The sequence below is a fragment of the Bombus fervidus genome, chromosome 8, assembly GCF_041682495.2.
Source record: "Bombus fervidus isolate BK054 chromosome 8, iyBomFerv1, whole genome shotgun sequence".
Classification (NCBI taxonomy): domain Eukaryota; kingdom Metazoa; phylum Arthropoda; class Insecta; order Hymenoptera; family Apidae; genus Bombus; species Bombus fervidus.
Genome location: NC_091524.1, coordinates 10,762,575 through 11,008,363, shown reverse-complemented (window position 1 = coordinate 11,008,363; position 245,789 = coordinate 10,762,575). Strand labels below are relative to the sequence as shown.

General features: G+C 38.5%; 6 protein-coding genes, 3 long non-coding RNA genes and 1 other non-coding gene across 13 annotated transcripts; 7 read left to right on the top strand and 3 right to left on the bottom strand.

The window, feature by feature from the left end:
• The first annotated feature begins 46,731 nt into the window (after positions 1 to 46,731).
• Positions 46,732 to 69,841, top strand: LOC139989665 (uncharacterized). Its single transcript, XR_011800377.1, has 3 exons — positions 46,732 to 47,330; positions 69,484 to 69,592; positions 69,735 to 69,841. It is a non-coding gene; the product is annotated as an uncharacterized lncRNA (long non-coding RNA).
• Cep290 (Centrosomal protein 290kDa) lies at positions 57,595 to 227,215 on the bottom strand. Its single transcript, XM_072008121.1, has 25 exons — positions 226,972 to 227,215; positions 226,688 to 226,772; positions 226,533 to 226,579; positions 226,371 to 226,457; positions 226,172 to 226,307; positions 225,954 to 226,090; positions 225,339 to 225,577; positions 225,123 to 225,255; positions 224,855 to 225,045; positions 224,646 to 224,787; positions 224,324 to 224,564; positions 223,911 to 224,076; positions 222,093 to 223,439; positions 221,377 to 221,674; positions 219,811 to 221,021; positions 218,978 to 219,176; positions 218,673 to 218,887; positions 217,857 to 218,004; positions 217,376 to 217,768; positions 217,138 to 217,304; positions 216,494 to 216,692; positions 216,150 to 216,407; positions 215,950 to 216,034; positions 104,156 to 104,211; positions 57,595 to 58,856 (listed from the first exon to the last, which is right to left on the bottom strand). The coding sequence occupies exons 1-23, from the start codon at positions 227,149 to 227,151 to the stop codon at positions 215,960 to 215,962; spliced, it is 6,294 nt and encodes a 2,097-aa protein (XP_071864222.1). The 5' UTR covers positions 227,152 to 227,215; the 3' UTR covers positions 57,595 to 58,856; positions 104,156 to 104,211; positions 215,950 to 215,959.
• LOC139989988 (uncharacterized) lies at positions 95,793 to 98,462 on the top strand. Its single transcript, XR_011800456.1, has 3 exons — positions 95,793 to 96,069; positions 96,155 to 96,334; positions 97,451 to 98,462. It is a non-coding gene; the product is annotated as an uncharacterized lncRNA (long non-coding RNA).
• LOC139990006 (uncharacterized) lies at positions 148,013 to 150,189 on the top strand. Its single transcript, XM_072008794.1, has 2 exons — positions 148,013 to 149,002; positions 149,407 to 150,189. The coding sequence occupies exons 1-2, from the start codon at positions 148,940 to 148,942 to the stop codon at positions 149,692 to 149,694; spliced, it is 351 nt and encodes a 116-aa protein (XP_071864895.1). The 5' UTR covers positions 148,013 to 148,939; the 3' UTR covers positions 149,695 to 150,189.
• Positions 151,072 to 151,177, bottom strand: LOC139990397 (U6atac minor spliceosomal RNA). Its single transcript, XR_011800558.1, has one exon. It is a non-coding gene; the product is annotated as a U6atac minor spliceosomal RNA (small nuclear RNA).
• On the top strand, positions 174,660 to 208,381 carry Cysu (peroxidase homolog). 3 transcript variants are annotated; one of them, XM_072008123.1, is made up of 17 exons: positions 174,660 to 175,162; positions 182,621 to 182,821; positions 191,729 to 191,808; positions 192,066 to 192,159; positions 192,493 to 192,684; positions 192,751 to 192,947; positions 196,198 to 196,450; positions 197,597 to 197,742; positions 200,775 to 201,016; positions 201,455 to 201,587; positions 201,675 to 201,802; positions 201,885 to 201,994; positions 202,298 to 202,390; positions 202,682 to 202,851; positions 203,518 to 203,626; positions 204,457 to 204,547; positions 207,157 to 208,381. In XM_072008123.1, exons 1-17 carry the CDS (start codon positions 175,155 to 175,157, stop codon positions 207,301 to 207,303), a joined length of 2,394 nt encoding a protein of 797 aa, XP_071864224.1. In that variant the 5' UTR covers positions 174,660 to 175,154; the 3' UTR covers positions 207,304 to 208,381. The 3 variants fall into 3 exon arrangements, with proteins under 3 accessions (XP_071864224.1, XP_071864226.1, XP_071864225.1); XM_072008125.1 differs by lacking the exon at positions 207,157 to 208,381 and adding an exon at positions 204,609 to 206,758 and having other exon boundaries at positions 174,661 to 175,162; XM_072008124.1 differs by lacking the exon at positions 207,157 to 208,381 and adding an exon at positions 204,606 to 206,758 and having other exon boundaries at positions 174,661 to 175,162.
• LOC139989646 (uncharacterized) lies at positions 209,059 to 212,017 on the top strand. Its single transcript, XM_072008122.2, has one exon. It carries the CDS (start codon positions 209,561 to 209,563, stop codon positions 212,015 to 212,017), a length of 2,457 nt encoding a protein of 818 aa, XP_071864223.1. The 5' UTR covers positions 209,059 to 209,560.
• Positions 212,076 to 216,053, top strand: Eh (Eclosion hormone). Of its 2 annotated transcripts, XM_074111857.1 has the most exons (4): positions 212,076 to 212,474; positions 212,589 to 212,621; positions 214,380 to 214,478; positions 214,640 to 216,053. In XM_074111857.1, exons 3-4 carry the CDS (start codon positions 214,382 to 214,384, stop codon positions 214,804 to 214,806), a joined length of 264 nt encoding a protein of 87 aa, XP_073967958.1. In that variant the 5' UTR covers positions 212,076 to 212,474; positions 212,589 to 212,621; positions 214,380 to 214,381; the 3' UTR covers positions 214,807 to 216,053. The 2 variants fall into 2 exon arrangements, with proteins under 2 accessions (XP_073967958.1, XP_071864258.1); XM_072008157.1 differs by lacking the exons at positions 212,076 to 212,474; positions 212,589 to 212,621 and adding an exon at positions 213,950 to 213,986.
• A 749-nt stretch (positions 227,216 to 227,964) lies between the features above and the next one.
• Bckdhb (Branched chain keto acid dehydrogenase E1 subunit beta) lies at positions 227,965 to 242,698 on the top strand. Its single transcript, XM_072008144.1, has 8 exons — positions 227,965 to 228,249; positions 229,038 to 229,115; positions 229,464 to 229,666; positions 229,795 to 229,950; positions 233,802 to 233,973; positions 234,967 to 235,112; positions 239,926 to 240,012; positions 242,148 to 242,698. Exons 1-8 carry the CDS (start codon positions 228,114 to 228,116, stop codon positions 242,286 to 242,288), a joined length of 1,119 nt encoding a protein of 372 aa, XP_071864245.1. The 5' UTR covers positions 227,965 to 228,113; the 3' UTR covers positions 242,289 to 242,698.
• Positions 232,473 to 233,802, bottom strand: LOC139989666 (uncharacterized). The gene is made up of 3 exons (XR_011800378.1): positions 233,560 to 233,802; positions 232,760 to 232,859; positions 232,473 to 232,579 (listed from the first exon to the last, which is right to left on the bottom strand). It is a non-coding gene; the product is annotated as an uncharacterized lncRNA (long non-coding RNA).
• Positions 242,699 to 245,789: the final 3,091 nt, after the last annotated feature.

The window sequence follows — 245,789 nt, the reverse complement described above, 5'->3', positions numbered from 1 at the left end:
AAAGAGACGGAACCTTTGCAAAGACTTATTTTATCTGCTAAATACCACGACTATAATATGAATATTTTATATATTTTTGCATTCTATGCGTCTTAGCATCTTTAAGTTTCCCATGAAGGCGTAAACATCGGCATTCTACTTATGAGTTTTGCCTAGGAACTAAAAATGCTAGGGATCCTTAGGAACGTTACGAGACGATCACCAACATTGCAGCGATAATAACCAAATATCCTAACCTTCCTTTATCAAGAATTAGCAACGAATTCCAAGCGATCAGCTAAATATTTGCTTCGATTAATCTGAAAAATACAAAGTTAAATTGAAAAACTTTGCCTAAGAAGCGAGTGGTTACTGGGTTGCAGCACTTAACCTTTGGCACGAGCGACGAAGCTGCATCGAACTGCAGCGGCCGCGTACGCCCTCTTCCTAGCCGAATCGATATTCCCCAGTAATGCAGGTAATTTATTGCTTAACACTCTGATTACCATGCGAATAACGGGTGGTACGCGGATAACGCCCGTGTGTTGGCGTGCTTGCGCGTCGCTGACCGCCGCGCATAAATTCATTGTGCGTGCACGCGCGCACACACATCGCGAAATAACGAGGGGTGAGGGGCGTGATTTTTGAAATGACGAAATTCCACGTTGCTTTTGCGTCATGCTCTTCCTTTTCCTCGGTATCGTTAGTCACACGTCTATCGACGGTCACGATCGCGACGCCAGATTTCTATCAGGTAACGGTATTTTGAAACCGTCAGATAAACCGTATCATCTAAAATTTTATCGCGTCCTGAATCATCCGCTTCGGGAAACGCCCGATTCTTTGTTTGAAACCGGCATCTGCACATTGCATGTGTCTGAACGAGAATTCGGTACAAAAGTCAAAATTTTCTGGCAACGTTCGCAGACCACGTTTGCACGTTCGCAGATCGCGTTCGCAGATCGCGTTCGCAGATCGCGTTCGCAGGTCTGTAGGTAACATTCGTATGTTCGCAGAACAGGTTCGCACGTTCGTGAGCCACGTGCGTGAGTCACGTTCGCAGGCAACGTTCGCACGGTTGCAGGCTACGTTTGTACATTTACAGATACGTTTGCACGTTCTCATGTTGCAGAGTGCGGCATTTAAATGAAAATACGGGACAAGTGCATATTTCAAAAAGTGCATATGACGTGCAGTTTTCCCGAAACTTGATATCGGGGAATCCGTCTGTTTATCGAATCTTTGTATATTACCTACTCCCTGGCACAGTTTAGATATCCTGAATGTTTATTTATTTATTTATTTGTCTAACCATATGCGGCGGTGTTGAAGTAAATACTGTCGATGCTCGAAACGATCTTTCCATTTTTGTAAGTGTCGTGCAGAAAGCATTTATTATTTCGTTTTCGTCAGATATTGTGCCAAGGATCTGGTGTAACTTTTAAAACTTTCATGGAATAACCACGATCCGACATCTACTCTTCGATCAAGTCGCGATTACACTAAAAATGGATTTCACTAAAAAGTAAAGAACTTGCAGTGTAACAGTTTATAGGAAAAAGAAATTATATAGCGTTGTTTTTTTTTTTTCTTAAATTGCCCTTTGAAGAAAGAAATCAATTTTTTAATTGAAAGTTCAAATTATACATATGTTTCCTTAAATTTTCCGTATTTAATATGTGACAAACACACTAGATAATAAGAGTTAACAAACAAGAATTTATAATGAATGAGTAAGCCAATTTCCAAGCGATTAGGTTTACATGTACAAACGAAAACGATTTTTGTTAATCTTCTACAGATTTAGGAGGTTTATTTACAGACAGATGATATCGAATAGTACGCTCAAAATCGAACAATGATTATCTCAATTCTTATCCATTGCATGAAATTGCGCGAAATTGCCACACCTTTTCGAATCTTTGCTTCGACCAGTTATTGGGTTTTGGAGAACGCATGAAAATGGTCTGCTATTGGATCTTTCGTATTTCTCCGTTGTAATAATTAATATAACTGGAAATCTTTAATTGTTTAATTCAGTTTTTCCATTAAATTTTTAAGAATCTAGTTGTTGTATTCTAATAATTATTAATTTCTATCGTTATCGTGTTTCCTTGGAGAGCATGAAATAGTAATTTTTCGTTTTTATATCTTTATATTAATTGACAATATAATTCTTATATTTTAACGATTTGGTAATTTCTTTTAATGATACACAATATTTTTATGTAATGGTAGCTAACAATTAAATATCTTTCCCTAGTTGCGCATTTTCGTAACAAGAATAGGTCGTAAAAGAGGAGAGTCTATTTCAACAGCAGTTGCTGGAAAAAAGCTCTCCTATTTTTATTACTCATGTCCCTCTTACTTATTTATTTACTAAACAGAATGTACTCTTTACGGCACAAAAATAGCACGGAAAGGCTAATCGCTCGGAACTTAGGGAAATACCAGGTACACCTCTATAAATTTCAAGGTATGAACAAAAGATACTACTAGAACGCACAAAATGAATCTAATCTCGTCTAACAAGCGATCATAGGTCATAGATATCGGAAAATAAATTAACGCTAGAATTACCAAGCGTTCGAATGATCTTAGATTTTTCGTTTTCGTAATTACTCGAAACACGTGGGAATTTTTGACAAAATCATCGTTGAATTCTATTAAAACGGAAACACGCTTATATCTGCTTATTTGTAATCTTCTTAGTTCAGTATATCTAAGTACAGCTAAGACTTTGCTCATTCTAGCGCACATCTGTAACCGATTATGTACTCGTCGCAGTTCCCTTTAACAATCTTCAAAATCGATAATCGTATTTCGTTAGAAGCAAGATTCGAGAAACCAACGAAGCATCGACTGCAGTTCTGGAAAAACGAAATTCACAGGGGGAAATTTCATCGGCTGTTTGCCCGGTCAACATTTTCCATGCGTACACTGCAGTTCGATTCAAAATGTACGAGAGCCCATTCGACGTCGTTAATTTCAATATTTTACTTTATCGGTGAACTTTATTCGCCTCGGTGTCGGTATCAGGACGAGGGACGATCGTTGGAGTACTTTCGCACGCGAAAAGAAGATCGTTTTACAGCCACAAATAATAAGCCCGACTCCGCTCATTTGCAAATTGTCGTCGCCGCTGCATCAGGCGTTCCGTCAGTCGGCGGCAGCCTGCAAGGTTGTCGTGGGCAAGTCGTCGAGGGTGACAGACTTATACGGTAGGAAGTTATTCTTGACCTGTAATTTTAATAATGCCGACGCCAAGCTTCGTGAACCGGGCCGTTCATCCTTCCCGCACGGCCAACGACTGTCTACACTGTGGTCACTGTCTATTGAAAAATTGTATACGCGTTGAGTTTCACTCTTAACCTGCCGTATCATAAATTTCCCTCAATATGCCTACTTTGGTTTCCTGATCGAAGAATCATGAGAATTAAAAGTAAAGGAGTAGGAAAGTGTTGTATGTAACATTTTAATCCCTGCATATTTTAAATGTCAGTAGTAGTAGCGTTGTTTAGAAAATGCGAAATTTTTGTTTGCCGAAGAGGCGAAGATCGTTAACTATTTCTGGGAATTTTGTTATTGACAGAAGTTTAACTATTTGGTTATTATCTTTTTCCACGTTTGTTTTATTTCCTATGTACTATTTTTATAAGTTATTGTATATGTACGTATAGACGTGTAACGAGTTTATAATAAGAATGAATTTGTTGGAAATAAGCGAAGTTACGAGACGAAATTAACACGTATCGATCGTTCGTGTTATAGGAAAAATATGTTACATTATTCTTTAAGTATCTGGTGGAATATTTACTTCAATAGACGCTTCTACCGTAAGTAACAATTGGCTATTTATGGACGTGGTGTATAGAATGAGTCACAAAATCCGTACCCTCTTACGACAAGCTTTATTCCCCTTTGTCATCATCAAGGGATGATAGTTCGGTGAAATGCATACTTTCGATTACATCGAATCGATATTTTCTACTAAATTTGCACCTTATTACATGCATTGGCAATACTAATTATATGAACAGTCTGGAGACTGTTAATATTTACGTAACCTTAATTTTAGTTATATCATTTCCATCATCGTCAATTATTAACGCTAACGCTACTAATTTTTTATATATACTCAAATATAAATACTTATCAATCATATTAAGTATAACTAAAACAGCATGATAGGAAAACAATTTTAATTTTCCAAAATTACTCGTGCGTTCATAATAATTCGTAACGACAAAGATAATAAACAATAAAAAAGAAAAATAAAGTAAATGACGAGGAGCACATAGAGAAATTAGAAGAACAAATACGTTTAAATACCGTTTTATTCTGATACCATTTAACCAAATCCTTAAGAAGATGCTACTAAAGCTAAAACCTACAAAGTATGCAAACCTTCAAAAACTAATCTGTTCCACGAGTCTAGAAAATTTCTATAAAAAATTGGAAACTTCGATGTTCCCGATGTTAAGGAAGAATCTAATCAAACTTTCCTAAACGTCGATCCACAATACCGTACATTTCTCACCTACCCTGTTAACCTTCTCGATAAGAGCGAAACGCGAGTGTATAATAGAATCAAGGGTGGAAAATTAATCGCAGGAATCGCGGAGAAAAATAGCGGAGATGGGTACAGGGCGCAAATGAAAAAGTTTTCCACCACCGTAACGAGATAATACAGGCAAATGATTTTGTGGATATTGCGCGGCTCTACCTAAGTACACCCTGCAGATAAACATGAGTTCACCCCGTGTAAAAGCCCCCGTTCTCGCTGCTGAAATAGGGGGATGTTTAGCAGCAGCGGCAAGGGATGATTCAAGCACCCGGCCACCGACTGGCTCCCACTCCCTAAGCTGTGAGCTGTCCATTCAACCGGTGCCGTTAGGGCCGTCTTTCAAAGTGGGCTTTGTTCCAGTTATTGGTATATATATTGCGCAGTAATCGACCAGAAGAGAAAGGAGTTTCGTCTTTATAAAATTTTCCAGAGACGAAGGAGGCTACACCACCTCTCGTCACCCCCTTCCTTTTTAAGGGTGTTGCAGGTGGCAAATTCCGTTTCTTCCTTCACCCTATGCCTACGCGAGGGTTTAATTAATCGGAGAGAGCTTCTGGTGTGTCTTCGGCGTTCGAGTTACGCGTAAATAACGCAGCGTTTAGAAAGAACTGGATGTTTTTTAAAGCGATGTTACTACGTTTAACGTTGAACTTTTCTTTCTCGTAGTTTCCTTAGTTACTTTCTCGTCGTGCGTAACAATTTTCTACGCGGTTTCGATCAATTGTTTCTTGCTTTTGTCTCGAGCGCAATAAACGCGCGTTTAGAAGTCGCCGGCGTATGTGCTTGGAGCTGGCGTTCGAGATGTCGGTGTTCAAAGAGAAAGCGAAACGAAGATAGATAATAGGAGAACAATCGAAGAAAATACGCAATTCTCTGTTCACGAGATTGTATCGAAGCTCGAAGTAGTTTGGCGATACATCTCTATAAAGAAGGATTTGCGTAAAAGTACAATGCGTGACTGGACACCGTTTCTACTTGTGTTGCTCTTCCTGCTTTACGAACGCCAGTAGACCTATTGTGCCATACAAAATCTATAAAACGAATAAACCTATTGATTCCCTGGTATACTTTGAATTCTAAAAGCGTTTCGATCTTTGAAACTTTGTTTTAACTGTCAACTATTACCGTTACCTTTGCTTACTCTTCGCACGTAACATCTATTTTTTGGCTACACGAACGTAATATAATGAAAATGAAACGATGTACCTAACTCTGTTGCAGCCTTGCAATTTCTATGTCCCGGTATGGATCTTGTTTCAACAAAGCAAGAAAGAAGACCTTTTAATATTTCAAGGAACATTTTAGCGCAACACCGAAACGACATATCGTACATCTGAACAGGTATTACACACTCCATTTACGTTCCTCTCGAACGTGAGAAATATTTTAACAGCGAAAAATAAAACACACACACACAATTACCCAAACGGTCACCAAATAACGTCGGTAAATATTTCAACGAGAAACCACAGGTAGTCGATCCATCCAAACCATTCAGCCTTCGTAATCAAATCCGCTCGGAACAACAACAAAAATCTGACAATCGTCGAAATAACCCAACATCCTCTTACGAAGACCCAGTCTACATCCATTCTGTCATTAATCTAGCGAAACCACCCTCCTTTCTTACGATTCCTTCGCGCAAAACCTCCGAGCAGAGTGTACGTATAGCTCTTCCAACTCTTCGAAGGCGATTAGAAACGTTTTCTTGGATGCAGCCACCTAACCAGGACCATTCATCGTCCTCGTAAGCGAGCTTTTCTCCTGTTCGTTGCATCCTAATAACCGAACCCCCTCCTAAACGTGCAACAACGTCCTCGTGGTCTATTCATCTTCATTCCAAATCCACCCCTTTCCTCGTTCTTTTCTTCGTCGAGTTCACGCCTAATTTACTGACTGGCCCAAGCATTATGACGCAGACCAACCGACGCAAATAATCACATGGCGCATTGTCGTCGTCGTTGCACACCTTCCTTTCTCTCTCTCTCTCTCTCTTTCTCTCTCTTGATTTCGAGCGAATCGTAGGCGTCGGAGTAATTGGATCGCGACACCACACCGACAGAAACGTCGAGGAATATGCATGCCACCGGACTAATTGGGGGAGGCTCCTGTTTTTGCTATTTTTTTTTAATAAGCGGCCGTCTCCGATTCTCACCGCGGCGATTTTTAGATCAGTGACAGAGAGCACAGCATACGTGACTGTTACGTGAAAACCCGTTTCTGACGACTAATTGCGAACGTTGGCCAGCAGACTCGAAATTTTTCGTTCGCGACCGACGAATCGCTTGACTTGACCAGTCTGATTGGTTTCATCGTCCCCCCTCGATCGATACGCAAGTTCTTCCGGCTCCGAGGGCAACTTTGCTGCAGGATGACGCTGGTACACTGTGTGTACCGGCGACGCTACTATTTTTCCGAAGGCTATGGTTCGGATAAAGGTCTTTTGGAGTTTTCGATGTTGGAAACGATAAGTTTAGAAAAACCAAAGTCGAGCAATTTGAGAAGCACGCGTGTTAGAATACGTCGACTATCAGAAGCCTTACGAACCTTCTATAGTACTTGCTATCTTGTTTTAACATCGGTGGACGAAAACGTCACAATTTTATAAGACAGAATCGTGTCTGACATGATCAGCGACCGGATGTGACGCCTATATACTGTAGCATAAGCGACTGTCGACAGAAACGACGAAACATATCTATTGGTTTGGCAACTAAACCAATCAAATTAATGATTTTGTCATTAGGTGGTAATGACAAAACCCGCAATCACTTAGTTGCCAATCCAATAGCACGAAAGTTACTAACGCGTGCACGTATACAAATAAGTTACCTAGCGATCGTGAACCGTCTTCCAGCTGCTGTTGTAATTTCACGATATTGAGATTCGATTACAAACGCGAGAAGCAATCGCGAAAATTCGAAAATCCTGTCTGTCTACAGCGTGGAATGGAGAACGAGTACGGACAGAGGAGATTTGAAAGCAGCGAAAAATATCGAACGGTCCCCGAAACAGGAAAATGATAGCAATTGTGCGAGAACGGAAATTGTGTTCTGGAGCGAGATCGAAGGGGCCCTTCCCCCGTCCAGCCAGCGAAATAATCCGATGAAATTCCATGAAACGGCTCCTTGTTTGTCGCTACAAAGGCTTCTTTGCCGAACCATGGTTTTTCGAGTGACGTTCACCAAACCGTGTTGTCGATGACGTAAAAGCCGAGAGACTCGAACGACGCAGGTTGCTGGGAAAAGTTGGACTTCTCGGAAGGAAAACGAGTCTAACGTGGGAAACATCGTTGAGAATGCTCTTTGGAAGAGGGAAACACATGCGGGCTTTGTTTGGTAATTTAGTAGAGAATCGTTATTGGTAAATGGAAAGGTATCGATTGAATCCACTGGGACGGTCAGTCTGATTAAAGATAATTGTGAAATAAGAAAGAGGGGAAAATATTTTGGAGGGAAGAGAGGAACGATGGGGAACGTAGAAGCTTTCAAAAAAATTAGAAGATACGAGTTAGAGAGAAACTTGGCTACGTTAATATTAGCAGCTGTAAAAATCTTCGTTATTGGCTGCTACAGATCTTTAATTATTTAAAATTTCTACTTGTTCTTATTCTAAAATTTCTTCACAGATTTAAACATCAGGTTTGGATTAAATTGTAGTTTAGTTTTAAAGTTAGGGGCGTGTAACGAATCTTTCTTTGGACATTTAGACATTGTTGCTATGCAAGAGCGAAGATATTTACTAATACAGTTATGATTGTAACAGAATTTGACCGTGGTAATTGGATACTCGGGATGTAAGTGACAATGATCTTACACAGTCAACGAGATGACTAATGCGATTTTTTCCAAAGTCTAAGCCTAAGCCGAACTCAACTTACGGAATCACTATTCAGGTATCACTCAACGTACTTGTTATTTAGGTACTTCATACCTGTGTTAGGTACACGTCTCTTCCGTGACCGTGACTACGTTCAGCGACTTGTTATGTCAATTCGACATTGCCCAAGCTCATTGTCATATATTTTGGGTACCCATACTCGGATTAGTTCATAAACAGTTGTTTCTTTATTATTTAAGTACAGCTAGAATAAAATGTCTGGACTAAAGTATCGGGGATATATATACTTAGAAAGAGAAGCGAAGGAAATTTCACCGCTTATTTGGTATTCTAATTCCAAAGTGATTTCCTGGCCTAGCGAAAAGCAACGCTCTCGACATTTATTCAACGCTTTTACGAAATTTATTATCAGAATCGATTCGCCGCTATTCCAACCACCGCGAAGTCACGGAAATAATACTTTTCCATCAGAAAATGCGTTTCCGTGTAGCAAGAGAAAAATATTACGGTGAAGATTCATGGAATTATGAAATAAGATGAACCTTTAGGGAAACTTTAGGGTAGTTAATAGTCGAATTTAGTTTATATCAACATATGGCAATTCAGACATTTTGTGCTCTTTTCGTGTATCTATCCTTTACAATAGAAATTTCCCAAGTTCGGTCGAATATCTTTTCCGATTTCAACATCGTCTGGAAAATTGTATATTTCGTTTATAAATCCTTCTCATTTCTTACGAAGATATCGTAATCGTGATTATAATTATTTCTTTGTAACTATTTTATATTTTTCCTCCATCCTTTCGTCATTATTCGTGTTAAACGACTTGCGATATTTTGATCCACGTAACAAGCTTAAAAGCTTTTAACCATCGTCCCTTGTTACAAGTTAATAATAATTCTACGCTAATAAATAGAAAGCGTTGAGAATATCCAGCAACGAAACACGAAAGTCACGACGTCTTCTTATCTACGCCGTACTGACAGACAACCTAGAACAAAGAGAAGGAAAGGGATCGAAAAGCGGCCAAGAACGTTCTCCAACAGACCCAGCCTTCTCCCGTTTTCTTACCGAGAATTCCAGTTTTTCCCCGTAACCTGTATCTTCTATGAGTCCTTCGCCTCTCTTCGGAGGAACTCAGTTTCGTTTGCGTCATCGACAAATCGGTTCTCGAGTGGAAAACACGGATCCATTCCCTGGAACAGAGGGACTCATGGCTTCCTTCGAACCATCGTCTGTCTACATAATATCAAGAATAGCTTCGTTCACCAATCCGAACAACGATAATCACCAACGTGGACAACAACGTGTATACGAAACTCCATCGAGAGAATAAGGATCGAACGTCGCTAATAACTCGGTGTTCGCGATGTTGAAGATTGAACGTGAAGGGGGTGGCTGAGGACAGATAGAGAAAGAGGAGGAAGGATAAAAGAACAAAGCAAACACGCGTCCAAGATGCTCGAGGAGGGAAGAAAAAGATTGGCCTGCTGTCTTCTTTTTTTCTTTTTCTTTCTTTGTATACGTACTTACCTAGGTATATATACACGAATCTCGCGTATACAGAGAGAGAGAGAGGGAGGGAGGGAGGGAGGGAATAAAGGAAAAGAAAAGTGGAAGAGGGTGGGAGGGTGGAGGAGGGGGCGAGTGGATTCCGTCGCAGCGTGGAAAAGTATGGCGAAGAAGGAACGGCAGGCAGAAAGCACGGAACTTTTCCAAGAAATGGGAGAACAGGGCGCGTCGAGGCGTCTTAAGAAGAAAAGGGATGAAGCAGGGAAACTCGTTAAGCGAAACGAAGACGGAACGAGGCGCTGGCGAGAGGGAGAGACGCTTATGCGGGTCAACCCCGCGATGGAAAAGGAAAGCATAGAAAATGGCTTACAGAGACGAGAGGAATGCGATTTGGGTGAAGTAGAAGGGAAAAGAGAGACTCTCTCTCTGTTTCTCTCTCTGTTGGAAAAGGAGCAGAAGCTTCTCCGATTGCATAGGTGGAAGGAAGAGGGACGACGACGTCGACGACGTCGACGACGACCACGACGACGCGACGGCTACGACGACGAGGAGAGAAAATGCTGGAGGTCGCGGCGAAGGGAGGGGAAAGAGGGAAACCTTTCACGAGTCGAGTGTAACGGGGGTGCAGGTTTTGGTTAGGGGTTAGGATCGTTCGGCGAGAAGGGCCTGCTATGGTTGAGTCAGAGAGAGAGAGAGAGAGACAGAGAGAGAGAAAGAAAGAGAGAGAGAGAGAGATGAGCGAGACTAAGCTAAGGTTAGAGAGAAAGGAAACGGGGTCTATGGAAGCACATCAGCCGAGAAAGTGAGACAAAGGGATGAAGGAGAGGTACACAGGGTGTTTGAAAAGTAACTTCCTGGTTTTACCTCCATGTAAGCAAAGAAAGGTAGCAGGAAAAGAATTCGAATCGAGTCGTGGCTGGTTTTGAATTTTTGCACTATTCTTGCATTTTTCTCTTTTTCTTCTCTTGCATCGCAAGATATTTTATTCGTAAGATGAGACGTTTGTTCGTCTTGTTTCTTCGGAGACTTCACTTATGTAACTTTTGCTCATCGTTTCAGTTGGGAATTATTCTTTTTTTTTTTGTAAAAAGACAGAGGAATAGTGTAACACGTGACGTGGCTATAAAAAGTGTTTGCGTATCGCAGTAATTAAGCAAGTCGTTAATTAAACGAAGTTGAAGTATATCGAGGTCCGTATCGTTTAATATAGTATTTTCGTATGATTGTGAAACTTTGAAAATGAAATGCCTGATGATAAAAACACTTTGTGTTTAACACGCAGGGGAACTTGGAGTAAGTTAACACACTCTGTACAGTTATACAGTTGCTTTTCGATACTTGATCACAAATAGGCTAAAGTACACTTGTTGGTTCCGCTTTTGTATACAATCTCAGTTGAACGGTAAGAAGCGATAAGACGTTAATCTGATCGTGTCGAGATACATCTACAAGCTTGCCAATCTTCCTTAATTAAATTGTACCTGTATAATTCTTTGATATTGTGATTTTCTGAATCTTCGCCCATAAGGAATTTGATAAAAAAGTGAAAGACGACGAAGGCAAACGACGATTCAAATACGCGTGCTAAGTAGGCGAACGTTAAAGAAAATAGAAAGCTTAAACAATCGAGTTATCCACATGCAAGTGGTGGACAGATCGCGTTTCGGCGACCATGTTGAAGGTATTGAACTATTAATTTCATTGTTCGACGTTATGTAAACTATATCCGTTACGCAAACGCATAATACATTTCTATCCCTCGAGGGAAAATGAAAAGACTGGATGGCCATAAAAAGAGGGTAGGCCGCGCAACTCGGTGAAAGGGATGTTATGGAAGAAAGAAAGCAACTTGATTTCGTCGTATTTCGAATCGATTACGATACCCACGTGTCGTTAAATATTTCAACGATTAGTCTCCTTAGAGCAGTGCAAATATAAAGCGACGCAAGCGCTAGAACGTCGATACCAGAGAAGTTCTAACCATCCCCTTTTGACCATCCGTCGCTTTTTCGCAGTTCTCAAGTTTTTACTTTAAAATTATGTTTCAGCAAACGAATCGAAGTAATCGAATTTTAATAATATTCGCACGACGTTTAAAGAATCGAACAAGCAAAAAGATTCGACGCCTTTAATATCCCAAGGAAATATTTGATAACGAGAGATCGTGCGTCTAAACGTAACCCAAGATGGCGGGAAAGAACACGACGAGCACGTTGTTAATTTTTGTTAGTTTAATGTCGCTTTACGGGTGAAGAAGAATGTTCTAATATTCTACGGAGTTTCAGGCATCTAAAGGTACAAGTATTGTGACAAATAATATACTTTGTTATCTTTTATTTTATTTTAACATGGCGATATATTTGAGGTTATGAAACATTCGTAAGGTGGAAAAATATGTGTTTAACCTCAAAATCGAATAAACGTTTTATCAATATCGAATTAATTAACATTTATTGAATTTTAAAAATATTCTTCCGTAATAAACGTGAATTAGTTTATCGTCCTCTTCTCCTACATACTTCGATTCTTTCGTAGTTTGCTAAAACATGAAATATTTTCCGCACTTAGACAAATGCGATCGATTTAAAAGCGACCGAAAAATCGTAGCAGCGAGTTTAAAACGAAAACGAGACGTTCACGCTAGGACGCGAAACCGATAACGAAAAATCCGTATCTTGTTAGAATAACCCAAGAAGACACGAAATTCGTTTATCGACTTCGTTTCGTCATTTTTGCGCGCGTGTGCGTAAACCGAAGCGATACGTTTCGTTAACGCGGATAACAATTTTATCGCGAAATAATGCAATCGAACGAGATAAATCTGGCCAAAAATATTTCGCATTTATTGGTAAATATTTTACAAGCACGGCGTTGCTTCAAAAGGGATTCGTATGATCGAACGTTTTTTTTTAGAAAACAAAGATTTTATCGCTGGATATGACTCTGATTGTTACATCGTCCGAAAAATTTAATTCTCATATTGTACAGAGTGTTTCAGAGAATTTGTTGTTAACAATGAAAAAAATATATTCTACCAACAAAATTTCTTCTTCAAAGGTTTCTGTTGCATTTTTATGCTGATAGGTTCGCGAAGAGCATGAGATAGCTTTACGAGCGTGCAATAGTTTAAAGTAAATGGTTCAATATCTACGAACATCGGTTCAATGTATTTTCGATTCAAAGAAATACGGAATTCATTCTGGAAATTTTATTTCAGTACTTTTCAAATAGAGGGAAATATAAATAGTAGTTTAAAATGTAACTTGGCTACACTGATTGTTATCCGTTTGTTGCAGATTATATAAATTTAATAGACATAAATTTTGTAATTTTCTCTCAAGTGTTACGTCTATATTAAATTACCATGAATGTTTTTTCTATACGTGGAAAAGAATAATTAAATACGTACACATTGTTATTAAATAAATGGTAATGTATTGGTAAATAAGTAAATAATAGTTTATTAATTTAATAAGAATTTTATTATTATGAAACTTGTTGCAAATTTTAACGTGAAAAGCATAGATAGATAAAGTATATTCTCCTGTAAAAATATTGGAAAAAGTCGTAAATTATAATTTTTATCGTCTCTTTCTAAATTTCACAAACGAAAATAAAATTAAAAATTCATATTTTTCTCTTTCTAATCCATAGATATTTCATTAATACATAAACTATAGCTCACAAATATTTAATTAATACTGTTTGACTACTTTCTGTTACTATTTTCTGAATACAGTTTGCTTATCAGTTTCTTGCATTTTCACTCGTTTATCGATTTAATTGAATTTTGTTGGGTTGACAACTATAAAAAGATTTCGTACATACAATCGGAGTGAAACATCCTGTACATCGATTTCGCTAACGCACACAGTTGTTCGTTATCCGTGTCCACCGATAGCCATTAATTTCGTAAAAGAGTGCGTGATACAAATTCAATAAATTTACCCCTGCCGATATTTCATTACAGAACGTGATAATCTGCCGTAACACCTGCAGCTGAATCAAAGAATCCCTTGCGCGTGTTATTATTATTGTAGGCTACATTCAATTCCAAAATGAAATTAATCTCGAAAAAAAAAAAAAAAAACATTCACCGTTCTCCTACAAACATTTTCGATAATTAAAAATCACTCAACCCGGACAGTTCAAAACAAACTCGAAAATTCAGATTCTACATCTTTAAACTTTACTATATATTCCATCGCGAATCTCTTTTTCTTTCTCCAAATACAACGACGATTATTGCAACGTTATTCATCGCTATGAGGCTATTTTTCGGATATTTTCAAACTGCGTGAGAGTTAGATTTGAAACGGACGAGAGACGCGATATTCGTGAAATTTCGATCACACGATCATAGCAGATTTATAATATACGATCGGTCGTAAAAATATGTCCAGTGATGTTATCTAAAATATAATTTTAAAATTACACGCGATACGCGATTGAATTCTAATTAAAATTATACTTGTCGATGTATAATCTTTGTTTTCCTTTTTGCCACACCATCATCCTACAATGAAATAACACATATCCACGGAAAATAGATTTTTTACATGAAATATTCATTAACTGAATATTTAATGAATATTTAATGAATATTCAATATCTAACGAATGAATGTTTAAAGTATCGAATACTTTCGTCTTGTGATCAGCTGTATATTTAATAGTACAATGTACTGGACTCGCTATTCGATCGATCTAATCATCGAAACGAATCAAATGGCGGCGTGAAGACGCTAGAAGCAACGAACGAGCGATGTTGGAAAGATCGAGCGGATGACGCACGTGAAGATATTAGACGTAACGACGCATGTAAAGATATTGGACATAAAGGTGCAGGAGCGGCGTGTTTTCGCTTCTTAACGCGATGCTGTGCCGTTCAGCGAATTTATATTTCTAATGAAACAGCGCGCAATGACGCGAGATCTCGTCATTGGAACGCAAATATCTTTTTTCCGCGTTACTGTAACTTGATTTTCAGATTAAATTCGTGTTTGTGACATTCTCTTGAACGCTCGAAAGATATCAATAACGCGTCGTAAACTGACATAACGATCAAACTTTCTTCTTACAAATTCTTACATTTCATAGAAAATATTGGCAACTGAGTGATTGCGGATTTTGTCAATATCACCTAATGGCAAAATCCGCAACCACTTAGTTGCCAACCCAATACTATCGTCCAATTTCAAAAGAGTTACATCTTCGAATCTATTTCAATTATTATTCCCTTGTGCAATTGCTTTAAATATAAAATAATTAGAAATCTGTTCAGCCGTAAGACGATAAAAAAATTGTCAGGAAATCGACAAAAGCGAACCGACGTGTCACGTTTCTCTCGCGTAGCTTTCGATCCTTTTAAGCGGTATATATAATTAGCTAATTGAACAGCGTCACCATTGTGGTATCGCAACAATGTTGCATCGCTCATTTGCATCGAGCATAAAAGGAACGCTTGTCGAGTAGTAGGTCATCCGTTTGCACGCGATACAGTTGGTACAAAAACACGATGTGTTTTTAGAAACGGAGCCACGAGACACGCATCTTCCAATTGATTCGCGTGGAATCTTCTCACTTGCAGCATACTAATCACCGCGACGATGATCTCGCGCCCCGGGGGTTACGTGCTAATTTGTTCCACGCTCGACGATCTTCTCCGCGCTCGTTAACGCCAATGTTCCGTCTTATTGTCCCTTAGAGGGTATATACCCCTGTCCATAAATAGTAGGATTCTTCATAGGAAGAACGAAGCAAATCATTAGAAAATTATGACAAATCGTTCGTACCATTGAGAATTACTGTTTGAAATTTTTGAGTATAAATACGCTATATCGTATTTCATATAATCCCATTGATATTATTTATATTGTATTATATATATTTATATTATAAATCCCATTGATTATATATACTAAATCATATTTTTTATTTTCTTCTCTACAGAGAAGCAATTTCAAAATTCCATACTTTGCCCAAATTGTTTCTTTTTTTTTTTAATTTAGTTTTGAAATAAAAAATGTGTTCTTGTCACTGTGTTGGATATTCGAAAAATATTGGTTTATTGTCAAAGTATTGCTCATGGCGTGGAACTAACACGGTGTTTCCTTTCTCGACCAATTACACTGAAGCGTTTGCTTTTTTAATCACCAAGTAAACCAACATCAAAATTGGAAAATCAACAACAATGGACTAGCATGTCTTCTCGTGTACTTCTTCCTATTAATAATAAGATTAAGCTTTATTCTTGCCTAATTTATTATAAATCTTCTCGTTGGCGTCTCTATGAATCGCTTGACTACGGAGTTAACGCGTCATTGTTAATTCGTTATTTTCGAATACACGACAATTCAGGTTAATTAACACAATCGGTATCAATCGGTATTATCGATCGAACTATCTATGCAAATTCAAATTTCCATGCGTACAATTGTGAAGGAAAGGAACGATACTTAACATCCTGCTTTGTCTCATCCTCTAAAAAACGTTCTAATTAAATTTCTCGCTCGAAATATTTCGTATTTTCTCGAACATTATTCGCGTTCGTGCAACTTTTCGCATCTTGAAATTTCCCATAAACGCGCGAATAACAATAACCAGTGAAAAAAAAAAATCTTTCCGTAATCCTTATCCTTGGCATTACAAATCCCACTAGTCGTGCGAAATTATGTACGTTAAAATTTGTGCGTAACGTCGAGGGTCTGCTAGTAAGCGTTTGTTCACGCTTCTTCAACCAACTTTCCATCTGGAAGGCTTCCGTTCCACGGTGAACCGGATAACCGCGAAACGCATCGCCGACGAGGAGGTTCCGATTGCGTGCTGCCATACGGAATCGGTTCGATGGGATCAGCGCTAAGGTTTCGTGCGTGCAGAACCTCGAGTAGGATCGTTCGTTCGTCGGATTAACTTCTAATTTGTGTTACATTTGACAGCTGATTGGTGTAATTGGCGTTAAAGCTGAATATTAAATCACGTCCATTTTTATTATCGCGTTATTATTCGTTCTTCTGGTTTTTCTCTTTGATCGTTAGATATTTATGTCCGTGTGAAAGTTTACAGAAATGGAGAACGTTACGAGGTTACAAGGTTCAAGGGACGATTTAGAAATGGATGGAAAAATTAACGCGACGAACGAGGATCGTGGTCGAAAGATTATGGAAAAACGAGGAGTGTAATACGTTGATATTTGATAGTTGCGAATAAATCGATTTATTTTATCCTTTCTTGGTACTATTGTTTAAAATTTGCATTAATTTAAATCAACACGTATTGTATTTAAATTTTGACGGAAACCTCTATCTTCGTCCGTAATTTTGAAGAAGAATCGTCAAAGCAGAATCGGTACGCTAATTTCGTAACTTACGTGAGTATCTTAAGTGAGAAAACATCTGACATATTTATTTATCTTCTTTTAATTTTAAAACTACAAACGAGTATGGCTTAACATTTGTATCAAAGAAATGGAAATGAAAAAATATATAATGCAAGCTTTCATCGAGTTCATCCAGTTCAATCTACAAAATTCCCGTGACGAATTGCCATCTGATTAATTGTTTCCTCTGCCACTAAAAAGATTCTTCCGCAAACTCAATCACCCAAATCGATACAAAATTAGTTCAGTGAAATTCCTATGGCAAACGCGTCTGTATCTCCGTGTGTATACAGCCTATAAGAAAAATGATAGAGATCCTCAAAAATCCACTCTACTGAATCAACGAAATTTCTACAGCTTGCGAATTAACCATTACGATCTTTGCTGCATCTACTGTTAAACCGTTGCTCGGCTTTCTCGTGTCATTCAGTTTCACTGCTTCTATCAACGTTTTTTCAACGTTGGAAGAAAAACTTGGGCACGCGCTTAAGCTCGTGAATCACGCGTATCGACAACGATTCTTTCATACTTCTCTCGAACCGAAGACGCTTGTGAACGATAGAGTGACACGGATTCGATGTAAACCGATTCGAGCAGTGCCGTAGATTTAAAAAGAATCCCCTCGCGATTATTTATCTTTTTAACGACAAATACTCGATTACCCGAAACCGTGCGATTACCCGTCACGAGATTGACTCTATCCATCCCGAGTACACGGGATCTAACGAAGGAATATCGATATCGGTGCGAGTGGCTCGCGTAACGGATAAAATGCTGAAGTTTTAGCGTGGAACGATCGTTCGGCTCAGAATTCGCGGTTCGGCCAGCTTACACGATCGCAAGTGACCGTGAAGAGGCACGACACTGTAAAATAAGGACGCGCATCCACCTTTCTACTCGTGGTACCGCAAAGAAAACGGTGACCCGCGGCGCGGTGCATTCCAGCTTGTTAGTTTGGCTGCCGGTTGCCGCCGTTGGCTCGCGCTTGTGCTCGTGCTCGCTCCGCTTTTCTTTTCCCTTGGCGAAGTTACGCGCGCGCGGCGATTCACTTCGCTTGAAAATAATACACCGGGGATAGAGAAAGAGAGAGAGAGAGAGAGACCAAGCTTCTGGAGAGCAGACTTGGTGTTGCTTGCGCGCCGCTCGAAACGTTCGCGGGCATTCTTCCATGACCGCTCGATTAACGTACGCAGTCAATTATGCTAACTCCTACGGTATGCGTTCGTTCGTCAGGTTCCAACAGCAGAGAAGAGAAAGAGCGAGAGAGAGAGAGAGAAACGGTTAAACGAGACGCAAGAGGGAAAAGAGAGAAGAAGAGAGAAAGAAAGAGAGAGAGAGAGAGAGAGAGAAGGCATTCTCTGCTTTATAAATTGTTAGATGTCTGAACGCCACTTCTTCAACTTCTCGGCTCGACTCGGCTGCTTCCACGTCGCTCTCACCCTTTCACGGGAATCCCTTTGATCCCCGTTCTCTTCGCCGTCGTTCTACGCGCCGGATTGTTCTTGCCTTTCCGGTTGTCGATTGTTCGGTTTCGCGGTTTGGATATTTAGACGCGAGCGTACCTACGTACGTCGGCCGGTTGGCAATGATGGATTTGGAAAAATATTTCGAGCACGCGGGTTTGTTTGGGACTCTGTCTGGGTGTCTGGGTCTATTTGGAGATACGAAAGATGCGATAAGACGCGTTTCTCGTGTTTCATCAAGGGTGGAATTTTATCGGCCATTTAGTTACGTCGTCTACTATACCAATTCAACGTAGTTTTACGTTTGTCATTTTCCGTTGTTCCGAACATTTTTGGTAAAAAAGGTTTTACGAATTTGTTTAATCAACGTCGAGAATTTAGAGGAACGAGTCTCAAATTTAGAGAAACGATTTGTCATCTTTCGAAATGCTTGATTCTCAGGGAGAATGTTGTCAGAGGAAAGAAAAGAGAAGAATCTACTTAAAAAAAGTCATATATTCGCATAAAAAGAAAGTTAAAATCGCCATGCTAAATATTAATAGAAGACACAAAGCCTTTTCTCCGCGTCGAATCCCTAAACCCAAGTATCACCCTTCCAATGTGTCGCAACCCCCCTATATTCCGAACCGCACCTTAGCCTCGTCCGATCCACCCTCTTGAAACGTAATTTCAAAAGAAAGGGGAACCTCCTAACCCGAACCAGTATCTATATTCCTGTCTAACCTAACGTTCGCTTACAACAGCTTCATCCGAGCAATAAATTCACAAACATAATCTCCGTCCATCGAACAACATCCAACAAGATTTTAATCATCGATAATGCGCAAGATGGTCCAACTACGATTCCAATTGCTAAACCATAAGTTTAAACTCACAAGCCGTTCATCGGCTATATTTTCCATCGATACGATTCGTTGGTTCGCGAAATACCAACAAGGAATTTAGCGTACACGATGGCGCTAATGTAACTTCGAATTAGCTTCCTGCCGGCCATAAATATCAACATCGAATACCTACTTACGTTATTATCGAAATAACCCAGCCGTAACAGATTTCAGTTTATTCGGTATTTTACGTTATAGCGCGCAGAGTATTATGCGAACGAAACAACAGATCTATAACGAAACAACTAGAAGATTGAAACAGCGAAACGCATTCGAGTTGTAGCAAACGTGCTGACACTTTTGGTCGACGGTGTATAAGCTCTATCGATGCAATTCGTTGGTTCGACCAAGATACCAAGGAGAAACCTTCAACACGCACGGCGATTCAACCTCTAAACTATAAGTTTAACACCACGACTGCTCGTTAACTACGCTCTATCGATGCAATCGTTGGGTCCTCGAGATGGCAACGAGGAATCTATCGTGCGTGGAGGCAGATTCGGGATGTAAGTAGATTATTCTGGTCCTAAGACACATATAGGCGGAGTTCAGAGCGTCGTATAGAAATACTCATTCTAATCATAGGAAATTCCTTTAACAGAGTGACTGGGAGCGGCGTGAGGGGGCGGGAGGGAGGGAGAAAAGATAGGAGAGAGAGTGCACCCCACCTCTGAAAATTTCACCAAGGAGTCAAGACTGTCGACGACGACGACAACGGCGACGACGCTGACGACGACGACGACGCCGACGACGACGACGACAACGACAACGACAACGACGACGACGACAACGACGACGACGTCGACGGGGCTGGCTATAAATACCAACCCCTCTGGCCTCTCTCCCTCTGCAGCCTCTCTTCGCTGTGTTCTCTCTGCTTTTCCCTCCCGAGAGAGTCGTGTCCTCATCCCTTCCCCTCTACGCTCTTTCCTCCGTACGCCTCTCTTTCTCTTTCGTATTATCGTATCGCGTCTAACCAAGGCAAAGTCGTTTTCCTCTTTCTCGATTCTACGTCCGCTTCTCTTCTTCTCAGCTTCTCTTCCTCTTTCTCCCCGTTATATTGGCCGTCTTACTCCTTCCTTGTCGATCCTCCTTCGCCCGTTCTGTTTCGCTCTCCTCCCTATTCCTTTCTCGTTTTATCTCGGTTCAGTCTGTTTCTCCTTACTCGATCCCCGAGCTACGTCTCTCTTCCGCTGTCCTAACCACCGTATGGTTCATGCTCGTACGCCTCTACTCCACAATATGTATTTAAAATAGCTGCATGCTGCAAAATAACTGAAATAGCCGTGAAGGGTCGATGATCCCCGTGGCTCCTACTTCCTGGAACAGCCGCGTCTTCATGGATTTTCGACGGCGACCGACAACGGGCTGTCGTCGCCATCGGCGCTAGCCACCGTGTCCTTTTGCCTGCCTCCTTTTCCTTCACCACCGTCGTCGCATCGTTCGACTATCTGCTCCCTGTTCCTATGATCTGTGTGCACAATCTCGTCGTCGAGTGGTTGCTGGGTGAAAACAATGGGCAGCCGATGATCGTCGCTTCTTCGCTCGTCGAGAGTCCACTGCGACGATAATTCTCAAGACCACTTGCCTTTTTCTCATTTACTCTGTAGTCGAAGAAGACTCGAAATTTCCTTCTTTATTTCCATCTATCTGCTCTTTTCATGCGAATATCGACGACCTTTCCGGTGTACTCGTGCGTTAAGGATCGAGCAGAAAAATAACGGCTGAATGGAAAACGATTGAAAAATGTAACGTAATTTATATGTCGTTTTTTCATGCTACAAAAAAGTATGTTGGAACAACAGATACCTCGTAGAAGATCGTTACACGAGTCAGAAAGTCGAAAGAAGTTTCCGAGTATTTTTACAAAATTTATCCGAAAGCTATAAACGAACCAATTTCTCCGAACACTATAAAGCCTCGTCTCCGGCAACTTTTCGTTGTCGTTTCTGTTTATCGAAAAAGTCGTCGCTCGTTGCCGAATGTCACGTCAACGTGGACAAAATTTGTTCGTAAGTTGTTGTTTGTCGGAAATGTTTCGAAATGTGCAGCGACAAGAAGCGACAGAAGATTGCAGATTAAAATTTGTACGATCATCGAAATATGTGAATATCTTTTTGATAATTGTAAAATAGAATTGAACGATACAACTGAGAAAATATCGTAAACGAAACGTTGTATCGGTGGCTCCTAATGGGTCTTACGGGCCCATTTTCAGAAAGTTCTTCCATCGTAGAGCAAAGAAAGTTTGTTTCCAGGTGATTTTTACGTTGGTAGCCACTGCCGCATGAAAAGTATAGCGAAGTATCGAACGTGACGCTTTGCTAAAGAACGCGACGATCTTTCCACGCTTTCTGCCCTGTTTGACACCGAAATTGAGCTTCTCAATGCTCGTGTGTTTCCATAAATCGTGGCTGTTCTTCTTGCGTCGTGCTTGGACGGCGTCGCGTTTTCGTTGCGGTGCTTTGTAGTTGCGATATCATAGAAAATAGATTAACAAGAATCTTCTAAAACGTTTCTATCGATCAACGATCCGCGCGAACCAAATGGGGCTGGTTACTAAAATTGAAACTAGCCTTTTGTAATATTTTACAAGTTTTTTTTTTTCATACCTCATATTCGTTGTTATTCCATTGATACGTAAATTTGAATCGTCATGAATTTTACGATTACAAATATCGACTTCCGCCGTTTCAGTAGAATAAAGGATTAGCATAAGTAGCGAATAACATTGTATGAAACAGGAATTCTCAAGTAACGCGCAAAAAGCTATGCACATAGGTCAATCTGATGAATATTTAATATTGTTCTGACTTTCTTGACACGTCACAAGAAAAGATCTAATCGGCGATGTGTACAAGTCGATCCGTATCGAGATTCGAATAAAAATATTCTGCCAGTTTTATCAACCGATGACAATGACAATGATTTTTCTCGCGCATTCGCGTCGTTTGATCGAGATCACCAGCAATTTGTTTTTATTTACGTTTATTCACCGAACATTTTAGAAAACTCGATGAACATTCTCGTTAATAATTAATTTTTGTTATGCCTTTCTTTCACTTCGTCCATTTCCGCCCATTTGACATTTCCATTGTAAAACGGTGTTTTATTTAGCACAGTGCCGTTTTAGTAGATGTTTAGCGAATCTTCTCGTTTATAATTCATTTCTTTTATTTATTTCTTTACTTCAGTCTCCTGTAGATTTATTTGTTAATTTCGGAACCATGTTTTACGTATCGATAATAATTATAACAGCGTTAATAATATTAATAAGTGCGACGTGTGTGATATTTTAGGACCTTGGAAAAAAGCGTAGAACGCTTGTAAATAATGTAGTATTTCGCGGAGTAGCGGAAGCGCTTGCTCAAGGACACGGGGAACTGCACTTGCCGTAGCATGACTTCGAATCGGAGCGACAAACTTCCAAGAATCGGATTTTTCTTTAACATACGAAAGCAAACCGAAACCCTACGAGCTAATAGTGTATTTCATTCGACGAGAATAATCTCGTTATATTGTTACTTTGAATTTAATGCGGAGTTAAGAAGTATTATTATAAGAAGATGTTTATTTGTTTCGTAATCTTGTCCATTTCCGTGAACTACGAAATTTAAATTACCACGTCAGTAAAGTATCATTTGTGAAATTTTATAACGAGAGCGAAGCGTCGTAAATTTTTCTAAAGAGCCATTAGATATTTTAAATAATCGATCGACAATTGCTAATTGTACAGTTAATAATTCAGAACGGATCGATCGTCGATCCATTTCATTGAAAACAAATATAATAAGAGGCAACTAAAAGATATAGAAATTTAATAAAGAACTCGGATAAAGAAATTTTCGATATTGTAGAATAAAAAAGTTTCTTTCTCTTTGCTTTGTATTAATTAAAGGATCGACTTAGTTACTAATAAATAATAGAAAGAAATAGAACTTTAAAACATTTGAAAATTTCATCTTTGTCCGATTCTTCGTTGTATTTCTCTAGTCGTCAATAGCTTCTTCGTGTTTATTTTGAAAATTTCGTACGTGTAATACGCGCGATATAATCTTTGAGCTGTAATATCTCGGAACGAATTACCTGCGATTGGAGAATATTATCTCGCGAAATTCCAAATTGAAACGTCATCCCAAGGCCCAATAAGAATCGCAAACATTCGAAGCTGACGAAAATTACGAGTCTACCAAACTGGCGGATCCGCAATTGCACGATGCCAAAGTTCGATCGCCCTAATCGCGAAGCGCCGAACGTACGATACCTGTAATCTCGAGTCAATAAATTTAGCGAGCTCGTCACTCGTTCGCAAACCCTCGACGAGAAATAATCAGAGAGAAGATCGAACCGAAGACGCGAATCTCATCGATAAAATGCGCAATTCAATGTCGCTATACTTATTGTAAAACTCCAGCCTGTGGTTCGTCATATTTCTTTCTTTTTTTTTTTTTTTTACGATTCGGAAGGATGATTAGTTTTATTTATTCTATCCAAAGTATTTAAATAAATATATTAAACGTAATTTAGTAATTTACTTTCTTTAACAGTTGAAAGACGCGAATGTGTCGATCTGTCGTTCATATTTCAATTTGATAGGAAAAGATCGAGTACTTGGGAAGGGAAATTTGAAATGTTTCACCTTGTTACAGTTTCGTGTATCGAGAAGACGCTTATGGCGTCTACGATATTAGGTCATCTAGTTCACGTTGTAAAATATGCCACGTAAGATTCGTCTGACACACTAACTCCTCCCTACTTACCTCATCTTTAACACGCTACTGAAGAATTGAGAAACTTACAGGATAATAGTCTGAGAAATAAGAATAGAAATGTCTATCTATAAAGACTGTAATATTTTCAAGAATGCAAAGTAAAATGAAAATGAAGAAGTTAAAGAATAAAACAAATTTACAAAGTATTAATTATGCGATTAAAAAATTACCACGTTAAAGAATACAATAATTAAATAATCGTAAGCTTAGCCGTAATCAAAACTGACTCAAGTTTTGGCTAAAGAATTCAAAGAATTCAACGCGAAGAAAGTAAATCGCGATACCTTTTGCTATTTAAACGTCATTTAATTGTTTCTTCTCGCTTACTTTAAACGCCGTTTCTTTAAATATCGTCTTCGCTCGCATAAATTTCAAACTTCTCACGACAGCTGGTAGAACGATTTTGGTTGTCAACTGGCACAACTGGCTACGTGGGATCGCGGCGCAAACGACGGAAATTCGTACGATACCAACGAATCTTTGTTCGATGTTCGCTCAACGTTGGCATGGAATTATGCTCGCGCGAGGATTTGCTGCAGCGTTCGAGAACGTGGCTACCGCTGCTGGCGCAGCCTTGACATTGGTCACGTTGCATTTGCATCGCGGAAGGTTGAAGAGATTCATGCATGTGAGACCTGTTCGCGCTAATGTTTATCGAGAGCGATCTCCGCTAACGTTGCAACGCGATACATCGGCGATTTCGTTGCTAGACTGTCTGAATAACCGAGTAGAGGAGAGTAACGTGGCTCTTCTTGCAGGAATGTTGACCTTTAATTGGATTCGTTGGATGGTAAGTACATAAATCATAGGAAGATTAGATTACGTTACTTAATTTTAGAATTATGCATTTTAATTTATATTCCGTGTTTTACATGATCGAAACTATGAATGGCATTTATCGCGATCACGCGTGAAAAGAAAACTTCGTTTGAATTGTAATTTTCTATTTTATCGTTAATAATCGTGGATCGATGAAGCTATTCATGACTTTTGTACGATTTTCGAGATCTTAAAGTTAGGGTGCAAATTGAATCACTTTAAAACACTTTGATTTTACTTCTTCATATTTTCTTACGTTGCTTGCGTATTTTTCAAGATATTCAGATATTCTAAAGTTTATTCGGTGAATAATTTGCTCGTCTATCAAGTACACTACACAATATCATTCCCTAATTTTTCGCTGTACAATTAACGTAGGCAACGAAATTTTTGAACAGCTCGTGCCATTTCACGCTATCTTGTTTTATTAATTCCAGGAGAGAAACACGATTCTTTAATCGTCATATTTTTCTTGTTAGCATATAACATCCACGGAATGTATTTGCATATCATTGAATCTATCGTAGCGTTTACATACTAATTAATTAGCCGCAAGTCTATTAAATTTTGTACGAGCACATAGATTTAACATGTAGGAAAATGGAATATAAAAGCCGATGAAAAAGCGTTTCATTGGAAAATAGGGGTATGCGTGAACACGTTATGCGTATAATCGTAAATCCTCGCATCGAAAGAAAATCAAAATCAATCTTAACGACATCTGATTTATAGGCAAATGCTAGAGCGAACGAAAACGCACAATAACATTCGATTACAGTGAAATGTTTAAAGGTGAAAACGTTACAAACCAAATTATACTCCATTGAACCGAAGTATCAGCGTTAAAGATTTATACACGAGCTACGCAACTGCGTACCATTTATACAAAATTTCCAGCGATGCGAGAACGATACGTTCAAAGGTCGCGCGTTCTAGCCCATTGTCGAATTTTATCTTTGTCGTTCGTAAGAATGACATTTGTGGATGACTAACGGACGACTTGATTGAATTATCTGGAAATACATCCCGCCAGGTCGAGGCAAATACAAGTAAATACGCGTCCTTTCACGCCGCTGACGTCAACCACGCCAGGGTAAAAGTACATTTTCGTGATCGTGTGGGTGGCTCGGTTGCATTCTACGAATCTACGTCATAGTTCATTCACAGCCACCCGCTATTAAAGCACGAGGTATGACCACCTCTAATTTTACCCGTGGGCTGTATCGAGATTCTCTGGATACATCCAGCCATCTTGTTCGCACACGTCGAATTCGCTTCGTCCGCGACTTTCGATTCGATGAAACGAACTATAGTTCGTATAGTAGAACTCTATTTATTTAAACCTTGTCGGTCAATAAATTTCTTCTCCTAGAGCTCGCTAATTTCCATCATTGCCCGTTACTTTTCGTTCTCATAATCGGAGGTGGCGTTCGAATAAACGAATTCAATCAGCGAAAGCTCAGTTAATCGGCCATTGACTAGGATTTCGTAGCGTTGAACGAAGTTCTTACGGTGTGAAAAAGCTGGTAAAAGTTTCGATCTAATTATGAGAGAACAAAGCATCGATGCGAGACACGAAGAATGAAATTTTTGGAATGTACCGTAGGAGAAGAGCTTTCTCCATTTTCAGAGATCGAGAACGTCCTTGTAATAGCTGTATAGAAAGAGCGAAGTAGATGTTGAAGTTCGATGGGGGTAATAGGTTCGTCAAACACGCCAGTTGTATCTCCTTCGTTGTATCTCGTTCATTTCTATAGAACTTCTTTTGAGACATTTGTAAGCAGTCGTATTGTAGGTGTGTAAATTGGAAAGATAAAATCTGAGAATGGAAATTTCTAGTTTGCTCTTTGGTTTAGGTTTAACAAAGGACGTGGCTCTTGGAAAAATACCTTTAACAGAATTTCAGTTACCATCATTACGTGTATGTTACTACGATGTTAATATAACTTTCCTTCGCGTATAATATCCATTCATATATATGATCATCTTTAACAAATTTATTAGTATGTGCCATAAATAGGTCAGATTAATTATTATTACTGTTATATATATTTATTTATTTATCTATTCTAGTGGTAAAATTAAGAAATTAAACAAAAACAAAAAAAAAAAAAAGGAAATAAAGTCAATTAGGTTTCCAAGTTATTCATGTATCGACCAGTCAGTATGCAAATTGATTTTTCCACTGCCTTTTACTACGATATAATAATTCTTATCTAAGAAGCCGGTTCTAACGTTCTATCCATACTTGAAACGAAGATACTAGGCTGCTATATCAAAGAATTTCCATCTATTTTAAACGCAAAGTTAGCTCCCATTGCAATTAGCATCCGACTTCCTCCCGCGAAAGTGCGAACAGGTTACCGTGACGCATCGATCAACGACGCCTCAAACAATCCAGTATGGTATTCAGCATAGTCAACCTGAAATTATCGATCGTCTCGCGGAACCGGTTTCGTTTTAATTTCCACGTTGATTTTCCAGCCACTATCGAAGAACGCGACACCAATGGCGCGATCGACGCTGCCAGTTTCGCCATATAATTATCCATCAGCTTCTCTTCTCATCTATGTTCGACGCGACAGAGAATCTGACCTCTAATTCCACCTCGCCTAAACTACGATTATCGTAAAATTTATGGACAAAAATAATTGTTTGGACATTATCGAATATCAAGCATCGTATGGTAAATACAAAACACAGATTTTAACGTAGCGTTCGAACTACTAAAAGTATCTGTACAGTATCTGTATCTTTTTCTTTACGAGATTCGATACATGTACTTGGACCTATTTAATTGGTATACGAATACTATAGTAAATACAGTGGTGTACGAGTACTTTGTGCAGCCACTGTGATCGAAACAAAGACCCACATTCATTACGAACTACTGTAAGTAAGCTACGCTAAAGTTTTCTAATACGAGCTACGATGTTCGCCTTTAAATACCAAGCGCTGCTACACAAAATATCGCGCGATACATTTTCCATGCTTATCTGTCGCGAATTATCTGATTTTTAAATATTCGCGTATTTTTCCAAATTGGAATATCTTTACCATGAAAACTCTGATATCGATCGAAGCTCGTTCGAACGACTCGAAGATCGCTAAAATAATAATATCTATTCTCCGATCGATAACCGTGAAACGTTAGTCTGGCTAACAATTTAGCGATACGAACGTCCATCTACGAAGCATAGATTTATCGCGCTGTTACTGAGAAATCGAACGCTACCAGTTTCGTGATGTATCCGCGTAACCACCCAGCGGGTTCTCGGCCGGCGTCGCGACGCGGAACTCGACCTCTAATCCCGCTCACCTCCACCGTGGAAATAAACTGGAGGCTTCGGGGGATCGCGCAGCTTCTTTCAATCTCACCGGAACGAGGCTTAAAGGCCGGAGCCAAACGAACGAGCGAAGAAGAGATGGAAAGAGTGCATCCACTCCCTAACGATCATTCATCCTTTCTCACCCTCGATCCCGGAATGAAAGAATACAGACAGCGAGAGAAAGGGGGCATCCTCGCCGAACGAAAAGAAGGGAACACGCTTGGCGGAGAGGAGCAAGGGATGGTTAGAAAAAGAGAAAAAGGGGAAGAACGGGGAAGAAGAGGAAGAAGCTGAAGGAAGAGGATAAAAAGAAGAAGCGGAGAGGAGGAGGCGAAGAAGCAACACGGGGGTGAGGCAGAGAGGAGGCGAGTAGGAACTCTCGTAAAATCGATTCGACCCGTGAGAGAGAGACCACCAAAGAGATAGCCGCTTCTCGGGCGCCCGAGCTGGCATCGTGGACGACCGCTGCTGTGGACCGACCGCGAACAAAGTCTCGTATTGTGTTGGCTGCGAGCGCAGCCGGGGCTGCTGGGAATGGTTAAGTGATAATAATAACAGTACGAATTTTTGGAATAGTTTATACCGGCCTGGCTGCGGGTTGGGGACTCTTGCTGGAGCGGTGGTGGACTGCGTCGTGGTGCATCGGACGAAGAGGAAGAACGAGAGAGATGTTGCGGAGGACGAAGAGGCAGAAGAAGCGGACGAAGAGGAAACGGCGTGCGAAAGAAGAGGACGATGGGGAAGAAGAAGAAGAAGGAAGCAGAGGAGAGAAGAGTAGCGAACACATTGGCAGAGGTACCAGCCAGCACGGAGAGTGCAACGAGACGCTGTGTGTATGGAGACTTGGTATGGAGGAGCGTCAAGGGGGAAAACGAAAGAATGAAAGAAAGAAAGAAGGGAAAGAACGAGCAGCCGGGCGAAAGAAAGAAGAAAAGTAACGCGCGGTAGGGAGGGGGCGGCAGTCGGTGGAGACGATACCGAAGAGCCACTCTCTGTGCTCTTATACACGAACGGTCGATGAGAATGTTCGGTGGGGGTGGTCGCGGAGGAACCAACGGGGAGGAGAGGGTGCGCGAGGGTGGCGCGCGGGGTGAAGAGAAGTAGGAAAGCAGCGAGCGAGACGGTGTATGGTGGATGATGGAGGAAAGAAAAGGAGGAGTAGCGCGAGGAGAACGAGGATGGCGGTGATTGAGGAGAAGAAAAGAGGATGAGGGGGGAAGAGAAGGAGAAGGTGGCGGTACCCGATGAAGAAGAAGAAGACGCTCCGAGGATCGAGCGTGTGGATGGAAGGAAGAGGAAGGAACGCACGGTATATACGGAGGTTCCCGGCAGAGAGAGGCGCAGCAGGCGAGAAAGGGGAAGGAAGGCCTCAGGAGGAACGTCGAAGAGAGCGACGGAGAAGGAATAACGTTGGCTGAGGGAAACGAACGCGAGAAAGCGAACGAGGGCCTGTGAGAGAGAAAGAAGGACGAAGAGGGAGCCAAGTGAAGCCAAGTGAAGTGAAGTGGGGCCGCGGGACGGACGCGGTGGCATTGACCCCGTATAGTAAGTAAGGTAATGTGAACAGCTAGCACGCCTCTTCTCTCCTCTGCTCTGTCCCTCTTCTTCGTCTTCTTCCTCTTCTTCTACCTCTTCTTCTTCTTCTTCTTCTTCTCCTCCTTTTCCTTCTCCTTCTACTACTGTCGCTGCTGGTTCCTTCTCTCTGTTCACCTTTACGTCTTCGTTCGTCTTCCTTCCCGGTTTATCTTTCCGTTCGTCTCCTTTTCAATTCGTTTCTCTGTCTTCCGAACGCGAGAGCGTTCTCCGTTTTCTCCTGGCCTCTTCTCGCTCGCGGCCAAAGGGTTCCCATCGGATATTGTTCGGTCGGTACAGCAGGGTGACCTCAGGGTGGACAGCGACCTCGAAAGCACCTTCTATCGGCTCGCTTCCAGAGTCATCATCAACGCCCGGAACGCTAATCACGATGCGAACGCGCGCACGATCCACTAGCTCTGGCTAACCGATTTTCGATCGCGATGAGCGAAATCCTATGTATCCATTTTCTCGATGGATGGGTCGTTTCGTTTCGTGGTAGTTTCGTGGACTTTGATATACGCACGATGCATCTCTAAATTTTAAATCTTTGCCATTGGCTATGGACGTACAGTTTGATCAAGTTTAATTCATTAAGGGTATACTGCGTTAATTCGACGTTTCATTGGCAACCCCGTTTTACAACGAGTTAACGCTAATAAGTTTTGTCTTTCGATGTCGCGGTTATGAAAGAATCTGTATCATTTTTTTTTTTAATAATCTTCGTCTTAATCTCTTTTTTATTCATCGTTTCTATTACCATTTTTTTTTCTTTTTCCAGGATTCCGTAATTTTATAAATTTTCGCGATATCACAGTAAACTACTTTTTTTTCCAAATGAGAGAAATTTTCGAATTCGTGTTACGAGTTTCTAGAACAACAGCGAATAAACTACTTTATTTACATAAATTCTCGATAATATTCCGTTTATATAACTTTTACAAATTATTCCACTACTTTGGTTTTTACTAGGTTAATTCGTTTTAACGACGATTAAATTAATCCATTAATTAATTTCTTCTTCCGTTTCCTTCCGAGTCACTCCAATTTGATTACCTAATATAAATAACGATTAATTATTTCGTTCCAAACTTCCCTGCTCGCTTATTGTTCATTAGAGATAAGGATTCGTTTCACGTGATCACCGTCATCGTGACACGTGATCCATTTTCATTTTTTCATGTACAATGTCCTTCGCGCGTAACACCGATAATTTCTGAATATCAAAGTTGAAGGAGTAAACAAGAATAAATAGCTTTTTGAGATCTTTTCGAACGAACAAAATATTCTTCGATGTATGGTGTCTATGTGAAAACTTTCGAAACACTTCGTGCGTTCAAGGAAGAAATTTAGGGCTTTTTATTAAGCATCGTAAACTGAAATCCCAGCATTAAACGTTATTATCAATTCGCGATAAAGCTATGCGATTGTTCTTTTTAATTTTTTATCCAAAGAAAATTGAAGAAAATTTTGAAATTTTGAGATTCTTGTCGAAACTTCGTCCATTCAGGACAAAACTCTTGACGAAAACTTTACGCATTCGAGAAACAATGCTAAAGCCGAAGGTTATTTTCAGTCGAGGACGAAGCTACAAAATCTGTTCGAGAAATTTTTATCCAAGCGAGATAATTCCAATTTCTTAGATCTTTCGATTTTTGTCGAAACATACGACGTACTTTACGCGTTCGACTTGCCACGAACTTACCTTTAACAGTTCCGGTATTAACGTTATTTTCAATTCGCGATAAAGCTACACGATCTTCAAATTACTTGTATCAAGTTTGAGCTGCGCCATCCTCTACCTACTCGATACACCCACTCTTCTGGCAAGGAAAGAGAATATAGCCTTGTCGGTTGAAAAGAAAAGGGCTAAGAAAGAACCTGGAGGGAAAGTAAATAGCAAACGATATCCAACGAACGCGATTCGACCAACAGCTCGCTTCGCTGCGAACCAAGCCAACGAAGAGGAAAGATACGATAAACCCTGGTGAAGTCCGGAGGCGCGAAGATCGCGTGAAGTCATCGATAAAGCAGACTTCAACGCTTCGATTCGACCTTCCACGTTTCCCCATCAAGACCTATCCAATCGATACAGAAGGAAAGAGAAACCACGTCCTTTCGAGGTATTCAATTATCCTTCGTGAACAACTTGGAACATTCAAATATTATTGGGTCGTTGGGAAGGTTCGTTTTTCGCTATGGACTTTCCGAATGATCCGATATATATTATTATTGTGTAATATCGTTAAAACGATACTAATTTCATGCAGTAACTATTACGAATAATAAACAATGTAACAATTCGTTTCTACAGATATCTTAAAAATGACAATTTTTCCTCGTTAACAGGTCGACTGTCACGGTGGCCATGAACGACTCACGTTACTAAATATTTTAGAATGACTCGAACAAGATAAATTTCCTGGATCAAAGAATTTTCCACGATGCGAGTGACTTGTGCCTTTTCTTTTTTCTTATTTATCGTTTACCGTGTTATTTCCTGGTATCATCGATTACAACACTACATGTATCTCATAAATGCACGGATAGTTAAATGCTGTTTACATGCTTAATTCGCTGCACTTGCCACAATTAACGCTGTTAATCGGTAAAGGATCGGTAGTTGGCTATCAGTTAGCAAATTATCACGGTTTGTATGCTTCTATAGACGATACGAAAGATCAGTTTGTTTAGACGTTATCGGCAGGGAAAAAGTTTGTAAATGGAATAGAATACTTTGGAAAAATGAAATATCGTGATATCGTGTATTCGAAACCATCGTAGCTGGCAGGATGAAACGTATAAAACTCGCGTGGCTGTGAACGCGTTAAAAAATAATCGATACAGAAACCGTATCATTTCGTAGTATTCAATTATCCTTTGTTGGATGGAACAAGCTGGAATATTCTCGCGAACAGAATGAGCAGGACGAATGATCGTTTCGATGTTCCGGGAAAACAGGCTTCCGAGGCTCTCGATCCGATGGAAAAGTGTGTGCCATGCGCACAACAGAGAAACAGGGTATGGAGCGGCCTCAATCAGGAAAAGGATTCCCACGGGATATTGTTCACTCCGGTGGATATAGGCGGTCGACCTTTAAGCTATTCAGTGACCTCGCCGGCTTCTGACGTTCGATCCTGAACGTCGTCTCCCTCCTGTTCTCTCTTGCTGCGCCAACGATAGACGAAACGAGAAACCTGAATTTCTCAATTATTCGTTAGGCTCAACGTTATACGATGATATTCGATTCCATATTCATCCGATCGACTCTCGCTTTCGTTGTTTAGAACAAGGTTAATAAATGTATAGTTTGGTTATTTTTTGATTTTTAATTCTTTTCTAACTTTTTACCTCTTTTTCTTCCTACTTGATTCCGCTATTTAACTTTTCTTTCGTTTGTCTAGTTACAGTATGGTATTACGATATCTTCGAGATTTTACGTCCAGACGATACGTTGAGTTGCATTTCGCTTCGATTAATCTTTTTCTTGTCCGTTTAGAACGAGGGTTAATGATAGGGGGAATGCAGCGACTTTCTCCTTGAAATTTGGCTTTTGATTCGTTTTTATATCTTTTGGCCGTTGTTTGGATCTTTTTATTTCCTTTCTCTTCCTATTTCCCCTCGGTTTGCACAGTAACGTACACGTTAGCACGATTAGTTCGATATTCTTACCTTAGGTTGCTCCAGTTTCTACTCTAAAACAGCTCTGTCAAAGTGTTCCACGCTCTGTATTATGAAGATTCCTGCATTATATCGCAGTTTTCGAGGATCAGGTATTTCGCGACGTTACCGGCGTATCTGGGTTGCAGCTCGGCTAATGTCATTACGTTATGATACTGGATCTCGTCGAGGTTCTCAATTACGTTCGTTGATACTATCGCGTTGTAGGCGTTAGAACAGAACGTTACAAAGTACGCTACATTTTCTAAAAGTTCTCTGCCATTTAGAATACCTGGATAACGATCGATGACTTCGAATTCATGGAATCGCGCAAAACTTCCGAATCGAACACCATTGTGTTTAATATAGCACGCACGTGCTAATTAATTCAATCCAAGCGCATTAATTAGTAGAATCTTCGCGCGATTACGAAACTTTCATACAAAGTAAATGAAACGCAGAACCTTGTAAAAAAAGAAAAAGGAAACACTTCACTGAAAGATAAGAACATACGCACGTGCCTTACGTAGCCACTCTATTTATGGCTTATAGAATATCCACGAAAAGTGCAGGGACATTACTAACATAACCGCGCAATTTTCAACGACAATCTACTTACGTATTACGATTTCGATACGCTCTGATTTTGCACGGTTTAAAATGTTTTTCAATTTCAATTAAAAATCCAATTACCATTTAAGTGCTAAATACGACGAACGCGCCGAAGTGAACAAAAATGTGCAGGTCTGTAAACGTGCGAAAAAAAAAAAGCGAATAAAAATTTCTACTTCGATCGAACGTCGTCGCTTCCGACACTCAACGTCATTCGCCCTTTCCACTTCTCAATCCCAACTGTTACGATAATCTGTCAAATATCTGCTCGTAAAAACTGCAGCAAAGTACATACAAAAAATGTAAAAGGAAAAGAACAATCGCCAATATCCGATCGCACGAAAATTTCTGCAAATTCCTCGTCAACCTAACCGAACCTTATTACTGCTATGCCCCTCGATGTGGCCAGTATGCAACTCGTTCAAGTTCTGGCGAAATCGCTCTATTACACGCTTGTACACGTTCGTGACGTGGCATTTTAATTCGAACGGGTCGCTCGTCGATTCCGGAGGAAACCTCCTTCGTTGCGGCTTATCTGGTTCGGTGCTCGTTATCGGTGCTGATAGCGCGCGTCGAGGAAGCCGAGTCGCTCGGAGGAGTAGGAAGAACGGTCGTCGAGGACGAAGAGTACACGTACGCGACGCGGTTTGCGCGCGTGCATGCACGTACACGATGCGCGCAAGCGAGCAACGCACACAGCCGCGCGAACGCGCGCAGATGTCTTTACGAGCGAATGATGCATGCGTTCACGTGAGCACCGACGCGAGCGCATACCAGGAAGAATCTCGATGCGTAGTGCCGTGGAGAGCGGGGTTCGAGCTACTTGAGCGCACACCGCGAGCCAGCCAGAGCGAAGCTTGCGTGGGTGGAGACCGTGAGACGCGTGCTATGGCCACCAGAAAGCGTTCTCGGCGCCCTATTTTAATATGTCACTGCAATTGGAACGAATGTGCCGTCTTATGGACCATATGGAGAAATTGTTTCTTCGTTTCTACGTTTTTTTTTTTTTTTTTATTAATAATCGCCGCAACTTTGGCTAGCAAAGTTTGAAGATATTTTTAGTCGATTTATCACGATCGTTGGTATGTACGAAGCCTGTTCGAGGATTATTTGATCAATTTGACGTAATAGGAATGTAATGTCAGGTATTTAATATAGCGACAATCGGAAGAATTACAGCGTTTCGTGGGACAGCACGAGGAACGTTTGACATCTTTTTTTTTTTTTTTAAGTCTTCTTTGTTGCTTGTCGCGAATAGAAAATCATCGAAGATATTTTAGTCGATGACTACGATGAACCGAGAGCTATTTAATTTAACGTAACAAGCATCCGAACGATCGCTTACGTTGTATAGGGCGATGCTAAGGATTTCTTTTTCGTTCTTGTATTTTTCTTTTCTTGCTTGTTGCGAATGTCGCAAGGAATTTCATGAATTAAACGGATACGTTTTTCAAGGTTTTCCGAATGGATCCCTGCAACGAATGTTTTATTTCGTAGAAATTGAAGGACTTTTTCTAAATTACTTTTTCTCTTTATCATCTATGTAACTGTAACTGTAACTGTCGAAGGACATAGCGATTAATGTAACTTTAGTGTATTTCATCACCGAATATGCGATCATCTTTTAGTTTCTCGTTGAAAACCAAGGTTGGAAAAATCTTGCGTGTACGGTTACATTATCGCAAACTTACTGATTATCAAGACGATAGTCTACTTTGGCGGCTGATTACGTATCTTCGAAAAAAGGTAACTGTCTGAAATGCAATTAGCTAATGATTGGAACGATTTCTTGTACGAAGAAAATCAATGAAGTCGTTTTTCTCTATAACAAGGCTTTGCGCGCAAATGCTTCATCCTCCATTTCCAATTTAGTTTTTCATAAGGAATCATTCCTTCCTGGTTGTACAAGAAATGCCAACACACTATACTCTATACGATTAAATTACAATTAAGTAATCGAAACGATAAATAACGCGAATGTCAAAAGAACGAAGAACAATTTTTTCTTTTTAGTAGAATCTTACCGATCTAAATCGTATCAATTAATTTTCGAAATTAACAAGATATATTTGACAATTCGAAGGATATCGAAGAACATTCAGCAACCTCTCACTTCTGTTTCACGTACTGTTCTTATCTTCTTGCTCTCGCTTCATCAAACAAAAAGATCGTTAATATTCCTAAGAAAATAGTTTGAGACAAGGATCCACGATACTTCCTTGGAACTTTAGAAACTTCGTTAATACCAAAAAACACAATTGGGTGGCAAAATGATCCATAGAGCGCAACGTTCGACTGACATTTTCTATCAAACGATCACAAGACGAGGAGTGAAAAATTTGTATATCGATTCGAACCAATTATCAGAAACAAAAAAAGAAAAGAAGAAAAGGATGAACATCCAGCACCAATTTAAGCAATCGTCAACTTTTCGCTTCCGTTGCACCGTGCGTTTTTCCCGTGTTTCCCGATTGATATCGCGTTTCCCAGGGCGACATCGATTCTCACAGGGAACAGACGCGTTAAGCACGGCCCTGACGCGCCGCTCCGCTCGAAGCCTTCGATGGTATTCCGGCGCGCGTACGCGAGCAGATCGCGATGCGTTCGGGCCTTTTTCACGCGTCACCGTGCCGGCGACTTTCACTTTGTTTCCTGCTGCTGTAGGCGCGCCTAATATTCGATTGTTTCGCGCATTTCTCGACGACCTCGATGTTACCTGCTCGCCATTGACATCCTCGTCGTCGTCGTCGTTGTCGTCATTGTCGTCGTCGTCGTCGTCGTCGTTATCGTTGAAGCTTTTTCGATGTCGAAGAGGCTGAAACGCGCGGGTTAATCGAGCGTCTAACGTTCGAACGTAACGCGCATTATGTAAGGGTTGCTTGTGCGTTGCGCAATGCGCGCGCGTGTGCACGCGTCACGCGTGCCGAGATAACGATTTGGAGATCGTCGCGTTGCTTTCACGCTGAATCCAAGCGGTATCGTGTTTTTTTGGCTTGGCTTTTCTTTTATTACAAGTACACCGCGGATATATTCCTCGTAGATTCTTAGTTTCAATGTTTATCTTGTACTTTGTATAACAAAGAGCGCCGATTACTTTTATCGTGTAAGATGCAATAGAACTTTGAAAAATTGTTTGATAACGATCCAATGATATTATCCGAAGATTAAAGATAGAAAAATGAATAGAAGGTATCGAAACTACAAAAGATACTTAAAGTATAGTAGGATATTTGGCAAGCAAAACAGATTTCCTTCGATCAGATTTCGTTTCTTCGATCGTCTTCGTAAAAATATTTAAATTGTCCGATATTTGAAAATATACTTCGATCGGATATATTTTGATGCCAGTAAAATACGAAACGATATAAACCAAGCAACCAAGGCTCTATATTTAAACGACCATTAAATGACACATATGTATGTAGATACTAATGAACATTTCGCTTTGAAGTTTCTGATTATCCGAAATAATAACGTTCTTCGTATGAACAATTTCCTATAGCAATTTCACAGTCGTTTATCAATTACACGATATCAAAACGGTAATCTCTTATTAACAAAGCTGAACCAAAAGATTTTCCTTCGACGAAATGTTATATTAACCTCGAATATTTCTTTTATATAATCATTCTACGTATGTACATTTTTAAATACGGTGGTAAATATTATCATACTCTGTAAAAATTAGTCACATTCATTTCGTGCCATTGAAACTTTAAATTCATGGCAGACCTGTTTGCAAATGTTTGTTTACTGAAACCTCGTGGAAAAACAACGAGCACGATAAGTGGACGATTCGCGGGTAAGAGACGAACGACAGTGAGAATGTTCACAGTATTTGCAATAATCCTGAACACCTTTTAAACCTGAATAATATACGACCATCTCGAACCAACAAATCGTGCAACAACGACAAAAAAAAAAAAAACACAATATTCTTTGTAACAAAGCGAGAGAACACCTGCCTTTCTCAATCGAATTGTTTATTTTCTGAAACGACCCTGTAGATTTCTTGATTGTAAAAATTACTTTAATCTATACACGGTTGAATGTATCCATCGATATTCGCGGAAAAATGATTTTTGCATAGTATATCGAGTTACTTTACGATATTGTATAACCGGCATTGTAATTTTCACGTAAATATCGTTTTTTAAACAAATATTTTTCCCGTATTCGAGTGAAGCCTGCGCGGGGCACGGTTTGCATCGGCACAAATGGAGTAACAAAGAGTCGTTCCTTTCTTGTTTTTCTTTTAATGCTTTGACAATGTCTTTTATCAAGCAACACCTGTCTTTTGCATTTAAATTGATATTTGAAAAATCTCCTACCACCTGTTGAATCACTCTCATTCAATCTCTTAGAGTAACATTCATCGATTTGATATAGAATCGTTCCTATAGATTCGATTATTCTATGGTGTTACATTCGCGTCGATTTTGTGGCAAGTGTTACAAGAACAAAAAATACTTTTCTGCCTATTTAGATTTGGTTTTCCAATCTCGTGTATCGATTCTGTGAAAATAAAAAAAAAAAAAAAGAAGGAACAGAAATAATATTATTGGAGGGATAAATTGAAGGGTTGAAGGCTAAGATTGGTATATTGGATTCTTAATTAATCCTCTGTTGGCAAGTCAAGGGGAATTTTACGCTTGAGCTTCTTTGCAAAGAATTTGTATTTTTATCGAAAACCCTTTTAATGAAAATTGAAGTTTTATTTATGGAAAGTGTAATATAAATTTAATTGAATCGAAAGGGTCCTCGTTATCTAATTAAGCGTGAAATTACGTAAATGCAGGCGACATTTTTAAAAACTTGCGCGAGTCAGGAAAATGTTGGAATATAAAATAGAAACAAATAATTTTAAACATACCATCTTAATTTGTGCATCCAATAAATGTCCTAGACTTTTTATCAAAGATTTTTTCATACAAATATAGATAAATATAGAACAGCTACAGGATCAAGATATAATTAGTCCAAAGTTTTATCTGTGAAATTCCCCAATGTTGTGAAACAAACGCGAAATAAATTTTCTGACGGAATAAATGGAAAAGTAGAATTCTAAGACTGGTTTATTCGATTCTTAATTAATTTCAAGGTGACACGATACACGGTAAGGGGTACAATATAGTGACGTTAAGTTGATTAATACATAGCCAACAATCAATATCCATTCAATTCGTAGAACAAACAAATTACATGGTCGTACGTCATACTCTTATACAATGTGGTCTATTAGAAACACTTCAGCCAATTACATTTAATACCACGAAAAACAGTAAACCGCAAAGGTAAAAACAACTACGGAAAATTGTGTATCGTTAGTATACAAATTACCTACTAATAATATATTGAATTTTCAACAGAACACATAGAAATACGCTAAACTGTAATCGTAAAGAAAAATCATTAACAACGCTGGACGTACTGTTCAAATGAGACGTACACGCATTCGTATTACAAAATTACTTTTCGTTCACTTAACGTTACGATTTAACGTCGATGAAACTTCGACAAGAGGAAGACAGCAGTGAAAATTGAACTACTACGACATTCTCGTTTATTTCGAAATGAACATAGATAATACTAGAAATTTAGAAGCATCTACAAATTTACGAGAATTAACATTTTGTTTTGTGGACCCTGTTGCCAGAAATTTGCTCAATTTCTGCAAATATCTAAATACGAAAATTCTTCGAGGCTCGTTACGATTATCGATTCGAACGTATCTAATGTCAGGAAACTAGAACTAAAACATTCGTTTAACATATTCTCAAAAATTCCAATTCGTTTTGTCCTTTCACGAATCTCCACAATTTTATCTAAATGTTTAAATAAAAAAATTCCTTAAAAAAAGAGCCGTTATAACAATCAACACGAACGTAGCCGTGTAACGGTAAATAAAAAAAAAAAACTAGAAGCGAAATCCCAAGGCAATGCAGACATCAATTTCGTCATCACGTTTCAGGCTCCATTTTCCCCGAGATTCTGTCGAATCAAATCGCAGCTACGTCTGACAAACGATAGCGCGAACAACGAGAACGTGAAAAGAGGATCGGGCATCGCGTTTCCAGGCGAACGGCCAACGAAAGGCAGGCGTTCGAACGGCGCGCGTCTCTCGGACATTGTTTTTTTTTTTTCTCGGTGCCAGCATCGACTGTCGCAACGCAGCGCGATTGCCATTTCTGGCTTGTTGCGATACGCGGACGTATTAGTCATAGGCGCTGCATACCGCACGGAAAATTGAGACATCCGACAAGGACGGCCACAGGCTTCTACCCGAGTTAGAAATTTTAAAGAACGCAAAGTGCCGCAAAGTCTATGCAAATGCGTAACACGCTGTCGAACGTTCGAGCGAACGTAAGCGCAGTGCGAGCTGATACGCGCGCGCGTACTGTAAAAGCTAGAGGCGACCGCTTGTGCAACCTTGACGATCGAGAATGTGTTTGACCTCCTCGTCGCGGATAATCCTGCTCCTCGCCACCTCGTTAATGCCTCGCGTGTCCTTAAAACCATCGCCTCTTTACCCATTGCTCTCGCGCTTTTTTTCTCTCTGGTCTGTTTTTTTATTTATTTATTTATTTATTTATTAAGTTTCGCTTCTTTTTTCATCTGGACTTGTTACTTTTGTGTCAACGAAAAAAGGAATCGGTTGAAATTATGTAGATCGTCTGTTTGGGCTTATCTTAGGAACTGTTATCGATCTCTCGTTGCTTTTTGGAGGTTATGGCTGTTTTTCTTTGATCTCTTGCGTTTTTTTGTTTTTCTCTCGCTTTCGTTTCAACCGTAAAAAAGAATAAATTGGTTGATAGTATGTAAATTGCTTGTTTGGGTTTATTTCAGGAGTCATTACGATTCTTTGGTTGCTTTTTGCAGGTTATGGCTGTTTTCTGTTGAACACTCGCGTTCTCTTGTTTTCTTCTGGATTTTGCTTTAAATCGTAAACAAGACATTGGTTGATAGTACGTAGCTTGTTTGTTTGGGTTTACTTTAGGAGTTGGGTTGCTTTTTGGAGGTTATGGCTGCTTTCTTTTGATCTCTCCCGTTCTCTTGCCGTGTTTTGCATTTTGTATCAATCGTGGAAAAGCAATTGTTTCATAGTTGTTTGTTTTTGATCGGGTTAGGAACCATAGTTGTATAATAGTTGCTTAAAAGTTGATAAAACTACTATGGTTACATGGAAAGAGTTGTAAGCAGAGTTCATGTTGTTTTCTTTAATAGCGAAGTAATCGATGCTCGATTACTTGTTCGTTGTAAATTTAATTATTATTTTATTCCATCGCAATTTTTATTTAATACGATTTTCCGTTCTTTTCCTGCTTTATAGTTTGTTACTCAGTTATGATCATACTGAAAATCATCTTGAGTATTTGGTTGGCTTTAAAGTTACACTCATGCGTTTTAATTCGATTCTTCTCTATATTGATATTACTAAAATAAAATTTGCTACGCTACAGATAAACTTTCAAAACGAAGTTCCATTTATTAAGGATGATCTTACATCGACCAGAAGAATAGAGAAAAATATAAAAAACGATCTTAATTGGATTCGTTTAAGAAACGATTGCATCAATGCAAAAGGAGAAGAAGAAAAATAAATTACGTTGAAAATATAATAGGTAAGAAAGAGAGAGAGAGAGAGAGAGAAGAGAGAATACGACCTGCCAAGAATCACACTTCTGTTCGCAACTAATTTGTTCTCCGCCTATTACTTTTACTACCATAGAATCATCATAAAACGGCTCTCCCTCGGAGTCAATTAAAATTCACTTCACCGATCTAACGACACCAAACACCAAACACGCTGTTCAACATTCCGATTCTTATCCAGTTCCAACGCCCGGAAGCATAATTTCGATATTCTTATCGAACATTGGCTTAGCTAAAGACGAAGCGGACGATTTGCAAAGGAATATTTTTATATAAATAACGTATATTCTTCGATAATACATGCGTTTAAATTATAACGAAAAATACATGTTCTTCGATTGCCATTTAAATGTAGAAAACACCGTGTTTTAGATTTCATATTTCACATAGGAATAAGAGGTGCAAAGTGAAATTTTACATTATATTAAGCTATTTCGTAAATAGCGTAACATTTCGACACGTATATTAAATGAAACTGAACATTCATCCATTCGAAATAAAATGTATCTTAGCTGTAAGATGCGTAAGACGAAATTTTTTGTATCTACATACATACTTATTCGATCATCTCATACTTAACGTGGTTCTTCCATATATTGGGTTATCCGAAAAGTATCTTTCTTTCGCAAACGTGTCTTTTACAACAGTGCAGCTTCATACAAACGTGAAACCAAGTCAGCGAAATGTCTGCGGTGTTTATTTCAACAGAACAAAATGGACCGTACGTAATTCGACAAAATAATGTAAAACAAAGAACATCGTGCGTCTATTATTTCCACATAAAACGAAAGAAACTTTTCGGACAACCTAATACTAAATAAGAACGAATATTTATCTATCCACAATCGAATCGATCAAAATCCAATTGACAACTATAGAAAGAAAATGTTGATTTTCAGCTTCGAGTGTACATACATACAAATTGTATATTTAAAGAAAAATTTGATTTTTGATCTCAGAGGATGTTGGACCGTTGTTCATGGTTCGGACAGAAAAGAATCGAAGCTCGATGGTATCACGTGGCATCGGGGTCCTCCCCTTTTATCCCGTAGCGGAGGCCGCGTGTGTCCCGGCTTCTTGAGGTCGAGGAATTTAATAACGGACGAGGTCGAAGTCGCTCACTCGCGCACACTCTCGAAAATGAGAGCCCGGACTCCGGACACACGCCGCTGGTCACCAGAGAGACGAAGAGAAGGTTGCGCTCATTCATAGGAATTTTACAGGTTGTCAGGCAGGTTTGACCGGCCTTTGTCATGGAAGTAACTCCGTGGAGACTGAGCGCGGGGCCACGTATGTATGTTTGTTCGTTTAGGACGGCGACGAATCACGGATGAATTTAGACGAGAGCACACGCCGCGGTTATACCTGCGCGGCCACGCCAAGACGCGACCCTGTCACCTCGGTTAGGTTATTCTCAGATCGATATAGTCGTTACGACGAGGGAAAGATTGGTAAAAAAGAAAAAGAAAAAAAAAAAAAAAGAAAGAAATGGGATTGGAGATACGAGGAAGATCGAAATTACAATGGAATTTCATTTAGTCGAAGCTATCGAGAGATAAATAGTTCGTACGGTAATTACAGGAATTATGGACACGTCGGTTTATTTGTTGTAGCGTTTTCGAGTTAATTAATTGGGTATTAAATTTCGTATCATTTAGTGGTGCTTTTACCTTATTAGAAAAATTTGATATTGCAGAAATGACACGTAGAACCTGGTAGAAAGATACTTTGTTGAAAATACGTGCTACTGTGTAATGGCAGTTGCTGAATTTACGTTTGACGAAATTAACGAATGTCGTTTGCATTGTACAAGCCTTAATACCGGTTTTAACACTCGAGCGAAGGGTGAATCCTCTTCACGAAATAAGATCTTCGATAAAACGAGATTAATCTATCGAAGATAAATCTATCTTATATCTAAAGACATTTTTCATGTACGAATCGACGTAGTTTCTACTAATATCGAATATTTATGCGCTGTACAAATTTCATTTAATCAAGAAGTTGCCGGAACGAAGAATTCGGAATTCTCAAGATTCCTGCATTTCTGACATAACTATATTTCACAAAATTTGTCCAAATCTCCTTTCCTCTACCTTTTCGTCGATTGCGTGTACGATTCTATGGAAGAGTTACAAAGTATGGAGCTACGAGTCAGTCGACTCGTGGAAACGTGTCACAATGTCAGAAGATAAAAGGTATAACTTAACTATACAACTAAAAGGAACTTTCGAGAGCTTAAACACGCGATCAGATCGAAATTCGTAAAATCTTGACCTATACCGCTATGATATTCGTCCTGCTGTTTAATAACAAATTCAATACAAAAGGAACACGTATAAGGAACAGGTATAGAAACAATTTTAAAGAAATATTAGAAACGTTTCTCGAACAGTGAATTATCCGCATCTCATCAGCTAAAACATGAACATTTCCCATTTAGTTGAAAAGTTCTGCCGAACCTAATGATCGTGACGGAACACGGTGACAACGTTGATAGAGTCATCGGTCAGAAAAGCCTGGTATTGTCGCGTGCACGTTCCCCGTTGGCTTGGAAATCGAGTCTCAAACATGTTCGACAGATTTTTGCTGTGAAAGTGGCACGCGGCGGCGGAATCACTAAACAGGTATTTAGCGCGCAGCAGCGAGCAATCAGGATGAATTCGGTCGTGAATGTGTTTCAACTTTCAAAATGCACCCGCCGTTGTAGCGCCACTTGGCTGAGAAAATAGCAGCCGAATACGCGTGATCGTGAACGATCGCGTGCTGAACGAGCTAGACATCGCGCACTTTCTTACGCACTGCGTTCTCCAACTACGATCACCGCGACGATGTCTCGTCGAATCAGCGAGAACCGAAACGAATTAGCTTGCATTACGACGACGCCTTTCGTCTTCCCGCGAGTTGTAACGCGAAAGGACGAAGAAGATTGGAAAAACGCGCGGAAGCTTTGAAAAGAGGATGAGATCGCTGGTGAATTTTTGTACGGCGTGTTGAAGTAACGGGCTATCGATAGAACGAGGAGAAAGGGTTAGGAAGCTGTATAGTTTAATATATTATAATTAGACTGGAAAATTTTTATGCATTTACAGGTTTAAAATTGCGAAAATGCAGGGAATTGACGTCAAATGTCGAGTGTAGGTCGTATGCAAACTATCGCAAGCGTAGTACGTACTTATTATAATATTTAGTAAACGAAATAAATTTCTACTTCGATTCCACGTGTTCAATTAGATGTATAAATATAAATATAGGAATTTCCATAAAGAATCGTAGTCGAATTATGATTAATTATTTCTTCGAATCGTACGATTCGAAATAATGCGAATATTATATTCTCTTTTAAACACGTTTAACTAATGAACACTGACTTAACTGTTGAATCATACAAATAAAACTGCGCTTTGAAATATGGTACGATTTAAGCTTTTAGCCATGGCACTATTGGATAATTAAAATATCCCCATCTCGAAATGCCTTCATTTTCTCGTTTTATATAAAAGATCTATCTCGCAGACGAACGCACAGCAGCAAAAATTATTTGCTTTACAAAGGAAACGTTGTTTAAGTTGCCTGGTTGGATCGATCTTTTTAGCCAAGTATTAAGAAATATCGGCTAGTTTGGGTTTGCTCGAAGCAGAGAGATGGTTAAAATGTTCTTGAAATTTGAAATATGGACTTTTAAGTCCCCTAAAGTTAAACCTAAATGGAAGCACGTTCGGGCCAGGTAGTCGAGCAGTCATAATAGATTCTATTAAGTCCGGGCTATAAAAGTCGTAGGGAAACGTTGGAAGAAAGAAAGTGTCTTTAGAGTGTGTCTGCAACGCTCGGCATGTTTCAGCATGTGAAATGAAATGTGACAAAAAATGCGACGTAATATCAGTTATCCTTTTTGTTGTTATACTAATGTTAGACTAATTTGTTAGAGAGAATGATAGTTTCTCAAAGAGTTATTAGAAATTATTAGGATCGAGGGAAAAATTTAAAGGAAGAGAAAGTGTGTGTTCGACCAGTTGGAATATTAGTATACATCTAGTGTCTAATATAAAACACAAAAGAACGCTACTAAATACACATTACTACCGCTATTTCTTAAACAGAGAATAACGTTTTACCTTTTCTCGTTCGTCAATTTCACAAACAATTCCAATTCTAATTAAACTTTCTTACGCATTAATTATCTGTTTAATTAAAGAACAATTTTTCCATTTTCTATAAAATATCGTATCGATAACAAAGAAACTCTGAGATTCTCCGATCGAATGATTAAATCTAAGTTGATGAGTCAAATCGAGTGTCTCTGAAAAATCATATATACCGATCCTTTAATATTTAGACAGATCTAGGACGAATTCAAGTTAGATTCGAATCTTTCGTAAAACCTACGTAAAACCTAACGCCAGGAGACAAATCATTTTTACAATTTCTTTTCCAAACGCTTAATCGCGTGATACATAAAATACACAGAAATTGATGTCGCGGTATTCATCAAATATCGGGCTGGCAACTAAGTGATCGCGGATTTTGCCAATATCGCCTAATAGTTGCCAAGCCAATGATTCATAAAATAATTACCTAGACGCAACAATAGCGATCGTTAACCGTAAGAAGCAACGTTGATTTCATTTGAAAAAGATCGCCAGCGTAATGACGAAACGTTCGCAAACAGCTCGCGACCATTGTTCGCGTACGCTGCTCGCGAACGTGTTCGCCGGTGAATGCCGTGCACCTTTGGCGAGCCAAAGCGATTCTAAGCGGAGGCTCGTTCGTTGGCCGATCTCGAGATCGAAGCTGGGTGGTCGAATCCTAATCGACTGACCAACGATTGCTCGCACGAGTTTCGTTGGTGAACACACGAAGACGTAGGTGTGTAAATGGATAGATTATACATGGTCGATGTATCCCGTGCATGGCTCTCAGACGACTCGTGAACCGCCTCTTTTATCCGGGGCGCAATTGAGTCAACGGCCTTTCGAAAGAAGTAACGGTATACGATTATTACTCCTACCGAGTCTATACTCACGAAACTGAAACATTCGCGCGCGAGCGCCAGCCAACTCAGCCAAGCTCGAACGTTCGCGCACGCGTTTCGCAGCCTGGTTTATGGCTATAGACTGTGGCTAACGTTTTACGGCCACGGTGACGGATATCGCCGCCTTTTAAACGACTCGCTAAGGCAAACCAGGACGAACGCGTTCCGGATCATCCGGCTTCGTATCATCGGTGGAACTCCATTTTTTCTGAACTCGTCGGGCCATCAACGGCTTATACAATTGGCGTTCACGTAATAGGTTCGTATAATGCTATTCGTTAATTTTTATGTAACAGGAGCTCTCGGCTGGATAGTGAATTCCAGCAGCAGACGTTCGGTTAATGGGACATAGACTAGAATTTCGTTCCAATAAATGATATTCTATTGACTAAAGCGTGTAAAGTAAAGTTCGTCGTCTTGGTGCTAACCACCCTGTCTAGGTGATTTTTTTTATAAAACGATGGTGAGATTTTAAATAAGATAATTGACGATAGACGATGGAGAGAGACAGGGTTTCTCTCGTTTCTCTTTTTCTCGGTGAATTTTGATTTGGATGTTTCGATTCGATCGAGGCTTCTGGTTGCATTCTATTTGGTTAAAGCGAAGAAATAGGTTTAGTCTAATTTTGAGGAGTACAGTATTGTTTATTATTTATTCAGTCTTTTAATTACGTCTTTCTGATATGCAAATATTTCAGTTTAGCGTTTGATATATTTGCTAATTTACATAATTGTATCATAATGTTCGTAATTGGTAAATATCATTTCAATCAGTTCCCATTCTTGTATATAAATTATGAACACAAGTAAGATTATTTCTGTCGCGTTAATTAATAACTTGAATATATATAGCAATAAATTATCCTGTCTAGATTAATGATTTTCGAACGAGCATCGAGCAAAAGACACGTTTATTCTTCGAGGAAAAGATATTTAAATTCGTTTTCGTCAAAAACGAAATTAATCGGGTGTATCTTTGGAGACGAAAAAAAAAAAAAAAAAAAAAGTGGAAAATTGGAAGAAAAGCGGCGACTGGTTAGTTCAACGTTAAACGAATGTAAAATTAATGAAAGGCTAATGTCCGTACTTTTCTTCGTGGTATTTAATCACGACGCTTGTTTTGATTAGAGAAATCGGTAATTGGCCAGGATCGCGTGAAAATAACCTACAGCGCGATTCAGAAATTGAGAAATCACAGACTACTGGAAACAACGTTCACTTTAAATATCTTCTTTCCAACTGTAATTTTCCGTTTAATCTGCGTAATAAAAGACCGGCATGCTACATCATTATCTCACATCCAATACCTTCTTTTCTATAATTACCATAATTAAATTAAAGGTAGAATAATTCGTAAAATAAAGTAATCCTACTATGCTATAACTTTATTCCAATCGTAGTAACATCGGTAGATTGATAAATGGTAACTTGCGGATTATAAATCTCACAATCAAAGTTAGTAAACTGTGTTGCGTCGAATCGAATAAATCTCAGACGGTTTATCGTTTAAAAAGTTCACACACAAAGCGTTACTCGCCCTATCCTTCATCCTCTCATCGTTATACCATATACGAAATTTATTAACGCCAGTAACATCCGACTAATAAAATTTCACCAACGACGTCGCTTCGATCGTGCGTAAGTCTATTTTCCGCGACAGTCGCGGGTCACGAAAGACCCTTTTTCCTTATGTAGTCGCGCTCAAAGGGCAGTGCACGCACGGTGCCAGGCAGATACCGCGAAATTACGGTCTGCCGCGCAACGCGGAAACTGGTATTCACTTATTTCAGTCCTTATACGCCGGCGGTCAACGCGTTTAACCGATTCGCGAAGTGAAACGCAACGCCAGCCAGGCCGCTAATATTCCATCTTGACGAGGAGTAAATGACTTGGCCGTTGGAATGCGCACTATGTAGGACATAACGCTGCGCCGATATTCGCCGCGGTTCAGCGCGGACTATCGCGAAAAACCATTCGGTATTTCGCGATCCTCGCAACGGGCCTCTCCCTTCGCGTTCCTACGCCATAACAGATACAAGAGTGACGTATGGCCTCTGTCGAGGAGTTTCGCGTCGTCACGAAATTGATAAACGAATCCACCACGGACGAGGTGCGCACGATACGTTCGAGGAAAAATCACGCTCAGCCTGGATATTTTCCACGCACAGAGTTAACATATTGCGGATGGATGGCGGGATAATTCGCGCTCCTACGTATTTTACTTGCAGAAATCGTCGACGGTGTATTTTCAACTTCTTACCGTTTGAAAGAAATTGAGAATTTAAGGGAAACTGGCGTAGGCCGGCGTTTCTTAATCTTTCGTTTAACGCAGACTATTTTTAAATCATCTTTTGTCGTCGCGGTCCCTCGAGACTCGACTTAAATTGAAATTTGTAACGTGCCATGTATGTTCGAAGCGCTCGTCAACTGGTCGTCAACGATCTTTAAATTTTTGAGAAGGAATATTCGCTATAGATAGATAAATACACGTACTAAATATTTTTCATTCGAATAATGCATTAATAACTCGCGTGTGGGAGGACTTGGAGGACCCCCTGGGGGCCGGCAAACTGCAGGTTAAGAACCGCTGGTGCAGGTGATGAGGCTTTGATTCGAAGAAAGTGTGGCTAGAAGTATGTACGTTTTAACAGAGAGATTTCCATGCTTCTAAATATTAGAACATAAGAAATTAGAAGAAATTTTATTGGAAATAGAGATAGAAAATAATATAATGATACATATTACTTATTACTTGCTTATTGGTCATCTCGTCGAAAGACCGACTATCTGACGTTTATCAAAAATACGCACGAAATAACGGGAGGTTCTGGAACGAAGTTTCTAAAAGTCCGGTGTTAACGAAGAGATTAATTTGAAGTGATCGTGGGAGTGGTTTGAAATTCACGCCACGTACGAGAGTCTTCGAGTTTCTTTTCTGGATTCTTTGACCGCGAAAGGCCCCGGTAAACTCGTTTCTCTTGTGTCTCTTGGCAGCCGTGCGAATGCATGCTCTCTAATTTTACAATTATCGGGAGAACCGTATACACGCCGCTGTGTATGATATTAACGCGTTGCGAAAGGGTCGCGGCGAGGTTTCTCGTCTCTTTCACGGATCACGCGAGATCTTATGAGACGTTCTCGTTTTCACGCGTCTCCGTTATGATTCGATCGTTTGTTATATACTGGCTCACGAAAGTATTTGAACACTCGGCGTAGAAAATATTCGTGCGTTATATAAAACGTTTTGAAATTGAAATTTCATTAACGCTGTGATTCGTTAACGTTGAAACCGAACCGAAAGTCTGTATAGAAATGGCAGGGTATTTGTCGCGAACATGCAGAGCCTCTGTTTTACTCTTAACTCGAGCACTGTGTTTGAAATGTTGAATTTTACGTTCGTTCGATAAGTACAATTTTGATCGTACGATATGCTTTATAAATGAAAGAAATTATGAGCCTGGAAGCTTAGACTTCTCGCGTTTGTCGATTTCGTATATTGAGTCGTACCTTGAAATGGAAAGTTAATTTTATGATAATGAACGTCGGGAGCCGATCGAGTTGGTGCAAGAGATCGTAAATTATCCAGCATTCATCAAGAAGTAGTTTTAAAACACTGTGAATGGCATTAAATTAATGTCACTTGTCGAGACTGTTATTAGCTGCTTGAACTTTGAAGACGAACAGGTTGTTATAGCTACCAAAAGTTAATAATATTTGTATTTCATTCGATACAATAGATGGAACATGGAAGGCAAGTTTTCGAAATTCCATATCTACGAATTTCCATGTTTTTAAATTTCCAAATTTCCATATTTCCTCGTAGATTTTACGTTTTTTCTTTTTTTTTTTTTCTATTTAAAGATTCCGCAGCAAGAAAATCGTGTAGATTTCAACGCCTATAGTAGTCGGAAGGCTGTTCGTCGGGCACTGAACGTTTTAGCTACGACACCGTGGTATTGTTATCCTCGTCGAGCGTTCATAGACATCGCCGCGATACTCGATGACCGCGGACAAGCATAGAGCGAAAGGGGAAATGCTCTCTAACTGTGCGGAAAAAAAGAGAAATCGACGCCCAGATGGGAGATCGATGTCCTATAAAGAGAAATATCCGCACCTCGATGAGCCTCGTGAACTGACACTTTCCATCGTCAGTCAGTGATACGATTAATTTTTCAGAACGTCTGAGAAACTCCGTTCTACCTTGCGAGCCTCTCGTACCAACGGAAATCAAACGTTTCTCTTCGTTCTTTTGTTCATTAATTTCTTTCTGTTCCTGTTCTTACGCGTCTAATTTACTATTACATTAAGATTTCGAGTAATTAATGTTCGAAGGTTTCGAAGTAAATCTCTTGCTATCGATCTAACTATTATTCCTTTGTATTTTATGTTATACAGGATGTCTCAGAGATAACAGTTTAACAGTTCTTGGAAACATTCTATAGAGATAATGACGCAACACGCGTTATATAAATACAGGTCATTTAAAGCATTGTAAAAAGTTCTGAGAGATGGATATATCGAGCGAGTATTTATTGGATCGATTCGTCGAGATGAAACACGCTCAAGATGATCTCCGTAGGAGAATAAATTCCATTTTTTTATTACTTTTTTTTTATGATCACGTTCGAGTTGAGAGGAACGGTGAACATTTTGGAACGGAGTATAGCAGCTAATGATCGTGTTAATTTGAAACCTACTCTTATAGCATAGTAACCGTAAATATAGTACTATTCCTTTCATATTTCGTATTTTTGTTGTACGTATGACTTTTTAGTCGACGTTTAAGCGATTTACGTTTATATAACGTCTTTTGCTTGATTATAGCCATAAAACAGAACTACAAAATTCGGCTATTAAACTCCTAGTCATTCTGTATATGTTCGTTTTCACGTGTTTTGTTGCAAGTTATTTATAACTTAATTTTGAAGATTCTCTCGATCTTTCATCGTTGAAAAACAGAAGCGAAGTCGGATTTGTGAAAGGACTCGAGAATGTAAAAAAATGCAGGTGGAAGAATGTTGCACCTTTACCCGTGTTCCTTTCGAGAGCAATCAGCTTCAATTTTACAAGTAAAAGTACCATTCCACCTTCAACGATAAAAATCTTATTCGAAATTACGATTTGACGGTCGTTAAAGCTCGAAAAATTGCTCCTTAACTTAAATTCACCCTTCGATCGTCGAAATCTCGCTTCCTCTTATCCAATCGTGTGTCCCAATTTGCAGCATTTTAACGATCCGCCAGCCGAAACTAAACTCTCCTTCGTTTTCACGCTTTCCAATTGTCCGATTCTTGAAATGTGGATCAGAAAAGTTAGGTATATGTGTGTTATATATAACGTTCTGAAATTTCATTATCGCTGCAAATAGACACGACTGTCGTAATAAACCAAAATTTGAGATCAATTTGAAAATGGATAATGGAATTAAAAGATATTTATCGCGAATGTAGGTAGATCTAGTATAAAATTATACAACATGAATGGTCGCTTTAAACATGTAACGAGTGTTAAAGATGGTTTCGTTGAATATCCAGGCTTGTTAATATAATGGATAATCGACTATTTAAATACTTCTACGATCACTGCGAGATATGTACGTACTTGCGCTAAATATCTTGCAGCTTCTTTAAACACTTTCAGATGTGTTTCCAGCTTTATCAATGTAATTATGACAGTGGTGATAAAAGTTTCAAATGTTTCGTATAATGCACGCAATATATTCGTAAAAAGTTTCTACAAGCGTTCAAGTGCTTTCTTGAATCGATACGAACGTATTGTTAATGAGATACGTTAATGAAATTTAAAGATATTCGTATAATACGCATAATATATTCATAAAAGGTCGCTACAAGTATTTGAATACTTTCGCGAGCCAATAGCCGTGTCTCGGTAACTGCTAATTAAATTTCAACAAGTTTCACGATAATTCGTAAAAATTTTCTACCGTACATGTTCGAATATTTTCACGAATCGAGTGTCTATCGCGTGAGTACATTCAGATGTTTCAGCTAGTACAAGATCATCGATACCGATTCTCGCCGATAAACGAGATTTTCCGGGGTCGTTTGCCCTAAACATCATCGTTTTGAATGGTGAATGAACGAAGGAACGAACGCTTCGATGATCCTGCGAGTCCCTTTAGCCGAGAGCCGAGCTCGCCACGACGAGACGAGCAACGCATTCCACGAGGTCGTCCGCCGACGATCTGCATTCGCAGAAAAGGACGAAGAAGCCGAGGAAGCGAGCAAAACGAATTAGCATCCCGATCGTCCGGAGGAGTTTTCTCTCTTTCTCTCCATCCTCCTTCGTTCTCCTCCTCCATTCCTCTCGATCTCTCTGTTTCTCCTGTACGATGCACTGGTCCCCAACGTTCCCTTTCCACGTCACTTCGTAGTCGGAAGACTACGCGAGATCGTACGCACTTTCTTACGCGCGTGCACAAACAACAAGCAAAAGCCAAGGCGTAGTCCGCACACGGGTTAACCACATAAATCACCGACCTTTCGATGGCTCGCGAACGACTCCTATAGATGGTAATAATACGGCTGGGCCTCGATCTATCGGCGCGGATTTAAATGGCGCGCGCCAGGCCGTGACTCTTTCGTTGCTTTCGAGCCATGGGATTTCGCGACCGTGGGACGACTTATAATTTATAGTATGTTTTACACTTTGATATTTATCTTTGGATAGCAGGTTTCTGGCGTGGATGCGGTCATCGACGCGTTGTTGAAATAGATACAACCAACGAACTTTTTAAATGACTTCGACGATAGATATCTCTGTTTTTGAGATACGGCACCAATGGTATTTGACTCGAAGATTGATAATTTTGATCCTTGACTAGATTACGTTATCGTATAATAACGAATTAATGGTAAAGGGGAATTTAATTTGTTTTAGAAAATTATATTTATAAATTTATAAATCTGAAATACGATAAATGTAACAGTAATTTGTAGTATATTTTCTGAGCATACATTTACGTGTAATATATATATATAGTTTAATACTTGTCTTAGATAAGATACGAAACTTTTATAATAACGTCCAATCTTCGTTCATTTCGAAGGATCGTATTGAAGTTTCTCTGGACATAATACGGAACTGTATATACACAACAGTTTTCGAAGTATCCCGACTTCCAACATTTATTGCTTTACGTTCGTTTCAATAATATATTAGATTTGTCTTATAGTCACTTTAATCTTTCCTAGACTACACACATCGTTAAATGTAGTTTAAACTACTCTGACATGTGTCGTCGATTTAACGTCCATGTTTTGACATCCTATGGACTTGTATTTGAACATACGATTAAGAGTCATAAATACGTGACTAGAACTATACTTAAACGCTAATTGCAGAACAATTCTCTAGTCTTCTGACTGACGAGTGGAACTATTTTTTGTCGTTTGGAGACCGTAGGTCAAAAACGATGCAAGCGGCGACGCCTTTAATTTAAAAGACCCGTAACCAAAGTTCAAAAGGAACAGAAAAACCTGCATACTTCGCGCTCCAAACATTATAACACGTTACTACAAATACTTTTTATAATCGAACGACAGTACAAATCTTCCGTATCATTTGTCGTAACTGTTTATCATTATTTATCAATTTGTAAAAAAGGAAAGTTCGTTGAGTTTCTGAATTATTCTTCGATGATCGAAAACGAAAATATTCCAAGAAGAGTAACTTCGCGAGACGAGGACAAGTCGGACAAGCCTCCGCCAGCCGGCGTATCTTTAGCGAGACATTCTTTATGCGCGCGTAACGTCTCTTCCTTCTAGATAGAATTCTATTTTTAAATTGAACGCAATAAAGTTTAACGGGCGCTAGCAACGTTATCGGTACGCGCTCGCGCGCTCCTCCGCGTATGTAAATGCACGATTACCTCCCCTCCTTGGTTTTCTCCTGCCTCCATGGCTGTCATCGATTCCGTCCTTTGCGCTCCTACGCGGAAACCTTCGCGCCTGTGGGAAAACGACAAATCGACGGGACGCACGCCGCCTCTGCCCACACACGCAACCAACCTTTTTCTATCGCGAGCAATTCGCGAGAACCAGATATCGAACGAACGAAGAATTTAGTTTTCTAGCATAGAACAAAAATTAACTTTGATTTTTGTCGAGATAAAAAAGTGAAGACGAGAAGGGCAAGAACACGATAAACTGGATCTTAAATCTAGTAATTTCTGTCTATGGAATTATGGTTGGACAATGTATCAAAGTTTTTTCCCATATTCTCTAAAAATTCACAAAAATCAGCTTACAATCTGAACCGAAGATGAGTCTCTAAAAAATAATCTACCGCAATGTTCGATGCGTTTGTAAGCAATCAGTTCGCAAATAGGAGAGGATATCTAAATTGCAAAATCGATACTGTGAAACAGTTTCGTGAAATTACATTTATTTATTTCAACAAACTGATAAACGTATTTCGAGCGTACCTGGACGCACGCGCCAAAAAGTACTTACAGAGAGCAAGGATACACGATACACTAGGAACAAGCACGCCTCTATGGTTCTAGCTACAGCAATTTTCCCATACAATACACACAGCCATTCTATGCACACTGCACGGTGCACAAGCGTGCTTAAATCTCTCGTATACGGTAAACGTAGCGGCTAGAAGCCGCAAGCATAAAACACACTAAGCGAGAGTGAGAAGGACAGAGAAATCTTCGGAATAATACGTGCGGGCACCAACACGTACATACACGTTTCTAATGCGTAGTAGACGAATGCCTCCTCGGGACAGGTCACATACATATAAATGTCAAGATTCACCTATACCTTTTTTCTCTCTTCTGTAACCCTCCTTATTTCTCCTAGCCACTCACACATTCAATTTACGGAGGATAGGATAGACGTCTCGAGTAAAGAACACGTACTCACGGATACGTGTAGCTTCCACGTATTGTATATCGTTCCTCTCCCGAGCGTATTCCGCTCTTCGTGTTTATGTAGCTGTCTCTTTTTCTCGCCTATTTTCCTTCTCCTCGGTACTCGCGTATCCTCCAGCGCTGTACATCGCGCTGAAACGATTCGCGAGCAAAAGTGGGAGAACCTGGTTACCCCCACTCCGCCCCCACCTTGACGCCTGGTCACGTGCTGCGCGACACGAATGCGCAGGTAGAATGCGGATCGCCGATTGGAATTTCGTTTAGCGGCAAACGCGAATTGTCCTGTCGTGTGTTTAGATATTTTCGCGAAGCTTGTAAACAGGTGTCGCTGTTTTTAAATTATTTGAAAGTGAACGCATTCGATCGTGTTTTACGTTTATGAATTCCTATAGAATTTACGAATATTACAATCGTAGCGTAATTTATCTGAACTTGTCGACAGATAAACATCACTAGCCACGTTTATTCGTTCGAATAGTATATGTTGTTTATGTTATAGAATACGGGTAGCAGCTGCAGGTTGCAGATAACTTTTCTTTTCCTCGTAGTTGGACAAATTAGTACATAGTCTTGAATTTCGCGAATGCCTGTTGCATCATATTCGTTACAAAAGATACGAAAGAATCTTTACTATCTTTATTGAAAGCAATTTTATTTAATTAAGGTATAATCGAAAGGTAATACAGAACAAAAATTCAGGAACCACGACAGGGTTAATACAAGCGCCAACTATAAATCATTCTGTGGCAGAAAAATGGCGCATTAAAATTTCGACCTTCGAGTTCTACGCGTTGCACATTGAGTAAATGGGGAGGGGGACGACTCTCTTGGCCCTCTCTATGCGCTCGAATCGTTTGAGTTTAATGCGAGTATATAAGTACATGTGCACAGTGTTTCCTTGGCGTAGTGGTACGTGGACAAAAACGGACTGCTCGGTCCGTTAGGTAGTGGTTTCTCTGCGGTTCTTCCAGGGAATACAGTCCACGTGTATACGTATATGAACGTAAAGTCGGTTCTGGGTGTGAGAACCGTGTAGGTGGCTCTCATAGGAGGAGAACGAGGAGGAAGCGGGCGAGCTGACGTTCCAGCCTGACGCCGCGCCGGGACGACCTGCGACCAAACGCAGCAAACCGAGAGGGTGAGGGCGGAGCATCTCGGCGTCGACCACGTATTTCTGCGTCACCGTTTGCATTCGTAAGACGCGACCGATTGGAATCGGCCTCCGAGCTACAAGGATTTCGAAAAGGTTCTACGTCGTAATTGAGTTATGAAACTACGAAGCTGTGAATCTGGCTTTCTAAACGAGTTCGTTCAACCCCCTTCGCATTATGATTTCTTTGGAGGATAATTATCGTCTTAAGGTTTATGTTTGCAATGTTGCGTAGTAATTTAATATTCCAACTGTGTAACATTAGGTGCATGGGTTTTATATCATTAACTTACTGTAAATACGAAGGTAAAAGCTTTTTAGAAAGCCTTATACTAAGAGGAAGGACTGATTTAATGAACGGAAAACTCGTTTTATATGGAAGTTTTGGTAATTTTATAAATACCAGTACATTTCGGTAGGCTGAGGGGTTGATTAAGGTTCGAAAATTTGTTGGAACGAAAACGGAATCTGGGATTTTCGTGGGATTTTGTTCACGAAGTTTTTAAAACAATTCTTAGGCTACGGCGTACTTTTCATTTCACAAATTCTTTATTCAAATGCGAGACATGGTATTTCTAAATTTTTCTAAAGAAACTTCAATCAGATATGTGCATGTATAAAAGCTAGGCAATAAATTTATTCTCCCGCATACGTGAACATACTTATCGAACAAGATATATTCTACTACAAATTAAAACTGGTACTCGTAAAACATGCATACTTGCACTCAGAGTATGTTTTAAGACATATTGAACGAATAAGGAATGCTTCCGCCGTAATTATATACTATTATTATATAAAACCGTGTGAGTAAAATGATAGTGAAAGCCCTAACTGCTTCATTGTTCGCCGATCCAACGTGTCGATAAACGGACAATAAAAGAAAGTTATTACGTAAAAAAATATATTACGCGCTACCCTAGAATATATTGAAGAGTACCTCGAAGAATACAATATCCAGATAAGTACCATTCGTACTTTCCAAAAGCCGCAAATCATAAAAAGATACACACGTTACATTAAAAAAAAAAAAAAAAAAAAAAAATTGGGGAAGATATAATATTCATACTTCTTAACACATTCGTTGCTCAATTTTATTAAAAACAAAAACTAACGAAGAAGGAAATGTTCTTACATGTTTATCCGATCAAATATCTAAACGGATGCATTTTATATATACTTTCCAAAACCGACGAAGTCTCCAATATTTAAAAATACGCTCACGGATTACATTAAAAAAAAAAAGAACATCCCTAAAGAAAAACGCACAAACGAAAAAAGAACAAAGGAGATATCGTTCTATATTTCCAGCCTTTCTCGTTGCATCGTGTTTCGCGCGAAAGGGTTAACCAACTCATCGCCCTTTGCTATTTCCCTCAACGCTCGAACCAACATGTTCCACGAGTATTTCACAGACTTACCTCGGTGTGACCGAAGGGAAAACGCGTTTTAATAATTCCTCGCCTTTGAATGAAAAAATCGCTCCACGAGCTATTCGGTGAATCGTAAAAGGATGCCTCGTTCGAGCAAAGTTGTTCGTTGTCTCCAGTAACGCGATATCCCTTCCGTCGGTGACCTCTTCGCCGCTTGGCTTTCCGTTTTGTCCTGCAAGGCTTGTCAGGAATCCTTCGTCTCACGCCGAGGAATATTATATTGTAATATTTATCGCCGCGAACGGCGAGCGTATATTACCGGCGTCGAATGGGTGACGTGCCAAGCTGACGGCGGGACGACCTGCGAACACAACCACCATAGGGTTCTTAACATTCCATAGGTCGGCAAAGGCGCGACTTCGGCGCTTATTAGGCTGGAGGAAGCGGAGGACGCTGTTAAAGTCGCCTTTACGGAGGATGCTACGAAGATATTGTCCGACGTTCATGGGGGAACGTTGCTAGCGCGTGTTTGAGGGCGCAGGATTGTCCTAAGCGAGGCGGAAACGATGGTCTCAAGGCTATGGTGGTGTCGAGCTCGATATTAAAGCGTTGAGTTTGCTTCGTTTGGAATTTGAAGGAAATTCGATGGATAAAGATGGGTTTCCACGTGGTAGTTGATAGGAGAGTTTTTTTTTGAAGAAGTTTTCGAGAATTTTTAGGGTTTCTAGTTCTGAATAACGCGAGGACGGTGGTTTCGAGGCTACGGTGGAGTCGAGCTCGGAATCAAAGCGTTGAATCCGATTCGTTTGCAGTTTGAGGAATATTCTATGAATGAAAATGGATTTCCATAAGGTTGTTGATAGGAATTTTTTACAATTTATAGGATTTCTAGTGCTGAATGAGACGAGGATGGTGTTTTTCGAGACTATGGTGAAGTCGAGCTCGAAATCAAAGCGTTGGGTTTGCTTTGTCCAAGGTTTGAACTGCGAATTGATAGAAATTGATTTCCAAAAGTGTTCGATGTGAATTTTCTAGACTTCGAAATTGAAAAATTGGATAGTTTTCGATGAAATATGCTCGATAATGAATATTGCTTCGATATAACAGCAAGTTGAATTTCATACGTTTTAGTCTTTTGATGTTTATTGAAAACTTTTATTCGAAATTCCCAACGATATTCATAAGATGACGAATGTTCTTCTTTTTCAATTATTTCGACAATCGTTAGCATACTTGCGAAACTTCGAAAAATGATAATTCTTCAAAGAATTACAAATTCTTTCAGACCACAATTCGAAATTCTAAACCCATTTTTAGCTCGGCTCAATAAACATCTATCAAGGTCTATATCGACGAACGAATTTCTGGTGGGCAGTAACGAGTTCTTATTTTTAGTGCGAAACGCATGTGCGATACCGATGGGTAGATGTGGTCGTGTGTATATATATACGCACATATAACAGGCAGTTCATCCAAGAGCGGATTTATCTGCTGTGCTCTCTCCGCGCACCCACGTCGCATGGTAATGCAATAATTGACCTTTTCGCCGGGTCGATGGAGAGGAACGCAAAAACGGGTTGACGCCGGAGACAACTATTTCGAGCGCGCGTGTCAGAAGCATGAAAATTCGCGCGCGGGCGTGTGAGAAAGCTTCTGTGGAAATTGGAAAAGGCATCTGGCTGAGAGGATCTCTTCTATCCGCGAAAAAGCTCGTTGAAAAACTATGGACGACATTCGACCGAAATACTGGAGACGTTCTCGTTCGAATTTTCATATTTCTGTTTAGTTTGTTAGCGTTTGTTTGTTATTTATTTAACTATAATGAAATAATCTTGTTTTTGGTATACTTATGTAACGTTTTAACTCTTTTCTATCAACTTTTTATATTTAGGTCAAAGTTGATTTGATTGATAAATAATACAACGTGTTTAAGTATGACTAATTTGTATATACAGTGGTTTTTCTGTTCAACATCTTTCGACACATTAATAAAAGTTATATACTGAGATATCGTTTTCATCGGTTATGATTATACGATTTTTCACGTCGATTACTCCTTGAACCTTTTCTCCTCGCTATTATAAATTGTGGAGGAATAATAAAGGGAAGGTACGAACGCATTTTTACATTTTATACTGTATTTCTTTATAAGTCAGTTTTTTCTAGGTACTTTATGAAAAATTTGTAGAAACATTAATAGCTAAATCATAAGACACTGGGATTAAAAATACTTTTTTTCTCTACAATAAAATATCCTTCGACACTGTCTCTCTAAACTTCCTGTTTCCGTAAAGGAAGACAATTCAAAGTATCTGCTTCCTTCTCTTCTCCATATTTTATCTCTTTCTTTCAATCTCTCAGAGCCAAATAAAACAGAAGGGAAAGAACGAAAAGGCTGTCAACCATCGCGACAAAATTCACATCCAAGCATCGTTCCTCCGGACTTTCAACTTTCACTCGGCGACATCCGCCGGTGCAATTAAAGACGAGGGCCCTCTCTCCCGGGTCACCATTGACCTCTGTCGCAAGGACGTCGCGGTTCCGTTCGCCTTATCAAGAAAAATCGCCACGGCGCAAGGGCACAGCAATATCTGGACCGTTCGACCGTGAGACGAACCCTGAATAATAGTCTTGCGAATCGTCTGGCTAGCGCGTATAGTGATTCAACGACGAATCACCTCGCGTGGCCTCGCCTCGAAACTTCGAACTGAAAATTCGTTTGCAGTTGCCCCCCGTTTAAGGGCAAGAACAGAGGAGACAAGACGATTTTCCACGACTACGTTCGCTGATCGAAGCTTCGTGTAGCAGTTAATTTTATAGATTTACGTAGACAAAATAAAAAATAAAAAATATGTATCGATTATCGATATTCTATAAATGACTCGACAGACTTGTGCTATTAATGAAACTTATGACATAATATCGTAATCATGAAATATCATAATTTTGCCAAGATAATTAAAAATGTGGAAGCTAGCTAGAAAATTGATTTTTCTCTTAAACATTACAACGAGTATACCGCGGCTTTCGTATGTTACGTACATTCGCTTATTACGTGCATTCTGTGCGTATCTCTACGTAAACGCATAAAAATCCGCTGTCTAGTGATCAGCTTGCAGTTTGCACGCGCTGGATCTGCGCGAAGGCAGATCGTATCTGCTCCCTTGGAACGTATCAATTGTACAACATGTGCGCTCGCGCGAGCACGCTCGATAAATCAACATCAAGCCAGGCGATGTACAAACAAGTGTTCCATGGTGTATCCCGGAGAATCGAGACTTCGTTTCCTTTTTTCCATCCTGCTCTGTGTTTTTTCACCAGGTACTGTCTCTGTCGTTTTGTAGGGCGTACGAGCCTAGATGCATTCCGTGGATGTGAATCACTGCAGCGGAGGCTAAAATAATTGGACGGTAAGTAGACTTCAAGGCGAGACGTTTCTTTTTCCTCTCTTCTTCGTTCTTATCGTTTTTCTTTTACCCGGCTCGTCGATTCGATAATATCGAGCTAATATTATCAGCGAGACTTCACAATTAAGAATTCATCATCACGCGCTAATAGATTACGGCGATTACGAGAGAAGGGAATTTGACATTCCTTCAACAAACTTTCCTTTTGACGAGTAAAAGTTATACCCTCGTCGTAAACCATAGCCATCAAGCTGTCAATGTAGGTACGCGATACGTTTCATTGTTCGTCGTGCCATTAATGGCGAGTTAAACAGTCTCTTTTCAAATGCAGATCGCTTAAAAATCGTTTGTATGCCGCTTTAGTGAATTGGTAACGGGCAAATTATTGACATTGGCGCTGGACTGCGAATATTTATGAGAATTTGTATTTTTCTAAACGCGAATAAAGAAGTAGAATCTAAGCAGAAATTGCACGACTCGCGAGTTACAGGCTGTCGGGTTACGAGTTATAAAATTCTGTGGATGTCGTACTATTCTTGCGTATCGATTTCAAGATACGTGCGACATAGGAAATCGAAAGGGACCAAGCGTTAAAATGCATATGGTTATTTGGCCGACAACCAACAGCTGGCTGTTTACGTTTATTTATGCATTCGGCAACACGTTAATTTAAAATTATTCCACCGACAAGATATAATCGTTCGTGACACAAAGTTGCAATAATAATGTGTTACCGTGGATCGTTCTTTTGATGTACAACCTATGAACTGTTATTTATCGACGCACTCGATGATGAGAAAGTACCTAATGTTTGTAGGAAGCGGCATGGAAATGTACGATAACGCACACGACTTTATATTAGAGAAAGGCGTGCCTTTTAACAATTGAACATTCGTTAATTTACATTAATTGAACGTCTATTTGCACTTTATCAGTTTCACTGTCACGACATCGATAATAACGCGAATCGCAATGCGGTCTTGTTTCCATCAGAAAAAATGGAAAAAAGAAACAAATGCATTAAATATACCAGTAAATATTTATATCAGAATACAGTAAATCGACGAGAGAGGTTAAAACAAATAAACGTACAAACGTTTATTAATTCTATCGTTTGTCGAAAGTAAATCTTTTATCTCGAGATGTTTCACTCCAAAAGTCTTCGTCTTCGCTGTGAAATCTTTGGAAACACGAAGGCTCGAAGCTTCTTCGATAATTTTCCTTGAGATTCATCCTATGTATTTGTAAATATTTTAGAAGATCCGTACATTCCAATATTCTCAACATTTATGCATTCGCGTAATCAAGTAACGCAACTGCTCTAAAATTAGGCCAAGTAAGTCTGCTAGTCTGCTCCTCCCGCATCATCGATATTAATTTATCCCCTTCCAACTGGCGAAAAATCTTCGTTGCTCGCGATCTACTCGTAGTAGATTGGCCCGTAAGTAGCCAGACCAAACCCACTCTGCCAGCCCACATCATCGGCATCGCTCTAATTTCCAGCAAAGCGAAACCTTGCTTTTCCATGAAACCATTACCGCGATAATCGTTCTTCGGCTGTTTCTAAATTATACGTGAGCGACAAATCGTGAAGTGGGTGGCCAACCTACGAAATAATACATTTGCGACTCGTGCATTCGTTCAGGGGATTATTAAAGACACTTAGAGAATTTTAGCATACTTTTCAAATTGCAAATTAATAATGTTAAATGGTAAGCTTTAATGGTAACTTACTGTTTGTACGACCTACGACAACGACTAGCTTCGGTAAGCAGTAATGGAGTTTGGTTGGATTCTTTGAATCGATTTAAGCGCTACCAATGTAATGACAGGTTGTTTCTGCGCCTTTTCTTTTATCGATACATACCGCTATGTTTGTGTAAATCACTAACGTGTTCGAATTGAATCGTTAGCACGACGATACTCTGTTTTCCATCGTTGTTTTTTTTTTTTTTATTCTATCCAATGCTTTCTTCTCGTATCAAACGAAATCTAGAAGTTACGTAAGACGGTGGATTGGTTGGTTGGCATGTTGTTCATTGACGCTGCAAGTGACAAGATTCGAAATTACAATCTTATCTTTGTTCTTTGGAAACGATCTTTTAAAAAATTATTTACTATCATTTACATCTTTAGCGTTAGAATTTCAAATCCACGGAATGCATAGATTACGTCAAAATATACGAAATAGACAAAGTAAAGTAGTCGTTATAACATTCAAAGGTTTGCTTCGGTGTCGAAGATACATTAAAAGATTGAAATTCGATGATTCATCGAGAATTTCTTCCTCCCTTAACCAGAACCAGAACCAGAACGAGAAGCACGCCTCCGGAGGAGCGGTGTATCAGGAGGTCGCGACAGGTTTTCGGACAGATTTCTTCGTGCTTAGCATTGTCGCGCACCGCTGGACTTACGCGGTCGTTTGCAGGTATGCCAAGTATGTAAGGTCTAACGTTGAGTCGCTGGACAGAACGAGTGGGAGGAAGGGCACTCTTGGGTCACACCGAGAGAGAAAGGTAACAGGCTGAAGGAAAGGGATAGAAGAAAGTGGAGAAACGGTGAGAAAGTCCGTGGAAAGAGAGAGAAAAAACGTACCTTATTTTTTGGACATCTACCGCTCTGTATGTACGATATTACGTACGTACATTGCTGTTCAAAAGTTATATCATACCTTTTGTCTTTAACAAAGTTGTAACATTTACTGTTGATTGATAGTATTTTTTGATAAACTTGCTGATATATCTGTTCTTTACAATCGCTACGAAATCCATATTTAATAACAACCGGTCCGATATTCCAGCTTCTACAAAATCCACTTCTAACGAACTAAAAATCATTATCACAGAAACATCTCTACCACCGCTCCGATATTTCAACCGAATTCCTGCAAAATCAATATCCAACGATCTGCGGATCTAATCTGATCCAATGGTGATAACCGCTTCAGTATCTCAGGCCAAGTGAAAATTCCAAAATTCAACACCGTCCAATCCCGATTCCAGTTCCACCTATTCCTCGCCACGCACGCAATTTCTTTAATCTGCAGAACATCGACCTTCGATCATCCGTCACCGTCGTATACCATGTCCTAACGCGTAACCCTGTCGCACCCTCCTCCTCGACTCGGTCTCTTGGAGCCACGACCGGGCGAACCGAGCCGGTCAACGTAGTAGGAGGACTTCGTCCTGCGAACGGTAAAGGAAAAGGAAGAAAGAAAGCGCGGTGGACAGGCGAGCAAAGAGAGAAACGGATCGACAGGGAGCTCGCTCGCGCGCGCCAGAGGCCGTGGTCGGTGCCTGTGGGAAGAGAAGGAGAAGTCGCGGGAGTAAGATGGTGGTGACCAAGAGAGGAGAGTGAAGGGGGCGAGGAAAAGGAAGAAAGAATGCATTTGGATTGCTCGATAGGAGTAGGTGGGCACGTAAGAAGGCTAGGTTGGCCTGGTGGGAGTCCTGGCCACGGACTGGCCGGACAACCCGGTGTAGGACGAACGGCAACTCTGCCTATATTATAGAACACCAGCATCGGGAACTTGTATAAGCCTCAGCGCCGCGCCACGGTGGGAATTCGCCTCGCCAGCGTGCGCGCGAGCGCGCTCACCTTCCTCCTTCTCTTTTACCCCCTTCGCTCTTTTCTCCTCACCGCCGCGTATTTAGACGCGCTCTGACCGTGTACACGCTGTCCCCGCGACAGCGGACCGCGCGTCGACGCGGGATTCCCGCGTTTCGGAACCCGCGCATGGGAAAGGGACGACGAACCGAGGGGGGTTACCCGTGGGGTCGCGTCATCCACGAGGGTGAAGCTCGAGTTCAGAACAGGCGCCACAGGCCCTCGCAGATTGTGTGTGTAGCGCACTCGGCGACGCTTTGCCTGGACAGGGTTCCGGTCGCTTGCATGGGGAATATGAGACGTACAACTTTGTGGTGTTTCCTGCGGATCGTTTCAGGGAATTATTGTCTAGTATCGACGGGGTATCGATGAGAGGAATCGCGTTGGAATTGACAGCTTTATGAATGTATTTCGGTGATTGGGTTGTTTATATGTTTTGGTCTTGGCCTGGATTAAGGTCGTTGAATTATATCTTCTGGTCCCTGGTGGGAAGATTTTATTCTTCGAGGACGACAGTAGGCTTTAAATAATTCAGTTAATGGTAAAGTTAAATTTCATATGAGGTAATCTTGGTGGATGGTATTTCTGTTATTTTGGGGTGGAAGTCATCGAGTAGTTAAGTTGCATATTTGATTGTAGATTTTGATTTTATATTGGTAGATGCTTTATAGGTTAGGTGATGATGATGAGGTTATGTTTTATGTGAGATTGTAAATCACTGAATAGTATATCGATTTTAGCTTGTTTTGAAGTTGTCGAGTAATTACATTGTATATTTGATAGAAGATTTAGTGTAGTATATACGTAGGTAAATACGAGGAAGAATATTAACGTATTAACGTTAATACGTAACTACCTAATGGTAGTAGCACAAGGAAACTACTTCGATAACGCGTACCCTTACGTTGCTGTAAGAATAATTATACTGCAATCGAACGTTTGCTCAATTTCCTGGCATTTTCTTGACTTGCGAGCGTGAAGCTACTAACACCAAGTAAACGCTACTGGACCCGACATTTGTCGGGAAGTAACATAACTACGCAACCAAGTTCGTAATTAAAAATTAATACGGGAGAATACCAACCCTTCTCGTTGCTTCGTTTTTGTGTAGCTACATTTTGTATTTTCCAATGCCAAAATCACTATTCAACGAGTATTAAAATATTATCACTTGGAATATTACTTCAAAATGTTATTTCGAATATCGTTCATGCTCGACTAGATAACTTCACCAGGTGAATGGGATAAAGTAAGAAGGATGAAAGTTTACAACAACCAATATACGATATATTGGTACGCGACAATTGAAATTCGAACTAGTGAGAGTCACTACCACAATAACAATAGTAACGTTGGTAACGAAGTACGATACTAACAGAATTACTGTAGAAAGGCACTTCAAAAAACAGACAGACCTTCCATTCTCGTGGCTACATTTTCATTCCGATTTCACTTGTTCTATAACCCAAACTATTTCAATCTAGAACATCACAATCTACGAGTTCCACATAATATTTATCTTATCTTCTAGACAAACATTCCGAAAGAGCTCAGAAAGGAATTTTGATGAAATTTCACTTTATTCGTTCATAACTTAAATCGCAGTTTTAAATAAATAAAAAAAAAATCTAAACAAATAAATCTCCTACTCTACGAGAACGGTACAGAGAAGTTGGATATCGTATTTCCTAAAACAATTTTAAACTAGAAACGTCTCGACATTTATCTACAAATTTACAAAAATAGTTAGTCAGAAAACTTATCTAATCTTCCAGGAAACTATTCTAAAAGACCTTGAAAGGAAATCTCGTTCGTAATCTGACTCGCAAACCAAAACTATCTCGACATTCCAGTTAACGATGAGAAAACTGTCTCGAAATCGATGAAAAAATTCCACAAAGCAGCAAAGAGCCACATCGTTGCATGACTATCGCTCCATTTCCATTCAGATTTCATTCTTCCACGGGGTCATCAAGAGGCCGTGTTAACGCTTAATTAACGCAGATGGTTAACCAGCACTGCGTGCGCGAACGTAAGGTGCACACGACATGGTACCACAAGGAAGAGCAACGGAAAGAATAGTCGATGACAGTGATAGTTTACAACCCACGAGTTCTACACAATATTTATTTTATCTTCTATACAAACATTCCGGAAGAACTCGGAAAGGAATTTTGGAGAAATTTCACTTCCTTCGTTTATAACTTAAATGATGATTTTAAATAAAAGAAAAGTCTAAACATGTAAATTAACCAGAAAATTCTCCTACTCTACGAAAGTTACACTGCAGAAAAGTAACATTCACTCGGATATCATTTTTAATAGAGTTCAAACAATTTTAAACTAGAAACTTCTGGGCATTTATTTGCAAGTCTACGAAACCAGTTCTCTACAAAATTTATCTAATCTTTCAGGAAATTATTCTAGAAAATCTCGAAAGGAAATCTCGTTCGTAATTTAGATCGCAAACCAAAAATATCTCGACATTCCAGTTCTTCGTGAGAAAAATGTCTGGAAATCGATGAAAAAATTCCACAAAGTAGCAAAGAGCTACATCGTTGCATGACTATCGCTCCATTTCCATTCAGATTTCATTCTTGCACGGGGTCATCTAAAGGCCGCGTTAATGCTTAATTAACGCAGATGCTTAACCAGCACTGCGTGCGCGAACGTAAGGTGCACACGACAAGGTATCGCAAAGAAGAGCAACAGAAAGAGTACTTGGTACTTGCTTACGTAGCTAAACAGCCAACGCACATACGGTAGCACATAAAAGTACTTAAAAACTTATTGGATACTTTTATGAATATTGTGTGTATTATAGAAAACAGTTAAAAATTTCATTATTATCGAGACATGGAATAAAATAGCATTGACTATAGTAAGATATCTAATGAGAGTACGTTTCTAATGACAGTGTATATTTCGCAGAGATTCTAAAAATATTCGCACAATTAATTATCTATTACACTAATAACCTTCGATATTCATTGAGACGATCAATAACGCTCACTGTATGCTGAAAATTGCTGTTCATTCCGTATACCAACTTCTTATCGCGTATTATTGTACGTTCGCAGCAAGTATCTATGTATATACATTCCATGTACGTTCTCAGGCTAGTTTCAAATTTGACCAATATAATTACGACAATGGCGTTTCACTATAATACTAGTAAAATTTCAAAATGTTTCAGTAACACACAAACGGTATACAGGTAAAAATTTCCCATGATAAGTGTTCGAATACTTTGGCGAGCTACCGTGTACATAAGTACGTGTAGCGCGGGAGAACACGATGGTGTGCGATGGAACAACGATCCGGCTCGTGCGGAGGGCAGAAAGTAGATCCTGCAAAATCATCCGTGGCTCGTGTGCACCTCTAATGAAGATGTGGTGGATGTATGAATAAGCGGATATACTCGACGTCCACGACGTTGCACACCGATGGTGTACTGTTGCTGCTGCTGCTTTGCTCTGTTGCTGTTCTTGCTTGAGCGTGTTGTTCGTTGCCTCTGAAAATCGCGTGCAATGTCGGAGGACGGCAGGTGGACGGTGAAGGGAAAATAATGTTCACCGCGGCGGGTGATATCGCGGCTGCGAAATTCCTTTTGCTTTCTCTTCTGCTCGACAGGCAGAAAGAGAGAGAGAGAGAGAGAGAGAGAGAGAAAGAAAGAAAAGAAAGAGAGAGAGAGAGAGAGAGGAGAAGAGAAGGACTTTTAACTTCGCGGTGGGTGTAGCCGGCTCGTTTGTATAGTCGCGCATTATTCCGCGACGTGACGGTTTAATGGTGGAGGCCCGATTTCTCGCAAACGCGAACGCGCGCGCAAGCACCAGCGCGGACAGAAGCTACGATTGCGAGAGCCACCGTGCAACCAGGATTGCGAGAGACCAAACGTTGCATTCTATATGTGTTTGTGTGTATGTAGTCGTTGATTCTGTACAGTTTCGTTATTTGTGCTTGCCTTTCTTTCAGCTTTTGCTCTTTTTCTTCTGCCATTTCATTGTGGAGAAAGGAAAGAGAATGGAGATCTTATCCATCGGGTTGATAACGCGATTTGTTGGCACATTGTCCTTATGTTCAGGTTCGTATGTTATGTCTTGAAGTTTAAAGTAAGTCCATTTTCACAGTCATATAAGGATAAATCAGAGATGAAAGTAGTTTTGTATTCGAGAATTTATAGTTTGGAATTTGTTCTTAACTCTAATCTTTGTTTTATTCTGCAGCCTATATCGCTAGGCACGACATGGCTGAGAATGGAACGAATCCGTTAGGTTCGAAGACGAAATTTTTTAAAAATATCTGACGAGCTCGTTGGAAAGTAAGGTATTACATGCATTTAACGCGACATTAAAATACAGTAAACAAAATTTATTAAATAAAAACATTCAAGTCAATTCCCCGTCATCGATTCTATCTACCCATCAACCTGATTAATCTCTACTATAGAGCTTCGTTCGATGCTTGCATCATTGGTCGTAACAAAATTTCGTCGTCTCAGCTCACCTCGTACCTTAACATCGCATAATGGAAAAAACATGATTCAACAATCCAGTGAGTTTTTATAATTTCGAGCGAGGCAACTCTCACGGCGCAGCGGTCAGAAGTGAAACGAACAAAACGGTCGAGGTCCACTCGAGATCGCACAATCTGGCCGTGTCTTTAGTTGCGCGGGAATGCAAGGGAGAGGGCAGCTGGGTGGCGTAAGGTTCTCAGGTAGGTACATTTAGACGGACGTGCGCACGTCGAGATTCGTGGCCGTTCGCCGATCGTTGACACGAGACCGGAGCGCTCGACTGCATTATCGTTGGCGTGCGAACAGGTAACCTCGCGATCTCTCTCGCTGCCAGCGTGCATATGCGCGCGGCTATTTTGTTATGCCGGACCCGTCCACGCGCTGCGCAAACAAATACCCCGCGAAACGATCGTAACAGCGGCGTGTACACGCGCGACGATATCTGCTTTGGGAATTCTTCCTCATAGGCAGAGCCACGGGCGGAGGGAGGGAAAGAGAAAATTGTAAATCAATGATATTAATATCAGCAATAATTTCGATGGTAATTCCCACGATGGCCGATACCATTGTCCCAGAAAGTATATTATTTGCGGTTGGAAACGGTTATCGATCTTTCAATGGGTTTCGTTAAATAGAATATGAACCTGTGGTCTACTAGTCGTGATCGATGATGCGTTTCGTTTGGTTAACTGTCTGTTTCGATCGGACGTAGGTTCTTATGTTTAGACTTTATTTTCAATCGTGGTATAGATTCCTCTAGACGAGAGTTCCTAGGATGTGTTATCATACGATTATAAGATACCTTTTCGCTGTTTGTATGTTTGTAATCTATTTTTAATTTAAGCGTGATTTATGTAACATTAGATGATCCTTCCAGATGAAAATTCCTAGGGAACGATATTAAAATTCCGAGGCTGATTACCGAGACAAACCTATAAAATATCTTTGTTCAGTTGTAGGATTTTTTACGTTTACATTTTGTGTTTAATTTAAGCGGAGATAGAGTAATTTCTCTAGACGAAAATCCCTAGGAAGTGGGATGATATTAAAGATTCAAGACAGGCTATGAGATTACAAAACACCTCTGATCGATTGTAGGAATATGAGATACGATTATAAGATTGCGAGATTACCACTGTTGTGGTAAGAAATTTATATCTATCGATCCAACCTCCGAAAGCTCATCCTTGTCTCAACTGCTCTTAGTAGTCACGTCGCCGGAATACGCAAGGACCTCCTGACTGATATTCAACTCGATCAATACCCCTCACCTTCCTCGACACTATTACCAATATTACCACAACAAATATATCTATTCGTAATTCCATCGATCTATTGACCCATCTACAGGATTCTCGTGTCTAAAAACCACGAATCCTCATCCTAAATCAACAACTCGCCGGTATACGACTATGAAAGTACAAATACTTCACCGAATCCACGCAAGGCATTATTTTAACATTATATCGAAACAAACCGTTAAAGTTTATAGTTACAGTAGATGTGTGTTCTAGTGAACTGTCGTTCTATCTATCTATCTAAAGAACATCTGAAAACCGAAATTCATGCACTCATAACGATCTATAGCAGACGTTTTTGTTCAGATGAAAACAATAGACCAGCAGAAAAATCATTGTCGCATTCCATCATCATTCTTTTTCGTCCGACTAAATATACTTTTTATCATATATACATGAATATGTGTAAATTTATATATAATATATATCCTTTATATATACATAAGTAAGACAGATAAATATATGCATTTTTTCGTTAACGACCAATAAATAATAATTGGTATATATTAATCGGCCATTTATTTTTCCGACATAGAAGTCTGGTCCCATAAGTTAGCATTTAGATGAGTCAGGGAGTCACTTTATACGTGTACTTATACATTCGATTGCTCTGACGTGTTCGTCAGAGTACGCGTCGTCTGTAAACATAACTTAACGCGGCTAAGCAGCCGAGTAAAGGAGCGGGGTGACGGGGAACGGTTCATCGGTCGGCGAGTTTCTCTCCCCGTTCAATTTTCCCGGATATCCTTTCACGCGGTCCGCGGACGAACGATCGTCCTTCCACGACCCAGGTCCAGAGTGCGTTCGAAGCTGTCGAGACTGTCTGTCGAAGGGAAGTCGGCACGGTGAGAGGCGGACACGAAGGCCTCGTGCGCCACGGGCCACGACGAGGGGCGTCGAAACCGGAAGTGGTCTATCGAGGACGGGAGTTGCCGTGGCAACCGCGATCTGCTTTAACCCCCGGTCGATCATCGGTCTTCCGCGTCATTCGAAAGCGGTCTATTATTCGGGGTCGCTGCATCCTCTGTTGCACACAGCCTCCTCGAGCGCGAGCGAGTCGAACCAAGGCTCTCTGGCAGCAGCAGGCTTGAACCTGTGCGTTGTGTTTGTGCCACCGATGAGCAGCCAGCCAACAAGAGAGAACGCGATAGGATACGCGACTGCACACAGCTGAGCCGAACGGTGCCGAACTCGACCGAAGCGACCCGGTGACGAACGACCGAGTCCGAAATCTCGCGACGCGTTGCACCGTGTTACGACGTCGCGTTGCGTTTGCAGCAGGGCCGTCTCGAGCCGCGCTGCCAACGACGATCTTATCGGGCCAATTGTTTGACTTTGTGTTGCCTGCTGCTGCTGCTGCTTGCGACACATAACACGCCAGTCGACAAGCATGACTACTGCACGAGATTTTTCATGTGCCTGATCTGTCGAGGATTCTGTCGATTCTGTTTTACCCCGTTGCCAGTAAACCGTTCTTAAACGGAGAAAGGTATTCGAATCAAAAGATTATCGAGGTAAAAATGCAGACCGAGATTTATCAAAGGGTAAATATTGTGCACGATCAATACGTATCGTATTTTTACATCGATTGATTCGAACGCAATCGTTCAACGACCAGTTACGATGTAATCTATGCTGCGCATGCGCCAGGAGCGGATCAATCGTGCCACAAACCCGTTAACGTCGATTGCTTCTCCGAGAAATTAATCTACTCGCTGCTCCTGATTCTTGGTGTTTTCTTACGTGTGAAACGGTCCGTGTAGAATCTCCGGTACTTTCACCCGATTTTTTAACCAGAACATAGACCGGACAATCGGAATCCCGCGTCCTTCAAAGTTTATTAAATAATTTTATCTGCATCCAAAATCTATTATGTCAATTAGTATGTACAGACATCGAATGGTTCGGTGTTCACAATAGGCTGACTGGAGTACAGGGATAGGGGAATCAGTTAACAAAATTCGATTCACGAGGATGACTCATTTGTACCGATCGCCGGAGGTCGTGAAGGGCGACGGAGTTCCTTGATCCAACACTGTGCGTGTGTTTGTGCCGTGTAGTGATGGATTCAAGATACTTCCAGTTGCTTCGACATAAGCAACCTTTGACTCGCTCCAAACGTTATTTGTAATCCCTAAATTTAAATTGTAAATCTCAGAGAATCTAAATATCTCGCAATAAATTTCGAGCACTTTTCAACTACTCTTTCTTTCAAAATAAGTGAGTTTCTATTCATGCCAATAGAATATAATTTCAACACAGAGCGGATATTCCACCACCACTGTATATCATTTTCCTCAGCCCTAGTTAGTCACCCTGCCCTATGTTATTGACCAGAGTCTCGCACCCCGTAACAAAAGGCATTCCTCACCGAAAACATCGATCTATTCAAAGACATAACCCTCGGCATAACTCTCGCCTAACATACCACTTATCTCTAATCTAAAATTCTACATTGTATTTATATTTTATAAAACGTTTCTGTATATCTTCGAAATTTAAAGGATGAGAATGATTTTATCCATGAAACGGCTCGAAAACTCACGAGATACAGAATGAAACTGGCATCGGTGGTGTGGCGTGTGTATTGTGCACGATGTGTGGGTTCGCGGGGCCGCGTTGTGTTGTTGTAGGAATGCTGTCGGCAGCCGGCAGCAGGGTCGCCCACTGTTACTCGTCGGGACTCGCTTTTGCTGCCTCTCTGCCCTTCCTGCGCTGGCCGGCTCGCTCGTTCGTTCGATTCCGTTTTAAAACTATATTGCCGTGGCCCCTTTGTACTTGCGGCCACTCGGCCCTCGCCGCTGTGTGCGTGCCTCTCCGTGAACGTATGTGGCATCGTGTGCGCACGTACGTGGATCGTATTACATATTTGTCCAGAGGAAGAGCGGAGGTCTCGTTCGTCGTCGTGTCGTCGCGGTCTTGCCTTCGTCGCGCTTCTCACCGCGCGATACGCCAACTTTCTCGCGTGATTTCGAACGGCCACGAGCGTGCGCCGTGCACTTTTTCTAGCGATGGCGCTGACGACTCGATCGGGAACACCTCGAAACCTCTCAACGTGTTTCTTGGAGCTTGTTCCACGTTGGAATTTAATTTATGATCGGGGCATAGAAAATCATGTTGAGTACAGTACGTACGATTTTCTATCTGTATAAATAGAAAAAGAAAGACTTTTCCGTCCTTATGGGGCAAAGGTTGTACATAGGACTATGTTCTAAAATTTTGCGGGAAAGTTATTTCACGAGTGACAGTGATGGCGCTAGCAGTCATGATGCATCATAATGCTGACAAGTATTATACTATGAGTACAATGGATATGTCTTTTGACAAACTGTTACCGTAACGAATGAAACACTTGAAAAACGAAACGAACAAAACGTGGAAAGGTTTATGAAAGTACTGAAGCGTTTGTAGACGCTTTTACAAATATATGTATTATGCCTGTTATATGAAACATTTTGCAGTTTGATCGCATTGCTAAAGTTTAAAACAAATCAGAAAATGTATATAAAAGCTATAAGATGCCACAGCCTTTTTATTTTTTTTATTTAATTTACGATTAAATAAAAAAAAAAAATTGCAGACATAGCAATTTCAATTAATCATATGAGAAGAGCAGGTAACGTTAAAGTCTGTTCAAAATATCACAGGTTATTCGAGCAATTATTCTCACGATTATTCCAACGGATAATTTCATGTGACGCGTGAAGCGAGCGCTCTTATTTGTCTCGTCCAGCGGTTGGCGATAGACGGCGTCATTATCTCGAGCGACGCCAGCGATAACACCGTCGAGTGCGTGGAAACTACCACACGTTCGTACGCAAGCCGGTATTAAACGGTTGGCCAAGCCAGAGGAAGAAGCGGAGGGACGAGAGTCCTCTCACGGCAATACTTTCTCGGCGAATTTTTTTCGTTTAACGAAAATACCGCGCCTCATGTCAACGTACTCTTCCCTGTTCGAGTCATTGCTTTCCAACTTCCTCTATCCCCACTTCAGCGCTTCTAATTAACCAACATCGCCGCTTGTGCCGACGACAGTCCGTTCGATTACAAAACACCTAAGCATAAAAACGACCATGTTTTACCTGAAGGTGTTGTGACAGTCTCGAACAGGCTGATCGAAGGCCCAACTTAAACAGTAACACAGTTCAGGTTCATCACCTGAACACGGGTCGGTCGGTCGATTTAGAAACAAAGTCAAGCTTCGTGGCTTCTTCTCTGTCGAATTCTAGGGGATTCCCAAGAAATGCTCTCTGGGAAGGTTGTAGGTCCAAAAGGAGGCAAAGAGAGTGCGAGACTCTACTCTTCGGTAAGGTCTTCGGCTTCGGGATTAAGCTCCGTCCCTTCTTCTTGCCCCTCTCTGGCAACCTCTCTTTCCCTCTTTGAACACTGTCGGCTCTTTCCACGAAACTCATCACCGTTCAACGGGCTTTATCCCGGCTTGTTTGCCTTTTCTTTCAACCGTCCAGGCTCCTTTTCTTTTTCTCTCTCCGCGCCTCTGTTCCTTGTCCTCCGCGAGGCTCCCTCTCCCCCCGTAACTCCTCTTCCATCCTTATCCCTCTTTCTCCGTTTCTCGTCCGTATCATCGACTCCTTTTTTCTCCGTCGTGCCTACAGTTTCTCCCGCACGCGCAACCTTTTGCCGAATGGCGTGCCTTACGGCGGGCCACGGCAGGTCTCTCTCAAGACTACTCAAGAGTCCGCCAAGGGAACCACCGTGGCTCCTCCGTTTTGGTCTTGGTCGTTTTCAGTGGCGTAGCCCGGCCGCGTTCTCGATAATCGGTCGAGAGTCCTACCGACTCGCTCTTCTTCTTCCGACCCTTTTCGACAGACCACTACCTGCCACCTGCCTCTGCCGAAAACGCCTATGTCGAGCAATGGCGGGTCGATCGATCGGAAAATATCGACCATTCACGATTTTCATTGTAATTAGCATTATAATACATATCGATCGACTAGTCTCTGTATGAACGAGATAAAAACACCTGTTCAAATTTTGTGAAATTCCAGGAATTCACAATTCTGTGATATTTAAACGTAGAAAATTATTTTTCTAAGATATTAATTATAAAGTTTCTCTAAGAATAATTTACTCATTAACCTTTCGAGGATTACCTTTTTTTAGATTTCGGGAAAGATTTCTTTTTAGTAGGTTTTACTATTTACAAATGTCTACCAGAATTTCACCAGTTTTCTCGTGGCCGTAGCCAACTGTTCGCGTGCACCTGATACGAGATGCTACGGACGAGATTTGCGAAAGATCCGCGGCTATCGACGCGGTTGCGCGGCCCTCTCGGTCGGAGCCCTCTGGCGTAACGAGTAACGTGGCCTGCGAGATCCCCGAAGGGGATCCACGGATCTTCTTCTTCTTCTTCTTCTTCCTCTCCGTTCTTTCCTGCCGCTGCCGTTGCTTCCTTCTTTGTCGTTTTGCATCAGACGATGCGAATTAAATTGGAAACATGTATGACGTTGGGTAGGTGTAGCGTTCCCGAGGCCGTGGCAGGTGGCCGCCACGATCAAACGTTTCCTACCCTGCTGGAGCGATTCCGGGAATGGTCTGTGTGGTACCGAGGATTCGGATGAAAATTTGAAGAGTGGTCGGCTGAAGTATGAAGTTTGATTAGTTAGTTGTTAGCTTGAAATCGTTTCAAAAGTCGACGAGTTTTTTCATTCCTCGATGTATCCACCATAGCTTTAGTAGTTTGTTGTGTATTCTATGGTTTCGGAATTACTATGAACTTCAATGTTTGATCTTTGAGCTGTGATTTTCCTCTTTTTTCTTTTTGATTAATTTAATGTGCATGATTGATTTAACTGTTCCTATGATTGGTGCAATATATTTTTTACAAACTGGATTGATTTTATCGATAACTTGTTTATAATTCATTTCTTTACGATTTTGAGGCGAAGCATATTTTTTCACTTTCCCCACAATATTAATTGTTGTATTTTTACTTTTTTACCAATCTTTGTCAATCTGTGAGCTATTTTTAAGCTTTATCTTTAAGCCTAACAGATATTTTTCCATTTCGTATTAAAATACAACTTTCTAGACATAAAATAACACTGGAAATAAAAAATTAGTAATGACGTATTTATCAAGTTTTTCTTCCAGGATTGAGAATTCTTAGAACGGTAATATTAATGAGAGGTCTTGACAAATCGAAATATGTTAGTCAAGATGCTATTATATGCTTAAATTGATTCAGGGATGCAGAACAAAGTGTTACAGGGCAACGTGTCAAGTAGATATCAATATCTAATTATTCGTGAAAGATGCGTGTTGGTTGGGTCGTGGCGGCGCTGTCTCGTCACGCGGTGTATAAACGGCACGGATTCTGGGCCCCTCGGTCGCCAAGGCTCATACATTTTAAATCGTCCTCTCTCGCGACACAATTTGTGCGCGACAAATTATGAACAACGACGGAGACAAGGCTTCGGCCCGATTCTACTAATTTCTGCGCGCCGGAATAATCAATTCTTGCATCAACATCGTAATTTCTGGATTACGGAATTTTTAATCGGCGTGCCGATGCTGCATTGCATGGTTTGCTATACCGCGCAAGATTGCGCATTTAATCGATTATTTGAATAATTTTATTACCAGGAAATTTTTAGCTAATGTAGATATCGCACTCGACTTTTTGTATTTTTGGTAGCGATCATTGCAAATTAAATTTCGTATGTTCTGTACAAATTCCTTTTTTTAAAATTAATTAAATTGCAAATTTTATTTGTATATTTACTTAATAAATCGACACTCATTACACTTTCCGTTCTGTAAAATTTGTTACTTTTAACTTCCATAATCCTTTACTCGATATCTGATCGTTAAAGGAAAAAGGGCAAGTGGCTTTTGTTAAAGCAAAGTCCTTGAAAATGGTCGATGGGAACTATAGTCGCAAATTTGATCGATTTTGAGTAATATTCCAAGCGCCGCGCCGTTGCGATTCCAACAGAGCGTTTGCCGTAGAAATTTATTCGGCAGCGGCAAAGAAGAATTCAAACCCTTGCGGCAATAAATCCAACCGGGGAATTCCGTAAGTGTCGCGTGTCGTGCAACGAGAGTGATCGATGAACGCAACGACAACAGGTTTGTCATAAATGAACTTCCTTTTATTCGCCCATCAGTTCTCGAGTATACGAACTCTGAACAAAGTTCGCGACACACGAGCATATATCACGTACGATATAGCTCTTTTGTTTTTTAATCGATTTTAAAAAGCACGAAGTATTTTCATTGCTCGGGTAAAGAAATATTTGTGGAAAATCGGTTACTGACTTTTATCATGAAAGATCCTGAGAGATATTTAACGAAAAGAAATTAAATGAAGTCATACGAAAGTTCGATATCAAATTTATAGCAAATCGGTGAATTGTTAAGATTATAGAACGTTTTATTAACAACTGGTTTGGATTACTCAATATTATTCTTTCATTTGCAAGATTCTACGATATCGAATTATTTATGAATGCATCTTAGTTTTCTGCGGACGATTTATAATTTATGAATAAGGATACTATTCGGGGGATACGTCACTGCAAAGAAATTCGATTGAGCATAGCACTTCGCACGTACGATGAACGCTTCCACATTGAAAAGCTTTAACTCTCCATAAATAGTGTTCCTTCCTTCAAGAATTCTAGGCATTATTTTACAGAGTAATGAATTATCAAGAAAAAAGAAAAATTAAAAAAACGACTAAAACTTCATTTCGATAAACAATTTCACAACGCACCGAAATATTGCACGGGGCGGCACGACTTCTATCCACGTCCCTGCAGCGTGAGCCGGCGGTGCGTGGCATTTGGCGCGCACGCGGCTCCATTTCGAATGCTCAGGAAGACTCTCGAGTGTCGTCGAAGTCAACAAACCAAGCTACTCGATAATCCAACTTCCCAATAACCCAACACTTCCAAATCTTTCTCAAACCAATCTGCTTGAAAACAACATCCAACTTCCCTTTAACCCATCCGACGTTTCAAACCTTTATCGATTCCTCTTTTCCTCTATCCAACGCATGGGCAACTGGAGCAAAATAACGAAGCAAAAAAGGCATCGGGAAGAGCTTGGAGACTCGGACGCCAGTGGAAGAAGCAATGTTCGCAGAGCTTTACTTACGAAGGCTTGGTTCCTTGGACGGAGAGCAAGAGATAGCCGCAAAGGGGGAGCGACAAAGAGGGAACGGATCAATACCGTGCGATACACGCCGAAGTAATTTCATTGTCCACTGTTAGCGGCGGCTCACGTGTCGCGTGGCGCGGCATGGCGTGGCGTGCGCTCCTCTCTTTCTCTTTCTCTCGTGCTTTCTCCCTTCCCCGTTTCACGGCTTTGCCATCGTCTCCACTCTGCTCTTTTCTTCCCGCTATGTTGCCCGCCGTTCCGTCTCTTTCTTCCTCTCTTTCTACTTAACCCCCCTACAGACTCGAGTTCCTTCTTCGTTCCACCATGTTCGTGTGTCCTTGTCGTTCCACGTCGGACCCACGTCTCTCCTCTCTCACGCAGAGGGGGAGAGGAGAAATAGAGCCCTTATGCCACGAGTGATAGCCGTACGCTGCTACTGGGTATTGATCACCCTCCGCAATCAATGTTAACAACGCTGCTTACAGATGGCGAGATCAATTATCTAGATAACGCACGGAGACAATCGTAGACCTACGCGTTGTGGCTCGATGTCCAGCCTTGGTTCATTGGCTGAGTGTTTAGACCTGTCTGACGCTCCTCGATGTTTCCAGATCGAGGAAACGAAGGAGACAGGAGATCCGCATGTGCTCGAGAACGGCTCGTGAAAGTTTTTAGAGAATGCGTGTACGCCGTTTTGCTCGAGCTGGAATCAGAGTATGGGATCATTGAAAATAGACGAGAGAGTATCGGTTGGATCGAACAAAGATCGCTTCTGGTATATATGTACATACGTAGTTTGCTTTCAATGTTGTTGCTAGCGTTGGAAGAGTTGGACGTAGAGCATTGAACGATTTAATTGCACGAGGCCAATAAACCCCCCTCCTCGTTTGAGAGCGGGCGGGGGGGGGGGGCAAAGGAAAAAAAAGAGTAGTGGACCGTAAAGTACTTCCATTTTGTTTGGAACGTTTACTTACGAACCCGGAGCCGTTTCTTTCTTTCTCCCTCTATGTCTGTCTTTGTCCTTCGATCTGAGAGCCGAGCAAAACGCGATCGCGACTCTCACGGTCGATCTTTCACTCTCGGACATTTAGAGCGTTGACTTTCTCTCGTATCGCGAGTGTCGTTCGTGCGAACCGCGCACGATATCCGCGACGTTCGTGACGACCAATCATGACCTTGTCGAGATGGATTGATTGCGAGCCGGAACGGGGCGCAGCGTGTCGCTGACTATTTAGGTGAACTTTGAACGCCGCAACGAAAAAAAGAGTCCGGCGATCGTGTAGATTATACCGGAATCGTGATGCCGATGCTTGGAAACTATACCGTGACTGAATGTAAAATTAGGAGTAAACTTGATATATCGAATGGTATTCGTGTAGATTTTGTCGTCGATTTAAAGCATCCTAGATAGCGTTCTGAAGGAATGTACAGCGTGGCTTATGAACGTATTCGAACACGTATAAAAACTTTTTATGGACGTATTATATGTGTTTCTATTCATGTTTTTCTATGACAAGTGTTCACTTTGGTTATCAAGATCATGTGAAACATGTACTGGTTTCATTTACTTTCATCAATCTTCCAATAATGACTAAAAGTTTTAAATCTCTTTCAAAATGGAGATACACTATACAGTAGCGATAGTGTGTACGCATAAGTACAAATATGTATATAAATATTTACATGCTCATTCTAATGCTTTACAATTTACATATGTATATAAATATTTATCTCCCTATTCATATTATTATTTATCTATTTCTTCCGCTTCCTTCAAAATCTCCCATTTTATCTTTTTTTCCCGTCCAATATTATGAACATACAATTTTTTTATTACTTATAAATTCAAATTCTATGGGAACTTTCCATTTTCCATTTCTGTTTCTGAAAACCATGCATGTTATTCTTGATCGACTATCATTACAAAATAATAATAACAACAACAACAACAATAATAATAATAATAATAATATATTGTTACAGCATCATTTTTATGTCCTTCTTAATCTATGAAATCGATCTATGTGACTTCTGAACAGCTGATATGTTTGTAAGTGAAACAAATCTCTGCCCAAGTTCTACTTCTTCAATTACAGTAATAATATTTTCCCCATTATCAACCCTAAGAGAGACTCGAAACCATTATCCGCATGACCAACGTACCTAACCTAACCGGTGTACAAACAAGCCACGGCACGGGCCAAAGATTGTCCGGCCTCGTGTAGAAAGTTACGCGGCAATTACACAAGCGCGCGTTATTTCCACGGTAGCTGTTCGCCAGCGAGGTCTCCGCGGCCTATCGTGATCCTAACCTATCCTTGCATCAGTCGGACGGTAGTTCCTACATGGAAGTATGCATTTTCTACCAATACACTCTTACATCAGGCTTGCATCGTGAGCGCGCGCGCGCGCCATTACTGAACGTGGATGAAAACGTTCACTCCGTGGTACACGAAGTGGCTGGCTGCTTGTCAGAACAAAGTCTTTTGCGCCGGAGTGCGAGCTAGCCGCTGGCCAACAAACTGCTGGTAGCAACAGGCCAGCAACGGTCATTTATGTTAGAGAAGCGGCGCGTATGCATTTGTGAACGCACACTAGTGTTCGCGCGCGAGAGCGAATGAGCGAGTGAACGCGTGCACACGCACAGGGACGCGTGCGCGTTCACAAATCGGGTATTCCGCATGCACGCTCCAACAGTGATTTCTAAGTGAACGACACGACGCGACGCGACGGGTAGACGGGTAGGACGGAGGGGAGGAGGAAGGAGAACGGAATCACGGAGAAAGAATCCTTTCGTTGGGCATCGGCTGTGAGACTGACTCATGGCCCGACGTTGATGAGCTAATGACGAACATATGCAACGGGAACTACGAGTATACGAATAAAGCCGTCAATAAGAGCGTTTTATGGTTTACGAGAACGAAGCTTCGTTTCCCGGGTCTTGCGACCGGAATCACTGATAGAAAAGAGATACCTTTCGACTTTCTTTACGATGTTTTTATATTTTATTGATATCGATTATCGGCGATGGTTTTCTCACGGCGATCGAGGTCGTGATATTATTTTAACGACGTAGAAGGATGAGGTGCGAAAATTCCGAGAGAAATTGGCTCGATAAAAAAGAAATCTCTGGCTTGGCGCACGGATCCGGGGATCAGTTAACATAATTTGCTCAATAACAAGACCGTCGATGGTTCATTGTTATTTCGATCAAGTAACGTCCTTTTCTACGTGCTTCTGCTCGTTTCATCTCTCACTTTCCCCCGGTTGCTTTGTGGCCCGCGCGAGGAAGGGCAATGGAATTCGAGTCTGTGGATCTCGCAGACGCATCCTCTCACCCTGCCCCCAACCACCTTCCTGCGGCGTCCCACGCTTTTCTGTCTTTTTCTTTCTCCCTTTCTTCGGCTCAGCCGCGCGCAAGATATACATAGCCGGCCAGATAGAAATAATACATTATTTAAATAGTGTGGCGACTACGGTGCGTGACCTTCTCGTCGACGTCGCGCCTGATTCCCCTCTTTAACCTCTTCTCCTCTTGAGCTGTGTGTGCGAGTCGTCACCTACCACTTCTTACGTCCACTCCCTTCCACCTTCCGTCGTAGCTCACCCTTACGCTCGATGTATCCCTACCACGCCAGCCGATGAGCGCGCGAACGCATCCCCTCCACTCTGCCCGTCTTCTGTTTCTCTTTCTTTCTTTCCCTTTTCTTGCTCGTCTTTACCTCTGCCCGGTGTCTACTTTTCGCCCCCTTGTTCTTCCCTCTTTGTTCGCCGTTCGCTCGATTTCTCGATGACTCTTTCTTTCCTTTGCTAGTCTTCTCTTTTCCACCATCGGGACGCTCTCTTTTTCCTGTCATCTGCTTCGGCTCGGTTTGCCGTCCTTCTTCATTCTTGGCCCCACTTTGCTCTCCACTCTCGAGCGACAGTTCTTGGCGGCTCTCCTCTCTCGACTGCGGATCCGTAGCTCGCTTGTGTGCAATACAGGGTGGCTTGCAAGGACGAGGAATTAAACAAACTCCTTAAGGCGGTTACCTGCCGTCGCTGCTGGCGTATACGCGCTTAAGAATGTCTGTGTGTATACACACGAGCCATAGTATATAGTAAAGCACAGTATACATGGTAACACACCTATAAACAGCTAAGTTGATGGGTGTCTTTGAAGTAGTTGACCAGAAGGGCGGGGAGCTTTTGGGAATTCTTTTATCCTAGAAACCGTTTTTTTTTTTTTTCTTTTTGTGATCAAAGAAATGAACGTTCACATTTCGTTGAGAAGTCTGGCCTTTACTTTCTGCTTCTTTCGTAATTAAACGACGAGATGGTTTGGAAATGTAGGAGCTGTAGGTGGGGACGAGCTATTGCGCGATTTATCGTTATGCAATTGGAGACGATGTATCGGAAGTATGCATTGTTTGTGAAATACACACGATCGTGCATACTTACTTGGATGCACGCTGGTGTACTTTGAATCGAGGTATAGCCTCGATGAGAACAGCGAAGTCGTAGGAAAATTATTTGTTCGAGCCGAGGGAAAGGCAGCGTGCTTTAACGACTGGTTCTTACGATAAGTTAGCGTGAAGATTATAGTAGGGTTGAACGTGCGCGTCCTTCCGGCCTTTCGAAACGTGTTTTCTCGCGCCAGACATTGCACGCAGTTCAGAACTTCGGCTATCCGCCGTTAGGTCGCAGCACTCTTTGTCTCGTTCTTTGAAATAAGGGATGTGGGATGCGACATTTTCACGTTTCTTTTTTATTGCTTTCTAATCTTTTGATCTTAAACTATGAAAACAACGATCAGATACATTCAATTTTTTAAAAGAACACATATAATTTTAATATTTTAATAGCATTATATTTATCTTTCACCAAAAACTTATCAAGGATAGGTAGCAATTGTACCAACGAAAAGTTCAATAAAAATTTCCATAAATCATACCGTTTCAACTATGTCCTTAAATATAAATGTACCATTTCCCTAATTCGACTTGTCCATACCGTAAACTTCCCCAAGAACTTCATCAACCTTAACTTTCTTTTATTTCCGAATCGCATTGGACGCCACGGTGGCGCTTGCAACGCTTCTCCCCTTCCATTCGTCTCGTCTCTAGCTCTGCGCTCAGCCTCCATATGTCGCTCGAACGTAGGGGAAAGGAAGAGAAGAAAAAAAGACGCAACAATACGTGGCACGGGTCTAAAAAACGTCATCGATTTCCCTCTTCTCTCGAATGGAGCTGCGACGGCTCCGTCCGCAACGCGTACACCCGCTAGAAGAAACGAGCATGTATACGAGCCAAGGCGCACGTAGTACTTACTCTCGACACTCGTGTCGGCCCCTTCGTTTATCCGCTTCCAGTTCCTGCACCCCTCCGCGCGGGTGCCCACCCTCACCCTTCTCCCGACAATCCTTTACCCTCTCTTTCTTAAAAACCACTCCTCATCTGGCGTGCGCTTGGAGAGCGTGTGGCGGCGCTGTCGGCGCAGCTTCCTTCTTCCCCTTCGCGCCACGCAGCGCCACTGTGAACGAGGCTTGAACTGGCTCCGGCTCCGTCTATTGGCGGCGTTGCCAAGTGTCCTCGACCATCTGTAACCGCTCCTCCTCTCCTGTTTATTGGTTTAATATTCAATACGGCTCGTGAGTCCGATGTGTAACAGGCCGATGTAGGTGCACATTCGAAGCGCGTGCGTGCGCATGTATCGAGAGAACTATGTAACTGTGTATACACATCTCCCCCCTCCCCCCTCCAATGGCCTCTGTCCGTTCTCTTTCTCGCTATAGCCTGTATCCGTTTCCGTCTTCTTTTCGTCCTTTCTTCGGCGTACTGCTCGTTCACCGGTTCACTCGCTCGAGTAGCATCAACCTTTCCCCCTCCCCCTCGCCGCTACGCTTCTCCTCTTCCATATCGTTCTACCGCGATCTTCCTTCATCCTTCCTACGTTTCGTACCTCACAATCAGCCGTGGAATCCGTGTCTACAGGAATCACGAGCGTGTATACGTGCGCACACGCGGGCACGCCGATGCGCATAGTCAGGGGTTAACTATGTATAGTCGGATAATAGAGTTTGCCGAGTCGACATGCGCCCTTCTTGGACCAAGGTGCCGGCCTTGCCCCATATTTCTTCGAAATGGCCGGGGAGTCGAGTGACGTTCGATATCTTGAGCGTAGACGCGACGACGGAGGAGCGTCGCCGGTATCGTCGACGCTGTCGCTCTGACGACGAAGTCGGATCCATGCGAGACGAGTTCAGCTGACGCCATCGATGCTTTCGTTTGACGGAGTCTATTTCGTTTTTTCTTTTTTTTTCTCCTTTTTTTTTTGGTTATCGATCGTCGATTAGGAATGCGTGGTAACGCGACGAGTACGAGAGATTTTTATTCAATGTTTGAGAAACCATGGATTAGATTGTTGCGAGGATGTTTATGCAATATCACGCTTTTATGAACGTAGATAGATCTAAACGAAGTTTCATTTTACTCGGCAAATATTTCATTTTGCGTATTTTGTATGTTGCGTCCGTTCTCTACGCTTTTGCGTCTTTAAATTTTCCATAAATGTATTAACATGCGCGATATAACCGATCAGTTGCGATTAGAGGATTAATTAATGAGCTTTCTGAAAGAAAGCATTTGCGTATAATATATGTTTATGATGACAAATACATTTTTCAGCCAAATAGTCGAGGAATTTCAAGGAATTTCAATTTATTTTATTATCATTATCAATTCGAACGTAGCCAATATTAAAGATTTTACTCGGTTAATCATTTTGTATTATCGGTCCTCTTTCCAGAAAACCTTCGAACCACTTACTTTCGGAAGTTTTATAATATGCTTTGTAGACTTTAATCCGCTGCCCTCTGACCTTTCCTTTGTTAGGTTTGTTGATTCGCTCGAATGCCAAGGTTGACCATTCTTTTACAGCTGATGTTTGTAGCTTTGGTACGTGTTTTAATATAGGTAACAAAGGATATCTTAATTGACTGCGATTATTTCTATTTTCTTTGGATCGTAGGGTTCGTACTCTCAATATTGTTTTATAGTAGTCGATTATGGCTGAATTATAAATTATAAAGGAAATTTTGATAAAAATATCGATTGCCTTTATACATCCGTATATTATCCTAGAACCTAAATTGCAATTAAACAATCATATCTTCATTGACAATTGAGCCACTTAGAAACCATATTAACCCCATAATAGGAGGACTAAAAAACATTAACGATATTAATATTTTATTTAAATTGGAACTTATAATTAGTCGTATATATCGTACAAAGTTTTGTTACATTGGATTTTTTTGTCGTTTACGTCATCTGCTTTAATAAACGAACTTATGGAAATTACACGGTTCTCTGGTACGAGAGGACAGACGCTAATCACGCATCGGCGTAATAAAGTCGAGAAACGTACAAAAAATATAATAAATTAGTTTGGCTTCCGAGAACTTTGAATTTATTGTAATTAAGCACTTGCCCTTCTTTTCGTTCATTAGATATTACAGGTTTTTCGAATAAATAAATAAATAAATGTTATGTAAGAAATTAAAATTTGGAAATTGAACTTTACTTTTAATTAAGGAACGAATGATTAAATCTATTTGATGGTTAATGGATTGCATTTTGTGCGCTTAATGTCACGTGATTGTTAATTCTATCGATCGAATAACGAGAAACAATGCCCGTTCCACGGAACAACGTATGTAACATTGATTTGTGTATTACGTCAGCCCGATGATGCTCGGTGCGTGAAGTGCTATTGATTCGCCCCGCAGGCAGCATAGACAACCATATTCGATTTTCGACCGTGCACCGTGGTATGATTAAGTAACTAAACTAAGCAATCGGATACTCAAATATTGTTCTTCGACCTCCGTTATGAGCCCATTTAACTTATTCAATGATCGATATTAGCGTGTAGTACGTATGTTTGTTTATATGCATTATCGTCTATTGATCGGCGAAACGCACCGACAGGAAGATTATGATGGCCTGTTACCGTAATATGTGAGGCTATTTAACTTCTATAAAATTTCTATCATTTTTAAACAGTTCTGGTTTGAGTAAACGAAGCCAGTTTCAATGATACGAATTTATCGCGAGTACACGCACCAATCGTAAAATATAATTAATATTATAGGGAAATTACGTCATTTAATTTTTATTTCACGTTCTGATAATCCATGGTTTATCAGGCCAGAGTTATTAACCTCTGTTGGAAGTTAAAACACCTGTTAAACTCTAAAAGGTCGCTTTTCTCCAGCTTTCACCGAAAACAATGACACGAGAGCAACTGGTACGCTAATTTTAATAACGTCAGAAATTTATTTTCTCTTTTACGGAATATCAAAAAAGTCATGGAGTACAGAAAACGTAGAAAAATCATATTCTAGACTAAACTCATATATTTCAAAAATTGTCTATATTTCAATAATATTTACTTAATTATTAATCTATCTAAAATTATATAGATGCAAGAACGCTAAAGTTAACATCTGTAAAGTGTCTATTTAGCGTATCCGAAAATTCCTATTTACCAATCAACTATTAACTTCTACAAACAATGAAAAACAGATGCGACTCGATGCCATCGCTAGGTCTCTACTATTGGCTGGTTAGCAGTAGCGAGTAGCGACTACGTTGGACTACGAATAGCTGAGGCGGGAGCGATGACCAGATGTGCGGATCGTACACGGGAACGGGACACGGGATGAAGCGGTACATAGGCAGATAATATTTGGCTGTAAAATTTCGGGCTGGCGTGTTCCAACGAAACGGTGTCTCGTTGGTCTCGACCCAGCTGTCAGGGCCTGTTTCGACCGTTCCAGTGAACGGAAAAGAGAGTTACCCTACGATGCCTGAACAAGTCGTCGAGGGTCTGCCTTTATCTCGTGCCAAGCCTTACGACACCCTATAGTGACTACACAGTCGCCTTCGTTGCCTCTCGTAAAACAGTAGACGGATTCCCAGGTCGGCGAAGACACGAGTTTTAGATTAACTGGACAACGTCACTTGCTGCACCTGTGAAGATCATTCGCGGGATACACGTGTAGTCGATGTCATAGGGAATTATCGCACGATAGTAACAGTAGTAGTAGTAGTAGATGTTCTTCGATCTCTTTTATCAGTATCGTTTACTTTTTTCTTCCTTGGAAGGTTCTTGGGTTCTTGTTTTTTGAATGATATATGGTTGAGATGTTCGTTGCTTCATTGAAATGCTTGCAGTTTGTTTGTGAAAGGATTGGCTTGTAGAAGGATGTAGTTATACGATTCGATTTTAGTTTCCTTCTTACATCTGATTCTTTATCAAAATATCATTGTTTGTATTGTTTTTCCTGTCCTGTCTTAAACTTTTCAACTATCTGAAAAATCATCTATAATAATTTAGTGTTCTTTCGTCGCCTTCGAGCAACAGTAGCGTCTATTGTGACAAGATGATTGACTTGTTTGCGAGAAGAAATTTTTCACGTTTCTAAATCTTTCGTTTCACGGCCTTGTTGCTTCGAAATATCGTATAGTTACCTTTGGCAAGACACGAAAGGTCTGCAAACCATTCTCTAACAATGGTCAAACGTTACCATTGAAAATTTGTCAATATTGTTCCCTTCGTGAGAAAGGGAAAACCTTTTTCCTTTCTATTTATTGTGCAAAAAAGGTCGTCACTAATTTGGGAATTTGGTCACCGAGACAGGATAATTTACGGTACGCCAGGTAACGAAAAATACGAGTTTAAAAATATAATTTTGCCGACACCCACTAAAAGGGAATACTTGGCTATTTACAAGAAACTATGTTGGAGCAGAGAAATTTTCCTTTCGAACGTACGTGTGAATGTCTGTTGAATAGCCACAGGCTGTTTTTACGATGATGTTTAGAGGAACCCTCTGGATAGATCGCGTGCTCGCGATTATGAATCGGTGATCATTCTATGCACGCCGATTCGATTCATTTGATCATTGCTGACTAAACGCCCTCCAGCCACGACATTGCGATTTGAAAGTGGCTCGCTCGACGTTCGACCGATTGATACGGAAACTCGGTGCACACCGTGGAATGCAATTTGTTTTAGGTATCCGTTGGTGAAATTCGTGATACGGCGTAGTACGCGGAGAAAATCAACCGAAAATTGCAAGTAGATGTTTCGAACTCTAGCTTATATATTCTAGCTTCTTATAAGGGATTTAAAATGATTTTTTAGGATGTGTAGGATAAAAGCAGCGAATATTTGATTATGTTATTCTATGTTTAGATGGACACACACAAATGTCTTTTCATGATATCTAAATTGTAAAAAGTATTTGAAAAATGTTCATTTAGAGAAGCGTTTTACAATGCATTCGCGAAATAATAAACGACAGAAAATCTTCATTTGGGAATTACGATAAACGCTCCGTAAAGTCCGTTTACTCTCTTCTTACGATTCTCAAAATGAATCGCAATAGGTTCGAAGTGATAAAAGACAAAACATTTACGAATTACGACAGAAATATTCTTTTACGATGGGCAAATTGATTCACGATAAATCTAGAAAAAGAATTCTCACAATTGATACTACGAAATCTATAAAATACCATCGGCTTTCTTTTTTTTTTTAATAGTTTGATAATTCTACCAGCAATTCACCGTCGACTAACCACTGCGAATTTCTAAGCGTCAATAAAGAGAAAGGAGGAAACATTCTCTTCTGAAGAGAAGAACATAGGATAGGGGTGTCGTTTGAAAGAAGCTCGATCATTTCGATAACCGGCGAAGAAACGGGTCGGCACCCGCTTGTTCCTGCGACTGTCTGGTTCGCGGTCTGAAAATAATCCCGACGATAAAAGGCATCACGACACGCTGGAAGAATGTTTGAAAAATCCGAGAGCTCGGTGTAGGTACTGTTCATACACAACGGCCGTCTCAGAATAGCAGAAGTCGAGGTAAACACCGTAAAACCGCGCGAACCCGCGCGCGTCCGCTCGGCTCGTTTCGAAAGGAGACCGTGTACGCCGTGCACACGGGTTCCGGGGAAACGCTTGACAAGGAGGGAATGTAGGAAGAGGAGGACGCGCTGGAAAGAAGCTCGAAGAGGAAGAAGTCGCGCGACCATTCGCGAAAGCGACCGGAGAACCCGTTTATGCGACCCGTTAATAATCTCCGCGGACCATTTTTTTCCCTTTTTTACTTTAAATTACACCATGCATTGAGTCCGCTTGCAACGATTCTTAAAGGCAACATCGTTTGTTTGCTCGTGTATTTTCTGGTCTTATCTTCTCATCGTTTTGCTAATTACACTGGCTCGCGAAAGTATTTGAACACTTATCACGTTCTGAAATTTCATTGGCACTGTAACGAGACACGACCGTGGTGATTATATTGTTTAAATTTAAAAGCAATCTGAAAATCTACATGGAAATTATGAAACATTTATCGCAATCGTATCTAACGTATTACAATTATATGTAACGTATATGCATACAGCAGAATGTAGTATAATCAATTATAATAAGTAGCGCTAAACATAAGAAATATTCGTTAAACTTTGAACAATCGCGATAACTTTAATCCCTCGGTACCTGAAAATTTTAATTTATTCGTACAATTATTTTTGTAATCGATGCATTCATTTTTTATTAATGCATGGCCATAAGAGAAGATCGAAAGAAGTATATTTTGACATAGCTTTAATGTAAATTATGTTTCTAACGAAGTATCCAACTTAGATCTTTTTCTGTGCCACAGGATTATTTAACAAAATTACGAGATACTCTACGCAAGAAATATTCTCTTCAAACGTAGTTAATCGTTTCCTAAAGCAAGAACTTTGAATTATTCAATGGTGAATTTCGATTCTGTTTCTGGCAAACTGACATCTGGTTATTTAGGGGGCTTATTTTTAGTTGGTTCGTCAGTTAAAAATAGAATATGATGGATGAATTATTTAAAGAAATTAGGGTATTGGCCAGATGGATGTCTGGTATTAGGTACATGGACGTTCGCAAATTCGGATTTACAGCGATGGATTGTTTTGCTATCTTCGGCAGATAGGTATTCGTCTGTGAGAATGGAATGTCTAATTGGAATGTATCTTGGAACGTGCAATATCGGGACTGAATTCCTTCAATGTTGCCACTTCTTGCTAATACAGTGATTACTAGCGATTAATATCGAGGTGTCGATGAAGCTTCTAAACGTAACTTAAGCAAGAGACATCGTAAATGGGATGTATCCATTGTTATGGTAGATACTTGGAATTATGACAGAAGACGCTAAACATTCGGGTCTTAGAAGACTTTACGAGGGACCGACTTTTGGGAAGTAATTTAAATATAGCTTTAAGTATACAAACTCTGTTGTAACGAGTGAACCTAAGTCGAAGAATGGACGCAGAACGGTAATAAAATCCATATGTCCTATTTAGATTTATTTTTGAATTACTAACATCTTTCTTGGTAGCAAACTGCGTTAAATATTCCCCTGTATACTTTTATTATGAATTCTTTCTCACGTTGTTTCGCAGATCAAAATTTACAGAACACATAGACGTAGACCGATCATCGTTCAAGTATTTTGACGACACGTTGGAAAAATTCTGTCGATTCAGAATAATCCAGTTTTCTCGATCGAAATTTATTCAGATTTAAGTTGAATTATTTTAATTGCGTTAGGTCAATTTTATTGTTCAATTTTATATCGCTTAAAGGAAAAGCAATCGTTCAAATGACTTCGCATAAAAGAATAACGTTAGAGTAGCAATTGCTACTGTTAGAAAGTTAGTTCAAGACAGAGTTGTAATTATGCTCGAAGAAAAATGAGAAGGATATTTCGTTAATATCTTCGTGAACACATTCTCTGACCATAAAGTTCACCCACGCAAAGTAGTTGCATCGACAGCGCACGCCACTATAAGCATGTGCGTGTATCATAGCATTCAGTATGAACGAATTCAAGTAACGAATGTGTTAACTACGCGAAACGAATCCGAGGAAAATTATTTATTAACGTCTCTATGCATGCACCGCGAACATAGATACGAACGAGAATCGAGCGTGCAACCAGCTACATATTTTACACGCTATCGTTCAAAAGTATGCGGACGTATTTGACAGAACGTAATTTAATTATAGATTCAAAAATTCATCTTAATTTTATCTTCTACCTTATACGATATACAATTTTATCTACAAATTTCTCTGTTTGTATTCATAAGAATATGAATTTCCATAAATAAACGCAGTCTTTAATTGTCGATATAAATTGACCAAAATGTCCATACATATGAACACCAGCATCTATTGTTCCGCGAATTTTATATATTTCATTCGAGAAACTCCACTAGAACGAACTACATCGTAACGTTTAATTTTAACAAAATATCGTATCTGCTTTTTTTAATCTTTTTTCTGATAATCTGAAAAACTAGAACGACCTATCTATGTCACTCACGGTCTTCCGAACATTTTTTAATCCACGACGATTTATCTTATTTCGATGGATCTCCAAAATTTCGTAACGTGGATTGCCTATGATCATCAAGTGGTAGTCGACGACTTAACCGAATAAGGCTCAGGTACCGGAGCGGTAATCTTGGCCTGATGTCGGTGTTCGACGTTGTCCTGGCGGCCTGCAAAGAGGCCCGGCACACCAACCAGCGGCGCAGTCATTGCCACAACAAGTAGAAAATATACTTTCAAGCCTAACGGGATAATGTCGCCATAGTGACCTGCTCGGCCTATTATTTTTCCGCGCGAACCATAATACGCCGGGCCTCTCTGCGTGCTCGATTAGCATTACCCGGATAGAACAGCGTTGCCTCTCGATCGACGTCGGTTTCTACAACGAACGTTTCTGTCATCCGTAGATACTATTTCGCTTTTTCACCCGGATTCGATCAACTATGCTGGACGTGTCTGACATCGATGGACCGATAGCTTTCCAGGGTTCCGTGGGAATCACAGAAGATTTCAGAGATGTTTTCCGACCTAATAGTTTTTTTTTACTATTAGATCAGGTATCGAATACTGTGAGATACGAGTCACGTTTGATATTTCGTTCTATCTGGTTTAAGTTAATCGTTCATCGACTTTGTTGATTTTTTCAATCGTAAATTATCGCTCAACGAATATGCAAATAATTGTTTAATTTCGTTATCCGTTACACGATATATTGGGGATTTGCATAAATATTTGTATATTTAGGATGGACAGGTTTCTGAAGAGTGAAGATCGTTTATAGAATCTACTGAATAATGTTTGTCGTCGAGTCTATGGTTAGATTAACTCTCGGTTTATTCTATAATTATTCCTTTATCTGTATTTTATAATTACTTTATAATGAATTCAGACGTACGTAATCTCGTATAATTACCGTGATTCAGTTTAGCATAGAATGAGAAAAAATCAAGATCGTATGTTTACTTAAAGTCACGTCAGTTACGCAATCACGTTGGTCATACGATTACGTACATCTAGCTTCGTCGTAAATTAATTACAAAGTATCTATTTTTCTTTTCTTTTTTAGATTATTATATATCGTATATAAAAATGGTTCTTAGACGTAGTACAGATTTCTTGATGGAACATGAAAGTCTACTTTAATTTTAGGTCGATGTTTTGGAGTTTCATAGATGCCACGAAAGCAACGTTTCAGAGCCGAAACGTCAGCGAATTTTTCAACATCACCTCTGAACTGCCCTTTCGAAAGTAACTTTTACTTTATCGTACTCTTACATAAATCTCTTTCTTAACATCGAGAGAAATTCGATTGGAAAAGAAACGATCGATGCTTTCTTACGTAAAGATAAATATTATTCACACGTTTAATTGCAGCTGAGAGGCAAAAGTGTGTTCTTCTTGTTCGTTTTAAGAGCGAATCGTTATAGCTGGAGAAGCAAAATTTTATGAAAATTACGGGAAATAGTCTCGAACGAGGGAAAGCGACGAGAATCGCGTTCTTACAGGATCGAGATGCTACGGCAAAACTAGTGGAATTAAGCATACGAGTAAGATAGGCGAGTTTTAGAACCCCTTTCAGAAAAATTACTTAAAAGGATGAGGGTTATTTGAAGCCGTTTTAGAAGGGTACTCGGTGTCGTACGATTATTTCAGTGAAAGGAGTCACTTAGACGGCGAGACTAATAAAAGAGAGCTGACTTTTACGCCAGAACAGAACGTACAACATGCATCCACCATTTTTTTTATCCCTAACCTTCCGCAATAACGTTGTAATACGTTGGACGAAGCTGTAAGACAAAAAAGCAGACGACGCTCGAGCGATTTTTCACTCAAATTCTGGCGGCACACAAAAGTCGAAATTTCTGCCATAGAAAACAACAGAAGAACGTTGGAAATTAAATTCCAATGGTAAAATGTACAAAATGCAAATAGTAAAATACGAGGATATCAAAAATCTGAGGATAGTATTTCTTCAGACGGGACGAAGTTTCTTGCTATAGTCTTTACGATTCACTTTCGATTACTTTGTCGTTGAAAAAGTTTAACTTCCGTTTAAGAAAAATATGAGAGAATCGCTCCAAAAATGTGCATTTCTCGTTGGAATTTTACCCTATCTTGATGCACGAGAGATTAAAAGTTCGTTGAAATTCGTTGATCGTAACAGAGCTAAGAAGAAAAATTGCTAGCGTAAAAATGTGCGAAACGAACACGCCGTCCTAGTAACGTAAGGCTAACGAAAGATACCGCTACGTCTTTGTGCGGATCCTTTCTTGGATCAACGAAATCGTATCGATCACATTGCGCACCTAGGTGAAGGAACGTGCAAGACGGACATGCGCGACAAGTATCGCACGTATTCGAGCCTGTTGGTTCTCTACGTGTGCTGCAACGATGGACATATTTGCGGTATTACATGTTAGACGTGTGCTGCGAATAAATCACGATGCTGCTTTGAAAATTAAAACCGAGCGAAAAAATCGTGATCGAATAATTTGACGATTTGCACGATCTTCTAATACCTCCTAACAGCGATAAAACTGAAAATTAGTATTCATAAAAAAAAAATCTACGATCATATTTCAAACGCAAAGTATCAATTTTTCGCTCACGTACGAAGAGAGCCTCGTGTGCAACCTCCGTAATACATTCTTCGATGTATTGTACTGTATGGATGACTGTGATTAATGAAAATGATGTATCATAGACGTAAATAAAAATCTGCAATTATTTTATATCGCTGTCTCGGTATAAAAGTCGTCGTTAATTTGCACAGTACTTGCATATTTCAGCGAACTTCGAAAACAAGGAAAAAAAGAAAAAAAGAAAAAAAAGAAAAACACTCCGAACGTGGCGATTTCAGTTTTCAAGAATTACTTTATATCGCTGTTTCAATATAAAAGTCCTCGTTAATTTGCGACAGCGCTTGCGTATTCCAGTAACTTGAAAAGCAAAAATACACGTTAAACGTCGTGATTCCAGTTTCTAAGAATTATTTTATATCGCTGTTTCGGTATAAAAGCCGTCGTTAATTTTGCTAGCAGCATTTGCGTATCTCGGTAATTACAAAAATAGAAAATACGTGAAACATGGCGATTCCAGTTTCTAAAAATATTTGACTAACACGGAGATAGCAAGAGCTGCGAAATCTCGGGATGAACTGGCTGTGTGTGCAACGTGCCATTAGATGCTTTAGGTCGATGGTAAAACAGCCCCGAAAGAATTTGGATGTGTGACGTATTTTTACTTATCGTATTGCTCTTGTCCCGTATTTCTACAATTTTACAGATAGAAATTGCAACAGAAACGTTTCAAACGTAAGAATCTCGAAACACCAAGAGCGTAATTTCTCGATTAATTTGTCGAAAAGAAAGGGCAAGACGCATCCTTTTGGGGTTGTTTTACCTAAAGCGTCGAACGCGCGTACAGTTGCCTCTCTAGAGATTTCACAGTTCTTGCCATCTGTTTGTAAGCAGCTCCCATTGTCGAAGCTTCCTTCAGGCTATTTAAATTCCTAAATTCCAAATCCTATTTCACAAAACCCAAGAAATCGTTCGTGAACTCCACTCTATCTCACCCTACGATTCCCTTTACCGACACTTCCTTCCCTTCATTCAATTTCTTTTTCTTTAAAAGTCGTTTATAGCACAAGGCCACGCGGCGTTTGTGAACGACGGAGACCCTTGCTCCTCCACTTCCGGCGCACTTCCTCCTCCGTACACACGTCGTTTCTTAAATAGCGTGCTCGGTCGGTAACGCTGGTCTCCTCGTGGTTCCGGTTTGCCGGAAACGTCCGCTTTTGTCAGAGAACACCGATCGACGCGGCCCTTTCTCCGAGCGATCGACAACTCGCGCACTTTGTTTCACGTAGAACGACAACTCTTTCGCTGGTACGCGACTGCTCTTTCTTCCGGTTACGCCTTGCGCGTTCCCGTCGATGAACTTACGCTAAATTTAGGTACAAGACACGTGTTTCTCATTACGTATGATTATTTGGAAAAGGGAGGACAGCCGGGAAATAGTCTTTCTAGGCATTTTTCTGGGTGTAAAGTAAAAATGGACCAAGCACGGCTGAGAAATGGATACTGTTATATAGGTTGTATTTTCGTCGGAAGTATGTGCGAGTCCCTTTTTTAAATTCGTTTTTCGTATCTGTACGTCCCTTTGGAATGATCGTTTGAAACCTTTGGAACAATCGGCGTCGCTATCTTTTCTCCTGATTTAATTATTCCATTTCGAAACACCGTTAGGGCTTTTGTTGGAAGTTTAGGTAAACGAGACATACAAGGTGTATTGCTAGGTAGAAGATAATTTAAATATATTCGACTTTTTAATAATTATTCTAATTAGAGAAATTTGTACAGTTTTATTGGAAATCTAAACAGTAAATATCATTTGATGTGCATTGATCGGTAAAAAATTATTAGTCTTTTTATGGTAATTACTTCAACTCGAGAAAGTTTTACAGTTCTATTGGAAACCTGGCCGGTAAATGATATTTCATGCGCATTGATCGATACAATATCCATGTTAATCTTTTCGGTGACGATAGTTTTAATTCGAACAATTTAATTCAACTTTTAGCAAACGTTCGAAGAACGTACGATATCCAATGTGCATCGATCAATTAACGTACACGAGAAGCACCATAAATACGCACAAAGGTAAGAGAAACGCGAAAAGTACCACGTACTAAACGACGTATGCCTACCATTCGAACATTCTATAACAAGAGGTACCTTTGGAAAGTATGTAAAAATGGTTCGATCGGCATGGGTAACCGCGAAGAAGGAGAAAAAGAAGGAAAAAGAGAGAATGAAAAAAAAAAAGGATTGCCGCTGTACCCGGATTCTCTATCCGTGTCAGTGAAGACGAAACGTCGTAGCGCGACTCTCTCTCTTGTGAAAATCTATGGCAGCTTTCATACCGATTACAATGGCTTCCGTTCAAACGCGTCTATATCGATCGTGAAATCCAGGCGGCCGTAATGAGCGAAACATGTTTACAATTATTATTTGGTCGCGTTCGCTGCCTTGCGTTCCGCGGCGTGAAATCACGGCACAGCCACCAACTCCATCGACTTTAAAATCTGTAAAACGTTAGGCGAAATTTTGCGACACGCCTGGAAATTTTCGTTCGTCCCGTATCGACGTAGAACGTGTGATTCGTTTTATCCTTCCGCTTTAGTTGAAAACTACTAGCGAAAGTCGCGCGGAAAACAATGCACGGAGTTTTTTAATTTAAATTGCCCCGTTTTCCACCAGGGAGATTAAATTTAAGTTCGTTTACCGGGCGTAGCTTACCGGCTAAATTAAATACGTTGCCTGATTGTGAATTAGATATTCCGAGGTTATTTTAATTTCATCGAATTTTGAGCTTCCAACTTGCCGCTTTTCGCATTAATAACGTATTATGTTTATGCGTGTGTGCTTTCTAACAATAGCAACGATAAATAAAATCAAGTTGATCGATTAATACTTGTTACACTTTGCTTTATATACAACGTACTAGACTTTACTTATGTAAATCCTGTAATGGATACAACGTGTCAAGACTTTTTCTAGTCATTGTTACGTATTTGAAGTATGAGTTTGTTCGGAGAGAAGAAAATAAAATTATTTTCAAAATTTCATTTCTTTTCATTGTTATAAGATACAGTCAAAGCTCGTCGGAACAAGAATTGTATTTGTAGAAAAGTCTGTACGTGCTACCTCTCGATTGTTGAGAAAACCGAACGTGTCATTCGTTTAAATTTGCAAGAATTATATATAAATATAAAAAGAAAACATACATTTGTTCAAAATGTTTTTTTCTATTTTTATTAGAAAATTATATTTTGTAATGCTGCGACTAAGAATTGTTATAAAATTCGTATCGATATTCAACATGCACGAGCTTAATGGAACTTTCGCTGTTTTATACAAAGATGTTGAACGTACCGATGGTGTTACCTTTTAACGCTACCAGTAATTACTTTTACAAATAGAAATTGCTCTTAAATACTATACTGTGGTATTTCTATAAGCACGCAGGACGTTACACGATGAAAGAAACAACATTTTTCAACGTTTGCACTTACAGCGTTGTCTACGAGACATCTTCGTTCGATTGGTCCGACATATTGTAATGTCTGTTGCAACGACAGCCAGAAATATTCGCAGTCACCGTGACCTACGATAAAATGGTAAATGTTAAATACAGAGACCGAGTATCTCCATGTACATTATCATAACTGGAAAAATAAAGCTGAAACGACATTGTCTTTCTATGTTTAGAATCACACCTTCTAAATATCTCCTACTTTTTTTGTAACACCCTGTATACTCGTTGAACGATAGGGGACGAACCCCTCGAACGAATTCGATTCGAAAGAAGCGAACGAGCAATCGTGGGACAAAAATCGAGCCACCCGTTCTCCCATATGCATGCACATGTATATTTTTACCTCCCTTATGTCGCACAATACGCGCCATCGTGTTGGTTATACAGTGGCGCCTGCGTGCCACCGTGGCCACTTTATTTTCGGTGATCTACCGATCCGAGTAAAACCGGAACACTCGTTCTAGCGGCAAACTTAACGCGTTTATACGCGCCACGCACTCCAGCAATGTTGGAGAAGCCGACGGTTTTATCTAAATTGCATCGAGATCACGATCGCGCGTACAAACTTGGGAAATTGAAACTTTGGTATGTTTTCAGTTGGTCGATGATTAACGAGGAATTAAACTGTTCCGTCAGGTTTCTGATTCTATCGGTGAAAGATTTTCGTGAATAAGATATCCGTTGGGCAAAGTTTTGGTTTTCTCGATTTTGTGAAGAAATAAGACGAAAAGGATTCGTAAATATGCTTCATCTAGTATATAAAAGTATAAGTAATTTGTCAAGCAATTTTTGGTTTCTTTGGCCGTGGAAGATCGTAAATATCGTTTTTTGAATATGAGAAATATCTGGAGGGTTTTTATATACTTAATTTCTAACTGGTTAATTAGTAGATGGATTTGTATGCGAATTCGTAATTTTATGAATATAGCTAAAGATATATAAAAATAAATAAACGACTAAATAAACGACTGTTTTATTTACTAAATATTCCAATGGGTACTATATTTTGGATTTATTTATACAATTTTGCATATTATACATATGCATTGTTTGCATTATTGTATCTTTCGGTTTTGTAAAAATCCACGAAAGAGAATAAAACTCCGCAGTCTGGTAATTACGAAGACAGAAAAATCCGACATCTGTCGTGAATGACGGATTTGTTACTTCTACATAGAGTTAAACCGAACCGGACTATTCGAAGTTGCGTGAAAAATTCTGAGTCTCTACATCGATTCGTCACGTGCATCGAACATCGGACTCGTCACGCTTCGTATGAAAAAAGAATTTCATTCGATGGGCAAATACGATGACGTGGTTCGAGCTATCGTCGCCTAACAAGCTGGCAACTCAAAGTTGAGATCCGTTATCGATTCTAATCGAAATACCGCGAAAGATGCGTTTATCGAACCTCTCTCGCCGTTAAACGGTTCGGCTATCATCGGATCGAGATCGATCGCTGCGTTAATTCGCCGATGAACAGCTCTCGATCGACGTGACGCGTTCGAATTAATACGCCTCGATGAATTATTCATGCCGATCGACCGTTTATCGATCGTCGTGGATATAATGGAAAACACGTCGCGGTTCTGTTCTTACCAATGCTATCTTATCGATATAATTATTGAAATTCGCAGACTTTTATTTGACTTACGACTGATTTATGCCACGTTCGTGACGTGGATTTTGTAACTTTTTGTGAAATTGGTAGATCTGTATATACCGTGTAACGTACATACAGTGGCAGTAAAAAGTATTCGTATATGCCTTTATTTTAATAATATAAGAAATATTCTTCCGTCAGGTATCACGTTATACAAACGTATGTACGACGATGTACGTATCGCTAAACGATACGAGATTTAATACCCTCGGGTTTAATTAATTGGTATGTAAATGCCAGGATAAGTACGATAGTGTTAAAAAATTTGTTGTAGCCACTGTACACTGTACAGTTATGTCTATGGTTTTCAAACTTTCAAGGTTTTCTTGTCTTAAATGATAAAGTACCGTGATATGAATTTATTAACTTCCATAAATTCAACATTTACTAACTCCATTTCCACAAATCCCGTCTTTTTAAAGTTAAATTTCGACGATCACCCTGATAAGTATTTTATATAATCAGTGGATATTAGTACTTTTTCCAAAATTTTCAACGTATCAAAAGACAATTTCATTGCGTTTTCGGTATTTTTCGGTGAAGTAGGAAGTGATCTAGATAATGAATATAAAAATAGGATGAATTTACGTTCGCCTAATACCCAATTCGTGAGTTTTGTAATATTCGATTTATCGAATACGATTATACAATGCTATTGTTCGACGCACAAAAGTCAATAAAACTCGTCATCCCCTCTGAAAGTACATTTTCTTCGTGAAAATCGTAAGATTGTCTGAATTCAGCATACGATCGCGATCGTGATTCGTACGCTCGCGGTCCGTGTTCTTCCTCTAGCCTTTCTTTGTGTCCGATTTGAATAGAACAACAGCGTGCTCGTATTCGAATGAAACGAACGTAACGGGCAGCGGCGAAAACGTAACCGCGAGTCGAGTATCTGGGAAAACGGCGTGTCCCGTTACCTTCGATGAATACGTTTCTTCCTCGATCGTGGACAATGGCGTTTAGCTTGTCCTGGGATGGATTGCTCGGACGAGGATTGTGTGCTTTGAGAAATTAATATAGCTGTGGGAAGAAATCGACCAGATGTAGATAAAGAACGCAGACTGTTTAGATGAAGTATCGAAGTTGAAGCATCGGGCATGAAGCATCTTGCAGTTTGGAATTTTTGTGAAAATGATGCAAAGGACGCGATAGAGTTAAGCATAGCTTATTGAATAATAAAAGAATCAGATTAAAATATAAAAGGAAGAATAAATAACATTTGAAGCTTTATTCTGGTTATTTTATTATCCAATACGATATGTTTAATTCCATCGTGCTCTCTTGCGATGTTATTGATCCGGTTATCTTTTAGTTTCCGGGAATAAATCTTTCGAGTTTGACGAGAATATAGTCGATGAAGCATCAACGTAACTAGAGATACATAGGTAAAAGATATAATATAATATATAATGCAAGTGAAAATGTTAAAAATACGAAAAGAATACGCGCAATTTTACGTTCGACTCGTACAGCTCGATATTAGAAATCGCAACGTTATACGGAATTTTACTATCGACTTCTTAATACCTACTGGAACAAAAACATTATTAGTAAGTCGGTATACGAAGGTAATAGAAAGTTTGCTCCTGGAATAGCGCATACTTAGGGGAAAAAAAGACTCGATTTTCTCCAATCTACTGCAACCTCTACCGTCAAGTGCCACGAATATCGAACCGTACTTTAGAGTACAATTACTCATACACGCTCCATGTGTGATTTTATCTTCAGAAATGAACCCCGTATCTTTCGCCGGCAACCTAGTAATTTAACATTCATCGTTTACCCCATTATTGTAATTTATCTCCATTCAACATCGGATGGAAACTTCTGCTCTAAAGCAGCATGTATTGATTGTGCGAAGAGTTGTACGTATTTCATGTAACTCGGGTTTCAACAAATTATTTTCAATATTGGTTTTGGTACAGATATGATTACACGAAAGATGAGAGAATAATTTCCACGATTAAATTAATCATCAAAGCCGAATCAATCTTCGAAGCTTAAGAAAGTATTGAAGGAAGAGAACGAAAGCAGATACGACACAACAACTCTAAACATCTTCGAATCAACCAGATCAGTCTCCAAACCTAACCTATAGCCATACCCCAATTTAATAGAATTAAAAGGAGTTGAACATAAAACGATAGCCCTAAACTTTCTCAAACCAATCAAATCAGACGCAAAATCCAATTCACACGCAAAACTCGAATTTAGAAAGAAAGGAACCGAACATAAAACAGTAGCCTTAAACCTTTTCAAACCAACCAAATCAATCATCAAGCCTGTCTCAATTCTTTCAAAACCATAAAAGTAAAAAGACCAAAATAAGAAACTCAGTATGTAAAGCTTTAAAAACAAGATAGAAGGAGAATGAAGAGAGAGAGAGAGAGAGAGAGAGAGAGAGAGAGAAAATTGGAAATCCACGGACGCGTGTACTCTCGGATGCACCGGCTTGCAGTTCCGCCACTGATTGGCACCGCGTTGGAGAATGGCGTTACGTGTACGCGCGCGCGCTCTCTTTCTCTCTCATACGGACACACAGAAGGCCTTATTCACGCACATACACGCAGACCAACAGACGGTCGCACCCACACACGTAACGCCGGTTTGGCAACACGGCCGGTGCAAGGCCCGTAACAGCCTGTTGGCCAACATCGGGTGGTGCACGAGCGCATGCGCGTGCACGCCTTCGCCTTCGTGACACTTTAAATAAACCATGGTGGGGTGTAAAAGGGGGGCAGGCACAAAAATGATAAACCGCTACAAAAATCCCGATATAGACGCGAGCACGCGCGCGCGAGCCACCGCGACCGACCGACCGAGCGTGCCGATTGCGCACCACGCCGCACGGTGGCATAGAATCAACCTTCTGTGTGCTGACCGGAATTGAATGACGATGCATGGTCGGCTGACACGCACGGGGTTCACAAATCTCCCGGAACGGACTTCTTGACGCGGCCCTAACCCCCTTGCTGTACGAGTTTCTTACTAGATTCTTATAGGTTTATTATGGTTCCGTACGCTATTTTTTAGGTATTTTTGCAGATTTTTTTCTAAACAAACTATAAGGAATTTTTTGGATCGAATCTTTGCACGTATATCGATTAACGTTCGTAGAATACTAACCACTTTTTTTTCCTAGTAAAAATAATCAAGATACGTAATCGGAATTATGCGCAGTTTTTACTATACTGACACTCGTTAATTTATAATTTATACGTATTTAGCGATCGCCAATGAAGAGACGAAGTTAACAATAATTTTTCATTACAAATACAATCTATTTTATCGGTTGATTCGTAACCATAATTCGTGCCACGAATGTGACCGGATAATCGATATTATAAGGCTAAGGGTTAAAGATAGGGTAGTTGACGCAGATGTAAAGGGGTGCAGCGAGATGGATGTTAAAGCTTCGTCGTTATGTGTCATAGGGGTCTGTCGGGTTTTACCGGGTTTCTTCTGTCGCGTTCGGGCCAGACACGAGTTGAACGTGAGAGATGCTTGTGCATTGTACTTACATGTGTACTGGGCGCGGTGAGAGTCTTGCAGCTCGATCCGAACGCTCCGAACAATTCTACTGGAACGAATGAGAACTTGTAGAATTTGGCTAAATATTTACGGAAATTTGGCAACGAAAGGACCAACCAATCGGATGTGAACGATTTATAAAAGTTGTATAAAATCAAATCAAAAAAGAATAAACTAATAAATCTCTTTATAGTGTTTAAAGCTTTTTGATCTTAGAGGACAAAATTGTTGTACTATTTTTGTTAAATTAGTAACTTTAGTTATGGGGTAAATTGTTTTTTCTAAATATCTGTTATTATATTATTTCGTCATTGATGAATGTCGATATATTCTTCTTGGTTAATTCCAATTCTTTTGATTGATATTATACATATATTTAAGTATAATGTTATATTTACATTAAAGAAAAAGCATTCCAAATAATAGGTTAATCGAAAGATAGTTGGATGCAGTTCGTCACGGGAAGACATTGAAAATTTACAACGGTTTTTACAACAGGAAGCTTCCTGTTATCGCCAATCGAAGGGAAATTGAAGTTCGAAGAGAGGTTCTTGACGAGACGAAGAAATCTATGCCTCCTTTATCGATTTCTCTTCAACCTGTATCCATAAAATTTGCATGTTTGCTTGCAACAATATTCCAATTACTGATAATCCAATCCAAATTTCCCTACATAACTTGTTTTTCAAACCTTAAATATGCCATTGTATAATCAATCTACAGATAAGTACGTATTTTATTCCCTTAATTTGCATTCCAAAAAAATTCTTTTCCTATGAAAATCAGTAACGATGCAATAAAATTAAAAGATAAAATTCTTCTCTTTTAATCTTTTCTCTACTACACCTTGTAATATGTAAATTTATTCCTTACATAAAAATTGCTCTGTTTTTGTACAAACGGATTATTGCGTTCAAAATAATAATAATAATAGTAAAAATAAAAGTAATCTGACTTGATTCGATTACAATTAACAGGATTAAAAAAGAAAAAAATCCTTACTGGTCTTACAACAAAAATTTTTCTTGTTTAACACAGAAATGATCACTTTCTTATAACCAAATCCATTACCAATAAAGGTAAATATGTTATATATCTTTCGTAAAATACAGTAGCAAGCATGGTAAATAGCAAAACTTACTTTTAAATTCAACGTTTTTTTCCATTTTTTTGAAGTAATATTTTTCATAATATAAAGTTTGAGAATAGATTTTTCATTTGGAGTGCCATCAATTATAAGTACAACAGAGCTTTCACATTTTCATTTCGAGTAATAATTACAAACAGAATCAAGTGGAATTTGGTAGAAGGACTTCTCCAATTTACATGCTCGCCACTGTACACGGAACTGCTTCAGTCCGGTAACCCGAGTTCAGTTTATCGCGAATCTAACTGCATAATGTCGATTAACGAGAAAACAAAAGGATAAAAGAAGACAAATCTCGCGTGATAATTCGCACGGGATTACGTACGCGCCGTCTCCTTTATTGATTTACATACTCTGTCCTACATATCGCGCGCCTTATCTCCTTATCTCTCACGTGAAATAGAAAGCGAGTTTGCTGATCGATATCCGACCGGATTCCCGGATATCTATCCATTCTTCCCAGAAACTACTTATCGGTCGCCTAGTAATACACCTTCGTCAACGCTAAAAGAAATAGCGGAACACGGAACATGGCGACAAATTTTTCTTGGCCAAAGACACAGAATGATCCTATATTACACCGTAAGAAAATAAAATAGAGTATTTACCGTTTTGATTGTAATAAATTAATTAAATGAAATATTCGTTCCATATTACATTTACCCAGGAGTCAATATCTAAGTATTATAAAATGTAAATACGCGAACTAAATGAATCATGCCATAAGCCTATTGTAAATTCGTTATCAAAGTGGAAGCGAACAATGATGGCGTTCAAACCTCGTATAACGAAGACCTAAATTTTCCGAAGGAATCCAAATTTAGCATCAATATTCCATCATCCACCGCTTTCAAAATCTATCATTTTCCACGATTCCCCTTTTCCAGATTTACTGAAATATAAATCGTTAAAACAGTCGTATATTTTAACCTAACATAACCTCCAAAGATCCATTGCTGAATTGCGAATATTTATGCAAATTATATTTTTATAAGTACGATAAAAAGGAACGTGGAACCTGGATAAAGCGTTGTTTCGTACTATATATTCGTATTTTCTATTACATTTTTGCATATTTCAGTGTCCACGAAAAGCTATTGGCATATCCCCTTACCTTTCGATGAAACATTTTTCTTTTTTTTTTATCAGACCCTATGTTCCATTTTCGCAATATAAAATTCTTGTACTCGGGCGAAAGTGTTGCTAAATTATACAAAATTTAATATTCTTAATTAACTAACCAAATTAATTAATGTGGAAATAACACGTATACGATGATGTACAAATACTTTTTCTGGACACTGTACATACGTATTGTACATATATAGAATATATTGTTCAATTTATATATGTCGCATGTTATTGCTATTAATTATCAGTCTGAACAACATGCTTTTTGAATGTTGACGTGTTGTACAAATATCTGCATTTGATGCATTCATTTCCAAGTTACGATCGCTCGAAGTCGGAAAGTTCGAATTTGCCTTTCAGAGCATCTTGCAGCTTCATTTGCATTCGTCCACAACTTTCCCGTCACATTTGCCACAAAGAACTGTATTTTTATGATACCTTATCAAAATTTTAGGTGTCTGAAGGGGTACGTACGGCACTTGGAAGGAGTACGACCATCCTCTATTTCTATAAATGCAGAAAAGTCCGCAGTGTACCCATCACTCTCCATTGCTCCTCTCTTAACCATCGATTCCACCCGAGTCTGGGTCCACCTGACCGGTAAGTCGATCGAGGCTCTCCCCGTTAGCCGTGAACACCGTCCAAATCGTTCACTCTCGTCGAATCCGTGCCAGCTTTCAGTCGGCTCGCTTTATTCCGACGCTTCGTTTCAGCTGGCCTACATACACGATACCGTGTTCCTTGCTGCGCGCCCGTTTCTCTATCCTTTTACCAAACGAAACAAAACGGCGAAAAGAGCATACCGGTAGCCGAACAAAAGCTACGCCCGGCGCTCACGGTATTTTCTTTCGACGCGTTTAGCCAGCAGTTCGCGCTAGAAAGAATGGACGAGGCGCGTAAAATCGTGCACGTACGTTGCTTACAATTGTATAACTGTTCCTGCGAATGTGGAGCAATTAAACGCGTAAACGGGACCTGATCGTTTCGAATTAATTGCTCGTGTCTGCCGTAGCTCGTCGGAAGTGGTCAGTATTGGTGTTTCTGGTAGCACAGGCGATCGTGGACGATCGCGAGAGTGCGAGCACGCGGTGGTTCGCGCACCTGACCTCCTAACGTCGACCATTAACCTAACCGTTGATCATCCACGATGATGGATTAGTCGAAGAAAACTGCGAATTTTTATGTATTTACGGGGAAAAAATTAGTCCTTCTCGGTCGGCATATTTTTCTTTCACTACCAACTGATCCAAGCAATAAATATTTATCACTAGAATCACCTCGTCTGACTTCGGAGACAAAAATGCTGTTGCTGCAGTGGCGACATCTGATGGTAAAGACTTAAAGATTGAAAAATTCGCATAATGCCAGTAATACGAAAAAAATATATAAAATATCTAAAGTATAGTATTGTATCTGTTATATCTACTAATAACAATAATTCGATTATACCGTGAACAAAGGAAATTATTCATAAGTACGTTGGGAAAATACAGTCGAGATAGCGTGTACAGGCTTTAACATGTAATACCATAAGAATGTAATACAAATCATGTACAATATATTAGTTTTTAAGTAATTTTTATCTTATTACCAAGTGTCTTCAGTTTTTGAGATGGGTTTTAAGAGGTTAGGTACCACTGCAGTCATCCATTTTGATCGCGAACGTTAAGGGAGAAGAGTTAACCTACAATTATTTAGGATTAGAGTTCGAAGCCACTTGATTGCGCGCATCCTTTTTCGTTTGGACAGAATCATTTATAAGAATGTCTCTGCGGTTATTCTTACGTATGCGATGTATTGCAGCAATTTGTATTACGTAATTCATGCATAATATGCACGAACGTAAGTTTGATGTCAGTAGAATGTTAATCTGTCATTAGAGCGAGAGAAATCTGTCGAAATTACGTACGAAGCGGAATAATACATTCAAAAATGTTTCTAGTTATAAATACCTGTTCTCGTTGCGTAATACCCTTTCGAAGAATTTTAATTTCTATTCGAAACTTTTTTCACCATATTCGATTAGACGTACTAACGAAAAACATTATCGTAGATAGGAAACCGAAATTGTGGAATGAGCGAAACAAATACAAATGACAAATAAAGTTGAACGAGTACAAACATTCGTAAAATTGTCCTTTCGCCGGAACGATACGCTCGTCTTTTATGATTTTTTCGTCTTACTTCACGTTTGTTCTTTGTTCATCTTTCTTTCTTGTACAGAGTTTGGTTAAGAATCGGAGCATTCCTACGTCAATACAGAGTATCGTTTAATTAACCCTCGAACGATATCGTTAGATCATAGGAGACTACAACAATTCGAGTTAATTAATGTATTTCCATATACGTGTATAACATTTATATAACCTATTCCATTTAAGTGTTTTATTATTTGCCACTTTTTTCTGAATTCTTACACTTTCCAAATAATGGAACTCCAATTAAGGATCACAGATTTTGAAAGGGTTTGTTGAAAAACTAATTTTGCTCAAGGGAGAACAACATTTGGCGTGGAAAAATTACTATTTCAAAATCTGAAATAAGTAATACCGGATTGCCAGGCAATAAATTAATCTATCATGCAACGGGTTAAACTTGCTCGAACTTCGTCATCTCAGAAACTTTGGGAAAACGTTTTGCTTGGTTGTAGAACGATTACGCGAGGCGTGGATCGATTCGAGGGTCGGATTATCGTTCGATTAGCGTTTGGTAGGCCCGGTGAGAACCCTCCCAATGCGTTTCTGGCCCGTTTGAATCGCGTCCCGGTAATATATTAAAGGCAGATGAACCGAAGCGGTGGCTATTTTCGCCGCGAAACGTTTAATTTAGCGTCTAAGCACGCGGACGATATATCGTCCGACGCGCTAACAAGTCTAACCCTTTCAGTGTCGCAATTACGCGGCGAGATTAATAGCGACGTTTCTATTTAGCTTACGGGGAGAGACGAACGAGCGAACGATGAATTATTTTCGCCCTCGGACGCGAACTGGAACGCGAACGTCGAAACCGATCGGAGAAAATTTCACGCCGTGTTACCACAACCGCAACCGGGGATATTGATTATCGCGATGGATCGTTCTGGACGATCCAACCGGCTTCCATCGTAAATATAAACGTTCTGGATGGATGGTGCACGATCGAGACTATGTAGACTCTGGGATTCGAGGTGATCGGGTTTAGGTGCAAGCGGCACCTTGTTTCTTCTGCGACCAAAGGATGTTAGATAATGATGGTTATTATTATCAGGTCTAATAATGGTAATTCCATTTATTTATTAAGTATAATAATTTGATAATAACGATGTACGTACGAATGGGTCATTTGATATTATCATCTTGTTTTTTTTTTGTTTGATTGTTTTTTTGGGGATGTTAGATGATGATATTATTACGAGGTGTAATGTTGGTAATAATGATATATGCAGAGTAGGTCATTTGATATTATCATAGTTTTTTGGTTGATATTATGATATAATGTCTGTTTTGAATCTTTTGAAAGACTTCGTTACGCCGTTTTAATAAAATCTTTCATATCTTTTAAAAAATTTGTCAGAAAATGTTATATAGGATATAGTGTTAATATGAAATTATTGGATATTATTACTTTATGATAGTACAGAGTCGATCTTACGAGAAATTATAGTTATGGATTCTCTTTTTATAAAATTTTCATTTTTGTTTCTGATCGCTGAAGGGTTTACATAGGCATGTGTACATTTTGCGATTATAAGCTTGAGACCACTCCCTCTCGAGCAGAGCGTAAATTGTTTCGTGGAAATTCACTGATTGGCAGGTGAGGTCTGTTGTATAGATAAAATGTTCTAGTTTGTGTGGAAAGAAGTCGTTTATGGGATATTATTTCATCCGTTGTAACAACTATTCCTATTTCTCGTTTTAATTTACCTTTCGTATTTTAATCTTATTTTCTTCCTTCATTTTTCTTCCTTAACTTAAAAATATGTATAAAGAAATTGACGCAAAATTCGAGCTCAATTCTTGTCGCTGTTAAACGATTTTCAGAGATGTTACAATTACGAGGAAAATATACGAAATTAGGAGAACATTACATAAAATACAAAGATCTTATGACCAATTCTATGATCACATTTAATCACACGATAATTACTATTAACAGCAATGAAACAAATAAAAACGTAATGTGAACGATAAAATCGACGTGCTTGGTGAACTTTCACTCGTTACAGCTTCTAAGAGTTAACACCTATTTGTTCTTACAGCTACAATTTAGAACTCGAATTCGAAATAAATTGCGAAACTGCGAAACTTGGATGCTTTAACCTTTGTGTTCCACAATTAGCATTGCTGTTTGTTGACCGAGGGAGATCGAACGTTTTCCAGAAAGAGGAGCTCACTGACGTGCGGCGATCCGTCAGAGAGGACGAATTGTTGAATCGCCGCCAAGAAGGAAGCGTTTTGCAAAATCTTACGAATTAACTTGCATACACAGTCTCGAAGCAAATACATAGTCGAGGACCAGGAAGAAGAAAGTCGGAGATTGCAGAAGAAAAATACATGTAAGTACATTTTTATTGAATTTCTAATTTTATCTCGACAGGAGAAGAAAGTTGAAGATTACGGAGGACGAACATACGTAAGTACATTTTTGTTGAATTTCTAATTTTAATTCGATAGAAGAAGTTTAACATGACACAATCGAAAATGAAAATAACCTGTTACGTATAAACATGTCAATCCCTAAAAAATAGCTAACAGATTGGCAAAGTTTTATGTAAGCCAAAAGTATAATTATTAGGAGGAGCAATATTTTAATAATTCCAATGCTGTAACATCGTGATTAGACTGCCTATTCTTATGCAAATTTATATTTCTATGGACATAGCTGAAGAAATAACGCAATTCCTAATTTGCTCCGCAAAAATTCTTAATTTAACATCCAACGTGCGATGTTCGACAAATTTTAAAATCGATGCAAAAACACATACTTCTCTGCAAAATCAAATACAATGAGAATTTCGTTAACGTGAAATTGATCGACGATCGACGAATCTTGAAATTGCTTTCCCGTAGAAGAAAAAGAAAAAGAAGAAAAATATGGGAAATGCGACTAATCATGTTCTTCTCGTGTGGTCTTCGGCTGAAAAGGAACGTTCTCACCTGTGTTTTTTATAGGAACGTAACGAAGCGGGCTGTTTCTGAGTTGAAACTATCGCGGATAGAAGGCCCGGCGCGCGCCATGATCGACCGAGATGATAGATCGTTTCTAGAAAGTACTCTAGCATACACGCATCACGCAATCGTATCAAATCTATGAAAGTCCACCTACATGTAGGCTGTACACGTACGATTCGCCGTTTCACCTCAAGCAGTGAAACCCGAGACGCTGTCCTTTCGAGCTGCATTTATGCGCCGTGATTAAACGTGAACTAGATACACACCTTGCGGCAAAACAATCCATGTTCTTTCTCTTTTGTAATGTTAGAGACGCCTATTGGTATAGAACCTATCGTACGTATCGATTGTATTCTTATTGGAAGTTGGATGGAATGTTATATGTTTGGTACAAATACAGAGCAGAAAGTTAAGAATTAGGAGTATCACGTGGTTTTTGCGAGTTTACGAGCAGTTTTATTTTGCAGATCGTAAATGGAAGACGATGGAGACGATAGAAATGGTAAACGGAGTATGTAGAAATTAGAAAGAAAATGTTACGTTAATTATCTTCGCGTTAATTAATTTCCAATGTCACTTTGGAGCGCTTTTCAGTTTTCGAATAGATATTCGCGGTATAGTGTTGAAGCGCGTGTGAATAAACTAATAAAAGTATAATATAGCGATTAAAACGCGAATTTATGTTAATTATAAACGTCCAAGATAATTTTGAAGGGAAATTCTTTTTAGTACGTTTTATTAAAAAGCACGCGCAGATAAGTTAATTCAGTTTATCATAGCGTTGATTTGTTTTTTATTAATTATAAAGCGATTTTTAGAAATTGGCAGCGATTGAATATCTTACTCTTAGAAGAAATGTACGTAAATTATTTCTTCAAACAGAACAAATATAACGAATCCTTAATTCCTTATATAACTCCAATATGGTATTCCATATTTAATTCCAATATTTCATAAAACATTTCAAAATACCAGAATACCATATACCGAACACCATAAATATACCATACAGTATAATACCAAAAATAAGATATCCATAATATTCAATTACATTTCGTGAAATTGACATGCTGGACTTCAAGATCGACGAAGGTACAGATTAACACAGCATCTGTTTCGAAAAGAAGCTTCAATGTATGAACATGGTCTGTCACCATGCGAGTTTCTTACAATTAGTATTTTTCTGCGTGACACTTAAGATATTCATGATATATAAGCTGCACGTTTCTCGGTGAGAGGAAATGTCAATACAGAAACATGGTGGCAACGATTTACGTCAGCGGAGAAACGAGCATATGATTTCGGCGATCCGTCATCCGAGAAACAAGTGCATTCTTGATATACTTGTATCCACGGAATTTGTGTCGTGTAATTGGAACGGAAACGAGTGGGCGTATATTAATCGATGGACATCAGTTGGTTCGTATTATCTTACCACGCATCCTCGGTAATCTAATACTAGACGACGAAAATCTACATTTCGAATGATACCAAGTTTAAGACTATTAAATAGATTCGCTACGTTTGCAAATTTTTCAAATATTTGACACGTTTCGAATGCTACTACTTCGTGTAATGTATCGAACACATCGATCAAACTCCAAAGGCTCACCAAAGATCTACGTCACGTAAATACCTCTACCATCAATTCCTTTTTTCACATCTCAAAAAAAAAAACCATCCTCTGAGGCTGATCGAAACTCCAGTATCCCATTCCTACGAAATACAAAACATCCCAGTAGAACTTCGGTAGATCTCCATCTATCTGAACTTAAACAGTTTACATAATTGTGCTTCGTACGATAGGAATTCACCAATGGTTTTCCCTTCGTGTAATAAGAATTCATATTCCGATAAACGAATTCGATCGACAAACGTTCGATCGACTTAAAATTCAAACGATTAAACCGATAGTTCTACCGAGTATCGAGTACATCACTGAAAGTTCAAAAAAAAAAAAAAAAAAAAAAAAAGGAGAAGAAAAGAAGGATAAGGGGATCGTTACAGTGGCATAAAAATGCAGCGTTTGCCAGGAATTGGCCAGCGCTAGAGCTGCACGCGGTGGCTGCAATATGCACGCAGCGATGATACGCGGCGCGCGACAATTTACGTTACCGAGCAAACTAGTGGATGATTTAAGCGGACCCTGTGTGTCGGCTTGGCTTAAACAACAACAGCTGCGTATCCGCGGCGCACGCGACCAGTGACTCGCAGCGCCGGATCGCACAGCCGATGAAAAACCTTCTATTAGCGGTCTGGCCATCGTTCGGGCCGCGTTATCCTCTGATACATTAATGACGCGTCAAGTCAGCGCATGACAACGCGGCTACCCTCTGGCGCAGAGGTCCATCCTCGATCCTCTCTTCGCCTTCCCTCTTTGTCCGTCTCTCGACCGTCCTACACCTTCCATCGTCGTCTATCCAATAGTTCATCTTCTGTCCTCTTTTATTCACCGGTTCAGCCAGTTCAAGCGTCTCTGTCGCGCTCTAGCGTGGTTCTTCTCTGTCTCACCCCGTCTATCTCGCCCCACCCCCGCCACCCTCTCTCTAACCCCTCTGTGCGAACTCTCTGCTACCGGGCTCTGTGAGGAGATCAATAGGGATCCTACACCCCGTTCCTCCGCCGACGTGCCAGAGGAGGACAAAGGTACCACTACTCCTGGCTCTCTGATGTTCCAACGCTTCCACGCACGTGCCTATCCACGATACTCGCGACTCGTCTACGCGTCGTTCCGCGAGTTTTACGCCAGCAGGAATAAAAAAGACGCGGGCGCACTCACGTGGAAGAGGGAACGTCGAGTGGGGATCGCGGGTTAAAGGATCAAGGATGCGAGATCTAGGATCGGGAGTCTGGGTGACTGGTAATGAAGTTGGGTCTCGGTTGCGTTTGATGGGCTTTTATGACGCTGGTCAGAGATTTGGATAAGTATGGAATTGTGGATATGATTATTCTGTAATGGATACAACTGGTATTGGTACGTGAGTTTGCCAACGTTACGTAACACACTTCTCGCGGATTGTAGGGTTTTATTAACAAGTTTCGAGAAGTAAATAATTTATTTTGTAAAGAGGGTAATTTATCGGAAGCGAATGCTAGAAGTAGTTAGGAATTTTAAGACAAGTTGGAAGAAAATGTTTGTAACATTTCCACTGTTTCCTTTGTTTCAGTTTAGAGAGTCGATCAGTAAACTGTGGATTTTTATGCATTTACGAGTGTTTTGAAAGTGTGATAACGCACAGGATATAAAGCGTAACGTACAAATCAGCGAATCGTTAAACGAATCATTAAAAATATTTTACGATCTGGTAGAAAGTATTCGAAAATACTGTTAAAGGAATTTCTACTCCAGTTCCACTTCTTTAGTTGTGTTCATAAAAATATGAATTTGCATGAACATCCACAGTCTGGTAATCCAATAGCTTAGCGTAGATTGGTTTAATTCGGGGCTATCGTTGATGCGATATATGATTTTCGTTTTGTAATTTGTATTTTATACGATAGAGCCAGTTAATGCCTTTATCGTGTAACCTAGTCCAAATGTAACTCAAACTGTTGTGGTTACCTGTTCCGACGATACTACGTTAGTGTTGAGAGTTCATTTGTTTCGTATAATGTAACGTAATTATTATAACATTTATTATGAATATGCAGCGGAGTGTGTACTTTGGATCTTAATTTGTATTGTATAACACAGTCGCTACGTATAGCATAGCTGTTAACATACATTATGTATGTGTAGTTAAAATTGTGAGATCAACTATAAACAATGTTGTTACTTCTATGTACGTACTATTTTCATATTGTACTGCCACTTGTATAATGTATGTGGCTATCTGAATGTGTAATTTATTGTTTCTAAGAGTATTGTTACTCGTATATTTAACCTAATCTCGATCATTTTGATATTAACCTTGTACCAATGTCTTTTGGAAAATTTTTATACTTTGCTTTACAAGAAAATTTTGTAGACGAACGGGGAGATATTTGTCTAATACACAAGCTTTCATCGAGATTTATAATTATAAACTTACGCAACTACATGTGATTAAATTCGATATATAGAATAGAATATACCAATAGTAAATAATACGAGTAATTTCTTGTAATGTTTATTCATTACGTTTTATTATAATTGTATGGATATATTAATTATAGAAGTGTAAGTATTTTGATCGAAGCATTGGTCGAATTCTTAACTGAAACTTGCCAACAGCTAAGAATTACGTAGTTTATCGAGGTCGAACTCGATACAGTATAATACCGTAACAATGTACACTTCCTGAGTTTTCAAACAGAGGAGAAAATAGAGATCTGCTACTTTCTAAATATCGTATCTACCTATGTTTCTAATACTGTAACATAAAATTCCTTAAACGTACAGCCATTAGTCTCTTGTCTGAAAGTTGCTTCGTTAACGGTCGTATAATTCACGATCTAAACTGTATTAATGCGTTTGTGCATCTCTGAAACTCTCACAAATGTGCACACATCCACAATCTATATATTATACATATTCTCAAAGAGATACTCTATCAGTATCAACGTACATCGATCTTATCAATCTCACGAACGCGACCAGAGAAACAGAGAACTTAACTGGACATTTGTTGTTTCACCAAATATTACAATTTCGTTTTGTTCATCCGTTTCAGCCATTCAATACCATACTTTCGAACGTCTCATATCCTGTATACACATGTTTAGGCTGCATAGTTTCATGCATTTACGGCAACTTTGAAGACGTAGAAACGCAGAAAAATGCGCATAATATGCAAGAATATGTACAATACCCAAACTATACGCTCTCGCTCAATATATAGTACTCACTCGAAACTATCCAACAATACACTGTCTACAATCTTTACTAAGTAAAACATAAAAGTATGATTTTGCATAAATATCCACTTATACGTCTCTCGTTATTCCTTTATTATCCTTTATTAATAATTTTTCTACCTTGAAATTTCCCAAAAGACACTACGTCATACAATCGTCTATCACAGGTCGAGACACCAATATCTCGATGGAAAAAGCATTGAAAATGTCTCGGCCTAGAGCATTACCAAACTAGGAAGAGACGGTGCGCCAATTTATCGTCGCGTATCCGCGTATCTCGATCCGGCGTCGATTAATCCCTCTTAATTAATTTCGCCTGCCGGTCGGCGTCGGTCAACGATTCGACTTTCGATCCCGTTCGCGTGGCCACGGTGGCTCGTGGTTTTGTGGAGCAGTCTGTGCAACAACCGGTGCAACCGCGAGTGCACTTTCTTCTCCCGGTGGTGCACAGGCACGTGTGTACACGTGGGTTTGGCGGTTTTAACAGCCACGCGTTACACGCTCTCACAAAATTTCACCGTTTCTCGCTACTACCGTCCGGCCTGGCACACGACTGCCTCGTGCGATCCTACGTGTACACGTATTTGTTTCACGTACGCGTATGCGGCTGGTCGGTGTCGGCACCTTTAACGACCTGAAAGATATCGATTATGCCGAAAATGAAAAACACCACGGAGCCCGATTGTCAGGCCTGGAGAAAGTCGGCTCGCGAGCTACTCCACAGAGGCTGAACGAGTTAAACGACGAGCGAGGAAGAAGAAGAAGAAGAAGAAGAAGAAAAAAAAAAGGAGATGACACCTGACGTTTTCCTTCCTTTCAGGAGAAAACTCGTCGATAGAAACGACAACGAGAACGGGAAAACGCAGACTCGTAACAATGAAAAGTGGAATCGCTTTTGGATCGTTTCTAATCGAGAGATCTTCGATGGTAAAATTTGATTTCGATGGTGATCGCCGGTGACTCACGTTTTAGGTACTACGTTTTCTAAAGTGATCGAATTAAGACGAATCTCATGGGCTAGAAACTTGTTAACAGCGTGCACGATTCAGATATTCTGAAAAAGTGAAATGTTATAGTTAGTATATTTCAATCTATCGCGGATGTAAAATATTTGTATGTAAAATTAGCGTGGCAGTGTACGTCTTAAGGATCAACGATGAGTTAAATAAATTTCATTTGCCATCGTTTTCAGACAATTTATATAAATGAATCTTATTTTTTGAAATTGTTACGGAGACAGGAAGCTTTACGATTTGATTTTTTCTTTGGTCGCTATTCTTCCCATTTAAGCACTTTTACATTAAGCTACTACCGTTTAAGTACTTAGAGCATTACAGTAAACTGTCGGATAAGTCAGAGAATAGTATGAAATTTGCGAGGCTGTGAAACATGAGAATGAGCGAATTAATTATCTTGGGACTACATTGTATTGTTTTTTAATAAAAGAAATTTGAACTGTTATTCTTTGCGAATAAAAAGAAAACAGAATTCTGTCCAACGCGTACCTTCTTTTGTTCTTTACTTGGTGACTTATCGAATACCAACGGAAATTTGTATTTCATCTAGTAGCGTAACTCTACGATGATAGAATACGAAGGTAGAAAGTTTCTATTATTTTTGAAGCCACGGAAACATAGCTAAGGATGAAGTTGCGTGGCTTTGAAACATGGAAAACAAAGATTGTTCTGCTTATCTCTTCCGAGTGTTCAAGCGATGCAGGTGTTTCGAAAATAAAACACAGATACGAGCCGAACCATGCTGTGCGTTGTACGAATTTTGTAGAAAATTCATAAATAAAATATGTCAATATGTTGCGTACGATAAATAAAATTAATCTAAAACCATAGAGCGTCGTGCGCATTTCGTTTGTAAAATAAAGAAGAGCAATTCGCGTAATAGATCGTTTAATTGAAAATATATATTTTTTATAGGTAAACTTTCAGAAGATCGTTCAATTTTCAATTGATACTTTGCAAGTGGATTTAGTAGCAAAAATTCAGAATGCGAGAATCATTTATCTTATCACGTCGTGGTATTCCAAATGCAACGATTCGATATTCAAAGAAACTTCTAAATCGCGAAAAAGAGAGGTATAAAAGAGATATGCGGACACCCTTTCTGCAAATATCTCAGTGAATTATCTATTCTTACCTTCGCTCTACTTTTTTTCGGGCCATGGAAAAACCAATTTTCTTGCCAAATCGTAGAACATCATTCCCTAATATCTGTGGACGCAAAATAGTTCTCGACAAAAATTTTTATAAAAAAAAAAGGAACTTCGCGGTAAATGAAATATATAACATCTGGTCCCTTCGTTAATATAAACAAACGAGAAGTACAAATATAATTTCGAACGATGAAAACACGATTGTATAAGACTACGTTATTTTTTTCAGTAGCCATCAAACATTATTTAATATTAATGTTGTTTGTTTGGTTTAACACAATAGATTCAAAGACACGCAAAGCAAAATACTCGTAAAAATGTCAATGAACTAAAAGCTCTATATAAATTCCTTTCTATATCCATAGAAACACGGATTAGTATAAATACCTGAAATCTGCGGATAAAATCAAAATCATATTGATGAACATTCAAAAATCTATGTATCAAGCAAAAATAAACATCTATATTTAAATTCTAGCTCTTTCTATATTCATGAATTTGCCTAACTAAATCGATTAACATAAAGAAATCTAGAAAACGTCCTAAGCAAAATAACCATCACAATACCATCAAATAAAAATCTCCGCTTAGATTCCACTTCTTTCTCTATTCAAACCATGAGTGTGTGCAAATTTTTCTAGACACCTAGAATCTGCCCAGAAAACTCTAACAAAACCCAACACGACTATCCTAGAACACTAAAACCCTAGACACATCTTTCGGCTGAGGCTGCGCGTTCAAGGCCTCCTCGCATCCATCACCTATCTTCTCTATCCTGCACCGTAAGGATTTCATCTCAGGTGCGAGGCTTCATGTTGAAAATAGGTAAGATTCATCGTTGGGCTCGTGTCCGGTGACGATGTCGGACGTGCACGCGGCACATAGCATAGCTGGCGTGGCACATCCGTGACCGGTGGATTTGGCCAGGTCCCCGAGCCACCTGTTCCCCGCGTTCAGATGCCGGCCGCACAAATAAAGAGAAAGAAGCGCGACAATGTGGCATGTGCGGGATCGACGGTCGGTGCATAGGTGGTGTGGCACGGTGTCGGTGGCGGTGGCGGCGGTGACTCGTTGCCTATAAGCCGGTCATAATAGTCGGCGGCACCTGTCTCGCTGAGCTGGCCATCTGAGATCGGAAACTGATGCAGCCGCCGAAGAAGTCGACGGACTAGTCGGTGGCGGGGATACCCGAAGAAGGTGGACGAGCGAGAGCAAAAGAACAAGCAGAAGAAGAAGAAGAAGAAGAAGAAGAAGAAGAAGAAGAAGAAGAAACCAAGAGAAAGAAAAAGACCAAAGTAAGAAGAAGGCTAATATAAGAGAGCAAGATCATGGAGAGAGTGAGACAGAGGGGGGGAGGAAGAGAAGAAGAGGTTGTATCGGAGGAGAGGCGAGTTGAGGTGGGGTGTAGCTGGAGAAGATGCTGCACGGAGTGGGAGTGTACTCTGGTCGAGAGGGAAGAAGAGGGCGAAAAAAAACGGGCGAAAAAAGGTTCTCGGTGAAAAGGAGAACAACGAAGACAACGACGAAGGTGAAAGGGGGTGGGGGGGGTAGGGAGGATCTGCACACGGGCAGCCGGAGGGAGGATAGCACGAGAGCGGCTAAGAAGAAGAGAAAAAAGAGAAGCAACACCGAGAGAGTCGTGGAGAGAGCGAGGAAGGAGAAAGAGCACCGGTGTGAAGGAGCGTGCGCGTGCCACTGTTACACCGACACCTGCCACAAAACTTGGCTCTACTTTTTGGCGCACATGCACCCACCACACCTTTCCCATCCTTCGCTTCTCTCCTCTTCCAACTCTTCTCTCTCCCTTCTTTCTCTCGAGAGCGGCCTACTACAGTTCGAGACAGTATGCATATCGGAACCTTCCGTTTGGTAGCGACCAACGGTATTCCGAACGTCTTATTACCAGACGCCGAGGAGGGATTAAGTTCCGCGGTTTTAACGAACGCTACCGATGCCCACCGCTGGGGAGAGTATGGTTTCTTTATCAGGCTGATGCGCTGTTTCAGGATACAGCGTACTGCCTGGATAACGAGAGATTCGTATGGGATTGGCCGAAGGATTGTCGGGGATCAGTCGTGATTTTCATGTATTTATACGTGTTGCGTGTTTGCAGGTTTCTGACGGGAAGTTAACATGACGTTTAAAGATGATTATGTTGCGAAGAAAATCGTAATTATTTCTATTTTAGCTTTACTGGGTAGCATATGTTAAGCAGGGAAGGAATCACTTTTCAGAAATCGAAAAGCCTTCGTACATCGTAGAAAGGCTATTTTTGTTAAAATGAGACAAAGTTAGCGTGTTCTAAGACTAAAAGCTGTTTTATTATTGCATAAAGAGAGTAATATATAGAAAAATTGTTTTTAGAAATTATTATTAAAATTAATCGTAATAGTATCAACTTATGAAAGCGGTAGATATCTGTACAATATATTCTGTGTAATATAAATTGTTTATTTATAATATTGTCATTGGTACATTAAAATTAAACACACGATTCATCAAATTATTATATTAACTGGGTTTAAATATTGTTGCTATACTTGATCCCTAAAAGAATCTTCTACGATTTATCTAAAATTGTCAGAGACAAATTTTTGCATTAATTTAACTTTCGCATTAATTTTAAAAAACAAATTCTACCATATCGTAATGTTGTAGGACAGTTTTAATATGGAACGAAATCAACCTGAGTCTTGCCACTAGTAATTATTTAAATTAGATTTTGTCAAAAATGAGCAAGTGTTCGTGCTTCTAATCAGTAATATACATAATTACGCGTTAGTAGTCACGGAGCTAAATAGCTATCGGAGAGCGAAACGCGAATTCAATTGGGTCAAACGATTCTCCAATTGCGAAGCTCCCATGAAATATTAATATTCGACAAATTCGACCATTAACAGTTCCGACGCTCGAAATCCCGAAATCCTTCTAGGATTCAACGCGTTTCAATTTATCCATAATTTTCACGAAAAGTACAACCTACATTGTATCCGAGTGCTCCGCGAAATTAAAACGAAATTCGAGACATCGGAATCGTTCGATCTCACGGACTCACGTCCATCGACGTCGTTTCGTAAATTTTGGTATGGACAGACCGATGATTTACAAACACCAACTGACTCCATAAGCGAAAACCATAGCTGAAGAATCATGAGATTGCCCCCCAAAATATAACACGCCCCCATAGTTCTGTATTCCCACCCCTCATCCACCCTCGTGTCTCTGTGACGAAAATCGAGCGAAACGACGCGACCTCGTAAGACACGCGACGACCTGACAGAGGCTCTCTTTACAGCAGCGGCGTCGACTGGTTCGGCTCTCTCTGTGGCGGGCGGAAATTTCAATTAACTTTATGGAGGCCGCGATGTAAATTGCGTAGGGGTCAACGCGTGTCGGTAGGGGCCAGAGAGTAGGAGCAAGGGTGCTACCGTTGCTGCCACTGCTGCCACTACTACCGTTCTTTCTGACAACGGGGGTGAATGTGTAGTCGTGACGAGCGGTAGTGGTAGCAGAAGGTTGATGGTGGTGGCGACGCCGCTGGTGGTGGTGGTGGTGGTGATGGTGGTGGTGGTGGTGGTGGCGAGTTCAGGGGTGGTTAGAGGTGTAGGCACGGTCCACGGCCCCGTGGGCATAGGGTGCGGGCAGAGGGTCGCTGGTTGGATGGGTATTGATCAGCCAGGCGGCCAACAAGACGCCTTTGCAGGATACCTACTATACCCTCTACACCACCAACGTGCCCCGTCGTACACATTGCCGGGATTCCGTGTCACGTATACCGTGTCTAACACCAATGAAACCATCACCTACGCCATCCAACACCAACGAGACCGTCACGTATACCAGTCAACACCACTGAAACCATTATATGTACCAGCTAACACCAACGAGAACATCGCCCACACCGACGATGGGCCAACGTAAACCCAGCCCCACCATCCGTGACATCACCCACACCGACTCTGCACCGTTGGCACGTGAAGTTTTGAGAGAGAGACAGAGAAAGAGAGACAGAGACAGAGACAGAGACAGAGAGAGAGAGAGAGAGAGAGAGAGGCAGGTGGAAAGAAAGAAAGCAAGAGGGACGAACACGAGCGAGAGGGTGATAAGGTTGACGGGAGGGTTGCGAAAGAGGGAAAGGGAAGATTTTCACGATGCTACTAGCCAGGCGGCCAACAAGACGCTTTTGCAGAGGGACGCCGCTATCGTACATAGGTGAAACACATATACACGGGCAGACGTGGAGAGTCGCGCCACGTTCCACGCAAACGCCGCCGTCGGCCGAGATCGAATATACACTACCACAATTTGACATCATATACCCGCCACTGGGACCAGTCGACATAAACTACCACCGCTCTGTCCATGAGAGACCACCTACAGAAACGCGTCTTTCCGCCGTGGCTTCTCAGAGAGAGGGCTAGCTATAAAGAGAAAACGGGATGGAGATACTCCGGCAGGGCTAAGGGAGAGAGAGAGTCGCGTAGGGAAAAAGGGATAAGCTTTGGAGGAGGAATGAGTGAAAGAGTGGGATGGAAGAATTTGACGATGCCAAACCGGCTACCACGAGGCCTATGCAGGGTTACCCCGCCGCTATACATACCAGTGCCACTAGGCATCGCGTATATATTATTGTCGCCTGGCTCACAGTATACTCACGACCACGATCATTCGACCGTACCACCACTAGCATCGAGAGTTCGAGCAGCGTGTTCTTCTATGCTCAACACACATAGCGAGGCCCTTTACACGCGCGACCCGAGATGAACAAAAAGGGACCAAGGGAGACGAACAAACGGAGAGAGAATGGCGAGTTTACGTGATAGCGGGAGAAAGAAGGAGAGAAGTGACGCGCTGGCAGCGAGGCAGCCAACGAAACGCCTCTGCATCGATGCTCTCTATACGTGCATCACTAACACAACCACGATCGTTGCCTGAGAGCATCGTCGCCGCTGCCATCGCCTGTTACTCGTCTAGTCCTTGCACGAAGCTTCAGGAAGTGGAGACGAAGAAAGGGTGGAGAGGATAGACGAGCGAAAAGGTCGAGTTCCACGGACGAACCGGCGTAAGAGCAAGCGAGACAAACGGAGAAAGAGGGAGAGGAGAGTCGCGTTGACGCTACCAAGACGCTCGAGCAAGATCGAGTCTTTGGAGGATACCTACTATATCTAGCGCCAACCACTTCCACTACCACCAGCGTCGATACATACGACCAACACTGGTCCAAGATTCGCGCAGCATCTTCTCTGTTCGCATTAACGGCGAGCAGGATGGAGATAAAACGGAGAGGAGAAAGATAGAGGTGTACATAGGTAGGCAGAGAGTGGGAGGGTGAGGTTTATATGGTTGAACAAGGGGATGGAAGCGGGAACGAGAGAGAAGTAGAAAGAGGAGGCAGGATTGCGAGACGGAGACAGAGGTAGAGAGTTCACGTCGACGCCACTGGCGCGACATAGTGCCCCCGATTGCGATATATATCCACCCTCTCTCTAACCAACCCTATGCTTCTGCCACCCACACGCTTCGATCTCGCCTCATATCTCTCTCCCTCTGTCGGTTCCCTCTCTACTTCGTCAAACCCCATCCCTGGCAGCCTCTGCCACTCTAACCATCCCTCCTACCCTTTCGTTCCTCCGCTTCCATCTACTAGAAACCCAACCCCGCCGCGCACCACCTTGTCTCTCTCTTCACCGCCACTGCGCTTTTGCCTCCGTTCCGCAATGCTCGGCCTCAGGGTTGCTGGCGTTGCTCTGGGGGGTGGCTGGCTGCCGCTGGACGACTCTCGCCACCACTTCGTCCACGAAAAAAACTCTATATACGGGGTATATAACACAGGCGGGCAAGAGCGAAATAGAAAGAGAAGGACTTTTTCCCTTTTTCCTTTTTGTTTTTTTTTTTTTTTAGTTTCGACGCGTCGCAAGGCCGTTGGGATTTCCAATTGGAATTTTTCGGGGCCCTGCTCTCCCTTGTCGATCTAACGCACGCGCGCAACCGATCGTCGAGCATAGAATACCTATCGATACATCGATTGGCGAGGGATGAGAGACTGCTCGATGCTTCGCAATCCACGATGGGAATTGGGTTTCTTTAGTTTTTATGTTATTTGAAGGGTTTTCAAGGTTTGCAGGATTTTAGCTATATCCGAGGTAAATTTTAAAGAGCGAATGTTTTCGTATAATGGTGATAGTACAGTCCTCTTGCACAATTATTTATCACGTCGTAGGTTATACGCTCCTCTTCGTTTTGTAGTTTGCTAGCAAGACTTTTACGGCTCGCGGATTCCAAGCATTTTTAAGGCAGACTCTATTAGATGACAATTTTACGTCAAGTAGGATAATCGTAATTTCTAAAACTTGAATAGCCACTTTTATTGTTTTATATAACAACAAGTTTAAATACCAGTTTAAATATTATTACACATTGGTAGAATAAAATACGTAATATTGTAAGCTTTAAGAATTTCTTTAAGTCGATTAAACTGGTAAAATTATAGTTTTCATGAATTTATCCAAAAGTTGAAAGATGTTTGATTAATTTTGGCACAGTACCGGAAGATTATTATCAATTATGTAATACAAAATTAGGAAACACTAAATGTCGGATGAATGAAATGTATGTCAAGACTATTTCTATTCAATAATGTACTATTTCGTAATATTTTATTAATTTTCATCAAGTTATCCAAGGAAATAAAGTAATCGAAAGCCAAGCTTAACACGAATCTCTCGACGTGCTATAATCTTCCCCTCAACAATAGATCCTAGCCGAAAATAAATCCTGCCACATAGTGCCTTCCCATGTAACCACCAATACTACTTAACACTGCCATACATCTGGGGACATAGTGTTGCAGTGTATTTCGCTTGAATGAAGCGATTCGATGACTCGCCGTTACCTATTTATTTTCCTCGATATTTGTAGTCACTAGACGAATATTCTCAATTACATTCAAATATTACGTGGATCAACGTCTGATGTTTACTACTGAATTTGTTTAAAAACTGATACACTTATTAATATCGTAAATTTCTACTTATAACCGAATATATCGCAAAATGTATATTTTACTTCGATTTAATTAAAAAATAAATAAATTAGGAATACGTCAGGACGTATTTAATTAAATTAAAAAATTAATACATCCGAACATATTTAAAAGTTAACATCCGTTAATCTTCCAAATCTTTCTTCGAATATATTAAATTACTCGTTTCTAAACTCATTTCCTACACGATGGACATTTCAAAGAAAAAAGAACGAAGCGAATAATAGAAATATGAATTTGCTCGGACGTTTTACAATTTCCAAATCGTCTAACACGTCAAACGTGCTAAAAAATTATCGTAACTTTATCTATCAAACATAGCTATTTCATAGTTATGAACTAAACATACTCAAATATCAATTGACAAATATCATAAATATCAGAGTTTCTAAATAATGATTATCCTCCTGCATCTAATCATCAGCGCAACTTTCTCAAAATTCCCAATGAATAACGAAATCTTCTTATCTCTAACATCGAACCTCTAAGAAAAAAGAAAGAAACGATATTCCCTCGTCGCCTCTTGCCAAAAATCGACCTAACTTCCCCCAAACTTGCCATCGAACGACCGCCAAATGTCGTTCAGCAACCTTCTCGCGCCCCTACATATATCTCCATGCCTCTCGAACGAATTCGGTAATTGGATATCCGGATATCCGTCGCTCGAGCGTTGGACACAGAAACGGATCATCCGTTCACCCCCATCTCATCATTTTTCTTCATCCTCCTCATACACCCTTCTATATTATTTCATTTTCTTAAAGACACGTGCCGATAAAACGGCGGCAATTGCCGGGTTTCACGCGGCATTCCCACCTGCCGTCCTCGCACGCTCTACAGCCATGTTCTCGCGCCTATACGCCGACAGACGGACGCATCGTTATGCCTCTGTCCACGTGCCTGCCGAGGTAGCGTCCTCTCTCCGGGTGTCGAAGGTGCGCCCAGCCACGCCGCAATTCGAGCACACCTTCTTTCGACTCGTCCGAGCCGCCTGTTGCGAGCACCTGTACCCAAAGCAAGATGTCTGGAACGTGTGATCGAACGTTCAAGAGAGCATCCGGATCGGCAATTTATTCGAACAGCCGATGGTTCGATGTTTGAGTTGATCGTTCGATGGTAGCTTCTTTCAGAGCTGCTGCTTTAAAAAGTTGGTGACAAACAAAGAGATTAACTGGTGCTTTTACGAGCTTCACGGTTTCATCGCTCGGATAGATGACGAGGGTCTAATTTTTTTACATGATAAATCGTTTATCTTCGCAGGTTTCCTACGTAAGGGTGCGACAGTAGCTGGGACGAAGAGAAATTTTTGCAAAATAATATTCATTATTGTTTTTCATAATTAACGTTATTGGTTTTTTAAATTTGTATTTAAATGATATTTTTTTAATCCATGGTGATTCTCTGTACGATCATTATTAACGACGTATATCAGAGTATCGAGTGTCTCTCGGGCAATCATTTATAAATTAATAATATCAGAGTAACCGACAAGTTGCTAATATTATTCTGGAGGAAAGTTCTCGAGAAGTTCTCAGATTTTAAAAATATTATTCTTAGGTATTGAGAAGCCATTGAAATTCATATTAATGAATTGCGAGAAATTATAATTTCCTATTATTTTGATATACAGTTGTCCTGGTATTGATATCAGTAAACATGTGTTGAAATCTCTCGCATTCACTGCGGGTATAAATTTCTGTGTCAAAATAGACGTATGGAACGAAACGTGTGTATATGTGTGAGAAAGAGAGAGAACGAATGTGTTTTCAATGCAAATAGGATAAGATGATTGTTACGTAACATAGTTTGTCGAGTTTGGACGAGAAGAGGGGAAACTGGGTGATGACTGTGGCTAGAAGCGCAACGTGCTACGAGTTACAATTCCAATGATTGTGGATTTTATGGCGTTTTGTGACTGTTCCAATGTAAATGGGTACAGGTGACGTCAGGTGTTTCGGTTGAAATACGTTCATACGGCGAGTTGATATATGGACTGTAGTTTGCGAATTTTATATTTTGTTAGCGAATCGATTCTGCGGTGTTTTAATACGACAGAAATTAAGACATGTTCATTTGAACGACCATGCATTTAAAATACGATTGTTTTTTTCTATAAGTCATTATTATTCATATGTTAGAACATGTTATATACGTATATCACTAAAGTTTGGAAACTACGATAATAAATATAAATATAATACATTAACATACGAATAATAAAGTAAACATCATAAATATAATATAAATGCAATATTTCTGACGATTTGTATTTAAATTTAAGTATCCAGAAATAACATATTCTGTGCCTGTTTATCGAACGAAAAAAACATTTCACGTATTCATTGAGAATAAATGATTAGGCAGAGTCACAGCAGCGAACAGTCAAACTACAAAAAGTAGGCCAAAAGCGTATCGAAACGAAAGGACAATACGCGCACCATCTTCCGTAAAAGTAAAGATAGAAAGGGATTACCTCGACGATAATTCTTCGTTTTCATATACGAGCGACTTGGTCGCGACGATCGAGGAAGCAGGTCACTTTCTTGGACCTAATTTTCTCGGAATCCAGGCGGAAGGTTCGAGCGTCAGGCAAATAAGCCAAGAATTTATTTTGCATAAACTATATCCTCTTATAATTTTTGAAAATATAAAATTTATTGCGGTATCTGCTAAGATAACACAGCATAGTATATCAAGCTTTAATCACAATAGGATGGAATTCAAAAATGCTTATACGGCAGAAAGAATTATACAAGAGAAATTTATAGAAGATTAAGATACGAATCTTAACTTTCAATTATGAGAGAAGTAACGGTGTCAAGAGTCTGACGTCGACTACCGAAAGGAAGACTAATCGCTTCCATATAAACTTTTCAGATAAACTTAAATTCAAATACTTTTTTTTTTTTATTCTAAATCTCGACACGAATAAACGTAGTACAGTCTATGCTGTCAAATTAGATCTCATTTTTCGCATCTTCGAACCTAATACACGTCCCCTTTCCTAACATTAATTGGTCCATCCAATTCTTCGACCGAACATCCACCACAATCGCCGATCCAATTCTTCGGAATCCCTAAACAAAACTCGACCGATTCGAAATTGTCGGCGCTAAACCTGTGATCGTTATTAGCTAATAATTGGTGCATCGAATTCGTCGATCAGAAATCTCTGTGCCACCGCCTTCGATCCAATTCCTCGGAATGCCCGAAGAAAACTCGACGAGTGGAAAGTTTTGTCGGTGTGCCCGGTTTGACGGAAAAATCTGGAAAAGTGGGCCTGTGTAGGCCACGCCTGTTATCAGAGGCAGGTCAGGCCTCGTCTTTTCCTTTGGAAAAGCCGGTGGAGAACGAGGAGAATCGCGGGTTCCGATGGGAGAGCGAACCGAGAGAGGATCGCAGAGAGGGAGGAAGAGACTCTGGAGAGCAAGTGAGCGTACGAGAGAGAGGGAAACGGTTCGTGAACGCTTGGTGAGTGACTGAGCGAGAGAGACGGGCCACGTCGACAGACAGCAGAGAAGCAGGGAAGGACAGAGAGGGTAGTAGACAGGCCGCAAGAGAGACACAACATTCAGACAGAGAGCGAAGTAGAACCAGGGTGAAAGAGAAAGAGATATAGAGAGTCAGACGAGGTCCGCCGCAAAATACAAGTTGGTAGGATATCGACCAGCCGGAAGTCTGAGTAGTTGTTGCCATGGAGACGCTCAAGTCAATTTGACCTGGGCCAACAGTCACCGGCATACTGATGCACGATATGCCATCCCATTATTCATATGGTTTTTACACGGTGGAACATATTTCGCGGGCCGATAGACCAGCGCCACGGTGAACACCACTTCACCGGAAGCCCGCCACCGGACCGAATCGCATCAGAGCGCTCCGTTCGAATCATCCCTTTTCCCAACCTTTTTCGTTCCACGCGAAATCCACCGACTTTGTCGCTTTCCTTTTTCTCCCTTCTGTCCAGAGTTTTTCCTCTCTTCCATTCTTTTTTTTCTTGCCGCTTTTGTTTGGATGAAAGTGCCAGAAAGTGCTTGATGATGCTGGACGACGAGACGGTTCTGATGACGACACGGATAGTTGCTACCCTTTTTGGTTGATTGTTATGGGATTATTGATTAGGTTCACAGGGTGCAGACTGATTTTAACGAAGTTGATGGAGATTGTTGGTTGAGTAGGCAAATAGTTGGGTTTGTTCGAGGAAAATTACAGAAGCTTTCGTTGAAATCCCAATTTTTTCTTCTCTTTTTTTTTTTTTTTCGAACGTTTCGACGTTCTTGTGACGCTGAACTGAATTATTTTGGCACTTTTAAAATACATAAGCATAACGCCGGCTTGAATTCCATTTTTCTAATAGGATTTACAAAAATATGAATTTACATGAACTTTAGTGAAGTTAAATGCAAATGAGAAGAAGCGGATATAAATTAAGTCTGGTGTGGAATTAGCGTCGAGTCACGTGCTGCAAACTTTCGCTTGGTTTTTAAAGCGGTGGGAAAGAAATTGACCGATTTACGGATTTCCTTAATAGAATATTACGATGATTATTTTGATAAAGGGAAGCGGTAGTCGAAACAGAAAACTGGAGGGCAGAGATCTGCGAAGGAGGACGAAGTTGGCGAAGGAGCCGCGTGAAACAGGATTACTCAGGGCTTCTCCAACTATGCAGACTCGCGCGACACGCGAGTTCCTGCCTCGTTGTTGGAGGCTAAGTTTGAAGACGCGCGCGAGGGAGGATGACTGATTGTGTAGACCGGGCGAGATTCAGTTTTAGGGTCGAAGTGTTTTCTCTTTCCTTTCCACTATGGAAATAGTCTTATAACCCGATGTCAGGCCGTGCTTCCTAAAAATAGCCAGATTCCCCGGTATTTGTATACATTTTTCGTTTTTCAACGTCTGGTCGGAGAGGCAAGGTTGACGCGTCCTCGGAGGGTGGCGAGTTTTCGAGAAGAATTCCTCAAACGGCTTCGTGATTCACGAGGAAAAAAAATCGACGGGCTGTTTTGTATTCCTCGCGATACTCTTTGCATCCGACGAGTTTAGGTGAAAACGAGATTCGCCAGCCAAGGAGGCGAGCTTCGATCGAAATCACGCAGAACGTTGGAGAACAGAAGAGCATAAAGGATTCTTCGAGAGGAACTTCTTTGGAAAATGTAGATATTTCTTTGGGAATGTTAATTTTTAAGCATTCGTATCGGGAAATTGCAGGGGTAGTTTTGGCGTTTCGATCGATATAGGAAACCAAACTGGTCGCCATCATGACCTGATTTACTCTATGTACGTGCAAATCCCGTCGTTTCTATGCTTCTCGATCTTGCAAAGAGTTTCAATTTATCGATTTTGCTTCTTCAACGTTCTTCGTATAAGTTCTAATACCTTGATCCGATTGTAAATTGTTATAACAATTTCATTGCAGTTTTAATTATTCGCTTCTCGTATGAATTTTAATCTGACGTATATGCGTGCACGTTTAATTTTTCTTTAATACAAGCGCGAATTGAAAAAATCCTTCTAGTGCAACGTCAACTCTTCTGTCGACATCGTAAGACGTCGCTTCGTGAAATATACATAATATTTACACTAAGCGTAACTATTTTGTGGCTTCTACAAATACTTTCAGATTGCTTTCAAGCTCTAATACACAACATAATCGTGATAAACGAGTGTCGTTACAGTGCTAATGAAATTGTTAAACATTTTGTGTAACGCACGTAATATATTCGTAAAAGCGTGGGAATGCCTGTCGTCCAGAAGTGTTCAAGTACTTAAAGTCTCACTGGACCATTCTGTTTTCCAATGGTTTGTGTGTTCGCCTGTCTAATGTTAGGAAATTTATTCGTCGAATTAATTTAGTATAACGAGCATTATAAATTATTTTCATTGATCCGACACCTACGCCAATTCTGAAAGCTAATTACACCGCGATCCAGGGAAATAATAGACGGTCCTTCCCTGAAAACGCTGTTCACACGATCACCAAGTTACATCCTGAAAGGCAAGATAAATTAGAATCGACCGAGATATTCAGCGTGTGTGTCGCGTCATCAAATCAATGAATCGCCGATTAGCAGTGTCGTTAGACGCGTCGACTGGAAAATGCGTGATCATTTTTCGTTAATCCGGCTCGAACAGGTGCGACCTGTCGTAGATTCATCGCAGTGGTCGTTTGGCAAACGTTTGATACATTTTCATGCTATTTACGATAGCTATTTATCTACTTATCCGATATACGTGGTAAATATAGAATATGTAAAAAATATATAATATACATATAATACGTAAAGATATTCTTGGAATTAGAATAAAGATAAAATATTCGTTTATAATATCAAATTGCATTTTCTAGGATAGAAAGTAGCTGCAACGAGAATTGGAGTTAAAATTGGTATAAAAAATTTGCTTTTTTTGGTTTTGGAATATTTTAATAATAAGAATAATTAATCAAAGAATTTATATATTGACGACTCTCTTTGTTTTTGCTCTTTTTTTTTTTAAAGCATCAATTCCAATCTTCGATCGGACAACTATTTTCATTCTTTAATGTAGATTTGAATAAGTAATGAAATGGTGCCAAATAGCTTCTTGAAAATCGTGTCATTAATGTAGTACATAAGTTACCATTAAGTTAGTTCTACCTTGTGTGACACATTACATCGGTAGAACCAGTATCCCAGTGTTCTTCGACAAATCGCGCTATTCCAGGAACGAAGAACCATCCGTAGAATCCGTAACCGTACCCAAAATCGTAGAACAAACATTAATCTTGATTATATCGAACGTTATCGTTGTTTATGCCAAACATTATCGTTTGATCTTTTCGAGGATAAACATACTAAAATTAGATAACCGTTTTCTTCAGTTGTATTGTTCCAAGACACGTCTACAAACGTTAAACGAGATAGCTAACATCAGAAAGGTAATATACATATATTTGGCAGCTGCATCCTACTAATTTTTGGACTCGCGCTTGTATCAAACGAGAATTAAACGTACACACACACACACACAAACACGATAAAACTATTTCGATTACGTACTGTACGTTAGCTTCTTTCTTAAAGCTTTAGATCGTTTTCTTTTCAAACACTCTGTATATTAGTCTGCGATGAATAAACCGCGACGAAGCTCCCGTTGGGATTATAACCACAGAGTAATAAAAATAACGATTTAATGATCACGAGATACAAAGCGACACGTTAAAAAATTACCACGAAACGGGGTTAATGCCGACGCGGGGAATATCGAGAAAGTTTCACGTTGGTGGCCACGTTTGCGCTGACAAAAATTGACGCCGCGCACAACGGCTTGTTCCCGATATGACCGGGAAAACGAATTTCCACTCGCAATCGATGCAACGCCGATGAGTTTCGATAATTAATACTGTATCTTCCGATGAATTTTTTTTTTTTTTTATTTTTCTTGAATTTTTAATTCATCCAACGAGAGTCAGTTTTCAGCGCTTTTCACTATAATTCACTGCTTCAGTATTTTGACGTGCATTAAATACCTATATTTAACATTTGATTATTTCTATTTATGGAAATTTATATACTTTCTGGTATTTCAGTCAGTTCTACATATTTGTACCTCTGTCTATAAAATTTAATCGTTGTTTCTTAGTTCGTGAAGGACGAAAGAGGTAACAGGGAAAAGAAGATTTCATAGTTTGCTACGAAATCGATAGAAGAAACCACATAATCGTAGATTCGTAATTGTACGTAGAAGAGAAGTAACATTACGCAGGAAGCATCGGCTTTGAAATCAGTCGAACGATAATTCAAAGAAGGTTCATTGGTTCGTGGCTCGCGCGAAGAATGCGTCTGCTCGCGCGCGAAATCGCCGCGTTTTCGTGCACGATTCCGTGCACGGTGTTGCGCGCACACACGCCCGGTTATATTTGCGCGCAACTAGAATGCATGACACATAAGTTTGAAATAACTCGTAGAGCGTTCCATTAAACGAAGCACGTGACGAAGTGCTGTCAGGCTCGCGTAAAACCGAACGCTATTTTGATTCGCGAAAACTGCATCGCCAACCGATACACAACATATATACCAAACAGTGGTGTATTTGAGGGACGGTGCTATTTCAGTTGCAGTTCGATCTTTGCGCGAATCGCGGATATATTTGCACACGCGGCTCGATTAACCGACACCCAGGGCTGGGGCTTGTTCCCGCGAGTCAGAGTAATAATGCTTCGAAGTCCCTGTACCGTTATTTTCAAAGATATCGGCCCTGTTTCTCTAATTCTAGCGTTTAATTCGTTGTTTCGTTAAGAACGTTAACGTTCGTTAGGGAAACGGTACGACAAGTGCGAGAACGACGATGACGCTCGACTATCGCGAATAATGAGGAAAAAAGAAAAAGTGATTTTAATATGTATTGTATGATATTTAATAAAAAAGATTTTGATTTATTCGATTATCAAGTTTGCAACGTTTTTTCGGTGGTCTCTGGCCCGATTATATTTTTCTAAGGTTAAAAAATATCTTAAAAGTATTATTGGTACGCAGGATTTCTCACTTCCAGTTACATCTTAAAAATTGCAGTCTCGTGCAAAATTTTGTGAATCTACATTGTCAAGATTATATCGACTCATTGAACTTAATTCGTATCTCAAAATTGTATTTACATAAAGCAATCGCTATTTTTGTTTTAAAGACTACGTCTCTTATGGAATATTATGTATATTCTTCTGATATCGCAGATTACCGTGCTGCAATAAAAATCGATCACTTTGAGTTCGTTAACAAAAACAGCGCACAACGTAGCTATACTTTTCGGCTCACGACAGTGCCTTGTCCAATTAACTCTATATGCTATAGCACAGGTTGTTGCACCTACATTATAAATTATATGGCGTTCAATAAAATTGATCGCGTGAAATACGAGCAGCGAAGAACAATTGGAAAAAAGTTTCTACGCATCGGGGATAAAAATCTTCGAGGTGATCTGTTCAAGGCTATAATCTGTTGTATTTTACGAGCCCCTGATCACTTTACATCGTAAACTCGCTCGAAAAGGAAAAAAAAAAAAAAAGAAGATGTTCGAGTATGATGAATGATCGGAAACGAACCGTTTCGAATTGTTTAATTTTCGCGTTTAATTGCCCTTAATTGCATCAGTCCCCGAGGCGGGCGTAATTTCAACCTCCGATCGCCACTCAAATCACAATGTTTGCCTTGTATATCCGGCACGACGAAATCGACCACCCCATCTCTCTCTTTCGGCCCCATCCCTCTTAAATTGCTCGCCGCTGCTCGCACATTCGAGAAAGTAATTTTCGTTTCGGCTATTCTATCGCCCCTCGAACGAATGATTACATCATCCGTTGGGGGATGCATCATTCTCGCACCCGAACAGGGGTGGATTAACTTGATGCGCAACCCCGTCACCGAAATTCATAATCTGTGCAGCCAACGCGAGAACCATATTCCCCGGCAAGTGGCAAATTCTAATATATAAAGCGCCCCAGTGTCATCCAACACACTTCGAATCGTGTTTCGCATAAAATTTACGAGGTGATTTTACACGCCATATATTTCTATTAATTTTTATCCTATTTTCATTGGTTTTTATTAATTTTTAATGTATCTCTATTAGGTATATTTCTATTGATTTCCGCAGTATTTTTATCAGCTGAAAATCTATTATTTTCTAGCGTATTATTACCGCGTATATTTCCATTAATTTCTAATGTAATTTAATTTGTATATTTTCATTCATTTCTAGCGTATTTTTGTTAGATAGTTAGTTCTATCAGTTTTGATTATACAGTGTGTCCAAGTAGTTATGGTACAGCCGGGGAAGGGATGATTCTACGTTAAAAAATAAATAGAAAAATAAGATAAGTTAATCAGAGAAGAAGGATATCAGGATTAAATTTTTAATATTATGGTGTTTCCTGGGTTTTTTTTTTTTTTTATTATTTCGGTAATTTTTATTTCTTGACTATTATTTAGATTACGCAAACAACGCAGCAAGTAATATCTTTGTCGGTTTATGAAAGTTTCACTTCTATCGAGTGTTGTGGGTTATTGATGGACCATGTGGCATGAAACGTGTTAAATTAATTAGTATGTTCCTTCGCTCGATGTTTAAGTAATAGAGAGATAAAGGAAGTAGAATGACGAACGATCTAACATAATTACGATTTAATTAAATTCTTGAATATATGTATTGTATAAATTAATATCTTTAAATAAGATTCAAATTTCATTTATGAATTACGTCATAATAAGCTTCAAAACTGCTATAACATTTCCGAGAAATGAAAGAAATCCGAAAGCGGCGAATTAATTTACACGCTTAATACGCGAATTGAGTTCTTTATTAAATTCTCAAAGTACAAATGGCGTATTATGTTATTATTGCACGTGCATTTTCACGTTTGGAAAACACTTTCGCGGAGCATTAGACTGCAAGTGAAAATGAAATTTTGCTAGTGTCTGCTGAAACTCAGTGGAAGTTTTGACAGCTGAAATAGTTGGGGATTCGCCCACAAATTTCAAGTTACGAACCGTATACGGTTGATTTCACGTAAAATCGGGCTATTTCAAAATCTCAAGTGGAATATATCACAATGGAAGAATAACATCACCAAAGTTTGTCAATCACGAACACGTAAAAAAATTGTCTAATCGCAGTGTCTTAAAATATCACAAATAGAGAAGAATTTATTAAATTATTTATTAAATTATTATTAGTATTATTATTATTAATAATAAGTAAAATTTGACTAATAATATCAATTCATTTATACAAAAGGACTCGGTCATTTTAAACTGTTTGGGATATAGCTGTAGCGTTTGAGAAACTTAAACGAAATTAGATTGAACTATTATTCAAGACATCCTCGATATTTCTGACTAATAAGTCCGACAGAATTAATCGTTTAGAGCTGGAAGTAGTATAGATCAGGATCTATTTACGAATCATGAATCTGTTGGTTCGATGAAGCAGAAATTGCTGGTGGGACTGAGTCGATGAAAGCTTTGCCTCGGCACAGATGCTGCCTAAGAATTTCTTGAGCAAACAGAGAGACGAAATAGGCCCGGCGAAGTGTATTCGATACGAAGATATTTTCTTTTCGAGGTTGCTCTTTCTCACTCTTGGCTGATGTCTATTTTCTGGGGTGGCGCGCGTGCACGCTCGCGAATTACTCGATGAACTAAATTCCGGGCCACATCAAAGCAATTTCCGTCATCGACTGTGTCATCGAGTCAGGTTGCCTTTGAAGATCAGTGTCGACGCTGTCAATGGCAAACTTTACTTTGGTGAAGTGTATCGTCTAATGATAGCACGTCCAGACCCTAATAATAGCCCCTGGTTGCCTAATAGTTGTCTAAAATTCTCATTCGTGAGCGCACCAAGCATTCGTCCCTTTAACAGATTGCCACGTTTATTAATAAACGCCGAACCTTTAATAAAGATCGAGTGGAACGTCGCACAAGTACAGAGGAATGTTATCTTATCTTCTCGAGCCTGTTTTCTGTTAGAACGATAGAGAAGTTTGAGAATCTTCCTTATAACGAATAGCTTGTTATAAAAGAATTCGTTTAATATTTTATCTCGCACTATCTCTTTTATCAAATTCCTGCAATTCTGCTTGTAACGCTACATGCGATACATAATTTCTTTGTTGAAGTCACGCGTGCAAATCCAACCCAAACACGAACCTAACAGCGTCAAAGATGTATTTTTAATACGACCGATATTAAGAAGCTCGACGAAGCTTCGTCCTCAATTACGTATTAATTAGGCATTATAATTAAAAGATCGATAAAAATGTACGTATCACGTTTCTCTGTTGCGATCTTCATCTATACATATGTTTACATATATTTACATACATACACATATATTTAATATACGTAAGATGTTATAGCTTGTAACCATGAAGATCGATAGTAAGATAAACCATTAACGCCAATCTAATCCATCAAAAAATAACAAGTTAACATCCAAGTGCCTTAATTCCTAATACGAAGAAAAGCAGAAATTTCAAGGCGCAAGAATCCTGCTGACAGAACTCTTTTCGAATGCCTCTCGAAATCTCGAATTCGTACGCGTTTCCCTAACAAGTTTCCCAAAGGGAGATCTCGATCGATGGGCAGACAGATCGACAACGATCGCGATCCATCGCGAGCTACCCTCTGCCATCCACCCTTCTCGTTCATCTTTCCTTTAGAAAGAAGACCGTGCGAAGATCGTCGAAGCTATGCAAAACAAGATAGCTACGGCGATCTGGTGCTCTTTGCTCAAGAAACTATTAGGTTACCGAATAATTCATGCGGGGTCGCAGCCCGCCAATCCGGTGGCGCGTACAGCACACGACCACGCCGAATCCAAGGTTCGCGGGGTCGTGCAGGATGCAAGGCGAGGGGCAAGCTAACACACTGTAGGGATAGAGAGGAACATTGTATCGCGTAGGGCGCCGGACAAGGATAGAAACAGCAAGAGTAGAGGAAACGAGAAGGGATGAGATTGGAGGAACACAGAGGAGACTAGCAAAACTGAGAGCGCGTATACTCTGTTGCCAATCTCTCCCCGACACCCTATATCCTGTGGGGGACATAGCCACCCCGTTCGCCCCATAATCGTTTCTCTCGTTCCGCACACTCTCAACAGCGAGCGCGAGAGCGACAGGAATGGTTCTCGGCGGGTGGGACAGAGACGGCTGATGGCCACGCGAAAAAGGAAAAATGAAAATGAAAATACGAGAGAGAGAGAGAGAGAGAGAGAGAGAGAGAGGGCGAGTGGGAAGGGAAGGGGAGGAAGCGAGCGAAAGGAAGAAAGGGAAGAGGTACGATGTGCTCAACGGGGAGAGAAGAAAAAAAGAAAAAGAAAGAAGCGAGGGGTTGGAGGAGCGGGAAATGAAAATAGAAGAGAGACAGGAGTCTAGGGTTGTCCCAGGAGAGGGAGAGCGATGGAGGCATCGGGTGAAAGGCGACGAACATCGGGGAAAGAAACGGGCGAAAAGGGAAGAGAGGAGAGACAAAGTGGTAGAAACTAACGGCACGGACGGGAAGAAAAAAGCCGTTGGTGGGCGAGACGTGAATAGAAGAAAAATAGAATACCGGAGGAGCAACGGGGTTGGAGTAGAAGAGACGAGTAATGCGACAGAGAAGCGACAAGGGTGAGCGAGAGGAGACAGGACGAGACAGGGACGAGAGGAACGTGGTACAGAGCGAGCACGGTGAAATTAGCACAGATAGAGAAAGGATGAAATGGTTAAACGAGGGAAGGACGAAGCGAGATGAACAGAAAAGGGAGATAGTCAGGGCAGAAACGCGCAGAGAGAGGAAAATAGAGTCGGTGGAAGAAAGACGGAGCGAAGGGAGAAGCAGGGAATCGAGCAAGAGCAAGGCTATAGCTGCTGCCGTCCCGACCCGACCTCTCATCCCCCGTTACCCCATTCCTGTCTCCACCTCCCTAAACCTTCCCCTTTCCGCGCTACCTCATCTCCCAGCGTTCCCTCGGTTCTCTCTCCCTCCCCTCTGGTGCCGCTATCACCCTCGCCCACCATGGCACAACCACCCACCTATCCAGCCCACCGACCAACCATACCACACAGTAACACCCCGACCGACAGATCAATACCTACCAACTACCAAGCTGCTCCCAGATTATCATTCTATCCGTCCACTTTGAACGGCCCCGAAAATCGAGTGGACACACCGGCCCGTATGGACCCTCTCTTTCTCTTTCTCTTTCTCTTTCTCTCTGTTTCTGTCTCTCGCGCGCTTCTGATCGACCTCCCTCCTCCAAGGCCAGAACGCGTTCAAGAGAAACGCCGCTAAATGGAAACCGCGATCGGAGCGTACAGTCGCTTCATCGATATAGATCCCTGACTGCAAACCGTTCTCTATCGTTGCTCGATTAACGCGGCCAAGAATTTAGTTTCGACGTTCGCTTTCCAGATACCGACTAGTAGTTGGCTTATACGCCGTGTCTAGGTCCAAGTGTACTCCGCCGCAATGGCTGACTCGAGCGAACACCGTCCGTTCCATCGAAACATCCTACGCGCTTCGACGTTCTGTTTCGGCATCGGGGCCGAATGCTTTCCAGGATCGATAATTAATGAATTTGCGCGTACAAGCTGCATTCGAATACGCAAGATGGTATCTTGAACGTGTTCAAGAATTTTGGAGACAATTTGGAGACAGGTTGTCCCGGTTATCACGGTGCGATCGGTCAGAGAAAATTTGTCCACGGAAAGCTTCGCTGCCGTGGAAATTTCATTTGAAAATTTATCAATCACGCGTACACCAATTCTAAGCTAAACTCGCGCAAACGCTGTTCTGCTCAAAACAAAGCCTTAAACGGACCAGTTTTACTCCGTAGTCAACGAACCAAGTTCGAATACACTGAACGAATCTCTGACTTTGATTCGAAAACAAAGCACCGAAGAAAAAAACTGTATGAAAAAGTTTCACCGTGCATTATCGATTTATTTATTTTTTTTTTTTACAAAGAATCAGCCTTTTGCTGATTGTACCGTGATTACAGGGATACGTCGATACCTTGTGCAACGAGGGATGATCTTCCCCCCGCGCTTTTGTTCACGAGTTTCCGTACACTATGAGTTCCCTATATACAATAAATCGTTCGAACGAAGTAGTTTCATCTTTTTTTACGATCTGCAAACGAGATCGTTTAAGTTAATCAACGTGCATGCGGGTAGGACAAAGGTGCAGCGAGAGGGTGGTTAAGAGGGAGGATAAAGAGAGAATTATTGCGAGAGGGAGAAGTTTTAGCGTATTTATCGCTCCCTTCTCGCACCTTTCTGCATCTCCACTCTCTTTCTCTCTCTCACTCTCTCTCTCTCTCTCTCTCTCTCTCTCTGCTCTTTCGTAATGAGCCAGCAATTTTTCAAAGCCGAACGACCTTCTGATCGCATACGCGTTACGTCAAATTAAAGAGCAACAGGTGTCTCTGCTGATCATCGGATGTACTCCACGTTAAAATAGTAGCATCGTGATATGACGACACCCGCGACAACATTCGTTGTCTTTGAAGTGAATATTATTACAGAAGAGGCGATTAGTTGGACAACGAAGGGATCGATGGAGGTTCCTTCCATCGATCGTTGAGAATTGACGAAACGTGAAATTTCGATGATTTCTTTCTATATCGTTAAGAGAAAAATTATTGCATCTGTTGGGTATTTTAAATTTTAGAGATTTTAAATTTTATGTCAAAGGTTGTTTTTTTTTTCTTTGTTTTGTTTTACTAAGAATACAGTGAGATTCCTTTTATTTTGCTATAAAAGTTGGATTCTTTTTTATTATTACAAAATTTCGGGAATTTCTAATTGTAGATCAAAGGTTAAGAAAATTTCTTAGTTACGATACACTCCATTTCCTATTTTCTTTTACATCGTATCAAAGAGTAAACGTAATAGTACTTAGTGGAACGTATACAAAGTGTTTCTTCTACATAGAATATAAAATAGATTTTTTTCCAGTAGTATAATCTTCGCGCTTAGCAGATTCTTGACGGCGAATTAAACACGAATATAGAATTTGATTTGGAAATATGTCGATTGATAAAATTTACGAGAGATATTATTTCGCGACAGGAGATAATAAAAAGCGTACTTCCTACTTTCATAAGGTATATCTCATGTATCTTCCGTCCATTTGAATAAAACATTCATACGTATAAATTATGAATCGACGTATGTATGTTTTCAAATATTTCTACATCTCTCACATTGACATACATACATTTTTCACTCATTATAATTTAGCTACGTTATTTATTACGGAATGTAGTACACAGGTACAAAACGATACAAACTTCACGTTGTACAAATTTAGTTTTACCGATTTATTTGTTATATTTATTTAAGAAAATGTTTGTTGATACATCGAAAATACGAAACAAATAAATCAACAGGCAGCAGAAACTATCTGATCAAATACCCTGATTATTATTATCGAAAAGTATCAAAAATAACGACAGACTAAGAAACGTTACTCGTAAAAATAATCGTCTCATCGAAATCCTTAAATTATCGACAACGATTTTCAACGAAATTTATTTGTTATATTTATTTAAGAAAATGTTTGTTGATACATCGAAAATACGAAACAAATAAATCAACAGGCAGCAGAAACTAGCTGATCAAATACTCTGATTATTAATACCAAAATATATTAAAAACAACGACAGAAACGTTACTTTTAAAAATAATTATCTCGTCGAAACTCTTAAATTATCGACAACGATTTTCCACGAAATTTTAACAACAATACGCAACAATTGTTTCATTTATAGAAAACCAAGAATTATATTATTACTGTTAATATTTAACTAATATTTCCATTCTAACATGCCTTCCACGGTATCCCAGGGTCTAAGAAAAAAATTGGGGAGGGGTTTACAGTAGGCAGAAGGGTGAAATCGATGATAGCGCGATTTGATCGAAAAGGGTGGAGGGTAACATATTTCGGCTCGACCTTTTTAAACAAACAAAAAAAAAAAAAAAGCGACGTAAATACACGTGGCCCGCAAAGGTGTTCCATTAGGCCGACCTTAGGTATCCTGGGCAAGGACGTCCGTTGTGAGGAAGATACGTCACCGACGACCGTGGCAACGTCACGAGGGCGCCTCCGGTGACGTCAGTGGCGTGCTAAATGAGATTAGATTCGCGAGGGTTTATTTGCGGCCTACGCATTTTCTGCCCCTGTACTGCGAGCAAAATGCCACATCGTACGTTCCGGACGTGACTACTTACGACGTTCTGCATACTCTAAACGAAAACCAGTGACCCTTGAACTAAACCTCGGAACGGATATGAAGTAATGCTCGTTCCACTCGTGTCTCGTGTCAGATTTAAGCGGTCGTTGCTTTTTCAAAGATTTCATATTAGTTGTGCGTGTATTAACCAGTAGAACGTATATACGTCAAAGTTTGTTGGAAATTTGTGCGGAAGGAATAACATTTATAATAAAATAATATTCCAAAATTGCGTAAAATATAAACGTTGAATTGGGATTTTTTTGTGCCATCCAACGTTGTTTGTTCGTGTTTCTGTTCGGAGTACATGCAACGATAAATGTGTTAGGAAGCACGAACGACTTTAGAACTTCGAAGATTTTATATGTTCTGCCAGGTAGCAGTATCAGAGTTAAGAGAGTTGTTGCAGAAAGATAGGAAATTTAACAACTTTGGAATTACTACCCGGTAATTTAATACACATTTAATGACAAGAGTCAGAAAGATATTTGTAAAATAGCTGATAATGCTGTGAAAAAATAAAATTCTGAAAATTCCTTGGTATCAATACCGTGCAAGAGAATTTCCATTAACGCGAAACCCTTTGTAGAGTATAAAACGCGTGACGAGACACGAGGCATCGATCTCGGTAGTATCGATCCTCGTGCGAGCAACTCGCCAAGAGCTTGTTTCCTTCCCTCAATCATTCCAAGAAACCGTTCAATTTCGAGCAAAAATATTTCGCGCGGCAATTTTTCTTCGATTATACCGCAAGGTATAAAACGTGCATCCGTAATATTTTTTTTTTCCTGGTCGCAGGTTCCCACGCGTAGAAACAGCTGTGGTGCAAAACTGTCGTCGGAATATCCGTGTTACCGTTGCATTTCCAGTGTTTCCAGCGTTACCTTGTAGACGGAGCGCGGGATCGGAAGCGTGGCAGGGAAATGAACTGTTATTATCAACACCGTCTGCGTTTAATCGTAAGTTACAACGTCTGCATACTTCTCGTGGCGGCGAAAGGACGATAGGACAGCTCGAGGTCGTGGCATGCGCCACGATAGGCCGGCAGCCACCGTGTGTGCATGAACAGGGCGAACCACCGTGTTGTATAGAAGTAGCTGTGTGTTGGCCGCGCGCGTTGCATAGCCGAGAGACAAGTGAACAAGAAAGGGAAACAGAGAGAGGAAGGGGGACAGAGAGAGAGAGAGAGAGAGAGAGAGAGAGAGAGAGAGAGAGAGAGAGAGAGAGAGAGAGAGAGAGAGAGAGAGAGAGAGAGAGAGAGAGAGAGAGAGAGAGAGAGAGAGAGAGAGAGAGAGAGAGAGAGAGGGCGTGCGAGAGCGCGTACACTGTGTGGAGGGCGGAAGAGAGAACACGCTGGTGGATGGAGAACGCGCGAAAAGGAAGGAGATCGCGAGAGGTGAACGATAAAGAGAATCACAGAGGGGGAGAAGCGCGGAGTGCGATGCATGAAAAGGGGGAAAGAAAGAAGAAGAAGAGGAGGAAGAAATAAGACAGAAGGAGGGATAATAAGAGAAAAGGAAATGACGGGGAACTGGAATGAAGAGAGGAATGGAAGAAAAAGACGAGTTTATAAAGGGAGGCGGAAGAGAGAGAAGGGAGTCGAAGGGAGAGCAACGTCGACGGCCAGCGTGAGAGAGATAGAAGGAAGAAGAGATAAAAAGAGAAATGAAAAGGAAGAAAAGAGTTCTTCTTCGATGGCAAGGCGTTCTTCGGTGTTGCAGGCAGCGGCGGCATAAATCGGTCGAAGGGAAAACTTTTTGGGCGCGGAGTTACCAGTCGGTATCTCCACTCCGCGCGTATATGTACGTATACACATATGTGTATGCGGTTTTATCTGGCGGTACTCGGGGATGTTGCGGGTTGATTTATCGCCTGTCGTTGCCATGGAAACCTCGGCGTGACCGGCTTGCGCGACACCCTCATATCCGAGTCGACTCTCTGCTTTACCCTCTCTATCTCTCGGCTTCTATCTCATTCTAACGCGGTTGCTTGTTACTCTCACTCTAGCTCCTCTCATCCTCTAATACACGCTTGCTATCTCTGTTAGTCGCTCCCTTCAATGGTATACTCTCCATTCGTACCCTTTTCCTCTAGAATCCGTTCGTTTCTGTCTCGTTCGTTCGCAGCGTGCCTATCCGTTTCAGTGCCTCTATCTCCCTCGATCATCCACTTCTCCTCCTCCCTCTAACGTCTCTCTTTTCCCACTTCCTCTTGCCTTTCTCTTTCTTCGAAATATGTATGTATATTCGGGCTGCGTCTCTCCTTATTGCATTCCCGCTCTATTTGTCTTTACACCGTATCACTATCCCTGTTGTCTCTACCATCTCCGTCCATCCTTCCCCGTGTTTCTCACCTTCCGTCTCAACGTGTCTTCCTTTCTCGCTCCCGTCACCGATCACGTACCAACCTCTCCTTGTCTCTCCTAACCCATGCTCCCTCCTTGCTGCTCGCAAGCTCTCTATTCCTCTGTCGTTCATTTATCTCCCTCTCGTCGTCGTTTCCTTCCTTTTTCCATTCCGCTTTGTAGCCTCCCTTTCTACTACGTTCTACCACCATCTACGTGTCTCTCATACACCCCGTCTCCCGTCGTCTTTTCTCTCCTTTCTTCGTCCTTCCTTTTCCCCCCTACGATATACCGACGGCTTCGCTCACCCACGCACGCCTCGGCAATCCCACTCCTACGGCCTCTAACCTCCCCGACCGCCCTTTTCCACGCTCCTTGCTCACGTACATACGCCGTGTCTCTTTCCCTTCAGCTCGCCCTCAAACCACTTAGCCGACCGACCAACCACCCATCCACCTATCTACTACGGCTCACCCACCCTTCCTTTCCTTTCCATCCACCCACTCTCATCTTCCCTTCGATATGCACCCCACGCTACTATCAGCTTCTACTCCCACGCGCGAGCTTGAAACCCCCCAGAGGAACGTCAAGGAGGCGACTACCGGAGGAGTTCTCTGCAAAGAACCAGAACTCCAGCCACCTCCTCACCTCCACTCGCGCCTGCAACAGCCCCTCGGTCGCTTTTACCTCCTCCATCCACCGCCATCCGCTCCGCCAATCGAGTGTCGACTGGCTGCTGGCTTGGTGCACGTTTGCGCTACTGCACAGGGCCTCTGATCGTTCCATGCGATCTAGATAAAGAGCGTTATCTAACTGTGCGGCTAATTAACCGGCTTCTCGTCTAGTTATCAGTCTAGGAGCACTTTACTTTCTTCGTCTCTCGATGCAAACCGATCTCCAGCGAGTGACTTTTCGTCTCGCGATCACCGGGAACCACCGCTCACTAGGGAATTCCCAAGGAAAATTTCGTTATCGACCGAGTTAACGCAGATTCGAAGAGATAAAATGTGATTTAGATCCGGCGAGTTGTGAAAGCGTATAAAGAAATAGAAGAAATTTTGTTTACGAGCTATTCGTAGAAATTTAGAATTAAATGAAAAACTTAGAAATCTTAACTTGAAATTCAATCTGACCGGTTGGACACGATAGAAAGGAATATGAGAAGTTAAAAATCTTAAATCAGCTTTATTTGGAGATTTAGAAATGTAAACTTGGAGTTTTCATATTTTCAAGAGAATTTTAAACTTTTTTGGCAATGAGCCTTATTACCGACGGTAGATAATTTTGACAAAGGACGTTCGATCCTTGGCGCATTTTGCCAGTATAAAAAATTCCCTAGGCAATAAAAAATTACTGTTCGTGGATTGACCAATGGTTTTGTCAGACGTCCGGTGGTAATGATTCGAATGAACATCGAAAAAGTTCAACTTAAATGTCGACCATCTGCTATTCTATTCGCTGCTACGAATCGAACGCGGTGCGTGACTGAAGAAGGATCGATTGGCATATGCGGGTCTAATTAGAGATTCAGCCGAGAATTACGAAAACCCCACCACGGCTAGATTACTTTCTTGAAAGACGAGTTTCATAACGAGTTCAATTACTTTCACAAATAATGTTCCCCGTTACTGCCTAGCTGCTCGAATCACGCGCAAAACAGTTAATTACTGAATCGAAGAATTTCCGCAGTGACAATTTTTCTCGGGCCCTTGCAAAACCTGATACTGATCGGTAGAAACCTATCTCTTCGTTCCGTGTTTAGATTTGCGTTAAGATATTTTGTTATATTATTTTTTACATTGTAATTAATATCTAAACATAACAAAAATATTCATTCAAGCATAAGTGTCAAGAATTTTGAAATATTTGTTACGAAATACTTAAGTATAATATAGTTACTTCATTATTGTTATTAAAACGATAGAATACAAATACATAGAGTAACATAATAATCCAATAAAAAGTTGCTTATAATACAATAAAAATTGTATATGTGTGAGAAGTTTGTATTACCGACTCTTGATAAAGAAGTGACGCTAAGATAAACTATATACCTTCTTCTTTACTTCTAGTAATAAAAACTTTGTATTATTATTGTATTATAGTCAACATCGGTGTAATAAAATGCATTATATAATTCTCTCGTAGCTCAAAATTAACATTCGTTATTCATCGTAAGTAAGTACACGAACCTTACGTCGATACACGATTATCGATTTCCGTCTTAAATTTTCACAATCAATGCAAGTTCCATGTAAACATTATCATCGAATAAATCTAACAGAGTTTAGTACATCTAATATCGATCTTATCTATTATATTAAGCAGAATATTCAAACAAAGATTAGGACTAGATAAAACATAAACCATTCGTACGTCCATCAAAGAAATACTGTATTCATATAGAATTCCACTAGCCTAGTGTAAAAGGCACCAAATGTCTCAACGTTAACAATACGGGAAAAAAGTGAAGATAAGGAGTTACGAAAGATCAGACAATATCCGGTGGAAGACAATGACGTCGTATCAAAGGAAAACGGCAGGAAATATAAGGTCAGGTCGATAGACCCAGGCGAAGAGAATATTCCCGAGGCTTCGTTGTCGGTCTCATTGTTATCGACCCGTTGGTATTCCCCGGCGTCATTGGTAGCAGGATCACGTGGTGTCTATCGCCTTCCAACCAGTCAGCTCTCTCGTACAATGCACACCATTGACGTAACTTTAAGCAGTCCTGCGTGAAAGGTCATAAGCGCAACTCTGGTATAATCAACGTCTTATATGCACTCTCGAATCCTCGCCATCCGCTTCTCGCCGTATGCAAAAATCATTCGATATGACTTTGATTGACACGACACAGTGAAATAGATGGGAATTAATCTTTATGAGAATAACGACCTCTTTTGCTGGCGTTAATTACTTTATATTGGCTAAAGGGGAATTTTTTAAAGAGTAACAAGAAAATTAGGACTTTCGATTATGACGAATTTATAAAAATTGGCAGATCGGCATTGGTTTATACAAAGATAGTATATATAAAAATTAATAATTGTTTCTGGGATAACATTATTGAATTATTAAACCAGAAGTAAATTTTGCTTTTTGATTATGTTGACAAATTAATATCGATTCGCACAAGGAATTAAATATTTGACATATTGACATATCGATCCTCTTTGATAATATTTTAATATTATCAGTAATATCAAATAGGAAGGATTACTTTTCAAAATAAAAAGAGAGTTATTTGATTATGTTGATTTATAAAAATTGAACAATTAATATTGGCAAAATAGAAAATTCTTTGATTATATTGAATGAACAAAGATTGAATATAAAATCATTGAGTATTTTAGAATTTTTGAAAGAATCAAACGTTTCTAATGTTTTTCTCTGTCACTGTACAATCAATAGTTTTGACTTACGTGATATATAAATCTAAAAACTTTCAATTAATAGCCAGTATGTTTTCTTTTCGCGAACAATTTAATTAACCGAGACAATAGGGGCTATCGAGCTCACGATACACGCGAATGCAAATCAGGTTGCATATAATTAGGCATGGCATGGAAAATAACACGATACTCCTGCTTTTGATATGATAATTATCAAACGTGGCTACGGATTCGAGTACGATGGACACAAATATAATGGATTTCCATCTCGCTCGATATTAACACGCGACTCATTGGCAACAGCACCCTCTAACTCTCATTCCTCGGTCACGTATGCAATATATCATTTGCATACAGGTGAAAACGAACAATAACTTCAAACAATATTACCATAGTGACGAGGAATATTCTTTTAGCACATTGTTCGATACATATCAGCTAAATATCATTTTAAATCCAATAGAAAATTAATACAAAACATTTACAAAGTCCTATTTTCTTTCCTGATCTCAATCGATTCTCATTTTTAAATAACATTGTCTCATCCATGTTCAATAACATTGTTACTTGTTAATTGTGTCTGAATTGTTCTCTCGTTCATCGAACAAAGAATCGCGATAAGGATGCGTGTTATCCGTCAGCTGGGACAACTATGAGTTTCAAAGAGATATCGTTGAAAAAAAAGCGGAGAATAGGTCAGGCTTGAATTTTTAACGATCCACGGTCTTCAGCGTACGTATATAAGACGGAAGGAAAATTCTGCTGGGAAATGTTGCTCGTGTTGTTTCGCGGTTAAACTATATTAACAACGAGTTCGTTATGTCGCGTCTCACCGCATGGATTGCTGCTTTGCTCATATTGATCGGATCTGTTTGGTCACAGGTTAAGACTTGCCACGGCTTTCGTGTTTCTAAAGCTCGATTACATAACCATAAATGATTTCCGATGATACCAGAGTGATTATTAATTATCCTTAATATCAATTTTCCACGAAAATCGTTAACTTCTTCACGAACGAATTTTTCTTCGCATACGTAGATAACATTCTTTTTGTCAATTATTTGCTATTTTCTGATTTTCTTTCGAAGAAAATACAGCGCACTAAATTTAATTTTTCTGCAAATAAGTACATTAATTTCGTTATTGTTCAACTAGTTAACATTTTCAATGCGTATAGTGTCTTTTTATGAGGAATTAACAATTAATGATTATTGCATACTATTATTTTCAATATAAATATTAATTACATAAATATTAATTTCTTGTTCTTATTATTATACGTATAGGAACAGATTCCTGAAGAAGGAATCGAGGAACCAAGATTCGGCTTTGGTTTGCTTGAGCCTATACGAATATCTTTTTGCAAGAATTCTTGCGGGTCAGTTGAAAGAAACTTGAATATAATGAATCTTGTCTGTGCCGTAAAGTGTCCTGAATTATATTTACCCTATACAACTTCAAAACCATCTACTTCGGCAATGACATCATCGAGTTCGCCAGCTGTATCGAGTATGCCAGCTGTATCGAGTATGCCAGCTACAACGAATAGTGTGCCAACTGTAACGAGTACGTGAAGAGAACCGAATTTGTCAACTCAATCGAACATGGCAGTTGTACCACAGAATACTTCGACATCAAGTAATATCACTAATGCTAATGCTGACTCAACATTATTTTTTCTTTATGTACGAATAAGATTTTTTGAGAATTTCATTATATATTTTTGTAGAATATAGTGTACTAACCACTAAAGTATATCTTCTACTCAACTTTAGATTAGTATGCCATTATGGAAATTTCATTATTAATAACAAACTGTGTGTCGAAATGAGAAAGACTTTCTTTCGGTCTTTTGTATTGGAGTAACGAATGAAATGTTTGCTAACATAATGTTAATTACAAAAGTTATTAAATCTGTTTCTCTCGTATGTAGAGAACGAGTTTTTCGAGAATTTTTAATACACGGTTCTTTAGAGCGTAGCACGATATTATTTTAAATATATTTTCCATCTATATAGATTGGCATGATGTTACGAACAAGTGAAATTTTTACTAACATGATTTGATACAATTTGTTGGCTTTTTATATTTCTAAATAAATTGTGCTTTCATCAACGAAATTCTGATTTAACTTGTTCATTTGTACCAAGTCCTGTTTCTCTAAGTCCTCAAGTTGTACGAAGGATGGCGTTAGTAATACAGAGATATTCCGTAATGCGTTAACGAAGATTTCTGTTTCGTTAAAACGGAAGTATTATTTACGGTCGATATCAAAGAAAAATTAAATTTTGTTATCGATTTTTAAAATACTATAGCTATATAGGTATAGCTATATAAATAATATAGCTTAAACGTATCTACTCTTCATACAAGACAGCGATAAAATAAATTTATACAGATATTCGTTCATAAAAAGAAATTACCAAATGTATACCAATTCTATTGGGTTGGCAACTAAGTGATTGCGGATTTTGTCATTAGATGGTAATGACAAAATAACTTAGTTGCTAACCCAATATTTAATCAGAGTGGAGCGAGTCAACATTTTGAGAACTTCCATTTACTTGCGTTTCCGATTCGTTTGCGTATCCGATTTTCTTCAGGAACTCGCCGAGCACGCCGTGTTCCGTAAGCACCTGGGTCGTCCTGAAGGGCAGCGGGAGACCGCGTCGGTTCCTTCGTGTCTCCAAATTTGGGAGGAAAAAAAATTAATATGTGATATCTCAAATTTTCCCACCGAGTAGCTTATCTGTAAGTAAAATAGGACAGTCTTTTTTTATGTGAGACAGGTCTGTTGCGGGTGCAGAAACGTCTCTTTTGTTGGGGTACAGATGGTTTTTCCCCTTACTTTTGGTAACATGGAAAAATCAGACTTCGGTCGCCCGGGATTGAACCCGCGTCCCGAACGTTTGTAACTTAAGGCGATAACCATTGCGCCGCCGTTGTCCGACAAAAAAATTTTGGTAAGTGCCGCAGAAAGGCGACAGTGCCTTACTATTTATATGTGTTCCATCCTTGTCTAGGGAAATGCTAAACGTCTCTCCTTTCACACTACACCCAACTCTTAAAACTACCATCTCTTTAGTTTTATAATTAATTAATTTATAACTTTATTCTTCGATATGATGTGTTGTAATAGTCTTAGAAAATACAATGATGTGAAAAGAACAGCGCAGTTATATTCTTACGATCCTTAATTTTATATCTAGCAATTCGAATCATTCATGTACATCAAATTTTCTAAAATTCAAACTGATATATCGATAAAATTCCATTTTTCCTTATTTAAAATTAACATGAATTATTTCGATCCTCAGACGTTCAATTAAATAGTCCGTTTAAATAATAAAAGCGGTTTAATCATATCCGTTCTGCGATACCGCCAGTTTCGACACTCGTTGCTTTATGAGTGAACATTTATGCAATTATTGAAAATTTACAAGTGCAAGAGTAATATAAAACGCGAACCTGATGTAAAAAAAAATATACAAAATATCCAAAATATAGTGCTTTCTATACTACTTGGTAGGTGAAACGACTCTACCGAGATTCTACTTTTTGAATGATAGCTTTAAAAATAGGAGATTGCACAAAGAGTTCGCAGTTCAACTATGACAAAGCTTTTATTTATCATTATTTTTTTTATTTATACTTTATCATCTTTTATCGTGATTTTATTTATTTAAATATACGAAGCTTTTATTTTATCATTGTTTTGTTCTCCATTGTACAAAAGAAGGGAAGATAGCGGGGAACAGCGATTAAGCAGCAGGTGAACAGACTCCAAAAATGGAATTTTCCGTGCTTGCATTCGAGATTTGTCGTCGTTTTTTAAACGAGTCTCTGTACCTTGCTAATTAATGGCAGCCACCTTTTACGCTCTCGTGTAACCCTCTCGTGTTTGGTATAATTCGATCACCAGCTCATTGTACGGGCGTGCATACAGAAAGTGAGAGGACACACGTACCTCGTAATAGCTCGGTCGCGATTACTTTCACAACGAGAGCAAGGTCTTACGTTTTTCGTGGCCGGATGCGTCGTAGTTTGGTTGTTTTGTCGTTTTCGAAATTTCAATAGAGAAATTCCTTTCCTTTGCAGAGTATTCGATATTTCGAATGTTTTGCGACGAATTGTTGGAAATTAAGATCGAGTTCTTAAATAAAAAATATACTGTGGGAGTTGTGACTGTTTTGTAATAATTTTAAGGAAATTAGTAATTAAAAAAAAAAAAAAAAATAGAAATAAAAATAATACAAACATAATAATCCATTTATAGTATCCTTCCAAAAATGTTCCTTAGCTCTAGTGTCCAATACGTATTTGGACAGTAACAAGGATTTTGCTTAAAATTCATAGTCAAGAACGAATAGAAGGATTATGTAACCGCGCCTTCGAACAAATTCTATTAAATAACTTTTTCGAAAGTTTCGTATATCTTTTTCCAAAGAATAATTTGTGGATAAGAAACCAGGTAAAATGACGGTATCAGCTATCGGTATCAAGAAAAGTGGTGCGACCACGATAAACAGGATGTCGAACAATGGACATAACAGGATACGAACGATGCAGGACATACGGACCAGACTCGCCTACTGTGAATCACGCGGCGAGCTATGCAAAAGAATGAAAGTTCCGTGAAGTCGTGTGGTCGCAGTTTCGATTCCGTATTAGAACCACAACGATAATATTACGATACCTTGCTCTTTTTCAACTAATCAACTGGTGTAAACCTCTCTATAACATCTAGTAAATTGTCGATTCGATTCGCGTAAGAAATACCACGTCAAAATATCGTTTTACAATTTTTATACATTCCAAACTTCAATGATTCTAACAGATTTGCGTTATGCCGTGTAATAAGATCGTTGAAATTTCAGTGTTACGTTTTTAGAGATATTACAGAAACATTATGTACGACAAATACGTAATATGAATAAACATAATTTATTTCGTGAAACAATTGTTTAATATTACATATATATTTATATTTATGCATCCGTGGAAAATTTGAAAGTAAAAAATCTATAGAATGCACGTAATATCGAAAAATATTTGTAAAATATTCGTATGTAAAATATACTTGTCACAGTATAAGAGCCTATGTCTTTAATATCGTGGGCATAAAAATTTCGAAAATTTCAGAAATTGAATTTCGAATAAAGTTAGAAAAAAAAAAAAAAAAAAGTTGGAGAAACTTTAAAAGTACGATCGTTTATATATATATAGGATCGAAGCTATTCGTATTGGTGTAAGTTATGAGACCGTAGATTTAATTTGATCTTATCTAACATTGGTTTTATATATCGTTTGATTTGTTACGGTGTTCGAGCCTGATTGTCTTAGGAGAAAACGATCGCCGAGGTTCTATTTCGAGCACAGGAAAATATTATCCTATAGACTATAGACAAAAGCGGAATTTCATTGCAGCTGTCGCAATCTTCTGCTGGCAGAAGTCGAGGACACGTTTGAAGGTAAACGCCAGTCGCGGCAATAAAAGGAAGTATTTAACGATCTAGATTCTAATCTGGAATTCCAAATTCTGATCCACTTTCTCCTATTTCGATGTATACGTACGGCGGAAATATTTTCTTGGAAAGTACACGAACATCATTTCATTCCTGTTCTCTTTACTCTTTCGAGCAACTTCGTTCGTTTCTCATTAAATTCCAACGCGATGTCGAAGATTAATTGCAGATACAGGGAATACGGATATATTCATTTACAATAGTATTAACAAATTAATCTTCCATTTCGTCATTAACAACGAGTCGATAACGAGAAATTAATGTATCGAAGTAAAATTAGAAACAACTGCTACAGGCGATATCAAAAGAAGCATTTTAATTAGAAAAATTTCACCAAATTTAATTCTTTGCTCATTATTTTAATCAGAATCTAAGTCTGTAAAAATTAATGACAAAAACTGTGTTGTAAAATACATCGTAAACGTGAAGTACAAGCTTGAAACAAATACTAACAAATATCGTATTCACACATGTTACATACGTTTAATTAATTTAGCGCGTATACTTTTTAACAAGTGACAAATCAAAGAATGTTCGATCATTATTTGAAGCTCGTTCAATATCGCCCCAGGGATGAATAGAACAGGATCGTGACGGAAAGCGAGCATGAAAATCATAGTTGCCGCAGCATCAGTCAATCAAACGGCCTGGGAAACCGGTGGGACCGCTGACTACTTAGTTTGGAAGCAAACTAGGGCAGAATACGCAACGCTACATGTACTAAATTCCCTTCCCTCTCTCACGTGGATATCCCGATTGCTCTCCCGTTCGCGTTTAACCTGATTTCAAGCTCGTGCCTTCGCGCTCGTTTTGGATATGTACGCAGACCGATCGTTTCTGCCACCTAACTTCAATAAGGGATGTATAATCTACTGTAATATATACAGTGGCGATGAATGAAACCGAAGGGATTACTGTGGTTCAAAATAACACGAAAATCGAGAATAACAAAGTTGCGTTACGCACTTCGTTTAGGAGAAATTCCAAGTTGAAAACAGCAGGAGTGGACAATCGGCAGGAGGAAGAAGAAGTCGAAGACGTAGAATAAAATGCTTCCGCGCTTTGCGTCTCACTTTCGAAAAGATCGAGGTTGCAAATTTGTCGAGCACAGTGTGTCGGGCTAATTCTTAATTAAACGTGTCTAAACTTAATTTTATTATTGTTGAAGTGGTCGCTACTTCTAAGAAAACTCTACATCTGGTCTTTAGTTTTCTCAAGCACTGAAGCCATCGACAAAAGACTGCGTCGAAGGCAAACCATAAACGGTACACATGCAACGTTGGCTTCAGGGTTTTTCAGTCACAGGGTAACACTGCTAGCGCGCGGATCTGGATCAGCTCAATTATATTCCGAACTTTGTACTTACGCTTTAGTATTCAAAAAATATATTTTCTACCTTACAATTTATCCACGCGTTTCTTTGTATTCACATACATCTAATAACCTCAATAATTATATAAAGGAGCGAAACGTTGGAGAAAAATGACGCGAAAGAATTTCAAACGTCGAACAATATAGCCGGCTTTCTTTTCTTCAATGTACGCAAGATAATACGTTTTTAATTTACCGAGGACCAAGCCCGACAAATTACACACACAAACCAGCGCAACACGGTGATTAACTTAATATCGAATCAATTACAGAAAAGGTCGTCCACATGAATTATATTTTATCCTCGTCGCCCCAGTCTTGTTGTAATTTAACGTCCATCCCTGACGTAATCGACAATTATTACATCCTGTAGATTGCAATAAAAAAAAAAAAAAAAAAAAAAAAGAGTTGGTCAGTAACAGACATTCTCTTTCTTCTTGTTCGAATAATCATCGATTAAAATCCAAGACGCATAAATCTGATCGTATCTCGTTCCAGTGTGTTGCATAAAATTTGACCGAGAAAAAAGAGTGCATTGCAAAATCAACGAAACTGCTACAAAAAATTACGCACTGGTTATTTCAATCATCTATCTTTAATTTTGCCAAATTATTACGGAATTCCTAATCGAGAGATTCGACCGCAAGCATGCACCTATAATACAAGTAGGAATATGTCTTTATTCATACCGAATCAATCATCGAAATCTAGAAAAGTTCATTCTCGCAACACCCGTAAAACTGCAGTGGAAAATTACAAATTGATTACTGTAACTACTGCGATCTATCTAATTTCAAGAAACAACCGCAGAATTCCTAACTGAGGATGCAAATCACAAAAGATGTACGATGCGATTCAAAGAACACGCTTTTGATCATATAATTTACAATCGAACCACTGAAATTCCCAAAGATACACCGTTGCAAGTCGATGAAATTTCTCTGGAGAATCACGAATTTCGACCATCGTTAGTACTTGCTATCTGAACAGATCATCGTAGAATTGGCGATGGAGGGTGGCAATCGCAGCCGGTCATGTGACTCACCGTGTTACTCGCTCAACCCTATTATTCCGGAGATACTGTGAAAGGGAAGGCGAACGGGAGGCCGACGAAAAGAAAGATCGCTCGCTTCGGTGATCTAGATCGATCCGCCGCGTGTCTACGACCTCTCTTCTCCGACGGTCTCCGGTCTCTACGTGTGAGCGTTTACTTCGTGCACCTGTACACACGAGTGTCAGGGAAAACACGATTCTCCCGTGGAAGCGGGATCTCTCATACAGGCCTTGCATCGAGATGCAAGATTGCGCAGGAACGCATGTGACTTAGCATCATGTGACTTAGAGAGAAAGTCGATCCGCCGTGGCGGCGGCGCGGTGGCGGCAGCGGCGACGCGGCCACGAGATAGAATGCGCCTCTTCGAACGAGCGATCAGGGTCGGTCATCCGACACGCTTCGTCGAATTCGACGGATACGATGAACCCGACAGACGATCGAACGCACGAGGAATTAGAGGAAATCAATGGCTGACGGATTATCGATCACTGTCATAGAATTCAGTCTAAAGAGTGATTTTATGAAACTGCATTTGCAAGTACTGTGGTATACTTTGTGTGAGGTCTTCCGTCACTAATCTTCTTTTCCTGCGTTTGATTGTAGATTAATTTGATTATAAAAAGTCCACGTTGTGGATTAATCCATTCATATATTCGTATTAGCGAGTTTGTAGGTTAATTGAATTATAATAATAGAAGGTGTCATATGTTCTTACAAATTCTGCGATATTCTCGGAATTTGCGAAGATTAGTTTCGTTTAATTGTATTTTCTAGTACACCTTTCCTTCTTACGGTGTCCGTTACTGTTTGTTACTTCGTAAAGTTCTCGTTCTATCTTCTCGTCGATGGAATTATTTTTTTCATGCCCTTGGACAACCTTCTTTAAATATAGAAATTACGTTTTTGATGTCCTCGCGCCGTTTCTTTTTCATTGCTGAAATCAACTTGTATCCTTGCGCCCGTTTGTTTCTTTTTCTTCGTTAAATCCCTGTCTTGGTTCGTTTTTTTATCATTGAAATGTCCTCTTCCTTAAAAATTTGTTACTAGGATTTCCTTACAGTCTCTACCACACATATATGCAGTTACTAGCATTGGTTCATCATATGCGGAAATCTTACCAGTCTGAATTTCGTCACTGTAGAGGAAGTTACAGTTCGAGTGAAATCCACGACACGATAGGCCGTTTTTCATCATTGACTCAGGATAGAAACGGTACTAATTGAACCCGGAAGAGCACTACCTAGGAACGTTCACAGTGATCACCTGATCATCAGGAAGTATTTTGGTTGAAATAACTAGCAGTGACGACTCAATGCCCACAGATTGCTTGTTTGAATGAAATGGCTGGTAAAATTTTTACCAAATGATTTCGTATATATCTAACAGATCAATTACGACCACCGTAAGCTTGCTTAATATTTGCAACAGTCCTTCCTTTCCTTTCACTTCCTTCCCTCCCTTTTCTTCTTCATTTCTTTCCTCCCCTTCGTTTTATTCCATTGCCTCCTGTCTCTTCCTTCTTCTCCTTTCTCTTTCTTCCAAATTCGTGCCTTCTGCTTTTTTTCTTACCGCCCATCTTCTTCTTATCTCTCTTATCTCGCTTTGCTTCTCTTCTTCAACCCCTTTCATTCTTTCCATCTTCTCCATTTTCTTCCTTCATTTTATTCTCCTTCTTTACTTTCCCTAAATTTCTATTCATAAAATTAATATAACATTACACAGGGAATATGCGACTTTATTAAGAAATAACGAAAAGAGTCCTACTCAGTCTACCTCTCAAGTACAGAAACGCTATCGCCATCAACTTTTATTAGAATACAATCACCAAGCTCCATAAAGGTATGCGTACGAACAGAGGAAATATTTCCCTTTCGAATCACGTGGGTAGCAGCAAATTGATCGGTTCGATCGGCTTCCCAGGAATCGGGAAGTGTCGTAAAACAAAATGTTCGAACGCCCGGAGGAAATATAAAGGCGAAGAAGAGCAAACAACGCGTCGTTATATAAAACGTTATTACAAATAATTACGCAACCAATTTCGTGAAACCAGTGGAATATCAACCTATCGTTCATCACATTGAATCGATCGTCGAGATAGACGGATAATTAGTACAGAAAATGTAGCGTGAAACCGAGCCTAACGGAGCCTCACCGAGCCCAGGTAGATGCCTTTCCTCTTTTGCATTACTCGATCGACCACTCGGCCAGGGAATCCTTTCCCTTTTTCTTCATCGCTTCCTGCCGACACACCAACATCTCTCACGTTCGCTCGAATTAAACGCCTGTAAGTCTATTCACACGTGCAAACGTTCGTTTTCGCGTTACGCGATCGCTACACGTTTTATGTAACCGCAATAAAAACCACACGAATATCCCAATCGTTGCTTTTTTTCTCCCGTTTTTGTTCCATCGATGGTTGAAACGTTATCGCCTTTCGTTTGTCTGCGAACATTGCGCGGATGTCGAACAATTTTCAACGCCGGTGGCTTCTTCAGATATCGCGTTCCTATGTAGATTTGTTTCGCAGGATTAGATTAGATTCTACGGTGTTTAAGAATATCTTTAAATGCAGGGCAATTAACGATTTTTGGCGATATTATATATCGATTTTGAACATTCAGTAGCCAATGCTGCTGGCCTATTGAGATTGACGTTGATCTTAAGCGCGAAATTATTTTTTAAGCAACTTTAAAGTTGGATAGTTTTAAACATTCTGCTGGTAATTTTATTACAGCATTACATATCATGGAAACAAATAACAACGATGGCGACGATCGATACAATATATGTATATCGATATACTGAAAAATTGTAAAGATATTTCGTATGGAATAAATAATAATTCCTAATAAAAACGAATTTCCTGTATTGGTAATAATTATAAATAAGAAGCGAGGTTCTGAACGCTATATCCGAAAATATATTCTCAAGAATGTTTCCCCCGGTTTAATTTCACAATTTTGCAGCTTTCTACTTTAATATCGCGATAAATTACCTATCGAAATTATTCAATTTCTTTAAAATAAATCAGCTATTCCATATATTACAGGTCATTTCAAGTTTATTTCAAATTTATTTTAAATAAGAACTTCTCCTTTTCCTTCCATTATATTTAATAAACTGGCAATTTAACTTTTTAATATTTATCAATCTTATTTTCTATAATACGGCATGTCGAATTATTTATCCTAGCTCAAACGAGTACATCGTTCGTGTTTCTCGTTAAAGTTGTCGCGAAATAAGTGACAACCTGTTCGGTCGATTCGGTCAAGTTGGCCAGGTTATTTCGTTCAGAAATTACCGCATCACGCTACACGTGACAGTGAATAATGTGGCATACCGTTGATTACCCGAAATGAATATAAAAGTGACCAAATTAAGAAGAATGAAATACATACGCCACAGGCCATATTTTTTCCTTTTTCTTTTTATACAAATTTATCCAACAACTTTCACTTAACGAAATTATCAACGAACCACTGCAGTGACATACTTCAACCAATCTGTCAACGCATCTTATCATCGTTCATCACTCTGGAATCTGAGTGAAAAATCTTTTACCTACAGCTGTCTTCTTATCAATCACGTTAAAATTCCCAATGTAAATATTGCGAATGGACTACGGACATATCTATACATTTTGGATATCTTGTACGTATTTGTACATTAAAACGTTTCACAAATACGCAACGATTCAAATCAGTATCATAAATCCACAGACTTTGTTAGTAACTCCATAAAACAATCAAATTTCTTGTCAAGAACTGTGACAGAAAATAAATTAATTCAAACTTGCGTACAAATTTCCAGAATCGGATCAACGAACGTCACGAAATACCTCGAAAGGCGTGTCCCAAGGTCCCCTTGGTGCGCGTCTTTTGATTGACAGCGACCTGTCGTGTTTCAAATTTCGATAAAAAATCGTTTCTCGTCATCGGTAAAGAGAAGAAGATGGAAAACGATAAAAAGACAAATCCGAGTACAACGTATCGAGGAGTCATATCGTACAGAAAACCGCAAAAGGCTGGAAGCCAGATTCGGGTCAGAATTACGGAGAATGCCAAGGTTCCATTCTTCCCCCTCTCGAATGGATGTCTCGATAGCGAAATTTCTTTTTTTGCGTGTATTACTCACGTACGGACTCCTTTGATCCACACCCGATCGAATTTCGGTTATGCGTCTGGGCGAAATGTTATTTCGCAACGAGTGGGCGTACCTTGGAAGAGAATGATGCACCTTTCAGGGTGAACGGTTTAATTATCGTCACCAATTCACAGTTTATTATCTATTCTATCGGAAATTTTTGTCGCTTCCTTTGACATTTGAATACATTTCGAACGTTGAAGAAATTTCGTTTCCAAGCGTTGTACGAACTTCGAGTTTTTCTTATAACATCACTGGACCACGGATATTTATGCAAATTCATATTTTTACGAGTGTAATTAGAAAGACAAAACCCAGATACAGACAATCGAGTTTTTGTTATAACATCACTGGACCACGGATATTTATGTAAATTCATATTTTTACGAGTGTAATTAAAAAGACAGAACCCAGATACAGACAATTGTTTTATTCAATAAGTATTACAAGGAGTAGTATATTTTCGATATTTTATATACTTTTGCACATGCATATTATGTGCACTTTTATAAAAACCCGCAATGTAAAAATTGATGTGGGGTACCTAAATAAAACTTACAAGAACCTCGAGTCACTGAAATTAATCGAGTAACGAGTGAAATAATATCATAGAACGAAGTGTTATCCCAGCGTGAGCGGTAGAAAATATGCAGTATTTTACGTTTACAGTATTTTCGTAACTATGCATATACGAGACACTAAGCGGAAATATATGGTCATTGCATACAGTCAATTAAGGATTATAAATGGCTGGAGATTATAAAATTATTTGATAGTATCAGATCGAAAATGTATGTCGTTAACCTTCGCAGATTGACATTTAAAAATCTCGGATGTATTCCTATAAGGAAATACAAAACTTTCCCCTTTCACCAAATAAACATTATTGGTCCAGTCGCACCTTCAAAGTATTTAAACATTCTCTGTAAACGTATGGTAATGACGAAATCGCACCCTCGTTCGAGTAAATTGGATTTAATTGTTCAGATCAGTAAACTGGTCGACATTTATTGATCAATATTATTCATCGATTTTTTCATTTTCATTTACTTTAAATTTACAGAAAAAAAGTGAAACGTTATATCGGATATAGCGATAGAGAATAGAGAGAATATAATAGTAAGAATATGTTGATGCGTTGTTAGAAATTAATGCAATGCTGTAAATGCGCGTCATGAAATGTGAGTTGAAATGTACGTTATATTACCTCGAGATTTCTATCTAATTATGTATCTATTTATTACTATATCTTACATACACTGTCTCTTCTTGCTCGGCGCGTTTATAAATATCTTTAAGATTAATATAAATGTTATATTAGAATGAACATCGCGTATCGTGCTCCTGTAATATTTGTCTTCTCCGAAAATACTTTCGCAACATCGAGCAGTATTTCATTTCAAGCGGTCTGATTTATATTAACCTGACTGATATGATAGCATTTGCGAGATTCAGGTCAGTATCATATACAAAAATAACAGTGGTTGCTCGTGGCGAATATTTTGAATTTAAAAATAGTAGGAAAAATAACGTTGGTAAATTATTATTTTATTAATCATTTTAACGAATACGCGAATATATGAATTATTAGATGACCGAATATAAAAGATATTACACGAGCCACGCACGAACGAAACTTATCAATCTTATTCAAGTTAATCGGCCGACTTTTTAAAAAGGAGAACATGTACTGAGATCATAAATTTACATTTTAAGATTAAAAATTTTAAATAAAATTAAATGCGTATTGAGATTGAATTTAAATTTTAAACTCTCACATTTAGAGAGATAAGTTTAATTATATGTATTTTGAGATACGTGGTTGCATCAAAGTTAAAATGTCTTTCGAAGATTGAAGTCGATCAGTTTGGTTTCGGAATGGCTCGTATATAAGAGTAAATGATCGGTTTGTTCCCGCCACTTTCGACTTTTTAGCACGAAGAGAGCCTTTCGATGAACGTTGCAGAATTCCACGAGAGGAACGATGAAAGTATTTTCATTCAAGTGAAGGTATCAAGGAGAAAGTTAAAGCGACGATTTGGTGCATTTGATACAATATGTTTTGCAATCTAGGTACAACTGACATTTCAAGACTATTCGAGATTATACGTAAACGAAGCCATTCAAACTGAAATTTAAATTCAAATCAACAAATTACAATTTAAGAATCCAAATTCAAATTTAAGTTAAAAAAATACTGATACAAATTAATAGATTATTCTCGAAGATTCAACTTTAACATTCTATATCCTCTGTCCGTCACTTTCCTTCGTCAAAATTTTCTCGAAAAGAACCCACACAGAATCTAAACCAGCCCGCCCCAAGAACCGTAATAGCACGATCCAGAAAATCCAATCAACTTCTTGCGTCGTAACAAGCGTAACAAGCTATCGCTTTCACCGTCTCAAAACGCGCGTAACTTCAAAAGCAACATCGGCGCGACAAGATCACGAGTCTTCCTCAACGCATAAAGAAAAAATATTCATCTTGATCTACTTGAAACTTGTTAAAGTTCGATCTATCGCCACTGTTTGTGCAAACGACTTAGCAGATGTTCAGGCACGCGTGTAACTGCAATTGTAGTACGCACACGTTGCTCGATCGTCTCGAAACCAATATGAGAGCATGTTATATCATTGTCCCGGATTCGAGTCGTTCAACGACGCACGTTCCCGCTCACATTTGCGTCGGATCGATAACACACGCGCAGTAACCACTGGTCAAACCTGTTTAAAAAACATTTTTCGAGGGAATTTCCGGCGCCGCCCCGACCGCCAAGGATACACCTTTCGCACGTACGCGACCGAGTCTCGTTCCTGAAACTCGGTCACCACAGTGACCAAATTCTCTCCTAATTGCCGAATTCTGTCTAACAACTACTGTTTTAAGAAAGCAAATTTGTTTAATTACTGGAAGACGCTTATTGATATTACGATATAATGGGAATGATATCATTATTGGAAATTATGAAACAGTTTCTGAATGGGATACTTACGCGTGAATCGTACAATATGTTAATCAATTTCGTAACGTATAAAACTCTTAATGTCTTAAAAATGCGGAATTTGTTGATTTATTCCGATCGATGATGTATCGATAAATTAAACAAAATACAATCAAATTATTTACATATAAAACTTCTAGAGCGTGCTGCGAAGGAGAGAATTTTGCAAATTACTGATAAATTTAGCGCAAGATTCCGTAGCGAGAATTTAAGAATGAATTAGGAATGACGTTTGAGGAAATATCGGGGAAAATCCGATGAAATTTGTAACGTTTGAAAAGACCAGATTTTTGAAGAATTTACTCGGAGAAGTGATGTGTCAAGCAATTCGATATATCTTCAGGTGGATTAATTGCAATTGATCGTTGTCGGATTCTCTGAAACGTTCGGTGCTTTAAAAAGAGGGAAATTCTCGAAACGATTATTGGGAGCGATAACGTATCAAAAAATTGTATAATTCGGTCGTTTCGATGGTTTAATTAATTGCCTGATCCAAGAAACAGCGCTATACATATGTTGTAGGTTAAATGTGGTAATTGATAAAAAAAACTGGTTGTTGAAATTGCATGTTTGTGCGATGGAGAGGCAACTACAGTGTCGATTGCGCCGTTTATGACGATATGCGTTTATAACAGTCGATTTCAGCAACTGTGGTGTACCCAACACGTATGAAAAAATGCGGTCACTGTGATACGTGTTTGTTGGCAGGATTTTACGTGGATCATTGAAATCTGACATATTAAGGAGCGTTCAAACGACTATTACTGTCAATATCACCGTCAATATTTAATATTGTCAACATTGTATTAACAATATAAATATGTACATAATTCATCATCTAGATGGCCTCTTATGTATGATAATATTGAAGATCTTGAACACTGACAAATAATATTGATAATAATCTGTATAAAAAGTTACACTTCTGCTGTGTTGAAGAAACGATAAAGAATATGCAACAGAATGTATCACAATGTATTTCTGGCAGTGTATTGGCTCGTCGTTGATCATTACAACGACATATATAGCTAACTGTCTTCAATTTTTTGTTGTAGTTTAATTACGCTATTCAACGATTAATACAATTTGAAACTCGTAGATACATCTATACATATCAGGCAGATTTTATCAAATAATGAAAAGAAACACGAAATTAATAAAATCTGGGACCATCAGCGAGTCGAATAATAAAAACTCGATTTCCCAATAAATTTCTTCGAACATTCATCAATATGATCAAAGTGACTGTAACAAAAGACGATTTACTCGAGCGACGTAATCATACATTCGTCAACTTATATAAAATTAAACTGTCAACTATTCCGATGCCAACGATTATTTAAAAATCCTTTATACACTCCAAGCAAGCTTACGCTAATATATCATCGATATTTCAAGGATACGAGCACAATGAAATTCTTTACATCACTTTCTTTCTACGCCCTTTAACCTTATCAATCAGTTTTTGTTACACACAATGCTCGGCTCCATACCCCATATAGCCCATATACGACGGCGAGGATGTAACAATTCCACATTGAACCCGCTATCTCGCCTTTCATCGTGATTAACGGACCGCGGAAAGTCGAACGATCTTCTTCACGCATAAATAATTAAACACAAAGTGGACGATATCGATAACTATCCCGTTCGAGTTCGCTTCTGAACGAAGGAAATTCGTACGATCGAATAGTTTTCCTCGATGCCGATCAATTAGGTATACGCTCGAGGAGTAACTTTCTCGATTCATCGGCTGTTTCCATCCATCGATCAAACTTAAATCAGCGAAACTTGGCCTCCGGGCGACATTCCATTGCCCAATGCTGCTCCATTTATCGTTTTTCGAACGCGTAAGAGTCTATGGGTGTGGAGGTTTGATTACGTGGAACAGTTTCATTAACGAGAACGTATAGCTTCGAATACGGTGATGTTGATTGTTTTAAATAGCGGTGATCACGTGTGGGCATGAATCTTGTATTGAAAAATTCAGGTACACCGATGAATAAAAGAAAAATCAAAGTTGATACACTACGAATTTTAGTAAATTTTATACTAGACATTTTATACAATATTAATAATTTCGTATTTATTAATTGCTCTTATTAAATATAAATACAGTTCGTAAAATTATGCTGTTTACCTATAGTTCTTGCTTCACGAAGTTTCTTGCAAGAGGCGAGCGAAGGCACGAAAACAGGAAAGGCGAAGCTACTAAGATCACGAGGTTCTTCGTTTTATCGTAATCTTCTTTTCGCAAACAATGGTTTAATGAACCGTTGGAAGTAACCGAATATTGTTTGTTTAGAATTCTCATGGGCGATCGCGTCTACCTTATTTCGTAGCATTCAACGGGCAGCCGGTTGTTGCAAGCTTCTGCAACTTTGTAACAAAGTTGCTTAAACCGGGTTACGTTTGATCGTGTTGATTACAACAGGTTGAATCTCGGTCACGAATCTCAGGTGTTCTCAGTTGCCATTTTAACAATTTCGCTATCATTTTTGACACTCTTCTAGAAGAGTTACAACGATACGAAACAACGATAACATTTATCAAATAAAGTATATCAAATAAAATATAAAACACAAAAAGTTAAATGCTTTAGAGCTAAACATAAGACTCAAAACTAATCTTCGTGATCGTTTAGTACCTGACAATATCGATGGAAGGTTAACCATAAGAACGATACGGATCTGTGAGTGAGTCGCGTGATTCATCCGGTCCACCCTAGTCTCTTTCCTTGTCTCTTTTCTTTTTCCGTTTCACGTAACGAAAAGTGAATGTCAGTGGCATTTAACGTTCCGGCGCCGCGGTGTGGCCGTCCAAGGAAATCTGGTGCGTAAGCTTACGGAGAAGGTTCTCGCGAAGGCGACCTCGTGAGACATCGCGGCCCGACAACTTTCGAAGATCGCGAATGCCTGGAGAAAGTGCTCTTTTTTTCGATTCACCTCAGTCGAAATCGCGGTTGCATGTAAAGCACGGCCGTTCGCGATCCAGAAAGACCACTACCATAATCGACTTACAATTTGATTCTACCAAAATCGGAATAATCAAAGTTGATAGCGAATTTACCATTTCTTTGTTCGATGGTGTCTGGTAACTAGAATTGGTTCACGCTGTTCTTTCTCGAAATCATTATTTTAAATTCACATATTTTCGCATAATTATAAGTAGACTTCATTCATACGTAGAGGGTGTATACATTATACAATATGCATACGTATACAAAATATACAAAGTAGGATATTTGTTATGATATTCAGACAGAGATACAGATTTTTATTTAGGTTGCGGATTTTTGTAGATGTTCGTAGAAATCTGTATAGTATGAAATGGTATTATAAATGGTATATGAAGATATGGTGACCGAATATCATAATTACAAATCAGTTTATAGGAATATGACATCTTGTGACAAAGAAAGTTTGGGATGGAACATATCGAGTCCATATGAGCGAGACCAAAGGTCTATCACCTGTGTATTAACCGAGTTTCTCGGAAGCCAAATTGCATAATAATGAAATAAATAAAGTATGATTGATTTGATCAACTGCACTTTTTCGTTTTCACCCGTAGCTGAATGAATCGTGTTCAACTTCTCGACGAACAAACATCTTACTTTCATATTACATTTATTATAAGGAAGTAGCACAAAAAATTAATCCAAGATAAATTTCGAAGAATAATATTTGTAATATCATCACCTGTTTCTACCTTTCAATTTATGAACTTGTTGAATGTAGCTTCTGAGTGTTTTAATCCTGTCCCAACTGTAGTCACGATTAAAGTGATCGTCCTCGAAAAATGGCCAATATTTAAACGATTCGATACGTTCGATCAACAGGTCGAAATGCAATTGTTGACGATTCGTTGGTAGTCTGCTCTTAGCTCGTAATTAAATTCTAATTAGTCACAGTAGAGTATCCAGAACGGTAGTGTGATAAAGATAAACGAGCCGGAACGCGAGCGAAGATCAGCAAGAAATATCGAGTAATTATATCGACGTGTATGCTGTCACATTATGTACACGTTTTCTGACCAAGCAATTTAAACGATCGAAGAAAATGGCCAATTTGTAGTACAAGTAGAAAGTCGAAACACGCTGATCATGCGAACGCCCATTGCTCCAGCTGTAACATGTACCGTGACTTCGATACGATGACTGCACTTGAAGGTTGCGCGTGGACATTGCTCCGCTCGATGATACGCACTATTTTTTCTCGTTTGTTCGGGCTTTGTATTTTCTGCGTTACGCAGTGTCTCATATGCAGGAGGATAAAATCAATGGGACGAAGAGAATCATAGATGTAGAAATTATATTTCCAAGGTACGAATGAAATGCGAAGGTTTACAGTTTTTTTTTTTTTCTTATTTTTTTCCGGGGAGGAAATCCGCATGAACACTCACCGCTTCTAGGGGGAAGAGCGGCGTGGTAGTGTCGGATTCCAACTGACCAAAACCTGCACGATGACCGTCTCTCTTACGATCGAGACGACAGTCTAATCGGAATTTAACAACTGGGATATTTCAAGTTTTAGAGGTTTTATAATTTGGAAATTTGAAGATTTAGAAATTTGAAAGTTTGGAAATTTGAAGATTTAAAAATTTGAAAGTTTGGAAATTTGAAGATTTAGAAATTTGAAAGTTTGGAAATTTGAAGATTTAAAAATTTGAAAGTTTGGAAATTTAAAGATTTAAAAATTTGAAAGTTTGAAACTTTGAAGAATTAGAAATTTGAAAGTTTGAAAATTTGAAGATTTAAAAATTTGAAAGTTTGAAACTTTGAAGAATTAGAAATTTGAAAGTTTGAAAATTTGAAGATTTAAAAATTTGAAAATTTGAAACTATGAAGAATTAGAAATTTGAAAGTTTGAAAATTTGAAGATTTAAAAATTTGAAAGTTTGGAAATTTGAAGATTTAAAAGTTTGAAAGTTTGGAAATTTGAAGATTTAGAAATTTTGAAATTCAGAAGCTTGGAAATTTATAAATTTGAGTATTTAGAGAGAGCGGGCAGAGAGAGAGAGAGAGAGAGAGAGAGAGAGAGAGAAAGAGAGAGAGAGAAAGGGGGAGAAAGAGAGAGAGAGAGATATTGAGAACAGAAAAGATTTGGGAATTTAAAAATCTGAGAAGCTAGGAGTTTGAAGATTGAAAGATTTGTATTGGAACAAATTCTTAATAGGTAACTTGATAACTTACAAGCTTGTATTTGTTCGGCAAAGCACTTGGAAAGCATAAGACGAAGCAAAAGACTTATCGTTGCAATAAGATCAGAGAGAAACACGCGAAGTATGCCAAGCCCGATACGAAAACAACGATTCGAATGCATAACAGACTCCACGTATAGGATAGAATATGCAACGAAGAAAAGACGTTTAGAAACATGAACTACAATAAACTACACTTATACAAAGAAATCGTGGGTGACGAAGTACACCACCTGTCACTTAAATTACTACTATTGGTACAGTCATTATTTAATTGAAAATCTCTCTCCATTTTTGTCGAATTTCACTCGAAGCTATTTCCTTCTTTGTTTATGGCTGAAACTTTCCGGTTTTCCTTATCGTCTAGTGACTATGTACGCGCAGATCTGACATTTTCAGCAAACCGTATATCGAGAAAATGGCGGTGGTTGTTACGCAACGGAACAGGTCTGCCAAATTGTGAGTCCGCTCGTCAAAGTTGCGACTCTCGCTCCACATTCATACGTTTTACGCGCCACGAGAAATATCGGTGCAGAAGGGAATGCATAAAATTCCTCTCGTAACGGTTTTGCCAGTTGGCTCCCGTTATTTAGTCACGGGAACTCGCGAATAGCTGGAAGCATTTAATTGTTCTTGGTTGCTGTCGAAACCAAGAACTTCGACGACGTGTTACGACGCTCGGGAAATGTGTTTTAAATCCTGATTTTGTTTCTACGAATGTACGAGTTTGTTAAGAAAAATACAAGTTTCAGCGAAGGAAATGGTCGTTGAATAGGTTTCTAATCTTTAGGAATTTTCTGCTTCTGATCTTTGTTTTCAACTATGCGATATTTCAAATTTTACATTTTACTTTTTAATTCTGCGATATTTTAGCTTCACGCGTTGTTCCTTGGTTCTACGGTATTTGAAATTTCTGCATGAGATTTTGTTAACGTTACACCGGGGATTCGGATATTTTAATTATGAAAACGAGTAAAAGTAGAATTTAGACGGAATGCAATACTCCAGTGGTATTTTCAGGATTAATGTAGGACAATTTTTGAACTTGAACTGTCTGTGAAGTACGCAATTGGATTAATATTTGAGATAATTAATCAACGAGTATTTTTCTTAACACACCATATATTAGCGAAGGTTAAACAACAATTGTATACTTTGAATATTATTCCATTCACGCGATCCAAGTAGCAATGACGAATTTCTGAAAATAGTTACACCATCAAGCCTGGAACGCAGTAATAAATGCATAGAATGGAGTAATAAATGCTAGCATATAAACGAGCTTATTAAAATCCCCTGCATTATTGTCATTCTTTTTTATATGATGTTATATTATATACAGACTTGATATAGAGAAAATCTTAAAGAAAATACATAACAGTAGAATTTCTATTATTACTCATTTTTCTATTATATATCACAAAATTCATCGTACGCAAATGTGTTACTTGCTTTCCACAAAAATTGCTCACACTAGCTGAGTAATTAAACATCCTATAATAGAGAAAATCTTGAACAATATTTATGCTAAAGATCGTTCGAATCATCACAAATTTCAAAATTCATCGTATGTAAACGATACTTTAATTTGACATAAAGATCGCTCACATATTTCTACCAAAGATTATTTCAATCTTCTCAAACTTCCAAATTGATCATCGCGCAAATGATACTCGCTTTAATTTCCAATAAACAATCCTGACTTGAAATTAGTAATTGAATACCGATAAATTGCTCGTTGCCAATCATCTCGATTTACGATAATGGCTGCAGGAGCGAAGATAAACGCTACCTTGCGCGTGCACAGCTTGTACTTTGTACGCATTCACACCTCGTGCACCCTCGAACCGTGTTCGATCATCTTTTTTTTCACACGATGAATTTTATCCAAATCGAACGCAAAATGGAAGCTCGGAAATACAGAAACTGAGAGAGAGAAAAAAAAGAAGAACGATATATCGGTTACGTAACGTTGTAAATTAATGATTACAACCCTTCATACGATTGACTAGAAAAGCTACGAGCGACTGATATGAAAGTTTCTCTCCCTCAGTTGGCGAGAAGAGGATCGAGAACGTCGAGAGAATGTGAAGTCTCGGGAAGATCTACGACATAATTACACCGTGCATCGCATTTTTCCATCACGTGATGGTCTTGCATTAAAAGCAGAGATTCTAAGCCGACGATCAGGCGACTTTTACTTTGCAAACACGGCAGGGTCAATTCGTACCTGATCTCCCCCCTCCCTGATAGATCACATTTGTGCTTCCATCTTATAGTTCTGATTGATCGACGAAACCAATGTGTGTCTAAGAAGACGTTTCCTTTTAATTCTCTCGGATCGTTTAGACGTTCGTCGAGTTGTTCGATTATTTTAAGTTTTATGAGATGATTCGATTGGAAACAATTTGCAGATGTAATAACTTTACAGAGGAACAATTTTAAAATATACCGCCAATGCACATCGAGTGAAAGGAACGGAAAATAAAAAGTGGTCTTATCATATCTTTCTTGTATGGTTTTCATAGTTGCCAGTCAACGATGCCTAGAGAAAGAGGATATTCGATGTTGTAAGTTCTAACGATGTTGCAAGAAAAAGATATTTCAGTATAAAAAGGTTATATTGATTTTCATTTACTTTATGTTCTTGTTAGGTGTTTAGTCTTTTTCTATGTTGTAAATAATTTGATATGTTTATTTATTTGCAAGATCGTAAATAGTAGTAGGAATCGATTGAAGCATATCTAGCGAGGGATCAAATCCATGCTGTTTTAATTAACAATAATGTTACGTATAAACGATTGGATGTTCTACAAGTATGGTACTAGGATCTTCCCAAGCTGATCTTTTAATCTTCGCTCAATTATATGGTACAAACTGTTAAACAAGATAATTGCTGGACCATTAGCTGAAATGTCTTCATCGTGCACTAATGTTTCTAATACTCCTAAAGCTACTCGATAAAGAGACTTACTACTTTCCTCTTCGTTAATCAATTCTGTTACTACTTTACTTATTAAGTTACCCAAAAGTTGTACTACTTTTTCAATTGTTATAAACGATACACGTAAAAAATCTTTTAAGCCAACTTTTCGAGTTTGTACAACTTAATACATATCTATGTTAACATCAAAATGATCAAAACACAACTGTAGATTACAAAATTCTTTTCCGTTAAAAGATTCGTCAAATTAAAAGTTCTCTAGCCGCTAGCCAGTTTCATTTTTTGTAAACAGTATCAATAAACATTCTATTCTTGGAATTTTTATATTTTCTCGTAAATCTACCAAATTAAATTTCATTGCATATAACAGTTTCGCGTTAATTATCGATAGATTTAATATCAAACATGACACTTCCTGCAATAGCCTATCACGACGAAATGAACGAACACGAACAAGTTCGGGACTAAATTTTATCATTTTGTCAATTAATCAGTCGCATTAAATTCCTCGTTTCCTCGCTCTTCTATAACCATAAATCTCTTAATAGAATTTCCCAAATCGAAGAGAAGTGGGAGTTCAGAGTGGAATTTCATATTTTGTTAAGAACCTACGAAAATTCTTTAGCAATGATTTCAGATGACTGCTAGATTGATCCAGTACTGAAAAACAACACAGTCAATAACCTCACGCGGCAAAGTAAATGACAACGAGGAATTCAGAAGAGGAAGTTTCTTTCGTTACGGACAAAGCCGAAATTCCGGAAGAAGGAAGCGTTTTCGTGGTAATCGAGAAGTAAAAAAGAAGGAGAAGAAACCGAAAGCCCAGGCGATTTGGTCGCGCTGAATTTGCCTGGCAATTCGCTCGTGCGAACGATAACGTCCGACTCGCTTTCGTTGTTACCGTTTGATTGATCGCGGCCGCTACTCGATGATCCACGGCGAGGCACCGCTTACGATTTGTACTCGTCACGTCGCTTTCTACGATTCGCAATAGCGCCGTCTAATGCACGCCTAAGCCGCGAATCTTCAGCATGAAACTCAACGGAATCTTCTGATTAATCAAAACTTTTTACGACGCCGTGATCTAAATCGAAGTAGAAACCAATGATACTCGACGACTTGCGCCATCGAGATCGATACGTTTACTACTGGGAGTTTCAAAATTTTTTCGCAACAGCTCATCGACGATCATCTAGAATCCACTGGTTGTGGATGAATAGGATGATTTCAAGCTTTCGACTCTGTTAGATAATCCTCCGATAATTGCTTTTAGCCCTTTTTTCCACTTGCGCTTCTTTTCCTAACGTGGAGCAATAGGAACGGGGTTTTTAACGATGCAAAACTGTTTCGTTTGATTATGATGTGGATGGTGTTACATATTCGATCGTAAAATGAGATTTATAGTCATGGAGGCTATGTTTGAGAGAAATTGTTAATTATTTATTAAGTGGGTGCTTTCACTGTGAACTGTGATTACTACTCTATGACTATTTCATTATGGACGAATGATTTGAAGAAGAGATTAATCGTTTTCCTCAAATTGTAAAGTAGTAATCTTGTTTGAGTAGTAACGCAATACTTTTAAGCTGTAATTCAATCCTAACTGGACTGCACGTAGTAGCTCCAAGTTAAATTAAACCGTTAAATAAAAAAAAAAAATTAGTAACTCAATTTATCAAGTGAAGATCATCCAAATTTTCAATTCGCTTCTTAGGCAATTAACTTACCGATATTTGAGGAACTTCGTCTGTCGTTTAAAATTAATTTTAGATATCAAATTTTTCGCGGTCAATATCGTCTGTTCATTCACGCCCTTAATCTCGTTTGACAACCAAATATTATCAGCTCGCGTAATCACAAAGTTGGAGCGTAGACCAGTCGTAATACAGTACGCGGCAACAGATCAATTACTTTTTGATACTCTTGAATCATCGATACAATGTGATTTACGTTTGTCACCAAAGAATTTAGCCGAATTATATAATCAATTACAATATTCTGATCGCCGTTGAAATTCTCACGACTTTCATAACCTTACGCAATGAAAGTGCGGTACGCGCGTTTCTTATGTAACGAAAATCGAATGTCCTTTTGGCATCGCACAATTCGCTTGTAAAAGGACTTTACGCCTTTCGTTCGTGCATATCTTTGATTAGATACCTTCTTCCTTGAATACATTACGTTTCAGCGTTAGGAGAATGTCAATTTCGTTCCTATTACTGTTGGAAATCTTCAACTCTATCGACACAAGATTCGTACAGATGACCTTAACCGAAGCCAAACTGGACAACTCTATTTTATATGAAATTCTCAATTTCATTAATCAGATACACGATTAATTACGTAACATCTAAAAGAACAAGGGACTTGTTTCTACGAATCCATTTATTACAGGGAATAATATAAATAATTAGGTAAACGACAATAAATAATCATTCCAAGCCTATTTAAATAATCTTAATACCAGCTCTTTAATCCACATATAACATAGTTCATCTCAAACTAATTTATTACGACTTCCATACGATTCGATTTCAATTCCATCCCAACGAATCCAGCCTAACCCTAACTTACCCCAAAATGAAAAGAAGACAGAAGATCGAGGGATTAAGGTTAAGTTTCATTCCGAGTATGCCACGCGTTCCCTAAATTCATCCTGATTACGATTTGACAGTAGAAGACGATAAATCCATCGAGAGATTCTAAATTCTTTCAACTACCTCGACGAACTGCCTAAACCCGTTCAAACGTCCTTTTCTAACATCAATCTTCCAAATCCTACACATAATATCCTCTACCTCCGACTCCCCTTCTGCCTGTCTGAATCCAATCTCACCCTGTTCCATCGAATCTGATAACGAAAGAAAACCAGACGAAAAGCAACCGCGAACACAACATACGAAGCCAGTCTTAATTAACCAATTCGATGGAAACGGCGATCTTATCCGTACTAGTGGATTAATCGCGGGGTTCGGGTGGCGACTTTGTACGTCACGTTATTTCGGAGAGCGCGGAGAGACAATCGATGTCTCGAATCGAGGGCAGCAGCCAGCGGCTCGTTTAGAGAAAGGAAAGTCAAACGTGGACGGGAGTCTACGCCTCCTCCTCCCTCCTTCTCTCTTTCTCGCTCTCTTTGCTCCTTTTCCTCTTCTTCGTTGCTGGTTAACCGCCTCTCCTGTTCTCTCTCACCTGGAGGTTGTTAGCTCGAAGTCAGGTAACTTACATTGCCTCGCGCCCCCTCCGCTGTGCCGTTCAACGGCCAACGCTTTTGGGGAGCTTTTCCACCACCATCTGCCACCGTGTGTACGTAGTCGATAAAGAACTACACGGGAACACGCGTCGAGTGAGGTTACCGCATTATATGAAACACTCGGTCAGTAAGTCTCTAACCAACAATCACTCGACACCGAGCACATCCAGTCAGTGGTCACTGACTACAACGGACAGACCGAGTCAGTAGAAGTGGCTGACTATCGTCGTACTGTCTAAGACAAATGGTGGCCAGTCGAATTTGTCTGACCAAGTCCATGGAATTCGTCGTTTCGTCCTATATCGTCTTTCTTCCCTTCGTTCTTCCTTGAGATACTTTGACACAACCCTATCTCGGTTTTTTCCAATCTTCGTCCGTGGAGGATTATCGAGAATAATCGTGGTTCGAGTAAAAAAGTGCGTCGAAAGTGCTGCTCGCGTTCGCCGATTCTGAACATTCGTCCTTGAACATCGTTCGGCGAGCATCTGCTCGGTTCGGTTTACTGGAGATCGGCCAGCAACGTGGAGCACGTGGAGGCAAAATGCACAGGTAAGCTATTGTTAACGCTTGGTTGGTACGAACGACTTGCGATAGATTTATCGCCCTTATTTGTAGGCAGAGTATTTTTTCGTTTTTCTTTGCGACAACGTTACTCGTGGTTAAAGGACGTAATTATTAGGACGTTAGAACTGCCAAATCTATAAATATCTATTTTTGAGTTCCACTGTCAGGTTCTTTGTTTTTAGACGCATGAAAAGTATGAATGTGGAATTACAAAAATTAATACGATTTTTATCTAAGTAGAAATATGATCATTGTTTGTAACATATGAAATGTCGGATTTTGATGATATCAATTTTCTGAAGCTCCTTTCTTTCGTAAACATTTTTCACTTTTAGAAGATCATTTCGTATGTCGTCCTAGAACCGAGAATTTCCTTCTTCGTACGTGATTTTAATTTTTTAATTTCTACGTGTATAAACATATATATGTAAGTCTTTTGAATATTTATACGTATCATTACATATGAATGTATATAAATCTTGTTTGGGATTCAGCGAAATACGACTTATTAGAAATTATATATGTCATATATTACTACTTCTATATGAATCTATTTCCATCGCATCTCTTCCATCGTAATCATCATTACGAGTACAATAATATTTATTTACATATTAAAGTTTGGTAGTTCCGATGCTAAAAAGATTAGTTCTATTTAAAAACTAATCACTAAGACATTAGATGTTTCGTGTTTCACGTTGATATTTTAATGTTAGAACATTAGATGTGATATCGATGAGAAGAAAGCTTGGCCTTTCTCAATAGATCCTGTTAACGTTACTCGTAATCTTTTTCAAAACAAATTAATTGTTAGAATGTTCAAAGGATTCTACCAGTTCGGGCAGCTAAAAGCGAGGAAATTAGTCAACGTACACCTCACGAAAACAGCACAAATTTTCGAGTGTATTTATCCTCTTTCTTCCTCTCTCAATCTAATTCGTAGTCGTTTCGAAAACGATCTGATCATTAGAGTATTAAAAGGATCCCTCTATCAAAGAATAATCGCCGAAGAATAAGAGAAAGCTGTTTGATTCGCAGCTGAAAAGAAAGATTGATATCGCTGACGGTAATGTATATCTAAAAGAGCAGTAATAATGATGTAATCGTTACAGTGTTAGCGTCATGTTTAACCTAAAGTCTTCAAACAAAACAACGTCTAAACAGTCTACTTACACTTCACAAATACCATTCGTGGAAATTAACGACCGATAAACGGCACTCTCTTGCATCCATGTTTAAAGTATTGCGTTTTTCAATGCACGCATAATGAAAGCTGAATTCAGCACGAGAACAATTACAATTCCCCTCCAAAAATGCATTCTGGCGTAATCCATAATTACGGTTAACGACGAGCTGACTGCTTTAAAGGATCGCTTTATTTTCAATGCAGTTCCGTTCAGACAGAGAGAAACACGATAAAAGAAACACGATTCAACGATGACACAATTGTCGAAGGGGTTGCTGCGATAAGAAGGCAGCTTCATTTTTCAATAACTTGCGTATACCAAGAGAAATCGATGTAAAGTTAATTTACTTTCTACAAACGTGATTTAAGTCATCGGTGATCGACTAATATTCGTAGTAATAAAATTTCGAACTATTTTGAGTATGAAAGCTCTAATTTTCTTTCTCTTTCGATAAATATAATTGAAGGCTACAGGGGAATAACGTGATAAATCGTATTTCTTATTTTTTGTGAGGAAGCAACGTAATTGAAAATGAAATATGTATCTTTTTAAACATATCCTTCGTCCGGTCCAAAATTTAAAAAATATTGTTCGACATATTAACAAAAGATTAAAGATACAAGACATTAAGGTATTACTCGTTTTATTATGCCTTGTTAATTATACACTTGACTTCGTCAAGTATTCGGTTCTTTTTAAGAGACATCTTTAAACTTAACAAGTTGTTTTATAATTTTTAATTACGTCGTATTAAAATTCTCCCGTTTAATGATAACGCGATATTAAAACCAGGAAACGTTTCTCTCCTGCGATATTTAAATTAAATATAGTAGCTGGCTCTTGATCGCTGCGAAATCTTCCAGTTGTTCGTTTTCTCGGCACGTTTCCAGCGATAACGAATTCACCAACGATCATGGAAATCGGTTTTACGGTTTACACTTAGGGACATAAACAAGCGGACAGTTAATGGAACTGGGTATCAATGAAGCTCATTCGAGCTAATATAATTAACTTTTATTTATTATTAACTTTTTATTATTATTTAGCAAATAATCGAAGTTAATATTTACATTTGTGTGCAAATAAGCCGTTGTTTAACGAAACTTCACTGACACCTCTCTGCTCATTTTTGTCCTCGACTGTATATTTTATCCAAAAGGGCAACGTTGACGCCAGGACCGACGTATAATCTTATCGAGAGAAGAGCGCATCGCGAAATTGGATTCAATCATTCGTTGCATCGGGCTGGTAAGAAAAGTGAAAGGATCCGCGATAGACGCAGCGAGAAAGTAATCCACGATGTTTATTTCGATCGGACCTCTTATCGTAATTGAGTCTCGTACGCGTAACGCGTAATCTAACAGTGTTATCAGTCGTTTCTATCGGTAAACCGTATTAACGATTTTAATCTATAAGTGAAATTCAAGTGAAATTCTACGCGCGTTTACGCACTTTCACTGGCGATATGCACACAGCGGATGGTTATTTTGTTGGTACTCTTATGAACTTGATTGAGGAAGCTTGAAGTAAATTTCAAACGTTTATGCATTATAACGTAATTCATTATACACATGTAATTTAACTTGAAACGAATCAAATTCGAAATTTTGTTTATGTTGAAATTCACTGATTATAGAATGAAAGTATTTCGTTATTCGTACGTGGAAACAAAATCAATAAATTTTGAAAAATCCACCTAATTATTAGATCACAAATTTTTATGAAACTTTATATTTTCGTGCGAGTAACTGTCGTTATAACCCTGTTCGGTTTGGCTCGAGTACTCGTAGTTTCGTATGTTTTCAGAACCAGCTTGTTCTCAACTTTTCAGCTTTCGCTGGCTTCCGGTACGCCGCGCCGTACGATTTCTTACGTTTCTCGATCCGATTTCTCGGCGTTACGCGGTTAGAATACCGGGCCAATTTTACGTAAATTGTCGTGATAACATTTACATATCTTCGTACGAAACAAAAGAGAAAAGATCAAACACGCTTCACATAAATATAATGGAATACAGCAATCCTTTTCTACGTTTAATCGGCAAAAAAATACGGGCAAATTAAATTAAAATCATCACCAATGACTAGACCGTGGTTGCTTATGAATTTGTAGGAAATTTAAAAATACAAAAAAGAGCGAAAATGAAACGATAGGAGAGAAGGCGGTTAAGTAGAAAATTAAATAATCGTCACTCGCAGAAACTGTTCTAGCGTTACAACGATGATCGTTACCGTGACAAGGATGCTCTATTGTCGATCAGTTGTCTATTATTGATGTATTATCGATCGTGTTACCAACGATGTAACTGCGAGGTATTATACTTTGTTCGGTGTTGCGCTTCAGGGATCCGTTGCAGAGAGTTACGCCTCTGATTTCGCAATGATTTCGTTATGTACTATTATTTATAGATATTTATAAAGAATTACAATCGCTCCATTACGCTGCAATCGTTGATTCCCCATTGACAAAGCATATTAGTCATTTCGCAATGATCGCTGAATGTTACGTGCAAGTGGGTGAAGAAACAGAAAGTTCGGCTCAATGCTTTCAGCTTATTTCTATTTCATTTTAGAAGAATATTTCCTGAACGTAACGATTTGTCTAATAAATGATATAACTACCAACAGAATAAACACGCATAAGAAACACGATACGAAATGCTTCGATACTCGAAACTCCTTTTGTAAACATTTTCTTCAAAAATAATCAAGAATAAGTAACGTAATAACTTTTCGTTGAAAAAATTTAAGTTTAAAAATGTTTCATCTGCTCGTGTATCTAATTAGATTTCGTCTGTAAGTCGCAGAAAAATCCGCGGTCTACTAATCGTACGAGAGAAACACTAGCTTCTTTGCTTTCTGGTCACTTTGCGTGGCCTGCGGCACGGACGAAACGTGCCGATACTTAAAACCGGTCGCGACGCATTCGATTTCATAAGGCCTATTGACCGATTGCCTTTAGTCAATGACTCTAGCTGAACCGACGTGAATACGATTCGAGGAATCCCCTGTGAATCGTATCGAAACACCATAAATCTCGCAAACGCACCAGGTATAGGTTACTCTAGAATCTAATGAATTCGTGGCTTGCGTCTTGTGACTTTTTCCCTGTGTGTTTCTTAGAGAAACGGAGGAGTAGCATGACAGAGATTCTTTGGCACGTGCATAAAATTGATAACATAGACGTAGGAGAACTTGTTGAAAAGCAATTCCACTGGATGATTCCTAATGAAATCGAGTTAGGATGAGAGGTGATCGAGTTTGGTCAGAATGTTTGAGCACAGGACGTTCAACAAGGAGTGGCGCATCCAAGAAACATTCATCCAGGAAACAACATCCAAGTAAAATATGGCATAAACTTTTTAAAGTAACTTTTTCAAATGCAGACGTCAAGACACGTTGTAGTATCGTATAGTAACACAGAAATTGATTATTACCCTGCATTTTGAACGATCGAAGAAGCTAAGTTCATTTATCTTTCTTCATATGTAATTGAATATCGAAAACTGTGAATTTGACTATTTAATATGCAAAATTAAGCTTGTTGAAGAAGTAAGATTTCGAAAACAATATTCTACAGAAGCTCGGTGTAAAAATTGACAAGCGCAAATTTACAAGAGAAATCTTACGCGTTCTGATTTTTTTTTCTAAATAATTTCTTATATTCCTCTTCAACTTCTCAATCTTTTATACAAAATTTCAAACTTGACTACCGTATCAAGCATGCTGTTTTATTTCAACGTATATCGCGAATACTTCATGCAATTCCTCGTTATGCCATAGGGAACAACATCACCGTAGTGCAAATATACATAGTTCTCATTCCACCACGTATGCAGTTTCTTCATCCTGAATTCATGCATCGTCGGGAATGGGCGAGCACGTGCTCATTGCAATACGATATAAAAGCAGATTGATCTACATGATTTCATTTTTGCATTCATAAAAAAATAAAGCAACAGTATACAATTATAAATTCTGAGGATTCTTTGAACCTCACGAAAGTCAAGGTATACTGCCACGTTATTCATCGTCTTTCGAAATTCTGCAACGAATAATCGATGGAAGAAACCACGGTAATTACATAAATTCAGCGCCTAAGGTTTTGCTGGCTTATACATTTGCGGATCAATTTTCTACTATGGAAACAAAATTAAAAAATAGATTATATCACGTTGGATTGATCGTTAGAGGCCAGATATGGAAGCTAAATGTTTTTCCTTTCCATTCTTTGACGTTTCGAGTTGGTAACGAGCAGGTTGAATTTCTAAACTCGATGTTTCAACTGGCAAACTGTTACATAATATCGATGGTATTCTAGTTGGCTAATCGGTAGTCGGCCTTATTAATTAATACTTTTGTTTGGAAAAATCATTAAATACATGTTTTATTGCTTGTATTTGAAAATCTGTTTAAACGAACGTGATTCACAGCTATGTGACATTTACATTTGCCCCAGATCAGTCTAATAACACAATGTTAAATAAAATAAATTTCATTAGCACTGTAGTGAAACACGACAGTCATGATTATATCGTTCAAATTTCAAGCCAATATGAAAATGTGAATAAAAGTTACAAGATATTTACTGGAAACACATATTTGGTAAGAAATTGGTATACAGCATGTGAATAATCGCCTTAAACGTATAATAAACGTTAAATGTGGTCTTCTGAATATTAAGGTTTATTAATGCAATGGATAATTCATTGTTTAAATAATTTTGTGATATCTGCGAAATATATTCTTGTACGAAATATCTTACAATTTCAAAGTACATATATTCTCAGATCTATTTCAAACTTCAGCAACTTCATCAAATTTCAAAATGTTTTATACAGCACACGTAATACATTCATGAAAGATGTGGAATAATTTTGCTAGCCTGTGTATGGTAATCTCAATTTACAATCGGTCATAAAAAATATAGGATTTTGCGGTGTATCTCACTGATCGTATAAACGGGCAAATTAAACGCGCTACGTTCTGCGCTAACGAAATAAACTGAAATTTCATCCAGGCTTATTATTCAACTCGTTCGACGAACCGATCAACACCGAGACAGACATATCAGACAGACTAATCCGAGCAGATAATTGTCGCGGTTTTAGAATAAAAGGTGAATGTCCTCGGACCAGTTTTCCATCTGAACGTAGAAACGAGCGCAATGCATAATTTTCGATGAAACCAACGAGAAAATATCACTCGGTTACAGTTATACGTACACGACCGCGATAAATAAATCGACACTCGGTTGCCTCCACGTCCAAGGTGGACACATTCTCCCGAGACTTGGTCCAAACCAATGTTACTTGGAATAGAATGGAACAACAAGCATTTGCATCCGCTTTGCAATGTAAATAAAGCACGCAATAATTGATCGTTTTTCTCGCCAATCGTTTTTTACTTTCTAATCCCACGATCATTATCATTTTTTAGCTTCCTCAAGTGTTACATTTACGTTGCCATAGCGAAGTTTCGAGCAACTCTTTTAAAACGTAATCCTTTGTAAGAAGGTTATGAGAGTATCCTGATCGCTCATAAAGGCCAATAATGACGTTTCCATTGCTTTCATTAGCTGCTTATTTGTCTACCTGCGCGTTGCTGCGAAAATTTCCACTTAAACGAATAAATTTACTTCGAAGAACCGTATTCAAATTAATTTCCACCACGGCATTGCCAAATTAATTTATCTTCCATTAATATTTACCTATTTATCAAGCTTCTAATAATCGCAGATTTCATCAAACCAACGTTTGTAATTCCCCAAAATTTAAAATCCGGTTCTAAGAATCTTTCGATCAACTCATAACGGTAAAGATCAATCTGAAACACGAGCAACTATCTTCTGTCATAAATATCTACCTAATCTATATAAATTATCCTGTCTAGTCATTTATTACCCATTTATATTTTATATTTATTATTCCAAAGAATGATATTTCAACGATTCGCAACTATGTACTTTGCTTCCAAATTACTTGTCACAAATATTTACTAAACCTAACTTCCTAAATAATAAATTGTTGTAGCAAAATCTACAATTTACTAAAATGGAAAATCTAATTCAAGAATCCGGCAGCCCTTAACGCAAAAATGGATTACGAAATACCATGAAAGGGGTGTGAAACAAAGTGATTCCCAACAGCCGCAAACACGGGCTACAAGCGATTTCGGTTGAATATTCGGCCCTGATTGGTTTGCGATATAACCCCGATGCCACAGGGAAGATAATCGTCGTTGTTACAATGTTGCAGATCCGTGATAGGACGGACACGATCCGCGATAATCGGGCTCTTGCTGCTACTGGCGACCTGGCGAAACAACGATAGCTGCGACGGCCTGCAATATCAGCCGGTCGAGGTTTATGCAAACGGCGATGACTGCGCGTTGATCCTCAGCGGACCAGGGAGGACCAACGTCTTCGATTACACATACAATTTGCTACGTGGCTCCTTGTAAGTAACGTTAATATCACTGCAAATACGTATACACGACGTATAATACACGCGAATGCTTTGGTACTATTTCGAGCAGGATTGTTCGACTATATATGTAGAGTGAAGTAAACTCGAGCGAACCGCCGTGGGCGAAGATTCTTTTGCGGTTGATTTATTAGCCGGTACTCTGGGTACATATCTATATTAGTTTGTTACAACATCCTCCTTAGAGGGTTCGAAGAATGTTTACCGTGATGGGACGTTTCTTGTGTTTGAAAAGATTATGTTGTCTCGACGGAGATGAGAATTAGAAATGTGTTACATTAAACCGTCAAGGTTCGTTTTAATGTTTCTTTTTAGAGTGATATTGGGATACTGGAAAACGTAGACAAGTAAACATTCTTGTCCAAGGGTCACTAGGTAATTATCTAGGAACGTAGAATTTATCACCGCATATTTACGATCTTGCAAAGAAGTAGATTAATATGATATATGATTGCAATAATAATTCGAAACTCATAAAGAACCTAATAACAGATCAGACGTTACGAATCCGACACGATATCCATTGCAATAAAAAAAATATATAACGAGGGTTAAACACTGAAATACCGTATTTATCTTACAAACAGATCCAGTAAAATCTCCTTTCAATCGGCAGAAGTTTGAGGCAAAAGAGGCAAACTCTAACCCCAAGGCATATCTTACGATGTGTAATATTGCAATTATCGCACATTTCTTCATTGATTACAATCTTAATTATAGCTCGATATTAAATCCGGCAGTTTGCCGATAAAGAGTTAACGATCGCCGCTGGTAAGCTCGTTGTTACGCGATATTTTCCTTGTATTTCTGTTACCGTGGTACGTTAAAAAGGCACGTGCAACGTGTAATTATGTCTTTCGGACGTTTCACGTGGCTTCGGGTTGGCCAAATTAAAGCATGATCTTACACAAGACCTGCAAGACCTCCACCGATATTTTCGAGGTCTAGAGAAAGCAGGAACAACAGTCGATGGCGACTGAACTTTCACTATCCATCTAACCTTTGTTGCTGAGATAATATTAGATTACTATCGCACAAATCACTCAGCGAAATATCTTTCTGAAACTCTTCCCACATGGCGGGTCATGTATGTCATAAACCAAACTTTCATTTACTTCCTGTTATATATATATACATGTGTATACAAGGTGTGGCCGAATAACACGCACAAGCGGGCACGAGGTGATTCCTTGTGAAAAAATAAGGACAAAATATGGAACAAAAGTCATTTGTCATTTAAGCTTTAGCTTTTGAGAAAATCGAGTTCGAATTTATTTAGTTAAGAATCGATCTAGTACTTACATGCGTATGATAAATTTTCAAATTTATTTTTTCGAACACGTCTTATTCGTCTTATTTTCACTCGTAGAATGACCCGCTATCGATTATTTAGTCCTGTCTAATCCGAAATTAGTCACGTTCAAGAATACTTGATAAGTTTTCAAACTCGATTTTCTCGCAAACTAAGACTTAAATGGAAAAATTTTATTTTATCGTAAGAATCACCTCGTGTGCCTGCTTGTACATGTATTGTATAATTCAGGATATCTACTATATACATATAGTTATCAGATCTACTATTTATTATTAGTATATCTTGTTGATACATTACGATTTTTCTCATAAATGATATAATTCTTTCTACGCTTGAAATATTTAATTATTCTATTCTTGGGATTAATTCAACATCCTCTATGTAATTGTATGGAAAACTTAAAAACTGTTTTTCCCAAAATCTGCTAAATAAGTTTTAGATTTTCATTGGAACTTTCCATCCTATACAATTCCATCGTCCATGATCTTTTAAACTTTGACGTTATTCAAAACATCTATTATTTGTACAAAATATTACCTTGCTACGATCCTTGAGTTGTCATATGTATTTCAGCCTTGATTCCACTTCAGCAAACAGAAGTAATTGCACTTATTTCTCAGCTGTCCGCTTCATGATAACTTTAACATAGTTTAATCGAGTTACTGAACGCTTGATAATGATTTATCATAGCAAAATAAAAAGTTCACTTCTGCAACATGTAACCGTGAGAACACGTAATGAGAGCGTACCGTTACACATCATGGAAAACTTGATCTCCTTTTGTTTATCGATGCGAATAAGACAATGAAATACTGTTGTAACTACTAGTTACAGAACCTTGAAGCGAAATATAAAGCTGTACGGTGTTTCTTGACATTTTAAGAAAGCATGAACGACGGAGATCGTTCGAGGAGAAGAAAACGATGAAATGGCTATGAAATTGACGGGAAAGAGATAAAGTTGTTGCGTTATTCATGATAATTATTATAGAGACTCGTCTATTTCCTGACAGATATACAACCACCACTGGTACATGAATTATTAATACAAAACCGATAACAAGCGGACAAAACTTGCTGATCAACTTTAAGCTACTGTCTCTGATTATAATACAAAAGGTGATCGTCGTTCTAAACAGATTCAGAAGATATCGTCATTCGAGATACTCCACGAAACTTGGACGTGTCTATTTTCAACATATTTACGATCTTCACTTTTACTATAGCTAGCTTCTTAATATTCGTGAAAGTGGAAATGTATCATGTGATAGAATTATAAAATATAGGAAAGTATAAGGGTGCTTGTAACAGGTAGTTTGGATAGTTTGAGACTCTATAACGAGTTATAATCCAGATGTGAGACTAAGGGAAACAGAACGTAATAGAAGTGAACGAGTATCGATGTTTCTAGATGCAATAATATAATCATATTTATTGAAAATATAAAAATATGTTGTCACGATATTACCAATAGGACAGAAGAACTCGAAGATCGATATTTTAAGAATTCTTATTGAAAAAGAAACTATACGTAAAATTATTAAACGAGGATTATACCTTGAACTATATATATCTATAACATCAATGAAATTTTACAAGTTATATGTTACAAATTATCGACATCGACAAATTCTGTTTCATAACGTCAACAAATTTGGTAATAAAACAATAAAACAATAAAACAATAAAATTTACAAATTACAAATAATCTGATTGCGTTGGTCGACGTAAGATTGCAAAATTATAAGAAATCAATCTATGATTTATAATTGAAAACGCGACGTTAGTGAATTATTCCACAAGAGGACCTAGAATCTCAATGGAACAAGAAAAATACTTTTCTTCTTCGTCCTAACAGTTAGAAAAGTACTGCAAGAATAACGAGTGACATTTCTACGAGGAGTTTAAGATCTCTGATCGAACGTCGCATTATCTACAAACATAACGACGTACAAATCGTCCAGGAGATTCCTGTTGCTTTGCAAACATCTTGCCTAACGCGAAATCGATTTATTAATCCCATTTCTGGACGAAGATTCACGAGACGCTGTATCGCCGCGACAGAGCATGATTCTGTCAGTTCTAACGAGGCATAATGCGATTGCATCGTTTCCTCGCAATTACCAGATTCGAACAGGCTACGCGTGCCCGTGTACCCCATAAACGTTATTGCACGTTAACGCGAACGAACGTGAGTTGTCGGCGGCTCGTGCAGTCACGATTAAATCTTCCGATCGCGAAAAAAAAAAAGAAAACCGTCACGGCTATTCGTGATCCTTTTGCGGACGACCGCTAATAAAACACGACAGATCTGCTTGGGATAAAAGGAAGCAACGATCCGGTCGCGAATCCGCCACGTTCAAAGATGTAACGAGGATAATTAGAAAGTTCCATGCAATCATGCGATCTGATAATGATGCATCGTGAAAATTTACTCTGCAACGCGTATATTACCTTTCCTTCTGCCTCGTTCTTAAAAATAATGAAACCTTACTTTCCAATTTTCGATTTTCTGTATTTTTTTTCTTTTTTGTTTTGTAAGATAATGGAAATTTTCCAATGGCTGGAAATATTTGCACACGAGCTTCGTTCTTTAACGAAACGTCTTTTTATCAGATTGTACATTTCATTCCCAGAATATGAATTTTGTATATTTATACGAAAATACTCGATGGTGCAAAATTTAACACACTTGGCTTTAATTAGAAGGTATGTAGAAATAGTTGAAAGTACGTAGAAATACGTTTTGAATACAAGAAAATTAGTAGCTCTGTTGAGCGTGATATATCTCAAAACGATCGCAAAACACGTAGAATTGCAAAACGTTTTTTACAGTCTCAAATTGTTTGGCTGCTTTTTATCGATTCCGAGCGTGTCTTGCACAATTTGGAAAAATTCTGTTTCTTTTCAACGGTGGATCTCTTAGAAAGTTCTCACTTTTGAAAATTCCAGTCGTGTATGATGATAGTTGGGTTTCAAGCCTATAATAATATCCACAAGCGTTCCGATAGTATGCTATCTGTTTACAATTACAGAATGCACGTGTAACGACACGATATTGCATGGTATCTGCTCGTTGGAATCCATACGTTTGTCTAGGGAGGATAGAAGCTGCCCGAGGACAAGATATAATGGCTCACGGCTGAGAATGCAGCAAAACGAAACACGCGACCTATCTGTGCGTTACACTTGCACTTACTAACCTCGGTGAAAGCCAAATCGACACGTGATCACGCGACTCGAATATTTTCGCAAGATATCGCCGTTACGGAGCAATGAGCTCGGTTAAAAGAATTTTCCCGAAGAATTTCCACGTCCACGGTACAATGCTCCTGATTAACGTTATCGCGACGTTGTTCGCTTCTATCAAATCGACGTTTCGTTAAAAAGTAACGAGATAGTTCGTTCCAATCCTCTCGATCTTCCTTTGGAATTGGAACTCTGTGTATTTTTGAGAAGATAGAATTACACGATCGTCTAGAAAAATGATAATTTGCCACTTTGATTCGGAAATTATGAAGCAATGATAGTTACAAATAAAATAATCTTATACTACGGTAAATAGAACTGTTATACACATAAACGAGTCTCTTTAATGATTCGTTAATAATCAAACGTTTCGCATGTTTCACAATCTAATAACAACACGCAAAAACATATGCAAGTGATTAGAAGTAATTCATCTATATATAATAAAATTATATAACATTACCGTGAATGAGTAGAATACTATGCACAATACGTTATTTACGCAGAAGCCGATGTATCATTATAAGACTATCATCATCAATATCAATCATTTGACTTCTGGAAAGCAAAAGGACACTAATCATACACTTTGCTACTAAATATAAGGGATTTGTATATACACAGAAAGCAGACTTAACACACGGTATGAAGTTTGATTTCTAAGTAGCTCGTGTGATATAGAGGACAGTGAATGTTTTAATAGCAACACTGACATAACATGTCATTGGCACAATGGCACAATGGCACAATGGTGTATTAAGAGACACCAGAGGCAGTGTTAAGGATAAGTTTCCTTGGGCACGAGAATATGTGGAAAACATCGATTCGGTTATCGATACTACCGTTAAGATTCAGCCTTGTACAGCGATACCCTGTCAGCTGATACTGAATGGAATAGAAAATCTATAGCTTGTGCAACTAATACGGAGATCGTGTTCCTGGTCTCGTTACGTCGACAATGAATATTCCATAATGCGGTGTAACTTTTCAATTTATATTCTATGAATGTGGCTCGTTCCCGTTAGTCTTTGCACAAGGCATGTTTATGGAGCGAGTTAAAGAGACAAAATAGGTTACAAAGTATCGGAAAAATAAAGGAAATAATGGAAATGAAGGAAAAGAAATTGAATTGAAAGGGAATTTGAAGAGCGAAGAATTTTCGAACGCGTACGAGTCAGTAGAAAGGAAAACAAATCTAAAAAAACTGCTGGAAACTTTCATATAAATTGCTCGAGTATCTTATCTGTCAATTATTTCTTCAAAAAGCTTGATCTTTTTCACGAGAAATAGATTCTAATTTTTATATTGTTTAAAGGAAATTACAAGTTCTTATTTTCTGCAACTTTTCTGTTCTAACAATTAGACGCAGTTTCAATTTATCAAAGATAGTGCAAGCGTGTTCAAAATGTGCAGCAAACCGTAGCTGCATTTTGTAATATACTTCATACCCGTTCACACGTAAGACTTAACATACTCATTTCTCACTTTACTCTGTCCTCATACCGAAAGTACGTATCGTTTACTCGACCGACTGCCAGAAATATATGAACACGATAAATTTAAGGCGAAATACACTGAAGAACGTTCAAAGTATTTCGCAATTTTCGTTTAAAAAACATCTTACGAATTACTGTTAACAATTTTTTTAAACTAATACTAACAACATCGAGATTATTAGTTCCAAATGAAACGTCTCGTTATTTATTATACACGAAGAGGAAATATTTTACAAAGAACAGAATCAGAGAAGTTCTAAGTCTAAAAATTTGAAGAGATGTTTGAAGAAAAATGCTTCAATTGTTACGTTAAAGGGGAAACGATGGCAATAAAATATAATTCGTCACGAATCGACATCTTCGTATTGATTACAGCGGACACTTAATGATATTTATGTAACGTATACGATGCTAGAATGTTTCTGTTAAATCGCAACTAAAAGTACTTTCTACTTTAAAATTGCTCTCGGCTTCGTTACATTATACGAAATGCAGTCCATGTAAGCCATTAAATGGGGGAAACGCGTTTTAAACGTGACTTTTCCTTCTAAGAATCCAGCGTAATCAAAGCAAGTGAATATGCAGAGATTGTTTTTAACGTGGTTGGCCACACATCGCGTGTTATCACGAACGCTATAACAATACCTTCCTCTATAAAAATCGATAGAAAACGATTGCGTTCCTTAGAGAATCTTTCAGCGTATAGGAACCTATTAAATTATTTGGAAAGTTCGCAGCATTTTCTATAGTTAATTTATTCCATTATATCCCGACATCATAAATTTGATGAAACTCGAAGAGGAAAATCTAATTATTAAATGTATTATCGGTCGATAGAAAAGATATTTCCCAACCAGAAAGAAATTATCTTAAATTCCTAAGATTTAATATCCTCTTATGACGATTTGTTTAAAATGTATATTTACGTAAAGATATAAGAAAGAAGCGGAAGGTTGTCGAGAGAAACGGCGTGCAAAACACGCTAATTCTATAAAAACAACGAACTCCTTCATTTCCATTTTCACTATGTATTTTCCAAGCAAATGAATATTAGAAAGAAACACCGTAAGAACATCGTAAAAGTCCAATTACCACGATTAGATAATTCGCGATTTTAATAATCCATTTCCTAATCTCATATTTTCACAATGTTTCTGTCTGCGGGCCTTGGAAAATTGGCGCGGATAATAATTTATTAAACATAGTAGCATACAAGTTATTAGACCAACCGCTATAACGCGAAATTACGCGGGAATGTGCTGTGTTGCAATTAAATTTAGAACGACCCTCAAGTGCATTCTCGCGAATACTTTCAGCGTGTACCCCATTACTCTATTTAATAACGATTGTGACAGGATAATCTGTGGGAAAACGTTCCTGAGCACAAGTAGATTTCAAGGCACAATTTACGAACACCATATGAGCGACAAGAATCTTAATGAAGTTTCACGGTGGCGCATTCGAGCCGTTTAATTGATACACTCCATAAGAAGATGCAATTTTAAGACGACGTACCGAAGAAAGTAACAACCAATTTTCTTGAAAGATCAATCATATTTGGTAACTTCGACGATCCAGGGAAGAGTGAACCAGAAACTTAATTAAATCAAAATTAATACATTAACTAGGTAAATTAGTGTACTAACTGCTAACTTACTTATATTTACTGCTAACTTACCACTAGATATAATGATACTATTTATCGACAAATGGTTGCGTAACGTAAAGCAAACATTGTTGTATCGAAATTTGAGGCAACTTACGAACAATTTTTCATGATCAATCGATAATAAAATCGTATATTATTAAGATAAATAAAAAGTACAGGTCCAGTTTCCAAAAACTCTTGTTTATCTCTAACATAGGAAACGATACTTAAGATTCATTTAGTGAATTTTGTAACAATTTCCAAGAATTCTCGAAAATGAAAAATTCTTTTTTTCGAAACTAAAGGTCAGCTGAAAAGATTTTTTCCTATACTATTATCTAAACATTTGTAAATAGAAATACAAACATATTACGTAATTAAAATCGTGTAGAACATGAATATAAGACCCCAAGAAAATACCCAGAATTGAAATAACCGACGCAAGACCTAACAACAAATTGAAATTTCTCAGATTTCTTCATCGAAATTCAACTTTACTTACAATCTTCTCAACTTAGAGTTTCTCCCAAATCACTTCGTCCGAATACTATTTCGTTCGTAATAAAAAACTAACCTTTCTCAAACTAACGATGCCCACGAAAGATGCCAGAAAAGAATCTCCACCATCGATCATCACTGAAAGTCGCGCGGTAGGCAAAACCAACCATCGTCATCTGCTTCATTAATTAACCCAGCAATTTGTTCTGGTTAATTGCACATCCCGTCGAGCTTGGTAAAATCAGAGGCGTGTCGAGATCCGAAAGCAAAGAGACCGTCGACGAAAACCGGTGGTCGGTCAACCTTCGAACGTAAAAACCACGAGCGGCACGTCAATGCCATCATATTTCGTAGCGAGAAACAAGATATGTCAATTGACGTGCATTTCGCGTGCGCACGGCTCACACATGATAGTTTCGGGTTACCTTGATACAGAATATCTCCAGGCTACGGAGACGTACGCAGGTGCGTGGTGACTTGAGCGAGTCAAAAGCTGCCTGGCTAACGAAAGTAGGCTAAAACGTTAGGTAATTGACTGGAGAAAGAAAAATTGATTCGAGAAACTAAAGCAAGAAATATATAGAGAGATACCAGGGATGGTTAAGATCTAAGAACAATAAAACCCGATTCAAGGATCGAGAACACGCGTTAACTTTCCGTTTCTTCATCTTTCAGCCCAGCGACAGCTGGATCGCAGACATGCATCACCTACGACGCTGTGAATCGCGCCTACATCGAAGCCAGAAAACGCATCAGTGAGTGTTAACAAATAGGGAAGGGAAATAAGCAGTAGATGAAAAAGAATTGTTAATTATAATCGGTGCAAGTAATGATTTACGCGGGATAATTTACCGTGTCGTTTCGTCTGTATGGAAGTTTCCTCGCGATTCAGTCGCGTTTGTCTTGAAACGATTACACCTCTAGCTCGTTATACCATTCATCCTTGGTTAACGCGTTCTTTGTTCGGTCCCGTTCGCGATCATGCTCACGCACGTTTCGTCGGTTCATGCAGATGTGGCGCAACCCAAGAGCAAAATGTGGCGACCGGAGGATCTGGCTACGGTCGGCGAACTTCTGCTGGATATCAGTTCCAACCTTGCTCAAACGTAAGAACTCGTCTATTTCTCTTTTTTCGTTTCTTACTTGTTTCAGGGTTTTATCAGTTAGGAGTTTTCTAAGTAGCTTCAAGCGAAAAAGATTTTCAGAGAGAACAATTAGAATATTGGCGATCCAATTGCTTTTATTCACAAAATTCTAAAACAGGATTTGAAGAAGTTACCTATCGCATCGTGTGAAGCTAATCGTAAGAAGCTCCTTATAAATTCTTAAAAAAAAAAAAAAAAAAAAAAAAAAAATAGATAATACGTTTAACGATAGATTAAAACAAGTTGCTGTAATTTGTTGCATCGATAGAAAATCACTAGATTCTATTACAACAGATATGGACTAACTTTCGAGGAGATCGAGAAGAGTCTACCTCTGATCGACACTTCGAAGACTTTGATCCGCGATGTGTGCCCAGCTTTCCTAAGCAACGTGGAGTGTCGAGCTGGGAAATATCGAAGAAACGACGGTCTGTGCACGAATTTACAGAATCCAACGTGGGGCTCCACTTTATCCCCTTTCCAAAGGTAAGCCACAGCTATTAAACTCGTTTATCAATATCCTCTGATGACAAATTTTCATTTGTCATATAGATTGATGAGTCCACGATTTGCGGACGGCTTAACAGCACCTAGAATATCGGAAACAGGTCATGATTTACCATTATCACGAGTGGTGTCACGCACCATGCATCCTGATGAGGGTTATCACGATCATGCTGGCACAGTCATGGTCATCGCCTGGGGACAGTTTATGGACCACGACTATACGCTGACTGGCACCCCTCTAGGTACGATTCCAAACCCGATAATTGTCTAGTTATACGGTATAACGTACGTAGAATAAATTAAGGGATGACTAGATTTTGATAGATAAATTCGGTTCCTATAAAATATTCGTTTTGTACATAAGAGTAATATAATGGTTAAAACGACTAATTTGCAAGTTTTATATCTTTCTTACATACTTCTCATTTTGATTTCTGTGGTACAAGTTTTATAGCGCAGGAAATGATAATTTTAGTATTAGGATTCCGGCAGTTTCGATAGAGATTTAATAACAGATGCAGAATTCAGTATGCGAAATTGGAAATAGACAGTTGCTGTGATATATTCTATCACTAGAGGGTTACCAGGGAAAATCAATAAAATTATAGACGAGCAAATTCTGAAAGCAAGTTCCCCATTTGCGAACTTTACTCGTGTAGATTTAGAAACACATTTAGAACGCGATATGCTAAATTGTAAATAGACAGTTGCGGTAATATATTCTGTCGCTGAAGGGTTACCAGACAAAATCAATAAAATTATAGGCGAGGAAATTTCCTGCCGGAATTCTGCATTTGCAAACTTTATTATTTAGAAACACATTTACAACGCGATGTGCAAAATTTCGTACAAACATTTGCCATAACTTCTATCGATAGAATTTTATTACATAAAATCTAATCATTTACAATTTATACTAAACTTCGATGAAATTCCACGATACGAAGAAGATCCCCAAAACGTACCTACTGTTTCATTAAATTCTAGTACAAAATAAGGAACAAAGTCAGCTGTACATAAACTAGAATCATACACGTATCGATGCAAGACAAATTTCTCTCTCGAGAATAATATCTCACGATTAATCGACGAAATGACATTACAAGGAATGCCAGACAGACGAGAATGGCACGCTATCCTTAGCGAAGGGAACGGTGACCGAGAATTCGCGAGCAAAGAAAAAAAATGGAGAAAGTAACCGAGCCCCAATTTTCAATAGCAAATTACGTAATCGGTGTCGTTTGGTTGAGTTACATCAGCGTGTGCACGGGACGGCTCGTATATAGTAAACGTGTTATAGCAGACGTAGACAGCTCTCAAGCCCTTCTACGTCGAATATTTACCGTCTATCGAAACTAGGGTAACAGCCAGAGAAAGCGAACGATTGCCAGTCAGATAAACCGGTAGGCCGATCATGTGACTACCGTGGTGAAGTTTCCAGGGGCCGTACGATCCACGCCAAAATCGCATGCGTCCACACGTTGCTCTCCTGGAACTTGGTAATTAGTGGCACCAGCAAGAAAGCGGTTGCTATTTTGTTGGTATAGGGCAATTAATTGGACTGAATCCACGATACGAAATCAGCGACAGTGATTCGATAGACCCGCGATAGTGAAACACGTATCGCGTTGGAAAATGAGAATTTCCTGGTTTTTTTTTTTTTTTCGAGTCGAATGGATTTGCGGGTTAATTAATTATTTCAGAGTTTCAGTTTTGTGCGTTTCCAGAAATTACTGATAGGTATTAAAGACTTTATAGTTAAAATTATGGAGTTAAACTGTAGGAAACTTTCAGGTGGTTAGATTTTTTACAATTTAGATTTTAATACTTGTATTTAGAAAACAGGTGTAAGTACTTTTGATAAAATTAACGTTTATGTTTATTGTAAGAAAAATACAATCGTGTAATTGTAAATGATCTGCACAGAGTATACTTAGAGCTACTCATTGTAGTGTTAAATCGCGATGATTAGTATACGGATAGTTATCCTTCGATTACGATAATATGATTGATGTTTTACCTATGAAGTAATTCAGAATTTCTTTAATAAATTTTTAAACACATTGAAAGAATTTCTTATCGACGATCACTTCTACGTAAGTACATATTGCGTCATTTATAGCGGAACGTATTACGATTATTATACACATTATAGAACACTCGTTTTATGTTCACTGTACAAAATAATTGCGAAGATAAACATCCATAGTGCATTACACTGCTCGTTAATAATTAATACGCGTAAATGACGATATGAATAATCATACTCCATATACAAATGTTCCTCATAACGATAGAACAAATCTAAACCATCGTACCAACGATCTTCAATCTTCTTCAAACGGTTACACGCTCTTTCGATGAACGACGATTACCAATCCATTAAACGCGACAGAACAAGGCAACTCTTATCGCAATCTTAAAGGGGCAAGAATTAATTTACGACTTAAGACAACCATCTAATCCAGCTATATATATAAAGAACTTAACAAATACCATCAAGACAATGGGAATTAAGCGATGTAAAAATTTAAATCGATCATCAACCGCTTAATCTACAAACAGCCTCGCGTGCTGTCTCTTACGTTACTATTCTATCTCGCCTGAAAAATCATTTCCAACATTATGGTACTCGGTATGAGAACAGAATCGAATTCTAAAGATAATGATTCAAATTAATCCTCGTTGGTTTGATGAGATGTTGTCAGGAGGCGAGATAAATTGTTATTGTCCAGATGCAACGTATCAATTTTCTGCTTACTTTATTTGGTAATGATATTATGAAAAAAGGCTTCTTCCGAAGTGGGAACGTAAGAGATAGCTTAAATTTTCGTTTATTGATTTTATCTATTAGTAACGACAACGTTCCTTTATCGGCAAGCTTATTCCATGACAAGCAACTTATGTAAATTATCTATTAGAGATTCGCATTAAATATTATTCAAATAGAAATTCGTTTCACCTCTTAAATATATTAGACTATGCCAATTTGGACATTTCATATATTTTTGCACATCGTGTCGTGTGAATTGATCGAACGAAAATTGCAAATAAAATGTCGCGTCAATTTGCCTAATTGGCCCTTAACACAGTAGTAAACTATGATTTATGCAAGTTTTCGAAAAATTTACCTAAAAGAAATTGCTAAAACATCCTTATTAGAAGAACAATGCTTGCACGAAGATTTATGTCACTTCTTAACGCTCTCGCGTGCTGTTTCTTACGGTACAATTTCATCTTATCAGAAAAATCATTCCCAACGTTACGGTAGCGAGTTTTGCGGTTCTCGGTTCACGCCTTCGAATCTTCCCACGTAAGCCACGAACGGGAAACGATGTATCCATATCGCGGGCACATCGACATGGAAAGTATACACGACGCTCGTGTAACCGCTGTCGTAGTGGAATTAAATAAATAACGCTATCATAACAGTAGACCAACGGCTAGCTAAGGCCATATCGTATGATCGATGAGCTGGTATTCCACTTGTAGATCCCCTGAACCGAAACGACCCGGAGGAATGTTGCCATCGGCCACAACACCTGAAGAATCCGTACTGCAACGAGATCCATATACCGGAAGACGATTATTTCTACAGGCTGTTCGGCGTGAAATGCATGGACTTCGTTCGCGCCTTTCCAGCCGTTCGACCTGGTTGCAGACTTGGCTCCCGTGTGCCTTTTAATCTTCTGACAGGTGTGCTTGACGGGAACACCGTCTATGGTATCTCGGAATCATTCGCCAGGTAATTGATTCTTTGTCTTAATGTTGATCGTCGAGAGTTTCGTTGGGTGGTCTTTCGAAATGATTTAAATTCGTGATTCTGACACAATGGCGATCCTAATTCAGTTGAGAAGGTGAATGGCTTTCGTAGATTTATAGGTTATAGGTTAATTAGGTTTACTGGAAGCTAACGTTTTATAAGTTAATGGTTTTACGTCATGCATAAACTTCTCTAGCAATTTTTAAACTTTTCTACGGTTCTATCGAATTAAAAGTTCCTTCGTCCATACCATCTTTCACCAAGGCCTTTCAAGTCCGAGTATTTGGTTTCTACTAAATGTACTTCTTCTACTAAGTGTTGTTTTTCTCTAAAAGAATCACACTTCCTCGTTCTTCCACCATAATTGTATCGTCGATTTTTCCTTAACGAGCCGAACAACAATTCGTTAATAACAGCAAAACGCGTTCAATGATAATCGAACGACTTGCAACACGTCTGTTCGAAACTCAAAGCTGTGCCGTCCGTTACGTCAGCTTGGACAATAAATCAGCATTACGTTGTTCTACATTTTCTAACGTGTAGTCTACGTGTATACATTCTGTTCCTCGCACTTTCTAGTCCGCTCGCATTATGAGATCCACGATTACACAATCGGGAATCGAGGGATTCTTTCATCCTTTGATCCAGTTGAATTCGGACCATGTTTCACTTTGGGCTGTGGTTAGATGCGTGTTCTGTCGAACGAAACATCTGCAAAACGCAATGCATGTTCTCACAACAATCTACGGTAGCTAAGAAAAGTATTTGCACATACTTTTATTTTCCAATGAAGCCTTCTTCCATCATATTCTACAGCAAAGTTTTATAACGATGTGAAATTACGATACCAAATGATACGAAACTAGATACACCTGAACCTAATTAATACGTAAATACTATAATAATTACAATTGTGTGTAAATACTTGTTATAGCCATTATACAATATTTGATTGTCCTGATACATTTGTCAGAACGACAGTTGGTCGGAACAAAAATGAACCGTAACCGCAGCCTTAGGCGAGATAATCTCACTAATATGCGCGTGTTATTACTAATAATTTATTAATATGTATCATATGCGAATAGAGAAACGTTCGAGACACGTCCCTTTTGTTTCCATTTCCAGGAAGCTTCGCGCTGGTTATGGAGGATTGTTACGCATGAATCCAGTGTTCTCGGAGTATGGTTTGAAGGATTTACTGCCACTTAAGCTGGACATCCCCGACGAGGGCTGCACTCGACCGAATCGATCGATGTACTGCTTCGAAGCGGGTGAGTCTTTTCGATGTAAATATTTAGCATCTAAATGAGTCGCGAATTTTGCTATCGAATCTAAGATAGTTGCTTGGTTTCTGTATAGTATCGGTTTTAACTTTACCTAGTTTCTATTATAAAAGCTAACCGAGAACTCGTTTTTTCTTTTTCTTTCACAACGTTCCTTTTGAAAAAAAAAAAAAAAGAATTGTTCTCCTTTTAATAACTTTGAAATTCTTTTAGAAAGTTACAAGTTTGTTGTAGTATTCTTGAGAGTAATGAAAAATTGAGTGACTGTCTGAATTGTAACATTCGTATCTTAATACATTTCGCCCGGATGATGTCATAAGACGTCAAACCAGGTGAACCTGCCGGACGGTTGATGCTGATGTCTTAAGACTCAAGACCTCATTAATAACGCTCGACCAGTGCTCGTTCAAGTCCTCGGGTCAACTTTGAAAAATGTCTCAGGATCAGTGTGTTAAATCTAGATTATTCAACGTCCATCCACTTTTGAAGTCATTCATATCATTCTGAGCAGTCCATAAAGTACCATGTATCGCATTCTACAAGTATATTTACTTGCACACAACAATGCCGTATAGAAACGTAATATAGTGCTTCTTAAGTTCTAACGCTACAGAGAGAAACAGATAAAAATAATTGTCTCAGACTCAGAAAGCTTCCAGTTCGTTTGACTTTCGATACTAATATTCTTCAAAATTAATAATCGGAAGAAATCTTTTTTTTTTTCTTCATTCGATGTTCGACGAAAAGCAGTGAGGAAAGCAATGCGACTTTCTTTTCTTCATTTGATGTTCGACGCTTGATATTTTTCAAAATTAACCAAGTAATCATATCAGGAAACCTTTCAGTCTTCCTTCTGCTTTCGTCCAATGACTGGACGAACGATTAATCACACGACAATCGAATCAAACGTACAAACACCGGATCTAATCTGTAATCATCTGAGAATCGAGACTCGCCGGCATTGTAAGCAATGAGAAGTGAAAAACGTCGAATACGCCGGCGCCGCACGATTTTATCTCACCCCTGGCGTGTTTACCGGCCTGGGAAATAGTTTTCCCACGTTGTGCTCAACCAATCAGAAAATCGTGGTTATCCTACGCGATTATCGTGCTCGTGTACAAGACGAAATATGTAACATCTGTTGCAACTGTTCGATGCATTAACCTGTATTAGTTCCATCGATCTATGTTTCTGATTCACGTTAGAGCTGATATTTCTTCCGATGGAATTTTCAAAATGAACGATTCATAATTTTTCATAGAAACTCTATATACGACACTGTGAATGATTTTAGACTCAAACACATCAGATCAAACGATGTTACACGGCGAATTATCGGCTTTCGTAACAGAAATAGAATTATGCGAAAAGACTATTCTTCAGCAAGGCGATGCTCCTATTCATAGAACCGCCACTATGAAAAAGTGGTTTCAAGATTTCGGAATAGAATTATTGTCATGGCCAGGATTGAGTTCTGATCTGAATGAATAAAATCCGTGTAGGCGTATATTCCAAACGAAACGTTAAATAAGTCAGTGAATAGTGTACGTAACAGATAGCAACAATTTCTTGCAGACTTTTCGCTAGAAATTATTCGAAGACGCAGGAATTTTAAGCTAACATCTACTTAAATTCCTATGTTCTCTAAAACACGCAATAATCGCAAGCTTTTGGATGGTAGTACGCTGGTCGCTGCAATTTCTTTCCAATGCAAGTTTTGTTCTAAGCTAAGTTTAAACTAACGCGTCAAATTATTACATTGTACGAAACGCGTAATAATTTCAAATTTTTGGCCAGCAATTTACCTTACGTTCTAATTTCTTTAATACGAGTTTCACGTTCCGATAGCTCTGAATTTTAATCTCAACATTAACCACGATGTTTTGCGTAATATTCGCTTTCGATCGAAAGCGGCGTAACCACGTGACGAGGCAACAGCGAGAAAAATTGATTGTCTCGCGCGGTCGAATTTGTTCGAGAGCATGGTTATTTACGAAAAGAAGTAGGTCACGTGTCGCTGCCGGATAAAATGATAATAGGGATCGCATTATGTATAATACGGAACAGTGTCGAAATTCGCGTGGAAATTCTGCCTCGCATTCTGCCTCGTCGAGTCAAAGAACGGCGATGGTTGGTCGACCGAACAATTATCGGCGTGTAACGCGATGTGTAACCGAGAAAGGGAGTGGTCCATAATCAAGGTCGACGACTTCATTCGCAAAGTTGTCGTAACGAAATGAAAGCCTGGCGTATTCGATAATCGCCTCAAATCTACCATGTGCATTTCGTTAAGTTCTAGCGAGTCCTAACTATTCAACAAGAGTCACGATGAATGTTGAATTCCAGATTCCTTGAATTCAGATTGCGAATCTGCTGTTAATAACTGGGAAAAACGAGCTATTTCGTCACTTGAATTTTCGATCTCTTGAATACGAAACTTTTTTCATTTATGGATTTCCATTCTTTAGAACGTCGTATCGTTTTCGTTAAAAATAATATTTACATTTTCAAAGATTAAAATGAAATTCTAATGGATCCAGGCTGGAATTAATTTGCATTTGTTAACTTTTAATTATTGTTCTGCATGCTTGACAGATTAATAGGTGAAAATTTCCCTCTTTTATTTCTGTTGTTTATCGCACGAAAATTGATTCGATTCTAGAAAATCACGATAGTACAAATTATCTTACGTTACATATTAACGCGTTGCTTGGAAATCTTTTGTTACATTTTCACGAATTTTTGTATGGTTCTCATGAAACATCTACTATGTTAATAATATGCATAAATATAAAAAATTCGTATTTCTAAGCTAATAATAATAAAATTAACTAATAACAAATAACACGATAATTAATCTAAACAGGGAAGTGAAGAAATCAGGGGAGAAAAGGAAATTCTTCGAGTTGATGTATACACGGTAGAATGCGGCTGTTCCACTTTGTTACAGGAAAAATCATCTATTTTTCATCGGTCACGAGCAACATTCTTGCTGAACATACCGTAACTTTTGCCTTCAGGTGAGATAAGAGTGAACGAGCAACTTGTGTTAACCTGCATGCACACCTTGATGGCGCGAGAACACAATCGAATAGCGAAGACCTTGATTCAAATTAACCCTCATTGGGACGACGAGACGCTGTACCAAGAGGCAAGACGAATCGTCATTGCTCTGATTCAACACATCACCTACAACGAATTTCTACCCATTCTACTTGGTAAAGATGTCATGGAGAAATTTGGCCTCCTTCTTGAGAAAAACGTAAGAGATGATACGGTTGCCTGAATTGCGATTTACACAAACTGATATTTTTATTAAATTTTATTAAAGAAGTAGAATCTACATATTCCAAAGAGCGTTTGAACTTCGCTATGAATATTTCGAACTTTGGACTTTACTTTGAATATTTTATACTTTGAAATTTATTTTGGATATTTTCTATATTTTTGCATATCAAACGTATTCTGTATATTTTTGTACGTTTAAAGTTTCTATAAATGCGTAAACATTCACAGACATTGTTTGTAAATCTTTTTTAATTTATAATATTGAAACAATACTTTTAGATTTTCCTTTCGTTCAAAGTTCATCCCTGCGATGATTCTTTTAAAATAATTATTTTAAACAATTCGGTGTTTCCCATCCACGAAGAATGAAATATCGTATTTCATAATCGTATGTACATTTCATTTCTTACAGGTATACTGGGATGGTTACGACGAAAGCGTGAACCCAGCAGTGATCGATGCTTTCGCTGCTGCAGCCTTCAGATTCGGCCACTCGTTATTGCCAACGGCAGTGGAAAGATGGAGCAAAGCTCACAAATTCATCGGTGAGTTAGAATGCAAAATTTCAAAACCAAGGAGTAAACCTCGAATCCTTAGATAATTAAATTCTGACGATAATTGTTTCTTTAAAGCCTCGAAGAGACTGTCAGACTTAATTAGAAGACCGTTTGACCTGTACCGTGCTGGAGTTTTCGACGAGTACGTCATGGGATTGATGAACCAAGTTGCTCAAGCTATGGACGACTCTATCACGCAAGAAGTAAGAAATATTCTTTTATATCCATACAAAGAACATATCCATGAAAAGAAGTCAGAGAAATACTTATTCATATGAATTCTAGGTGACGAATCACTTATTCAAAAAAGTTGGAGCTAAATTTGGACTGGATTTGGTCTCGTTTAACATGCAACGAGGACGTGAATTTGGTATTCCAAGTTACATGGAATTCAGGTTGGCACATTTCGTTACAGATATTCAGTTTATACAAATTTACAGGGACTTTATAAAAACATACGATTCGCAGAAACCCTCTTTAGATACTTAGTTGATAAGAACTTATAAAATATTGGCTTGGCAACTAAGTGATTGCGAATTTTTCATTAGGTGGTAATGGCAGAATCCGCGATCACTTAGTTACCAAACCAATATATTTAGAAAGACAAAGATAATTCGTGAAAATTTCATAAATGTACTTCTACAAATTTTAATAAATCCCTCAAATTAAAAACTACCTATTTTCATTCTACTTGTCAGAAAATTCTGTGGACTTCCATGGGCAGACACCTTCGACGAACTACACGGTTCCATGCCAAACGAGACCATCAAACGCTACAGCTCGATCTTCGAGTGAGTATTATCCACATGTACCCGTCTTCAATCTCTATTTATACACGATTCAGCCAAAATTCGAAACATATTCCAAACATTCGAATCCTAAATCAATCGCAACGAATACGGACAGCTTATGATGTCAAAACAGATTATTCATTGAATCATCGGTAACTCATTACGTAATAATTCAAATCGATGCTAATTTGCCTCGCGTTAAACATTCTAAAACGCGTTATAATCGTCGTTTCTATGGAATGAATATAAAATTCCCGGAAATAACGGTGCGTATTTTAATTCGATGTTTAGTCGCCCAGCTGACGTGGATCTGTGGTCCGGTGGTGTGTCCGAGAGGCCACTTCCGGGTAGCATGCTCGGTCCAACCTTCGCCTGTATAATCGCCACGCAATTCAGCTATTCCCGTCGTGGTGACCGATTTTGGTACGAGTTGCCGAATCAGCCATCGTCCTTCACTCTCGGTAAGAAACCTTTTCAATCGAGAAACTCGAATAAATTGGAATTTATGGGTACGGCAAGGAACGAGGAAGATCGGTAACCAGGGTATTCTTGCACAGTGAAATTCGTCAATTAACGATATTAGAGAACTGACAAGTTACGATTTGTAGACCACGAACTGCTTCCTTGCAAGTTTGTAATCTTAGGATTTCAGAATTTTGCAATTTTAGCGGGTTAAGTAATAAGTTCGTTCGCCTTTCACCAGCGTGTACGTTTCGAAGAATCGCGTAACGATTATTTAACGAAGGTAAAGATACAGGTGTTTGAATTTTTTGGTGAGAAATATGTATTCGCGAAGAAATGGAATAAACAACAACATAAGCAACTCTGCTGATCGCGTTACAAGCATACAAATAACAACACTTGACGTTGTCTCGTGCTATTTTAACAAAACGCAAGAAACGAACTTATTTTGCTCGATCTAATAGAATCCCGCTATTTTAGAATCATAGAATTTTAGAATTTCATAAAGAACCGAATGTCTGCAAAAGAAATAATAAAAAAAAAAAATTGTGACTTATTCTGTGTATACAGTAACGCTCCCTGTTAATTATACACAATGATTAAACGAAATAATTATTATTTGAACGTTTTCTGCTATCAATTACGAATTATGTTTCCTTTTCTAGATCAACTAAACGAAATTCGCAAAGTGCAGCTCGCTAGAGTGATCTGCGACAATACGGACCTGATCGACACCATACAGATATATCCCATGGTGTTGCCCGATCATGAAATGTAAGTAAGACGCCGTGGGTTGAATTCGAAGAGGTTACAGACATTTGTGGCAAGTAAAATGTGTAGCGAAGAATCGATTACTGGCTCTGAGGAGATTGAATGTCGTTTTGAAGATCGTAGGTCGATTCGAATTGTACGATTAGTGAATTACATCGTTAGAATTGATCGAGCTGCACGAGCAAGGTAGAGAACGAAAGTAACGTTTAATTTCGTTGCGTGATCAAATCAACACCTATCTGTCTCGTTATGCATCCTCCAACGATGGTTTTAGGGACACGTTCTTTCACTGAGAAAGACAACTTTTCACAATATTAATTGTTTCTATAACATTTATTACTGTTTAATTATACCGATTATTCTGTTTCTAATGACGTTTGAAATAATTGTCTTTCCAATAGATTTGCACGACTACTATTGGACATTTTAATATTTTATATGAACTACTTAGAAGCCAAAATAATTTCCGAATTCAGTCAAATTTCAATCAAATTTTTATGAAATCGAGTCGATCGATTTGTCTCTCCAGTTCGTATAACAGTGTGCTACTAAAATTAATTTATCTCAAAATAGACTAATAAGTTGCCAACTTGAAACCGAACATAATATCCAAATAATTAAACCAATGAATTTATGATAAGCCGAACTTTACATTTTTTAGAACACAACCTCGGCAGAAAATTTTAAGCGTTCTTCACAAAAATTTACAAGGACTATTACAAGATTACCGCACATTATTTTTTCCTATTAACGTAACCGTTCATTCGTTTCGTTCGCAACGAAATCATCGAACCTATCGTCTGAAATAACGCAACTCATATGTCACCTTGCAGAAACCCACGAGTACCATGTCGAAGCGGCGTGCTACCAAGCATGGATCTGAGCAAATGGGCGGAATTCCCGACCGCGAATCAAGCGCAATACGTGAGTAATCTAGCGGACAACTATCAAGCATACGGAAAGTAAAAAGGCTGTTTTTTAGAAGTAAAATTTAGAGAACCTACCGCCTAGACGAAAGACCACCACCATGTAGTGAACAAGTCACGAGCCAAGAAGCACGACACTTAGCCAACCCCTTTCACCCTGAGACACACGATTACGGTACTGTAGCATAGCGAAACTATCGACATGCTAGTCTGCATGTTGCATTTCGAATCAGCTTAGGGATCACAGAGGTAGACGAACAGTTCTAGCATCCGAATAGAACCCGACCCCCTCCCTCCTCTAGCGACCTTAATTAATTAGTATACTCGATAAAGACACTTAATTTATTGCCAGGCTAGAATTATAATTTATATTCAATATAAATTATGATTTTTTCCGTTGTAGTTTCTTTGTTTTCTTTTTATACATGTTTTATACGTAAACGGATGTGTAAAGATAATATAATTAATTTTAAGCAATTCCATGACGTTTAACGATTTAGAAGTCGATGACTTTCTATCTATATACAGTGATGGAGGAAAATATCGCCATAGACCGGAGTTTCTTGTAAAATCTTGCGCGAGTTTCTAAAATTTATCGCTGATTCCTTGTTCAATCTTTTTGTGAGATGCGACTATCGGGGCTGAAATTCAAATCTATCGTAATTGATTATCGTTAAGCAACTGTAGAAGTACGTAAGGAGAAACGAACTACTTTTACCGGAATGTAAAATTTTGATCGCCGTTAAGTCGATTCTATAAATGTTCTGCAACATATACACGGGCAGAAGAGGAATTTTGCAACGTTGAAACAGAAATTTCGGTTGCTTGTAGCGGTTATTCGAAGTAAAGATTCCACGTAACTGTTTCAAGAAACGAAATCGATGTCGCAAACGCTCCCAATTCTCGCCTGTCGTGCCTTACAAAAACATTTGAACAAAGAATTGTGTATTTTAGAAATTCACCTAGAATTTTATGAGATGCGCTTGTCTGTGCTAATACTCTTGTTCATCGCTATATCTATACATACGTTACGATCCAATTACAATTTTGTAACGTACCTTTGTAACAACAGATTTACGAAAAAGCGTAGTGCGACACGATCATCGAATTTTCGCATGTTGCTTGCGTATTATAATCGAGTCGAACGAGGGAAAGAGATTCAAGTGATCGAAGTTGCAAATAATACGAATTCGTTGCGTAATGGCGGTACGCGATAGGGGCGCGTTCACGTAGGAACAACTTCCACGCCGACTGCTTTTAATAATCACTCTCGAAGTACGTTAGAAACTGATACAATAGAGAGAATTTAGCTGTGCCTGTGTCGCGTTGTGTCACAGTCGAAACCAGTTGCAAATGATCGCGCGATTCATATGGATTAACAAAGGTTGCGAAACGGACGACTCCCTTTCATTCAACTTCACTTCGTTTGTCGTTAGTTACCTAATAGAGAAGTAAATATACGCGAACTCGTCTTCATATTACGAGAATATTACGATGGTAGGCCATCGCGCGTTTTATTTCTCAATACCTGTCGAATACTCCAATTTTATTTTCGCGATGAGCAACCATTTTCTACGAATTTTATTTCCCCATTGATTTGGAACAATTTCAAATGTCAGAATATCAGAACACGTTACTTGATATACGGTTGTCAGAATCGTGAGATACAGCTTTTTAACCCTCCAATTCTCGTTACGTACGTATCTTACGTTTCGGATATTCTAAATTTTTTTACGTATTATGAAAATGAAGAAAAATTCAAGCTACGAGAATCGAGGGGTTTCAAGTCTTTTGATGAAATTATTCGGATCAAGTATCTACGATGAATCGTCTCGCTATCATGAGTGGAAAATTGTAGCTCTACTATCGTCACACATCTCCCAGATCTCCCTAGAACGACTTTTAGTACCATCAAAGTTTCTATTTTGCTTTCTTACTTAGCTATCCTTACATCGAATCCTTAATTTATTCTTCGTACGTAATAAGTGCGGATTTCTCCACCCTTCAACTTCTCACAAATGCATAAAAATCCGCAGTCCAGTAATAACTCCTACACAATGTACATAATAGCACGTAGCAAAAGCGCATTCCCTCCATGAAATCGCACCAACACGGGTAGCACATGTTTACTAGTGTCCATTCTCTAGTCTTTCTCTCTATCACGATAAATACAATTTTTCCCCTGAAATAAAGGAAAAAAAAAGAACAAGAAGAAGATCATAAAGCAATCCATTCTTGTCTCCAATTTTCAATAGAATTTCTAAGAAAATTGGAGATTTGATTTTGTTCCTTTATGCAAAAGAGGAAGAAAGAAAAAAGCGCGAAATATCATAACCATCCATTCGTCTTCGATATTTTGATAAAATTGGAGATTTTTATTTTCTTGTATAAAAGAAACAAAAATACTAAAGGAGTGAAAAAAAAAATCATACAGACTTCATCCCTATCTGTAATTTTTATAAATAACATTTTTAATGGAATCGCGACATGAAAACACGAGTTTTGAGTTTGTAAACGCGGAGAGGATCTTGACAGGTTTCCCACAATATTCTACGAAGGATTATACGATGCACGAGCACCTACAAATGTAAACCTATTGTACTATAGCGATTGGTGGAGGAGCACTTGCTTGATGTACCAAGAGAGCCAACGAGACCGGAAAAGGTGCGGAACCAATACGACAGACAGCAGGTTTTGCGACTCTTCTTTGAGAGCATTAACGGCATTGCTTCGTATCTGGGATTCAGAAAATAATCGCGCACCAACGACTAAGTATGGAGCACCGAGGGTGAATCACAATCGCACAGAGATTATATTTAATTTTCTCGAACAGAGAGTATATTTATGTTACTCATTTTCCATATATATATGTTCGATGTCGAGAAAAATGCTTGTGATCAATTTACATGATTTTATAATAGCAGAAGAAGTTTCTTTTATTATAAGTATTTTTGTTTAGATTATATAGAGTAAATAATACGCACTGTCGTGTTACCAACGTTGTACGAAGAGAAGAGAAATAAATTGTTTCGTTCACCCTCGTACTGTCACGCACATTCGAGCACTTTAAGACACTGCCCATTTATATTTATGTTCTATGAAAATATCGACAGAGTTGACGATAATTCTAACGCAGCAAGTATCGTACCAAGCACGTAGCTAGCATAAGCAACACGATTCAACACACATTATCAAAGTCTGCGAACATAATTTTAACTCCATGAACATCTTCGCATTAAGAATACTGTGTTTGGATCCTTCAGAGCTAATATCAGCCAAACAAGCTACTTAAGCCGATGAAACTTCGAGCCATAAATAACTACCCTTTTATAGGATTCAACGATCACCTTGGAGAGAGGGTTAACAACTAATACACTAGCGCTGAAACACGTAGTAATTTATACGATACTATTACATATTTTATATCCGTGTAGCTTCCTTCTTATACGATCGCGTATACAATTTATCGAAGCAGTACGTTCTTTTTTCTATCGTCGTTATAGGCGTACCACTTTTTCCCCCATCCTCTTCTACCCTGTCTTCGTTTAATTTTAGTATACGAATAAGAGAAAAGACGTAATGTGAATTTAGCATTTATCTCAGTGTTTGCTTCATGTGTTATTGTATTGTTATATACAATGTATATACACGCGTGCACGATGGCTCATGGAATAAATTTCAAATTACGGAAGACTATACGATTGTTTAAAGCGAAGATAGAGAAAAAAGGGAACGGCGATTTCTGAGCCACTGTACACTCGTACTCTTTTAGTTTGTAATTGAATTTTGTACAGTTTAAGTATCGTGAACGAATAAAGTCACATTAACGAGAGTGCCATTTATGGAACCTTCATCGATTTTGTGAATTTTCCTTTCTCTTTATTTTTCTATCTCTTATTTATATTATCATTACGATATTTGATTTGTCGTTGGACGAATCGAATGTTGGGTAACTTGGAAAATCGTTAGTGGCATACGGAGTTTTCGCGTTGTTCTATGCAGTAGCACGGTAAATATTTCACCACAGCGAGTTGTTACACGGCGAGCACGTAAAATTTACTACCGATGTCGAGGGAGAATGATTTACAAGGTAGTTAAAAGCAGCACCTACGTTTCTTGTGCACCGACTCGTTCGATCGAAAGCACAATGTGAAATGACCTACGAGCATTCGTACTTGAAACATCTGTCTAGCATTAGATTATTTGGAAAGTTTGTGGCGTTTTTCGCGGTCGTTATATATCTCTGTATATATCAGCATCTGAACTAAACTAAATCGACTGTACTTTTCGCAAATTTATCAACTTTGTTACTTGAATACATGATCAGACTACAATTTAAAAAAAAGAAAAAAGAAAATGGAACAATTGCCTAATTACAAAAAACATTCTTTAAAAATATACATATCATTTTTATCTACTTTTTAATTTATTGGATACTTTATCTGATGAGATGGAGAAGACAATTGTTCATCACAAACTTGAATATATAATCAGTCTACAACTTAAAAAAAAAAAAAAGAAAATGGAACAATTGCCTAATTACAAAAAACATTCTTTAAAAATATACATATCATCATTTTTATCTACTTTTTAATTTATTGGATAGCTTAAATGATAAGATGGGGAAGACATTTGTTCATCACAAACTTCTAGCATGAAACAATAAATTGGAACAAATACAAATCCAAATTGGATATTAGACGATTAACATTAAGATGTAGATGAGTGTAGGAACAAGATCGAGATAAAATTTAATGAGAAAAATTCGAGATCGCTCGTGAGAAAGTGTCTTTCAACGAGACAACATTAGACAAGGAGACAAGAGGAGAAAAATAATGAAAGTAGAATGCTCAATACTATTGCGAAGAAAATTTTCAAGAATACATCGTCTCTAAATTTGTTCAAGATTTCACCATGAACTTTCCGGACAATCGAATGTTAGATCCTTCTTGCACATGTACATTAGTATCTGCATCGATCTCGTTATTCGATCACGTCATTTGTAAAGACAATGAGTAGAGGTAGGATAACAGAGATTCGAAATTTTCAGACAGCAGAAACTGGTTCGACTTCAGGAAGAATCGAGTCGCTTTTCACCGCATGGAAACCAATAACGAAAATAGAAAACACAACGGGATTATCCAAGAAGATGAATAAAAATTCTTCAAAGAGAATCAGTTCTATAACATCACCATTACGTGATCGCAAAATGAATAAACATAATATTATCAATACATTTACTAAACGCGCGAATAACGCTTCTATTAACATTTTAAACGCCGCGGAACTCCAATCTGATTTAAATTCAAATCTTCTTGTCGAAGACAAAGTTGCTCAAAATATAAAATCTAATAAAACCACGAGTAAAAATAAAGTTGAAATATTTGAGACGTTAAATAATCATCGAGAATGGGATACGATCGAACGTGTTAAGCGTTCCTTGGACAAAAAATCCAATTACGTAGGCATCAGAGAACAAGTTCCTTCTTCGAAGAGATTCTATCGTCATCCAGGCCTAAGTTACGAGGAGCAACAAAATCAACTTGACCATACGGTCCAAACGAGAAATATAAATCAAAATCTCGGAAGTGCGATGAATAAACTACTTGACACGTTCGAGTCATCGCAACCAGGGATTACCATCGAATACCCATCGAAAGAATCAAGCAAACACAGTTACGTCCCAATTTTTCCTAATTGCGACGATACTGAAAATTTCGAATCAAACGATTCGGACAATAGTACAAGAAAGAATTTAAAAAATCGTAGTAACGATAAAGTAGATTTTGCAGAGACACAAGAGGCCAAAGGTTTAAACACTGATAGAACTGTGTTAAACGAAACGTTTCAGGATACGAATAAATTACAGAGCTCGGTTAGACAGCAGAAAAAGGACAATACTTACATCGATATACAGGATCACCAAAAAAGTGTCGGAAATGTAACATCTTCCGCTATTGCCGAGTATAATCCAAACAAAATTCCATACGTCGAGGTGCCGGATTATTCTGATATCAGAGAGGAAAGTTTGGACGAGGGAGATCGTAAAGAGAATGAAACGAGAACTGACTTTGTCGATCCAGAAGTATCCATTGATCTTAAAGAATCTGCTAAATCACCCAACGATTCGTCCGAGGGAAGTGTAAAAGACAAATCTAGAAAAAATTCAAGGCAAAATTTAAGTAAAGAAAGCGAGTCAGATTTGAAGAATTTGGACAAATTTTCCGACACTGACAAACCCGATAAAGATAAAACTAAGGAAAGCAATTCAAATTTGACAAACTCGGACAAATCTTCGAAAACCGGCAAACAAGATACAAATAACGGAAATAAATCGTTGGAGGACTTAGGGTTTAGACAGAATTCAAATATCGAGGATAATACGAAACCGAAAACATCGATAGGCTCCAGAGAGTCCTCTGAACTTTCAAAGAACGACGAACTTGAGGAGAACGATAAAAAGAATCTATTTAAAGATTTAAAGGATGATTTAAACAACGCCAACCTTAAGAAACTGGAATGGAAAGAAAATGCGAGGGAGGGGAATGGCAAGCCACGGGAAGATTCTGAGGAAACAGGGCAAGGGGATTCTGAAAGTAAATCGGGGCCCATAATTTTCGACATAAACGAATACAGGAAGCCATTCGATCTAGACGAATTTCTTAAGGACGATCCGATAATGAAAAAGTTGAATCTGCTCGAAAAGGAGACGCGGACCAAGTACGGACAGAACGGGAAACGAGTTTCAACCGACTTTAACGAATCCGAAAGTGATAATACGTTCAGGGAACGAGCGAATGGCCGAGGGAATTCAAAGGAGGTTCGAGACACTTTCGATGATTTACCAAGATCGTATAAATCCAGTGACTTCGCTGATATGTTCGCAAAAATCGACGAAGGAAACCACGATAACCAAAACGAAGGGAACAAAGCGAAGAAAGGAATGGAAAATGATAATCAGGAAAGTGAAAAGTTTAATAAAGAGAATAGCGACGATGATTTTTTGGCAATTTTCAAGAAGAACAAAGAGGATTTCTCGTCTGAATTTGAGAAAGAAGGACATCAGGATAATGAAAGCGAAGCGAAGGAAGAGGCGAAGAATGATAATGTGAAAGGTGAAGATTCCGTAGAAGAGAACAGTAACGAAGATTCCCTGATAATTTTCAAACAGAACAGGGTATATCCTTTAACCAAATTTGAAAACGAAAAAGTATTTCCGTCTGGATATTTAAAGAACGAGGAGGACAATAGAAACGTCGTAGATCGTAGAAGGAAGAATAACAAGTATCAAGAAGACACGCACGACGCATTGTCGACGATCTTGAGCAAGAAAAGCCAGGTTTCGCGACTGGACGAGGACATCGATGGAAGGATCGAAGACGGGGACGCTTACAAAAACTTCTGGTCCTTAGAATATAAATCTCCGCGGTCGAGAGTCGACATGGAGGCGCAAGAAAGGAGGAAATAGCGGGATAGCGATTGAAATCTTGGCGAGACGTCTCGCGTCTTCTGACATTTTGACGTGCAACACGGATGAAGATGTTACGGTAGACCGAACTTGAAAGCTAGTCTATGAATCTTATATCAAACACCTTAAAACATCGTTGTTATATCTGTTAAATGTTTTTAATGTTTCAAAATAAACTAAAGTAAAAACGCGAATGAAGTAATTGTTGAATCGTGTGTTATAAGTTTGAAAATCGTCTACGATGATCGAAGTATTTTTAAAAATTCAGATGTAGGATTCGGAATTTAGATTTAAACACTTCAAAGTGATTATTTACGATAGTTGATCTACGAGTCCGGGTTCGCGAGAGAATCCGGATACAGCGAGTTCCTCTTTAAGCAATCTGGCTAACGATCGATCGAAATTTCCGTGGTCGGACGATTCCGAGAGTGCAGGAAATCGAAGAAATCGAATTAAGGTAAGATAGGCAGCGGGGTTTCCCTCGTCCGAGGGATGAATCTGGCCTCAACGGATATATAAGGCCGTCATCGTACAGTGCTCAGTGTCATTCGTCTGGTTTTATCAATTCCAGCAGCCTCGGCTCGATCCAAGCGCCAGCAACCAGGTAAATACGATCCGATAGAGTGAAAACGCATTTCGTATCAGTCATATGACCTACAATATCCTTTACAACCTAACTTTCCATTGAACCATCGAAGCCAAACTTAGCCCTCGATCTCGATTCCCGGTATTGTTCATGTTCACCGAACTCGAAGCACATCCTGGTCCATTGATCCGCGAGCGATCGCCGTTTCCACGATCGATCGTGCGTTAACCGCGGCACAACGATCGATCGATCCTTGGTCTTGAATCTTTCAAGTGCTTCCTGGAGAGAGACGGGGGGAAAAGAGAGAGAGAGAGAGAGAGGAGACGATTGCGAGACGAAGAGATAAGAGACACCTTCCATCCATATTTATTATCTTTATGTGTTCACAATGTGACCGTTAAGGAGAACGCGGAAGTATCGCGGGAGATTCCGGTTGTAAATGACGATATATATACGAAACGGAGAAAAAACGGGTGAAAAAAAGAGAGAGAGGGAGGGAGAGGAAAAAAGAAAGGATACAAAAAAAAAAAGTGGCCACCGACGTAGCGGATTCGCTCGAGCAATTTATATCGAAGAGACACGAAGACCGCCCGCAGGCGATAAGTATCTGCGTTCGCGAAAGAGAAAGAATAATTCGGGCTTATTAACAAGATACGCGTGTGATTCGTTCTTCTGTTTCTTTTTTATTTTTTACTACCAGCAACGCTTGGTTGCAACGTCTGTTTTTATCGGGTTGACTTTAATCGTTTAAGCTCGAGTTGCCTCGACGACTTCGACAACTTCGCGCGTTTATCCCTGAAAGTTCATGAATGTCATTCCCCGTCTCTTTTATGTTAGCACGTTTCTTTATCCTTTTTTATCGACTGATCGAACGAAACGGATAATTAATCGAGGAAAGTGTACATGACCATTATAATCGATCATTATTCAAGTGGCTTTGAATTGTGCATCCTGCCAGAGGCTAAGATTATCGAGACTCTATGGTTTATAGCTGTATCCTGTTAGATCTACCTTCACTAGGACTCATGTTCTATTGGATGTAGGTGTTTCTTTTTTCTTTTCTTTCTTTTTTCTTTTTCTTTTTTTTTTCGTTTTGGTTCGCTGTACCGTGTAAGAGTAAAAGCTGATGAACTGCACGCGATATCGAGAGTCGCTATCGTTTCTATCGCAGATCCTGTTGGTTTCTTTGTCTTCTTTTCTGTTGAACATTGTCAGACGCAATTAACAATGGCATAGTGGTGTCTCGCGTCTGAGTGAAAGTTGTTACGTTCTTCGAGGTAGAAAGGGGGAATTGGCTAGTTTTGTGGATAAATAGTATCTCTTTGGAGACTAGGAATTCTCCAATTCGATTTAGTCGTTTAGATGAAGTTACGGGACTAATGGGTAATTTGTAAGAAAATTATTCCCTTGTTATGATATTTTTGATACTGATAACAATTACACCTATTGGGATATAGGATACTATTATGAGTGCAATTACATATCTCATCTTAAAGATTACAATTCCTTGGTGCAGGCTCGTTCGATCGAAGACACGATGATCGGCGGAAATAACTTAAAATACTTATCTAATACTTGTCTGAGAAGTTCGTAGAGTCTTTGATACTTGATATCTATCATAGATTTTCAAAATTACGAGCAACATTTTTACAAAATTAAATGTACTATATCATTATATTGCTGTATTCCTCGATAAAGGGAAAATCTGTCTCGAAATGGTTAATATAATTGTTGCTCAGGATAAATTAACACATTTGAACCTGATATTTGTTTCAGTCATGAACGCTTCAACTCGCATTTTGCTGGTGCTCTTCGTGTCCTACGCTATAGCCTTCATGCTCGTTGCAGGGAGTGTTCCCTTCGACCGAGCCATAGGTAAGTTTAATTAAAAAATAATAATGAATTCTACGCAATGACACGCGCCAATTCCGTGTTTCAAAGTTAATTGAATTTTGAACATTTTGAATTAATTTCTTTCAAGCTGTATGTTTGAAAATTAACCGTTTTAATCGCTGTGCTTCGAATTGATTTCTTAGGAGTGTGCATCAGAAATTGCGCCCAGTGCAAGAAAATGTTCGGCCCGTACTTCCTTGGACAAAAGTGCGCCGATTCTTGCGTCAAATACAAAGGAAAGCTCATCCCCGACTGCGAGGATGAAGGTTCGATTCAACCGTTCCTCCAAGCTCTCGATAGCGACTATTAAAACTCGTAATGCTTATTCATGTCAACGTGCATTATACGTAATATGTGCCAAAAATACGTGTTATATATATATAATATATAAAATATGTGTTACATAAAACATGTGAATTATGTCTAATTCGCAAGCAGAGGTCTTAATCTTTTAGAGTCTAGGCAGTATTCGACGTTTAGTTCTTATTTAACAAGCTATTCTCAAAGACAGATTGTATTCTTATAACGAATAATGTATTTATGTTAATATATTTCTATGCCGAATTGTTTTATATGTTACAATTGAAAAGAATCGAATGAAACTGAATGTCGAGTCTAGTTTGACAAAGAGTTAGATAGTATGTATATAAGATCATAGTATATTTTTCTCTTGAGTACAGGGTACCACGAATTTTTACTTTTGTAATCAATTTTTAATCGAAACTCAGGGAAACGTATAAGTATGTGCGAGAAATTGAGAGAATTTGATTTCACGCCTTATTTGTGAGTATTATATATTATATTACATGTATTAGCTAATAACATCGACCAAAAATTTGGGATCATATGTCACGATCGATTACATTTATAGTGAATTTTTTGCTAATTTTTATTAGTCATTATTAATTCCAAATTGATCAAGATATCGATACTAATTCTCGTTTAATTTCGATAGATTTCTGTGCAGAAGTTTTTTTTTACATAACGTTCGTAATGTTCTTAATTCTTGGCTTCTACGGAACACGGTTGTAATTCCAAATTTTTGGCTGGTAATGGGTTTCTATCGCCGTTCAAAGTATTAAACGTGAAGTATTACTAATAGTAATAAATATGAAGTGAAAGAAAAACATTTGCTTTCTAAATCATATTTAAAAAAATAAAATTCTCCCGACATCTAGCATCATCGAAAAAGCTTTCGATATCTTCGAGAAAAGGACTTGAAAAATACGTTGCTCGATTTTCTTTGCATCTAATATCACAGCAACAACAAAGAATGTAAAGAAGTGTTTCAAAATTTAACAGCATCGACAAGCTAGAAAATATGTACTTTTAAAATCACGTTCTGTCACAAACAAAAGAAACAAAACGGTACGTGACGATTTTTAATTTTTTAACTGCAGTCCGCACGATCTTCGATAAATAAAACGAATTATTACAAGTACAATTTACTCACCAGACGTTGCTTACTCCGGAGTAGGAGAAATTACATGGCACTCTGGTATCGTAGACAATGTCTGCTTTGATTCTAGTTGTTGTACCTGAAAATTATTCGTAAGTTCCTTCATATTATGTTGTTTTCTTTCTTTCTATTTATTTTCTTTTCATCTCGAATTAATTTTTCCTTTCTCTTATGCGTATAAAATGTATATTTACACGTTGTCGAAGAGATTTCTCGTTCATGGCTGCTCTCGATAATAAATGTTTCACTTTGTCTAGGAGTTCAGACTTATGGTACAATTGCTCCCTCAATGTCTTTATCTCCCCGTTATCCTCCTCCTTTTGCACCTTTTCGAACGCAGCTACCCTTCGCTCGGCCAATTGCAAATCTGTTTCTAACGCCACGATTCGCTTCTGCGCTTCCTCGTAATTATTTTTCAACGCAGTTTCGCTTTTGCTATTTAACAATTTGCCCTACACGCGAAATCGATAAATCGTTAGTGATGAAATTAGACGTAAACATAGGATAAAGATATGAAATTAAAGAATTGTTCCCCTGCCTGATGTATATGATTCGTTTTTGAGCCAAGTCTGAGACGTCTGTTTTCTACTTGAAGCTTCTCGATGATTCTTTTCAACGTAAAGATCGTTTTTTCCATTTTCAAGATGGATTGTTTAGTACCGTGATCTTGTAAATCTTTGTCCGACGATCTCGGAGTCGAATCTGATGATTTTTCTACTTTCAGTAGCTCTATATATCTATATATGAATGATAAGTTGTAAAATAAAGCAGCTATTTTAATATCGTTGCTTGACTTATAATTATCCCTTAAAAATAGAATTTTTATTTAATTTTATCTTGAAATATATGAATAACGAAGCTTAAACTGTACGACAAAATATTATTTGTTTTAATCATCGTAAACAACAGCGCTTCAACTAGAAAATGTCGCAGTGTCTAATAGAAAATCTAATAATTTATCATCGTTCCCTAACTTGTTGTTGATCCATTAAAAAGAAATTTTTTGTAGAACAGACAATATTATATTTTAAATATTGAAATGTGCAAAGCAGTGAAATTGTTGGGAAAAAATAGTACGATAAATATTCCAATTAATTAAAAATGTCAAATCCAGTTTCATGAACCTTAACTTACGAGATATGACAATAAAATGTTTAATTAAAAACGCATTACTAAACCTACTTTTCTAAGTGTTCAACCTTCTCCCTCAACCTAGGCGTGTCCGCGTTCGCCTTTTCCAATTCGAGTCGAAGCTCGAAGTTCTCGGCTTCCAACGCTAAGTTCATTTTCTCCAAAATATCTTTAGTCATTTCCAATTTCTCTAACTGACTAACAACATAGCTGTTACCCTATAAAACATCGATAAACGTAAAGAAACAACTCAACAACGAACCAGAAAACTGCAAACAAAGAAACAGACCTGAGAAATTGTCTCTAAAGCAGCAATACGTGCTTTTTGCTCTTCGATTTTGTGCAAAAGCTTCTCGTTATCTTCGTTCTCCAATCTGTCGGACAATTCTTTGACACGTTCGCGTAAAGTCTCGCACTCTTTCTGAAGATCTCCCATTGTATTTTGTCGAACAGTTATTGGTCGAGCTGATAGATTTCCAGCTACTGTGTAACCTTCTGATTTCAATTTGTTTTTTAAATACCATTTTTCCCTTTCCATACACGAAACCACCGATCGAAGTTTCTCGTAATTCGTGAGTAATTTCGAGTGCTCCTCCGTCTTTTCTTTGAGCTTCTCTTTCAACTTTTCGGCAGTTTGTTGCCACTTCTTCTGCTTTTCCCACAACGAAAGCTCTTCCGCTGTCTACGCGATATATTTTGGAATTTTTATACATATTACTAGTGTAGTACATTTATACCAGTTAGACGCAAAATTATTGAAGTAAGTGTACCTTGGCTTTCTTCGCTTCCTGAGCTAAATATTCTCTGTCTAGCTGCACTCGAGCTTTCTCGAGTTCTTCTTCTAAGGACTTTACTTTACGTTCAAGCAGAATTTCGCGCTGCGAGGTTTTCTTTTCTTGTGCCTTTACGGCCATATATCTATGACGAAGGTGATTAAAGAGGGTAATTCAAGGACGATGGTTATGGTTAAGGAGTTTCTCCTGTCTCTTGCATTTTCATTCGATTATACGAATATAAAAGAAGAAGAAGAAAAAAAAAAAAGAAAACAAATCGTATAAAAATTAAAACAAATAAATTTTGTATTATATAGAGGATTCTATTTTCATTAATAATTGGTAGATTGGTCCAAAAATTCTTTTATTAGTAGACTGCAAATTTTTATGTATTCATGGAAAATTTAAGTGCCCAAGGATTCACACAACGCACATATTGTGCATTGAATATTCAACTCTATCAGTTTAAAGTTTCAGTATCCGCATAAATTTTCAGATAAAAATACCCAAAGAATGGAGATTTGAAGCGACTTTATAAAAAAATATCACGATGGACCTACTCCTTCAGATCTACTCGCAGAAATATGAATTTGTATAAACGATTGCAGTCTGTTTATTAATTTTTTGAGCGCTTTCAAAAACAAACGTTTTATCTAAATTTTATTTTAAAAAGGTCCTATACGATTTCTATCTATGACCCATATCTTCTAATAAAAATCATGAAAAATATTTCTGTATCCATTGGGAATCGAATTTACTATATCGATACATTATACGTTCTGTTTTCTCACTTTTCGCCTATCACAAAAATACCTGCGACTAAGTTGTTGCTTCAAATCCGAAATTTCGTTCTTATACATTTTCTCCTTTTCCAACAACGATTGCAACTGTTTCCTCACTGTATCCGTATGATCCTGTTGCTGTAAATTATCGTGACTCTGTGTAATTTCGTGTATCTTCAACTCTGACTCGCCATGAGTTATCGCTTGCCGTGATCGAGTAGCAGATCCCATTAATTCAATTTCGTTCTTCGTCGAGAAAAAAAGAAAGTAATCAAATATACGTAATAAAATAACATTTAATATAAATTTCCAAAGAACGTGAAGAATTTATGGTACCTGCAGCTCCTGACACGCGAAACTAAGCTGATTTATCTTATCATCTTTCTCTTGCATCTCTTTCATCAAAGACATATTCCCTTTCGTGACCATCATACGATTTTCACATAATTGTTTTCGTAACGTGTCTGCTTCTGATTGCCATTTTGCCAATTCTCCCAGATAGCTCTCTAACTCGCTTTTATGCTGTTCTTCTAGTCTAATAAAAAGCGATAGTTCAACATCTGATTGTCTTTTTCAACTAACGACATATTAAATAGGAACGATAGATATAGCGTGGTCGTAAATTAAAGCTTCAACTTTGATTATAGTCTTTGAACTTCTATGTTCCGTTCTCACTCTCGTTTTGACGAGCAAAAAGACGTTCAATGTTCCAAGAGAAACTTTACTACAAAATTGAAAGAAGATATAATACGATGTATCTTCCACAAAAGTAAGAAGTTTTGTAAAGATAGAAAGATACGATTGGGTCAAGAATGGCCGAAACAATGCATGAACACACACAAACTAGGCACATCCGTACAATTTTAGCTACCCTAATTTTTAGTTATCTATGGATCTAATCTCACTACCGCAAACTTTCCAACGAATCTGAATCCCTTTTTTTTTTTACTAAAAACGACTATAATTGGATTTTTATGCATTCGTGGGTAAATCTAAAGATGCACAAATCCACCGAATGCACATAACATATAAAAATATATAAAATGTTCAAAATTGAGTACTCGTCATAATTCTTAGATGAGTTTCATCTTTCAATCAAAAAGCGCGTAGACTTTTGACTGTCCGCTAATTTTCCGACCTCACTATATCCTTTCTACCTACAACGATACCTTTCCCTCGTACGATCCACATGATTCAGCCTTTCCTCGGCCAACCGATGCCAACGATCGCTCAGTTCCTTAGTTATACTCAAATCTGCCTCCAAAGTAGAAACCTTCTCTTTCAACCTAGCAACCTCTTCCGTCTGCATAACGATATTTCTTATATCATCAATTTTCGACTCAGCTTCTTGTACTTTTTCAATCAATTTCTCTGGCTCGTCTCTCCTATCATCTTGCCTCTGTTGAATTCTTTGAGTATCGCTTTGCATAGATAAAATACGACTCTGCAAACTTCTGATTTCTTCTTGCAGACGAGCTGCAGCCTTACTGTGCTCGTCCCTGTCTTCTTTCAACAGGTTTTGATATCTGCCTATGGTCTCCTCCTTTTGACTGACAAGCTTCTGCAAGCTGTTTATCGTCGACTTCAAAGCAAGCTTCTCACTACAGTCAGCGGTAGGGCGTTGTACACGGGGCGAAAGCTTGTATTCTTCAATTATTTTCTCTTTCTGCGCCAGTGCTAGGTCTTTGCTTTTTATTATCTCGTTCAACGAGTCCACCTTCGTCTGACACTCTGCTATCTGTAATTCGTACTTGATTAAAGCGGAGGAACGTTCGGAGCTGAGCTTCAGAGCTTGATCCAATTGTTCTCGAAGTAACGACATTTCCTGATCACCTCCTTTTCTTTCTATCGCATCTTTCTCTGCTTTTTCTCCGTGTTCTACGTCTACTTTCTCTCCTATCATTTCCTTCGTCGTTTCTTTATATCGTTTATCTTCTTTAAAATGAATCGCTTCTTCTTCTTTCTCTTTGACTTCCATTTCTTTCCACGTTTCTTTCGTTGGTTCTTTCGCCGTTTCTTTTACTTTCTCCTTAAATTCTCCATCTTCTGTATCACTTTCTTTGGAAAAAGTGGTCTGAACTTCAATATCGCTCATTTGTTTCTTGTCCAAGCAACAAGTGTAGGGATCTGTTTGCATTTCTCTTGATTTCGTCTCTACGATTGCTTGAATCGACGCGTGCTTGTTTTCTGGTAACATTGGGCTGGTTGTGTCATTCGTATTTGTTTTGGATCGTTGATCTTGATCCTTGCTCCATGCTCTCTGGATCTGTATCATCTCGTGCTCCATTTCGGTTATGACCGATTCGTATTCCATGAATTTATTGTTGGCCATTTGAATCTCGTACTCTAGCTGTGTTATCTTTCGTTTACACTTAAAGTCCTGATGAATTGTTAATCGTTAATTTAAAGCAAACCATCTGACTTGGAATAAATCCAAAATAAAAATCAACGAAGAAAAATAATAAAGAACGAAATACGATTGAACGCAACTATTTCCAACGATTAATAAATTAAAAAGTTTGCGAATTCTTATGACTTTACTTATATTTAAATTAATTAATCGAATCAATCGAGTTTTTAGAATGGATTGAAGAAAATTTGTTTCAGGTATATAAAGAATAAAGTACACATCGAATACAGAAATAAGGAAATGTGGAGATAGAAAAATATTAAAAAGAATACGTGGCCATTAACAAAAAGAACATTTTGCTAAACAATTTGATAAAAACACGTACGTTCAGAGTATACTGCGAATATTCTGAAAATCGTTGCATAATATCTTGGACACCGTTGCTTCCAATCTGCTGTTCTAGTATATCTTTCAAACTTTCAACGATTTGTAAGCGATTAGTTAATGTTTCTTGTTGCTGCTTAGCATTCTCATGGCACTCTTTCGCTTTTTTCATATCCGAATCGATATTCTTACGTCCGTCTTTGAGTTTCATCGATAACGAGATCACTCTATCTAAAGCGCTGATCGAAGTGGAGCCTGCGTACTGATTTTGCAAAAACCCTATGACTTCTATATACATTCTGCAAAAAAATTCTTATGAATTGAATACCTCTATATCATGAAATATAATAGAAAATAATATCTCTCTAATAAAATAAAATAATTCTATATAATAGAAATGCAAAGACAAAATCTTCTCCAGCGACAATCTTATATCTCAAAATATAATTCGTTAAAAATTTCAATTTCTAACTTACCTACATATTTAAAATTATAATTAATTCTATAATTTCAATATTTAAGTTTAACTTCTAATCTATGTATGTATCAAGGAATTCGAAGATTTATCTTTAGCGTAATTCTAATTTACTAATTTATAATTCTAATTTTAAACAATTGCCAATTTATATATTAAAAATTCTGAAATGTTTACTTAATTTCATAATGCAAAATTCATGTCGTCAGAGGAGATCGGAAGTTCACGGAAAACAATTTCACCTGCAACGATTATCGCACTGTTTTCGACAATCCTGCACGTAAGTGCGCAATCCTTCGCAAGTTGTCCTCGATTTATCAAGTTCTTCCTGCAAATACGACACCTCATTCTCCAATCTAACTTTCCGCGTGTTCAACTCCATCTCTAACAAAATTTTATTCGCCAACTCAAAGTCCAGTCTCGAAATTGTCGCTTTGTCTTCACTAACAGCTTGTAAATTTAATATGTGATGCCTGAGATTGTCCAATTCCATCGAATTCAACGAATTCAACGAATATTGCTGCTTAGCTTCCTCTTGAGCAATCTGCAGTTCTTTCTTCAGATTTTCAATTTCTATCTGAAGAACTGCATTGTTGTCTTTTAATTCTTGCACTTTATTATCATCTACTTGTTGAGTCCTCTCGAAGTGCAAATCTTTGGATAATCTTTTATGCAGAATAATTAATTCTTCTTGCAATTCAGACTTAGCAGCGGCCACTTCTTTAAGATTTCCCTCGCATTTTGACAATTGAGTCTGTAAAATTTCATGCAGACTAGTCACATGATCAGCTCGTTGCTTTTCTAAAAGTTCTCCAGCCTCAGCTTCTCTCAATTTTTCCGTCAAATTTAAATCCTGATCGCTTTTGCTATGAATCTCTTTTTGCAAATACTCTACAACTTGATCTTTTTCTTGAGTTATCAATTCCAATTCTTTCTTCAATATTTCTATCTCATTGTCATTTCCTAGTACTAAATTATTCTCCATCAGATTACGAAAACGTATGCTTAATTCTTCGTGTTTCTCTCTTAATTCGTTGTAAATGGCTGAACTAACAGAGTTGAATAAGTTGCTCTGCAATATCGATAACTCGCGTTCGAGGATTTTGTTGTGTTTGGTAGAGTCAGCCAATGCTTTGTTCAAATAACTTTCATTTCTAATTGCTTCTTTTTGGTTCTGGTAAGCTTTCGTTGTTTCCTTATTCAACAATTTTTGAAGAGCAAAGTTCTTCCTGTTTGCAATTAAAACTTCGCTGGAAGCTTCTGCATATTCTTTGGTCTTAATCACGAAAGCTTTTCGAATCTCATCTTCGCCATCTTCCAATATCTTTGCACTCTGCTCGTAAACATCGAGCTTATGTTTCAACTTTTCAATCTCGTTTTTAAGCTCATCGTTTTGTTCTGTTAAGGAGGTCTTTTGTTTCTCCCATTCTTCTGTCTCGTTTTTATAAGCTTCTTGTAATCTCTTCATTTCGGTAACGTACGTAGTTATTTTTTCGCTGTCTGAGTCTTCGGTGTACACTTTATCGACATCGCCATGTACATTCAAAACTAACTTGCACAGCATGTTATCCTTTCTTTGCAGTTCTTTTCTATAATTATTTATTCTTTGTAATAGCAATTTGTTTATTTCGTTGACTCATATATTAGTGAAATATGCGGCAACGATTTAAAAGAATATTTATAAATGTAGAGAACGGCCAAAAATAAAAGATTCTAAGTTTGAAGTTTGAGGGATAAAATTAATCTAAAGAATGTCACTACTCTGGTGGCTCTGATGTGTAAATTATAGTTCAATACATATTCAATGGTCCATTAAAAAATTGTCTTATGTCTGCAATAGGAGGAAAAGAATACCATTTCAATTAAACACATTCGGTGATTCGTTCTAAAATTTCCCCATATTTCTAACAGGAAGAAGAAAATAAAATTAAAAAATTACAGAAATCAAGCCTTATTTTTATAATCAATTTAAATAATTGTATCCCTAAAACTTGAATTAAATTCCATGGAAAAACGAAGCCAGATATTTCGAATCTCCGTTACAAGCATTATAAATTTACCTCAATTGTTTAAGTTGGCCTCTCAATTCAGCATTGCTGCCCTGCACAACATTCAAATTCTCCTGCAACCTCATCGCAGGATGATACCAGCCTGCTAAATGCCTCACATCTAACGCCTCTAACAATCTTTCTAAAGTATTAGACTGTATCTCCACGCTACTTTTTCCTACGATATTAAACGATTAATCATCTATCTAACTTATACATATAAAAAAAGCAAGACTAATAAAGAATACTTTTTAACAATACGGCAAACGCAATTTACAAACATGATTAGTATACGTGTGTTCAATAGTTTACGTGTGTTATGAAAGACAGAAATTCGAAATAGAGAATGAAGAAGCAATTTTGTCGTGGAAAGAAGGAAAAATTTGTGCATCATTAAAGTACCATTAAAAGTAGCGAAAATTCACCGTCTTGGTTTCGGATACTGTCCAAAATTTCATGCATCCCTGTTCTAAGGGCTTCGTTCTCTTCTACAACTAACTGGATATTTTCTTGCAGCTGAGAAACATTTAATTTCGAATGCCACGTAGATGTAGATTCCGCCAGTTTGGTCGAATGGAAAAATTCGCCAGTATCATTTACAATAGCATCCGAAACATCTAATTCTTTCGATGACTTTTTACATAATTTATATTTTAACACCCTTATCTAAAATATTAAGGTAATCCAAAGAAAAAAAAATTGTTCGATTCAATCGACAAATATCGTCATTGAGTATTTGCTTCTTACGTCTGAATTTAATTCTAAATTTTCCTCGACGAGCAATTTATTTTGATGCAGAAGTTCCGTCAATTTCTTTTCCTGCTCTCTACGTTTCGCTAAAGCGTGTTCGATGGAAACCGATTCGTCTTCTGGTATACCTAATTTTTCTCTACAGTCCATATTATTAACATATGTGCAATGAAAGCTTTGAAAAGGTGCAGTGATCTTACAATTACCTAAGGGTTATAATTTCCATTTCCTGGTACGAGTTTAACATCTCTAATTTGTTCACCACATTAATTAAATCTGTTATACGACCACTTTTGCTCTCCAGTTCACTTTTTAGATTTTTTATTTCGTTCAATGCGTCTGTTAAAGCTTGATTCTCGTCCTCGTATTTTCTCAACGTTCCTAATACTTCGCACAACTGAATAAAATGAAATGTTTAAAAGACCTGAGACTAACATAAGTGTTTGTTAAATAAAATATATCTAATGAACTGACTTTGCCACTTTTTGACTCCGCATCTTCCTCCGCTTCATTTAATTTAATTTGCAGATTAGATATCTGTTCGTTCGCATCCTGTAATTTTTTTAACAAATCCCTCTGCTCCTTCTTTTTGTCAATCTTTCTCATCCTGAAGGAAATATCAATGAAATTTTAACCACAGATCGATTATATTCAAAACTTTTATTTCCTTAAAAACGATTATATACATACTTTTGAGCATCTGTTTTTAATTTTTCTATGAGAGTTGCACTTTCGTTGATTTCAACGGTGGCTTCAGATAATTTCGTTTTTAACTCGAGTATAATTTTATCACGATGATCTATCTGCTCGTTCAAATAGACGATTTCGGATTTATTTTGCTCTTTGACAGAGGCTACGGATTGCATGAAAGACTGAGACAAATGTTCTCTTAATCGCAGAATTTCATCGTCTTTTTCATCTAATATTGCCTAACAAATTTTGGACGAATTAAGACGTGTGAAAAACTTCATAATCTTACTTTAATCCTTTAATTCCCATAGTCATCAACAGATACAATCTTCTATTTATTCAAAGTACAAGTAAACGTAAATAATTATAATATAAAACAATATGTTTGATATTCGTTTACTTTTTAAATTACCAACATTTTGGTAGGATAGTGAAATACGGTAAGAAAATTTATAAATTCTAATATAAAACTAAAAAAATAATATTGTAAATGAATATCAAAACAGTTTCAAAATTTTTTAATTCGTATCAATAAAAGCAAAAACTAATAAAATTAATCATGTAGCATCATAGCCTGAACTTTGGGAATTAAAGTTGAATTACACTACCATATACCTTCCATTCATTGATTCTAGCATCAATTTCTGTACTAAATTCATCTATTGCTTTATCTCTGTCTAACTGCTGAGCTGTTACTTCCTCAACCTGTGTCACTAATGCTGCCTTTTCTCGTTCTAAGTCAAATATTTTTTCTGTAAAAAATATATTCTTGCAGTTTGATCATAAAACTGAACCTATTCATAACGAACTAAACAACTTTTCATTTTAATAACCTTTATACTCTATAGATTTGATTTGTGCAGAACTTAGTTCTTCGGTCATTTCATTCATTTTATACGTTGCATCTTCCATTTCTTGGGTTAAAGTGGTTAACCGTCCTTTTAAAACTAAATTGTCCCTTTCAAAAGTCTATGGAATTACAAAGATGTAAACAGAACATTCTAACGATATTTTGCTCCATCTGAAACTCACCTCTAATTCTGTCATAAGAATTTTAATCTTTTTATTTTTGCCTTGCAAAGCATCGTCATAATCAGTACTTTCAGATACATCTACGTGCTTAAAACAAAATAATACGGATAGTTTTATAAGAGTTTTTTATATCTTTGCTATATTACTAATAAAATATCTTACTTTAGATACATCGGTGGTTTCATGTTTTGAATCGGAAGTGCCCCATTCTATCATATAAAATGAAACATATTTTATAATATATTTCGATTGTAATAGAGTAATAAAGTAAACCTTGATTAAAATTATACTTCAACTAACGAATATACACGATTTACCTTTCTTTTTACGCTTAGCAGGTTCAGGTTTTAAGGAAGAAATGGTTTGTTTTAATTCGCCGCATTCTAAAAGTAATGACTCTACCTATTAACAAAATAAATTTCAGAATATCACACAAGAATACTAATTATTAAAATAAATAAATACTATTCTATATTCGACGAGAAAAGACACGATAGAAGAATAAGAAAGTGCTGCATTTTATTGAATAAATATCACACAAATAACAATAGAGATATTCTATGAAAAACAATTCGTGTTAAATAAGAATGATTATTTTTACTTGATTGTCTTTGTATTGCAGTATTTCTTGAGATAATTTCATCAAAGTTCGTAGGTTATGTATATCACTAATTTCGTCAACGTCGCAACTGATCATAGCAGGATAAAGATCCTCCATGTCATCGTCGGTTAATGACGATGGATCCGCTGATAATATACGATCCCAATCAGTACGACCCATTTTTCGCGATAATTGTTTATTACCACTAAATATAACCCCACTATTTCTACGTAACCAGTATGTTTGACGTTTACCAGCGACGCCTGCCAGCTAGTTGCCATGGGAACTCGGTTTGAGCGTTTGATTTGACATCTGGCGGAGACTTAGAAAACTAATACGAAGATGTAACATTATTGAAACATTTCCTGAAAATTTTGTTTGAAATATGTACTTTATAATGTTCAAAGAATTTTATAAATACTTTTCAAACACTATTATATAAAACACATTTTTTATTAATGTTAGTTCGTATATTCGAATTTTTATTCTACAAGTTTCAATTTTTATTCATATATAAATTCATATATATAAATGAATATTTTGAAACCTCGAATCGAAGATATTGTACATGATGCAGTAATAGTATTACGTTATGTTATGACGATAATCAAAACATTATCAAAGAGTGTTTCCCATAAACAAGATAACCGCCTATACCCTCATTTAATCCCACTATGAGGAAATAAGAGTCACATATTCTATGAAAATCATTGAAATACAGAAAAACAAAGAATAAACTTTTTACAATAATTTCTTACACCATGTACATATAGTATACGTACATATCTACATCTAACTTGTGTATTACAGCTGCATATAATGCTTCTCTGTAGTTACAAATGCAAGGAAAAATCTAATTCGATAACAGAGGAAAAAGAAATGTAACATGATAAGAATACTTATCTAAAGCAACTTGGGAACTTCTACAGCTCGTGCTGTACTGCTAGCGTCACGTGATATCTTTACATGTATGACACATAGTATCATTAGTATGTGAACCACTGAACAAGGCTTTTACGAAATTCAATATTCAAACGACTATGGGCCCTCGAGTTTTAAAATACGATATTGTATGTAAATAATGATAACATATTAAACCGAATACATTATCGCCACGCTGTATAAGCCGTCATTTCGTTGCGATGATACTTAGTAAATTGTCTACGCGTTTAAACGCGTCTCTAATTCTTAATTTCACGCGAAGATCATCGATGTTACGCGACCATGTCAGGTGGATACAATTCACCTATTATACCGACAAAACCATCATCGTCCCTGGTGAGTAAATACGATTGCTTTTTAATTGTGATTCTTTGACCACCAGTCGATTAACTCCCAAACGTGCAACTTTTTTCGATTTAATCAGTTAAAGACGCGCAATTTTCTTTGGCGCAATTCTTTCTTAGCTATGTAATTATATATATATATATATATTTGATAGTTCTAATACTATATATTACGTTTTTAATACAATAAGATGCAAAGTACAAGATCTAAGAAGGACAAGTTAAAGAGAATACTTATAACAATACTTTTTGAAAATAGAATACAATACTTTTTTATAAATACAAAAACGTGACTGTTTATCGCTAAATATGTAAATTTGTTAAAAAATGTTTCGTTAATCATATCCGTGTCTCACACGGGCATGCGCATTAAGAGGATAAAAATAATTTTTCGTTAATTATTGAGTGAAGATATATTTTTGTTAATCGTTGAATGAATATATTTTTGTGACATTTTCATAAAGATATATTATTGTAATTTAAAAAAAAAAAATTGATTTGTGTAGGTAAAAAGATGAAAATACACGTCTGTGTAATGCTTTTATGTCAGCAATTGAATCGCTAATTTATTACTAATTACAGTAGTTGTGCATTAAATTACATTTGACGTTTCCTGGTAAGAATGATGAGACAAATAAGTAGGCACGAGAGAATATTTCAGTACGGCGTATAAATGAAGAAGTTGAATCGTGAATGGCAAAAAAAAAAAAAAAAAAAAAAAAAACAGTGAAGATGTAATGGCATGTATAACTATATAATTTTAATACAATTATGTTTTAGGTGAAACTGAAAAAATGAATATGTATCAAGCGATAAATCATGGACTTCGAATAGCAATGAAGAATGACCCTGATGCAGGTAATGAAATGTCAAAAATGTTCTCTCTCTCTCTCTTTTTGGATACTCAATGAAATTACTAAGAGAAGTGTGTACTATAAATAATCCTAGTCACTACTTACTAGTTGCTATTAACTGATTTAAAAAATTACTAGTACTGTGTGAAGTTAGAATATTAATTTTCAGAGAGACGAATTAATTTCTATATCAGTTTTTTAAATTGATAAGGTTCTAGTTATAATATGTAAATTACTATAGACCTGTTATCCAATATTAATATCAGTATAAATATTGTTATATACTACATTTGCCCTCATTTACGTGCAAACATTTTACCAATAAAGAACACTGATAATTTTCCTAACTTAGTGATCTTCGGTGAAGATGTCGCATTCGGAGGAGTATTTCGCTGTACGATGAATTTACAAAAGGAATTCGGCAATGATCGAGTTTTTAACACGCCACTTTGCGAGCAAGGAATCGCTGGCTTTGGAATTGGTTTAGCCACCGTTGGTGTGACAGCGATCGCGGAAATTCAATTTGCTGATTACATATTTCCCGCCTTCGATCAGGTATCAACATTTTCAAAAATTTCGATCACTAATTTTCACGAGCTTAAAACCGCTTTTCTAAAGAAAAGAATCCTATCATCGAAATGCATAAACAATTTAATTTGTAATATAAATTATTCTATCTGTAGTTGGTAAACGAAGCAGCAAAATTTAGATACCGAAGTGGAGCAGAATTCAATTGTGGTAAATTGACAGTTCGGACACCGTGTGGCGCTGTCGGTCATGGAGGACTCTACCATTCCCAGAGTCCAGAAGCTTATTTTGCTCATACACCAGGATTGAAGGTATAATTTGTTAGTATTAAATATATTAAATTAAAATATAATATAGATATTATGAAACATGCCTTTTTCTATTACTATCGGAGGTATTAAGCTATGGTTAAACTGGATGCATTTTCTGATGAACTAATGTTCCAAAGAATAGACAAGAGAAATAGCTTGATATTTTCCACTATTTTATTGTACTATATGTACTATACCACATTATACTGTTCTGTATGAAGAATATACTGAGGTGGTTATAACGTGTAGGCGTATTTAACAAAGTAACGAGTGGATGAATTTGTAATAGTCAGATGTATTATGATACTATACCAATCGAAGAAAGAATAGGGAACGTGTTCATACATTTATATCAACGGATGTTACTACAAAAAGTTAACCTTCTTGTGTAACTGTAGCTAAAAATTACAAGAAACAGCAATAACAATTTAAACCTCGTAACTCAAAACAACGTTAATATTCAAAGGCACAATAATAAGAGTCTCGTCCAGTTTTGAATTTTCCGTTTCAACTTGAAACTTTTTCTACGGCCATGGGCCGTTACAGTACAAACTGTTGTTCCGTAGAATGAAACATCCGAAGATCGATGCAGGTATTCTCATAAGAATTGTTATATTTAATTGTTCTGATGTATCCGTTGGAACATTAGTTTATCGGAAGGCATATCCATAGTAGCTATAATCTGATTTATCACGATTATAGCAAAGAAAAACATATTTTATGGTATCTATTATATTTTAATTCATTTATGCAACATTAATATATTTATATAACTTTATAAAGATTTATGAATATGATACCACAGACACTTACTTCATAATAAAGTTCTATGAAATTCAAATGATTATTGAGCAAATATGAAGAAACATTCAGTAACGAAACAATATTTGAAGACGCCACAAAGCATTGTACCATAAGTATGATCTCCAATGGCGCGTAAATGTTGGACTATAGAATATTAGATACAAATTCTTACCTTGTAGTTGATAATTTGATTGGATTCAGGTATACGTGGTTTCTTGGCACGCAAATGAAGCACATGAAATACAATATTCCACTGACACACTTAAAAATTTAGTTAAAATTAGATAAAATCGCGACGAACTATGCAACGACATTTTCCGACCAAAGATTCCGCGCGCAACATCATTGCTACGAGGTTCACACGAATTAAAACAAGGAGGTCGGCGCTGATTGGCTAAAAATATTGTCAACTTAATGGTGGTAAATTTGATTACAGAGAACGAGTTAATAGTTCATAATTTACTAACTATCATAGTTTTATTGTATATTTGTATTCCAAATAATTGAGCATAACACAATATAATAAGTTACAGAATATTTCAAATCAAATTATTCTTATATCGAATTATATTAAATTACATAATAGTTTTCAATATGTAGATATACATATACACTGCAATGTCATATGCACGAAATAGAATGTAAATTTGTGATTTCACATATGTCTGTATTGTAATATATCATTACATTCATATTACTTTTGATGTTAATGCAGGTTAAATCTCAGACAAGGTATAAAGCAGAGCTAAATATTGACGTCATAATGATGGTAAAAAGAAGGTAAAATTTAATTAATATTAACACAAATATCATAAGGATATAAAAAATTCTATATTTCGTCTACAATAATTATTCATATATTCATAGCCACAACCGATTATAATTCCAGCAACTATTAATGTTATCACTGTTGAGTTAGTGTCAAAGTTCTTTAGCTTTTATTGATGAGAAAGCTCTTTGTGTCCTGTAGATTACAAAGTTCTTCAGCTCACGTCGATAACGAATACTTTCCTCATTCTTAGACAGATGTCTCTATCAGATACAATCGCCCACCGAAATAATTGATCCATTGAAAACAATAGATCAATGATACAGAGAGAAACTAGCCACTTTACCTCAATAATCATTCTGGCAATAATTTCTTTCTTTTTGTTTACTATAACGTTTCTCATTTAATTCGCAACTAAATAATTTGTAAATTTAATCGCCGGCTATTTATCGCGTTCAGATTGAAACGATCACGGAACAAATTGATGACGAATGAATAGAAACGTTATAAAAAGTTGAAGAGCATCCAGAATGGATTTCTATGCTCAAGGATATGTACGAGATCCTTCATTGTCGAGTTCGCTTTTATTCTATAGCCATTGACTCTTAACTTTCTGGAAGAGATTCTATGAATATTGCACGACGCACGTATCTACGTATGCATGAGGAAAGTTTTCCTCGTACACTAACGTGTCACTACCGACACTATACATCTCGATTACATGAACAGCAGTGCGCAACATCGCGTCGACATTTCCTGAAGCTGAGAGATCGCACGCTCTTCGTCGCGCGCTTTGACATAGTACACCAACCGTGGAAACAAACCTGCAACGTAATAAAACGTATGATGCTAGCATATAGTATTAAATCGTTTGGATAGTTCGGAGCGAAATTAAAAAAATGTTTAACATTTTGTTAAATAACGTATATATTGCCTTTTCCAGTGGTTCTTTTTGAGAAACTTCTTATTCTTTCCAGCATAGAATTCTTTCGAGTAACTTTTACTTGAAATTCTTCAAATTCGTAATTAATAATTTTAAGAATCTTATTATAAAACCTGGAATAAATATACGTGTAACAAATGGGAATAGATAATTAATTCTTCCTTAATTCCTTTTAATATACAATTATCCATGTACGATTATAATTCAGCAATTTTATTCGATTATTTTTTAGACTATGAATTGTTAAAGATGCTACGAATTTTTCAAACAAAGAAATACATTCTATCGCTTACCTGTTTCAAACGGTACTTTCATCGAACTTTGAATTTCATTAACCAAAGTGCACGTTATTTCGTACTTCTCCTGAGTCAAGCGACGTTACTCTGCATTCTCCTATCATTTTTGTTGAGTTATTGAAGAGAAACATTTGATAAAGTATATTTTGTTTACGGAAGATGGACTATTTTTTGGAAAGTTTAAAGGAAAGATAGAAAATTGTTTTCTTGATAGTATGGAAATACTTTCATATATGTATTTTGGATAAGAATTTATATAAATGGTTTGGCTTGGTCTTAATTATTTTGAAAAAAAAGCTTCGTGTTTTAATGCGTATTTGATTTAACGCAATGGAAGGGATAGTTTGATGGACATTTCCAAGGAAAACGGATTGTACCCTGGCACACAATCATTCAATTCCTTCACTTTAGACCTTCGAATTTCCTTACGTTCATTTATGAAGTGAAGGTTAAATTATTGCGTATCTTTAAACAAAACTACGGAAGTAATATTGAAATCCTGGTGAATCCTCGCAGTAGATCGAAGGAACTTTAAAGAAGAAAATAACAATTTTATAGGAACACCAGTACAAATTATAACTGAGGGTACTATCGTCGAACACGAAGTACTTTGACACTTTCACGTTTTATATCTAAAATTTTTCGATTTACCAGTTGTCCAATTTTCAAATTCCAGAGCCTAAATTTCCAATTTCCCAGTCCTTGAACGTCAAACTTCGTGTCTCGAAATTCTAAAGTTTTCAAATTACCAAATTGCCAGCTAAACGCGGTTAAAATCGATAACATATGGTAACCACCGTCCATAGCCTTTCCATAGAAACCTCAAGGCCGTTCTGCACACCAAAAAGACAGATCAAACTCACCTTACATCATCCGAAAGAATCAAATCGCAATTTTCACCTACACATCGTTCTCAGTATCGAGAGACCGTCGAACAGGATAAGGTCGCTCTTCTCCGAATTCCAGGACGTAATCACCGATTGCATGTGCACGACCGGTACACGGAGAGAAATGAAATGTAACCGAACGTCCTTTTCAGATCGTTATGCCCCGCGGAGCGAAACAGGCGAAAGGTCTTTTGTTGAGCTGCATAGAGGAACCGGATCCCTGCATCATGTTCGAGCCGAAAATATTGTACCGTACTGCGATCGACGATGTGCCGACAGCTCATTACAAGATAGAGATCGGCAAGGCTGAGGTTGTGAGAGAAGGTAAGCGTTACAGGAAGGAGCAACGAGTCTTCTCTGGACAAGTTTCACTTTGAGACTGCGTAACAATACCATGGATCACGTTTGATCATTCCTCGCGCGTAATGTAAACCGCTATTTCTTTTTCGTACATTCGTACGATCGATGGACGATCGAATCAAGATCGTGATGAAACTTTCACGAGTTTGCGGACAGGGAATTTATGGCATCGTTATGCTATATCGTCGACGATTAATTGACCGGATAAATAATTCGTTACACGCTCGTGAACTGCTAATTCGGCGCGAATGATCGATAATGAACGGTTATTGGTTTGTATACAATGTGTTCGTCACAAGCGAGAAGTTTTTTAACGGGCAATTGTTCGGCCATGAATTACTTAAACGAACTAAGAATTTTCTGAAAGCTTTGAATTTACGAAGAAGTTTATTTTGAGTGATTTTCGAGAACACGTTGATAGTTCCATTTCTTGATCTTCTTGAGAGTCGAGCGCGTTGATTAATTTTTGGAAATAATTACTTTGCACTTGTCTCTATATCATACATATCGATTTACTAAAGTATTGGTTGGTGAATTATTGTAAAAGAGGGCTCCGCCGATATTTAGTGCAAATTGGACGTCTCTCGCTGCTCTTGTGTTTTCTAATAATTTTACTATGAACCTATTATTTCATTCGCATTACCTTGTAACCCGTTATAAGATTAAAAATTTCTAGTACGAAAGTTGCATAAAATAAAATGTACTACGATATACAGGTTGACAAAGTTTTATGGAATAAAATGATCTCTGACATCCCGTATAATATTCATCGGTCGCGACCGTCCTTTCATTATTCGATCGATGGAGTGGCACACGCGATGACCGGTCTCCTGAAACAGGATACCGGCGACACTGGTGTATATACTGACTCTTATAGAGAGGACGCGGCGGGCAATTGCGAGAGGCGTAAGGTGAAACGAGGCAAGCGGCGTTACAGGTGTGTGGATTTGCACGTAGGTGACGCGGTGACACTCGTGGGCTGGGGTACTCAGGTGCACGTACTGTTGGAGGTGGCCGATCTTGTCCAAGAGGAGCTCGGGGCGTCCTGCGAGGTGATAGACCTCGTTTCTATCCTGCCTTGGGACACGGAACTCGTTTGCAAGGTAATTTCGTCATTATAATTCGCTACGTTTTCTTTTCTATTCCTTTTTTTCTTTTCTTGCATCTTTTTCTTTTCCATCGCGTTTAACGCAACCGGATCGTTTGCATGCGTTACGTTTAAATGCGAGACTGTTACGTTTGCGCGGCTATTACGTGGGTTCGTGTCCTTCGTTGATATAAGAGAGAGAAAGAGAGAGAGAGAGGGAGATACGCGGTATTTTAATCGTACGATTCGTTCGTGGAAAGCAGTTACACTTGGGCAACTTGTGCAGGAGGGTTTGTGTTTCAGGACCTTTTAAATCGTCTCATTTTTTAACGAATAATTTTCTTTGGCGCTACTGGCGGAGGAAGGTTCGTGTTTTAAAAAATATTGTTTCCCCTCTGTTGGATAATGTGGTAGAAATAGATTGTATAGTATCAATGATACAGGAATTAAACGAGGTTAAGGATGAAAATGACACGAATCGTACATTTGTACCACTTTAACAATTATCAACGAACAGTAATCGGAATTTACTTTATGCGGCAATAAATTGCGAATGTTTATGCAAATTCAGATCTTTATGAATACAGTTAAAGGAATGCAACTTACATGAAAGTTTTATATATTCTAGCATATTGTGTGTATTCTACGTGCTATTATGTATGTATAAATTTCCCATAAAAGAATAAACCTGCACAGTCTATAAATGATGGATATTCATAGAAACGAAGAATAATTAAACAGGTAGAGAAATAAAGAAGTTAACGTATCAAGGTGTAAACGAGAAACATTTATCTTTCGAGAGAAACTAGAAACGATTCATTGTATCCCAAAGCTGTTACAGAATTTTATTGTCAGATATTATGCTCGTAGAAAACATATTTTTTTATCCCTCCATATTAGCATACAGTAATTATACATCGAAATATTATTTCGATTAATTTTTTTTACCGTTTCCTTTTAATGCGAAGATACCGAACTACAAACGGTGACTTTCTTTTCAATTAGAAAACGAAAGATCTCGATTTCAAGACGAATCTTTCGAAATCGGTCGAAAAAAGTTAGCGTTGCTTTCTTTCTTGTGGAACGTTGCGAAATAATTGCGAAATGTAGATATACGCGTTCACGTCCATTTTTATTTGCGAAATCGGTACCACCGCGAATAATCCAACGCGATCGTCGCTGTTTTAGCGCCTCTCTCCTTCGATTACCGGCTCATTAAGCCTCTCCTCCACAGCCTCTCTCCGCCTATCGAAAATTCAACGCGAGTTCACTGCGCTCTTGCATAATTCCACGAATATTGTTAGCGAAACTTTACGAGCGAGTTACAAATTATTTGTACCGACTAATTTCTTGCATAGTAATAAATTTGGTAATAAAAGAAGCAATAAATTCTGGTAAATTCTACAAATTAAGAATTGGTTGGCATTGCTTTATTCGACTCGTAACATTGGAAAATCCTAGAAATTCTTTACGTCGCAACAGTTTATAACCTGTACATTGTCTGTTCGTTTAGCTGTTAATTTATTAATATTTTAAATACATATGGATCTTCATATTCGCTTGTCTTTCGACTTTACGATGTCCTCCGGTTTATATTATACAAAAATGCACATAAACGATAATAGTAATATCAAAAAGTAATAATAACTAATTCATTGACATTATTAGTTAATGAATCCGATAGTTTCACAAAGAGATGCAGATATAATATTATTTAATAATACTATTAGGTTGTCCGAAAAGTTTCTTTTGTTTCATAAGATGATAATAGATGAACAACAATTTCTGTTTTATATTATTTTATTGAATTAGGTATGATCAATTTCGTTATATTTTTATTATTATGTTCGTGCATAATTCAATAAACTAATATAAAACAAAAAACATATTTCCTTATAAAACGAAAGAAACTTTTCGGACAATCTAATACAATTAGAAACCTCCCTGTATTGCATCGTTTGTATCAAACAACCGCCAAATGTTTGCCAAGATTATAACTTTATTTATTAATAATATCTAAAACGTTCGAATCATTTGCTCGAAGCAAAATACACTTGAAATATTTACTTATCTATTTAACTTGAAAATATTGAATATCCCCATCGTCACGTTGATTGAAATTTTCAAACACAGACAATATTCATTCACACAAATTATTCGGTATCGTTGTTGTTATCAACCGAATCTCAAATAAAATTCACCGAGCGTTTACTTACTCATTTAACATCGAAACGCTAAACGTCGCGTTGTCACGTTGATTCGAATACACGAACGAGAAGGCAACATTCACTCGTCCGAATTACGGCACACCGCAGTACGGCACGACGCTAATATCGCGCTGATTTATGCTAATCGATCTTTAGTTTAATGATATGCCGATTGTACGGTATGCACCGGCTGCTTATGTGTGACAGTATTATACACAGTAACTCGCGTGAACCAGCCCGCTGCGTGCTAGGTGGCGAGCGCAATTGTAAACCCGTTTCGCGTAATTTCGATACGTCGATGTCGATGATATTTGTCGCGAGATTCTCCTGCGATAAAGTCAAAGAGGGAAATTATCGTACTTTCTTGTTATTCGTTAACTTTTAAATTCGAGATTTCGAATTTTTCGATCTTCAGATCGAAAGCTTCTCTATCTTTGGATTCTCGAACGCCGAACTTTCGAATTCCTTCTCAAATTTCGAATGTTTCGATCCTCGAATTTCAAGCTTTTAATTTCTAATTCCCCGATTTCCAAATCTTTCATTCTAAATTCCTTGATACTTAAATTTGTGATTTTAGATCCTCCGTTAAATTTCGAATCGTAGAATTTTTCTACCGCCGAATATCAAACTCCGAAATTTCCAATTTTCCAAATTATCGAACTTCAGTCTTGAAGATCTTTCCCAAACTTACAAATTTCAATTACCAAATTGACAGCTAAACGCAGTTCGGAACCTAAAACGTGGGATCGGTGGCTACATAAAACAAAGCAGCCATCGTTCACATACTTTCATATGTTTTGTCAAGGCCATTCGAACAGGATATTTGTCGCGAGATTCCCTTATTAGCGGATAAAATCCACTCAGAGCATAAAAGGCATCGTATGGTTTCCGAAAGCCATGATTTTAACAGGCGGTAGAATGTAAAGAAGCCTGATCGTGAAAAATACTGAACGATAAGGGGTTAGAGTGGTTATATGGAAATTTAGTTTTCGTTTATTTAAACGAGTTTAAGAAGCTTAAGAAGATCGTGAGAAATGGAAACTGATAAGGATTCGAGTGGTTGTATAGAAATTTAGTTTCTGTTTATTTAAACGAGTTCTAAAAGATAGAGAGAGAAAGAGAGAGAGAGAGAGAGAGGGAGGATTCATGAAGATTGGATAATGTATCTCGGATAGAATGCAACGTTCTTGCGGCGAACCAGCTCCGCTGGTGGCATTAGCCCATATCGGCAAGAAAAGGTCCACAAGAGTTAAGACTGTGCTTCTTGTAACTTAACGAACCGATTAAAACACCATGTAATTTATTCTGCTCGCCACCCTTGTAATTACGTTCTCAGGAATAATATACTGGTTTTGGAAGTTTGACGAAGTATGCTAAAACACCAAATTCTGTTTTTACAAGAATTTCTTTACGCGATTTCGATTCAGTACTAATGAAAAGGAAACAAAAATACGCTCAATTTTCTTTTCACGTATAATACATAGTTTGATCTAACGTGGTACGAACATCTTCTGAACGTAGTTATTTCCATCCGAAATTATCATTATTGTAGATATATGTTTCTTAGGATTTAAGGGTTCCATGCTCTGTCCGCGTATAAGTTATTGCTATTCCGACCAATATGGGACGGTGCGTAAATCATCCACGAATTGATCTGGGAAACAGCTCGCTCTACCAAACGAATTACCCTCCGTGACACGTGATAGCGTGGATGATTGTGGGTAGTCATGTTTGGTCTATATTCGACATTACGGATGGAACCATCCGTTGCAATGACTATGAATGTCTAATTGCTGATTTCATAATTGGACGTTTCTATAATACCAGCGAAGATGTGTGGAAAGGGATCGAGTTGCTCGAGTAAGTGATGAGATTATCCTTCGACGAAATAACAAGCTGTGTTAGGAGAGGCATTGATGTTCGTGCTTACGGTTCGGGATATAAGCGGGTTAGTTCAATTATATATGCTATCGAGGGATTGTGAATGGGACTGTGGAAATTGTTTGACATTATCTTCTGTGCAAGGGTTGATATCGTAATATATTACGAAAATTACATATACAACATCGTAGGGACTCTAGAGTAATTGGATCGAATTCCTCAAAATAAGAAATATTTCGATACGAGCCATTCGGAAGTTGTCGATTTTAAAACTATAATATATGGTTAGTGGTTAACTTTATAAAAATCAAACAATTTATCTCTATAAACATGATCAATTGGTCTTCTATGTATCTTACATTGTCTTTTGCAGATTATTCATTTTCTCTTGATAATGATTAATGGTATTATTAAGGTATCAAACCTCTACAAACTGCCTAATATCCTTATGCACATACGTGTAATAAATAAGGGAACTATGAAACCTTAATATATCCTGTTGCCTTGTATTTTATCTTACTCAGAAATGGAATAATATAATTTTGATATTTTGGTATTAGCGTGTATATATTAGAATATCAGAACACTAATTTCTCATTACTCTAATATATCGTTGAATTATTTCCAAATGTAATTACCTGAATGTTACAATCGTGCGAAATTATTTCGAAAGATTAATACCAGACAATCTGTGATTTACACGCGATCGTTTTACTTTAATAATGATACACAATGTTACAGTCGGTGAAGAAGACTGGCCGCGTGGTAATCGCCCATGAAGCGCCGCTAACGAGTGGCTTCGGAGCAGAAATAGTTTCAGTCGTTCAGGTAAGTAAATGTTTCCTCGAAAATGGTATGACATAACAGCGTAAGCGAAATTGAAACTCTGATTACCACATTTCAACTTAAATCTCGTTCAACTGTGACGAAGAGAGATTACACTAAGGAAGAATCAAAAGTATTTGAACGTAAACTGCCAATTTGTTAGATCGTTTCGTAAGTTCCATTTACCACGTACGTTGTGTCTATTATCTTAATTGGTATTTCATTCTTACCAGGCATATATTTCAAGAAGATTCAGAGAGTCGTGAAAATTTGTGTCATTGTATACTTCATGTATTCCATAAAATGAAAATTAAAACGATAATGACGACTGAAAATATTAATTCGATTTATCCGCAAGCTCTATATTTTCAAACGCGACAAACGATCGTCTGGTTGTACGAAAATTTCTATAAAAGTGTGCGGCATCTTTTCGAACGAAGAAATATTAAATAAATCTTGAAATTGAATAGAAAGTGAGATACGTGATATTGAACTTTTATACTTTAAAAAGGTTAATAAACTCATAAATTTATATAGCTGACTTTTAAAAGTGAAAGACTAGGAATAGATATACAAACGGAACAAAAATAAAAGTCAGATTTACGAGATATGCGTTGATAAACGAGGAGGAAATTTTTATTAAAAAATGTTGATTAAACTCTGAATCGTAGATACATGTGTGAGATTGCGATGCGCAACTTAATTTCCAAATGGAACTACGAATACAAAACGGAAAAGACTACGTTGACAATTGAGCTCGTAATGGCTCAATAAAAATATTAACGATTCGACTCAAAATGTTAAAGTTTAATAGAAACCGGCGAACCTTATGAAACGATCTAATAGATCGATCCAAACATTATGCACGTATAAGGAAGTTGGAGCAAATATCAGAGCAATTAGGCCATGTTACGCGAAATAACTGCACGTAATTCCAATCGAACGGTCGTATAGACACAGTTGACAGATAAACGGAATTTTATTCCAGTTACGAAATTATTTACACGTAGCGCGTGCACGGTGCCAAAATCCATTAGATGCATGTTCAACGCATTGTTGGAATGTGGCAGGATATCATTACGCGTATTTTCTGTTACGTCATGCGCACACTTCGTGACGGTTCGATACGCTTCAGCTTGCTCAGATGTACAAACCTCGGCTGCCTTGCAAAACTCCTATACCTAGCGCTAAATTAGCAAATGGATAGTTCGATCGTTTGTAATTTAAACATTCGCCTAATAATACGATCATGTCTGTCGTTCGACGTGACAAAACTGAGAAATGTAGTCATAACTGTCATTAATCTAAATACCTTTGCAAAACTGTTCTCACTCGGTTAATTAAGTTCTCAAATTCTTCCTTTTACAGGCTTCATTTGTATCAGACTGGTGCATACGAAATGTCGTTTCTTAAAAATAAAAGTTTAATCGCACGTAGTTTCCTGAATATATGCAATCGATATAATTTTTACGTAATTCAATGCACTTCTTCGATGAATTCATTATTTCAGATTTATGTGAATTACCAGTTCTATAATTCAATAATTTTTTAAACAGAGATATCGTGGCTGCTTTTAAAATAATGTGTACATTAGAAAAATTGTTCAGACGAATCGTGGGAGATTTTTAAGTCTTCCCAAATACTAAAATTTGGTTCTTGTGCCGAATTTAATCACTAATAGCGATTTCCTCTTGTAGACCTTCCATTAGAAAAATTCTTCTGACCTTTTACTTAAAATTCTTGCACTCTTTGAAGTATATAGTAATTTTCTACCAACAATATTCTCCAGAAACACAATCTACAACAATTGGAAACATTGATTAACTATGCTATACATTTATTACATATTGCTAACTTAAATGTTAACAAATATTAGTAATTTAACAAATTTACTAAATTCATACTTCCCTAACATTAGAACTAGCGATGACCAAAGTATAAAACTTGTGTCAAAAAAATTGAAGTGGGAGCCGTATAGGAAATTATATAATTTCACAAAAAGAAAACAAAATTTAATCCATGTACTTTACCAAAAATCCTAATGCAATATAATGACTTAATAATCTATAAAATTTCAAAGAAAAATTATGGTTAAATGAGAATATAAAAGAGGAGTATAAAGAGTATTTTCAATGCAGGAAGAGTGTTTTCTACATTTGGAAGCTCCGATACAAAGGGTCACAGGCTGGGATTGTCCATTTCCGCACGTTTTCGAACCATTTTATCTACCAGACAAGTGGCGGTGCTTCGCGGCAGTCAGAAAGATCCTGAAGTACTGAAGAACCAGGGCTATTCTACTTAAGAACTTGTCGCAGTAGAAGACGCCAGAAACCTGTTGCCTCTGCGGACATTACCCCGCGACAACAACACGCATGAGTATCGATTTTTGGTCTCCTTTCGCCTGCTTAAAAATCAGTCCGAAGAATTTCTGTTTCATCATTCTTGATAGGATGATTCTATCGATATACGTAGTTGGTTTTAATTAACCGGTCTGTCAGCTGCTGTTTGATTATCAATGATGTGAAACTTGATTGAAAAGAGGGGCAATATCAAGATCGAGTTACGTTGTTTATTGTGTAATGTACATTTCGACGATAACATTTCAGAGGACAAATAACACGATATCATTTGCGTTGTAAACTTGCGTTATATTATTGTATAAAAAATAAAAGATAATTTTTTCGACAAATGTATACATTGTTTTTAATTGTATGTAAGAACGATGACGTAGCATGTCAAATTCGTAGAATTCATAGCATGTCAAATTTATTTGTAGATCTTCTTTGTCATCAAATCAAAATAGAATATCAAAATCGTAAAAACAAATACAGTATGATGTATAAATGAAACATGATATTAAATAATAAATCACAAGGTAAGAGTATAGTACAAGGAAAATTACCTAATACCGCATAAATAGCATTGTTTAAGATTGCTATCTTTACTAAGCTTCGACCGTCTTTCATTGACTATTTTCTAGTCTTCGTTTCGACCAACGGTCTACTTAAAAAAAAAAAAAAAAAAAAAGAAGAATAAAGAAACACTTGGAAATATAGAATATATGCAACACAAACATTAATACCTTTTCTGTATTTTTACTACAAACAGTGGTTTGTTATCGGAGGTATTTTAAGAATATGAGCAAATACTTTTTATAATCAGTGTGCACAATCGTTCCTCGCACATAAACCTAAAAATATTAATAAATTAAAAATACCAGCATACACGATCTTACATAATAGATACGTGAATACAAAAGCACCCAGAAACAAAACTACCAAATATTAGCCTACAACGTTGTAATATTCATCCACCTCCTAACAAACAGATTCAAACCAGCCAACCATAGTATCATACGATATATATCAGGACGAGTTCAATCTTCTTGTCTAACCAAACGTGAAACCTCTCAGTCCATCCAGGAGACGTTCTACGAGTCGCGTCGAATTCTTGTTTAGGCCCGTTCCTCGGTTTCTTTAACGGAGAAGTTGAAAGAAGCTGCGGGTGCAGCTTTCATTGTTCGGTTGGACGTCGATTAGCCTGTCCCTGGCCCAATTCGACGTGGCCAGGCGCGTGAATATTCTTCTGTTCGAGTTGAACCTGCCGTCGAAAGATGATACACTGAACACATGGTGACCGGTGGTGGCGACAACGATGGCGGCGATGGCGTGGCACCAAGGAGTCCCGTCGAATCGATATTCGCAATTAGAACGGACGTGCCTACTCGTTTTTACAGAATATCTGGGTCAAGTCTGTCTTTAGCTGTAAAATCGAGCGCCTGATCGGTGTGTGGACCATGCGTGGCAACGTAATATCTTAATCAAGGCTTCTGTCTCAGGTGTTACACTGGTCGACGAGTATCCTTGGAGAAGGCGAAACCGGGCGAAGTCGATAGAACCGAGCGATTTTGCGACCTCAATCCAGGGAAAGAGGGAGAAAGAGAGCGTCGCTACGATTGCCGGTCGACGCTTCGTAAATGTTCTCCTTGTTGACAGCATAACGGGCGTAATTTATGCGTAAATAATTTATGGAACACACCGCCAACTGCGAACAGGAGTTACGCGGCTTCTACACGGGTTTGTTGCTAAACTCTCGCTTCGTCAAGTTTTTGGATGACAGGTTTATGCTTATAGATGTTTCAATTTCGATTAGCGGGGAATCTAGGCGCTAGCTATTTTTACTGCCCTTAATACGTCCGTGATTGATCATTTTGGTTTAGGTCAGAAGATGGTCGCTGTGATTTAGCGTTAGCTATTGACATTATGTTTGTTATTCACTGTTCTTAATACTTTTGCAATTAATTATAGCATCTTTATATTCGTAGCTTATATATTTAAGAAGCGTAAACTAGCAGACGTTCGTTTTATATTTACAATAAATATTGAAGAGAGTAGGAGCCATATGCATGAACCATTCAGAAGCTACAGTGATTGACTTCATAAAATAGAGAACTAAGGTTCGAGGAAGGAAAACTGAAGTTCAAAGAACTAAAAGTGAAGTTCAAATTGAAACTAAACTTTGTTACAAACACAACGTTTGTTGGATCGAAATTATAATCCATATCACGAGCGTGTCTTCGCGTTACAAGGTTTAATCGTAGGAAATATGCAATACTAAATTACTTAGTCGAGTTTTAAACTGTCGCTGGTAGAGCTCCTTAGTGGTAGTGAAAAAAATTATTATACATCATACAGTGACTATAAGAAGTAAATCCTATTATTTAATTAATTATTTAGTTAATTCTTTCGTATAACTGCAAAAATTGGATTCTATGCAAATGAAATGTAGAACCTTAGAGAATAACGATTATTTAATTAATTATTTAGTTAATTCTTTCGTATAACTGCAAAAATTGGATTCTATGCAAATGAAATGTAGAACCTTAGAGAATAACGATTCACTGGAAAATAAGAGTATATGCGATGCTTATTTTTACCTACCCTATATACTATCAACTTTACGATATTAGCCAACGCAACAATATCGACAAAGCTTTAACCATTCTAACGATCGTTAACAATTATCGTTCTTACAATAAAAGTCGACCAACAGTAATAAAGCAAAAGAACGATGTAATCGCTATAATACTTGAAGCGTCGATACTTAAACGCGAGTTTCCGGATGAAGCGAAGTGTTGAAGAGGATCGCCGAGGTCGAACCCGGACGAAATCGAGGCAAGAAAGAAAATAACGATCAGCCGAAGGAAGTGTGCGGCGCGCAATGTGGACTCGCACCGTATTTTGTAATTTGAAAGGGAAACCACATTCTTTCACTGTGTATTATGATACGTGAAAGTTGGCAACGGTGCACACCGGCGCAACCATACGGCCGGTAGAAACAGAAAGGCAAAGAGAAAGAAGGGAGGAAAGACGGGGCGGCGAGGGAGAGACGAAGAGAGACAGGTGAACCGTGTCGAAGTAGGAGAACAACGAGGAGAGAATCGAGAGAACACAGATATATATATATATATAAATATATATATATATTTATACAGATAAAGACAGAGAGGAGGGAAAAAGAGAGAGAGAGAGCCATTTGCCACGGAGGCATAGACTATATCGAAGGTCGACGAGTTGCCTTTTTATTAGTCGATTTTTGCGGGAATAGAGCAACGGCTCGTGCACGCTAACATATGGCGCCGATGCGTTCACATGCATTGAAAGTTGATGGATTCCCGATCACGTCAACGCGACCTTCACGATGAATCGATGCCACTGCGAAAGTGCGAACCTTAGACAAAATCTTGATAACCGGAATTATCTGATCTTAGCGGACCATTA

Excerpts from the sequence above, each read along its gene's own strand:
- LOC139990006 (XM_072008794.1), top strand. The coding sequence starts at position 148,940 with ATGTCGCGTCTCACCGCATGGATTGCTGCTTTGCTCATATTGATCGGA. Across the intron at positions 149,003-149,406 it reads TCGGATCTGTTTGGTCACAG|GAACAGATTCCTGAAGAAGG; the intron begins GTTAAGACTTGC and ends TTATACGTATAG.
- Cysu (XM_072008123.1), top strand. Across the intron at positions 201,588-201,674 it reads CAAAGCTCACAAATTCATCG|CCTCGAAGAGACTGTCAGAC; the intron begins GTGAGTTAGAAT and ends GTTTCTTTAAAG. Across the intron at positions 204,548-207,156 it reads CCGCGAATCAAGCGCAATAC|CGATTGGTGGAGGAGCACTT; the intron begins GTGAGTAATCTA and ends ATTGTACTATAG.
- LOC139989646 (XM_072008122.2), top strand. The coding sequence starts at position 209,561 with ATGAGTAGAGGTAGGATAACAGAGATTCGAAATTTTCAGACAGCAGAA.
- Eh (XM_072008157.1), top strand. Across the intron at positions 214,479-214,639 it reads TCCCTTCGACCGAGCCATAG|GAGTGTGCATCAGAAATTGC; the intron begins GTAAGTTTAATT and ends TTGATTTCTTAG.
- Cep290 (XM_072008121.1), bottom strand. The coding sequence starts at position 227,151 with ATGGGTCGTACTGATTGGGATCGTATATTATCAGCGGATCCATCGTCA. Across the intron at positions 226,580-226,687 it reads TGCTAAGCGTAAAAAGAAAG|AATGGGGCACTTCCGATTCA; the intron begins GTAAATCGTGTA and ends TTTATATGATAG. Across the intron at positions 216,693-217,137 it reads AAGGTTGAACACTTAGAAAA|ATATATAGAGCTACTGAAAG; the intron begins GTAGGTTTAGTA and ends ATTCATATATAG.
- Bckdhb (XM_072008144.1), top strand. The coding sequence starts at position 228,114 with ATGATACTTAGTAAATTGTCTACGCGTTTAAACGCGTCTCTAATTCTT. Across the intron at positions 229,116-229,463 it reads GAAGAATGACCCTGATGCAG|TGATCTTCGGTGAAGATGTC; the intron begins GTAATGAAATGT and ends TTCCTAACTTAG. Across the intron at positions 229,951-233,801 it reads CTCATACACCAGGATTGAAG|ATCGTTATGCCCCGCGGAGC; the intron begins GTATAATTTGTT and ends CGTCCTTTTCAG.